The 288,358-nt window shown below is 42.4% G+C and overlaps 5 protein-coding genes across 5 annotated transcripts in view; 1 reads left to right on the top strand and 4 right to left on the bottom strand.

Moving 5' to 3' along the window:
* LOC118778447 (fibrillin-2-like) overlaps positions 1-2,853 on the bottom strand; it is an 86,397-nt gene extending 83,544 nt beyond the window's left edge. Inside the window, exons 1-2 of the mRNA XM_036529977.1 lie at positions 2,656-2,853; positions 144-226 (exon numbers count right to left, since the gene is read on the bottom strand). Coding sequence (XP_036385870.1) covers positions 144-226; positions 2,656-2,828 — 256 coding nt within the window. The 5' untranslated portion in view covers positions 2,829-2,853. The remainder of the gene's footprint in view (positions 1-143; positions 227-2,655) is intronic.
* Positions 2,854-12,450: 9,597 nt separating this feature from the next.
* hint1 (histidine triad nucleotide binding protein 1) lies at positions 12,451-17,310 on the top strand. Its single transcript, XM_036529845.1, has 3 exons — positions 12,451-12,600; positions 14,308-14,412; positions 16,995-17,310. The coding sequence occupies exons 1-3, from the start codon at positions 12,490-12,492 to the stop codon at positions 17,157-17,159; spliced, it is 381 nt and encodes a 126-aa protein (XP_036385738.1). The 5' UTR covers positions 12,451-12,489; the 3' UTR covers positions 17,160-17,310.
* Positions 17,311-56,069: 38,759 nt separating this feature from the next.
* Positions 56,070-175,075, bottom strand: chsy3 (chondroitin sulfate synthase 3). The gene is made up of 3 exons (XM_036528151.1): positions 173,753-175,075; positions 170,958-171,241; positions 56,070-58,085 (listed from the first exon to the last, which is right to left on the bottom strand). The coding sequence occupies exons 1-3, from the start codon at positions 174,363-174,365 to the stop codon at positions 56,514-56,516; spliced, it is 2,469 nt and encodes an 822-aa protein (XP_036384044.1). The 5' UTR covers positions 174,366-175,075; the 3' UTR covers positions 56,070-56,513.
* Positions 175,076-180,091: 5,016 nt separating this feature from the next.
* On the bottom strand, positions 180,092-184,889 carry LOC118777396 (major intrinsically disordered NOTCH2-binding receptor 1-like). Its single transcript, XM_036528234.1, has 3 exons — positions 184,731-184,889; positions 183,953-184,195; positions 180,092-180,283 (listed from the first exon to the last, which is right to left on the bottom strand). The coding sequence occupies exons 1-3, from the start codon at positions 184,887-184,889 to the stop codon at positions 180,092-180,094; spliced, it is 594 nt and encodes a 197-aa protein (XP_036384127.1).
* A 3,492-nt stretch (positions 184,890-188,381) lies between these two features.
* On the bottom strand, positions 188,382-257,557 carry LOC118777948 (A disintegrin and metalloproteinase with thrombospondin motifs 19-like). The gene is made up of 23 exons (XM_036529217.1): positions 257,446-257,557; positions 256,640-257,088; positions 250,435-250,594; positions 248,280-248,455; positions 247,374-247,457; positions 245,107-245,261; positions 243,222-243,265; positions 236,623-236,728; positions 227,110-227,250; positions 225,080-225,230; positions 221,121-221,222; positions 218,469-218,614; positions 217,710-217,864; positions 210,437-210,564; positions 207,645-207,765; positions 207,176-207,256; positions 204,889-205,046; positions 202,443-202,605; positions 201,636-201,771; positions 198,775-198,979; positions 196,785-196,937; positions 191,314-191,491; positions 188,382-188,830 (listed from the first exon to the last, which is right to left on the bottom strand). Exons 1-23 carry the CDS (start codon positions 257,510-257,512, stop codon positions 188,679-188,681), a joined length of 3,411 nt encoding a protein of 1,136 aa, XP_036385110.1. The 5' UTR covers positions 257,513-257,557; the 3' UTR covers positions 188,382-188,678.
* Positions 257,558-288,358: the final 30,801 nt, after the last annotated feature.

Here is a 288,358-nt window from a genome sequence, read left to right as displayed (position 1 = left end):
CATTCGGGCTCTTTACGTGTCAGCGCCAAGAACCAGCGCCCACTGTCGGTGATTTATACATAGAGATCAAAGCTCCACGTGGCCCACTGACCGCAGTTTTGGAGCGCCGGTTTATTGCCGCCAACATCTGCTGCGGTACTTACGCACAATGCACTGGTTACCCCCGGGCAGAGTTTTCCATCCTGGACAGCAGTAGGAGTGGAACCGTGATCCGCACACGTTTGGCCTGCACAGGAGTTATGGGAATGGTGGTTTGGGAATCAAATCAAATCTACCCAGAGGACATGTCGGGAGCTGGACCCGAGGTTAATAAACGATCATAGCCCGCACAGGTTTTCCCTTTTGAGCAAATTTACATGAAGAATGTTCCCCCGAGCTTTCATGGAAACCTTTCTACAGGATGGCATTATGGATCTTGCAGTGTTACGTGTTATTATGCCATTTATCTACTATAGCAACTGAGGTAGACCAAATCAGGTCAAGCGTTCAACCGCTGTGATCCACCCGGGACTTGATCGCATAACCTGGAGATCCAGCAACCTTGCATCACAGCAGAAACTCAAATAGGAGGTGTTTGTACATTAGTTGACATTCTAAATGGATTTAAAAAAAAAACAAAACTTGCACGCACAGCTTTGAGCAATGAGGCAATAGCACACTACCCATTGTGCAACCATGTCTCTCAGATTTCATACAATGATGCTCATTTATGATGAGAAATATGAATAATATTCCTATACAGTATGCCCTATAATGTACTGCTATGTTATTACAATTGCTAACAATATACTATTGCTGATGTAAGAATATGGAGGTATGTACATACTGGGAAGAGCTGTTGCCGCAGAGCCTTCCGGATATATGTTCCCACCTTATGTGTTTAACAAGGGTAAAAAAGCTTGGACTGCCAGCATTGTGACAGTGGACAAATGTGAAAGACTCGGCTGTGATGTCACATTAGGTGCAGAGTGCTATGCTAACTGCTCTAGCTACTACACCAATTGATGGCACACACACTCACACACACACACACACAAATACGATTAAATGGAATACACTTACATCAGGAAGGAATATCCACAGCAGCATGTAAAATGTAAATGCATAAGCATAAGTGAATTATCCAGCTCTTTGTGAAAGGCAAGATGTGAAAAACCCAATAACCCACTTTTTTTTTCTTTTTTTTTTTCAGTTAACCCAAATCAAAAGGCACGTGACGACTCATCTTCAGATGCTTTTTTTGTTCAGTCACTGACCTGAAGAGTTAATATAATCATTTCCACAGATGAAAACCGTAATGTTTTTAAATAATAATGAACTATGTGTGGGATATCAGACTTTAAAATTGAATCCATTTTAGATCAAAGCAGTGACAGTGATGCCACTGGTCAGTGATCATTCAATGACATCATCACATTACTTTGCATAAAATTGTTATTCACAATATCGCCACTGGAATGGAAAATTGCATTTGACCCAAACATGACAGCAATCAATTAGGATGTGGGGGAACTACTCCACGCATAATGACCACAGATTCAGAGGAGCTGCCGCCAGGCAATTAGGTTATACAAAATGAGTTTTTCTGTGACCCTCAGTGCTGCTAATGACTCTAATTGTATTCAGATACCAAAAATGATCAGATCCATACTGACACTTACATACAATCTGACATTCAAAAATCCTACCATGAAAGTACATTCAGGAAAATATACATAATATAGTCTACTTACTTTGTGAGTGGAAAAGAGAAAGGATATTAGGGACACAGTCTCCTATATTATGTGAAAAGTTACTTTCAATGATGTTTACTGTAAACAAACCTCTTCCATTTAGTCGTTTTTAAGTAAAGCACTTATTATATTTGCCCTTTGAGGGAACAATTCATATAAACAATTGATAACATGTGTAGGCAAGAATTTTTGTCCTCTGTTTTATCTGAGGTATTAATACGAGGAATTTGGTTTGCAGATCTTATATAAAGGTCTGATTCTAATCAAAAGAGCCGTGCTGCTTCCTTTCTCAAAGGCGTTCGCTTTAGTAACGTTTTAATTTCATGAATTTAATTTCCACAAGGAACGGAAAGGCGAGGCGTGGCTATGCTCATCAGGTGTGTTTTAACGGAGTCAAGTAACGCCGTCAAAATGCCTCAACGTTACAGTTCGCTTGTTGCCAGCACACCTTGAAAAAGCAACAAATAGTGACCGGTGTTTGAGATTTGATTACACTTTCTGTATAGATACGCCCACTTGTCGCACATCGTCATATGCGATATTCGGGTTTAACCTATTCAAATTTTCACACCACCACCTTTCCCCCCACATTCTAGATAAAACGACTCGGGGTCATTATCATTTCATGCAAAAGTATAAGAAGTCCTTGAAGTGTATCTTTTATCGTAAAACGTTAAAGTGCGGTGTAACGCAAAACATATAGTAGTGTGTGTACATAAATATCTGTCAAATTAAAGCATTTTGAATCGACAGGCTGCTTACTGCTTATGTTAAAGTGATAATCTCTATTTACTAAGTGTTATTATAATGGGAGTATGTAACCTCAATCTGTCCGCTAATAGAGATGTAGCCCACTGGATACAATTAATGATACCGACTTTTACAGCGTCCTTTTGGAGTGGCAATCTGGCTAATCCCTTACCCTCTTAAAACATCCTGTCGTCCCCGTCTCCTTACTCTGGTCGATGCGGCTTGCGTGTCCTCATTTGTCTTGACGGGGCTTCTCCCGTGGTTTCCAGTGGTCTGTCCCGCAACTAAAATTGCCAATACCGCAAAACATCCAACCAAGCTCTGCAGAATCCACTGAGTCCCCATCACACGAAACCGTCCTATTTACAAATTTCACCGTTCACCTCTTGTTGATTTTGTTATAATCCTTAGGGAAAATCTATCTGGAATGGCTAAAAGCCGCACATTCTCTGCGAGGTAGCCAGGTACTAGCGTAGGTATTGATAGAAGTCCTTCACGCGGAAGAAAGTTGGAGGAGGTCAAAATATCTAAAGACAAAAACTCAAAGCGTTTACTTCCCCCCAGAATTCAAATGGCTGTCCTGTCATCTCATGGAGCAGAAGGTCTGCGGAGGGGCTAAGTGGTTTGACAGCGCTCTCAAGGGTCGGGCTAACTTCTGCGTTAAAAAGAAACACCCCCGAGCTGCGCGGTGCCGTGACTGCGCGGGGATCCGCTCTCTGTGAGGTTTTGCGGCTGCTGCCGGTCAGGGAACGCAAATCGACCGACTCAAACACGTGGATGGTCACTGTAAAGGGGGCGGTGGAACAGGAGGTGTTCCTGTCGAATTAATGAAGCTTTTTCTCGCCAAGAAAATGCACGTGTCCATAATTACTTGTTATTTTTTTCGCATTCCAACAGCATTACATGACATTATTCATTTCGAACAGTATAAATAGATTAAACGCAATATTCCCGAAAAGAGTCCCACATTTAAACATAAATACAATGAAATATTAAGACGCTCCTTTTACTGAATAAAGCAATAACTCATGAATGAAGAAGTTATTCCTCAACAATAACAGTCCCTACGCAAACACTGGAATCTTATAATGTGTGTTGACATGGACCAGCAATGCACAGGCATTGCGCAGATGCAATGATGTGGAGATGGTGACACAGTCTGGTGTCTGTCAGGACCATTACGTCCAAAAGCAACACGTCACTCATTGAAATAAATGTGCAATTCTCTCTGACTCTTACTGTGGACAACTTCAATGCCAATGCAAAGGTATCAACAATATGGGCAGCAATCTGGAGAAGCAGCCCATATCTCATAGAAGCCAACCTAATAACCTGACAATAGTTGCCTGGTGAGTCACAAGGATGCGGATACAATGGTGACAAGAGGAACTCAGGCTGACTTAGTTACACTGTACCCTGGTGCTGATGGGTCTTGGTTCCAGCCTGGTCTGCTAATGGCATAGACCAGAATCAAAATAAATAAAGCCCTGGCTACAGAACTCTAAGATGGGGATCACATGGTTTTGCCGAGCCACCTACAAACCTAGAAACCATGTTTCCTACTCATTTATATATAATTTTTGCTATTTTTGTAGTAGGTAAGAGCTATGAAACAATCAGAGCAGCTTTAGAGGTAGCAGTAGCAGAAGCTATAGTAGGAAGAGAAGCAAAAAACCATAGTGATTACAGTTTTGTTGCCATTATAATTATGGAAACCACAGTCACATGAGCACCTGTTTGTGGTAAAACTGCTTTTGACCAGCTGTGTTTCTGTTTCAGTCTTTGTTTCACCTGAGCTGTTAACATGTGGTTTGGTATGACTACCTCTGTTGCCATTTTGCCTGGGCCCACTGCCGATTTCGCCGTTATTCCAGGAATTTTTATTGGACAAACACAACTGCAAATAAACAAAAGTTGCATTGTTGTTCTGTGGCTCCACCAGGCCACTGCTGTTGGAAGGGCTCTGTTCGGGATGGAGAAGAACAAACAAGGAATAAACTCCAGATGTACTGTTAATTGATGCAATAGAGGTTTGAAAGAAACGTTGTGCTATGGAGCATAATTCATTCATATTAGTTTTATTTGACCTCCTCCAGATCAAGAGAGAAGGCAATTTCACACAAAGGCCTCTAATGGCGTGACATCTAATAATAAACATGTGACTTAAATCTCGTGTGTACATTTTGCGCTTATTTATTTGATCTTATTTATTCTTCATTCAGTCCTCTGGCAATCCATTTCGAGTGAAGAAAGAACTCACAGTCTTCCAATATTCAGATAACACAGTTAACATTTCTTATATTTGTAGCTGCCACCCTCTTACTCTTGCTGTGAAAAAAAAAACAAGGAGAAAAGTAGTTTTCCTCTCTGGATTGTGAGATGATTATGATGATTATGATGATGATGATGATGATTTAACATTTTACATTGAACATTTACCTCCGCGTGGGAAGTGCTCTGGTACCCTTGACCAAGGCACTTCACCTGAATTGCTTCAGTAAATATTTATCTGTACAAATAGACAGACATAAAATGTAAGCTATGAAAGTGACCCTGCTTTAGGGCAATTTGAAAATAGGACTTTGTTATTGTACACACTGCATGCAAGGGTAGAAGGCATCTTCAATTAGTGTAATATGAATGGTATCACACCTGCGCTGATATGTCATCCGTCTCTGGTGTGAAAGGTGACCAGAGGGTTAAGCCAGCTTACAGCAGGCAAACTGCCAGCATGTGTGGATGTCGTTTGATGTGAAAGGGGATTCAGCCTCCAGGGTGATAAAAACTAACAAATGCATTGGAGACACCTAATACATTACTGGCAATGTGGCAACTCCACAGCTTTCCCATAACTCGGTGCAGGCCCAGAGGCATAATTCATTCGGCTCAGTGTTTGTTTGCTGCGTCTAGAGGCTACGCCAAAACAGAGAAATGCATCAGTTGGAACACAAAACAACCTTGGAAGACAAAGAGATGTCATCACTTGTCAGCACGAGGAAGGGGGCAAACGGTTCGGTTGATCAAAACAATATGGAGTCTATAAGCGCTAATTTCCCCTTCTTTCATTTCGGGCCTCAGGCCTTTTGCGTTACTTTATAAAAGGATGAAATATAGTCTTTAAACATCTGACACATGCCATGTGCCATACCAAAGCCTTCTCTTTGAGACTAATCCTCTGTTTTATACTGTACGTCCGAACAATACTAGCAAACTTTCTTTTTCCGTAGCAGTCACTGCTTGGCTAAATAATAAAGAATATTGCAGAGAGGAGGAAAGAGATTATGTGGATGGATGGCACTGTGATGGCCTACAGATGTGCATTAGCATTTTCTTATCGTGCCTGAGGGAAGCACTACCCAGGTCCCCTTGCCTTCTTAAGGGAAAGTATTGCACAGATGGTACACTTTGAATACAGTAAAAATTATTTGTAACCCCAAAATGCATATCCATAACGCAAATGATATGCACTTCAAATTTCATATCCGTGGACTTTGTGTCAATGTGGAAGTCAGGCTCTGAATTCCTTTTTTTTTAACCCACAGTGCATCACACATGCCAGTCTATATAAACTCTGGCTGTTTTCAGCCCATGATCTTCTCATTTATTCCTGCCAATGTGACCTACAAATTTGATACAATCTATGCAGATCATAATATCGAGGACAGGATATTATATTTTCATTTCTTGCTGTTTGATTACTACCAGTATCATGCCCTGTATATTACCGTCACCCCAAAAAAGCATTTCAACAAAATACGTAATACAGGCAGTGAAACAACTTTCACTGGAGCAGGTAGAACAGACCAACTCATATGGAGTTTATCGAGAAATTTTTTTGCAAAGAATGCATGGAATATTGAGTCCAGCTGTAGCGAACCGAAAGACAAAAGGCCGATTTGACAGAGGGCCCCTCCGGTACAGTAACGCTCCCCTCTGGCTGTGCCCCTGAGATGAGTGATTCAGGTATTTCTTTTTATCAGAGACATACATCGTGGCGATACCTTAGTATGTACTGAAGCCTCCACAGGTTTGTGTTGGGAGCGGTAGGATTTGTTTCTCGGCTCCGTTGCAGCGCTCTGCAGACGATCCTGGACGCTCGTGCACGTGAAGTGTGACGGTTCATCCACGTATGGAGGGGGGGGGGGGGGGGGGGGGGACTCCGCTGCCAGAGCTGATGAGTACACCCCCTGTCTCATTTCTCTCACAGCGGGAGGCAGCCATACTTCCCTGTGTGCATCGGCCAGTCCTTTTGATCAAACAAACATGAGCTTTTAATGAGCTCCGATGTCAACCAGGATCCATTATGAAAAGACAACACATGTAAATAAATGTTTTCAAAAATTCAGCATAGGTTGTTTTTAATAGGTTTGTTGTAATCGATTTCAATTTACAATGCATCACTTCTTTCAAAATATATTCATTATTGTCACTTTTATGCTAATCTAGAGATTTGGAATTCAGATTTTTAGACAAATTATTTCAAAACGACCAACTCTCATGTCAGATGCATGGGAATCAACACTAAGTGACATTATGTACAATCTTCACTTTAAGACAGCTGTTGTACCACAGATCTGTGTTAAAAAAATGTTACACCACTATGTATACCTCGGCATCTGTTTCCGAGTCAAATCCGTAGCAATTTGACAGCATCGTAACACGCTTATAAATGTCATTATTGCATGTTTGTGGGAGAGGGAGATTTATGCTCTGACTCATCCTCAGTTTATGCTTTGACATGCAGTGCTGTCAGACAGCAATGTAGTAATTGTGGAAGTTGTCTTTTAGTACTGAGGACACAGCACAGGCGCTCACTTTTAAAAAAAAAAATTACCTCCCCTTTGTTCTGGATGCAGATATATATGATCTAAAGAAAATCGATAAAGGTTACCTGCATAAGCCCATCACTGCCTGCAGCTGTGTTGTTTTAGGAGTATATTTAGGCCATGACGTGTTTCTCCCTTGCTGTGTGTTATTTTTTCGTGACATTGGTCAAATGGGATGTTTGACTGCCCCCTAGTGGATTTCACAGTCACTGGCGCACAATAAGACACCCTCGGTACAGCCTTTCAATTTGTCTAAGATAATCACTTACATTTTCGCCATTTGAGTTTAGGTCTCTGAAATATGATGGGCTAGTGACAAAATGAATGTAGATGTAGCAGTTCCTGTGATCACAGAGTTGTTGTGATCATTGGAAGCGCTACATGTTCAGTACAGAGACAGATACGTTTGATGCAAAAACTGCATCAAACATATCTCTGTCTCACATATGTGCACGTGTGCACACCACACACAGACACACACGCGCACACACGCACACACACACACACACACACACGCACACACACACACAGACACACACACACACGTACGCGCACACACACACAGACACACACACACAGACACACACACACACACACACACACACACACACATACTTTTGAAGCAATTTTTTGATGCCCCAGTCAACGTTTCATGAGGAACATACAAAAAAGAGAAAAGGCCACCACGTCATGTGATCCTCAATTTTTTGGCAGTGCACATTTCCCTGGGGATGAGGTGAGAATGTGTACCAAGTTTAAAATGACCCATTTACATTTTCACTTAGTTAGTTAATGTCTTCTCATCTGCGATGTTATGATGACCACTGTGAATGGATGAAGTACTGTCAATGGTCAGTGAAGTTCACCGCTTGCAATGCTAAGCAGTATGGATGCATTAGGTATTAGATTTTTCAGTCAGTGAAATTTCAAAAGTCAATACACGCCAATGCCAGCTGTCTCCTCCAGTTCATCCAGGACTGGCTTCCCCTCCACCTCCTGAGTGATGCCTCTCCTCCTCTCCCCACAATGACCACCAACTGCAGTTTCCATGTGCTTCAGACTCTGGTAGTGCCGTACTGTGCCTTCTACTACACGTCATGTCAGCCTCATATCCTTAGCTTCATTTCCCTTACAGCCCATCCTGTGCAGAACACTCATTCATTGCCATCCTCCATCTGTCCCTCCCATCCAAGCTTCCACAGCATGACCCCACTCTGCTGCCTCCTAGTGGTCAAATTCACTAACTAATACCAGAGAGGATCAGTCACAAAACCACCTTACATTACATATGAAAGTCTAACTCTAACCTTTTTAGACTGTACTTTGGTTCACATCGTGACTACACCTCTGAATAAGTACATTTTGTGAATTTGATTTGATATATATACATGATGTATTATATATCTTTTGGGTATTACTTGTAATACTTGTAAGTCGCTTTGGATAATAGCATCTGCCAAATGAATAAATGCAAATGTAAATGTATTAAAGCTAGTGGTCAACTTGCAATCTGAGAATATAATTCACTGTTCCATTATTGCTAACCTGGAAATTATATTCAAATTGTACTTGCTACTCTAAAGTTATATGTAATGATGCTATCTGGGACTTTATGTGAGATGGTGACATGTTAATGACGGAAGAAATGAATGAATTCACTGAATTAAGATGATATTTACCCACTTCTTTATGAAGGTTTTGCAATTTGCACTAAGATACCTCAGCTTTGAGCTTAGGTCTTCTAATATAAGATAATTGTTTCTAGTTCAATGGAACATAGATTGCTCAGTTTCCCATAGGTTTGGTCTACATTTACATTTCTTATCTAGAGCAACTTCCAATGCGCTAGCACAAAATGCATATAACAAATCAGCATGACATGTACAAATAAGGACACAGTTAGGCATATTCAAACATATTTCAGTGCCAAACGCAGTGCTGAGATCACGAGTTTGTACATAGTTCAACACATACATGAAATGCCATTATTCCCACTATTACGTTTATACACATAGCTTCATGTTTTACACACTGACTACAACATTCCAAAAAGAGAGCTACCATACACCATATAGCAAAACTACCAAACATAAAAAAATTACCTATAAGGGAAACAAGGGGTCACAGTAGCATAGGGAAAATGAGGTACAGCCTGAGGAGGAAGATCTTCAGTCTGTGACGGAATGTGGCTAGCAATTCCACAGTTCTGACCACAACAGGAAGCTCATTCCATTACATAGCGGCCAAGACTGACAGTTTGGTAATGAGTTGCTTATGTGGTGCTTTATCAAAGGCCTATAAAATTCAATGCAAGAGTACAGCTTCCGTAAATTCCTCAAGAAATATTCCGGAGAAATGTTCAGCGTGAGCTTCCTCTGCTGAACCCATATGGATTATCCCATAACTCATTCCTGATACATACAAATTGCATGTTAAACGAAGTGGGCAATAATTCCCTGGACTTCAGCGATCCTGTTTCTTCTCTACTCGCACCATACTGCCTTGATTCAAGTCTTCTGGGATTCATCCAGGCTGTGATTTTTATGAATGGTTTCTAAATGTTATGACTTGGTTCCATAAGCACACACAGATACACTCCATCACACCCAGCTGACTTGTTCAATTCTGTTTCTTGTTTCTGTAGTCACTCCAATACCACAGCATTCCATCTCTCTCTCTCTCTATATATTATATATATATATATATATATATATATATATATATATATATATATATATATTAAACTTCCTGAATATTACTTCTAAATTATGTCATATCAATAACCTATAACCCCTCAGCTGAAGCTGAAGCAGTCAGGGAAAGAAAGTAATCATTGCATTCATTTGCAATTTCTTTTTCGTTATAAAGCATAACCCTTTCCCTACACTGGTCCCAAATGTCCCTTTTTAAAAAGTTCATGATTGTTTTTTGCATCATGGACGATTTGCTTCTCAAAAAGCCCTTTGGGATCTCATTTGTTTTCCAAACCCATTTCATAGCTCAGGTTATTTCTCTCTGAATGGCCTTTTTATCTGTGGTGCCCTTTTTCTAAATTTGCTGTGTGGTGCTGCTCTTTTTTTTTCTCAGTTCACAGTTCCCCTCTATTGCTCCCACTTTATACTGCTTAGATTTTCTCTTATTGCAGAGAAATAATAAATAAACAAACACAGCTTATTTTCCTCTTTACTGTTAGGTACATTAAATATAGAATACAATACATGGGTAGTTATTACTAGTACTTGTCTTTATTCCAGGAGAATAATAGTGTGTTGGTCTGCCTTTTGACTTAATGACTGCTTCAATGCAGAGCGGAGGACTGTCTACTAATTTTTCATAGAAACCTGGTGGTATTGTGCTCTATCCCTCCTCCCAAGTATTGGTAAGCTTCCCTACCGAACAGGGCCGTCTTGGCCTTGTCCTAATTCTGTTTTAAATTTCATTCCAACGATGACACAGGTTGGGACTCTTTGTTCACCACTGCAATGTTCTGATGTTATTACCTTCAAATCATGCATAGTCATACCCACAGTCACATACGTTTTCCTGTAGTTAGATGGGCTGGCCCATCATTTTTGGCAGGATAGTGTGTGTAGATAAATACTGTATATGTTTATATGTGCATTTACAATGTAGGTCTGCATCTATGAATGTCTATATATTAACATATAAATTGTATATGATGTATGATGTAATGAGATGAGTGGTGAAGTATGTTAAAGAGATCAGTTTTATTATAGAAAATTTTAAATTTCAGGACACACACATCACGCTGAAAGACACATGAGACTGGACAGTGAAAATAACCATCATCAGTGCATTGAGCAAAATCATTCACTACGACCTCACCTGACGAAGTGGTGTCATTTTCCCTCACATTTTATATTAGAAACTGAAGAAAAATTAGAGATGGTGATTTCTTACAAAAATAGTATATTCTCAGTTTAAGGAGAACGTTTTTAAAAACAAGTCAGTGAAAGGATGGAAGATAGGATGTGCGACTTTTCAGAGTTGAACGGTAAACTGGGAGACAAAAAAAACGTGTTAGAGAAAGTTGTTTTAACTGCTCGTTAGTTCAGATGTGCTCTATTTAATTGCTTTCGGCTGAGCACTTGTCTTAACGGCATGGAGAATTCACAGATGCAATACACTGCATTTATGGGCAATTGGCAAACCATTTTCTCCTGAACGATTCTATTTTAATTAGCAGACGATTTGCTAATTAATCAAACAATGTGCCCCCTTTATTGCTATTCTAAAGCTTTAAATTCTGATCACGTCGTTTTTTCTGTATAATAATCAAGGTCACTGAAGTCAAAATCTGAATATCGTTAATCCAAATTCCCCAAAGGATGAAACGAATCGGACATGTGTCTAATTAGCGCGCATCTCATTACTTGTGTCGTAATGCTGCAGAATAGGCTAATGTCTTAAAACTTAGTGTGATAATGCCGTATTGCACTTCATTTGTGAAATCGAAATTTGTAATATTCGGAAAAATCTGCTGTCGCTTTTTTCGAAATTTCAGAAATGGAGCTGCATATTATGATGTATATGATTTAGCCTACAGTATGACCTCCTGCTTTGCCCTACAGGCTACTGTTTTAGGCACTTAAATATTCTATATACATATATATTAAAGTGCCTAGAATATAGAATATTTATCATAGTTACATGATACATTATCAGTGACCTGTACACAGGCCTACTCCAAAGACTATCGCGAGTGAATGCATTATAAGCCTTCAAGAGTCTGCCAAGTCTAATTTACAGTAGGCCGACATTAATTTACACTGACGACTATATAATTTATAAAGTAACTGTACAGATTTCCAAAGTTTTGTCGGTGATTGCCATCGGTTAAAAATAACCACAAACTGATCTCCATTTTACTTGACACAGACCGATAACAGATGAAGATCTGGGGTCAGTTTAGCGAGTAAATGAGTAAACACGCAATCAGAGACGCAATTTCTTCAATCGCCATATCAGAGGGTACCAAAAAATTGAGTAGCATACCGCCTTTTAGGCTAACTGGTATGTAAATTAAGGGGCCGGTCGACTTGTTCACAAACCAATAGAAATTCAGGTCTACGCTCTCGGCGCGCCTTAGCCAATGACATTGCACCGAGCGCAGAGAATACCATAAGAAACCCGGAGCACGAGGGAAGACTCGCCGCACAATGGCTGACGAGATAGCGAAAGCGCAAGCTGCGCAGCCGGGCGGAGACACCATTTTCGGAAAAATTATTCGAAAAGAGATTCCTGCGAAAATATTCCACGAAGATGACGAGGTGTGCATTTACCAGCTGCTTGTTCAGTACTCCTCCGTTACAAAGCCGTTGCTGTTTTAGCACGTTATTGATATGATCTATATTTATTGCTAGCTAATGTTAGCTGCATATCTTGTGCACGTTTTGTGCTTTATTGCAAATGTTAAAGAATTTGCTCAACACAAGCCAGCTCGCTATGTAGCTAGATGTTAAATATTTGGAAAAAACAACAACTTATTACCTGTGCATTATCTGAACATTGACTTGGCTGTAGGTACATGGCTAGCTAGCTAAGGCCCGCTTCTCGAGAACCATTTCTTGTGCTTACGTCAGCTAACGTTATAGCCATAATGTTAAATTAGCAAATTTTCAGTCTGCTGCAATGAGGCATTTGGCTGGCTAACTACCTGATTTTACTTGTCAGGAAATATTGTTTAGAAATGTTTGCAGAAATCTCTATCATGGGTGACTCAACTGGTAGCTAGTTGAAGTTGAACTGTAATAGACGGCGAGACAGTGACAGCTAGACAGTGCCTAGACTACATTGCCAACGTCAACTGTCAGGATAGATGGGCACATGGGGGGGAAAAAAAAACGAAGACATCTGTATGAAATAGGCGAACCAAATAGCTTGATAGGCAAATTACATATTATATAGTACTGGAAATATTTCCAAATGCTGCAGTCATAAAGGCGGTGACAGACTCGGATAATCCCAGTCTACAGAGGAAGGGATTTGCGCAAAAGCCTGGGAGCTAGTTAGCAAGTCGGATTGTTAATTGGTGCAGATATGCAGGTGGCAATAGCTAGTTAGTTATCTTGTTACTCAGCAGAGTTAGTGATAGTTCTGTTTCATTTCAGTTCAGGGAATGAATACACCATTACTGTAGAGAGGGACGTTTCTGGGTGGGCGGTGACGCACAGGAATAACCACAATGACTGGGAATTATGACTTCATAACGTCGTTAATTACTGTTCCAGCCTGGTCTGAGAATAGAAAGGAAAGCAGAAAAAGATTTCTCCTAGTGCACAGCTGCGTCACCGCGTGTCGCGTTCTGTTTCTGCCCCATCATTCATTGCGTGCGTTTATTCCTTCATATCATTTAAAGAGTACAGGTCCAGAAGACATAACACCAGTAATGATAGTAATAATAAAAAACCGCTTTCAAGCAACCAAAAGACCAAATTACTCATATATTCTAAGTCAAAAGCCTTCGTAAAACCTACAAAATTCCAAATTCTGTAATAAAAACGTGCTTACACAAACTAAACGGGCACTGTTCCAGGCGAATCCAACGCAGAGTTAGGCCTGCACGAAAGAAGAGAGTAAACATTTTGTAATCTTTGTTTGGAATGGTGCCTCTTTCTTGTGTACCACACTCAGTGTTTCTGAGTGTGGTAATGTAGGGAAAAATTACTTGTTACAAGTCAGTGTCATATTTACTTGGATTTTTTGGCGTTTGAAAGATGAAACACGAATGAAATGGTGTCATGACCCTTTGAACCTCTGCTCCTGTACAGTCGTCAGATGGTAAGGTGAAAAAAGGCTTCCTACGTGTGTGTTGTTGCATTAATCTAGCCCTTGCATCAGCACCTGGGCCTGAAATAGCTAGCTATCTGACAGTCAGGTTCCCTCAGTGCTGTTTTGAATGAGTGATGCTTCTGCCAGTGGGAAAGGCTTATAAATGATGAGCTCTGATTGATCTGTGTTGTGTGTGTGTGTTTCAGTGCGTAGTGTTCCATGACGTCGCCCCTCAGGCCCCCACGCACTTCCTGGTCGTCCCCAAGAAGCCCATCTCCCAGCTGTCCAAGGCAGAGGCCAGTGATGCCGCTGTAAGTATGCCACGCCTTTCATAGACATTGGCCAATGGCCTCGGGGCTTCAAAACAAAAATGCAGCCAAATTCTACTGCTGTCCTCTGCACCTCTGCTGCAGCTTTTTTTGTGTGCATAACTGCCCCGCTTGCAGTGATCCCTGTCTTGTGCCCTGGCAACACCTACTCCTGCCAGGGCAGGGCTCCATTCAGCAGATCAGCCGATAGACCAGCCCACACACTTGCAACAAAGTCCCATTAGCTGTGGTGGTTCTGGTGTGGGGAAAACACGATGCAGCGTCTGCAGCTTTCGTAAATGAATTGTCGCAGGCGAGCTTTGGAGATGGGACACCCGTGTCAGCTGGCTCTGTGAAACGCTGTGGCGAAGTGCACTGTCTTCCCATGCAGTGCTAAGCATCCACATCTGGCTTTCTGCATAATGCACACTGTGCATTGGTAATGTCAGCCCGTTAATCCTGTTTACTGAAGTTGTGTTGACATCAAATGAGTGCTCAGTTGCATCCTCAGTTATATAGCATGCTTATCCGGGCTCTATAATGCAACTGAGTAGCTTGCACATACTGCCAAATATTTGTTTTGGCAACAGTTCTTCTTACAGTCCACTTTAAAAACCATGTTAGTTTCACATGATTAAGTCTGGAGCACTTACAAGTAGTAAAATGCTCATATGCTCAAAGCAGAATAAATGCTTGTAAACAGGCTTAATTTCTTGAAATATGCCAAGTAAATAAGTCAGTAGATTAAAAATTCAACAAATATTCACTCTTAAAAACTGGTATCTTACACGTTTATCCAAAACAACGATTCAGTAAGTGTAAGCACATCTGAGCTGTTGACATTTTTTTGCACGTTATCTGCATTGATTAAAAAGTAAGCAGGTTTTATTTAATTTTGTTTGGAACATGCAGCAGAAAATGCATTCCCTGAATCGCTTGAGCTGTTTTATTGAAAACAAGCACATCTTGATAAGAAAAGGCATATACTGTTTTAGAGCACACGATTTGCAATGCTGTGCTGGTGAACCACTAAAACACCAGCTAGATGCACTGTGTAATCATACAGACAAGTCATTACACATTGCTCTGATTGGAAGCAAGCAACCATCTTACTGCATTTGATTGCGTAGCCACTCCCAATTAGTCTGTTCTTGTTCCTTGTCTGGCTTCCATTTCTTTCTGCATGTCTGTTCTGATGACTGAATTATAGCTGATGAAATCCGGTGGAGCACTTTGCTTGAGGCTACAAGGGCGTTCAGGAACTGAACCTGTTTACTGTTCCTGTTCCTGCCCTCTACCGCCACATGAGAGACAAGTATGTGGATTATGTGACCCCACTGATTTGTGGGAAAGGACTGACTCCTCCATAGAAATGTTTCCAAAGATATGCGGCTACTGAATTACTGTGAAAGTGAAGGCTTTTGAAGCCCTGCAATTTGCCCTCAGACAGGGCCAAGTGGTGCTACTGTTTGCTGGGTGAGTATTGGCAGGTTCTTGGCAGGTTGTTTTAAAGGGATCAGCCACCTTGTTGGTATACTTTACTTTTTACTGCAAGCAGAGGACTATACTGTTAACATTTTATGTTCTGATGTTTACACATGAATACATTAATTTTGATTAACCAAGATTATGTACATTTAGCATAGCAACCTCACTCCATAAGCATTGCCTGACAAAAGTTAAAATGTCCGGAGCAGGTCACTTTGGATAGTTGGTCACTTTTTTGGTTGCCAGTAGTAACTTTTCCATTCATATTATCAGGCAGCAAAGAACATTTACTGTGATACACAACTTTGTTGACACGATTTTGGCAGGCATATCGGTGAGGCTTTTTTAAGTTAGTTGGACTTTGCAATGAAATCGACACAGGAAAGTTTCTTTTACGGTGGATTTTACTTTGAACTGTTACCTTAAATCACACTTGGCTGAAAGGGGCTGCCGTTTCACCACTACATCAGAGAAAGAGAGAGAGAGAAAGAAAGACATGGGTCAGCTTTCACCCTTCAGTCCTCCTTTAATCCTCATGTGGTTCTGTGAAAGCTCATCTTTTAAGGTTGTCAAGATTGTGGAGCGCTTGTCCATTTGCAGAAAACTGGTTAAAATGGATCAGTTCAGTGGTAGGGTCTATGACTAATGCGAACTTCTTACATTACAGTCTATTTGATGGTCAGCAGATGGTGCTGTTCACAGTAAAATGAACCATCCGGAGTTTATTGGCTGAAATCTTAGCATATGAAAGCCAGTGAAAGTGAATCATAATGTTCATTTAACACTATGTGCAAGGTTATATAACATCAACTTTAAGCCTTGGTTCCTGGGAACAAAAGATGCTAAACATGCACAGAGAAACTGCCAACCCTGCATTGGCATGGAGCGTTTCTTTTCCCCTTGTCCAAATCACTAATGTATTTTGATCGTTAGTTCTTAGGCTTTGTTCCATGACTGTATTTTCTTGGTGAGATGAGATTCATCTGTGTCTTTATTTTGAAAGAGACAGAGGGAGAGACCTTGACCATATCGGCATGCAGCTTTTCGGAAGCAGATATCCCTTTTACCTAGCAGGTGTTTCTTTCTTTCTCCCACAGCTCCTTGGGCACATGATGATCGTGGCCAAGCAGTGCGCGGAGAAGATGGGGCTGCAGAAGGGCTACAGACTGGTGCTCAACGAGGGGCCGGACGGGGGCCAGTCCGTCTACCACATCCACATCCACGTTTTGGGCGGCCGTCAGATGGGCTGGCCCCCTGGTTAAACACCCCAAGCAATCAATCCAAACCCCTAACACCTCGCCTCAGCACCTAACCTAAGATGGAACGCCAATCCGTAGTCACACATGGTGTCAACCTGTCTTGTCTGTTCAGTGGAGAAAGCCAGTGGCAAATAAATGCACTTATACCACTGTCTCCCGAGTGATGTTCCTCTTGCTTTAACACCAGACTTTGCAACCTGCAATTCTGATTTGAAGTCTGAACAATAATAAATAATGGAACTGGTGATGCAGCCAAAGCTGTCTTGCCTTTCTTAATGTCTGAGGAACACGTGACGGCAGTAGCCGTGAGGGGAATGATTATCACGGCGCTTGTTGAAGTCAGCTGTAGACTTGACCTGGTTTTTAATTATACACTCCTGTAAATATTGTCCTCTGGAAGAAAGTCTGAATCCTCTTATCTAGTGGGCATACAATGAGAAACTAAAAGCCCAGTGGTTAGTCTGCAGTAGTTCTGTGATTGAAAGTAGTCTGAGCTTATTACAGAAGCTCTAATAAGCTAGTAAATGGTAATTCATCACAGCATAGGAGTTGCGAACAAATATTTTGTAGTTTAATACTTCTACACAAAAATATTTTTAAATAATTATATATACAATAACATACATTGTGGACACTGATGTTGTGGAATTAGGGTTTTCTGCAATTTGACTGAGGTAGTATACTTAATGGCTTACATCAAGAATGAAAGTAAGCAGCTGATTTCATATTCCATGTTTTGCACATGCTGCGTGGGAAACCAGGGCAGGAATATAGCCCCCTTTGTTGGTGCCAGTCAAATTAAAATATGCCTTTAAGTGGGTTAGAGAGCCTAAAATGCCACCGGCAATTTCAGCATTACTTTTCTGCACAAATGCAAAATGCATACCACAGGAGTCCAGCCAGAAAAAACAGTATAGTCCAGATAACCAAACAACAGTAACAAACCACTGGATCGCTGTGTTCATCACTGTAACTACTTAATGAGTTTGATATATCTATATACTTTTATTTGCCATATACAGACATACATATATTATATATATATATATATACACATACACACACAATTCTCTTCATACCGCATGCACCTAGACCTGCATGTTTTGCGTTTGCAGTTCATGATGGGTGTACTGGACGATCTGACGATCTGTTGCACATCAGAATTTGTATCTCAGCCTGGAGAATGGATCGGCCCCCGTAGGCGTGAGCGTAGCGTAAGCCCTCTCCCCAAGCCGCGCTCACTGCTAAAAATAGGGTACGGTGCATTATGCATGCAGGCCACGGGGGGGCAGCGGAGCCAATCAGTTGGCATGCATCTCAGATCCGCAGCTTAGAACAAAGAGCCGACGTGAAGCGGGGATCCCGTGTAGGCGTTCTGAATCAAGTGCCTGAGAGCCGCCCGTGCTGTCAGGCTATTAAAATGCAAATTCGATACAGAGTCACCTGGTCTGCGGGTTTGACAACTCATTCCGCTAACACTCGGCTGGGTTAATGGTAACTAATGCAGCGGCTGGCCGGAAAGGGCAGGACATGGGCAGCTCTGCACAAAAAAAAGAAAAGAACTGACTGTGAGGAAGTGTCCTGATAAACGCCAAAACCAGGCCAGGGGGAAAGAGGAGACGCCCTGAGAGAAGGCTCTTACTAGAGCCCACACTCTTATGACATCTCTTTGAGGTCTTGTTGCTGTTGTCTGTTAGGGGCTCTAGGAGGCAGAAGTACATTTTTGCTAAACCCTGTTTCCCCAGTGCCAGGCACCCAGGATGGCTGTTTAGAAAATGAAACAGAGGGAAGATGTTTGGTTGGAAGCACTAAGCATTCATTAACGAGCTTCTAAAGGCCAGAAATGTAGGATATTGCTATCTCCGCCTAAATGCCCTTCCCTGGGGTCCCTTCTCAAATACCTAATGACTTTCCTCAGAAAAGTGAATGTCAAGCTACAATAAGATGCACATGTTCAATGATGATTGTGAGGTAAACTAACAGCAGCCCTGGGTGACCTTCAGCAATCTCGTTCTTAATTTGGTCAACAGAAATGCGCTTGAGCCCCTTTGCCAGTGTCGGGAGGGGTTTTTTCTTGTGCGGTTTAGGTTACAAGTTCCCATATCTAATAAAGCAGTTGCAACTATGGGAAAAAGCAGCAACCATCTGCAATTCATCTAGCACAGAACTGAAGTACAGACTCAAATGCCAGTTGGCATCATTTGAGCTGTAGAAGAAATCTCTTTGAAGAAGGTTGGTCTCATCACCTGTCCCTACTGCCAACGTCTGCTGAGGCTTCATAACTTAATAACTCTTGCCTCTGCCATGTTTTGCGAATCCTTGTGGGAGTTGGGCCAAAGATTATTGTATGGGCTGAAAAACTATGACATGGTACCTCTTTCACAGGAAAAGACAATCATTATTGAACGATCTTGTGGGGCATTGTTAAGGGGACAGTTCCGCAACCTCAGTCAGAATATTCTGTTGGTAGTAACATGATAAGTGTGAATATTGTACAGTGAACCAAACAGTCTGTTTTCATAACAGTTTGGACTGAAATGGGATGTATACGTGTCATTCCGGGAATTAGGGGTCAATTGGTTTAGGTCAACCTGATGGCTCATTTGCCAACCCAACTCTAGGAAAGGCCCAAAGAACATTTGGCCCTAAGCATCAACTTGAAAGTATCCAATTAAAATCCTGCCTCCTTTCATCATATCCAATCAGATATAACCTACAGTTACAATAACTGGGAAGGGATACAGGCCCCTAAACACTGAACATGGCAACTCAAATCAGAAAAGATTTAATGGAAAAAAGTGAAGATTTCATGGGAAGAGAAGTCATGTCTGTAGAAAATGTTTTAACCCATTTTCATCCATGATGTCATTTTTAGGCAAGTATTTCTGCCTGCTAGACCAAAGTAAAAAAAAAAAAATCTGCAGAATAAAAATGCACAGATATCCTCAGTTATCATAGATGTGCTTTATTTTGAGCCATTTTAAGTAAGGAATAAAAGTTTAAAATGCCATTTATGCAATCCAGTTTAGTAATTTGTAAAATAAAGAAGAAATTCTTCTTCGTACAACTAAATAACTTTCTCATCAAAATACACAATTTAAATGACAAATGTGCAATTTTGTTTTACGCACTGCAAATCAAACTTCCAAAATGTCAGACCACCAAAAATGTAGAGTACAGATGTCTGTGTTTATACATTCCATATTTCTGCTTCATTTATTCCACAGTGTTACTTTAATTGCTTTTGCATATATAAGATTGCAATTAAAGCTTAGACACTCTGTGTGATGTCATAGTCAAATTTGGAGAGGAAGTACTGGGACTGGAAGTGCGGTAAAGCTTTTGCTCGATTATAATCTTAAGGGCCTACTTTTTGTTCTTTTCAGTAAATTGGATTTAGTGATGGAATACTTCCTCTTTCCTGCTTGTAATATTCAGTTCTGATTTAAATCAAATTAAGTACTTAGAGTTATGAAACCATTATTAATTAAATTGCTTTTCAAGTCTGGATGAACAAACCATAATATACAACATCTTAAGACATGACAGGCTCATTAAATAATTTGAAAGATTATTACCAGGATTTATTGGAATACTAACTTAATTGCTAGTTATGCACATTATGCCTCAGAATTAAAAGTAGTAGTAAATTGCCTACAGTGTCCCCAAAGGAAAATTCTGTTCTGACAACTCTAGTAAAATTTTCAAAACCCATAGTAGACCCTGTTTTGAGTTGAATACTTCGACTGAGATAGACATTGGTGTTGAATTAAAATTATTTGCTCTGTTTTCATCTTTGATTGGCTGAGCCCGTCACTGCCTTTATGCCATTATTTATTCTGCACTCAAGCACACGCACGCACGCACACACACGCACACACACACACACACAGTGGGTGTGCAGGCCTTCAGGACAGCTTCAGTCCATCTTGGCATTACGGGTTTTTAATTGTTTCCAGTGGGATATTGTAGCATTCTTCAAGGACAGTCTCCAGTTCATTGAGAGATGAAGGGGGCAGAAAACTAAACTGTACTCCACATTCCAGAACCTCCCACAAAGGTTCAGTGATGTTTAGACCTGGTGATTGGGGAGGCCATGGAAGGTGTTTGACTTCATCCTTGGTGCTCATGAAATTGCCCTTGAATGGTAGCAGTGTCGATGGGGGTGAATGGGGGGCATCTTGAAATATGGGAATATCTTGAGGAAACAGTGTTTGCACCATAGGGGGTCCTGTTTGCCTAAAATGGCTTTGTATTCCTTTGTCATAATTCTACCATGAGCTGTAGTAATCAAACCCAATGACTCAAAAGATGGCTGCCCATACCATAAGAGATCCAACATCATGTTTAACAGTTAGAAACAGGTAGTGTGGATTGAAGGCTTCCTTTAGCTTTCTCTAAACATAAGCCCATCCAGAAAAAAAAAAGAGTAAAAGATGACTCATCAGAACATAGTACTTTCTTTCACTGCACAGGAGTCCAGGGTTTGTGGTCATTTCACCAGGTTGTGCAATGGCCTTTGTTACGAGCAGTTTCTGAATGTCCAATCATTAATATAAGTTTTGTGAACCTCACGACGTACAGAGATTGGGTCATAAAGGTGTGAATTCTGTTCTTAATTTTTGTTTTGCATTTTTTACCACCTATCCCCTTAAATGTTTAATCTCCAATCTTTGTCAGTGAGCTTCTACCTTTGACCAATGTTCCACTTTCCTGATGCAGTTCTTCCTTTGCATATGCCGTCACAATATTCAACACAAATAATTCAGCTATTTCTGTCACTATTGACATTAATATGAAACAAATATGTAGACTACTTTTTCCATTTGAATCTAGTTTAAAAAATACAAGTCCTGTTTCATTTGGTGTTTCCATTATTTTGTCAACCGCCTGTATTGACATAGATAATATTCGATCCACATACTGTTGAGCATGCCTCCTGTCTCCTGATTGCTCATTTCTTTTTCAGCCTGGTCTGGTGTTTGACTTGCCAGCGAAATGACTTTAGCACATAATCTCCTCTTCACCTCCTTCCTTTGAACCACTCCCATGCACACTTTAGGATGTGCTTTGAGCCATGACTCCTGTTATGGGCTGAATCCAAAACTTTTCCCTCAAGTCTCTGCAAGGATATTGCTGAACCTAAGGGTTGCTTTTTTGTGTCCTTCACAGCAGTTTTGGCTGTGTTTCATTTCACTCTCTATTTTAGTGCTACAAGCGTAGATGAACTCCTCTGTGAGAGGTCAAAATGGTGCTTGCAAAAGTCCATTTCCATACAGTTCCCCATCCACTGCAGCATGCACAGTTGTTTAGTAACTGAACTACATGTGCCTCTGTTCTCTCAATTGATTACAAGGGGATCATTAATAGCCTACTCAAGTGGTGGGTAACTTCAACTTCTTGATACCTAGCAACGCGTTACATATGGAATCTGACCACTATAACTATGGCTTTCAGGCTTTGACAGCCCTGTTATAACCTGTGCCCAGGTCATTTCTGCACAATATCAGGGGAGACTAGTCCAAACTCCCCATTTAATCAACATTTATATGTTCAAATTTCACTCATTATGGATGGAGAGAAAAAAATGTATGCAAATCAACGTGGGGTCAAGGCTGTTAGCTTTGAATAGATTAAACCAGCAATTACTATTCCGCTTCTGAATACAAAAAAGCCCCTTAATTCTTCATTGTTTTTCTTTTCACTGAGATGTGACACGGTGTTATTCTAAATCTCTCCTCGTTTTTTTCTGCTGGAGAAGGAAGCCAAAAAACCTGCAGTCCACCTTGTTGCTTTTGTTCAGCAGAGCGAGTGATTTCAGGCAGGATTATTGCCTATAATTATGCTTTGAAAGCACGGTGAAAAGAGAGGTAATCTGAGGCACCTATGCTTGAAGTCAAAAGGTGTACCTTTTTTTAAAAACCCGGTTTCTTCAGGAATATTAGCTCATTTTTAAAACAAACACCATACAAATAAAAAATAAGGTAATATGTTCGACAGCACATTTTCTGGTTTTACAAACAAAATGAAAAACTCCAAGCAATGCAAACACCTCTCCAACTGCAGTTATCCCAAATAAATGGATGTTACAGCAGGACTTTTTCAGTGAAGCATTAATGCACTCAAGTAAAAATAAAATTACTCATGGTTTGAATTCAGTTCACAAGCAATGGCCATAAAATTGCCATTAAAACATTATTCATTATAAGAAACCTGTAACGAAAATAAACGGACTTGCATTTATATTTACTGTTAGTCTATTCATGTACAATTAGTAAAATTGTTGATAACTATAGTACATGTGTCTAGCCACAAAATGTGTGCTTCTGTGAACAAAATGAGAAACAAACCAATTCTGAACCAACAGTGTTACAGAGAAAATGAACTATTTTGTGAACAAATATACATATATAAATAGAATAGAGGGACCTTTGTCAAAAAACACTGATAAAACAACTTTTTAGGAGGAAGTTCCCTTCTCAGAGTGTCCCACAGATATCTTAAACATCTTCTTGCAAAGTTTGTGATTCTATACTTAATTGATATGTGTGGCAGCGCCTCTTTTCCGCTTGACTGCAGAGGTGTATATACACTGCAGTGCTTTCTGTCTTACCCAAATGAAAGAATGAAAAATGCACTCTGCATCAAGAAGCATACAGCTATCTGACTAATCCTGCAGATATGAGAAAAAGTTTGTGAACCCTTTGGAATTATAACTGCATTCCTGTATTAATTGTTCATAAAATGGGGTCTGATCTTCATCTAAGTCATAATAGATAAGCACAATCTGAAAAACAAACACCACATTTCCATGGACACATGGTTTAAACAATCACTGTCTAGGCTGGAAGAAGTATTTGAACCTCTAGAATAATGATCTCAGTGCTAGGGGGTAATTGAAGTCAGAAACTCCAATCGATTAGATGGCATTCAGGTGTGGGTTAGAGGTGTGTTGCCCCACAAAAAATCCCATCAAGTTTGGTTACCAACAGAGTCTGCTTTTCACAACAGAGATCTGTTGACATGAACTATGCTGTGACCAAAAAAGGATTTGACAGGACTTCAGAAGAAGAGTTGTTGAGGCTCAAAAGGCTGGAAAGGGTTATAAGAGCATTTCTAAAAGCTTCGGCCTCCACCAGTCCACAGTTTGACAGTGCACAAATGGAAGAAGTTGAGTACCTTTGCTACTCTCCTTAGGAGTGGGCAGCCTGCAAAGATCACTGCAAGAGTGAGCCGTACAATGCTCAAGGAGGTGACAAAGAGCACTAGGGTAACAGCTAAGGACCTGCAGGCATCTCTTGAACCTGCTAAGGGCTGTGTTCACGAATCCACAGTAAGAAAAACACTGAACAAGAATAGTGCTCATGGGAGACTACCACAGAGGAAACCACTGCTCTCCAAAAACGGAAAAATTTCATTGCTGCCCATCTCACATTTGCCACAAATCACCTGTACGTTCTACAATGAAACTGGGACAATGTTCTTTGGACAGATGAGACAAAAGTTGAACTCTGTTATTTTATTTTTTTTTTGCCAATGTTGTGTTTGGAGGAAACGAAACACTGCATACCAACACCTAAACCTCCTCCTAACCATGAAGCATGGTGGAGGGAGCATCATGGTTTAGGCCTGCTTTGCTGCCTCAGGGCCTGGACAGCTTGCAGTCATTGAAGGAGCAATGAATTCCAAACTGATTCAGGAAATTGCACTGGAGAATATCAGGGTAACTGTCCGTGATCTGAAGCTTAATAGAAGTTGGGTCATGCGGCATGACAATGACCCTGAACACAGAAGTAAATATACAATAGAGTAGCTTACACAGAGGAAATTTCACATTTTGGAATGGCTATGTCAGAGTCTTGACCTTGACCCTATTGAAATGCTGAGGCATGACCTTAAGCAAACTGTTTGTGCAAGATATCCTAAAAATGTCAATGAACTGAACCCGCTCTGTAAGGAAGAATGGTCCAAAATACCTCATGTCTGATCAGCTGCTACAGTAGTGCATCATTTGACTGAGGTTACTGCTGTTAAAGGAGGTGCCACCACTTAGCAAACCTAAAGGTTCACATACTTTTTCAAGCCTAGACTGTGAATGTTTAAACAATGTGTTCAATAAAGTCATGGAGAAGTACAATTTTTTAGTGTTATTTGTTTAATCAGATTGTGTTTATCTGTAATTATATCTATCTATACACCACATTCTAGAACCAACAAATGAAGAAATGCAGGTAATTCCAAAGGATTTACAAACCTTTTACTCACAACTGTATACGAGAATGGGGAAGCTAAGCTAATGGGGGAAGGGGTTCAGGCTAAGGTGCAGAGAATCTACTGCATTGCACTTAGATTTTGCAACCATATTTGTACAACATTTCAAAGGATTTTTATTAGATGCACTTTGGAATTTGCTCTGAATAAGAGCATCTGCTAAATGTCAAAAATGTAAATTTAAATAGTCTGTCCAGTAAAATATTCAAAACCCCACAAGTATTCATTGTGTTATCCTTCTTTGATGAAGATAGTAACGCTTTGTGCTGTCAAGGCAGTCTTCATAGGACTGCTGTGCAAAGTATACATGGCAGAATAAAGTCTCATAGCAGGGATTGAAATGGTAACGTCAGGAACTTTTCCAAATAGAAATGCAGTATGTATATTATTTATATTGTCTTATGTTCATCTACATAGAAGAAAACCTTTCCCAAAGTCCTTTGTATGTTTTTCCTCTCACTTTTTACAAGGCTTAAATGGAAAAGATGAAATGCCCCCCCCCCCCCCCCCCCTTTCATTTCAGTTATTCAGCCCCTAGTTCCATCCACTGCTGCTACATTCTTTGAAGTCCATTTTTAAAAATTCTGAACAGAAATCACTCAACCTATTTTAAATTCAGCATAAACCTTTACCTTTCTAATTTAGCTGTGGTGAACTGGAAAAAACAGCATTTGCTGCCGCCAAGCATTAATATTTTTATGGAGCTTAAATTATTGAGGTGTCTTAAACTACAGCTGAAAAAAAAGCATTAAGTTTTTATGAGCACTCTTCTGTGCAGGCACCTTAAGCTTTTTTCCCTGAAAGGACATAAACTCCAATGTTTATCTGCGAGAGAATGATCCAAATGATCCCTTGCATGGTACCTTTGGCTCAGAAAAGGAGATCATCGAGAATTGTGATGAATCTTTAATCCTTCAAAATGAATGTTTTATGCAACACATGCTCCCTCTTTGCATATTCTTGGCGTGGTTGAGTGCTAAGAATCTTTAAAATCACCCATGAAAAAAATCTTGGCCACAGCTGAATTCATGAAATATTTACTAAAAAACATACATATATATACATGCATGTGTATGTATTATATACAGCACATCTCTGTAGACCTATACCGCATATGAACTGCACATACATTATGTAAACACATGAAAGAACAAATGGAAAGAGGGACAGATAGACAGACAGATGCATATATACAAGCATGCAGATCTGTGAGATTGAGACTAGCTAAAATCTAGTTCTATGCTTGACAGACTAGCCAGACAAGAATCTTGGAAAGCCACAGAGAGGTAGAGTTATCAGGTACGAAGTCTAGCACTCCTCTCAGTGTAACTGTGTGCACCCTATTGCCACCTAGTGGTGTTAATAAGTACATACCACTACTCTAACACCCATCAGCATGGCCAGAAAGTTTACATTTGACTACCTGTGCCCAAGCAAAAAAGATGAGTCCATTACTCTTCTTTGCATCCTCACATTATTTACCAAAACAAGGAGGACAGCTAAGCAGTGGTGTCTTTGCTGTACAAGGCTCTGCAGAGGTAACATGCCCCAAAGTGAAATGGTTGCATCTGACAGTAGACTCTGACAACCATTCAAGGGCCTTCCAAATCATTCCAGGGACAGAGGAAGGGATACAGCATGCGGCGGTGTTCAGCTGTGTAGAAACGCCTATAGGAGTCAGACACAAATTCAACTTGGCAGGAACCTATTAAGAGACAAATGGGATTTTGACATCACAGCCATTCGGAGTCATTAGGTGGCGGCGTTCTGTTCAGACCGATCCGAGAATCAACATATTTTGCTTGGTAAGTATTACAGTAATTCTGTTTGTCAAGTATTCTATTTTTTCCCACCCTTGTTAACGTAGAAAGCTATTAATATTTATTTGCCCCGGTCTCGGACACGTAATCCTGTTTATCGGCCAGGTGCTCCAGTGATGAATCTCTCGCTGGGAACCGTGACAGCAGTAGCATCAAGTTGTAATTCAGCTCCTGGTGAGAACCAAAAGTGACGTCTGGAATACTAATACTGTTCATTGCAGTTAACCTCCAAGATCGCAGAGATGCCATCCGTGTGACCCGTTGGTTAACACCTCTTACAAACACAGGGTGTCATTGTTAAGCCAGTGAGAATATAATTACCACGCAGTCTCTCTCTGACATCCACAGACCAGTCTTTGGCTTTTTAGTTATCACCGAGGAGACAATTGGATTTGGGGTTACTGCAGTGTGTGTGCATTGCTGGAATGTCTGGGTCCAATACCACAGCAGCACTATGACAATCTATTGATCTCATTGACTAACAACAGTTCATTTTTATCACTGGCTCAATGTTAACATGACGAAACTTGATATTACATCAACTGCATTTGTTGTTTGTAATGATTCTAACTCCAAATGCAATATGCATTTTTAAACAAAAAAAAGTCAATATCTACAATCAAATTCAATATCTTCTTCAATATTTTTAATTTTCTTACAAGTCTGACTATAAGAGACATTTTTTGTGTTTATTGACCATTCTCTCAGTTTCTTTATGAAATCAAATTTTTCTAATAAAAAAACTCATGTTTTCAGGACGGGATTTATGAGAAACAGAAAACAATCAAGTAAACTCTGCTGATGCATTCCCACAGTTCATGCAATTATTCTTGTCATCAAAGTCAGCCACCGAAGAGCTCAGTGAAGCTTAGCATAAACATCTGAACAGACACCTGTATAATGACTATCTATTAATTAGGAACGGGAAACATCTCCAGGCAGCGGCATATGTTTAAAAGTGTCTACTGGAAGTAGGCTGGTAGAGAGTGCAGAAATGCTGCTGAAAAGAGAGTCTAGGTTGACCTTGAGGTGACTTTGTGGTTATCCCATGGTGGTTGTCCTGATCTGATCAGTGTTTTGCTGTAGAGAGAAAAGTTTTTTTTCCCCATTCTCTTTGTTGACCCCCCCCCCCCCCCTCTTTTTACCCACCATTTTCATAAGTCCCAATTGTACATTATACTTGTCTTTCATGACAACCGCAGAAAAGCAGGGCATAGCATATGCAATCCTCCTACAAACACAAATGTCAGCTGTGACTATATTTTTTACAATATAAGTCCCACGGTCCACCAGAAAATAGACAACAAACTGAGGATAGGTGTATCTCCCTAAGCAACTCAAAGGCTGCCAGATAAGTCTCAGGGTGCCAGGAGAGTTGTGGCAAGGGAACCCTGACCAACATTCCGACCCCTAATCTGGTGGAATGAAGCCAATTTTCTCTGTCTCCATGGACTCTCAGTCACTTTCGGCAAGCAACGTTTTTATTGGTTCAAACAAGTCAGGGATTGGTAGCGCATGTTAGCTCCACCCATTATGGAGTTAATGAAGCCTCAATCACTAGAAGGTGCTATATGAAAACATGGTACTCGTGAGCTGACACGATATGCATCGATGGAGCAGACCGCCTACAACAGTCCCTGAAAAATGCATTACAGCACCTGTTAAATAATATATTTCCCAATGTCCTCCTGTTATTCTAGCCTTTGCTAGCCTAAGAGGTTTACAGTACATGGCAGTCGAAACACTATCAACCACATGGCCAGGTTGACCTCTTGATGCATTTCGAGCCAAAGACACCATCTTCGGGCTCCCTTCCCCCCGCATTCAGCGCTCATATATATGCCATTAATCTTTTCAGCAAAACACTCAAATGCATTTTCACATGTCCTGATGCCTCGCTGACATCCCACTGAAAAGGCTGTTTGGCAGCGACTGTGCATGTTGATGTGTCCGAGACTAAACGTTGCAGTGTCGTCACCACGAGCACTCAGAGCTGCAAAAACTACCTGCCCTCCGTCTGCATGGATCAATCACAACAACAGCCTGCAGCCAAACCCCACTCACGGCAGTAGCACCTGAGTGCTGCACATCTCACGTCAACAAACAGTACATCGTGGTACAAGCTGCGCGGCGTCCCTCAGCCCTGCGCATGCATGCTGATCCACGTTTCGCAGGTGGAACGTACATGCGTGAACAGCGGAATTTCATTAAGAGGGAACGAGGTAAAAAAAGATGGCACGAGATAAGAGGCACATCAAGCGAGGCCTAATGCAGATGTTGCCGCTATACGTATGAGCGGGATGTCAGATTTGCCACGGCGATAACGTGCGAGGAAGCAGCCACGCAGACGCGGGCGACAGGGTGGAGGGGCTGTCGTTTCCTGAGCCCGAGAAATGGAGGCGTTTACAGGACTATAAATTCGCAGCAGGAAAGCCAAAGAGGGCGTGGGCATCATCACTCAGGCCGTATCAGCTTTCACTCCCAGCTGCAGCTAGTCTTTAGCCTAATCACATTTTCTGTTGGTATTATGCAGACAGCTGTGCATTAGGTCAAAGAACAAATCACGGCCCCAGAGATTGATTACCAGGACCTCGGCGCCGCCCCGCGACACACACTCCCAGAGAACAACCGAATGATAGATTGGAGGAATTGGCTTACTTTGACTCTCTGATGAAACGCAGTGATTAGAGCTCAAGAAAGAGAACAGATAAATGCCTGTCATCACAGATGTCAAAGGTGCTCCTTTTAAAAATAGCTTTGTAGTTATGATACCTTTTTTAATGCAACATATTAAGGATGAAAAATGTCCCACACAACATCACATGGACAAAAATTAAGACCAGTGCCCAAGCTCCAAAACTGAGATCCATAACTACACGGCATATGCAGTACGCATTCATGTAACATAACATACACACGCAAACACACAGTGTAACATTCAAAACCTCATGCATATTTCATCCATTTCAATTTTCTTGCACTAGTTAATTTTCCAAATGACATTCTCTAAATCAACATTAGCCTTAAAATAAATCTGAGTGAAAAGCTACTCCACTCCACAGCTATACCCAATGGTCTTGCAGACACACAGCTCATGTACTATTTCTTTAACATCAATTCATCTGACTCCTCTGTGGCTTGTGGAGACTGCCTTTACAGTTTATGATACTGTCACACTCTCTGGAGGACAGTTTCATCGTCATTTTCACTAACAGGAAGAAATATTTCAACATCTCAAAATAAATTGCATACACTGGAAAATATATGTAGTTTATATGCAATTGCTACTTGCAATGCAACTGCTACTTTATTCTTAACATATTAATCTATGATAGATTTTATCTCGTTTCATACGATTGTTGGAATCTCAAGGTAGCAAGCCATGTTCACTGACTAACACAGTAATCCCTTGTACATTAAGTGGGCAATTACAATAAGAATAGCTCTTTGTCATCATCCCAACAAAGGAGAAAAACTTTATTTCTTCTGCATCCTCTCATGGGGCTCCACAGATTACTGCTGTTCCCTTCCCTTCATGTTTGGCTAGGGGCCATAAGATTTTGTCCATACACTTCTTGAGCCTTCATTATGATTGGTGAAGGCTGTGCCTGTCTAACCCTGGCTGAGACCTTGCTGATGAATTTGAGCATTTATTAGATAGACAGCCAGGGGCTTTTTCGAGTGACTTTGGGATCTCTTTGAGAGCAGGGCAATCCTTTATGAACATCAGTCAAATTTGGTAGAGTGATGACTCTGGATAAAAGCCCGTACAAAAAAAATTGATGGCAACACAAAACATAAGGAAGATGCATCCAAATATATGGTCATACACTGCAAGTATGACAGCTTTGGTAAATGCATAATTATATACACACACATGCATAAAGGACATAACTGGCAGCGAGTATAACCAACACATTCTGTATTTAATGTATGTACAGTCTCTTCTTCTTACCATCTGGTTTACAATGATTCGCATTTACCATTACAGTTGCCATTCATTTACAGAGAGAGAGGGTGGGAGGTGAGCACAAAAGTTAAAATGCCAGCCAAAGAAGGCAAAGAGCACCCCCAGTACGCCCGCCCACCCCACTCCCACTCCCACGCCCACGCCCACGCCCACTCCCCCTCCCCCTCCCCCTAACCATTGGGGTCTTCATCTGTTTTCACCTGTTGTGTGGTCTTCTTTTATTGTTTTAATTCACTGAACTGATATGGAGGAGCTGAAGATTGGTTTGATCTGTTGAGTGTATGCTTGGGCTCTCTCACCCTGGAATCCTAACAAACACATGGTAATCCAAAGACTGGGATTTGCATCTTGCCGTTGCCTGAGTCCTGTCATTTACCCAGTGTCACACTGTGTGCAAGCATATTTATATGTATCAGTATTTATACAGTGTTGATATCTTATGAATATTTGTATTAATGCCATGTTTATCCAGGATTTATAGTGAAAATCTGGTTTCTAGCCTGTGCTCAGGAATTCAGCCCTCACTTATAGCAATGCAGGTAAGAGAAAATATAGTTGAGTTTCCAATGACAGTTTTCATGAACATGTGTTGTAAAAGCAGGGACAGTGTATTTTGATGTACTAAAATCTACTTCTGAAATCCAAATTTATTCCGTTAAAACGTTCCCTTTTTTTTTTTTTTGAAAGAGCCAGGCAGCTGTCTGATGTGGTGCCTTTTTTCCTATCTGTAGGAATCTCTGTATGCCAGTCTTTGGTGATCCCAGATGTAACCAGACCAAAGAGAATACCAACCCCTTGGATTTAATCGGGTTCTTCAACAGTCACTAGACCGCTTGTTAGCTTTACAGTACGAGCACCTTCCCTCTACTTCCTACCAGCTTCTTTAATCACTAGGAAGTTAAGTCTATTGAAGTGAAACCACAAGTCCAGCTTTATCCTCTGTGTTACCTACTGTGCTTTAAATTAGGGACCACATGAAACAGCAGAACAGTGCATCAAAATCCGCTGCCTCTTTTGAAATGCAGCGGGTGACCATTTGTTTGGAATGAACAACAGCCGTCTGTAATGACAAATATATTTATATATATATATATATATATATATATATATATATATATATATATATATATATATATATATATAAAAACAGCAGCCAAACCATGTGTGACATTCTCAGCACGATAAAGCTTGCTTTTATACTCAATCTCTACTCATAATCAAATAACTTTACCGTGGCCGCTTCAAAAACAGTCATTTTCAGTCTGCAAGGAGCAAATGCATGAAAATATATAAGGCCCTCAAATGGTTATGTACAAAACTAAAATACAATTTGATGATAAGGGAAATATACTTCAAGGTGCACTCATGTCAAAATCTATTATTTCATATGTTGTCAAATGTGTTGATGTGCAGCACTGAATTGCTTCAGCTCCTCCTGGTGAAAAGGGGTCTCCGCTCCCCTATCTAACTATCATTCTCAGTAATTGAAGTAATGTCACATATACAGTCTATTATACCACTTAGAAAATTGTAGGTTTTAAACTGGGAGCCCCTTAGATCAAAGGGAATGTTCCTTCTGTCACAGACACATTATGTCAGCCTGCCACTCTGGTGCTGAGGTCTGAGTCATATCAAGAATGAAACACATCTGTTCAGAGCTTACCTCGGTTTTCAGGACTGGAACTTATCCTGAAGCAAGTCAATTCTGCTTTTATGGATCATAATTCATCACCACAGTGAACACCAAAATATATGGCAGTGTTACTCATGCATACTAGATCATTGTTAGACTCTATAGTGTATTGTTAGCATGACATATTTATACATCTTTTTAAACTAACTGTTCAGCAGTAAAACACCTATTTATGTATGCTTATACTGTAGCCCTGTTTTCATCCTGGGCTTTATTAAGTGCATTGCTAGCTGTTGTTTAAGGATACAACAGTTACACTTGCAGAAATACTGAGGTGGAAGAGTAAAGCTATATATATATATATATATATATATATATATGAAAATGAAAGCGCAGCCAGAAGCCTTCACCTGGATAATATCAATGTCAGAGGGAGGTTAAAAGGGAAGCTAAAATATTTAGCAGCAGATACCTGCTAAATCTTTAGCAGAATTAGCAGAAATTAGAACAAACATACTTTCATCCTTGCTGCTTCACCCCTTTTCATGCATCTTGGTAGGACTGAGAGGCACTGTCAGTACCACCAGTACCATAAGCCCCATAATGCTAGCTTTTTATACCCATGTTGCTGTTGCTCCTGTGATGTCATTTTAAGTATCTTGCCAAGTAAACCTGTGATGTAATTTTATGTATCTTGCCATGTATTCCTGTCATCATTGCAAAGTACAGATGAACTTAATTCCCCATGCTTGGTATTCTACTCCCTCTTTATGTCATTTTCGAGTCATTTGGACAGCAGATTCCCTGTTAAATGAAACCTTTAAATATCACTTAGAACCCTCCTTGCTGTCACCTTTTGGGCCACCTATCAAAGCTTAAGAGAGCACAAGCTTTTTATGGGCATCTAATGGTGATTAACTGTGGATTCATTTTTGCAAAGAGCAACACAGACAAAAGGAAAGGAGCAGCATTGATGCAGTGCACGTACAGTAAATAATTTCACATCCCATTCAAAACAAATATGTTTTATATTTAGATAATTATTTTGTTCCCCGCGCTAAGCTGATTGCTTATGAATAAGCAATATTATTAGCTTTAACGCGTTCATTCTGGAAGCCTCGTTCAGGAAATGAACAATCTGCGGGAATAGCGGAAAGCCTAAAAAAATGTATCAGCATGACTTCAGTGCATGACAGAAGAGGCTTTGAAAAACACTTTCCTATTAAAATCGCATTCATGGTCTCAGTTTTTTTGAGATTACCGTTTCTTCAAATTAAACATTAAAATAGCTTCAGTGTGTGGCTATGCAAATGGAAATGCCAGTATTTTTGGCATTAAAATCAGAGCACAAGATGGGAAAGGATTCCTCTAACTAGGCCAGCAGAAATAAGCATGTGTATACAAGTAAATGCTTACTATGAAAAGTGTCATTTTTGCTCAGAATGATCTCATTTTCTACTTTATGGTTTCATGCATTAAAGCCCTTTCATATTGGAGGACGAGTGCACCTTGACGCATTCATTTGCATTTAGATCTACAACGTTCACATATCCTCCACCGCGCAATATCAGAGGGCATATGAGAACGATACCATTAATGATAAATTTACACAGTTTAGGATCTTAAAATATCATTTGAATTTACATTCATTACATTACATTTCATTTACACATTACGTTCTGTTACATGAAGATCATGTCTATCTACAGTGCTTTGCTCCACTGTTGCACCATGAAAATCTAGGCTTGGAGCAACAGGCCATGCTTGGAGTCAATGCCTGAGGGCAATCACAGATGTCAATCATTACAGATCTGAAAGATTACACCCACTATAATGGATGTGGGAGCAATTCAGCAGCCCCCACCCTCTATAATCACTCGCCTCTCACATCTGATCTGAAAGAGCTTTGTGTTTCGCCAGTAGCAGAAAACCAGCAATGAAAAATCATGATGCAGGTTAATGCAATCTAACATGCCTTTTCCTGTTTACCCAACAGTGCAGAAATCAAATCCTTATTAGATTTCCTCTATGGAAATGACTCAATTGCATGTGCTGTACACAGCGGCATTCTATGGTATCCTCTGCACAGCCGCATTCTATCGTATCCTCTATATACAGCCGCATTCTATGGTATCCTCTACACAGTGGCATTCCATCGAGCCCTCTACACAGCCGCATTCTATGGTACCCTCTACACAGCGGCATTCTATGATATCCTCTACACAGCGGCATTCTATGGTACGCTCTACAAAGCAGCATTTTGTGTTTTCCTCTACACAGCCACCTTCTATCCTACCCTTTACAGCACAGTTTCTGTTCGGCCCCTACTCTGATCCCAGCTCTGCTGCAGGTTTATCCACGAAAAGCAGGATCGTACATGAGCAAACCCGATTCTCTGAGCCAAATTAATCTCTGGCTCACTGGAAGGATTATGATCATCATTTATTATCTTGGCTGATGCCCTTGCACAGGACGACTGGCACAGCCTACATTAATACATATTTATATGGCTGGATATTTTTACTGATATGTGACTCAGGTCAAACCCCTCAAAGTTCAGGGCTCTTGAGTGGCTAAGGTATTTTTTCTGAGTGCAGATAGAGTCTGCCTCAGAACAGCCTAGGACTTTGCAAGCTATGTCATTCACCAGCAATGACCAAGAGTTCACAACAGCGGAACACCATTTGCCTCAATCTGCCAAGGGGTAGGGTGGGCCATGTTGGCCAGTGTCCCCTCCACCCACGACACATTAGCACCCTTTAGCAGATTGTGAAGTGGCTGTGAGTCACTTGGAGAGCACCAGTGGAGTGTCTGTTCACTCTAAGTGCACTGTAGGACCTACAGTACTGTGAAACATAGCCATTGGCTACATGCAAGTGCATGAAAGGATTACATCAGTGAGTGCAGAGGGCATTGCAAATAGGCAAACTTAATATACAACTGTTGATTATAAAAGGGTGAAAAGGGAGAAAAGGCTGAACAGACTTCCAGTTATAACTAGTTTGCTTATTTCATGTCATTTTGTTTATGCAACAATGCGTAACTTGCAGTCCCTGTGGGATTTTCCTGGCCGAATTAAGGATAAATTTGAAAATCACAAATAAATTTCCTAAACTGTTACATCACACGGCCTCCCCAGGACTCCAGCGGGTTTGTGGGCATGGTACTGAGTGAGGGCGGCAGAGTAAGGGCAGCAATCAGCCGCCGATCTAACGCGTTTCATCAGATGGTCAGCTGTTGTCCCTTGTGTCGCATCTGGCTCTCTTTGACAGGTTTTATTGGAGCACAAGATGTGCATGTCACATTCATTCTACCCCCATGCACTTGTTCCTCACCGCAGTGACAGCTTTAGATTCTCCACTTTCATCCTTGTAGTGTTTTTTTTTTTTTCTTTCCCGCGGGTTTCTCCTCCATATCCACCTTCACAACACATGCTTTAAAATACCCAAGCCACTTCTGCAGAGAACAAAAAAAGCTAACAAAACGCTGGTATTGAATTAAGGGAACATTCACACCAATGTACAATTTTATACAAATGCTTCCATTTAAATAAGCATTCACACCAGATATGTCATAAATGTATTGGCAAATTTAAATAAGAGAACATTTGCACCAGCAAATAATATTGAAAAAAATGCCAGGAGAGCTACAACATGATTCAAAAATCGCACATTGCAGCAGGGTGAAAAAATGACCATAATCAGAATGGCACACTGCCCACAATGCATTCTTGACATAAGAAATGACACTTTTTTTTAAAATGCTACCATGAAATTTGAGTGGGAACAAGAAGTAGATTGGACAGCAGTTCCTTACCTGCTGCAGCATCTATTCACATTGCAGGCTTCAGATGATGATGGGGAGCAAGAAATGACAGCTCCTCCTTGCTTTCATTATGAAGAAAAATTGGCAAAAGACAAGATCTCCTGATAAGTGGCCTTATCTCACATAGCCCCACATCAATAAGTGAAGATGTTGAATAGGCTCCTTTAGCCACAGAACTGTGTTGCACCTTTGAATGACATATGCACTATATTGCTGTTAATTGCTCCATATGCACTCATCAGTCATTTTGCTATGACCAAGACAAGCACCACATAGTAATATCAATAGTCAGGAATATATGTAGGTTTCCAAAATGGCGCTTCATGTGTTTGTCCTACTGCAGGAAGCTATTAGAGCTAGAACACTTCAGTGGGTCTGGCATAGCAAACCACCATTACAGTTAATGCTGTCAGGTAAATGCATGACAAACTAATTAGCAATGATGAATTTAATTGTATAGTTGTTCAATTTTCTTTTTTAAATCAACACCTGATATACTGACTACTTAACTAGTCTAGAAATTTAGGCAGCTAAAATTGTCCATCTGTCCAATTTGGAGAGACAGGCCTTGCAATGGAAATATTGACATTCACCGTACTTTTGTAAAAAGCAATATTAAAAATGTTCTCATTTAATCAATCGTGACGAAATATTTATAACCATTACACTTTATCTGGTCTTTATATCAGTTAAACGTTTATATCCAAAAACAAGGATGTTCTACATACCTGAACATTATGGGAAAAATTAAAAGAATGGGTCTACATGACTGAAAGAATTATATCATTGTTCATTTTAGTGACAGATCATGCTTGTCTTTTCTGTACAGCATTTAATCTGATTTGAGACTGTAATGAGAGACATGCAGACAGTCTCTTTAAAATTCAGTATTGGATTGAGGCACAAATCAATAAGGTTATTTCGTGATATAAACCCATGCGTTAACTGCTCATTTTGACAGTGTCTAAAAGCGTACTCCTGTTTAAGTGGATGGCAACAAACAGGCAAACTACAGACTTTCCTAGTAATGTTTCACTGCTGATTTCCACTGATTTTGACATTGGAGGCAATATTCTTAGCAGCTAACCAAAGGTAGTCTATGAGGGGTCACAGCGCATACCAAAGTAGTATTGATTTACATGCATAAAGCTCTGTAATGCAGAGGGAATCATATTTCAGGGATGAGACGACCTCTGACCCTGCAACAGCAGAGTGCTGGGATAAGACTCCTCCAATGGCACTGTAACTAGGTTAATTTACATTTCTGTGCCCCTAGTGTTTCTGTTTAATTAGTTTAACTGGTCTATTGTATCAACACACAGCTTGTTTCTGTGGTGCAAGTAATCATTCTGATTATTCTGCGATTATAATCTGACATGTGGAAAGCGCAGATATGCTTTCCGGTAAAGCTCATCTATCTCAACATCCCTTTTGTTGCAGACAGCACCCAATACATATTGTATAGTTTTATATTACATAACCGATAAAAGCAATCAATTTAAACTGGTACTTTTCTCTGTGTTCTGAGCTTATAATTGCCATACAGTTTTGAGTGGTCAGCTTCTGAAGTGTAAAGAGTGTGAATTGATCCGACCTGCCACCTGATGACTCAAGCGTTTAAAGGATTTACGCTTTAATATTCTCTCTGGGCTCCAGGTGACCGCTCGTGGGCTTTGTGTTTGACAGAGAAAAATGAGAGATCGAACCTGGGACTCCCACTGCCTGACACAATGCTCAGCCTCCTTATGCACAAAAAGGCACACATACTGAGGTAAAGCCTGCAGACTTATTTTAACATCACATTTCGTATGTGATATGTAGACACTGAGTGACAATGAACTATGACGCATTTCCCCAGTTTTCATAAGGAGAGATGAAGACAAAGACTAAAATTCAGGCATACTCAAGTAAATAGTAGAATGCAGTATATGAAAATTAATGAAACCATATCACAGTATAGCAACTGAAAAAGATACAATACGTAGCAGTGGAGAAAATGGGGGTTACAAGTTCACCAATATCACTCATGTTGCACCCTTGAACAAGATACTTTGGGTCTGCATTAAGCAGATATGTAGCTGCATAAGCATATGTAAAATTGTACAATATGCAAGTTTCCCTGTGTAACAGCCTATGATAAGCATTTTTTGAAGATTAGAATCTATACTAGTTCAGAGGCTCTGACTGGCAAATGCAAAACATAAAAGGAATGTGTGTATTGATTGAACGTGTTAAATTAATTTTGCTACAAAACTCTTTACCTTTTAGGCATTTAATCAGCAGAGTAGCCACAAATTTAGTCATCGATGAAAATGCTGAATGATGAAAACATATTGATTACACATGCATTGCGACATCCTGCATTAATATTATTTATCGATCTTTAGTTTTCTTGAGGTAATCACATTAAACCAATTAAATTAAGTCACAATCTGACTGACCTATGAAACATGAAATATTGTATGTTACTGCTTCCTGCATCAGAAAAACTCCCATCTGAATATCATATTCATCATATATTTAAAGTATTCATATTTTTATAATATTTATATAATTATTTATCATACTGTATAATATTCGTAATATTCCATGCCCCCGCAAGTTTCCATGTTAATTAGATAACAGAAGGAAGTATAAATGTAGCTGGGTGCTTTAAATATTTTTCTGATGCAGAATCATACCTGATTGTACTACAAGACACGTCATTGTGTTGGAAACGTTCACAAACCACCCTCTGGCCAGCTATTAATGAGAAAACATGGGAATTTTCCGTTCCACCCCTTGCATGTGTTTTGCAGGCTGATCAAATGTCAGGCCACATTTAGACTTATTCCTCCTGCCCTCGTGGCATTAACCGAGATTTGTCACACTTAAAAATTAAAATATTGAAAAATGAGAAAAGAAACTTGACAGGAAGAAGATTCTTCTCTTTTTCTGCAAGTCACAGCATTCATGGACAGTTCTACAGGTATGTCTTATTAAGTCGTTGTGGCTTTGGCTATTGGTAGGAGGGCCGTTGCCTGTCAAGCAAATCGCTGCAGAAAAGTGCCATCTTAACACCTGCTGAATTAAAAAAAAAAATCTGCCATTAAGACTTCGCTGTCTCAGTAGCATTTAGCCCCAGATTTACTGAGATGTGAAAGCCAGATCCAGGACAGGTCATAATGGCCCCTCGGCTCAGTGATCCAGAGATGAGACAAATGAAGGCCTGTCATTCCATCTGCTGCAGTGCCTTTTATTGCTTGTTACTTGTATTCACAATGTATTCTTTACTCTGCAGTCCTGTACTGTGTAGCTTTGGGGTATTAAACGTAGTAATTCACTGGTATTTGTGAATAATTACTTTTTATTAATAGCATGTAATATTACCTGATTAATTATAATTGGTTTATTGCATTTTGCAGTTTTCTGCTCATTACAGTTTTATCTTTTTATTGCTTTGAGCATCACCCTGGAAAAGGGCATCAGCCAAACAGATAATAATAATAAACAAAAACATAATTAATAATATTGGGAAGCTCACAGTGGCCCACTGCTTGGAGATGTCTGGGAGAGATGTCTGACAGCTTCGTAGGTGAGGTGACCAGGGATAACAGCATCTGCCAGTTAGATAAAATACTACTACTACTACTAATAATACTAAAACTACTACTACTAATAATTATAATAATAACAGCAATTCTAAGCTCACACAGGCCCAGTATTTGCAGATGACTGTGAGAGATGTCTGAGCGCGCTGTTGGGTCTGGAGGCCTCCCCATCAGGGAGGAACACCTGCGTACTGTCCCGGTGTGATTTATTAGGGCTATCTGAGGTGCTGCATCACTCTCCCTCAGCCTCCCCCCCACCGCCTGCGGGGCCACGCACCCCCCATTCACCGCGGGCGCTCACCGATCACTCCGGGGCTGATGGGAAGGCTGGCACCGAGGGGCCCGTCTCACAGCGAGGCTCCTGTGTGTCCGCACATTCATTTCACAGCTTCAGCACTCACCTGAACACCCATTCAAACACAGCCATTGTGCTCCAGGGATCGGCCACAATGCAAGTAATGACAGCTTTACAGATGACTGCGTCATAACTTTGTAATGCATTGGCGCCATGCACCAATTTGCATTGCAGTACTAGATAAGAAGAATTATGAGCAGCTATGCAGCTCACTGCATGTACACTTTACAGCCAACTTGTCATAATCAGTCCAGATGTGAACATGCATAGCACTGCTCTTTGTCAGGTTCTTTTCTCTGCTATTCTGATGATTAATTTTTAGAATTTACAAGTGAAAATGCAACATACATTCTTTTATCAAGATTATTTTGTTATTTTATTCAATTACATGTTAATGTACAAACAGCCACGACTGCCTTTTTTTATACCTGATGATTATGCACATTGTGCTGTACAGAATTTAAATTTTTTATTTGTCTGTTTTTTTGGCTTGTGCTGTTAGCGGGCACCATTTCAACATTTTTAAATATAATATTGAAAAAAAAATACAAGTCCTAAAGGAACGCAGTGAGAAAAATCTTTGTTTATATGCCCGGTATGGTAGCATGATAGTAAATCTATTGGGTAGTAACACTACAAGGTAAATGTAACTAGCTACCTTGATGTTTGCATGCCACTATTTATACCAAGATACGACATTAAAATGATACCCATTTAGATAAGCAATATTAGAATCTAAAGCAGTAAGCACCTACCGTCAGTCTGACCGGGGTATTTTTCAAACTTAAAGGTCAAACAATGATGGATGTCGCAAGATTAATTAGAGGTACAAGCTTTGCGCTGTCTGAGATACTTGCAAAGTGGTAGGTAAATAGTAATTGATGTGTTCGATTGCATTCAGCTCCCACAATAAAAATATCTATTAAGCATTATGATAAACTTCCTAGGCATTCAATTATATTCATACCATGTCTACCTTACTAATGTGAGAAACCGATTCCTTCTGTTAACTGTACCTAGCATAGCCTTGCAGATATATATATATATATATATATATATATATGTATATATAGGCCCTATATAACATAAACTTTCATATGCACCATATCATAGAATAGCAGACCCAGGACAAATTTTTAATTTTCAGATGCAATTTCATGGTAAGAAAACTGCTTTCACAAGCAAGCAAAAAAGTTTCTCCTCACAGTTAAACTTTCTGGTCTGTAATTTGCAATTTCACTATTTTTTCCAATAAGCTTAAATAGAGATCAGTAGCAAAGCACCCATAATTCCCTGCCTTTGCCTCAGCTGAAACACACTGTGCCTTTGAGTGTGAGTTCTTGGCAGTCTCTTTGCAGAACCCAGAGGACTACCAAGGCTTTATAGACAAATCGGAGCACAGTTGATTATCTCCAACCTCCCCCCTTTCAGCCTGGTTCCCTTTCAGTTGTGGCCATAGTAACCGTCATAGCAACTATAATATATCCCCGAACAACAAACTGCACTGGAACTTGTGAAAAATGGTCTGTCACAGGACAACGGTGGAATTGAAATGCTGGCATTATGCTTTAATAACGTGGGGATAGATTGAAAGAGTTTGACGTCATCCACTGTGGCCATCAAAGCCGGGAGATTAAATGAAATTACTAAATTAAATCAAGGTAGATGGTTTTATAGTGGGACAAAACATTGCCACTGCTGCTAATGACATTTTTGGGGTCAGGCGGAGTCAGACTTTGAGCACCGGATCTGAGCCAGTCATTCAAAGGTACCTTACATTGATACTAAACTGATGGGTCTCAATTGCTGGATTAGTCCTGACTGGTTTAAATCAAGATATGCAATACACATAGAGCTGTGCAAAAGACGCATCTAGTCTTTAAATAACGCCGTGACAAAGAGTAACGTAGCAAAAAAAAAAAGTTTACTTCACCCATACATTAGCGTATATATTGCTAACCTTTTCCCCCACTGTATTGTAACCAGCTCCCACTGTCTTCACAGAACCCCCTCGAAAATGAAATGCCTCAAACCAAAGGCTGTTATCCTATTAATCAATACCTAATAATAATGATAACAGCCTATTTGCCCTTTTCATATGACATTTAACAGCAATGCTCCTTTAGAGCCACATGTTTATATCCAGGTTGAAACTAATGACGCAGATGTTTCTACAATACTGTAAGTTCAATACTGATAAAGCTTCACGATCCTCTTTTAAAACTGGGTGCAAGAGCACGTAAAGATAAAACTATAATATCGGCCTAGTGCATATGACGTCATTACCGTCGTTAGCTTGGTACCGCGCTAGGAAAGTGGGAATCAGGCAGTGGCATCATCGTCCCTTACGAGACTGTTAAAAAGGATACAGGGAGGAGAAGGGGTTGTAATGAGGGATAAACCGCCCGAGGACCTGACGCTGTCATTGCGGGAGCAGGCACTGGAAGCAGGAGGTTACGTATTAACGATGATGGGACGGAGCGGCATGGATTGGCGTGCGGGGGCTCAGCAGAGGGGCATGAATCACTGTCGGGCGCGCAAATGCTGCTTCATTTGTCTGGTGCCAGACGCCAGTGATTAGGCTGAATGCCACGGGCTCGGTGACACACAACCTTTCGGCTCCTCTACCCTTGGAGAGAGAGAGGGGGCGTCTCCCCAGAGGTGGAGAATGAATCACCTGAAACAGACACGCTTTGCGGGCAGTGACGGGGAAGGTGACACGTATTCCCTACAGACGCCGAGCCCTGACGGAGCGCCATTGCCCACTGGTGATTGCGGGCCGTCTCTCTGTCTCCCCGTCTTCCCACCTGGGTATTCGTGTGGTCTCAAAACCGTTTAACAATAGTGCATGGTTTCTACAAATTCAGGAAGGCTTTATTGAGTAGCACTTAACTTCCGTGCGAATGTTTCTTTGCAATTGTTTTGTGTAACGATCCACACACTCTGGGGAAATTGAAGGGGAATTACAACTTAACATATCAATATTCCCACATGACCACAATATTACCCTCTTTGTCTTATGAAGCAAAGTACAACCCTTAAGCGTCATGTAATACATTTTGAGTATGTGATAACAATGATGGCTTATGCAAAACACAGAAGAAAACTTACCAGCGTCTCTACAAAATCAGCCTCCTGTCACTACTAATTAATCATGTGATGCTTATTAGCCAATAACTGGCCTTCCCACACATTCCTTATATGGACAATTATCTGGTTTAAAGATTAAGTGTATCGTTTGTAATAAGACAAATGAGAAATACACGTCTGAACGAACACATTCACCATGCATTTAAAATACTTACATATTAATGGATACATTTTTAAAGTCAGTTACAATTTGTGATAACTAATGTGAGATGTGCCCATTGCGCTTACTGTTACGTCGAACACGTCAGCAGCCAGCAGCCAGTAGCCATACTGCCTTGCAACACTCACAAGGGCCGGCAGGGGGCACTCTTTCTTCTGGACCTAATGGGAGACCAATTCCCCACTGCAGTGATGGGGACACTGTGCTGTAGACTGAGGTCCTGACTCTTTGTGGTCATTAAACATCCCATGGCGCTTATCAAAAATATTAGTGGTTCCCTGGTTCCCAGTTCCCTGGTGTTCTGGCTGAATTCCCAAGAAGGAAAATTAATTTGAAAAACTTCAGATTAATTTCCTCCCCCAGGTTGTCAGTGTAAAATGTAATGTGTTCTCATTAGACGCTACCTGGTTAAATAGAAATTAAATACAAAATTAATGTACTGCAAATATATTCACCCAAAAAGATGCAGCTCTCTGAGTAAAAGCTCATATCATTTCCACTCCGAAGCACTTATTTGGATCACTGTAAATATTTTCCCCATATAATATTTGGGGTTACAATTCGGCTTGTCTAAACTCTTCTGGGATTATTTTTGGAGGGGCTAAAAATGCTTGGAGCATGATGTATGACACTTAATATCTACAGAAAGAAACCCGAGAGAGTATAAAGGGTGGCGTATAATCATTTGGTCACAGTACTGTGCATTTGTACTCTGACTGGGTCCCTTGGAAGAAATTTGGAGAACACTGCCCTGAACACTCTCATTAATTTCCCTCAGTATAATAAAATGATAGTGTCTCTGGTAATATATGGTAATAAGCTCATAATGTGTCTATTTATTACTATAATTCTGTATCGATGTAGAAAATGAAACACCTATTCATTTTTTTTCCTTTTTAAATGGATTTTTCTCCTTCCTGCTAATTAAAATCCTGCCTCCCTCCTCCTTTTGAGAAAGGCACAATTTTAATGCCAGTCCCAAGCAGTTGTTTTGTATGGTCTGTTTTCTATACAAATGAGAGAAAGTCACGTTTAGTAATATGGATAATGGCTTGTGGGAGATAACCTGGAGACACGTAGAGAAGGTAATGAATATGTAAGAGACGGGACATGATCGTACTGTAATTCGATGGAGAACTGCCTCTGTGTTTAAGACGAGACCGCCATTCATTTTCAACAGAACCGCGGCTAATACGGCACAATTCATCACCGCGCCACGCAGAAAACCCTCAGTATATTGAAACAAATGAGCCACGGTGCTAATGTGAGAAACGCCGCGCACACATACGTGGCCTTCGAAGTGCAAAATTCCTATTATTTCAGGTAGGCGCCGTTGCTTGGGCCGACAGCGGACCCAGCCATCAGTCAGTGTTTCATGTGCTGCAGTCTGTGCGGCTAGGCCTCTTCCAGGATAATTAATGAGATGTGATTAAACCCCTCTTATTGACCTTGGGCTGCCAGCTCTTGAACATTCATCAGTAACTCTGATGCAGGCTTATCTTGTTATTTTTTTTCTCCTCCACATACCCCCACTAAACCTTCTGAACAGGTTTATCAGGGCAAAGTTTAATTGGAAAAGCATTTGAAGAGTTACTTAGAGGGGAAAGGACACACTATTCAAATGTTTATTTTTTGAAGAGCAACCAGGATCTCTTGGAATCCCTAACAATTGATGTACTAGGACAACCAGTTGAATTGTGATTAATTGATCAGGAAGAGCAAATCTATAGCACCGTTGTCAGCAGAGCTTTCTTATATTCTAACTGTGACAAAGTGTTGGTGGTCACCATAATATGAACTTAATCCACGCAATCACTTCAGAGTCAAGTCACCCCTCATTTGAACAGCAGGGTTGTAAAGTGAAATTACTGTTTGTTTCCACTGGGCGGCAGCATAATTTATTGGCAAGCACTGATTCCCCTTTTGGGTTATAACACAGATATTTTAAAGCTACCAGGTGGGCACTCCCCCACTTCATTCTTCCACAGATTCACAGGGGGTTTAGTGGGTTTGGATTAACAGTCAAAAACTAATGCGCAGAACAATTTGTAATGGCACAAGATCGAAACACAACTGAGCAATTAGTTTTAATGTCAGTTATTCTTTGTTTTACAAGTTGAATAACCTTATCTTTTATGCCAGCCAATTCCCCTGACTTATTCTGGGCCGATTGGTTAATTATGCGTCTATGCTTGCACCTATTGGCCAGCGTATGCTGTAGTAAGATGTTACTTTAATAAGGAACAGTAATGAAATCTGTAGCTGTAATATACCATTTGCAAAGATATTAAAAATGTCAAGCTGAGTAAATGATAGAGCTTATTAGGAAATTGGTCCCAGAAATTGGAACAAAAAGCCAGCATACACATGGCCCTCCAGGAAACTGACACACCCGAGTTAAACTGCAAAAGATATCAGTAGCAGGCACGTCTGAAGACAGGGTTCTGCCAGGTGAAGGCCCAAGCGGACAGCACTGGACAGTGATCAGTGGACGACCGTTCGCACTGACAGGTGCATGCGGTCTGAGGGAACTCAACCTCCCGCAGCACTGCAGCTCCCATCATCCATCATGGACGGCTGGCAGGTTTTCACTTTGCTTTCTGGCCGTTACCGCCGCTCGCCGCCTTCTTCCTCAGCCGGTGCCGACATCAGCTGCCTCTGACAAGACCTTCACCACACCTCTCCGCTGCTCATTACCGCTGTGACCCCCCCCCCCCCCCCCTACCCAGAATGCTTTGGGTGGAACTCTGAGATTGGCCGAGGCGTCCAGGCTTTTGTAGGTGGAAGTTGTTCAGTCAAATCACCAGGCATCATAGGTCGTCCTTGTTTCCAATGATTTCTGCTTTGACCGGCAGGTTTATGTATATTTATAGAACCAGAAAAATAGATATACAGATAGATGTAGTTACACAAAAGAGCTTGTATAAATCTTGTCAGTGTCCATCGGCTGTGTCAATTTTTATGTCAGTCAAGATAAAACAAATTTAAAAATTCATGTTTTTTTACTCATGAGAACCCACTCTCTTCCACATATACAGTACACACACACACACACACACACACACACACACACACACACACACACACACACACACCACACTGTTAGCCTTGCTCACCCTGAAATAGTCTGTGGAAGGAATGCAATTTAATTAGAATGCCACATTGAGGATGTTTCAATAAATTAAATGGCCCTTTGTTTCGACTGAGTGCTTCCTCTCATGGTATTTCTCCTGTCTTTGAGACAAGGATGTGTAACAGAGATAGAGAATTAATAAAGGAAAAAAAACTGTTGTCCTTTTCCTGTATATCTCATAGATGTCACATATCCCAGGTCATTGTTGTGTCTGAGCCGTCATAATGATCAACGCTCCGCATGATTTAACAATGATATAACGTGACATTTAACCAGAAAGTTGCAAGGTGGAATCTCAGGCGGGGAACCACAGCTGTACCCTTGGGAAAGGTACTTACTGTGGATAACGTCATTAATGCTAAATAAGCTGTCCACATATATAATATAAAATGCAAGCTATTTAGTTACCCAGCATAGGGGTGTTTGCCTAGGAAATGAAATTACAGATAACACATAAACATGCACAAAATATCTTGACATATTCCCGTCTCCTCATGCAAGCTGTTGTGTTTTTCTGTTCATTACAGAAACCCCATCTGGTCTTATCACTTACAGGGCTTACAGCAGAGGTGTTCGGTACAACTCATACTTTCAGAATGTTAGAGATAAAAAAATCGCAGAGTGCTGCAGATTCACAGAGTTCTGCTGGCTCACACTGTTCTCTGAACTCAGAGTACTTCAGAAACAGAGGTTTACTTCAGCCCCCCCATGCATGAAATACATGTCAACCTGTAAGCGTCAGTCCATACGTCGCATACATTACATACATACAGTCCATACATTACATCTGTAAGTGCAAACGATATGAGGTAGAGCTTATTCTACTGTGAACGCAGTACTATGGGCGGAATGCACGATGGCTTCACCCAATCTGTCAATCATCAAGCATGCGGCCTGTTTTTAAATTTTATTAATGATCTTTGAACACAGGCATTTAAACTGTCAAAACATATTTCAATTGGCCAGTAGACCCAGTTTTAATTATTGGCGCAGGCCCAGCGTTTATCCATATTTTTTAAAAAGAAACCTTGGCACCTCTTTATTCCTCACAACCAGCAGAGAGGACGAAGCAGGACTCGGCAAGAACAAATCAAACAGCGCCGATATTCCTGTCAGTTTAAATGTGTAAAAGTTGGACGACCCCAGATGAAAGCTGCGCAGATAGTTTTCTCTTTGTCTGACCTTGTCAGTCTTTTTGGGCGGCGGGAGGAGGGGGGGGAGGTGATTCTGTATTCTTTTTGTTCTGCGGGTTTAGCGTGGAGCGGCACGCCAGAGTCGATTTCTTGAAGTACGAAGTGATGGCGCGTCACATGATCTCCCTCATTAAACTTTGATGCCATTCCTGCCTCCTGTTCCAGATCTCGGGAGGAGGAGACGCCGGGTACCGTTACGTGAAGGACTCAAACGCGGGCACCTCTTCTCAAAATATTTTGTTTGTGCTTTGAAGCCTACTGCCTTGGTTAGCAGGTGTACACCGTGTGTGACCGCACAGTTGAAGGTGCACGTCTGGTAAGCACAGATAATGTTCACTTAGCTCTGAAAAACACACAATCCCTCTCCATTACACATATTGCATTTCTCCCCCAATCCGCTAGTGTGAGAGTACTGTGGCTGAGAAGTACCTCTTCATTTTGCTGCACAAGCCAGTGGGTAAGACAAATGGAATCTGCACTGTCATCTGTCCTTTGATCATATTTAATGTGTCCGGGGGGGGGGGGGGGGGGGGGGGGTCAACAGTACCACCGAATCACCAGGACTATCGAGCATTCCTGTCAGTTTGCACTTGGCAGAGAAACCGCAGGCCCAGCCAGTGACCTCTTTAAAGCATAAGACAGAGTGATAGTACGCACCAGGAGCCCAGAATAATGACCTACTCAGGTACGTTTCTATCAATATCCTGTTCCAAAGGTCAGCAGACTCGTCGGATAGCTTTATTGATAACCTCTGCAGCTGACTTTCTTTAAATAACCCCTGGAACTAGCACAAGGGGCTGTGAGTCAGGAAGTATCAAACGCACCAGCTAGTGTTGTATGTGGCACATGTTTTTCATCGCCTTCCAAAGTTGGTTGCCTAGTTACCACTGAACCAAGAAAGGACACGATGACTGACAACCTTGTGATGGAAAGTGGTTAATGACATCTCTGTAAAGCTGCATACCTGTATGATGGTTTGAAAAATACCAAAAATAGAAATTTAAATGAAAAAAAGAAAGAATTTGAAATCAGAAAAAAATGCAGTACCTGAAATGTAATTGCAAAATGAATGTGCATCAAACCACATTCTTGACATTGAAATACTTTTATACTCAATTACAGAGTAAGCAACTCCATATCACCACTCCAATACATAAGCATAAGCTGCATAACCGAAAGGTTGCTGGTTCGATTCCCTGCTGGAGCACTGCTGTTGTACCCTTGGGCACAATATCCAGCTGCATAAATGGGTAACGTATAAAAACTTGTAAACTATGTATGCCACTCTTCAGTGCTATCCTGTATTCGCTGTACATGACAGTGGTTGATATTTTCATTTAGCTTACATGTTATAGCTGGGCTATGTGAAGGGTCACTAACATTGCCACTGACTTTTTTTCTTCACCTTCAGCTCAAGTGGATCAATCAGAATATCGACAGCAAAAGAACAAAAAAATCAATTCTCACAGTGACCAGTTTTCCGTTGATTTAGCTGATGTTTAATTATACTCTGCAGATCCTGTCACCATTTGGCATGCAGGGTTGCTGCGTTGCTCACATTGAAATCTTTCACAGACGTGTGATCAGATGTTTCGAGGGGTGTATTTGCTTTCACGCCAACTTTGACCCACGCCAAGTTAGTCTTTATCTGGTGCTCACAAGGAGCTGTCGAGCATTGGATTTGGGATACTCCGCATCATTGACAGCAATCTGTCACATTTTCACGTTCTCGGTGCATTTAAGAAATCCCAGATCTTGACATGGAGAAGGAAGTTGTTCAGCCTCTTCAGACACAGATATGACTGATTTCAAGAAATGCAACACCTGCAAAATGTAGCATACACCGTTTTAGGCTGGGAAGTATTTTATACTGTAAATATCCACATCATAACCCATAGTAAAGTACAGATTTTGGAAGGAGTTCCCCTTCAACAGGATCAATTGATTAACACTAAGTATCTGTAAAATATTTCAAACAATTCCACCAAACAATCTACGAACAAATAATGAGGGGATTATCGAAAGAGTTCAGTGGAAAATGAATAAATTCTCTTTTCCTTGGTCATTTTCAGATTCAATACTTTTGTCTGGGACAAATATTTGCTTGAAATGAAACTGGCAGTTTGTATTTTGACAGATAGTTACAGTACTCAGCTCCTTCTGTGTCAGTGATCCGATCTCTATAGATGTTCAATAATCTGTTTGCTAACTGGATGTTTGGAGAACAGTGTGGTCTATATTCTGGTAATGTGTACTATCCACAGCCATCTGATATATTGATTTTCCATTACTCTTTGCCCTGTGCACATGGTAGCATTTCAGCAAGATGTTCTTTGATGGCTTGAGTCAATTCATAACGTGGCACTAACTCATTATAATTATATTATTGTATCATTACATTTTCCTGGCAACATGCATCAGTGCCTGTGAATTGCACTCAAGCTTTCATTGTTTGAGTGGGGGAAAAAAGCCTCTTAAGAATGGTCTGAAAACTTTCCAATTACATGTTTTTGTATGTGGACTGGCTGGGGAACTTATGAAGTGAAGGCCTTGCGGATTTTACTGAGCCAAGTCAGAAAAATACATTTTGATCCCTAAAGTAGATGAGTCTCAGTGCACAATGCAAATGTGAATAGCTGAATTTACTAAGAGTGTTTCCAATCAGCCTTAGAAAAGAGGTAGCTATCTTTAGGTTTAGTGCAAAATTATACACTCATTATAATCATGGCATGCTTTGTGCCTATTCTGGTCAGAATTTTGAAAAGCCAGTCAGCCAACTGAATCCAGGCTGTCTGTGACCTCACCTCGACCAGCATCCAAGCTTCTCCAACATCCTGACCCCCCCCACCGGCAAAAATCTTCGATCGGCCCATGACTGCACTCTCAGCCTCTGCTAAAAGGGAATCCCTCAGTGCATTAAACGTGCGTTTCTATGACAGCTGCACTGGCATACGTGTATGTAACGCTCATTATTCCGTGCAGGCTGGAAGCTGGAAGTACAGCGAGCAGCTTTCATAAATAAGGCCTTTTTTTCTGAGGCCTGTCCTAGCAACATCCAGGATGTGGAGTTTGGCAGTGCAGGTTTCCTGTGTTACATTTCCCCTCTTCGGACACATAGACGTACTGTACAGTTCAGAGCTGACAAAACTGGGCCAAAACTAATGGAGGCAGAGAACTTACCCTTAGACCGATACTTGTCCTGAACCTGTTTTTGATGGTTGCTCCTGGTTAATAGGTTTGCAAGTTTAGGTAACTCAGCAGATGAGTCCTTTTTCCCTTGTCGCTAATGCTGTCTCATGGCAGGACACTCTGTGCCCTTTACATGACGTGACTGAACTTTTAAAACTTTGAAAATGGCGTTCCACTGCGATTTTATCATAAGGAGACCAGAGGTTCTTAAACAAGTTGTTCTCTGCCTCCTTTATTTGCAAGTCACTGGCTGCCACTTCTATGCATACATTTTAATGATCTCGCCCTCAAAGATCCCCTTTTATAGATGAGATAAGCTCTGTCTGTAATTTCCGCTGCTCTCTGTTACTGGAGTCACTACACAGTGTCTACAGATCTTTGGTGTTAACCGTTTCTTCAGAGGACCATATTACAGTTTTACAGTATTAAAAATTCTTTCAGAAGCTTTGGCAGGTTTTTTTTCCAAAAGATTGAGACAAAAATGTGCAAAACTTCACACAATGATAAACCTTTTTGAGCATTTTTGATTCAGATTTGATAACTACAACTTCCCTGAGCACAGTGGCAAAACTAGAGTTTTATACATTAGGTGGCCAAGGGATGGCCAAGGCTACTTCAGGGGGTCCATAGACCATGACAGAAAATTAGTGTGTAATCCTAACCTGGCATCTAAGGAGCATGAATGAATCCTATGATTGCTGATTAGAGGTAGAAGTGGTAATTCACTTAACCCGGAGTTTTTCAATGTGGCAGGTAGTGTGGTCCAGGGTTACTTCACTAGAATTCGTTAACATACTATGAATAGCCAGTGCCTCTACCTCAGAACTGTAGCTCAATTTCTCTCTCTCTCTCTCTCACACACACACACTGTACTGTACTTACATACTGGAGAGACTTGGGTCACTCTGTTTCTATGAATATATAATCACAATAAAAATGCCACAGCCATCAAAACAAGAACACACATGTATCAACAACTAACATTTTAAAGTGAGGCTTAATTGTGACAAGCTGAAGCTTAACTTAAATTCTGAACTGGGCATGTGACTGACTGCCTGGTAGATGCTCTGACCTGGCGGTGGTAGACAGGGTCCTTGTGAAGTCTGACCACACTGACTCTGAGTAGCCTCAGGCAGGGAGCTCCTCTGGGGTCCGGTGGTGATGCAAAGGCTGGGGTCTGTTTGCACCTGATCTGCCTGTGTGTTTCTTCTATCTCTCCCTTTCTTTTCATGATTGTTTTAATTGACCCTATGCAAAAATAAGACTATAAGTCTATGGTTGCATCTAAGCATCCAATTATCCACATTTTAGCCCAATCTCAATCTTAATTACAAATCTCCATTATCATAAGGTAAAATCAACTACCAGTCTAAGTTACTAGTTAGATCATGGCTAGCCCTACTCTACAGTAAGTATAGCTATAATTTCTTACACCTTTACGATAGCAAACAGGCTATATGCAAACGGTGGTAATCTTTTGAGTAACGTTAACAGATTGATAATAACAATTGTTCGTTTTGAGTTCAAGTACGAAAATCTGAGCTAATGGCTTTCAAATCGGTAAGTGCTAACTTGCTGAACACTGACAGCTGTACTAGTTACCCCACATTAGCTAAACACTCGTATGCTGTAACTTACGACATTGCGCTGTATGTGCGTGGCATGTATTACTATCACAGATGTAAACATAATGTTCGGCTAAATTGGGAACCGATCTCTCTTATCTGGTTAGCTGTCTGTTATGGAGCCAAACTGCCGATATGCATCTACACAGCGACTCAACTTTCGTAAAAGTTGTTTAGGAAACCCAAACCCGACGCTTAACCTTAAAACTTACTTCAAAATGGTGCTTTCGAACCGCAGGTCTGGCATAGTTGTGTCAGTCGCTTGTGTGACTAGTGAGCTGTGGAAATGTTCTCTCTTCCTCGTCCTCGATTTGAAAAAGGCGCTGCCGGATGTCACAATAAACGCTTCTTTCAACAAGAGTTGAAATAACATGTCAATCTGCATCAAACTGCCAGTGATAGCGAATGAAAATTTTAGGGTGGCACCCGGAGTGGCCAATCAAATATCGGGGGTGTCCAGTGCCACCCCGGACACCCCTCTGCCTCCGCCACTCCCTGAGCACCTACTGCACCAAAAACACAAAATTATTCACATCTTTCACAAGCCTAAGGGTGTCAGAAAGTGTTTACAGGAAACGAGATCAAAACCAGCCAACCTGGCAATTACACAAACTAATGCAATGCTTTTCAAACGCAAAGACCAGTTACGCCTGTCAGCCATTACTGTTTTACTCCTATAATTACTCAACATTGACTTAAACCTTTACTGTTACGGGTCTTTACCATGTCTTCATTTTCCTGAAATTGCCTAAATTGATTTGCTTCATTGTGATGTGGCGCCTTTTAAAAATCTGTTTCAACTCCATCTGCGCTTTCTGAATTGATTCCTTTGAACATATAATTATCAGCAATGATGTTTCTTCGCATGTTCCCGTGGTGAATGGCATTTTAGGCTCGGACTCTTCCAACCAGTGTCATTCTCTGCACTAAGCTTACAACCACACAGTCAGTATGGCCTCTGCTTTACTTTCCATCCTGAGCACAGGATACAGAACTGCATTTACAAATGACTTCACAGCAGCCCGACTGCAAGCAATGACCACTGCAAGTAGTGTAATGTCACCCAACAGAGCATAATTTACTTACCGGATCTCATTACAGACCGCATGGACAACCGAGGCGGCAGTTGACCTCGTTACAGTGAATTGAGTTGAATGAGCTGTTCAGCTGCTGACAGTCACAAGAATGGGTTTCTGACATGGCCAAGCAACATTGCTGTTCCCGTCAGAGACCATGGCACATACCTGGCTGTTGACCACAGCCACGACTCATGCCAGGTTGCTCCTAATTGCTACGAACGGCTGCTGTTTTCACAGTCTTTTTATGCCTGTGATGTACTCATTAACAATTTTGTTGCTCTGCTTTAGCTCATGGAGAAGGCCATTTGAGAGAATGAGTGGTAATTGTTACCACACAATGAAATGAAGCCAAAATATCAATTAGCATTTCAAATGGGGCTTTATGCATGACAATAGTATTTGAACAACTGAGCTGGTGACAGAGAGTTCTGTTTTTTGTGTCTGGTGAGAAAATGTCAAAATTTTGAGTTTGGGTGTTTAAATGTGATGTCGGCACTTCATCAGAATCTTCTGAAAACTGTATCACGGCATTTAAAAAACAGTTATGGCTGGTTTATATATTGTATTTTGTATATATACATTTCCCATTAAAATCAAATGGAAAGGAGAAAGTGAAAATGTGTAATGTCTGTTACTCTACAAAGATGAGCTCAGTGTCTAGGTAGAAATAAAATAAATAAATAATACAGCCATCTCCCTTGTCTCCTACACAGATGAGGAGAAGGTTGGTGCTGATAGCTGAAGATTTCTGACACGGTGGAAGATTACCTTTTCCTTTCCATTCCCAACAACTTTAAATTGTGGGAAATATCTGACTCTCCTCATGACACTTTAATATAACAAGAGGGATGACTGGGCTGCAACCCAGCCAAACATCAGCCCCCATCTGTTCAGTCTGTATTGGATTTCTTAATGAAACCCTCCAAGCCTGTTTGATACCTGTCAGGTGACATTCTATAAATAAGAAGGATGTAAAACTATTTTGCCTGCTAATTAAATTATGCGTCTAATGAACTTTGCTCAGGCAGTGCGCGGTCGCCGATGAATGCCTGCTTTAGATGGGCTTATTGAATTTTTATATTGCCAAGGTAATGACCATTTGTCAGTTAATCCTATGATTTAGGATTAAATGGCCTCACGTTTTCCTGTATGGGACACGCAACAGAGGATAATCTGTGTGGAACCTGAAATTATGAACATCAGTGCTGGAGCTGAAGCACCAGATATATAATTAAGCATTTTCCTCATAAAGCACTTACCTCAGCACTACAAGTGTGAAGAAATTACATGGGATCAAGTTTTTCCTGAGTTATCTTTGTCATTAATGAAATACAGCACCTGAATTGCAATATAATATTCATGCTGCAGTCCGTGCACCATTAGGAAGGATCTAATGAGGCAGGCTTTCTCATATAAAACAAAGAACACAAGGATTTTAACATTTTTTATTATAAATAACCCCTTTTAATATAACTTTTTTGTTCTTGCCAGCAAACTGAAAACGTTGAAAGCCAACAAAGCTGAAATAATGGGAATGAAATGCTTTTTTTTCAGTGAAGCATGGCCACAAAAGAGGAAAATGATATTATGTGGACATTTTTGTATTTGAAATGATATTAAGAAGACAGCTGACGTTGCACGGTATCCAGTACCTTTACATCATGGAAATATTTCTTCTAAAAAATAAAGATACAATCATCAAAACCATTCACGCATTTTATAAAATACTGCAGATGAAGAATGTTCTGTTTACACATTTTTTTTTTTTTTTATCTTTGTATAAATTAGAAAACTCTATTTTACAGTCCCTTCCCTGGTGGGAGATTTAAAGCACATTTGTGGTACTTTCAGTATGTTATTATTATTTATTATTATTATTATTACTATTAATATTATTATCATCATTATTATTATTGTTGCTGCTGCTGTCATTGTCACGTTGGGATAAGCAGTGTCTGTAGACAAACATGGAGGGCGTGGCTCTGTCCAGCAAACACAGGCCAAAGCTGCATTGCACACATTCATCGAAAGTGGCCACGGTGTGAAAGATGCGCTCCTGAGAATACGTACGGTGGGGGGAAGGAAAAAAAAGGGTCAAATGGACGCACGGAATCACAGGCGCGAACGTGAGGCAAACGCTGAAACGACCACAGATTCAGCATGTGCTGCAAACGTACTTTGGAAGACGCTGTCGAGAAACCGATGACAAAAAAAACCCGAAACAAACAAACAAAAAAAAATTAATTGCACAAAGTCACCCAAACAGTCGAGCGTACCCAGGGACTCACTCATACGGACTCCATTGCTCTCTGCAGATGTGTAGAACTGAGGTAAACTCCCGAAGAGGAGGAAAGAGCCGGAATGTCAGGAGGAAGTTCTGTTGTACCCTACGCCTAAGTGTTTCTCCAACCATAGTTCTGCTAACTGCATTGTGGAGGCATAAGTACTAGCTTTAGACCCTAGGCACATTTTGTATTGCTTGGGCTCTAAGTTAGCGTCACAGTGAACAGGGTGGTAAATGTGGATGATGCCAGTCTCCTGACTCCGAAACGCCTTTAATCCGGAGTTGATCACTTTCGTGAACAGGTCCACGTCCTCCAGTCCCCAGCCTTGAATCGAGGTGTCGAACCCCCCAGCCTTCAGCAGGTCGCTTTTGAATATGCAGGTGATTCCAAATCCGTAGTCCCTCCAGAAGCCGCTCTTCTTGGTGAAGACGAAGCTGCTGTCGTCCGGGGCGGCGCCGGCGTAGACGATCTTGGGATCATACTGGCTGAAGATGACGGGGAAGTAGACCTGCTTCCCCTGGACGGCGTTGTCCCGGCAACGCTGCAGGAAGTCGGCGTTGAAGACCAGGTCCACGTCACAGAAGAAGAGCAAGGTGTTGTTCTCCAGCTGCGACGAGCCCATCTCCAGCGCCAGGCCCCTGGAGAAGTCTCCCGCCATGGGGATGACCGTCAGGTCGGCTTTGGGATACTTGTTGTGGTACTCCTTGATCAGCTCCAGGTGCTTTTCCCTGTCCTGGTTGCTGTCGTTATCCACCAGGATGACGGACAGCTTGACGCTCTGGTTGGGCACCAGGCACGTCTTCTCGAAGTTCTCCATGAAGCGGACAAAGATATCGTAGCGGCCCGTCAGGGGCACCAGCACATGGACCTTCCTCTGGCTGCGCTCCCGCATCTCTTTGGTGGACTCGGTGAACTGGAAGGGTGAGAAGATCTTGAGGGAGTTGGACAGGAAGGAGAAAGACTGGGACTCCGTGTTGATGGTCTCCACCAGCTCGGCCACGTCCAGCTCCTCCGCCTCCATGAAGAAGGGCCGGCTGAAGGACTGCTGCAGGTAGGCGTGGCGCCGCACGGGCACCGTCACCTTGCGCCCCTTGTGCTTCTTGTACAAGAGGAGGAGGTCCAGGATGTACTCCGCCCCGTGCATGGGGTCCACCCGCCGGTAGCCGTACTGGATCTCCTTGAAGTCGATGACGCGCCCGCGGGCCTTGGAGTTCTCGTTGATCATCTCCATCACCTGCATGACCGTGTCCTCCAGGGCGGCCCGCAGCATGGTCCCCAGGCCCTGCCGGGGCACCTGGTTCTCCCCCATGGCGTACAGGTGCCTGCCCGTCAGGAACTCCCACTCGATGACGTTGCCGCGCTCCGCGGGCTGGTAGCGGGTGTAGGAGGGCATCATGCCCAGCTGCTGGTCCTCCCGCTGCACCTCCGTGTTGCTCAGCTTGCTCATGGCCACGCCCTCGCGGTGCAGCTGGATGGTCCGGTAGCGCAGCGCCGAGATCTTGAGGCTCAGCATGTAGCTGTGCAGCCGGTACTGGTAGGCTGGCCTCTTGTTGGGGTGCAGGGTGATGGCGTTGTGGATCTTGCTGCTGTGGAGCTCCTGGATGAAGCCCTTCTTGTTGTGTTCGTAGTTCTCGTAGAAGAGCTGCTGCATCTGCAAAAAGAGAGGGAGAGCAGTTCGTTAAAAGTCTGAAAATGCAGGAATTAATGTGTGTTAGCAAGTGCTGGTGAGTTTGTTTGTTATAGACGAAACGCTCTCCTTCCAACTTTTTGTCTTCGCTTAACGATGCATTTAATTAGATCCTCTGTTTTTTCTGCCCTTCAAAACCTAATTTTGACAAATTGGAATGGAGGAAGTGAGAACAACAGAGCTCTTACATCATTGTTTAGGTTAATTGAACAAAACTTAATTGAAAGATCCTGTTTTCCTGTTGAAAGTTTTTTTCCATTATAATGGGGGAATGATAAGAATAAGTTCAAAAGAAAGTCATAATGTGTCCTTTCCAATTTAGACAGGGGTGCCACACCTTCCTTCTGAATAGCAGGTGAAACAATACAAATGGTTTATTAGTTTATAAAACAATGTATAATGCTGCACCTGACTTCCTGCTTAATTGGGACTGTGCTGAATTCCAATTAAAGCAAATCATATGTATTCAAAGAAGCTTCACAGAAGATAAATTGTCAGTCAGTTGCCCATGAGATTTAAGAAATCACAATGTTAATTGTGTTCAGCTAGAGGTAATTGCAAGGGAGGTGGGGCTGGGGGGACTGAAGTGCTTCTTTTGTATCTGGGAAACCAATTACTTTTGAAAGATATTAGCACTTGTCTTAATTATTTTAATTAAGTGGAATAACACTGGGCCTGTTTTCAGGGCATAAGCAGAGTTAATCACATCAATAAAGAAGTTTTCTCTTTTTGGAGAATTGTAGGAACCAAACCACTTCCTTCAAAAGAATAGGGACATCACACAATACCAATTAATAGTGTTTTTTTTTTCAGTTGTAAGCTCTTCTTTATCTTTCTTATTTCCATCTAGCGTAGTTTGGGGAGAAAATGCAGTCTTTCATTGGTCCCACAGAGACATTTCCAGAAAACACAGACAACTAATTCAGGATGCAACAAGCTTTAAAGCTATCTATGTGTAAAGATCAGCATATGTTAGAGAAAAAAACATTCAGAGAAAAAATGGTGATCAAGATCAGGTTCAGTGATCAGGTTCTTTAAAATGATGATACTGATAAAAAAGGCAGGGCTGTCAAATGATTAAAAAAAATTATCTTCCAATTTCAGTAATCATGCTTAATCCCAATCGCAAATTAGAATTACAGGTCAACCAATATATCTGCATGAAGAGGTCACTGAAATTTCAGTTTTCAAGTCTATAGCCTAAAAGCTATGAAAAAAAATCAGCATTGGCCTTAAACAGCTCTAAAAAGGAAAATTTGTCGATCTTCTTAGAATGGCATTTATTGTATTTTAAGTAAATATTACAATTAAATACTAAAAAAATGCGAGAGAGTAAAAGTGCTCTGTAAATGTGCTCTGTAAAGACACATTAGATTCAGAGGATGAACTAGAGCAGCGTTTCCCAACCCTGCTCCTGAAGGCACACCGTCCTGCATATCTTCTATCTATACCTGCTCTACCTACCTGACTGAACTCATCAGTGGCACTTTTGATTAGCTGAGCACACCTGATTTAGTCAAGCAGGAAGGATACATAGAAGATATGCAGAACAGTGTGCCTCCAGGAGCAGGGTTGGGAAACACGGAACTAGAGGCACGGTGCAATACATCCCCTTTTTTCCTATTTATTTTCACTGAGCCAGTTGCTAAGACAAACTACTCTAAGAACATCCTGCAGACGAGTCCTTCACTACGTTAAGTAGCCTGCAGTCAGCTGCAACCTACTTAGAAATGGCTGTAGACAACTTCAGACATAGTTTGCTTCATAAGCATATGGCGATTTCCAAGTTTGACTGTTTCTCAGACAAAACTGTTCATTTCCGACACTAGCTCTTTGACAGTTAAAATTAGAATGTTTAGCTTGTGAGCTGTAACTCAAACTCTATGTACTTTTATAATGCTGAAATTCCATTTGACAGAAACTGTAACTTAGTTTGTTACTTTTATGAATCAAGCTATCTGGAAGTCTCTTATGATAAAAAGAGATGTTCAAAAATGTATTTTTTCTCCTGCACAATCTGTGTAGCCAGCATGTACCCAGTGATCCCAACTATTATTGTGTGAAATAACTCAATCAAAATAATCATCAAAATAACTCACTTGAATTCAACTCCTTCAGAAAAAAAAATAATATAAAAATTTATTGTATTGTACATTACTCACAAAAAAGGGGTTGAGATTGACCCCCCCATCAATGCATTTCAGATCACATCCAGCCACAGTCTGCTTCAGGTTCATTGTAAAACTACCAGAATTGTTTGAAGCTGTAAAACTGTGTAAAGCGTGCAATGCATTCAACATAACATGGCTAAATTCATTAACCAAAGCTCCTGTATTCATACACACACACTATACGAATGGTACTAAACGGAAAACACAAATCATATGATTTGATCAGATCAGCTGCATCAGTTTTTTTCCCCCATCCCTGGTCCCGCCACTGTATGTTCTATTTTTCTCTTTCTGCCCTCCTCGTTGCCAAGACTAATTGAGCTGTTAATTAAACTACTGTGATAATTAGATATCTACTGCTCTCCGTTCCAGGTTTCCAGATATTCATTGCTGGTGGGGTAGGGGTACAGCCATTTTCCCATTCTCTCTCTCTCTGTATTTGTCCTCAAATGAATGATTGCGTGTTTGGCACATTGAAAGATGTCATAATTAGACCGGATAGATAGAGGGTGGGCTACTGGAGAAAGAGGCACAGAGAAGCCTTTGTGCATTAATTTCAACACTTGCACGTAATTCAGACAGATTCAAAGAGGTGCACAAAGGATAATTTATATATTCCAGGCTACTTCTCCCGATGCATTGCAATATAATTCTACTTGGAGAGTGGTGGGGTGAACCTCCAATGTCTCAACTTAATTATTCAACTTGCGATGGTAGTATCCATCACTTCATTATGGTGTCAAAATACTTACAAAAACCTGGAACAATGCCACTGAGTAACAGTAACACATCTTTATCTTCTGGGAACAGAAGAATCCAGTGTATTTACATTCTGAACATGATAATAATACTGAAGCACATTATGATCCTGTCCCATCATATTTTCTCTTTCAATTTCATAATTGTTGATAGCGATATGGTTTACTTATTTCTGAGATTTGCAATTGTTTGTGTGAAACTGTTTTACCGGTTGTTTATATTCTCATTGAAGAAAGGTGATCAAGACAACTGTTTTTAGTCACTGACATCTTCAAAATGTTCTCCACCATTCAATATGCAATAAGTGTAATGATCACTGGTTCCCCACATCGTTCTCTGTCTACTTCTCAGATTAGCACGGTAAGTGGTCCATCTGAGCAAAAACATCTTCGTTCCTCTTCACTGTTCGCTCTGAAAAAATTAACAAATGCAAGGCTTTCAACAGTAATTCCTAACTGAAACGGATTTATGTTACACCCCTTTTGCAATTTTAAGTGCCACTGTCTTGATATGCCATGTCACTGCTGCTATTCGTCACGGACTCCTTTAATCTTTCTTAATTCTGCATCCTGCATTCAAACTCCAAATACAGCTGCCACTCAGAAACAAAAGCCCACTGAGGACAGAAGCAATCTGGCAAAGCGGAGCGCAGACACTGAGAAATATGTAATAAACTATAAACATATGTTCCCTGATTAACGCCTGCCATTGGACACGCCGCTCTGTGATTCTTATTTGTTTAACTAGAGCACCGAGAGTCCTTCCTGTTTTCAAACAAATTTTCTCAAAGGTCAGGCTGCACTTCCGTGGGAGTAAATCGGTCTGTTTGTTGCTATGATGACGCAGCTGAGTGTGTTGAAAGGCAACCAAAGGCTCTACAATGAGAATGCTGGTCATACACAAAATAAACCCCAAACACCCAGCGCAGCACTGCAAAATATTGCTGACTCTTGGGAATGCACTACCGGACTCAACAAATCAACATTTGTCCTTGACTGACTTACAAAAACATACAAGCACTAGGCTTCTTTATCAGTGCAAACTATTGTTTTTAATTAATTCTGGTAATTGCACAACTTTGTCTGGCAAAGAAAAATTAATTACTGCACTTAATTATCAATCAAAATAATAAAAATATGTGAATTGAATCCATGAAACATTTTCTTATTTTCTCCTCAGATCCCACTCCTTTTTCACTCACAAGTTAGGCAGACAAGACTTGGCACACTGTTTTAATTGACCACGTATATATTAATATATAGGACTTAACTATCAGTTGACAATTAGGCAGGCAAAAAACAAAGCCAATCATTTTTTTTTTAAATGAAGTATATTTTTAGCAGAATTGATGGAAATAACTATTCACTACTTGTTACATGCTATTATTATGTTATGCGGTGTCAGAAGAGATGATTTATGGCTTTCATTGGATCAAAGAGAGTTGTGAAATGTAACAGGATGGAATGTTATGAATGGCAGATAAGTGAGTTTCCGGGGAAGAGACATAAAAGTATCTTTATATGCCATGTCAGCACAAAACGTCTGTCTCTATGTGGCGAGGCATACTTTCTGACATTTATAAAAATTAAAAGCAGAGAACTCGAGGATAAAAAAGGATAAAATTGTGCTACACCTCTTCCTGCTGACAGCTCTGGCATACAGCCATCCACCTTATACTATAACATGTCTGGATTTGACGGCCATTACAAGGTGAGACAGAACAAAGGTTACTAATGCAACTGCTGTATCATGAAACAGTGTGGCTGCCCTTTCCCTTACATATATCTCTGTGACGTAGTGACCCTCAGCATGCAGGATTACTTTAGTATACAGTCTCCACTCCACGAGGACATCCATCATGTAATGTAGCCTGCTTTGGCAGCCACTACAAGATGATAAAAAGCACCTGCTATGGTGTGGGTCAACCCTCTGACATACCTGCAGCTGGCCTTTTGCGACCAGCACAGCAAGTATATTTATGTAAATAAAGGGACATGGGAAAAACTTGCCCCCGTGTTCGTTTTTTCTCTCTCTCTCTCTTCCGCAAATACAGGCAGTGCAGGTGGAAATCTCTTGCTGATGAGGTCATTTCAAAGTTGCCTGCACTGCAGGTGGAGTTGACCGCACAGTAGGAACATTTCCGCCGCCTTCACACCGGTGGTCCAGGGCACCAAAGGCCAGGCTCATGCCAGATTCCTGCAACGAGCCGAGTCTCTTTCGCTGACAGGCCAGCCGTCTTCTGTCGGCAGGACAGCAACCTGCCAAACTGACAAACGCCCGGGTGTGCGTCTTTTCATACGAAACCAGCTTTTAATGTTGTTACATTACATTATTGGCATTTTAGCAGACGCTCTTATCCAGAGCGACTTACATCAGTTTTTACAATGTTATCCATTTATACAGCTGGATATTTACTGAGACAATTGTAGGTTAAGTACCTTGCCCCAGGGTACAGCGGCAGTGCCCCAGCAGGGAATCAAACCAGAACCTCTCAGTTACGAGTCCTGCTCTTTAACTGCTACGCTACACTGCCGCCCTGCTGTGTCTTCATGCTCTGCTCACCAGAGCTCTGTTTGTTTGGAAGATCAACATGCTCTTGAAATAAAGCAATAAAGTTTTTAGTTTGTATTTACAGTGCTGACATGCGATATTCGCAAAGCAAACACACAAAGCATTCCATGCTGCACTGAGGAGGTTGAAATACAGACAGGCAAGGGCTAAATGTTTTTTGCACAATTACTCGCTGTAAAACATAAGAAACAACATCAGTATCATGATTCACGGTACGTCATCCGGTGCATGAAGACAGGCTTTCATTTCAAGTGGGATGGAAATTACGAAGCGTAAACCAAGACTTAAAGGCATTCAGATCCCGGACAAAGCTTCCACTGTAGAGCGTGCTCTACTGCCCCCGGGTTCAGGAAGCATGGAAACCAATATGGCTGACGGCTCAGTCAGGATGTCACATGATCTTGCCAGCTGCCTGCCATTAACAACACATAACTGGTGCATCATGGGAAGTTAGGAACATGGATCCATTCACTGGAAATCCTGATCGTGAACTTTTGTACAAAGAGTGATAAGGAAATATGTACCTAAAAAGGATAGGATATTATAATCAAAAGGCACTGCCACTGAGAACAAGTTTATAATACACACATTGCATTTATTAGCTACATATGGTCAAAAAACACTGTCTGGCCAGGCAGCAAAGTGGACATTCAAGTACATACATTTTCCTCATGCATGGTTAAGACATGGTGCCAAAACCGACGTAAAAACCCACTGCAGTAAATAGAAAGGCTTTCCGAGAGGATTACTGCCATTTTCAATCCAAATGCAATACGGTCTGTCCTTAGCCTTGACAAACAAATTTAAAGTGCTCATTTTTGTTTTGTGGACATTTTGTTTTGTGGGGGGGCAAAAAATGTAGTGCTAGAAATGAAAATAAGTAACATGTTTTTAAACTCATCATTCACTGCTACAACAGACAACAAAGCGCATTTCACAAAATTGATCCTGGAGCTAACATTAAAGGTTTGTGACTTTTTTGGGGAAAAAATCTGAGTACAAAGAGTCACGGTATTTCATTTTATGCAGACAGAGAAAGAACTGCCATTTACATGAGTAACATTATTTTAATGTTGGTCATTTCCCCACGTTGGCTTCCTGCAACCCCGCTCTCCGCAATCAATGCCCATGAGTGCAATTTCACAGCTTCCTCCAGAATTGGCCTATTTTTTGCCATCCTGGAGGGACATGAACTCCATCAATCAAGAGGACAGTTCTTTTCTATGAAGTCATTTGGACATCATTTGGCGCGATCACCTGAACGCTCTCCAGCCCTCTGGGGCCAGGGCTGCTGTGATTGAACAAATAACTCACTTAATTGATCGATAACTTTCATGTGTTCCCGCTCTTTACTGCTGACTCAGGACGAGTCCACTGGCTCTGCTGGCACCGGTGGAACAAGGAGAGCAAGGACAGCCGCATGGCTTTTATGTTCACACAGACAACAACAACAACAAAAAACCTTCAAGAATACGATTAGCAAAGTCCAAACACACGTCACTGCCTCTCTCTCTTTGTCTGAAAGTACACAGCCAATGGTTTTTTGAACATATTTATGTATTATATTTACATATTATTATAATGAATTATGTTTATAGGACTCTTTAGCTTATGTACAGAAAACAGTTATGTATACATTTCTGCTCTTTTTATTACATATTTGAAAAATCCGAAACTAAAGTGGCAAACTGCCAACTCACTCTCTGAACATTAGCCAAGACAGTCTATGATATCAACAACAGGTAAACAAACCCTCCCAGACAGATTTCTTGGCCCCAAATGTATGGTGTTATAAGGTACGTCCTGGGAGTAAGCAGTTATTTTCCATTCTTTGGAGGGCTAGTTCATTGCTGATAAATGTCAACTGCCTTCTACCGTGCAATGTGAATGATGATTCTGGATAATGGTTTAAATCCGAGAGCTTTTGCTTCTTTAAACAATATTTTACCTAAAGGGGCAATTCAAATGCTACAGAGAGCATATCGTTTATCCACTTTTGATGTACGGTAATTGCCAACCCGCTGCAGAGTTTCCAAAGTCTTTAACACAACACGGGTAGAATATGAACAATGAATAAATCAATTGTTTTTTTCCCATTTAAAAGTACTGACATGATTTAAGGTCAGAAAATAAAATTCTGAGGACAGTAGTAGAATGCATGATGGCATATGACTTTGAAGCTGCTCTGTATGGCCAACTAAGCACTTTACCCTGGGGTTCTCTCACTGAGAATTTAAGATTTTCCACAGATATTCATTCATGTATGATTTTATGTAGGAACTGTAAGATTGGACTTCAAATACGTTTGGCAATAAATAGCCCTCGTTCCCGTTCTTATTTTGCAATCTGATTTGAGAAAACGTGCACGATGTGAACTGTTCTTTTACCCCTCCAGACTGATGCAGGTATTATAGAATGGAAGCAATGAGGGGCAAAGGGTGGACGTTAAGCCTTGTTCTGCATCACAGCACGTGGCCTGAATTGACAAGAAGGCGACACTGGGATAGATGCACACTTCTTTATACAGTGCTCATTGAGTCCTCAGTCAACAATTGATATCTATGCAGCTAGCAATGAAGCACTTTCTGATCTGGACTAGCACAGAAGAATGAATCTGCAGTCACATGACAAAAAAATACAATCCATCTGCAGCTGAATACAATGTGCCATATCTGTTATGATATTGCGTCTTCTGTTGTGGTTTTTTCTTACTGTGTCTTAAAATCAACATATGTTGATTTTAAGACACAATAAGAAAAATATGTAGCGTATATGAGGAAGGTGTGTTTCTGGGAATTACTTTACTGCAGGTGCACAAGGCAGAGGGATCTAGGTCTGGTTGGGTTCACATCCTCCAGAACCACAAACAACGTGGACAGTTTGACTGGCTGGCTGGAGGTGTTTTCCAGAGTATCAGAGAATTTTTTTCTTCCGGTTGGTCAAACAAGGAAAAGCTGAAGAAAAAAAATAAATGTTAAATTTGGGCCCATCGCCATCACAGAGTTCCTCAAACTGCTGCCGTTCTTTCCATTTAAAACAAGTGACTGCAACCAATTGCGCATTGCAGCGTGTGTAATCCAGTCATAAGCATCCTTTGTCCTACGACTTGATGTTTGAAGACAGTCTTTATTCCTCAGTGATGTTTTTTGTTTTCTCTTATTAGCATCAATTTAAACCCAAGTCAGTGAAACTCAGATGTGATCTGCTTGCTCAAAGACATGTGGGCTACTGTTCAAAGCAATATGTGCCAAGCCAGATTTACTGCCTGCCTCACTGTCAAGGAACATTACTGCAACTACAGCATTCAAAGCACCTGCCACGACATTATATATTATCTTTTTTTTTTTAAAGATTCAAATCCTCAACTAAAGAACAGTGACATCTGCCCTTTAGCTACTCTTGGCCTTCTACCACGCTCCCCATAAAAACCGATCCGAACAACCTGCGCAGCACACGGCAAACATACAGAGATAGTAAAGCCTGATATTTATATAACCTATTTATACGACCTTCCTCTAGAACTTCCGCTAAAATATCGCGCCAACTCTGCTAGCTGACGGTGATGTGTAGAGTGGGAGGGAAGCTGGGAGTGTTTCACAACAAAGGAGCGGGACGTGAGAGCGGAGGAGAGAGCTGAGAGTTATTTGTTGTTTCTGCTTTGTTTCGGCTTCTGTCTCGGTGGCATATGGCGGTTGTTAGAGTGACAGAGCACAGCAGGCCCAATCCCCCCTACATCAATTACATTTTCTTCCTCTTCCCTCTTTTCTGTCTTCTTCATGATGCATTAGCCAGATTGGTTGTGGCTATAGATTACTGAACATTACAGGAAGAAGGAGAGCTTCTCAGAATAACTTTATTTTTACACATATTCACAAGCATGGGATGGTGAATATTGTACTGTCATGGTTGACAAAAAATACCTGCCTTCAAACACTCTTTAGCGCCAGGACCAGTGAGACTGACATGCTACATTACATTCATTTAGCAGATGCTCTTATCTGGAGCATCTTCCAGCACAATAGAACATAAGCGTATACATTCAAGTTAAATGAGCAGCAGTGTCAGACCAGGCTAACAACGCTCCCAGATCAGTGAGTGTGAGCATAACACTATTCAAGCCCAAGTTAACTTGTGCAACCTAACTAGGCAAGGGAAGCCAAGTATGCTGCCATACATCAGTCACTAGATCACAGAATCCAAAACACATCGCAATACTACATGTGATATAAACAGCAAGAACTAGAAGCAGCAGGTGGAACCGAGATGCAGTATGAAGACATGAGTCTTTGATACCATGATGTACCACACCCTCTCAAAAATTACAGTCAAAGCTTCACCACAGCCTGTGTTATGTATGATTATATTCAACAGCCAAAAATAGATACATTCAAAGGCACAGTGCTCCTACAAACCTTAGGTGAGGGTCACTATCAGTTACTTGTGCTTATGTCATGATATGAGATGACATAAATGTGTACTTATGGGAAAAAAATGAGTGACAGGATATTCAACAGGAGTTGAGACATGCTTTAAAACTTCCATGACCTTTCTTCTCTCCATGTTTGTAGGTTAAAGTACATTCCAGAACGCATTTGTTGTATAAATACAGATTTCATACAGTAAAAATAACAAATAAATGTCAAGTCAAATAACCCAAACAGCATGTAATTCAAGTTCATCTCTTTTGCAATCTGAATTTAAATCCAAACATCACCCATGACCCAACTTATAGCTTACATTTCATCACAGGAAAAAGCGCTTTATACCATTTTGGAACATTAACAAGCTGACACACCATTAAAAACCAAGCCCCAGTCTGATGTTAAATAAGATATTATGAGGCTGGTCAACAGTGCATCATCTCACTGTTCAGCTTTTACACAATGAGTGTCTTTGCAACAGCTTATTGCTGTCCTGCATTCGGAAAAAGCAACAGGGGGGCTATGAATTAACACCACTCCACCACTAACGCATGGTTGTCTCTCAGCGCCCGTGGGACCAAAGCACAGCAAAGGAATGGAATTCATTTCAAACCGACAGCCTTTGAAGGTTTCTCCTGAGGAGAGAATCTCAGCCACATTTTTTTTTTCTTTCTGGCACCCTGGGGTTTTTTGCGTGTTAAGAGGGACCAGCATAAATTGAGTTCACAAAGTCTCACTCGCGTGCTCCTTTTAAGATTGTTTCATATCATGTACCCTTTATAGAAGGGCTCCAGTCCTAGATAAAGAGATGAGAAAATTGAAATGCCACAAACCATCTATGTGCCTGGAAAGACCTGACAGGGTCTGGTGCGCTACACACAAAGCCTTTGAAGGCCCTGAGAGTGGTGTTTTCTCTCGGCCTTGAATTTCATACTCTGCAGCGTTAATACAGCGTTATACAAGTAAACACGTCAAACTCCCGCATTTCGCAGCCTTTCCTTGCAGTCCTGTACAATTTGCGGATTTTAAAGAAGCACATCAAACAAGGAGCTCAAACTGTTGTTTGCAGTACCAGAAACATGCCTACAGGGTGCGTTTAAACAGGAAGCTGTCCTCATCTTTAATATTTCCCTGCGGAAACCGTTCACCATCATTTTATCGCAACATTAAGAGTGCTAAGATCTGATAGCTATTGCTATTGTTACTGACTTAGCGCATTTGCAACAAGAAGTGAGGATGTTTAGGACAATATGAGAATCGAAAGACCCATGTAAACAGATTCCTCATTCTGCTGTTCCTTTCTCTAATTCTACCATATGTACATATGCATACACTGTCACAGACATACTGTAACATCTCATCATGTCATATTCCTTATACACTATTTTGGATTTCTTATCTAACTGTAATACCACATTTGCAGTGTTGAATACAGTAAACTAACATTGGAACAAAGAGACATTTCAAAATAAGCACTACCATTTCAAGCTGAATAAATGGTAAAGCTATGCATTAAACTTTCCAAATGAGATGAAAACTCTCAGGTAGCACAAAGCAGGAGTAGTTTGTTCACGGAAACCTGTTCATTCAGCACCTTCACACTCAGTACCTTTGAAAAGAACATTTTCTTTTTAGAAGAAGAGATAATTCCCCTCTTTTCAAACCACAGCATTACAGACAATAATTGCAAGCTTATCTTAAATGGCACCTAGGGCGATTCTCTCAAAAAATTATCAAAAGTTTACCTTACAGATAAACTGTATGCATTTCTAACATGAGCTTGAAATTCTTTTGAACCTTTCTGGGGAAAGACAATAAACACCATAACTGAACCTCAGGGAAAGAGCTTGGTTGGACGGATAAGGCACATACCACGCAAAAAGGCCCTTAGGCAGGATTTATACTTTCATTGGGTTTTTGGTTTCTCACAGAACAACCTTAAAGTGCTATTAAAGTGCTATTAGTGAGATTCTGAAGAATATAATGCTGAGGAGCTGCTTACTTTGTGGACGGTCCTGACCTGCGTACGAAGGTTGCTGGAACAAGGCGAAGGAGAGGGTATGAAATGTCTCAGAAAAAAGCTTTACTGTCACAGAGGAATTGAGAGAAAGATTGGAATGGGGAGACTTTTCGGCAGCCATTTGCAATTCTAAGCTGCCGAGGAGCATTACTACAGCTGGGGTGACTGGAAGAAGAAAAGCCAACTCTATCACTTGAGACCTCGCTGTCGAGCCGAGGACTTATGGGATGTCAGCGTTTCAGTTGGGTGCTGTGGGTCGTGTGGACAATCAGCAAGCGTCTCCCGTTAATGAGGAGGACATTCGGAGCTCGTCTGTCAGAGAGTCCATGACCCTGCTGTCCTTCAGCATCAGGGAGACTGCAATGCAGTAGCTCTGTCAAGCAGCTCTTCAAATAATGAGGCAGCTTGAATCCATTATCATTCAACCTGGGCACACTAAAATTTGAAAACACCTTCTATGTTGTGTTTTTAACAGTCTGATTTTATCCCCTATTGTCTATTTTTTGTCCACAGAGCCCATGTTGTGCTTTGCATATATTATGCGGTTAACACTGATATAATCATCCACAACAGTGGATAACAGTTTTTATCCTCCACCACAAGGCACCCATAGTTCATGGCTCCACAGAAAGCTACTGTGCGCCCTTTGTCTTCCGGCCAAACTAATTTCCCACAGCTATTCCGGGCAAATTGCTCCTCAAAACCAATGAGCCATATGGTACGCCTTTTCCTCCTCACGCTCCTCTGAGGGAAAACGCTAAAAAAAGGCCTGTTTTCCACAGTTCTTAAAAAAACCAACTCCATTTGTTAAACGCTAACATTGGTTAAAGAAAATTCCCATGTAAGTGAGGCATCCCCATGCAAGGGAAAGCAGGGTCAATGCTATCTGCTGCAGGAATCAATAGCGCACTGCTTGGGCTTGACGTTGGGATTATTTCCTGAAGGCTAAACTCAAAGTCAGGGAGAGTATGGAACAGAGAACAGGGAAATTTGTGTAACAGCTGGGATAATTTGCAGTGATTGTCACAGGCTAGACCTCTGCAAAAGTTACACAAGGACTCACAAAGTGCGGCAATATACTTGTTCATTACAATGAAGGGAGGGTGGGAGGTGGTGGCTACCATTCATGTTTCTTTAGTTCGATTTTGTGTAATTAAACTAAAGGGAGATTTTAAACTGCTGAGAACATCAGCTGCCTATTAGGGGCCAGATAAGAACAATGGATTACTGGGAGACTGCAGAGAGGCAGGTTATGTTTTCCTTGGGAAGGGGTAGTGAACCTTTGCGAAGAACGATTTTGCCCTGCCTGGTTAAGCTCGCATACCATTACCATGACACAGACAATGACAGTGACAGGATAAGGGCCTTGGATTTTCACCTGTAGTGGCACTAAAATGTCTTTGCTTTGATTAATGATGTCTGTTTTGTGTTCACCTACAGAGGGCTGGGCTCTGCTTGGTTTTGGCATGGGGGTGTCACAGGTTCAGACCTCAGATAGGACACTACTGCAGAATCAAGGGGGGGGGCGCCAGGATAACTCAGGATACCCAGGATAAATGGATTACAGCATATTGAGTGAAACTCACAGACACCGAAAACCCCGCCCCCACTGGCAGTGTTGGCCAGCCAACCAACCAATCATCACATTATGATTACAGTCAGAGAAAAAGGGCTACTGAGTGGCTCAATTGGCAAGGTGCTCATCATGAATGCAGGCTGAGCAGTAAAGCTGAGTTTTTACCCTGGTCATGTCTGCTGACAATGACTGAGAGGCCACAGCAGGAGAACAAACTTTGGTTTTGATTTTGTTCTGACAGGGATGGGGTGGGTAGGTCTGCCAGGGTTCCTCACTGCTCTCAGGCACCCTTCGATTCATGGATTCGATGATGTCATTGGAATAGCGCCTATCCTCCAATGAGTGCCCACTTCATTGTGGTGGATTGTGTGACTTGTAATGTGAAAAAGAGACAGCAGTTGCATGTGAGTCTACTGGAGGACTGCGCTCATCCTACTCTGGGGCTCCCACACGGCAGCAGAGGTTGTTGCAGGGAGAAGAGGTGGATGTACAACTGGGTATTCCAAGACAGGGTTAAATAAAAGGGTGAAAAACATTTAAGAAGTTCCTGTAAAATCCCAAAGATGCACAGCCAATGGCAAACCAGGCTGCCAGCACTGTGATATCTTTATGTTGGTGCATTCATTTAGGGACAGGCTGCTGGATTCCTCCGGGCTTCACAAAACTCCTCTAATTAGTAACTGATTAAAACCTGGAAATCGCAGGTGATTTGACTAAATATGCAAACAGGATCTGTGATTAAGTTATGCGGACCCAAGGTGGAGCAAATGCCAGATCCCCCCGTGGTACTTTTAGCAAGAATTCCTCTTTTGCTTGAACAGTCTCTCCCTTTGAGGATAATCAAGTAGATTAATTACCAACAAGAACGCTTAATCAAGTTTTTCGGGGGTGAAATATGTTACATCTTCTCACTGCAGAGAACCAGAGTTTTCTGTCCATAAACATCATCAAAATAGAGCTTATACAAACTGAAAGCTAAGTATTAGCAGGAATATATCCATTTATACTACATGCATAAAATCAGATAGATGAAAGTGGTCATAACACATTTTATAATATCTGCGGTATAAGTGATATACTTATTTTTTCTTGTAATATTAAAACATGTGTGGCTTATATTTTACATTTCCTGTTTTAATACATATTTTATAAGGATGTAAACAGCAAAATGCTGAAAATTCTTGCAAACCCACAGATCAATGCTGTCCTACTCACAGAACCAGACATCTATATTACAAGGAGGGAGCTGAATTTCACAATTAAAGTGCGTCACTCTGTCTGCCGTGGAGTGCATAATCATTCACAATGACGCAGTCCAAGGGGAGAGTTTTCTTCTGCTAACTGTACATTAGAGCGTGTCAACCTCTCACGCATTTATGAAGGCAAGCTTGCACTGGTAAACGGCAGAGAGCTTTTGCCCCAAAACTACGCGTCCTCTATTTAATCTATGATGCGGTTACACGGAGAAACATCTCGGTGGTCTCCCTTGAGCCGAACGCCAGTTGCCGGGGACCGTTGCCGAGCAGCTGTTTTGCTTTTCTCAGAGAGCAGCGGCAGGCTGTTCCAGCTATAACGCTCACAGGCAATTAACATAGACAGGAACACCGAGACTGTGCGCCACTTCACTTTGATGGGATGTGAGGGGATGTGGACGTGGCGAAGGAAGGTATTATGTCATGGTGAAGAATATCTCTTTTAATTAAAATGCGCCTCTCTATCTGCCTCACAGCTATGCTTCCCCATGCTTTGGAAAATGGATTTTGAGAGACCCACACCGCTCGCTGGCTGTAATGATGCAATTATCCTATGGTTGTTCACAGCGGTGCAGTTTAAGAAAGACTGGTGGTGTCTTGTTCAAGGCCCATTATCATGGGTACATAATCATGGTCATTTAACGAAAAGACTAAGATGTTACTTCCTGGAGGCTTTATAATGGAGATGACAGACTATTAAATGTTTAAAAAAAGTCACACATTATCTTCTTCTAAATGGACAGTGCTCTCAGCAAGTCATGAATGAGACGTTTATCTAAGCCATGAATGTGTATGCGTATGTGAGTGTTTGTGTTCATGTGCTTGTGTGTTAGTGTGTGTGAATTTGCATGTGAGTGTGTGCAATTGTGGATTTATTTGAGTATTCACTTGTGTGTGTGTGAGTGTGTGCATCTGAGTGTGTGTATGTACATGTGAGTATTTTGTGTATGTGTGTTTGAATACATGCATAAGTGTGTGTATGTGTGTGTGTGTGCATATGAGTATGTGTGCTTGAGGGTGAGTGTATGTATGTGTGAGTGTGCACATTAGTGTGTACATGTACGTTAGTGTATGTGTGAGCATGTGTGTGAGTGTGTGTGCATGTGTGTGTGTGTATGAGTATGCGTGAGTGTGTGTATGTGAGCGTGCATGTGAGTATGCGTATGTGAGTGTGAGTACGTGTGTGAGTGTCTGTGGGTGTGTGTATGTGCATCTGTGTGATGCCTGTCTGCTCCTCAGGCATCTGCACCAGATACAGATACAGACAAAGAGGAAATCTCTTCTGCATGACAGCTCCTCGGCTGAATTGCATGCACACCGCAGAGCAGATTCCATTTCACACCTCAAAGCCGCAAACAGTCGTGGGAGAGACCGTTTGGTGTTTACAACACAACTGCACCATTGCTGCAGGACTACAACAGACAAGCCCGTGCAGTTAAACACAGGGAAAAAAAAAATGGTTATGAATCATACAGTTTCCAGAGGCACACAAGACAAGAAACGCTATTACCTATGACACGGTGGATTACTTAGCTTGTAATTCAGCGACGCACAGGGGCTGCTACCACTTCAGCAGGTGTGTTACTGTGACAGTAATGACAAAATAAATGCCTACAGTGCTCCACACAGAAGCCATGCCTGCAGGTGGAAGACCTGCTGACAAGACATATTTCTACAGCAGTGCAAAACAGAGGCAATGGGCACCATTTTTTTTCCCCCAAGTGCTTGGCTCGACACACAGGTTAATACAACAGCAGGACAAACAACCAAACACTGTGAGCTCAGCTAAGAGGAAGTGACTTCATGCCGTGGCTTCACCTGATAAACCACCAGTAGGTGCAAACCGAGACTGTACAATCCCGTGAATTGAATGAAGCATCTGTTACTGATCTACACATGGAAAGGTGCATGTCAGGTCAGGTGTAACGTCAAAATCGTTTAGAGTTTACAAAATAATTCTGGGTACAGCGAACACCGCTGATTTCCTTCGAAAGAGTTTTTCAGGAGAAATGTAGAGATCACCCTCCTTCCTAAAAACACAGTTCAGAAGCATTCTTTTACACTTGCTGTGATTAAGGGTGTGACGTTATTACTTAAAGGTCCCAAAGGTCAAAAGGTAACATGATATGCTAATCCTTAGCCGGACTCCAGTGGGGGTTGAACCTACCACTATCTGATGCTAGGCGGCATGGGGCCTAGACCCCCTAAAGAGCAGACAGTAAAAAGCACGCTCTACATGTGACTGCAGCTCAGCAGCCAGCGTGTGAGAACACCCTGAAGACAGACATCTTGTACGAGTGCCGCAGCAGTTTTACGCACCCATTTACCACATTCACTGACAGCGACGACACTTCCTGTTACCTCAAACATTTTAATACAATGTGCTTTTTGTGCGGCAGAGATATCTTCCTCCGGGCATGCTAGAGTCATATTTCTATTTATCTGGCACTCTCAAATACCCTGCGAAGGTGTAACGCTGAACAATAGTCAGCCGCTCCTGCTCAAGGTGAAGACTATTAGAAAAATGGACCCGCCGAGTTAAAAATGATAACTGCTCGCTCGTAAGGGCCATTATGCACTGTTGCGCGGCGCTGGCGGCTGCCTTCCTGCTGATGAGATGTTTCACACAGATTCACGGCGTTCACGTTGATGAATGCATGTGTTTTTACTAAATGTGGCAAAAAATCCTTGAATAAAAACCGTTTTCCTTCTCTCTCTTTTTTTTTTTTATCAGACAAGGACAATGATCAAAGTACCGCACAGCTAATGCACTGCGCTCCCTCTTTTCACACGAGCAGCTCTCTCCGCTGCTTTATTTTCTGATAGAAAGAAATGTGGTAATTATTTCCTTTTAGCGGACGCGTCGGCGAAGCACGCGACACTGAAAGGTGCGCAAGTGGTGGCTGTGGGGACGGACAGGCAGACATGCCTTCCAGAGGGGAGTGAGTGCACATCCCAGATTGCCATCAGTGTCTAATTACAGTGATGGAGAGATGTCTCTCAAAGAGGCGCGCTTCCCCAAACACACAGGCCCCTACTTCTCCAAGCTGCGAGTGAAGCTCTCGCTTCAAGCTAAATCATTAAACATCTGAAAAGGCTTTGATCTCTCGATACGGAGTGATCAATCCAACCATTTACACACCAGCGCTTGGAAATTCTGTATATTCCGTAAATTCGTTTATTTATATCTATCCCCGCCTCTTATGGAAATCTCGAGTTTTCGTTGATTTGTGCCCCCTCAGTCTCATTGGGGGACACGGCATCAAAGAGATGGAATATTATTTTCAGTCGTAAGGGAGTGAAATAAAAATCGGTCCCCCATGTCTTGGGACAAAAGAGATACATTTCTCTTTCCTGCTTGATTCAGATTCTATAGCAGGCCCTAGCAGCGCTCTCCATGCACTCTGAGTGTGTCCCAAACGCCCTCCAAAATGACACCCTTCTCCTGCCTCGGCAACTGTGTGCTTCTGAAGTATGGACTCATTCACTTACAATATACTTCACTCGTTCACTTGCACTGGGACGCAGCCTTTAAGATGATTTTTTTCTCATTTCTCATCTGCTCTCCACCTGGTGGGTGCGATATATATATCTAGGCCGATTCACAGCCAACCTGTTAATCTCGTGCCTTTTGTGAAGTGGAAAGTGGCAAATCACTCTGTTCCAAGTTATTAAAACCAGGAAAACATAATTGTTAGGTTTTCCTTTTATTTACAGATTATTTAGGCCTCTATGCCAATTTTCAAATTACGTCAAGTAAGACATAAATCTTTTTCTGGAAAACCATACTGCATTTCAAAATACATCAGCTTTCCAATATTAAATTGTAAGCATACATTATAGAACACACTGTAAAAGCCTATGAATTGTGCATCTTACACAACTTATATATACTTATATAACTTACATACATACATTAACTTATATAACTTTTATATGCAAAACTATATATATATTCCCTATATTTTGAACATCCTACCACACCATGTATTGCTGTAAATTACATGCTTCAACATGTGTAATATAGGTAAGACCTCGCTGTTTGGAATTCATCCCCATGAAGCAAAACGTTTGTTTGACAGACAGAAAAAGCAAAATGCGCTCTTGGTTTGCGGCTGTGCATTCCCCAGCGCATTGGACTGCAGCTTTTATTTTATTGCCGTTCGCAGCAGCGGCGGTAGCGGCGGCTTTCCCCCTACAAGCCTGCACGCTTTAAAACGCACAGTAACTTAGTTTAATAGACCTGCGGCGTTTCTCCTCTGGAACGGACCCGCTCGGCCGTTTTTCTGCCCCCCCCCGGCGTTGGAGGTTCGGGACGGCGTGCCAGCGAGCAATAAGGGAATGGCTTTAATCAGGGGAGCTGCAGACCTGCTTTGTATTCAGGGGCACGTTCGGCCACGCTCGAGCTGGAAGGGCACACGCTGCTCTGCACCGCGCCGCACCGAGCTGTACCTGTCTTTCCCCTACTCAGCGTAGTCCTGGGGTGTGAAGATGCGCGGCTGTTTGATCTCATAACACAGTCCCTCTGGGGTTTATTTACCCATAACCACCCAGGCGCCACGCATTGGCGAAAAGCAGTGTGTGTTAAGACACACAGCCAAATTCACAAGGAGTATATTCTTAATGTGTATGAATATATCCAACATATATTACAAACATACGACTGCCAGTCTAATGTATGTAGTTTTATTGTATACCCCTAATACAAGACCACACTGCTACACTCCATATCACATGTATGTTAAGGCCACCATAAGACACAGAAACAAACACAAAAAAGATAATACCACCCCAAATCTGGCTTAAAATAAAGTAAATAAAATTTATGTCCACTTTACACACACACACACACACACACACACACACACACACACACACACACACACACACACACACACACACACACACACACGCACACACACACACCCATGCACGTATGCACACACACATTACGCAGCCTCACTGCTTAGATGCGACATATGCCATACCTGCCATCGTGCAGTAGGATTTTGGTCGCGGCTGGCACACATCTGTGCAGAGGCAGGGGGCCAACAGCTATGAGAATTACACCAAAGGGGCACATCTGTTCCTGTGTACGGTATGGAAGTCATCTTCATTCGACTGTGAACACACTGCAGTAATTATTTCATCCAGGATCATTTGCATTTGCACTTCTGCGAACAGCATCCAACAAAATTGCTCCATCTCCTTCTCTCGATAAAGATGATATGCGGTGTGCCAGCTCTTACGTGTCAGCACAATTGTCGCGAATGTGGGTAAATGAGCAATTTCTCCATACAAAAGGGAGGTTTATCTGGCTTTGCACCCCAAACATATAGTTATTGGCTCTTTCAGGGAAGTGCAGAAGAAGGCTAGGGCTCTTCTCTGAACAATGTGGTTTAACTTATCATTTAAGGCATACATCTGATTGAGGATTCAATTTAATTTAAGTTTCCTGGAAAAGATAAAAAAGGTAAAAAGGTTAAAGCTAAAAAGCTGAAAAAAGAAAAGGCAAAAAATGAAAAGCTTTCAGTTTTAACACACTGAACAAATATCTTAGTGGCCAGGAATAATTAAATAAAGACTCCAACAAAGGGTCCTGCAAGACTAACTAAACTCTTTATCACCCCATTTCTCATAGAACAACCTTCTGTGTCCTTTAAAACAGAAATGCCTTATGACAATCTAACTACTATGTTCTGAGGGAGCAAAAATAGTTCCAGATGCACCCTGTCATCCCTAAAGTTTCACCACAGACAGAGCTGACAGACCAAGCCCGTGCACATCTTGCACAGGGACATTTACAGCTGACCGCACAGAGTGATTCATAGGCCCTACTGATCCATTTCCTCCACGGGCCCGAAATGGCCAGCTCACACCAGCGAGCGCCATGCCCCAGATGTGAGAAAACCGCGGCTTAGATGGAAGTCCACTTTCTCTCAACGGCAAGTAGTACTGTTCTCTGAAAAATAATCCCTCTTTCACCTCACAATTATCTTTTAAAATGTACCTCAATGGAGCCAGGGATTCACTTTAAAGTCTGATGAAATGAACTCCGGGGAAAGTGCTTTAGTCGGACATTCCAAGCACACATCCTTATAAAAATGACTTACTGTAGACATGATGTGAATGTTGATAAATGCAAGGTATGGCCAACTAAGCACTTTCCCTGGATTTTTCCCCCCACATCCTTGGCTCACTAGATGCCTCTTTATTGTAGGGTAACCGCAGAATTAAAATCACGCAGTGGAGTGAGGGGGATTAAATCAGGAATTTTACAAGCTGATGAGGTTAATACTGGCCACTGATAATCTAATACCACCGTTAATTACTGGCAAATCACAGATAACGACGCTCCGCATTGTGAAATGAGAGTGCCGACTAGAATGAAATAAAATGAAGTCCATAAAAGAAGAAGAGAAAAAAAGCCAATAGCACGTTCAGTAATTAGCTGAGTTTTGATTGCTATTGGAGGCCCCCACCTCCTCCTGACTGCAGTACACCGGTCATAACAGAACTTGGCCGTAGATGGTGATACAGAGCTCTGAGACTCAAGTGCTCTTGCGGATTGGTTAATGCCTCACCCTGGTATCAGATCGGAATGAGCCTTACGAAATGAAAGAGGCCTTATTACGGAGAGGGCGTTTCTCAGGTACGCGGGCGAGCTGGACGGGGAGCCGTTAACCCGAGGCGTCTCATAATGCGGCCCCTGTCCGCTCCCGCTCTCGGGAATCCGAAACGGAAACCTCCGCCGGTAAACAGGGTGTCGGTTCATGCTGAAAGCAGGATCAATTACCTGCACATGTGTCCTGCGCACGGTCCTGTTAGGAAGCCCCGTGAGGATGAATGGGGCTCACAGACCGGACCTGCGAGCTGCCACACTACGCATTCCCCGACCACCGCAGCCCCTGAGCTCAGCTGTGGGCACCGTTTGTCAGCGAATGACTCTCCTATTGAGCCAGCCACATAATATTATAGGTTATGTTCTGACACATGATGGAAAAAAAAAAAACAAAAATGAAAGGAATGTCTTTAATATGTGTGAAAATATACTACATGTACGCATTTTTGTTACATCAAGCTTTTTTTGAGCAAGGGTACATATGTTTATATTCAAAAACACAGTACATACAATATCTTGAGAAGCCAAGTTGGACCTCAGCTGCCTTATTAAACTGTCACCTGGGCTAAGCAATAGCCCCTGAAATGCACAGCAATCAATGATTAAAAAATGGCCCCACCTGAGACACCAAAAACTTGGTACTCCAGGGCAGCACAGAAAAAAACCTCACATTTAGTGCATAATTCAGTTCATTTCCATTCGGTATGTACTGACATTTGCCAGAATTTCCTTAAGGACAGTCAAGGTCTAATAAAGCTAGGTACTGCCCATAGCACTGATATTACTTCCACTTATAAAAATCCAGCTTCTGGCAGAATAAGGACCTCCAGCCAATCACCTTGCAAGGATTCCTTGACGCTGTCAACTGATTTGCCTCAGCTTCCAGAGTTTAATTAGCCACATGTTTATGGCCAACAGCAGCCAGATTCATTTGTCCTATATAAGAACAGATTATGCACTGTCAGTTAAATCCTCTTTTTCTGTTTAGCGACATAAGAATGGCATTTAAATGCTGTTATTTCAGCTTCTAATAGGCATTTGGTAACGAAGTGAGTTCTTTGAAGGAAATATGAACTGTCACAACAGACACTGTGTTAAAGTTTGCCTACATACATTCAGGAGATAAAATTAAATAGATAAAATGCTGCACAAGAACACAAACTTGGTCAGGAACAAACACAGTAAAAGCATTTACTGGCTCCAAAGTAAACCTTTATCACAACTTCTAGATGCCACAACCCTCCAGGGCCTGTATTTTTCAAGCATCTGAGAATTACTCCTAAGAGTCCTGCTATAAGCAGTTTTAGGAGTAAAAAAAAAAAAAAAAAAAAAGTCCTGCCACAGAGAAGGTAATGGGAGTTATTATATGAAGCATCCTATACCAACTCTTAGCTGGAGGTAAGACCATTTCCTGTGTGTAGATCCCAGTTGACCTTTATCACATGTGAAGCGTCAGTAGTAACTCATACGTTTCATATGCTGAGAAAATTACTAATAACGGCAACTGTCGAAAGCAAGTGGTATTGTCACAGTGCTGCAATTTGCAAACACGATCAGACATCTCATGAATATGAACAAATGCCAACAAATTAGCATGGATCGTTTCCATTCTTAGTCAACTTGAAAACAACAAATATAATTATTTGAAATTGTTTTTGTTAATAATCACAACAATAACATACTGTCAAGACTAAGTTTCATTGCTTCATTATGGTTAATATTGCCGTAATTCCCAGTTTCCCCTCAGATTATGCAGAATTGCTAATGTTATTATGCAGCTGCCTTTTTCTGAGTTGTAGCCAGATTTTTTCATGGAGATCTGCCCAATTCCCATCCCCACAACACTACATGTGATCTCATAAATCCTACAGATGTCATAACTGATACATGAAATATTGTTTAAGTCATAAGTGGAGTGAGGAATGGTGTTAAGGTGTAGGGCTTGTAACCAAAAGGTTACCAGTTTGATTCCCTGCTGGGACACTGCCGTTGTACCCTTGGGCAAGGTACCCAGAATTGCCTCAGTCAACATCCAGCTGTAGAAATGAATAACATGTAAAACTGCAGCCTACATAAGTCGCTCTAGATAAGAGCATCTGCTAAAATGACACGTAATTTATGGGTTTCATACACTGCTATATATTACTACAAATACAAAAAGGCAACTTAAATGTTTGATGTGTAACCAGCTGTTGTACTTGAGCTGTGCACCTGCACACCATCATGGGAATGGAGTCATGAGCCTTGGCTTTTGGAGGTATCCCTTATTACCCAGTAAGTGACATTCTAACGGGATGACATTATTTTCAAATATTAACTTTTCCCCGTCACCAAGAAGCAAAACGTTGAAATTACTTATTATTATCATTATTATTATTAAAGCAGTAAGTGGAGACATTCTTTCCACAGACTGAGACAACCTCAAAGACCAAATTGTCATTTTCAAGCACTCAGGACTTATTTTCTACTGTGAGATAAACTTGATAAATACGAGCCCTCCTATAAGATTAAATTGGCAATGATTTCTTTAAACTAAAATGGGCATCACACAATAGATTTTTGCCTTTAATTTCATTATACCAGAGGAACCCATCTTCACAAAGAAGACTGAATAAACATCGTATTAATAGATCTCTTGTCAGAATGCATTAGTTGCTACAGAATATTTAAGCTTGTTTTTACACAATAATCGATATTCAACAACTCAAACTAGGTGTCATGTTTTTCTCAATTTGTCAGCTCATTAAGTAGGGCACACAGTTATTTGTGTATACTGTTTCAGTGGTAAACAAGGTGACAAAACCACTACAAATGTCATTTCAGGCCCTGGAACACTTAGGGTAGCTATTACACAGTAACAGTGAATCATTAAAATAACAGTCCCATTACATTTAAGCCTTTGCAAATCAGATTGTATATCCTGCTGCAATACAGCCTTTATTATATCCATAAAATAGAAGCAAAAGTATGTCAAATAATTACTACTGTCTTGTTATTGACAATACAAAGTGCGAAAGTATAGTAATATGGCCAGGAATAAGAGAGATTCATGATTTATAAAAAATATTGCCACACAGAATACATGGGGGTACATGTTATCAAATGAGAAATGCATGCTGTAGTCAGAGTTGTCATTTAATTACACAAAATAAAATAGCAAGTGAAATGTAAATCCTGCTCTACTATACCCCGTTAGGCTAAGCTACAGAGAAGGACAACACATCGTTAAGCTCCATCATTTCCCTTCCACTTATTTTAAAACCTTCAGCCTATACTTTAACATTGTCAAGGAAACTGCAACTTGTCATGGTAAAGAGCTTGTTAAATGCAGGGAAAAATCCAGGAATGGAAGCAAATGACATTACCTGGCAGTGTGCTTTTGAAGAGATGTCTATAGAAATGTTACCGCAGCCCACATTTTTTCTACTGATGAAATGAGTAGGGTACAATTTGTCACATGTATTTTTAAACAAGACAGAGCTTTGAGTAAATGGATCAGTATTTTCTGGTACCATCGTTAGCTGAGGGTGGTAGCATCAGGACCCTGAGGTTGCATATCTCCGCATTGTTCATGTTAACACAGACTGAGCTCTGCAGAGGAGAGGGGAAGAGCCTTACAGGATCTGTAAGAATTTAAACCTACTTTCACCACAGACCCATGTAAATAACAGAGTTACTAATGTCTTTTGATATCTGCCTACTGCGTTAGTAGGGAAATCTCAGATTCTTAATGTTTGTGGGGAGAGAGAATAGCGGTTGTCCTTTTAAAGAGAGGTAAAAGACACCCACAGTGGCTACAGAGAGTCCACTTTACCCTGCAGCAGGACGTCCGTCTGCCTCCATCAACCCTGATCTGAGAGCACCAGATGAACTGCAGAACATGCACCTCAGACCCCTTAAATTATTGCAGGGTTTTTCTTGTTGTAGCTCTTCATCCTCTAGCTAGGCTGTTCTGCTCTGCAATTTGCTTGTGTGGACCAATGAGACGAATTTAGTGTTGGGGCTGGGTTGCTGGGTGTGGCAGGAGAGCGGCCTAGTAATAACAGGCCTCGAGAACCAAAGGTTGCTGGCTTCATTCCCAGGCGGGATACAGCTGCTGCACCCTTCATTAGGGTAATTAACCTGGATTGCTTCAGTGAATATCCAGCTGTACAAATGGATGATAAGTAAACTGTGTACATTTCTGTTAAACAAAGAATGCGATTAAGCATTGTAGCATAGTGGTTAAAGAGCAGGGCTTGTAACCGAAAAGTTGCCGGTTCAATTCCTTGCTGGGGCACTGCTGCTGTACTCTTAGGCAAGGTACTTAATCCACAATTGCCTCAGTAAATATCCAGCTGTATAATGGAAAACACTGCAAAAAACTATAACCTATGCAAGTTGCTCTGGATAAGAGTGTCTGCTAAATGTATAATGTATAATGATGTAATGTAATGGTGAGAATCCACCCAGTCTACTTTGCAGAGGGGAAGAAGTCTTCCTGTCCACAGTAGTAAGAAATGGCCAGGCTGCCGACCGCAACGTACCCGCACGGGAACCCGTCCCCATCTCTCACAATAACTGCTGGACTCTGACCCAGTGTGACCCCCACTGGCAGAGCAAGCCTTGTTTCGCTGCTTAAGTTAAGATCTGTGGACTGGAAGCCAGAGGCATCGATGGCAGTCACCCCCCGGCCTGCCCGGGCTCGACTTCGCTGCGGTGACACCGGCCATGTGCTCATTGTGCGTGCGAGGCACGAAAGGTGACAGCGTCTCACAAAAGCAAGTGACAACATCTCAATGCAGCCGCCACCTGGGGGTCGTCTTTATTTCCATGGAGGGACAAAGAACTCATTCAAGCTTCACCGAACGCTCGCTGACACTGTCTGCCACGTAGTGAGAACAGCAGCTTCAAAACGTAGTGCCTTCTGCTGTTGTTAAAATGCTATTTAGAAGTCTTGCATATTTACAACTGCAGGTGCATATGGTTATTCCTAGTTATATTGTGCAGGCTGTCCATTAAATGCATGGCCACCTTTGTACACTGACAGCACATTTTTCACAGAAGGAAATTACAAAAAAAAAATCCAGATAAACCATACATCCCCTGTACTGTACCTTTGAGTTCAATTATAACATTTGTTTCCAAGTATAAAGCATTTCTATGGGCAAAAATGCAGTGCTGTGCTGTATCATCTTGTCAGCTCTAGATGCATCACCTCAAAAATATATGTGAGGGCTGTGAGCTCCAAAAAATGTGGATAGCACCACAATTACAAAAACTAACTAACTGGTAAGCATAAGACATTCACCGAAAAATAAAATTCTTACATTTCTACAGTTGGCAGTGGAGTTAAAAAGAGCTGCATGGAGGTGAATATAAAATATGGATAATAAGGTAGTACTATGGTTCGTTTACGAGTAACTCACCGCTGAATATATCCATAAATTTACACTTGACAAATCTACACTTGCTTGAACACTACACCTTTCAGTACACACCGCATCAGATTTTCAGCTTGGTAAAGACAAGCGTGCAGTATGGTCCATGACCAACGCCGAGCCTCAGAGAGGGAAAGAAAAAAAAAAAAACAGAATGTCAAAATGTTAACTGCAGCAAATAGCTTGCGACTTCCTCAATATAGAAACATCAATCAAGTGTGGCTTAGAGAGGACCTGCGCTGGGGGGGACACTTTTCAGGCTTGGTTCCTCCGCCGCGATGACAGCCGGAACCGCGTCAGGGGACAGCGCTCAATCTCCCATCGTGCCCCTTGGAACAAGGGTGCCCGCAAGAGGTCCACAGCAGAGGGTAGCGGGCGGTTTCGCTAAGAAGCGTGGGTGGGTGCTATTTAAAAGAGGGACAGCATCTCACTAATGCATACAATTCCTCTGCCGTGAGTCACGGACACAGCCTTAGGAAGCTGGGGGAAAAAAAAAAGTTTTAAACTTATCCTTCTGAATTGACTGCCCTGGACATTTGAACTTGACCTTTTTTGATATATGGTATTTTGGAGATGTTATTGGCAGCATAACCTTTCTGTACATGCTCCAAGACAATCCCCTGTTCTCCAAACAGCACCACCTTGTGAGTTACGACTCCAAGGAGCGCTCCTCTATATCTTCTCTTAAAAAACGACCTTGGAAATGTTTGACCACAAGAAGCAGAGGGAGAACTGGAGTTTGACAGATGCTGTTATAGCTTTTATGTTTTAATTATATTGCTGGTGTGCTGTTCGAACCATAAAGTATCTACAGGAGCTTCTGCTCTGACAGAGCTAAGCTTTCCTTTTCAGTTCCTCTTATTTATTTGACGTAGCGAATTCTCAAGAGGAAGCAGACCGCTGGATGTGTAAATAAGTGCAAGGCCAATAACAGTTGCACAGTGCGATGAATACAGCTTGCCTCTGTTTCCATGCAATTTGGACAGGTCTGCCCCACTGCATTAGAGAGGCTTCCATTCTGCCACTGTGAGCTGTTCCAAGTAGATCAACAAACCACTGGCATAATGACTGACATCAAACCCCATACATGGCAGTGGCCACTAAATACTATTTTTATAATCATGTCATTCTACAAACTGAGGGACCTGCTTGTATGGCCATCAGCAGAACTCCCAGCTCACAGTCTTTGGAAAAGAAAAGGTCAACATTTATATTCCTTTAAAAGGTCAGTGCCATGTACTGGCGGGTAGGACTGGATTCTTAAATTGTGATTAGCAGTGGAAGACCTCTGAGCATGACCGGAGAGCAGGAGAGCTCAAACAGAGGTGTGGCCTGGTGACCCCCCCCCCCCCCCCCCCCATCATGTGAGGGCCTGGCCCCCCGAAACCATGCTCGGTCCAGCCCTGAGGAGTCCTGCAGTGCTTAGAAGTGCACTTTGGCTCGTGGCAGGTTAATATGTCTGGATAAATCTGCTGGAGCTTTGCCTCCTGTTCCTTTTTCCACACACACCCCCCCACCCCACCCCCACACATCCCAAATAATGGAATGTAAAAGGAAATCACATTTATTTTCTTGCCCCCGTATTTTTAAACGAAAAAGACGAGAGAAAAAAACATCTGGCCACGAAAAAGAAATTAAATATTGCAGTTCCAATAAGCCTCCACGTAAAGACAAAGAATCACAGGAAATACTGAGGGATACACTGGTCTACTTTTAATCACTGGATTTATTTAATAGTTATTTAATCACTCTTATCTTCAGTAGACTGCCTGGCTCTACACACTGGCCAGACCACTGTGCTCAGCTTCTTCAGGAACCTTGGCTGTTCCCCCTTCTCATATCTCATCCCGGTCACATCCACTGTCTTTCTTGGCCCCTACGTGGTGGAACGAGCTTCCTGTTTTGGTCCAAACAGCTGAAGCACTGGCTATCTATTATCACAGACTGAAGACTCAAAAAATCAGGCTACGTCTCAACCCCCCTACCTAAGCGTGTCCTCTTGTCTCTCCTATGTGCAATTATATACTGTATGTGGAAGTATACTTAAGTCTTTCATGTTATTGGCTACATGGAGATTTACTTGCATGTGTGCAGTATGTGTTAGTATTATATTTGAAATGATGAAGTCCTTAAATTGTACATATTGTTTGCACTTATATGTCAATTTAGGCACATATTTTTGCTGTCAGTGTGACAAATAAATATACTAATTCATCAAAGCGCAACAGTGGTTAACGTTTCACACACTGGTGTACAAGAGTTATGAAATGTGGGGTAACCATTCCTATTACATTAGAGAATTACCGAGCAAACAGCCTTATCCAAGGCAACTAGATGGTATTAAAGATTAAAGTGTGTGCCATGTCACAATTTGGTTCCACCTGCAGCAACAGCAAAAAAGTAAAGGAAAGAGATGGGTCCATTCTCTTTCCTTCTCCTCATATGTCTGTCTGACTGCTTTAAATCAAATCAAACTGATTATGTCTTTTGTCTAATGATAATGGCCTTGCACTGATCAAGCAGGCAGATGATACAGCATTAGAGGCATGTCTGACAAATGAGTGCTCTTTAACCGAGTATGTTCATTATGTGAATACCCCAGCTACACGGTTTTACCAGAGCTTTCTTGAATTGAATGTTGTGATAACCAAAGGGGAGTCACACCTCTCATCCTATCTCCACACCTCTTAGAGTAAGGAACAGGAGGTGGAACAAGTTTGGACTTCAAATACCTTGGTGCCAAAAATTGACCAAAATCAGTTTTTCTCTGGACCTGCAGACTTTGTTTACAAGAGGGCTCAACAGTGACTTTAAGGAAATTAAAGGTGTTGATGTCAGAGAGAGGTTTGGTATGTATCTACAAAACTCTTACTACAAGAAGACTTCCTTTTAATCTACTGTTTAAAAACCTTTAGCAAGATAATTAGAATTATTCTGCCACAACTCTCTGCCTCCAAGCAGTTAGAGGGAGATACTCTATAACCTTACATACCCACTTAATCTTTGTTTTTTTATTTTACAACTGCAGCACCAATTAAAGGTATTCTTTCAAAGCAAAGAAAATGCCACAAAACACTCCATTCAATTTAATAGGAGGGTCTGAATAGGTGTGGCCTTATATTAACTGACTTGTGGTATCTTTCAACATTGTTAGTCTTACTGAGTTTAATGACATGTATGTGATAAATGGATTGATGCAAACCAGTATGTGCATTCATATCTAGCCATATACAGGCCAAGGACAGATTTTCATTTCAAACTAGTTTACTGGACATTCTCATATTAAAATATAAAATTGAATTAAAGTCGAAAGCAGAACAGAACAAAAACCATCATACAGCATATTCAGATTATACTCAGTCTCACTGTATGTCTGAGTACATTGCTTTCTCCTTGGCAGAATGCTCTGAGTTACGATGACATTATTATTTCGCTGGTAGTTGTGTTAGTGAATGTTTTGTTTGAGGCTTTCCTCATAGAAGGCAGTCTGCATGGCATAGGAAGCATCAATGACTCAGGAGGATGGACCATCTCTGGCCTCATTGTGTTGCTTTCAGCTACATATGCCCCACTTTTACTCCATTTCTGAGTATTGTGCTGTTCCAAATTACGAAAGAACAGCACTGAGATGCCATGGCAAAAATGACACAACATATATAGCGAAAGCAAAATAGTACATCCAATGATTCATGTGATTTTAGATCCCATGACAAACCGAGTAATTTTGAAATTTATGGACTTTTTGCAGTACATTTACGAAATAAAATTGTCTGTTTAAGGCTTTTAACAGCAAAGATAAGCTTGACTGTATAATTAGATATAAAGTATATAAGGAACACTTGTTCATACAAGACACTAGAAGGACAGAATTTTCTTTTTTCACATTGTGACATCAGATTGATACAAGGTATTTAAATGAAAATTTTCACTCAAAAGATGGTAATTATTACGTGCAAGCCTGGGGTAAGATTGAGAGGACTTTAGATTGAATAGAATACTTCTAATCTCAGCTGTCATTTGGATCCCCTCATGTCTGATATAATTGTATGTTTGGTAAGCAACATCAACAGACAAATCTGTCTCCATGGTGAAGGTTATAAAATCATCATTTTGTTGGATGCAGCAATGAAACCTTTTCAGATTTTTAGCGGAGAAATACTGCATGAATTACCTAACCTCTCTACCCTATGAACAAAGTAGCCAGATTGCTCCAAAGAAAACCCAGTCCGTGCCAATGGGGAGTCAGGGTTTGTGTGGGAGGTAATGGAAAGTGGGCATTTGTAAGGGTCTGCTGAGCCAATCAGAAATGATAACAATGGCCTCGGCTCCTTTCCAAATTCACAGGGTGCCTCAGACAGTGCGAGCCAACCCGTTACCCTTGGCCTCTGCGATGGGGGAGATCAATCAGGCCGAACCGAAAGAATGAGGAAGACCCAGGGCCTCCATGGTGGAGAAGATCAATCAGGCCAAACCGAAACGCTCAAAAAGAGTCCTCCACATTGACAAGAATCACTAAGACCCAGGACTCTCTTTCTAGATTGATGGCGGGGGCCAGAGAAACAATCCAATCCTGTGCACAGGACTGGAAGAAGCATGAAGATGGCACAAAGCCCTTTCATAGGGGGGCCTGCTTTTATCTCCTTCTTTTTTTGGGGGAGAGGGGGCGTAGGTTGTAGTATGCGGTTCTTTCTCCTGTTGCATCCAGACAGGTAGTGCTGTACTCCAAACACCCCTGTGCCGGGACGCCCCGGGACGCCTCGCTGTCAGGGCATCACGTCCCCCGCCGAGCCGCCGCTCCCCGGGACAGCAGCTCAATGCTTCCGCCACAGCGATGTGTACAGCGTGACTCACTCCCCTCACATCCGAGCAGAACCTACTCCCCCCCCCCCCCCCCCCCCCCCCCCACCCCCGGATGCAACGCACGCTTCTTTGAGGCCCTTCACTCAGATAGTGCAATCTGACAGCCAACACAAAACCAAAAAAAAAAAAAAAAAAAAACAAAAGCCTTTCTTCACTCGTATTGACGAAAATCTCAACCAAAGAGCGAAACCGGAGGCAGACCAGGGGTAAAGAAACACCACTGTGAAGACGGCGCTAATCTCACGCCTCCTGTCTTACATACAGGCTGATCTGTAACGGATGGCAGAACTTTAATTCAAGACAAAATGTATTTTTGCAAGTGTCAGAAACAACAACAAATGCATGGCAGTACAACAAAAAATGGCAGTATATGCTGTATACATATATACTATTTATGATGTATATATACATATTTGTATACACACTGCCATTTTATGCTTTCGATGACACATCCCCCATCCCACACTGCTTAGCAGTCAGAAAGTGTATTAGAAAGTGGGTTACTTCTTAAAAACATACATACTGTATGAGAAGTTCTCTCCTCATATATTATTTATTCAGAGGCCTGAAGGGAATACTATACTTTGGAGAGACACAGAGGTAATACTGAATGAATATTAAACTGGCAGGAACTCTAATAGGTAATACAGTGAGCACTCCTCTTCAGTGCTAACAGTCTTACATTATCTTACCACTGTTTGAAAACATCAAGAGTGGTATTTTCTTAGCAAGGATATTCATGAAAAGCTGCACCTTCAAGTCACACATAAGCCAAATATTACACTTCAAAGTGATACCTTTTTTATTACTAGATAAATATTCTATACACTGCAGGCCTTTTTCAGGCCTGTGTTATGAACTGATATGAATGGTATTGAGGTAATATCGTAGCCACATCCAATAACAATCCAGTGATAATAAAATCGAAGACAAACAGAGGCAAACCTTGACATTTGACTGGCTGGCTCCCCACCCCCCATCCCCCATCCCCCATAGAAGATGAAAAGGGATGTGCAGAGCAGTGTAATGTCAAAAAACACGTATCGATGTTCCCAGGGTCCTATGTTCCCCAGTTCAATATTCTGTTAACACAATGGTAGCTAATGGTAACTCCTACCCACATACTAATGCTAACCCCAATGCTAATGCTAATGCTAACACAAACCTAAAGATAATGCTAACACAACCCTAACCCTAAACCTAACCCCAACCCCAACCCTAACCCCAAATTTCAAGGCTAAATCTGACGTTAATGCTAATGCTAACCGGAAAGCTAAAGCTAACGCTAACTCTAGAACTAATGCTAAAGCTAACCCTGAACCTCCATTTGGGCCCTTGGAGGCATTATCCATGTTATATTAAGCAAATACAGAGCTGGGGAACATCTTTTTCAGGTTCCCATTATGTGCTATATAGGGCTGGGGAACATAGGAATGACCCCAAAAATCACAACCATTATAAACCTGAAAGCGTAATCTGCACATACGGTGAACTTTACGTCAAGTTAGCTGGATTTCATGAAAGCAAGTTTCCGAGACAACGCCAAAGACACCGACGTGACAGATCATTAACAAGACTGCAAATCAACCATTCCTCTGAAACACATCACTCCAGACTGGATTGAGAGGACTTTAGATTAAACAGAATACTTTTCAGCTGTCAGTTGGATCCCCTTGTGTCTGACATAATTATATGTTTCGTAAGTAACATCAACAGACAAACCAGATTGAGCCTTAGTGCAACTCCCATGTCATTTGGAGCACTACATGAAAGTTTACGCTAGCACAAAAACGCAAGCAAATGTTTAATGCGCTGTAGCTGAGTAGAAACCATGGCCATTCCTGCTTAGCAGATTGGATAGCGGCCATTTCCATGTATTTTTTCCTCTGCTTTTGAGTGAAACACGGCCTGAAATTGCCCTCTGCTCCTGCATTAGCAGAAGCTTATTAGGTCTGCAAATACAGTCCGACTTCACTGAAGATAAACAACTCTATTACTCAAGTAACTGCCGGAACGATCGATTGAGGAGAACTGGTACGCGCATAGCTAACGATTTTGGCCCTGGCAGAAAACTAATGTTACTTTCCCAGTTCCGCTCTCTTATACTTTTAATCAAAGTTAAAGACAAAGCTTAGTGCTGTTCGATTGGACTACACCTATGACGACAGTCCGTGGACTTACCACAAACTCATTTTGAAACTTGGAATATGAAGTCATATCGGCATCTGTTTCAGTTAAAACCCAACGGAAGAATGCAATCGATATCTACTGTACCATTATCTATACAAATGATGCCTATCATTTGTGCACCTTATATCACCATTGGTACACTAGATAACAAGGTTTCATTACACACCAAGCAATAAATGCCCAATTTACATGTGTATTAAGATAAAATCCGTAGCAACAAATGGAGGCTTTAAAAATTATATTACAGTCAGAAAGGGACATGCTCCAAGTAATCTTTTTCTTCTGTCTTGAATTATTATATTTTTTGTTTTTGAGAATGGATCAACAAAAATCAGCTGCCTTTACCAAAAACATAGATTTAAACACAAATGAAAAAACAACATGAACTTTGCCAATTTTTCTTTCTCTCCTTTTAAAAAAAATGATGTTTCATAAAGTACGTATCCTCCATATTTTGAAATGCACTCTTAACTAACACTGTGCATGGTTATGCATGTATACAGTTATTGTTCTACCCATAATACATTCAAATCCCTGATCTATAGGAAGGTGATGCATCCCCATTCCATGTTTAAAACAAGCAATCTCTTACACAACACCCGTAACAACATGGTCATGGCCGGGTTCCAGGAAATTCATTTCGCCAAGCAACATAGCAGTACATCAAAAGATAAACTAGTTAAGAAGTTCTACAAACATGCAGCCTAGAATACGAAAGCAAACTGAATTATTTAATCTTCTGAGGTCACGAGGTTCCTGACAGAGGCTGCATTCCAAACAAGGGAGAAAACAGTATCTGAAATTAACCTGTGGTTTCCCGTCAAAGGTTAAACCAATTAACATTACATTATATTCACCGCTATATTAATTCTTTAAAGAAGCAGGGGATGGTGTTTTTATAATTCAAACTGTGAAAAGTCATGCTGGCCTGCTGACAACAACACCACCAGTTGATTAAATCCATAAGTAATTTATATACAGCCCTGTGGTGTTTGTATTTTTCACCCCACCCCAAAACCCCAAAGGAAACTACTGCCGGGTGAGAAATCGAATTGAGTGAGTCAGATCTGTTAAATCTACAAAATACTGTATGCATGTGCTCCAGACAGGCCCATGCTGTTCATTTCAAAAAACTGTTGACCGCAAAACCAACTTAGCTTGTGCACGGCTGTAGCATAAAGAACTATTTCATTCCATTTAAGGTAACAGTTATTTGCTCAAAAGCCAACTCCAAATTAACCTGTAAAGGCCCATTCTTAGATTCCCACAGTACCCACAGACAGTATCGGGCATTAATCTTTTCCATTTTGAAGAAAAAATATGTGCTGCATATGAATTAAAATAAGATGGAATGTGAGTTATAATGGCACCCAAGCACAATATTATGTTTAACATGACGTTTTCCTTATAGTAAGGAAATATAATCAAGGCTGTCTGACAATCATAAGTGAGACCCATTTGCTTTGTCGGGGAAGACAATAAAATTATGGACATTATCTTTATTGATACACATCATTCAGATACTGTGAGTCATTCCGAGCTCTGATTAAATTAATGAAATCCAAACAGTTACGGAACTGTTGAACGCTGTTTCCGCTCTGAATGCAAATGATTGTCTTATTGTTTCTAGCCAGACATAACACTTTTTTTCAGTCGTCTTTAGAATGTGGACTATTTGTAGCACACAGTCATGCCAGATGTGAAGAAGGAGCATTCCATGGAAACAACAAAGGGACTCTGGTAGATACACAAAGTCTTCCCCTAAATCTTAACCTCCCATATTTGCAAGGTCATTCCTAGCACCCAGGCGTCGAAGGAAAATCTTGAAGCGTCTGACACTGAGCAAAGTTAAACATTGTTCTCCTGAGGCCACCAGTCATGCTAGTCTTTGCCAGCACTTACAAGCTACATTTGACATGAAACAATCTGTGCGCAAAAAGAAGAATGAAGCATGTTTTGTGTATGCCCGTTTGGAAAAGTACAATAAGCTTTTCAAGCTTTCAAGTTTTTAAAAATTAAGAACTATCAAACTATCATGCATATTTAAAAAAAATATTGACTATTGACACTTTCATGCCTGTTTATTATGTCATTTTGGGGCATATTATGTGGTACAAATATTCTACAGTATAACCGCATTGAAGATCTGACATATTTCACAATATATGTATCACACTTTAAGCGATATTTTTCATATCTTCTTTTTTACAGCAAGTTAACCTACATTTTGAGAGAAATGTATTGACAGTGCCTTATATATTCACCCAAAATGTGTGCAAACATACTTTAGTTGTTAATTACTTTGATGACTATGCTGAATATACTTGACTGACAAACCTAAGAGCAAGCTTCCTGTCTTGGGAAACTGTAGTTAGTATGGAAGTCCTTCAGTTAAATTTACAATGTTATTGCATTGTTATATGACTATTTAATGATAATTAGGGACTGGATTAAACTGTGGTGACACTTAATCAACCATACCCAAGAGAGTCACTGCAATGGCATATGGACAACAGCTACTAGAAAAACACTGTGAAATGCCTTAATGTAAATGAGTGGATGACTCTACTGTATGTTATACACAATTAATGAATATTGCAGAGGGCCTAATTTAAAATATATCAAAATTCTTATCATGTAACAAACTTTACAGCCATAAATAAATAAGTAAATAAAACTTGCTAAGAACTTTCTTCGGCAATTTCAAAGTAAAACAATTGTGCTTTTTCCCCTCCAGCGTGGCTGATTTCTTAATCAGTTATTATTGCGATGGATCAAATATGTCTGGATTAGACTAAATTAATTAACAAAGCTATTTTGCAAAAACATTTTAGCATGCTGGGAGTTAGCAGTGTAAACAGGGTAGACTTTATGCATCCGACATTCACTCGGGCATTGGATCCGTCGTGCGTTTCCCGAGGATGTTGAACATCTTTTAAATTATGCTTGATTAATTGCCATCCGCACACTCATCTCAGTTAATACCTCGTAAACAGAATTAATCTCAAACATGAATCACCGTTTGTGCTTCCAAAACCGGAGATGTTTGTGAACCGGTTCCACTTTTGTGTGGCGTTCTTGTTTCTGTCCTCTGTGATTTTTTTGATTGGTTTAACAATCAGATCAGACTGCGGCACTGCGGTTCCCCCAGAGACAAAACCATCATAATCAGTCAGAGATGATTTTTGGGTTCATTTGCATATAACCGCCTCCTGCATTATGCCTTTGAAGCGGCTCTGTCAGCCCACTCAATATCTTCCTCTAATCGTGGGAATGACTTACTGTCTCTTGGCTTGTCTTCATAAGAGGCCCACAAGACACAGCTATAAAGCACCTTCCATGACATGGTGACGGGTCTACAATGGAACTTGAAGCATGCAAAGTTCTGTTTTCTTATGTAAGAAAATCACTGTAAGTCCCATCAGCTTTTGTGTGGAAGACAGAAGCGAAGTTTCCATGGGGCCAGTACTCTAAACATTGCAACACCCTTTTATGTAGTAAAGAAAAAAAAATCATAGCTTATTGTTCACTTTCCTGCGCCTTCTTTGGTTAAAATAGTCGCAGGCAGGTGCGTGCATGCAGGCACGCACACGAGCACATTAAACAGTGGTGATGGAAAGTTGTCAGGGAACACAATGAATGAATAATTTCTGTTGTCTTTCCATTAGTACACTCCTGCTGCAGCCATCTATTTACATAACGCCTACCGACAGGCTTCATCTCAATAGACTTCTCCGCATGAATATTTTACATGGGAAAAGGAATTAGCCGGCTTGCTGCTCACTCCGACAACTTTTCCATTTTAGTCTCATGCCATCGCACTGCTGCCTCCAAAAACAACGCGGTCCATCATTAATGACATTCTGGATGATTCCTCTTTAACGAGAGTCTGTGAGAACGGAGATGCTGTGCGTTAACGCTGCTGAATATGAATAAGCTACAACAACACACTGACCTCTGACACAATGGGTAAGGGAATTTACCGTAGCTTTGGCATCATTAAACATTATTTTATTTATGCTTTTTAAACTAAAACCACCATACATCACATAGACACTGTGACGACAGATGATTTTAAGTAACTTCTTCTGTTAAAGCTCAGACTGTAGGGCTCCTGGTGTTGCAGCCAGCTACCAAATGAGAGTGGAGAACACTTAGGCAAAAATTATTTTCATTTCTTCACTTCTTCTTTTTCTCTGCAGCTGCATCAGATTTGTAAGATTGGAGTACCGCTGGGACCTAAACAATCGATAAACTGCCTAACTGGGTTCTAAATATCAACAGACAGAGATCTTGCTACAGTTTATTTGAATTATTAGCTGCACTACAGCATCAAAGCCTAAAATAATAATAACTACATTAATAATAATAATACCGAAAGGAAACACAAAAAAAAGCATGGGAAGAATATCAATGGATGGGAGAGCGGTGAAAGTGCCGATTCAAGGTCATCGCCATGGCGTTTCACTCCAGCCCCGCCACCCAATTACCGTGAGATGTTCCGGGCAGGCCTTCCGCCAAACACACTGACAAATGAACACAGCTTAATTAGCTTGAGCGCTAAGGCTGTAACCTTGTGCTAGTGGCGTGTGGGAAGCCCCCGACACCCAGGCCCGGCCATGGCGCACATTAATATTCCCTTTATATTGGATTGCAGACGCTCTGCTGCACTGAAACAAACAGGCGCGATGCTGTTTATTCGTTCCCCGAGCTGCTCGCCCTGATTGGTGGTCTCTCATTTGGAGGTGGGAGGGAGAGAAAAAAAAAAACAAAATCAATTAAATATGAGAACCATTTTGCTTCTGCCCGTCTATTGCATTATCATTTAGGCCCATTCCGGTGTAATTAGATTTCCGCCCACGCGTAAACATGCTAAGATACCCCGGCGAATTCGCGGCTGTCTGGCGCACCCTGTAACAGGAGCGCATTCTGGCGCATCTCGAGCTGACAGGTCTGGAGCGCAGGGGGAGACGGATGGAGGCTGAGGAATGAGCTATTTCCTGTCTGAGCGACCCGACTCGAAATGGCCGGGTTGGCCAGATTTCAAAGAGCGTCGCCTCGAAACTCACATGAATTTTTCCTTTTTTAGCTGTTCTGCCTAACCAGGGACTTCATTCAGTTTTTGAGAGGACGATGCCTCTTTTTATTATTAGTAGGAGTAGTAGCAGTATCAGTGACAGTAGTATCTATTATTAGTAGTAGGAGTGGTAGCAGTATAAGTAGCAGTAGTATCTATTATTAGTAGTAGGAGTAGTAGCGGTATCAGTAGCAGTAATAGAGGACACTAACATGATCCATGATAAAATATTGCATATGTCCAGTGCATGAATCAGGCAGTGACACAAATGACCACGATTTATTCAGAGGCTCATTTTATCATGTTTAGGCTGAAACACGTTCCTCCCCCTCCCCCCCCCCCCCTCTCCCCACGCCCACATCATGACAATCATATGTGCAAGGAGATCGTTACAGCCTCATTCCCTGACGGGGTCCCATTCAGTGTCACCCAGTCTGTCACACGCCTGATCCCACTTAAGCAGACGTGGCATTCTTATAATTGAGGTATCAAGCCACTGGCGGGGGAGTACGGTGGATTATAGCGTGGCGACTAATTGCGTGACCTTCTCATTACCTGTGTAGGTGTGAGACTGTTGGGGGGGGGGGGGTTGGGGGGTGGGAGTTGGTGGATGTTGGCTTTGTGTTCCTTTACGATCCCTGCAAACAACTAATGAAACATAAATTTTTCCCGCAAATCAATGTCTGGCTCCGGACCCCTTTGTGACATCACGTCCCTGTGACTGGATGATTATTGGAAGAAGCAGCAGGAAGAGGTCCCCCCGGGTGGGACAGTCACAATGAATTAGAGCCCGCAAGTATGAGGAAGGTATTGGAGACTGGAGGAACTGAAGAACTGGCCAGGGTTTTTTACACGCATTTTAAGCACAGCATAGCACAAATACAGTGACGGCCAGCTATTAAAATAATGTAAAGTAATTCTCAGCATGTGTATTTCAGAAAAGAACAGCAAGACAATTTAGGATTTAAGTTTATCTAGCTAATTAAAATGCAAGCGTTTTGCTGCACGGTTGAGCAGACGCAGTAGGTGACAAGCACCTTGTTAGCTGCATCTGCGTTCGGGAGCTGGGGGGGGGGGGGGGGGTCCCTGGAGCTTTCCCACTGCTCTCTTTGTTTGTGAAAATCAAATGCTAAGTGCCCCCCCCGCCTCTCTCCCCAGAGCAAACGCCTTCACATTAAAGGAAGCAGCGGAGTTTTCATATGCCTCTGTCTAGCGGAGGATGATCAAAGGGGAGAGGAGGTGAGCTGTCAGTTTGCCTCGCCGTCAGTCGGGCGCGTGGTGAAGAGTCGTGTCCTCCTCAGGGCCCCACCCCGTTTCTCGAAATGACACGGGGGTGCGACTCGGTGCCGGCACTGCCAGACAGCCGCGCAGGAAGGAGCACCTTTCATTGAGCCAGACAGCGCCACGGTCGCGAGACTCTCATCGGGGGGGGGGGGGGGGGGGGGGGGGCTCTCTGGCTTGTTTAACGCTCGCCGTTTCCTTTGTTTGAGTTTCGTCTGGGGCAGCGCAGCCCGTTTGCTCAGCACGGACTATTTCACTCTTCCACGCCGGGTCCCTCGGCAGACGATCTCGTCGTCCAGGGCGACTTACAAAACAGAGGCACAAAAGTGCACGAGATAAGGCCCGCACGAACATCAGCGCCTGCAGGAAGATGACAGAGCCCATTAGGCCCGCTTCCCATTAGGATAGCCCATTCAGAGAGATGTGGCGTGAGGTCATCGGCGCCGAATGTTACGGGGGCCTGTGAAGATGGCAGCGTGTGCACTTCCAAGCTCAATTACCCAGGGGCCCGGGCTGCAGCGCTCCTTGTCGTCTCCCGTGTTTGGGAGAACGAGCTCTCCACGGACGCTAGCACTTTCTTGCTGTGAGAGTTTGAGGCGTGCATCACAGCAGGGGAGCTCTACTGCGTGTTCAGAAAGCTGGCGTACGGAGCAGCCTTGCAGCAAGCGTTAGGACACGGTGCTTCCAGACTCCCTGCTGTCACCCGCTCTGTCTAATTCACCACCAGAGCCGCCTGCCTGAGATGACTTCGCCTCAGAACTGGTCATGGATATTTCACTGTGGCTATTGTCTCCCTCACATCTGATCTAGCTATTCGCTAGAGGGACGTCGAGAGTTTGTGAAGGTGGGACACGAACACAGACATGTTCAAACCAGCACATTCCTCTACGTTTAGTGATTGCAATATAGTTAATACGTTGTACTCAGTATGCTGTATTCCTGGGAGTACAAACTTGCGACTTTCGTTCACCAACAGAACGACATCAAGGCCTTCCTCCATACGTAACATGCACAATCATAGGTTATAATCATTTATTCTCTGTGAGATAATACACAGACACCAACAGCATCGAAACCAAAGCTGGGTCATTAACGCACCTCCTTTCTGTCTGCACGCTCACCTGGGCGTGATGTCTTAATCGGCCCGTTTCTGACACAAACGGAGCTCTGATCCCCCGGACGCTCCCCGCGCCTCCAGCCCCGGGTTGCAAACCGTCTCCGTAACAGGCATGGACACTGTTCTAGGGTCTGTTCCAGAGAGAGAGGGCTGGAGCCTGTCCCAGAGAGACGTTATCCAAACACCGGCTAACAGAAGCCTGCATTTACAATTATAAACCTACATACACCCCTCTATGAGTTTATCCAACTCTTTTTTTTTTTAATTTCTTAATTTACAAGAGCGCGAAACAGCAAATCAACGTCCACGGTCAGACGGTTGGGAGGGACAGACAGATAAGAAAATAGCCGCAGTGTGAAATATCTGCAACCTGCCCCAAGGATTGCTTTTTTCAGGCAGGCGGCTCTGGTTGGTGAATTAGACAGAGTGGGTGACAGCAGGGAGCCCGGAAGCGCCTCGGCACACGACTGCTTCGCACGGCGTCTTTCTCAACGCGCCGCGGCCCTCTCCCGCCCGGACGCACGCTGCACGCATTCAAAACAAGATGGTGCTAACGTCACACGGCGTACTCCACCAAACGCGGGAGGCGAAGTGCAGCACTACAGCCCAGGCCCCTGGGAGAGCGAATTTCAAAGTGGACGCCTCGCCAGCTTTGTGCTTTCCACCCACTTATCTACTCTACCTTCTATGGTGGGACACATAAACATCTTAGGTGCCAAGAGGAAGATTATCAAAGCTTGAAACACTTTGCATTCTGCAATGTTTGTTGTAAATAAAAAAAAAAACACAGAGCCAGACAAAAGCTAAAAACTAAGCAAACCTAAAGCGTCGTGACATCCCTCTCACTGGCCTCGAATGACTCAGCAAAAGCGCCGCGATCTCATCAACCAATCAGTAAATTGCGTCTCCTGGGTATGCGTTCTCCTTCAAAAGAAAAGCCTTGGTGCAAAAGAAAAAAAAAAAACAGACTGCAAACATCCTAAGATCCTTTGTGCCTTAAGCACTTTACCCCTCATCAAAAAATAAAGATGCGCATCTGATGTGTGTTCATTTCTGACTGAAACACAAATGTTTTGGAAAATCCTCGTCCTCTGTTTCGATGAGCAATTTGACCTTTGGAGGTATTTAAACAACTCCAGATTCTCTCATAAAATGCAAATGAATGGTGGTTCCATACCATAAACGTTGTCATAAATGCTTCTTTCTTTTGCACACACCAGTTACGAAGGGAACACTCCTAAATATATCTGCTACCATAATTATTCCTTGTAAAACACAATGCAAAAAAAACTGTTTTGGAGAGCTACCTTAATTTTTCCATTATATTTGCCATTAAAAAACGAATGGCCTTGCCCTTTGAAAATAATGAGGAGTGCTTGTGAATGATTTTTCAATTGCACTCACCAAGTACTAAAAACAAACGGGACCCAGCACCAAACCTGAATAGTTAATTGCGGTGAGTTTAAGAACATGCTTCCACACATTTCATATTCACATGGCAACATGGATTGCAGAGAATCAACAGGAAATGGCTAAATGAAACAGGCTATTACTGCATGTAGAAAACTGAAAGAAGGTGGGAAACATAGGGAGATTCTCAATCATAACACAATGGAGCTTTGTCTTTAAGGTCAAACAAAATCCAAAACATTATATGACATTATAAAACCATTTTGAATATTAGTAACACTTCACAGCATCTCATCTCATTTTAGTTCATTTAATAAATTATGAAATTTTTTTTTGATAACATTAAAGCAAAAAGGACCATAGCAGTTGAAGCCCTTCTTAGGAAATTCAAGCAAACGTGACTGAACACTCAAAAACTGACAATACTTTCTCCCTGCAGGCAACTGCACCTACAGAATTCTACGACTTTACTATGCGCGATTTCCACAACAACAACGAGCTGTTGTAGTCATTGATGGCCAGAAATGGGTGGAGCTATGCCCCAATGACTCACTGGCATATGGGTGATGTACAGGTGGGCAGACGACAGCATGCTGTAGTGCACATAACTCCTTATGAGGTTCAAGAGGCCTCACGTTCCTGATAACGGCTGTGGTGTCAACACTGAGCAGTGTACTTAAATTGACCCGCACATAACAGTTTGCCCCCTACCATCAACCATCAAATTCTCCTATCCACCACCTTTCCTTGGCTTTTCTACACAAACCGTTATGACATATTTAGTAATCTGCCATATACACCTGTCTGTTTTTTTCCGAATTTTTCCTAATTATTCAATTAACAATAATAATACTTCTATATTAACGGTGTACCAATCCATAGAGAATTGATTTTAATGAAAGCCAATGGCCACATCTCATTGCACTTCTTAATGTGTTAAAATAGCTACAAACTACTTGTTTAGGGGTAGTGAAGAAACGCAGTGATACTAAGCAAAATATGCATATTCCAGGTTTAAGACTAATTCTCATTTGATGCCAATGAAGTGAGAAGCAGGATCTCATCAGTGATCAAATCCAACATCACACTTACAGCACCTGACCCCCCTTTTTACAGGATGTTTCCATTACATAGCTTACATCTTACATAATATCTGCATGAGTAGCTATTTAAGCATTGGACTGAACAGTTTTTAATCAAATGGCAAAACTATATTATATTATATATATTATTTTTTTAAAAGAAAATGCAAAATGCTGTGAAACAGGAGCCACATTATCTGAACAATCGGTAAATAAAGCTGGCATGGTGCGGGGAAACGAACATAGACCTGAAGCATAATGAGGCTCATTTAACACGATCTCAGCGATGGCTGAGTGTGGCGCGGAGAGGAGGCGCGTGGGCGTTCTCATGCGGCGAGGGCCTTAAAAAACACAAAGGTCAGATTCCATTACCACTTCTGATCTGTAAAACAAGAGTTCTTCATTCGAGGACCAAATGCATTAGGCCTTCTACCAGAATATTGAACTGACTACGCGGGACCGGCGTGCGCACTCGAGAGAGGTATTTGGAAAGGCATGTGTTTCTGAGGGCTCTCGTCATTATTTCAAAAGAGGAGCATAACTCTCATGTTTGTTGTTATGCTGGACGGCATTTTATATTATGATTTAAGATGCAGTTATATCAAACAAAGGACCCACCTGCATAACGACAACTCTTATGAAAAATTAGTAAATGTTAACATATGGATAACAAAATGCCAACAAATGTATGCCTTAATAAACTTATGCAGGTGTTACAAACTGTATCAGCTTTTGCCTATTTCAGTTTTGATAACTTAATGCATATACTGTTGAAGATTTTTTACAATTCATGTCATTTTACAAAACAGTCTACATGATGTGGCTACAGCAGAAAGATTTTCTAATTCATGCAGTGTGTTTCTGGTCTGTAATCTTCACATTCTGGATTTAATGCTCTAGCTCACAATGTGCTATCCTGTAAACTATTTACCCAAGCACTGCTAAGATGTAAGTGTGCTTAAATGTTACCAGGGAACATTGTTCCCAATATTTGATTGGTTCAGTTTTCTCCATCACTACACTGCTTCCAAAACCTTACATATGTCATTTAAACGAGGGATTTTGCTTTGGCTGCCCCCTGCCCTCAGCTGTCACTGGGTAGATATGCTGTTCAGATGAGCGATTTGATTGGCAGAGATGCCTGAAGGGCAGGATCCATGCCACACAGCTGTGTACAGCCAGCACTCCCAGGTCTAATCAAAGTGCATTCATACTTTGGAGAGTTTCCTGACTGAAATGACTCTATCGCAGGAGGGAAATTACAGGCCGGATAGCGTGCGCTGAGAGATTTTTAGGAAGGCTGTTGATTCTGCCTACGGCGCAAACCAGAAATAGCATCATCAGTGTCAATACCCTCACAAGCTGGTGGGTCAATAATGACGGGAACGTGGGAGGGACACGTCTCCGCAAGACGCGACTCACAGGAGAGGGTCAGAGCGAGTCGAAATCCACTCACTTCAAAGAGCCCGTCAGTCGCGTCTCATCATTTTCAACGCCGAGGGCCCCCGCCCCGCCAAAGCGAAACAGCCGCGGTGAAGTCGCTCGCAGGGGACTCCACCGCGGCTGCAGCCTGCTCTCGGCGGAAACCCGGCGTGGAGGAACCATCGGCGGGAGGGAGAGTGACAGATTAAATTAAACAGGCACTTTCCTCCGGCCTGCGAGGGGATGTCACTTATCTTCTCTGTCACAGGCTGAAATCTATTAAATCAATGGAGACAATTTGCTGTAAGTACCCTGAGACATGCCATTAGTAACATTTGATTTCGATGAGCCCCCTTTCGACCTTTTAACCACACAGTAATATAGTGCTGAGCCGCACCAATCCCGCTCTGGACTAGCACCCCTCACAATCTCCGACCTCATGCTTGGTTCTGCATGTACTGTGGTTGGGGTACAGACCGGTCTTCTCTAAGACTAATGGAAGCAGGTACTGCAGAAGCAGTTACACAATGAAGTTATGGCCATGCCTCAGCACTAGACCAAGACTGAAAGCAATGTCTTCCTTGATCCTGTTTCTGGAGAGCAAATGTCTCTTGCTCGGGTGCTTAAAAGGCTCATATATTAGCTCTATGAGCAAGAAGTCTTTCATCTGACGTAAATTTCTTTACTGGGTACATAGTAGGTGCATCCAAATAAACACTTACCGTAGAGTTGTCTTCCAAATGCTTAATGGCAACAAAAATGTAGTTTTCGACCTGGAATTCAATATACATGTTGCATGAAAACTAATGCCAATCTTGGTCCAAAATATTGTTTTTTTTTGTTTTCGTAAGAAAAGCCCCTAGGTACACTTTAATTAACCACCTAATTTGAATAATTCCAGTCTGAACCAGCCAAGATGTTGTGGTGAGGACAGGCAAGAGAACTCCAAGATCACAGCGTACACACAGCACCACACTTGGATTCGGCGATGGGCAATGGCAATGCAGACCTATTGCAGCGAGAGAACCCTATGGGCGGAAATCCACTTTCCCTGTCATGTTCCGGAACCATAATTGCTTCTCTCTGCCTCTGTTCCTCATCCCGCTGCCCGTCTAATGGAACACCGTACGCTGTACAAGGCATAGCGGCCTTGCTGTACTCAACGCGACAGAATCACTACAAGATTGTTCAGGTTATTTCTGGGGAATTGGAGGGACGGCGTCTCCCCCCGTGATGAGAATGCTGTATTATCCAGGATAGGTGCTGATGATGTCAGAGAAGATGAATTGTACTGTGTATTGGGTTCTGCATTATCGGAAAAGGTTGCATCCGTCAGGCTTGTCAAGTGCAGGTGTTCAGAAATTATGCTTGCCACCGCGACGAGGCACAGCGTTAAGTACCCCAGCCACAGTCCCTGAATGCGGGGAGTCGGCAAACATCAAACAGCGCAGAGTCGGTCCTAAAGGGATTATAATTGGACACAAGAGCCCTCTCCAAGGCATTTTACAAGTCACTTAATGCTGAAAAATAGCAGAGGCTCCACTCCTAATTGGGAATAATGGGAGTCGCTCGCTTATGGTGGTCTAGAAGCTGTTGACAACGGTGTACCAAAGCCGGGGAAACTGCACATTGCTGGTGGCTTGAGCATATGAATAAATCATAACCTGGGGGGGGGGGGTGATGACTGGGGAGGAGCACAATCAGAATTAATCTGCCGTTATTAAGCTTGTTTTAACATCTAACGAGAAGGTGCCCCCGTTCATCTTCTGGTTTCCAATCAAGGTCAGGAGGCAGTTCATGATTATGATGATGGGCTCTCTTCTTCCTGAGCGCGTTCCAGTCCGGGGGACGAGGGACGCATATTTCACACCACTCCTCTGCAACGGGCGTGTAGCGCTTTGTCATCACCCAGAAGCAGCCAGGCATGGGGTTGGCGATGAGAGGGCTCCCTGCATGGGCGCTAATCAGCAGAGAATGACCCTAATGAAAATCAGTGTTGACTGCTCTGAGATCAGCAGTATTCACAGCCAACAGGATCAGATGGCATACAGTACATACGCATCGGGTGCAAATTTATACCCCTGCTTTCTGGAGAAGCTGGAGCTGAGTAGGAGTAGCTGGTACACTGTAAGTAGACTCACTAGAAGTAAGGGTTTGCCTGGCAAAACCACAAGCCGTTACGGTCACCGATTGTGTCTCACAGTGGGTGACAGTTTAAAGTATCTCTGATCCTCTAGCTAGTTTTAATTATTACTGATAATTTAATAATTTAGCTGGCAGAACCAAAGATGGATAAGCTGTTCCAAATCGCTCTTAAAGGAGCAGTCTGTGAGAGTTCATTCGAAAACATTTCACTCAATATACAAGCATCAAAATACATATTTACGTGTAATACTTAACTTTTCATGCACTGAACAGTACGAGCCCTTCTTCAGCACTTTCGCTGTTCGATGTCGTCCTTTAAATGCACGTTCTGTATAAAAAGTTCTGGTATTTAGTAAACATTACGGCTGGTGTGGAGGAATAATGTGGCTGTCGTGGGAAAATGTTGCAAGAGATTCAATTAAGATAACTTGCCGTGCCATGTCACATCAAAACACAAACACGCTGTGCAGAAAACAAAGCAAATGCAAGTACATACTCCAGTGCAGCAGGTGGCGCTAAATTTCATTCCTGCAGTTTACACGCCAAAACAAGAACAGAAAATAGAGCAATAAGTGCAAACTCAGACAGAAAGCTATAGCATACAATGTAGCCAAAATAGTGCCCTGCAATGTATTAATGATGTTTGCTGTTAAATTATGTAGAGTCTTTAAATAATTTATCCAACGCCTACGCTGGAAATTTGTGGTGAAGTCACCATGCAATTACCTACATAATTCCAGTAGTTGGTACCCCTGAGAATAATAAAAACAGCCATTATTTGGTTTTCCAGTAAGGCTCGGCGCTCAGTGGGCGTAGCTCATACGAGGGACAGTGTGAGGCTGCACCTGGTGAAAGAGCTTTCATCTTCCCACAAGCAAACACAGATGTTCAAGAGGTGTGTCTGCAAGAGCTTCTGACCATCTGAAGTAACTTTGCAATGACCTACATAATTCCTGTAGCTTTTACCCGTGAGAAACACACTAAAAAGCAGCCGTCATAACAGTTTCCCATCATTTCTTGTTACTGTTGAACAAACACGGCGTAAAGGTATGAATAAACAGTATAAATAAACATTTTAGTTTAGTAGTATTTTAGGTCATACGAAGGACAGACCACACTGATTCTGCATCATGTATTCAACACCAATCTGAATTCCAAAACTACTTTAAACTACTGTTGGAATCAAAGGTAACAGCAAAGTTAGCTAGAAATGTAAACATTAGCCAAAACAAAAGTTAAACCTCCACCACGAATGTCATTTTAAAACATAAACTCCAACCCATCAAAAATCAATTTCAACACAATAAAAAAGTCAATTCCAAAAAAAGTTAATTCAAACTCACTAAAAAGGAAATTCCAACCTATTAAAAAGTAAATTCCAACCTCATAAAATTGTAAACTCAAATAAAACAGTACCTCTATTGCTTTTCAGGACCATTGAAAATATATTCAAGATAGAAACTTGTTGCGTGGGTAATGTTTCTGGCCTATATATACTACAGATAACACAAACCATGAATTATCCAGTTATCTAGGCCTGGAGGGGATTTCAAAAACAATGACTCCTTTTCCGTCTGCTCTGATCATCAAGGTCTATGCAGACATGACTGATATTAAACACTCCAACGCACTCAATTACTGATCGATTTTCTGTTTTGTATCTAATACTTATATCACTCCCCAGTCCACACACTGATATTATACAATGAACATATTTGAAGTAGGTTTGATAGTGAATACAGCATTCACAGATGACATATCATGCTTTATGAAATACATCACAGTCACTTCTTGGTACAGAATGTAAATTGATCATACTTTATTTCTCAGATACACAGCGTTTGAAGTCTCTAATTACAGGTTTTTGATATGATCTGGCACTGTTTCCGAATGAATCAACAGCTAACTCACTTATAAGGGGAAATAGTTCCTAGACGGTCTGTACAAATTTGAAGGGATGCTCTTTTCCTTAAAAACAACAATGATTATTTATGTTATTCTGGATAAAATTTTCTTTACCTTTTCTTTTAGTCTTAAGTGTTACCATATCATGATGTTAAGAAAGGAAGACAGGTAAGAAAATACATAAACAGGACAAAACAGAGGGGATTCTGACTGCACAGAGGCTTGTATGGGGTAGGTTACATGGGAGAGCATCTGTCTGCTTATGAGGAATTGGTGCAGGATAGAGAGGGACAACTACCAAAATCAATCTACCATCTCTGGTGGCGCCTGATGAATGCCTCTGCTTCATTCCGGAATAGTCTTGGCAACGGAGGGCCAATCAGCACCACCACGCTGGTCTTTGAAACGCCAACAACAGCAAAATTCAAGTAAATTCAAAGTAAACACATTGGCCGATCAAATTCTAATTACTTTTGGGTAAATTCAAATTCTTCACACTTTTCTGTCGTCTCCTAACCCCCACCCCCACCCCCCAACACACACACACACACACACACACACACAAAGCTCCACTGCTACAGCAGTGCACATATGCACACACAAAGATATGCCACATGCATTTCTTTCGGCATTTCTTGAGGGCAGTGGATCAAAGGAATTTCTGAGCAGAGGAAAAAAAAGGATCGGAGAGACACTATTCTCAGAGAGTTCACAATTTATACAGAAGGTGGCCAATCCTAGACATGTTATCAGACAGAAAAAATATATATTTTTGGTGTACAGTTAATTTAGAAAAAACAGCCTCTTCACATTTTATGTCTTGAAATGGAAGAGTAATTATTTCCTCTCTAAATTATTCAATTAATGTCTATATTATGACTGTGTTATATTTTTGATGTACAGTTAATTTATACTTATAATGCAAAGAACGAGAAGTGGTAATAGCTATGTTTTTAAAGCAATTATTTTATAACTGTCATGTAAATTGATGGTTACAGCCATGCTATATTTTTTTTTTTTTTCAAAGAAATTAGTTTCATTTCACAAGGACATATACAATGAACTGCACACTAGACCACATACAGAAGGCAGCTTCACATCCCAAACACGTTTACTTCAGCTTGTGACAGAAATGGGAAGGATGAGCATAGCAATGAGCATTACAACACATGCTACTGCACAGTCATTGTGGTTTGCCGTTTCATTTTGGAAGTAGAGGCTGTACATTTCTACATAGGTTTGCATACTGTACGTATCCAGCCCACTGTACAGACTGTGAAAAGAAAGCTAAATTCCTGTGAACTTCTACACAGTGTGATGAAAACCGCAGCTCAAATCCCGCTGGTGTGTTTGGTTTCATTTTTGTCATTTGCGTAGTCTTTTTGATTGGACTGTTATCACTTTAAATAATTACTTTGCCATGGCATTCAAGAGTTTACAGACTGCATAATTGAATAATTCAAAGGAAATGAATAATTAAAGCTGAGATTAATTGACTTTCAGGGATCAATCCATACATGTATAACAGATCATTGCCACTCATCTGCAGAATGTGATGTAAATTGCATGATTTATGCACAGAGCTCTCTCTCTGTGGTTATTGATTTCACTGCTAGCCGTGTTTAGACACACCATCAGCACGAAGCACAGGGGCCCGCACACAGGTACTGTGCTAATGCAGTGTGCCTTACACACTTGTGCATGGGTGTTTTTAAATAGCTCATCCAGCTCCGTCCATCCAGATTGTGCTATCTATAGAGACTATATATAAGGACTGGCAGGTCTCTTTCTGCGCAGATAAGTCAAAGTCAAAGTCAAAGTCAACTTTATTGTCAATTCTCCAATATGCACAGGACATACAGAGGATTGAAATTGCGTTGCTCTCAGGCCCACGGTAACAATACAACAGTTAGACGTAACACAGTGACACTGAGAGACAAGAACAAGAATTTTCACAAATATACAATAAACACAATAAGCCTGTGACTACCCACACTCATGCGGGGATGACAGCTGGCGAAAAGCCCTCCCTCCTGAGGTGCTCCTACCACCAAAGTTCACCTTTATTATTATTATTGATTTGTTTACTGTACACCCCTTTTGCACCCTGTGCTACTCACACAGAAGAGGGCGGCTTACACTGTATACACGCAGTTTTATGCAGCTAGATAATTGCTGAGGGAATTCAGATTATGAACTTTAGTAAAAGGCAAGATAGGGAAAGGCCTAAAGTCAGATGTGGCGTGGGACAAATCAAACTTTAGCCATCCAAATGCAGTGTGCCCTGTGGGATCTGAACCTGCAATCTTCTGGCTGGGAGTGCCCTAGCCACAATACCACACTGCTTTTCCATCTGTGCGGTTAGGGTGCGTCTTCACCGGTGGCCTTAGCTGGTCACATGACTGACTGAAACTGTGGTTGTACTACAATGTACAGGATCTGTTGTAATCAGAACGCCACATTAACTGCTTATTGGGAACAATGACGTCTTATAAACACAGGCGTTACACAAGCACTTGTGACAACATTCATAGTCACGCATGAACACTCTTAAAGGAATTTCAGATAAGGGCTGTTTTTTCTTTACAACACCACTGACGTCACTGCATCGGGTAGGTACTACATCACAGAAACATAACACACACAAGTACAGTTCATGTCAGTTGCAATAAGCAGTTATAAAAGACTGTTAATAAAGGACTGTTGAAGTTATAAAAAAACGAAAAAAAAACTGCTGTCAAGGTAAGAAGCAGCAAAATGCAGGTGTTGCTTTCTGTGTGATGTGACGAGGGACAAAAAAGAATTGTAATTGCCTCTTACAAAAATAGTTTTTACAGAAAAAAAGCACAGCAACAACAGCAAAAAAAAAAAAAAAAACCAGCAGTGGTGAGAATTTCTAAGAGAGAGAGAAGATTGTTAAAGCGCAGAGTTGGACCCCAGGGCATGTGTGTAATATACACAGCAACCACTGATACATTTTAAACTGCACGGTTCTACTGGCTGGTGTAAACCCACTAAAGGGAGCTTGTGATATGAAAAACAGGAGCTGATGATGACCACATAAATCAAACACTCTTTCAGGTTCTACTGACAGCAATTGATTATTATTATTGATTATCACAAAAGATGAGCGTCACCCACAGATGCACCACAAAGCCAAAAGTGAAACATATACTGACATGCTGAAATGTGATCCCATTCTGAGCACTAAGAACTGCATCCCCAGATTCGCACTTCAGGCGGCCCTTTTAAGCAACGTTAAGAGATGGTTTATTAGTTTTATTGGTTTTCGCAAGAGGGCAAAACTTCAAGTGAGTGAATCATCTCTGGAAGTGATGAGGTCCCCTGTTTCAGGGGGGTTTATGTGCACTGATATGCAGCATTGAGGAGGCCATTCAGGCCTGTCCTGAGTCACTGTTTGCACAGGCTAAAGGGGTTTACCCAGAGATCATCTTTCCTGGGACTCTTCCAGACCATCAATATACAACACCAGACAATGCTCCCAGAACACACCTCCCGGTATCACTACGCAGAAGCTAAGAACAGCCCGCAGAGTGAGCCGTGCCCAGCCAATCGACAACGACACCACAAATCACTCAACATTTAAAGTTAAACGAGAAGATTTATGTAGCATACAGAAAACAGTGCGGACCTTCGGCTTTACAGATTACCAAATTCTGCTCTGCTCTGCTCTCCTCTGCTATTTTCAAATGCACTGGGTGAACTGAAAAAAAAGGAGGAATCACACTATCTGGCCTGCTCTCGCATTTGCTCTGACAGTACATTTCTGTATTTTCTTCTTGCTATGCTATACATTGCGGTGCAGTTTTTCCAAGAACAAAACTTATTGGAACAAATCGATAAAGAAGCACCTTTTTGTGGCTGGGTCAACAATCAGCTACCTGGGTACAATATAGAGTGTCACTTTTTTTGCCTTGAGCAAAATGACCTTGCCCTTTTGCTGAAACCAGTCTTCTGCTTCTTCACTGAAAATCAGTGTACAGCTGCTGCATAAATACACAATTGTCAAAACACTGACATTAGCCATCACCTAGGACAGATATCCCCATAGCTAGTTATTTATTGCATTAAAAAATTGGTAGAAATTACATGGTGAGGAATGCTATTTCAGGAGCACCAGCGAAAAAAAAAGGCTGAGTGACTCTCCACATGGCTGGAGGAAATACTGCTCTATTCCTCTGCAGTTCGTCAAAAATGACCCACTACCCAATTACCGTGCCTCATCTGCGGAATCAACTTTGGGATTTTCACGCCATCTTCAGCCCACCGGTCAATTATTATGCAATTCAAAGGTGGAACATCTTCTAAATGTCATGTTGGGCCGTTCACCACAGTTCACCATTCCTCTGCTGCATGCAAACCTCAACATGCCGGGCCTGCGCGGACGAGGTCCACCGCAGCCACAATTGATTGAATAAAAGCCTGAAGCGCACAGAATACACTCTTATGAAAATGTTCTATCAGTTTCTGAATGCAATCTCATTTCATGGATTGAAGGCCCGGTTATCTCTGACAAGACAAAATGCAAACAGGGGATGTAGTCTCTGATTAAATCTGGCCCTAAAACCATTAAGAAATGACTGCTTTTTGGTTGTGTGTGTGTGAACACAGAATCCATGAATCAGCACGCTATTATGAAGACCTAATTCATCCTTAACTGACTTTGGTAATTACAGAATGAAGGGTTCAATATGTTAATTGCTACATTTTAAGGGCTGAAACCCTGTGCTTGAAAGAGAACTTCCATTCCGCCAGGCAATGAGAGATTAATGTTTTACATTCAATCATTTTCATACAAATTATAGCTTCAGTCAGCTACAGAGAGATATAAATGCAACAAAAGGCATGCTTATTGTATGAGGCAATCTTAGCTTCTTAATGAAATGTAAAAAATGCATCTCTTTTTTCAGATTCCTCAGGAACTTCGTCTCTCAGATACATCTCTCAGTGCACATCGGCTGTGCACTTCCACACTGCCACTGGCATAATTTAACTTACTTGCATGATAGTAAAAAGACCCTCTCCTTTGTCCTGAGAAGTAACAATGGAAATATATTTGCATACATTTACAGTTATTCATGTGGGAGACACTTTTATCCAACAGGATATTTACTGAGGCAATTGTGGTTAAGTACCTTGCCCAAGGGTACAGCAGCAGTGTCCCAGCAGGGATCGAACTGGCAACCTTTCGGTTACGAGTCCTGCTCCTTAACCACTATGCTACACTGCCGCATATACCTACGAAAGCAATAAACTTACAGGATCCTTTGCTTAACTTTGCAAAGAAATAAGCTGTAGAAGTATTGACACAAGTCTGTGCTGTGTCAGCCATGGGGGCATTCAAATATGATTCCTTCAAATGGTTGTTTATTCTGCACGACTCTGAAATGTTTTAAAAAAATATGCTGACATATGTTTCCATGAACACGCAAGGATTTCAAACCTGTTTACAGAGAGGCTTACACTCAGACATGGTGATGAAAAGCACCCATTTTGTTCACCACAGATCAAAAGGACTTAAAAGTGGAGATGCAACCATCATAAAATTAATTAATTACTATGTGCTGTGGGCACCCTTACCCAGGGTAATGTATAATGATTTCACATTACACACATTCAGCGTGCCGTTCATACAGCATGATTTTAATGGGGCAACACTCCATGCTCAACAGTGTAACACCACTACACCAACCAGGATTTACACCTGTAACCTCCAAGTTGACAGTCCAATACTATAACCACTACACCACATGCTGCCATCACACAGCCAATTAAATTGGGGGAATGAGTAGGTGTCCAGACTGGAAGAGCCACTCTGCGTATATTACCCAATAAACTAGGCCTAAATCCACATTCCTAACCACACAGAGAGTGGTAAATATCCACAGTGAGTCAAGACTTTATTTTAATGAATTCTAAACAGAAACATCATGTTAGGTAATGTTAGGTCAACAAAACAACGTTTGAACGACATTTGCATATTAATACACCATAACCCAACGGTTCCACTTGTAATTCGACACTGCACACTCACATATTGATCACATCCTTCCTCTCTAGCAATTATTTAATTCCATCTCTTTTCAGTTATCCACTCCAGGACATCGCCCACATAACCTGCGTTCCCTTCTCTGGCAAACAGAACCTCCCTGACCCCTTTCTGCACAACAATAGCCAGTGCATGCATGAGGTGTCTCTTGATTTTTCCAACAAAAAAAAAAAAGAAAAAAAAGACAAGGCATTCAATCCTCGCTGACTGCAGACCCACTGGTTTTCAGCAGAGGACGCAGAAGGTCAGGACAGCTGTAATGAATACAAACAATCCACCGAGGGGCCAAGTCAACAGCTCCCGACATAAGCCACACAGCACGGCCACAAGCCACATGGGGGCCACATGCACACCGCCCAATCACGTGCCGCTTGCAGAATAAACCCCGCCTCCTGCACAGCAGGGGCAAATCTTGCATTAACTTAATTTACTGTCAATCCATTTTATACTCAACTTCCCGACACGGCACAACCTCTGACCTCCAAAAGATACCACAAACCTACAATACTGTTGCCATTACGGTGATTGCAACAGCGCTCCTGTTGGGCAGATGCTGAAGTGATCTGAAATAGCGGTCTTCTCTTTTAGCATCACTCCAGATGCAAGAACTGTGTATGCAATTTTTTTTTTTTTTTTATCATCCATTTCCAATGTCGAGGGCTTTCATTGTTTGAAAAGAAGAAAGGAAAAAAATGTAGGTAAGTTTCAGCACATGTGACATTGTATTCCTCATGGTAAGTGGTGTGCACATGTATTAGAGTGTCTGCTGTCTGAACACAAGGACAAGGCCCAGATTCTAACTGCGGCGTACTCTGTCTTTTGAATAATGCATTTAAACAACTGTTACATGTTATTTACAAGACATTTTCATTAATTTCAGTGCCTTCCACATTTAATTTTTTTAGTAACTAACAAAGAACACACTTAAATATTATTTTTATTAAAGAATTTAAGGAGTACACATATTGCAGTTATATTAAATCTCAGCCTGATATAATATTTACATACAACAATGTTAAAACATTATTAAGCACATCAGATTGAAAAAGAAGTGGATTATGGGCACTAAATTTGACTGCAGGGTGCAGTGTAACTGTTATTTGTGGGTTGATCACCACGCCTGACAAACTTGTCTTTTGAGTTTTCTCCATCTCCTTTGAGTTGTGCATACCCTACTTTCACTGCAAATTTAATTCCTAAAGGCTTGTTTCTCCTGGGTAATCTCCCACCATCACGTCGCTCTGATAACTGGATCTCCTCCAGACAAGTTTGACAAATTAATCTTTTTGCAAAACAACAAAACAGGATCATATCTCTTGTTTGATTTGTGACTCAGAACCTGCGGATCTCTGAGAAGCCCTGGGGTCGGGCACCTTTGGGGCCTCCGTGGGATTTTTCCAGACAGAAGGTCACATCAAAGAATGCACATGGGGAGAGATTGCAGAGCAGAGATGAAAAGAAGCTTCTGCCCACACTTCCAGTCTGAGAGCACTGTGACCTCCTATTGGGCATATTGCTGCCTCTCCTCTGAGTACTGCTAATGACTACGAACGTAGGCGCCCATAATTAAATCTCTTACTTCTGAAGGATGGTTGGAGGCTATTTCATCCCTCTTTTGTCAAATCGCATTTTTAGAATTCTGAAATGCTCTTGTCATTAACATAAATCTTCATGCTTTGTCAGTGAAGAAGCGGAGGCTCTAATTTCTATGATTATTCAAAGCGTGCAGTCAATAAAACCCAATTACGGCAGCTACAGCCTGTACTTTCTTGGCCACAGAACCATTTAGCAAAATCTGCTTTGTAACGTATACCATAACCATAAGTACATGTTCAAACCACCAGCAGTAAGTTGAAATGGGCCTCTCAACATGGTAATAAGCCCTGCACAGAGTAAGACTAAAAGGAGAAAAGATCAAAGCTTGGTGACGGATAACTACCTCTGTTGAGGCGTTCCAGTCGAGCCAAGAAAGAAACTAAAAATGCACAATGGTTGGAATACGGTTTGTAGACTGCAAATGTTACTCAAGTGAAAATAAAGCCTAGTTTTCTCTTTCAAACAATAAAATGTACACATGTGAGTGTACATTTTTTACTTTGGCATGAGTACATTCTTATGCTATTTCATTTGCAACACAAGGAAGTCTAATCCATACTCATAATTTACTTCATCACAAAAAGGTATTAAGAGCAACTTTTTTTTCTACGGTGAACTACAGTTTTGTGGTCTATTCAATTCAGGGAATCTAACAAGTAATGCCTGGAATAAGAGTGGTATTTACATTGACATCTATAACTATATTCCAAAAATAACGATTTGATGCAATATATCTCCTTCCTTATTTACCTTTTTCAAACAATCTGCACATCGGGCTTGTCTCTTCACACACCCTCCTAGACGTTTGCACAGTAGTAGTGAAGAGAAAGGGAAACGCCACCCTTTGGTACTCTTGGATGCAGCCAACACCTGTTTTTCACACTACAAGTCCCACAGTGCACCACAGTGGGGCAAGCATTGATTGGAGGATGGGAACATCCCCAATGATGTCATTGAAGAACAAGGAACAACTTGGAACAAGTTATTTAGCTGGCTGGGACACTCAGGAGCCACTATGCCACATACCTAATTCCCTAAGTTACTATGCATTTTACACTGTGTCTACACTGCCATCAGATCAGTTTTGATTATTCTCAGGTATTCACTGTAAAGAGCAGTTGCTTGAGTCATGCATTCCAGGTTACAGTTATTTCCATTTACACAGCTGGACATTCACTGAGGCAATTCTGGGATAAGCAACTTGCCCAAGGGTACAACAGCAGTGACCCAAGGGGGAATCAAACCACCAACTTTTCAGTTATTAGCCCTGCGCCTTAACACTACACTTTGCTGCTGCTCCACTTCTTCTAAGGGCACAAGTGAACAAACATATACTGCATAGCTTATTTTGGCTATGCATGCCTGGAGTCCATCTGTGACGGTTCATTGTAAACACCAGCTGGAGTGGACACTTAAGCAATGTAAATATACATAATAATAAATAAAGGAAAACAGCCAATGAAGAGAGAATGCATATCGGACTTCTTTTATAATCCAAAGAATGACCCAGTGAGCTGAGGAGTTCGAAAGTCATACCAGAATCTGAAGTAACTTTTAAAGACCTCTAAAATAATGAATGAGATGTCAAACTTATTTTACTCTTGGCTGGCAACATGTTGACTAATCAATGAAACACTGGAGGCTTGTGCTTGTATATTAATAAAACGTTGCAGCAATGTAAGAAGCATTTTCTGAAAAAGGAAACGGGGACTCCAGGAGAAAATAACTTTGACTTGACTTACCTGTGGGAGAGGACCCGCAGCATCCAGGATAAATCACAGACAGCGCCGGAGCAGGGAAAAAGAAAGGCAAAGAGACTGATTAGATTATGCAGGAGAGCAGCAGCAAAAACATACACAAGCACACTGTGATTTCTTTCCGATATTTCAACTTTTTTTTTTTCTTTTCAACATCCTTTTCATCTTTTTGGCCATTTTTTGGTTTTGGACATTGCTGTGGGTTATTAGTGACGTCAATTGGACATGTGTGTTAAATTATAAATGGTCAGTCATTGATCATTTGCATGGGAGTAAGTACAGGATATGGCATCTTAATATAAAAGATGGTCATGGCAGGACTATAGAAGAATACCATGGTTTGATGAGCTGGTTATAATAGCGGAACATTAAAAACTGCTGCAGGCTGACTCCTCACAGCTTCTCCCTTTTTTCCAGCAAACATTTGTTTTCTGCTTTCAATATTTTTTTATATTTAAATTCACTGCCTCAGACAGCTTTTTTAATGGACCAGAGGTTTTAATGGGAAACCCTGTATTTTTGACACTTTCTTGCTATGGAGTTGCACTCCTGTCAAACTTTACGAGCTGCAACATAGCAGCCGTAGCATCTCGCAGTGATCTGTGTGTACACAAATACACCATATCAAATTCATTCAGGGGCTGGAGCTGGAGGTGCTGGGTAGGTGACATTTTCAACAAAACCTCAGGATAAAGCACACTGGGGTTAAATTGAATCTGGGCCTCGGTTTGCACAGTTGCGCACGTTGACAGCCTTGAGCATCAGCAGTATAGACAGGACGGAATGCTTGGTCAGGTACCTGTCATCACTGGTTATTTCACCCACACCTGCTTCAGGTACATTTTATTCACAAATTTCCTTTGTGGGCACCACCTTAGCAGTTGATTGCACACAGGCACTTTTTCAATGGCTGCTTTAGTGTACAGTAGAGTGCACTGGAAACCTGAGTTAGGGGTGTCAAAGAGGGGTGGGTTTGATTTACAAGCCATGCTCCAACTGAAGTGGCTCAGTTCCCTAGTTTCTGGGACTGTGGCAGGCCTCTTTGCTCCTGTTAAAATGCCTCTTGTGCTACATTCCTGCAAATATTTGCACGACATGTGCAAGCAAAATGTTATTGCAAGGGGCATGATCAACAACAGCTACACACACCTACACACACACACGCACACACAGACCCACAGACATGAAGACACACACATAAGAACAAGCAAAGTCCGCCACAAACACACACACACACACATGCACACACCCACAAACACCAAACACATGTGCACAAAGACACACACAGACACACATACGGACACACGCACACACACGCACGTGCACACAGACCCACAGACACACACACAGCCCCGACATTCATATCCAAAGCATGGCCCTATGTGTCTTTTTAACCTATTTCTGTGGGAGTGTCCTGTCAGCACTGTGCAACAGGGATACACACCCTGTCAGCTGTGCGGCTCTGAGGGCCAGAAAAAAGAGACACATTCTTTCCACTATAGTGTGCTCACTGTGCAACGGGTTTTGCTTTCTCTGGCAGCCTTTCCAGTAGCCCTCTCCGGGGGGAAGGGGAAAATGTCTACAGAAGGAAAAGCTGTTCTGCTACTCAACCTCTGAGCTCACTTTTCTTCCCCTTTTTTCTGCTGGCGGAGTTCGTCTGGCCGAGGAGGAGGAGGAGGAGCGCTGACGGCCTGCCCGGCGTGAACTCCATACAGGATTAACGCATATCACTACAGGAGCTGCTAATGTTCTGGGCCACTGGCTGTTCTGAGCAATCGTCTCTCAAAAATATAATCCCCCTGGCATAAGCTGCAATTTATTTCAAGATTAGTTTTGCAGCTACCCGGAAAAGTCGCTGCACTGTTTCATCCCTTTGAAAAACGCTGCCGGTATTTTTTTGTTTTACTCAAATCCTTTCTGAATGGGGTTTGACTTTACTTTTTTAGATGCAGATACTTTTCTTTTATCATAAGAATCATCAGACTTTACAAAGATTCCCATTCTATATTGTATTGGATAGAGTGGAAATCTTTGCTCTTTTAAACAAGTTTTTTCTATCTGATTTTGCAACTTTTGTGCTGTGTTAGAGTAACCCTGTTGTATCTCACAACAGAAGAGTATGGTGATTATTAACCAAGTGCCTGTAACCCAGAGGTTGCAAATTTGATTCCGAGATGGGACAATGCTTACCCTTGTGCAAGGCACTTAACCCAATTTACCTCAGGAAATATCCAGATACATAAATGCACAACTATAAATCACAATGTTAAATTGTTCTAGAAGAGGGTAAATGTCATGTGACATTCTAGGTTTTTCAACAGCTTTTGCTAAAAGTAATAGGGACATAATAATAAATAATGGGACAATAGTAACATGATTACAAAATGCAAGTTTTTTCAGTAAAATTATTCTATTCACTGGAGGAGAACACACACACACACACGTGATATAAAACAAAATTACCATTTTGTTCACACTGGCACTGTAGCATTTTTATATATTACTACTGGCCCATGCATGCAGTCAATTTTATGGCCGGAGTAACCCATTCAAATACAGTTCCTTCTAAAATGACCTTTATCGATCACTATTGTTCCCTGCATAAATCTAAAGGGAATATGAAATGTACTTGTGCCTGACAAAACATAATGCAGGCATTGTGACAATATGCTAATTAGCTGAATCGAGTCAAATTTCAATTAAAGGTAGAACCTGACTGCCTCTGAGGTGCTGAATGTCTTTGAGAATTTTTTTAAATAGCTTAAAAATGTCTAATTGTTCAATATGCATTCTTATTAAAGGACGGTTAATCAAATCGCACCCAAATGTAATGGCTGTGATAAAATTGTAGGTTTGCAAGAAAGGTGAGAGGAACCTTTTATGAGAGTATAATTAGAAACCTTTCAGCTGGTGTGTAACTTCTCAGCATTAGCTAAAAGGAGTCAGGGAGGACAATGTGAACGCTCATCAGATAGATTAATAGCCACATTTTGACTGACCCTCTGCAGGAGTTTGGGTTTCGTAAGGCCATTTGCATCTGAGTTTATGCCATGATATGACAGCAGCAGACTGAGGTCTGGTGGTGTACGGACCATAACCCTAAGGTTGCTGCGTAGATCCCCAGGTGGGCCACTGCTGCTGTACCCTTGAGCGTGATACTTAACCCAGATTGTTTCAGTAAATATACAGCTGTGGTGGACACCATGTAAATATTTTCAGCAATGTAAAATGGGCAGCTGTTTAGCATTGTGGCAAGGAGAAGGGCTTGTAACCGAAAGGTTGCTGGTTCGGTTCCCCGCTGGGGCACTGTTACTGTACCCTTGGGCAAAGAACTTAACTCAGAATTGCCTCAGTAAATATCCAGCTCTATATATGGACAACATGCAAAAATTGTAATCTATGTAAGTCACTCTGGAGAAGAGCGTCTGCTGATGCCAATAATGTAACATATGTTGCTCCGAATAAGAGCACCTGTTAAGCAAATGTGATGCCATGATATTTTTCATATAAGCACATTATAATAATATCATAATGTCTCTAATTAGCACATGGTATTTATCCACATCAGCACTGATTAAACTGGACATGTCATCCCTTATTTTAATTAATTGATTTTTGTGGCCCCGTGTCCTCCGCTCTGAGCCAGACATGCTCCGTGGAAACAGAGTCAGCTGGCAGGCGACACCTTCCGCACTCCCACTCCTTCACAAAGCCTCCCTCCAAATCCCCCCCCAACCCCGCCCAGGCCTCCAGCTCCACAAAGTCTGCCTGCGTTCTCCACCAGGCGCGGGCCACAGGGCAGGGGAGTGTTTGACTAAGGGCCTGGTCATTCCTCCCTGGGCCGGTCGGTGTTTACCCTCCTGAACAATGCCCTGCTTGTTTGTAGCCAGCATTACCATGTGCATGCCAGGCCTCTGCCCAAACGCGCCAGTTCCAAAACCCACCAGCTCGCACTGCGGAGGCACTATTACTGAGCGACTTAACGCAGGCTGTGGAGGAAAAAAATCCATCCCGCGGCTCTGCAGACACCCGTGGTCCGCGTGTGCATCCCCGTGTCGTGCAGTTTGCTGAGGATCAGTGCGTTGCACATTGGCAGCACCTGCCTAGTTCATCACGCAGTCTCGAGCCCGCTCCTTAAACAGACGGGTTAGCATCACGCCGCCGCACCTCCACGAGGCCCGCGGCCCTGCGACCCACCTGTAAACCGCGGCGCCCTTTCAGGGCTAACAATGCAGACACTTTTCAGCGGAGTCGCTGACACACTGTAAGCTGCCACGTCGCTGCGCCGCTCTCTCTCCCGCCCCGGTGCAAGGGGGGGGATTGTTCCAGCAAATTGAGAGGATTTGGGAGCAACTTTAACCCTTGCACAATTGCACCTTTAGCTTCAATAGAAAATAAGCGAGCTTGGGGAGGGGGAGCAGGGGCCGTTTCAGATCTTGCGAGAATTTGCCAGCTGTGTCATTTGATACCGGCGACAGCGAATGGCTTATATTTTCAGCAGAAAATCTTATTTCACCATGAATTTTTTTCTTCCCCGAAACAAATTATAATGCATCCAGTCAACAGTGCAGACACATAAAAACAAGGCTCTACATTTAACAATATTAAATGTGCAACACTGAATCGGTGGGAGAATGCCCAAGAACAATTAAAGAAGGCGAGATGCACCAACATGAAGGATCGTGCTTCCAAAGCAACGTTCACGCTCGTTCCAAATCTCGCATTTGTCATATCCAAGACTAAATTGGTCCTCTCCGCGTGCGAATCTAAATGATGAAAATTTATCCATTCAGGAACCAGGAAGCTGAAAAGCATTAAATACTAATATCAGCGGAGACCTGAGAATGACTGCATCTTCTCTTCCTCGTGGCACTGAGCGCGACTCAAGGTTTACTGGTATCCAGTTGCCCAGGGCAACCAAAAAATTTATGTTGGACAACTTTAATACCCTGGACTGTGCTGTATTTTCCTCAATAAAACGGAGCCATGTGGAGCATACTGTATGTTTTATGTTATGTATTCCAACTGTGAATTAGAAGTTATGCATTAGCTGGCAGCAGGCACTGGGGGTTTCTCTGGAAACGTTAGTGAAACATTGCTGAGATGTTACAGGAATGTATTGCGTGGGCTGGCAATCAGCTACAGTAGTCAGTGTTTGGAAACATACTCAGCACAAACTGCATTGTTTACCGCATGGGGAGCGTTCTCGCCTTCTCTACCCTACGATTAGTACAATCTAACAGAAGGTGGCTGGCTGGCTAGCTAGCTATTAATGTCTTTTGGTACAGTACCAGTGAAACAACATAAAGTATGCATCCAAAGATGATACCACTTCTTATTTTTACAGATGCTCAGCTAACACAAAATATGTCTACTCTTTCTTTTTTAATACATATCAGTACATTTATAGCAGTAGTAGACAATGTGATTTATAGTAAAACAAACCATTAGCCAATATACCAGTATCACCATAGTATCACCTTTCTGACACGACTGATAACGTAAATTAGCATTTTTTTTCATTCCTCTCATCAATATTTTGCTCATGGAAGCCAACACTGAAGATCGCTGCTGCACTTCAAAGATGACCGTGTCATTTGTTTGTGTAGTTTTCTAAGATCTACCTTTAAAAAGATTTGCAGTCTGGAGTTATCATCGATACCATCTTCTGCCGCAGAGCTCGCTCCGTTTCAGGCTCTTTGATGTGGCTGCTCTTCGCATGGATAATAACCATTAGCAGACAGCTGAATGGGTATTCACACATAGGTGAAATTACACACTACCCACAATATTCCTCTGGCACGGTAGGACTGGTTGTATTACAGAAATTATCTGGATGGTTTCAATAAGTTATTTTTTTCACACTGCTGTGAATCTAGGAAAGCAAAGGAGATTTCTACAGATGTCATTTTAAATGGATGCAGATTTACCATATCTTCAAACAGTAAATCTACCAGAGCCTACAGTTAAGGGACTTGTGCCAAAGGTTATTTTTAAACCTCATACCAGCGTTGACCAAAGTGCAAATTTGTGGCATTCAGGGGTCTGCATTTGGTTGAAACAAATTATGATGAGGAATGTCTATTCCCAGTAATGCCGGCAAATATAAATTGGTATATATGGAAGCTAGGAGGCGACAAGGAATTATAGTTCTCACCATGGGTATAGAAATAATATAAACATTATTCAGAGTAATAACAGCATTATTCATACCAGTTCAGGTGGGAATACATGCATGCAGGCGCGTGCGCGCGCACACACACACACACACACACACACACACACACACACACACACAAGCACACACACACACACACACACACACACACACACACACACACACACACACACCTGTCAGGCAGTGGAATGGAAGCAGCTGATTTTGCACTTGCTTTGTCTGTGTGGAGAGGTGGGAAAATCCTCACTCTGGCTGGACTAACAGAGGTGTGCTTGGGTTTCCTTTAAGGCAGGCCAGCAAGGCCAGACTGCAGCTGTTTCAGCCCTGGCATCAGCACAAACTGTAATCAATGCCATCTCTCTCTTTCTCTACATCTGCCCCTCCCTCCTTCTGTCCCCTTCTCTTTGTCCCTTTGTCTTTCTCTCTCTCTGTCCCTTTTCTTGCCCCTCTCTCTTCCTCTGTGTCTATCTCTGCACCTCTCTCACCTCTCCTCTCTATTTATATTTCTCTTTCCCCCCCTTGTTCTCTCTTTCTCTCTCTCTCTCTCTTTCTGTCTGTCCCTCTCCCTCTCTTTCACTCCTCCCCCCTCCATCTCTATCCCTCAACCTCTTTTTTACTCCCTCTCTTTCTCTCTAAGCTGACCTCGTGGAGGTAGCCCTTTCATATCATGTAATAACCATGAATACAGCAAAAGGTATTCCTCCCTCTCCTGGGAAGATCTCAAAACTGTCAAAAAAATCTTTCAGGAAAGGGGAGCAGGCCTAGCACAGGCGTACGCGCTGACAGCTGTCTGCAGCTGTCCCTCAGAAACAATTACAGCCATCAGTACCTGAAAAGCAGACCCCATCCAGCACTTTAAAAAAGGGCTGTGTCAGGTCTTTCTGCTCTACGTGTTTAAACACCCCGCTACATCGTACAGCCCCAGGGCCTGATATCTATGGGTGTGCTCAACAGCACACCGTTTTCTACGAATTAAAAGAGAGACATTTTGAAAAACTTTGGACAAAAAACTCTTTTCCACTATGAACTGATTTTGTTGCAAGTATCAACATCTGACTTCAGTTTAGTCTGGAAAAAATAAAGTCCCCATGAAATAAGTTGACAGGTAATTTGGAAAAAAAAATAAGCCCTCCAGATATGGTTTTGAATTGTCTCCAGAACACACTATCTTGAAGGCTTTAAGAGCTCTGTGGCTGGTCAATACTTAGGGCTCGACTCTGCCTGGCAGCTTTATCATGCATTAAGCCTGTTTTTTCAACCAAAAGAGTCTCTCTGGGGGAGTTAAATGTCCAAGGATTATCTTTGTCAACACTGCCATAAACACAGAGATACAGATTAACAAGGATAATCACAGCCCCTGTGGCCACGAGCAGAGAGCATGGAACCTCTCCCACATCGCCTGCTTCCATGATGCAGCACGCAGTCATGGGGGAGAGACCTTTCACCCAGTGTTTCTGCTGCTGGGGACCAGAGGTCAGGGCACACACACACCAGCACGCAGGTGAAGCCGACGGCGGTGTCTCGTAGGGCGTAACGGCTCCGCAAGCTGAGCCAGACCTGCCTCGGGGCGCCGTATTGTCAGCTGCAGCTTTGATAAACTTTGAGAGGCGGCCTGAAACACATGTGGATAAAAATAGCCACACGAAAAAAAGGGTGCACAGAGGATTTGGGAAGGAAAAAAAAAACTCCAACTCGGATAGAAACAAAGCCCCCCGCCCCCGCAAACTTTACACATTTAAATGCTGTTCCAACGCTGTGCTCTGTCCGTTCCAACTTTCCCCCTAATAAAAGCGGTTCCTCTGTCATCACATGCCATTAATTCGCCATAAACGCTGGGCTGCCCAATACACCATCGCTGGTAGCATTTATCCCCATTTCCGCAACACTGAGTGATCACCAGAGCGCTGGAATGTTGAATGTTCATATTGCCAGGTATAGTGGGATGTGGCATGATGGGAAGGCTATGATATATTAATATGGCAAGAGGAGAGAATTACATAAGGAAGTGTAAGACACAGCTGGGCTGGTATGTTGTGATGAGAAAGCGGTAGCGTGGGCCTTAATGTTATTATATCATCGTTAGACAGATACAATTATCCAGACCATCACACAAATCTTGTGAAAGACGTCGTATGTTCGCTGGACTGCAGCCTGAGAGCAGCTTCCGTGTGTTTTCGCTTGCAGATGTAGCTAGTCTCCATTGTATGTATGAGCCGGCTACAAACACTACCCTCACTCCCCAGGGGGGCCCAGATAAAGGACCGGTCCCTTTTTTGAGACCTGGGCCAAATTGTGTGTTCCTCCCCAAAGCTGTGTGCTTTGGGGTTGGTAGGTTGCCAGTTTAATCCAAGATCAGTATGAGTGCTACATACCCACTGTGTCCAAAGACACATACACTCTTTGAAATACACAAAACACACATACCGTATGCAACGGACTAGATTGTGCAAATGGTGTACAATATGTTCCTTTTTCATACAAAAGCACAAAGTGGAGGTGCTCAGCACTTTAGGACTGAAGCACTGTAAATGTTGAAGTCAGAGGTTGATACAAGCAGGGTTACATGCAGCCATGCTCGAAAGGCCTATGGTATTTTTAACATAAACAAGAAGATTGTTTCACATAAATAAACAAAGTGGCCTGGCTTGGTTTTGACAGGAGATTAATGTACAGGCAAGGAACGAGGTAACCTTTCCTCCCAAAGTAAATCCCTTCCAGGAAGACTGGTTATATGGTTCAGTTGAGGTTTCTGTGTTAGGATTTGATATAAATTGAACTATACATTAAGCATGGGACATATGATGCATATATGTGTGTGTGTGTGTGTGTACGCGCATATGTGTGTATATATGTGTGTTTCTGTTTATTCATGGATATCTTTTACCTCTCTCTATCCTAGTTTAATACGGACAAATCCTCAGCAGTTAAGATAAAGTTGCAAGGAGAGCTGTTTTCACAGAAAAAAAAACAAAAAACCCAAAAAGTTTCTTAGACAAAATGGCTGTTCTTGGCTTTTTTCTGGACGAGTTGCTCCAGCACCGGTCCAAATCCACTCCACCTGAGACGGCAGCCAAGTTCTCATTCACTTCAGCGGGAACCAGAGAGCAGGCCTCTGTGTTGCTATGTGATTTACAGGGACTGCGGTTCTAAACCAAAGGAACAAAAAACCCGATCGCCACAGAGCACCTCGACATGAAAAGTATGCATTTTCGGAGGCAAGAAACTACGTAGGAAATCATGGCTTTCTGGCAGAGTTCTCCTCTGAGGATACTTTTGCTAACTGAATCTGGATCGGCTCCAGTCTGAACTCAGTGACACCACCCAGCGCTGGTTTTCACATTACCGGCCTTTCCGGAGGCTACCTCTCTGCTGAACGCACCAGACTACAGCCGCACATGGACCCAGTCCCTTACGACAGGACAGGAAGGATTGGGGACACCTGGTCCACCATGACAGAAGAAAAGGAGTGGGGGGGTGGGGGATTCACATGGGTTGTTAAAACAAGAGAGAAGGGACAAGGATAGGGGGAGGAGGGTGCTTTCCAGATAACATGGGGTTTCTCTCAGTAGAATGACTGTTTCCCAGCAGCCTGAGAAGGCGGAGTCTGGACATCTGGGAGAAGAGGCCCCGATCTCCTTGACTCTTTCCTTCCAGCGCTGTGTAACAGCTCAGAGCACCTAAAATACACAGTGTGTTTTGCTTGCTGATGGGAACTACTCATTTGTGCGGGGGAAGATGTATTTCTACACACCGGATGTGAGAGGGAGATTCCTCTAGTCATGAAGATTACTTAAAATATCCCTCATTAAAGAGTGCCAAAGGATTATGGGGACATATAACGACATGTAATACCATTCAATAATTCAAGGAAATCTCCAGGCCTTTTCTCACTTGTATATATTAACCCCAAAGCCCAACTGAGCAGTTTAATGGTATATTCTTTTGTTGCCCCCTTGGGGCAACACAACGATCAGATCCGCGGCATCTGGCAAAGTTATGTCTCACAGAAGATAGCTCGCACACGGAATGCTATGGGGTTTAACCACAACTGGCCCAATTAACCATGAAAACGATTACGGGGCGACCAAAGATAATGCCTTCCAGGCCCAGAGGAGTCTGGGAGAATGAGAGCATGTCTGCAGCCTTATATTGGCTGTTTAGTGATTAGGAAAGTGTGATTAGGGGATGGAAAGATTAAGATCACTGTCTCTGTGCCACGGTGGCTTGGCCGCATCCAGAAGATTCCGCAATACTGACTCATTCCCCCAGCCCTTCCTTGTAGCACCCGGGTCCTCCAGGCAATAATACCCATCTATCTCCCACCCCCCCCCCCCCCCCCCCACCTGTCTGCATCGTTGTCTTTGTCACAACCTCGGAATGAAAGTTGCAAGCTGGGCTTGGGGGGGGGGGGGGGGGAGTCGGTGGCGGATGCAGCTCAGGTGAAATTGAAACTGTGAAGAAAAAGTTAAGGCAATAAAAAAGGATGAGGGTCTACAGTAGCCACGGCCAAGCTCTCAGCAGTGATTCAGACCACAGCACTAAGCGGTCACGCACGCATGTGCTGAGGCCAGAATCAGCGTCGCAAGCTCTTTTCAGCAGTTAAAGAAATGAGCGTGTTTAAGTGGACTGCTTAGCAGCCCAGGTCATTCATATGTGAAAATTAAAAATATTGAATAACTGTCATGTCACCGTGGAAAGACGCTCACAGGGAGCATGAAAAATAATGGCATTATAGCTGCTTGAGCAGATCTGAGTGCCTCAACTGAGTATTCAGCACATATTGCAGCTCACAAAAATGACTGGACTGTCTTTACTGCATACTTAATGTAGAAGCGACAATCTGGTGGCTGCCCAAGAAAGCGTGTGTTGTGCGCAAATTTTATTTTGTCACTCTCATCATCGCCGCTATCATCTTTCTCATCATTATCTTCACTGTCATCATTATAATCATCACCATCATCATTATCATTACATATATATGTATGTATATATATATATATATATATATATATATATATATATAGCTGCACAGGGAAAGTCAATACACATGCATATTGCAAGAGCATTTGAGTCATCACTACAGGCAGCACACTGTGCTATCCCAAACTGCTGATTAAAATGTTAAATGCTTGAGGGGCATTCAGGGGGAAACAAAAATCTGCATACATATGTGACCGTAGGAAGTTAATCTGCTGCTGAAGCAAATCAGATATGCTGATGCTGCTGCCTTATAGCATGCTATTTAAAATGTTTGGTTAAAACATAACATTACTGTCACGAGAAACGTATTATTAGCATACTTAAATAGATGCGTTTGCGGATACAAAATGAATGTAACTAATTGAAGCAGAAGATACGTGCATCGAGTTTAGTCTTATTGTTATTTTTTAGTATTACTGGGAGAGGTTAAGCCTTCAAACTCCAATCTTCCCTTTTTTCTTTCTTACCAAGCTATGCAAGCAATTTAACATCACTACATTTTAGCGTAAGATGATTTCACCTGCTTACTTTACATAATTGATTTTCAGTTCTGTTCCAGACTCCCTTAATCAATCGGCAACACCTGCCAAGGGATGCTGACTGTTTGCAGAGGAGGGGCAAGGTAGCAAACGGTGGCGCAGTAAAAGTCGGTTAAAAGTTTTCTCATCTCGCAACACTTAGGGATCTTAGCGATCTTAGCGACATTGAGGTGAACTGAAAGACGGCCCTCACGGAACTCAAGTGATGTCTACATATGGCAATACCACACTGGCTTCCTCTTTGCCACTCTTTCCCTGTAAATGCTTAAGAGAAGCCATATGTATAATTAGGGGAGGAGACGAGAGACACCCATATCTTGCAATTAAGGTTTATTTCTGACACCACAGTAAATTTAAAATTTGCTTAGACGCTTCACGTAATCATTGCTGGAGAACCCGAGAATGTGCCTGAGTGCATTTAAAAGAGTCAGAAGTTGCAGTGCAATGAAAGAGCGGAGCATCTTTCTGAAAAACAGGAAGAGGCCTGAGGGCATAGATGCAGGGCTCACAGGCTGTCTGGAAAGGGTGGGGAGGGTCATGTGACTTCAAACACTATGACGAAACACTGTGATGTCTGTAAAAAAGGGAAAACGTCTGTTTACCGAAAGCTACTTGATTAGCGCTGCTTAATGCGATAAACATGTACAGCAGCACAACAAAGTGTGTGTCACACACACACACACTGCTGAAATGAAATTGATTCATAAATAAATAACAAAATCAAGAGGAGGGAACATATGTGCAGGCGAGGGGCTGTCAGGTGCTGCCTTCCGCCAGCGTCTGCTGAGAAGAAGCTTCCCCAAATGAAGACACGCATTAAAAAGCAGACAGGTCTCTCCAGAGCCCTTTGCAGGAAGGGTGATTAGGAGGAGCCTGGGACAGGGAAGAAGAAGCCGTGTCAAGGCTGACAAGATGGCATCACCGCTGCTGTTGGCAGGCATGGTGAAACAACGCCACACTGTTGCGATGCCCCAAAAAAAAAAAATCACGTTAGGCCCTGCCGACCCCTGCGTGTCAGAGATATGGCACCCTCGTTATGCAACTGACTCTGTCTCAACAACTGACACAGTGTGTGGTTTACCATCCCCTGATAAGCAGGCTTTCTCCAGTAGAACAGTAGGCTGTTTAAAAATGCAAAAAAAAACCAGCAGAAAACAGAACCTTGCCTAAAATTCAAGTGCTGATTGTAATTTTCGCTCATCTGTTCTTGCTTCTTAACTAACACCTTGATTCAATCAAGATTTCCCCTTTCTGTAACTTTGACCCACATTTAAATGCAGTTTTCTTTTTTTTCATTTCTTCAGACTCAAATGCAGAATGTAATTTTTGTTCGTCTGTTCTTGCTTCTTAACTAACCCTTGGATTCAATCAAGATTCTCCTTTCCTGTAACTTGCAATTTCAGTTTTTTTCATTTCTTGACAAAAACTGCAAATTCAGCAATTACCAATGTGGTATTTGTCCTGAAACTAAGAAACATTTGCATTCATTTAGAAGTCAAGGTTAAGGAAAAATTTTTGATTGAATCCAGAGTGAGTGACTGTGTATGCCAGCTCATTCACTGCGGGATGCTTTCAGTTGTACAAATGTTTGAACTAAGGAGTCAGACATGTACCACAGGGGAAGACAGCACATCTGGACAGTGTAGTTTAATGGCTAAAGTGCTAGACCTGAGCACAACGGGTCAAAACCTCAGTGAGACGCTTCTGTTGTACTAGTCATAATACAGAATGTAGTCTCATTTTATTCCAGTTCTAGTCCAGCTGTACTAATACATTTTCAAATATATAATATAAAATTGTTACTCAGCCCAGATAAATACTACACATTGTCTTCACTCTGATTAACCTTAATTACAAATGAAATAAGACGAAATGAACTTTAATTTGTATTAGTATCTTTAGTGCATAGCACAGCTGATCTTACGAGCATGAGGAAGACACTGGAATAAAAGTCACAGACATGGTGTTGATGCAGCTTAGCACACATGTTATGAATCAGTGTCACTGGTCATGTTTTACGTGGTGGTGGGGGGATACACGTTGGCTTGGGGGTGTTCAGGCTCATGGCTTCTGTTAACACGTGAGTTTCCTATACCTTTACCTCACCCTGGAACCAGCACCTCAGAAGCCACTCTGAGTCAAAATGCGCAGTGTAGCATAGTGGTTAAGTAGCAGGACTTGTAACTGAAAGGCTGCTGGCTTGATTCCCTGCTGGGACACTGCTGCTGTACCTTTGGGCCAGGTACTTAACCCACAATTGCCTCAGTAAATATCCAGCTGTATAAATGGGTAACATTGTAAAAAAAAAAAAAAAAACTGTAACTGATAGAGGTTGCTCTGTATAAGAGTGTCTGCTAAATGCCAATAATGTAATGTAATGTAATAAGCTCTGAAAAGAAAGCCACACCATAAACTTTCAACATGGTACCTCTCTTTTTGGTACTCGGAAATAGGTAGATCAGCCTGCCCGCTAGGCCCGGGGTCCACACGGTCCTGTCCGGGGAACGTAATTACGTGTCACGCTCTGTCACAATGTGGACGCCTGGATGAGCCCTGGTGATACCTCCGGGCGAAATCACAGCTTCAGTGCACTCTGTGCGGACACCAGCAGCATGAGCAGCTCTTGACTGCAATGATTCTATAGAGTTTGGGTAATTAGGAAGAGGAGTGAGGTCGCCTCCCCCTTTCATCTTTCTCCCTGCATTCATAATTCATGCCCGCGGATCTCTCAGAAAGTGTGGCCATGTATGTAATTACGGCCCCAAAGCTCTTATTTCTCTTATTTCTTGTATTTTTCTTTTTTAATGTGAGGACTGATATCTTTTCAAGTGGTGCGATCCAACAGTCACCTATGCGCGGGAGTGCTCAGAAGACCTACTGTGCATCTAGGCACATTTGAAATGTAAATAAAAAATGAAAAGACTCTGTAATTTATCTGAATTAATTGGTGTCTGTACTTCCTGGTGCTTTTGTAATTTCTTTTCCTTTATCAGAGAATGTCATCTCCTTTTCTTGTGATATGCGTGACACGTTAGAGCGAGCTTTACGGCTTCGACAAAAAAAAGGCAGTACCGTGCAGCGCTAAGACGCTGTGATGTGTATCTCACTTCCTGTCTGCTAGGAAATGACTTCTGTGTGCCTCGCGCTAACGACTCCTGTGACTGCAGACTGTCTTGCCTAACAGTGCATCAGTGAAAGGCATATCTGCGTACCACAGAGATGTCTGACACACAAAGCAATCTGCTCATGTAAACCACACACACACACACACACACACCTGGGACACACATGCCTGCTGCTGATGTATTGTGTTTGTTTTACACATCCTTTAAATGAAGGGTGTCTTCAGCAGCTCCAACTGGCCAACTAAATTGAGTGGCAGTGTGGTGTGGTGTGGTGTTCAGGAGCAAGGCTTGTAATCTTTTTTTAGGGTTGATTTCAGAAATTTGTGTCCACTGGCTTCCATATACAGCTATATATAAATGCAAATGTGTGTGTGTTCAAAGCTGTAATATAAATATACGGCTGCATAAGGTAACGACATGTTAGCTAGGCAAGTGAATCTGCATGGCTTGCATGCAAACAATTACCGCAACATACTGAATGTGCCCTTTGACCTCTTTGTCTGTTTCAAGGAAGTGTGACATTAAAGCATGAACTGACTCTTACCAAACCGAGGGACATTGTTTAGCCATTTCGTCAGGCTACATCACAGTCAACACCATGCCCAGAAGCACAAGAAAGCACTGACATGAACAGCAGTTTTAAACTACCATCAATACATTTTACCCAGCTGTCTACAATGATAATGTGGAAACGTAAGCTGTATCAGATGCCCACGATATGGCCCCTTTGGCAGACGATTAAATAAAAATACACTGACAGTTACCATATCTGAGTTCTTATAAACAGAACAACAAGCAGCATAAACTGCTAACTCAGAACAATAAAACTGTAAGATGAGATAGTGCAATCAATGCTTATATAAATACAACTCAATAGATTCATTTCAAAAGAGCACCTTTCATTGCATTTGCCCAGCAGACGCTCTCATCCAGGGTGACTTATATAGCTTTCAAATTTTGCATGTTATCCATTTACACAGCTGGATATTTACCGAGGCAATTTGGTTTAAGTACCTTCCCCAAGGGTACAACAGCAGAGTCCTATCTGGGAACTGAACCGACAATTTTTGGGTTAGCAGCTCTGCTCCTTAGCACTATACGATACTGCCGCCATAGTGTCAGTTACCCATTGAACACAGGAAACACGTAGCTGGGTTTTGATAAACTTAAATTGGAGGCACAGGCCCATGCAGGCAAATAAAAGCTCTAATAATAGCAAAAACAGCAACAATCATCATAATCACCTTCAACAAGGTTCACCACCTTTTCTATGATGGTACAAGGCGGCTTACAATATGGGTTTTTGTGAGAGAGATTTAAATCATTAATGTTACTCACATTCTAACACTGATGCCATTCATCACACAGTGAATGCAGAAAAAAACAAGAATGGGCTGAGTAAATGTGACTACCCACTGTTTGATCTCTGACAAATTAAAAGGTGATCGTTATTACCAGCAGTGACTTTCCAGATCTAAGTGCATCAGTGAGTTTAAAATTCACATTAAAGCCAGAGAAAGGTCTCAGGAGTACAACTACGGCCTTGTGAATGTCAAGTCACCAATTTTTTTGATTTCCATCTGCAATGCGGGCACTCACTGAAACACAGCCGAACCAATTTGTGCCCAAATGGCATTAAAATGTTATTTTACACATGACTTGGGACATTTTCTTACTTTGAAATGCATTATATTGTAATGACAGTACACATACGTAAGGCTTAAAAATCCCACCTAAGGTAAAACAAGTGAAACAAAATAAATAAATAAAATGGCTATGATAAAAATAAATTCTACTTCCAACAAACTAATTGACTCATGCTTTCAAAGCTGTGGACTTACATACACATACAGGCTTTACCTTTTCTAATTATTTTTTTTCTTCAAGTGTAATACATTCATATTAATCTGGAAATGGTCATTGCGCTGGATTTAACCATTTCATTTTGTCTGAAATAGACATTTGAAATTAGAGTTTCTGACAATTTTCAGACCCATACACAGGTCACAGGTTGCGTTATTTGGAAAATAACGAGAGCAATAACAAATGTGCTCATTAATATGTGCTATAACTGCCATTCCTGTCCTCATTATAGACTGTTCAGACTTTTTAAAAAGTGAGAGATAAAGTGTCATCTATACTTCAGTAATTAAAACGATTCTCTTCTTTACCTGCAGGAAATTTGACAGAAATAGAAAGCCCCTTTTCTCCACCACAAAACTAATCTGAATAGTAATCCTTTGCGAGGGCTTTCTTGCGCTGTGACAGAACACTGCCGGAAAACATGACGCGACTCAAAGCTGCAGCGATAAGCACCGCCGTTCCAATTATTCGCAGGTTACGAGTACGAGGCACTGACAGCTTCGTAAACTCTATTTATAGCCCGCTGCTGATGGAGGCGTGAGGCGGGAAATATCGGGGCTTTGCGCGGGTCAACGCCACAACCGTTCGCTTCGCTTGTCTCTGCTTTCAGAATCATTACGTGCACTTACTTATTGTAACATATTTACATAACTGTCAGCTGGGTCGTACCTTTATGAGGGTAAATTAAACTGGCACTGCGACACGAGATGTCAAAGTAATCTCTACTGTGGCACGACCTCATCGTATTGCATTGGTGTATTACCAAACAAATTGGTATATAACACCTAACACACGTTACCCACAAGCAGAAAAGCACAAAAATAAGACCACAACAGGCAACATCTGTAACTCTTCCTAATACACACAGCCAGCCTCCCAAATACACCATACCTGTCAGAAAAGGTCAAGATTTAAATTATCTTGAGTGTGCATACTCAATATGTAAACAAAACTCTTGGTGCAACAGTGCTTAAACCCACTCTCTATATCCTACTTCTTGTCTTTCAGAACAAAAAGTAATCAAACACAGCTTGAGATGTTGTTTGTAATTGTAGCGTACACCAAAAAACAAAACTCTTGAGGGTAAAAACATGTTCCAAAGTACTGCACACTCCCCGCAGCAATGTGAACCAAGAGTTCAGTCTATACTGTGTGTAAAGAGGTGACTGCTTCCTGCTGTACAAGGGGCAATCCCCACCCCACTGTTGTATCAAAATGAGGAAGATGTCCATTGGTGGCAATGGCTCCATGAAGCAGTCTCCACTGGACATTCCCTGATGCTTGTACAAGACCTTTCACTGCCCCTTCAACGCCTTCCTGTCCCCAACCTCCGCTTGTCATGCGTGCTGCCAGACAACCCTCACGGTTCCCACGTTTTGCATTTTAGTGCACAGTACATATACCTCCTCCTTGACCGTTCTCTCGAAAGGACCGCCACTCTGAGATGGAAAAGTACAGAGGGGACTGTCCCCTCTCACCACTCTCCCACTTGCAGAGACAAGTCTAGGTGAGAAGAAACGGTCACCCTCTTACCACATGACGAGAGTATGGCCTTCCAACCCCTCCCCCGTCCCCTCTGGCCTAGCGGCATCGGCTGCAGCCAGCAAACTCTGCACAAGTGTCATGGAGGTGAGTCCAGCCTGTAATGCCAACTCTTGCACATGTCTCCATCACACCCCTTCTGGGTCCCTCAGGTGAGTCAGCCTATAAGTACCAGCCCTGACAAACCTGCTTTGTCTGGTAGTAGGATCAAGCGGGTCCAGCTGCAATAGTGGGTTCAAGAACAGCGGCTCCTCCAGTGCCCAGTGGTCTGTGATAAGCCCCAAACCCCCCCCCCCCCCCCCGGTCTGGCCACCCTTAGGAGATGCCAGGTTTGCACCATGGAAACGTATAAAATAGAGAGCCCTGTTAAATTCCTGTCACTCAACCGCATCAGGAAAAGATGGTGGTTAAGCCCAAGGTCCCTGCTAGTCCTAGGAAGGGCACACGCTGGCTCACTCCTGCACACATCCCCTGCTATAGCAGTGTCTGAATTGCCTAGAGGCAGAAAGCTGCACCCCTACTCTCTGCCTCAATGCGACCCTGCTCTCCTTCACACATTGGCAAACACAGCATAGGTGCATTAAGTTAATGGTATCCTTAACCAGAAAAAATTCACCAGGGACCTCTGAACGGTTTTCAATCACCTGGCTGGAGGCTGCATCACAGCAAATTTGTGCCACAAAGTAGATGCCACCAAGTTGTTCATAATTAATCCTCTGCCCCCGTAGGAAACGTGGGACGACAGCCACTTCCACTGTGCCCATTTGGCACTCACTTTTCCATGCAGACCCTTTTTCATGCCGTGAGAGAGACAAAGAAGAAGAGGTTCGACTTCAGCACTCAGCGGTTCAGAGGATCCACCGGCTAAAGCTGATTGGTTGAATGGGAGGCCGAAGAGAGGTACACATCACTGATGATGATGATGATGATGATGATGATGACAGTCATGTTCGATGTGCATGAGCTGAATACAGCACACATCAGCCAAAGGTGACTGAACAGGTTTGGCTCAGAGAGTAGATGTCCTACAGTTCAATTAACCCATTGATTGATGCCTAGACTTTTTCTTCAGTTTCCTGAATAATTATATTTTTAATAACTTCCACAAACTTCTGTATGAATGTGTAGTATTATTTTCCCACCCAAGATGTTAACAGCCCTTGAAAATGCCCTTCTAGATTCCAGTAGCCATAGTGAGACATATACCTACCTTAGCTCTCCACATAAGTATAAGCAATGCTAACACTAGTGCTAATATGATCAGATTCATATATTACAAACGATAGTTGTTGTAGCAGTTGCTCTGATAAGTGTAGTATATAGTTGGTATGTTGGCATGGCAAGGAACAGTAAGTATGGTGTAGTAGGGTATATGTTATGTATACATGCACAGCAAAGTTCTTGCATATCGCTAATAGTCACAGTCTTGTCTTATTTCACCCGCCCCTTCCCAAACTATACTTGACTTGCAAATTCTGTCGCAGTACAGTATGATCTTCTCGCATGACGAGATATCAATACATCGATCGCCCTCACCACATTAATACTTGATGATTCCATAGCCGCAAGGACTGGAAGCAAAGGGGGTAATCACAAGAACCGTCAGCGCGGAGAAACTGAAGGCACAGTTTATACCTGTTACCATCCAACTCTGAGGGAGTTTAATATAAACCAATACATCACTACACAGCGGGCAAAATGGCGTTGTAAAAACTGAAATAAAAAAATGAAAGGTGGATTAAATATTTATCAGTGAGAGAGGACCGTCTGTGGATATCAGGGACGAGAAAATGAACCGTCCTCCGGGCGTCTAGCGAGGGACCGAAACATCCGTCTCTTTTCTGTACACAAGCAGATCTGATCGACTGACATTCTTGGGAAATTATGACAGGCTATTTCTCAAGCCATTAGAGCCACACTGATAGCGCTGAGATGCTCGCCAGGGCCACGCAGTAAAACGCCAACCCTTCGATCGGTGCACTTTTTAACAGCGTCGACGCGCCGCATTAGTGAATGAAGAGATGCATCTCCCCAGCTGGTCCTGAACCTAAGGCTGACCTTACCTTGCTGGCTGCGGAGTGCCATCCCGGCCCACGTGGGAGTTACCCGGCTTTATTCGTCTAAATTACCACTTCAGCAAGGGGAGCCTGCTCTTCTTTTCTTTTTCCATGTTTGACAATTAGCCTATGGCATTACTTTATCCATTACACTGTACTTTTGTTCTGCTGCGTTTACTGAATTACAGATTAGAGCAGGTTTTAAATGGCTGCACTCTTGGTGCATGGTAGCGGGTTGTAGTAGGCACGCATATACAAATTTACACACACACAGACACACAAACGTGCACACAAGCATGCGCAAAGATGTACGATACCAGCCAAGCTGTGCAGCTAACATTGCTTTTATGTGCACCACTTACTTGACATTGTGAAGTTGTTTTTTTTGTTATACATCAAAAGATTTGTTTAAGGATGAAACAGTGTGTTCAAATCATCCTCTGTCAGTGTTGTTTTTTTCCATTTTGAATCGCTGGTTTAAATGCTGGACAGACAGTTAGTCTCTGTCCTCTAAGTAAAAGTAGAGAGACACATGCCTTCAGGTCAAAAGTTTAAGCCTCCACGGCAGCCAGGAAGTGATCACAGAGACACAGAAAGTGGGAGGGGTAAGTGTAGGTTGGGAAATGTCTACAGTGACCCTGAGGACAATGCACTCATGTATTAAAATGCAGACTCGTGGTCACTGGCTTGCAGAGGGGTAACCAGTATGTGATTCTGAGGCTTGGATTCCAAAACACAAGAGTTGTTCACTGTGCTGAAAGTTTCTATGTCCAAACGTGTGCAAGTACATCAGTTTCAGCAGCCATTAACAAGAGCAACAAGACAAGCTGGAAACGTACACCATGAAAATAATCACACAGTATCCCAATAACCTGTACAAATGCGGGAAATTTGTTTATTACTTACCGATGGTACAACCTGGGGTTCACAGTGCACAAAAAAGTGCAAAAAGTACAAACACATCAGTGTAGCAATAGTGAGCACAAGAATTGCGTATCGCAGTCATATGGTGAAGTTCACAAGTGTTGACACCGTTTGTTGCAAACCCTCCTTTTCACCTAAGAGACAATTTCATTGATATAATTTACTTAAGACAAATTCGATATCGAGAATATCAAACATGTCATTGAAGTAATAAAAGCTGATAGTGCGGTGTGCATTGACAAAGTCATGGAGATTTGTACTTCCAACTTCAGAAAAGTAATCATAGACACATCTCTGATGGGAATATCCAAGATATTAGATGTGAAATAAAAAAAAATATATAGTGCAGGTTTCCCCAATAGCATCTCAATGAAAATTTATCTGAAAAAATATATATTTTCAGTCGATAAATACACTTAGTAATGCCAGGGGTATAAGGGAGTGGGATGGTGAAAAGCCACTGCAATGCAACAATACAAAGTAGATCACAAACAGTGCATCTGGATCCAGATGCAAAGACAGATACACAGAACTGGCATGTGAGTTCTGCTTTTCCTCTGATCTACACGTAGCAGCTATCAAAATGAAACTTGAACCAGGCTGGTCTCATCCACCATCCCTCTGTTTCTGTCTGCCCACCCACAGAAAACACACTGAACCAGGCCACCACACTCAACCCCCCCCACCCCCCCCCCTCCTGAATCTGACTCCAGTGGCTTCTGGGATCATACTTCCTTCATCCTGCTATCAGATGAACGGCCTTCTGGGAGGGAAGGATGGAGCGTTGGAACGTTCTGTCCAGAGGCACGTTTATTCCACCGCCCCCTGCGTTGTGGCAGTGTTGCTCTGCTTAGACCCTGGTAATGTCTTTCTCTTCGCCTACATCTTATCAGTGGCCAGCTCGTATTTGCCAGCGCCTTATCAAAGCAGAGACAATGACATGGTTACTATGCTGGTATTAGACAGAGAGGCTGAATAAAAAAACAAACAAGCATATAAATTCATCTCACTCACTACCCTGTAAGGCTACCCTTATCTTTCTGAACCTGACATGATTTCAGAATAGTAACTCCTTTTTGCATTTATTTCACAATTATTTACTGTTGATAACAGCTTTGATAGCAATAACATGAGCACCAAATTACCATTCCATTCACATTGGTGTGGAATCACCATGGATTGAAGTTGACAGCAGTCATTCTCGCCTTGTAGAATCAACAGTAATTCCTTATTCTGATCTGTAGACATCTATCTCACTTAATGGAGAATCTGCTTGACTGACATGACATTGCAAGCCCTATTCAGTACTAAGACATCCTACATTGTTCTAGAGTCCCACTGCATATGTCTGCAATTCTGAATGAACACTCAGCGTAACTGCCACCCGAAAATGAGTCAAATTTTCTCATGCCTGACTAAATACCAAATATTGATTTCATCGGACTGTCACACGAAATGCCTTGTGTGTGATTATCTGGCAATATATATGGTGAAAACAGCGCTAAACAGTTAAGACAGACTTGTAAAAAATGTTTTATGCATATGGCATATGTATATGTGTTAGCACTGCCGCTGTTAAAGCCAGTGAAGCCAGAGAAAGGCATGTTTGTTTCGAGAGGAGGTTGAGCCTCCAGGCTGTTGACTGGAGGATCAACTCAAGAGACCAAAATTACTGCAGCTTTATGGAGAAAGGTGTTATACTCGAACTAAACATCTTCTTTTTCCCTGAAACATTAAATGCAAACTCTATGCACTCTGTTAGCATACTTAAAGCTCTTTTCTCCAGAGCGGGAAACAAAATGGTAGATCAGTAGTGACCAGCCTGGATTTTCTAACCCTCATCCCTCCAATTACAGTTCCTCCTTATTGCTGCCCTTGAGTCTGTAATTTAGCTGGGAGTAAAAGCGGTTGCATAATTGCGTTTTTCGCCGTGTGCAGTCACTTCAGAGGCTAAATGCATTGGTAAATATCGCAGCGAAGGGCCCTCGGCCCGCCCCGTTTCTCTGCGCTCTTGGGAAGGACAGAACGTTTCTCTGTGTGAAACTGAGGCGCTGTATTCTCCCGGCTGGGCTCAGCGGGGGGAATAGCGAAATGATTGAAATGCGCAACCGCCACCAGGCGTGCTCGCACATACACAGCGCCAGGCCCCGGCAGACGAGGTAAATACAGTGAACACTCCGGATTCCTAAGTGTTGGCCTTGTAACTAGCCCCTCTGAGATCAGTCCTCCAACTTTTACAGGTGAAAACTCGAGTTAAGGCAGGAGTCTTGCAGGAGCAGAGAGAGGAGTGGAGAAAAAATCTGGCTTTTGAGCAAAAAGTCTCTTTCAAAAGATGAAAAAGCAAGAAAAGTATATAATTAGCAGTGAGCTTATGAAACCATCTCCCTCAGCTTATTCTGTTTGATGTCCCGCTCTAGTGTTTCACAAGAAGCTATTCGTTACCACTAAACTTTTTAGGGGTTCCACTCTTTTATCTGGCTGTTGAATCGGTGCTGCTCGCCAGCAGAACCCGTGATACAGCAGAGCAACGTTGCTGTTACTGTGGCAACGTACTCGACCACAACACGCTCGCAATGGCGACCTGCGATGTTAACATTTCCCCCTCGCTTCGACGGCATGATTTGCGAATCCTTAAACAAAAACATTTTAAATCGACGTTCCCGCCGAAATCGACAGCTCCTCCTCAGCATTCGTTTCATGCGATGTATGCCGCCGCATACAATGTTTATATGTTCATCGATTAAATCTGAAACTGGCTGCTGGCCAACGTCTGCAGTCGGGGGGTGAAACTCCCACGGGAGAACATAAAGGTCAATTGAACCGCGGAGTGAAGCAAGAAATTGAGTTTGTTCTCCGCTTCTCGCCCAAGAGCAGAAATGTATTTGCAGCAGTTCTGCCCGCACCTCTATTCCATAAACACGCCATAAACGCAGAGCTATATTTTACAGCGGAATATTGGAAGAAATATGGATTTGCATGATTTGCAGGAATCGCATCTTTCACAGGGGCAAGTCCTGCCCAGAACCAGGAGATCTCCCCCTGGGGGAAAAAAAAAAAAGAGTCTACGGGGCAGGCTGTGAACTTAAAGGGAAGCTTTCAGCTCTCAGCTGGAGCACTGTGCCTGAAACACCACTGTACGTGAGTCTGAATTCTCCCAATTCCCCCAACCACACTGGCGCACAAATTTTTGATTCCATTGTGCATATGGGCTCAATCTATCATCACAGACGTGATGTTCCATGTGCTTCCTGTGTGCCCATTCACTGTGTAATCAAAAGAACTGAGCATGACTGACTTTGGATGGAAGTGATGCGCAGATTTACTCGGGTCCAACCTCACTGGTGACAATCTCCACTTCTGCTCTTTGCCTGTGTCCTTCACAATAATGCAGGGTGCTGATACGTGACTCTCCTGCCTAAAAAGCCCACAAAGCTGCATTTGGGCTGTGTTCAAATGAGCTCAGTTGTGGTTCAACTCAGCTACAATGCTGAATTTGTCTATCGCCAACATCAACAAAAAATATTGTATAGGCTACTCAAGGTAATGAGCAAATCAAGGCATCCTCAAATTTGTTACTCAGAGTAAACCAGAGTTAGGTTGAAATCTGGGCCTCTGTGCATCTGGAGACTGCCTGCCCACACTGTACTTAACTATAGGAAACTAATAACAGGTTTCAATTAGCACCATAACATGACAAAATGCAAGCTGAAGAGGAAATGTTCAATGGCTGCATTTCTAGCCTTCTATCCTGTCATGGCAAAATGAGATACTCCTGTTCACAGCTGTAGGAGATGATCACTTAGTCTTCAGCCAGTGAGGCATTGCCATTTCTGGGCCTGCTTCTCTCAGTCAGTCTACCTTTTTTTTTTCTCAGGCACACATTACAGCATTAACCTAATCTACTTACATGCCCAGGTGACTGCCACATTTAGAGTAACACGTATGAAGTAAAAAACATTTGCACTGTCTGACATCACTATTAAATCTCTCTGCTCCACTACAGTCTGGGCTCATCCAGCTTATCTGTGAATTGGTATTAAGCAACAGCGATGTCTGTCTCATTATGGAGGGTGGCAATTTCATGTAATACCACTGTGAAAAGATTAGACAGTAATTGTGCCATTTGTACTGTTTGGACAGAGACGATAAGCAGTTTGACATGCAACAGATCTGATTATCCATTCAAGGCAAACAGTTCTGTTACCTTTCAGGGTCTAAACTCAATGAGTACCTGAGTAAAAAAAAATACATAACAGTGAAGCACAATAGTTCAAAACAGTGACTTCCAAAGGAAAAGAGTTTATGCTTGATTAATAAAAGCTTCCCTTTGAAATTGCTGTGTAATTATCGATTCTTCTTGCAGCATTTTGCTAAGGCCCAAAATGCATTCACTGCAAGGTTTGGAAATCCAGCATGGTTTTTCATCTCAGCAACCCCGCCCTAGCTCCTTAGTGCAAAGGAACACAGCAATGACACAGTGCTTTTTTAAGCTTATAATCCTTCTTAATGTATTCTTATAAACCTCCTCACAAGTGTCCCTTGCCCTAATAAGTGCTCCGCTGTAAAACAATGCTTTCATTAGCGATCTCGTAACTCAGGATGAAGCGGGACCTCTGTCTGCAGCCCGGACCTCTCCCTTCTGAGTTCTTCGCCTCTCCAACACCCTGCCAGACAATCAGCGATTAGAACAGCTGAAGGGAAGACAAAAAAAAAAAAACGATGACTTAACCAGGACTGCCTGCCAATCGCAAATGGGCAAAGTCTGCACCCGCCCGCCCCGCCCTCTGGGAACCATCTAGCGCATAAGTGGCCAAAGTACCTGCGTATTAAAGCTCTGACTTCAGCCACTGCTTCGTAAGTCTGATGGCTAAAGACAAGCTCATTATACTTAAGTCCCAGACACTGATTCCTGGCCAGCTGAGCCTCGATACACTGCCATTAACTCCACTGGAATTAGGCAAGTATATTGGGGAGTGTGTCCAATGAACAAAATGGCTTTATTTGGCATGCAGGACAATTATTTTCCCTCTGTGTCAGATGTATGGAGTTCCTGCCTTATGCTTACTAATAAAGAAGTACAACCATTTATGCAAAGTGCTCTATTTGGCTTCTTTTCAGATTCATCAGAATATGCGCTCACCTTCAATGCACAGTGAAATCCAGCTATGTGCCATTACCACCACACTATGGAAACTTCATCATTTCAGTCCACATTAATAATAAGATGCAGACATGAACATTAATATTTCTTGACATACAGCAGTTAGGTGTTGCACCAGGCTTTCCTCATATGAATATGTATGACTATTCTTTTTCACAAAAACAGCAACGTTTTCATTTTACTTTTCCAGATTGCTTGCTTCCAAACTCTACGTTCACACGCATTAATACGGCACATTAAATAAAGTGAGAGTCATGTAAATTTTAGAGTTATGAAAAATATATTAATGCTGGGGAAAAAGTGGCAATAGCTTGAAATGTATTAGTCAGAGTTCAGGAGGAACCACAAAGCGGTGGGATTCACCAGCGCCCTGAGGGCTGCCACAGCTCTCGCAGTTTCACATGTGGTTAAAACCCTGCTGCGATGGCTCTCCTGCACGGCCATCGGGGCCCTGAGGCCTATCTGTCATCCCCGCACGTCCCATTTCCACTCCCACCCAACAGCCGCGTCTCTTCATCTTCCCCACCCCCTCCACCCAAACTTCAAGGGCGTCTAAATCAAGCTCCGCTAAACAACCGCCCGCCCGAGTCCGACGTCCTCCCTGATTTCTGGTCCGGGCCCAAGGAATTGGCATCCATTACCGGGTACATGAATCAATACCGTCCTGCAGCATCGGGGATGCGCAGTGGGAGCGAGGCAGTATTTTGTGTTCTAATACTCTGGGGGGGGGGGGGGGGGGGGGGGGCATGCATCTCCATCCCGTGATTCATCACATGGACAGAGGGAGGACTGTTTTTTTTTTTTTTTTTAACTTTTTTAAGACAGTGCAGTTCCCCCCCCCCCCCCCCCCCCCCCCAGCCCCGAGCCCTTCCTGTCTCCACTCGTTTCAGCTCCGCGTGGCACAGCACCAGGCCCCTGCCGCTAACCACGACCACATTGGCTATAAATGTTGAAAGGCAACAGCCGCGGCACGGCGTAGAGAGGAGGGGAGGGGGTGTGGGGTGTGGGGTGGGGGTGGGGGTGGGGGGGTGCTGCACAGGGAGATCACAGCCTTCCCCGTCCGCTTGAAGTTGGCGGCTTGCGGTAATTGAAAGAGAACCCCGGCGAGGCGCGAGCCTGGCAGCAGAGGGGAAGTTTTCGCGCATGAGGAAATTCCAAAGAGCGAGGGGACACAGGGGGGTTCCCTGGGAGAGCGCTGGAGAGGGTACATCTGGGAAACGGAGGACAAGGCCCAAAGGTTCTCCATCCCAAAGGGGGTAGCTGCAAATATTCGGGAGAATCAGCCCCGCGAGGGCGTCAACCCTTACGAAGAAAATTATGCAACACTTACACTAAATAAAAAAGCCACACAGAAAATGCATACTCATAATGTAGCATGTAACACAATTTATTTATAAATGATACATGTATTGAATATAAAATATATCTTATACACATAATATACCTCTCAACTGCAGTGTATCTGAACCTGAAGACATCAAATTAGAAGCTCTGTTGACTAACTGCTACTCCTCGTCAATGCATTCAATAATACAGGTCGAAACCTTCCGGCCAAAGTCTATGTGAGGGAACCAGATCTGTGGTCACTGAACCCAGCCAGCCCACTGCATTCTTTGGAAAAGGAGATTTGCTCTGTCATTAGACCAGATGTGAACAATCACATATTCCAAGGGGTTTCTACCAAGACTCTGAATGCAACCAAGTGAGCCCAAGTGCGTATACTCAATAAAGGGCTGACTCTAGATCAGTTCTAACCACTCTGCTGTCATTTTGCCCATTCCTTTGCTGAATGGGCCCTTCTGGAGGGACGGTGAGCAATGATAATTGTAGCTGATTTGGGACTTCTGCACAGATTGGCTTTCATTAAGAATAATCTTCATCAGGGCCTCTCCTCTTTCACTGCATCCCATTAGGTAGCTAATGATTTTCCGAGTGCCGATTAATTGCAGTGCGCTGTCTGACGCCAGAGAAATGCAAGTTCAAAGACTTCCACCCTTTCAAACCACAAAAAGCCCTGCCGTCTGGAGATATCTTCAGTGACCAGCTATAATTGATTAATTCAGACGCGGAGCAATCCATTTCATTATACGATCAAAGCGGGAAGGTGCTTTGACAAGTGTAGACCTTGCTTGCTGAGATGATAAAACTAAACATGATCAAAATGTGCTCAAGGGAAAAATTCTTTCAGATATTGTACAGATGTCCCTGCATTTAATCAGCGGAAGAAGATTGTGTGTTTATAAAATACAGTGCATGGCAACAGCTGAACAAAAAGTTTCCTTGGACGAAACTTAAAAGAAAAACATAAAAATGCTTTTTCATCTAGGTTTATAATTACATGTTTAAAGCGTGTTGATAGTAAATCGGGTAGAAAGCACAAGAATTCATTGGCTGAGGAAATTGACTTTTCTTGTTCAAGTAGAAGAGAGAAACCAATTCAGCTTGGCAGCTGACCAGCTTGTGATGTGGATCTCATACTGGGCTGACAGTAAAAAGCCCATCTTGGCCAATTACTGCCATTTTTAATTTATTTAGACATGATGCTAAGTCATATCAAACGTTATAATGTGTGGGCTTATGCTTGGCTGATCTAATCTTTCCAAATTGCAATACAGCTTTTGCATGTTTTCTGTAAGACCTTTCTGCAGCATTGCCTCCTCATCTAGTATTCATGTCTGTTACACCAAAACTGGTTTGCATACAACTCTTGTCTTGATTGTCTTGTCTTCTGACTGCATAACAGTTTACACAACATTGCCCCAAAAAACATATAATTTAAGTGGAAGTGCATTTGTGATTTGGATATAACTATGGAAAAAATTATGTGGAGAGCCTACTGAAAAAAAAACTACAATAGGCTACCATAATGAGTTTCAGGCCTTTGGAAAAAAAAAACAAGCACAAAACTGGAAAAGGAAAAGAAATTTAAAGAAAGGAAAATCCCTCCCGAATGTGCAGTTAATTGTTTTAAAATGGAAATGAACATAGAGCGTCGCGCCAGTTATGTGTCCACTTAGGGATGTCTCGGGCAGAAACTAGATTCTTCTCCCCCCTCCCTGCCGCTTCAAGCTAACGAGCCATTAAAGAGATTCTCCTTCAGCTGCTGTGCAGCCCGCTTCAGAAAAAAACTGCTGAACCCCACAGAGGAGAATGACTTTACAGCAGAGTCTCTGTGTTTTTAGTTAGCTATAAAATGAGTGGAAGCCGATTAATTAGAAGACGCCATCTGTGCCCTCGGCAGAGAGAGAAAGAGTGAGATTTGCGCTGCCCGTCAAAGGGATTGAGGTGTCTCTCTGAAGAGTCTGAGTGACTAAGTCTGGAAGTGGCAGCAACTGTCATAGCCGCTGAAAAATAAAACCTTAAGCAATATGTTTAGCCAAATTACTAAGCTGTGCAAAATACCAGCAACATAACCTGAACCCCATTCACTTGAACTGGAAATAATGGTAACTTGCACTGAATACAAACGTGTTCAAGCTAATCAAGCCAGAAAATTGTGCATATTTGAGAAAATACGATGCGCAAAGAAAAAAATTTGTTTTTGGAACCATCGTGAGATGTTGAAATGTACCCTAATGGAGTGCATATTGGTCTGACTCTCACGCCCTGAAGCGCCTGCATTTTTACAGTTTGTTTCTATTAGTCCTTTAACCTCTGGGATATTTTAAATATAAATAGAAAAAAACTAAGTGGCCTTCCTGCACCTGTGTGTGTGCGTGCATGTGCATACAAGCGTGTGTCGGTGTGTGTGTACATACGTTTGTGTACCTGTTTATGCGTGCGACACTGCCACAAACAACTGCAAATGCAAGCCTATCACAGTGCTATAACATTCTACAGAGCAAAAAACAGATTCACAGGGATCCTTCTATGAAAAACATTTTACGGTGGACAGCTGCAAAGAGGAAGTGATGTATCACAGAGAGAGCGTCACTGCATCACAGTGAGCTATCAATGCAGATGCATGTGAATGGCTGTAACTTACACATACTGGATTACCTAGTTCCACGGCATGAGTATTTTGAGAGACTGCATACAATGACGACCACAGGAACCTACAAGAGGTGCGTCTGCAGAATGAGCACTTCGGAAGCCCCAGTGCTGTCTTTCCTGTTGCAGTTACTGTGGTGTGTAACTACAGACATCAGAAAGCCTAAGCCTTTCCCTTTGCTGTTGAGAGGATGCTATGTCAGGGCACATGAAGATTTCCAGAGCTGTGGTACTAAATTAATACGACCCTCATTTTTTCCGGGATAACAACGCATCATCTGTAAACAAGCCACTTGGCTCTGTGCACTGCTAATAAGAGTACAGCTTTAAAATGTGAAACATAAAATGTAAAAGCTTTAAAATGTACAACATTTTAAAATGATCTAATATTTTATGTTATGCTACAACCTATTAATAAATAAAGAAGCAAATAACTATTCGAAAAAAATCTTCAGAATTTTCAGCAAATCACATTACCCACTGACTATTGTGCTATCATTTGCCTTCCAGTGGACCTTCAACAACAGCAAAAGCCTGACATTTTTTCTTTGTACCGTCATCTGTTCTCCCTTTATGAAATACCAGGTGGTACCAGGCCAGCATTCAGGAAGTGATGATTAGTAATGTACAGTGAAGGAGGGACGCGAGGAGTACGCAGACACTGTTTGATCCTCCCAGAAGTGTTTCATGAAGAAAAGACGATGTTTCAGCCTCAGAGGTGTCTGTGGGGCCTCCAGAGATGACCGGATGAAGACATCTGCGACCGTTTTTCACCGGTTAGCAAATGGACTCACTACACTCAGTGCCTCAGTCCTACACTGTGTCTCTGAACCCACGCCCCTTTGAAGTTTCCCCGGGTGTGTGGCATGCGCCATCTCCGTGCACATCGTAGCGGAAAGCACAACAGGTATTCTCTTACTGGTCAGGTTAGGGCTGTTGTTCCAGTTCCCATAATCCGTGAGCCTTTTGCCGTTTTGTTCTAGGCCCATTGTTGTGCCGTCCCATTTAAAAAGACCGTCTGGTGTGCACTGCAGCGCCATTGAGGGTTTTGAATTGTAGGTGATTCGCTTGCTGATCCAGAGTTTCGTGTTACACCAAGCCAATGTGCGGAGTAATACTTGTGGGGAAACATCTTTGTTGGTCGCTCGTTGTCCTGTACTAACATCAGACCATCTGCAGTATGACTTCACAACAATTCAAAAACCATTCTCCCTCTCTACTCCTTCTTCCGTTGCAATATCATCTGTTCTTTTCTGCGCTTGTGTACTTCACCTTGAAAGTGGGAATTTTTATTACCACACTTTCAATTTGGCAGAGTGAAGGAATACGGTCGGACACAGGAACTTTTAATGCACAATATTTTCTGCTACATAAAACACCAGAAGGTAGTCCTCTGCTGCCGTTAATGTTGTTTATGTCATCTGCCGTTGACTGTCTGCTGTTATTGTCGGGTAACCGGTCTGAATTGTTGGCTGTTTTCCCAGCCGTCACTGTAAATGAAGACTTGTTCTCAATGGAAGCCCCCCCCCCACCTGGACAGGGAGGCATTAAATAAAGAGATGAACACACTCAAAGTCTTGAATGGAAACAGTGAGGTGTGGCTGGAGGTGATCTGATCTGGATCTTCAGGCTGCACATTTCCCCTGGAGTCCAAAATTATGGGGCATTAGCTGTATTTATTTTTTTATAAATTATACAGTGGCATGGCTATTACTATTTATAGCTATTTATAGCAAAGTGTGGTTTTCCCAAATTGGTAACACTAAGGTGACATTAATAAATACCAACAAAGTGTGGCTTGCGTGTAACATTTTGACGGTTTCTGAGGAGACACTTGGTGATGATACTCTGGGGTATGTTTTTTGAAAAGTACAGCCTTTCAGCAGGTGAACATTCAACAGACTTTTTTGTTCCTTCAAGTCACACCCACTCGTTGTTGGGACTGTGCCTCTCAGCCTTGCTGGCTCCAGCGGTGGTGACAGACGATGGAGAGATTAAATCCTGCCACGATTCTTGCAGGAGTTCCCATTTTTAATGAATGAATGAGCTATTTCCTCAGACGAATTTGATGATTAATGGATTAAGGCTGGCAAACCATTTTTTTTTTTTTTTTGGGTTTAAATACAGGGCATATTTTAACCGCATAATTTACTGTGGGCAGCATCATCATTTTAACTACATTGATTCCTCCCCACAGCGACAGTGATAAATGGTGCCATCCTGTTTTGTATATTGTTGTGTGTTAATACAGCGGAGGGTCTAATGTTCCTCGTTCCTGCTGAGCTGACTCCCTTCTTCATACCCACATAGTTAATTTTGTGAGCGTGCCCACTGTATCCTGCTTTCCAGAATGTCTATCCTGGTGCATGAATGATTGATGGTCATAAGTTGTCATTTTCTCCCAATTTCATTTGTGTCCCGGGAAACTTCCCACATTGTTAGATAGCCTTGGCTATTTCTGTCACTGACAACAGTATCAAGCACATTTGTATAAATTAATGTCCACATGCAAGTGGAAGCTCGTAACATGCACTTCTTGTTTAATGTGCCTTCATTATCCTGCCATGTCATGATCCTAAATAAAACCGCTTGTGGTTTCACTGACAATTTCAAGAGCGAAAGAGATGGTATACTGACAGCAGACTGCTAGCATTACCTGCACAGTGTTAAAGCTATGATGGTCCTCCACTGTTCTCCATCTTAATGCCGTACTAAAAGAGTCCATCATTCAGTTCAGCATTCCATCATATTTCGCAAATGTGCTGCATCTGGCCACTTAGTTTCAGTCTCAATTGTGCATGCATCTGTGGTAGCAGATTGCTACTCGTGATAATTGTCTTTGGCAATAAAACTGATAAAAACCGTGCACGACCCCCTCTCTCAGCAAAGACGCTGCCATAGTTCAAGACCTCAGCAGTGGCATGTATAATTTATGGCACTGTACGCAATAGCAGTTTGCAGCTCCTGTAATGATTTCAGCATTAGGGCTGTCAGATCAATGGCTTTTGATGAGAAATGCTAATTAATACATTCTATCTATTGCATCCTGCCTTTAGCCAACTGGTTCATTCAGGATAGGAGGGTAGGGCTGCATAATTATTATGAGGCTTGGTCCTTAACTTTGGGTTACAACTTTAGTCCAGTACTAAATTTTTTGGATTCATTTATGGAGAGTTCAGGGATCACTATAATCTAATACAAATGTTCTATCATAAAAGCTCCAGCTGCTTTTCTGAATTCATTAATCAATGTTAAAGATGGTGCCATGGTGCGGAGATGAATACCCCCCAAAGGTGAGAAATGTTATTAGCTCCTTTACCTGGAAGACACTGGAGACATGAAGTACTATGCAGACCTCTGTCTACATCCAAAAATAAGGTGGCGATATATCACTAAGAGTCTAATAAAGGGACTACATCTTTTCCATTCATTTCACAAGACCCCTCCTTTCTCAGCTCTTTTTCTCAGTCATTTACACTACACCTTAAGCGACAACGCAGTCACAAAAAGTGATTGCAATCCCGTAACAAAATTAACAGCGACACGGACACAGCCAATGAAGGGTCATCACAGACACTCGATCGTGAAAGGAACGTCAGCCGTTGGCTCACCAACAGACACCGTTGATTGATCGCAACTTAAGAGCTACAGGGAACTGGCCCTTAACAAGACACTGCAACCATTTACACACAAAGAGCAGAATGCCATAGGACATGCCTTGTCCAAGAAAAGTGAAAGGGTTATTGATCACCGATGGCATGGATGACAAGGAGGATCGCTAGTTTAAAGCGGGACATCTGCATTATAGCCTTTGAAAGTAATTCGATACAGATTTAAATGCATGTGCAACACACCGTTACGTAAGGTCAATGCATACCACTCACAGCAGATGGAAAAGTATGTTGTATGGAGTGTGCATTATTCCCCGTGCGTTGGGTAGCCACTTTTCAGAACTGCACAGCTGAATGACAGGGTAAGTCAGCCATCTGACTAACTTCACAGCACAGATTCAGTCTAATCACAATGCTGTTTGTCTTCATTCTCAAGTAACAGACTTAAGCAAATGTTTCTTTTTACTGGTTCCCGGTCTTAGTTTGTTATTGAAACAAAGCATGAATAAAACATGACAAAATGGTAACACTGGTCACAGTAAGTTGAGGGCTGCACTCCACTTGGAGTAAATCTGGGCCCAAGTTTAGCAACTAGAAAATAGGTCATATTTAATGTTAACAATGACCCACACCTTAATTACCGACACTGATTTTTTGCATCAGTTGCAGAGGAGATTGATGATATTAATCTAAATCATCATAATCTTTTTTTCATTATAATGTTTATTAGTATGTCCTTGCAGTAATTCTTTTACTATATTATCATTATTATTAGATTACATGGAAACTACTAAGTTTATTGAGATTTATGAATGTTAGCCGCTCCAATATTCAAAAAATGGACTTCGATTTTTCAGATGTTAGGAAGTGGGCTAAGGGTTCTGTGAGATTATTAAAGGCGGCGTGGATCTGTTTACCACGCGCATAATTGGATATTGGATGCCTAATTAATAACCTTAATACTGGAATTGCTTGTTGATGTATCATTGTGGGTGTTCAGAGTACACCGTGAACTAATTACAAACCTCAGGATAAAGCATGTGGTTGCTGAGAATTGCCGGATTTTGTGTCACAAATCTCATTTTGTTTCAGAAAATCCTGACTGGGTGATTCTGTGAAAGTTTAGAGGTGCAGTATATTTAGCAGCTCCATGCTGTTTTATGTTACAGGAAGGGAAAAAAAGAACCAAAAAAGCAAAACACAAGAATACAGATTCTTCTTAATTATGGCAAAGCCTGCACTGATGTTGTCCGCTGTGTTAGGTATAAAATAACACTGCTGGAACATCTTAACAAACTTTTTACAGCGCATGGAGAATAGCGATTTACCCAAGCGGCCAGCCCAACCGGCACACCGAGCAGATGTCTATGCAGCACAGTCAAATGTCAAGACAGAGTGTGACCTCACCGGATGGAGTTTACTTTTGAGGATTTCAATACAGCCTGTGTTTATTGAGCAGTGTCAGAGAGTCAATGAAAGGAAAAAGACAAACTCCTATTCAGACTCGCACGTAATGCGCAAACTCCAGTGAGACCCAGTGCAGAAAATCTGCCGTGTGGCGGCTGCCATTTTTCTGCATTAGGCTTCATTTGGATCCTTTGAAAACAGGGTAAAAGAAAAAAGCAACCCGGTGCATAAGCTTGCTAAGAACTGGAAACTGCATCAGCACTCCAGATAAAGCTGTAGGAAAGGATTCAAGCTGTGCCAGGGTCTCTGAAAGCCATCTTTTTTTGTTTAAATTTATTTTGGCCGATATTGAAACACGAAATGGCAGCAATGCAGGTGTAACTTCTCTGGGACTCCAACGGAGCCACGTTAAGCTCACAGGGGTCACACATTATCAGCGATGTCACCGTGGAAGGATGGATCAGTTCAAATAAGAGCTGCGTCAGTAAACCCTCAGCCAAGTGACTTCATGCACCGGACCGCATGACTAACAGGTCTGGCTGCCGCACTGCCTTCACGCACTCAACCACATTAATAACGAGCTTGACTCAGGCACCATCCTCCTGCATTGGACCGCGTGACCAATGGGCTTGGCACGGTCGCGGTACTATCCCAATCAGGCCTCCATCAGGACGCGGCTGTCACTTTAGCTAGTGGTGACGCAGGGGTGAGGTACTGGAATCCAAAATTGACCACAAGCTAATGTATAAGCAGAGTGATCCACGGTTGATGGATGTCACTCCCCTTGGGCCTTTGCCACAGGGGAGGATACACACAATCAATCACTCCACTTCACTCAGGGATACTGTATCAATTTGGCGTGCTTCCCTGGTGAGTTTCTCCCAGCCACGTCAAAGAGCAAAAAATATACTTATTCAGACAAAATCCTTCCACTCACAGACAGTCTCTTCACATCCCGCATCATGGTATTTTTTCTTGCCGTAGATACCGTAAACGTGTCTAAAAAGGTATTTATCATACCTTGTTTTTCTTTGCAGGCTCTTATTTCAGTTTGCCAACCAAAATAAAACATCCTGTTCCTTTTGAGTAATACATTTATGAGGACAATGTGGCCTATTGATTACTCAAGGAATCAGGCAGGATATTATTCAGCATCAGGACTCACGCCCAGAGGGATTCTCAGACTGTTTTCTTAGGAAGCAAGGAGATGGTGAACAACATATGTCATATTACCTCATTATCTAAATGACTGATTTATACCACAGATAATGAGATATTATCTGGACAAGAAGTCATCGCAGCTGGTGCTCTGGGTGCCAATCATTTGCTGATTGAAAGCTGAGCCTACAATCTACAGGACTCTGGCCCTCCAGGACTGCAATTGAATATCCATGTTTCAGATGATGTCACCTGCCTTACGAGAGCAGGGAAGATTTATCCATTGTGAGATCACTGCCATTGTACTGTGATTAATTGCAGAGCTCCGCTTGCTCTCTCTCTCTCTTTTGCACCTTGCGATTGCCTGCCAACTTTGATGTTCATTTGAACATCGAGCATCACATCTGACAAATGGCATTACAGGTGTTTGGTGCGACAGAGGTGATGTTGACATAAATGCATAGGGTAATGTACGGGTTGCTGAGCACGGGAACTGGCATTGACATGCATACATTAGAGTGGCTCAGCAGATGTGTCTATAGCATGTGGCTTGTGGCATATCACTAGTTAGACTCTAATTTCCACAAAGGTGATGCTTATCTGCCTGGCCCTGAAGCCCCACTACACAGCTGGGGTTTCAGATAGAGAGACTGGATGTATTGCAGCAGAATTGAAACATAATTTGAACTTGCTACCGCAAACAGCACTGTAAAAAACAGGGCCTCTGACGGCTCTAGATTCGTACGACCGAAAAGATGTGATGTGGACCCACTGCTGCCAATTTTTCCCACCAGATCTCAATACAGGCACCTTTAGTTTAGTTATATAATTTTGCTGAACACACATGGCTCTGTTGACCGCTGCGATGCAATTATCATCTGTGCACGTGTCATTCTTTTATCTTATAGAGTTAGAGCAGGGGTCAAGGGTCAGTGGGCAGGGCCTCACACCCGGGGAGTAAACATTTGCACAACATGCAAGCTACACTGGCAACAATGAAGGGCAGGGATGTAGTGCAGCGGGACATCTCTACTTTTTAATTTACTCTGTAATGCTCTCAAAACCGACATCGAAAATTCATCACGGGGCACTGTCAGAAACAAAATGTGGTCGGAAAAGTCACTAAAACTAGCAAAAAAGCGCCAAGTTAGCAAAACTACAGACCAGAGGAGGTGCTGATCCCCTGGACGCCTCCATCTGGGAGGATCCTTCTGTCCAGGATGACAGTTTTTTTTTAAATGCACTTTAAATCAACTGCAGCATGGGCGGGGTGGGGGGGGTGGGGGCGGGCTGTTGGTGGTGGGGGGGTAAAACAACTGAACACACGTTAACACACTGCGGTCAAGCTGTTCCTGGGAGACGGGGGAGGGATTTTTTCTCCTGCCGATCGTTTGCACAAAGGCTCCCTCAGTCCCCCCTGGTAAATCTCTCATTAGCATGCGGCGCTCTCCCTCTCTCCCGATGCCATAAATCATAAGACTGTCCTGGACCTGTGAATAAATCCACAGTCCCATTCAGAAAGCGCCCGTTCGGGTCAACGGCCAGAAAATCGCCCTGCCCTCCACCGCTGTTTACGCTATCAGGAATAAAGAAAAAAAACAACAAAAAACATCTATCTATTACTGGAAAAGAAGAGGGTAGCAGGTCTGTATCATGAACATGGATGAAAAGCTGTGTTTTTCAGTGGAACAGTCTCTTAGCAGTCTCTACCTCCATTTTCAATTTAACCAGAGTGTGATTTGTCCTTACCAAGTTCATGTGCAGTATTTATTCGATTCATCCACGGCATGTCAATGTCAGTGATTGCTAAACACTCAGTGTTATCTCAGTAGCACAAATGCTTTTGTTAAATTCATTGTTCAGACCAAACCTAGACCTCTGTTTTTTCCAAGGAATAAATTAATTGCATTGTCGGAGCAAAGCCAGGTGGTGTTCTTTGCAAAGTTTATTATCTACTGTTCTGTCAGACAATGACAAATCGACAAAAAACCGCTACCTGCTGTACATTCCTAAACCTGGTCGGTGACATACTGAAAAACAAGACGGTCCCTGGTGTTCCGTATGAAATGCCAGGAATGTCATGTTATAGTGCTCCCTTGACGTTTTGGGAGCTGGAACTGCGAGTGCTGGAATTGCTCCTCCTCTCCTTCCTGTGTACATCATGTCATTCCAAACGTTCACTGGGGAGGCCCTGAGCGATAGCCCACAATGCTCTCAAAAAAAAACAAAAAACAAAGGAGAGTGGAAAAATCTGTCTAGCCATTGCCACTCCTGCAGTGCCGTTATCCAGGTGCATGTGGAGGTTAGACAGTGGAGAGAGGAGAGTGAGGCTTAATGAAACCCTCAATGAGTGGAGCTGCTGTGTGCTGTCAATCACTCCTGTGAGTCATGGGAACCGGTCACTTCACTCTCCACAGCTGGCTTGAGCCGGCTCTGTATCAGTGAGTCTTGTGAGAACGTATGACAGCTCCACCCAATTTGGAGTCAATGAAACCTGCTTTCAATGAAACCCATCACTGCTTGCTAGTGCCCATGAGGTTCTACATATGACTCATCCCTGAATCCCACCCTACCCCACAGTCTGAAAAATTTGACCAGCAGTAAGGGGGACAACCAATGATGTGCGCAGGTCAAAAATCACAGAGTCACTGACAACATATGAGCTCCACCCACTTTGGGGCTCATGACGCCTGGCTCTCTCATAGTAACAGGTGGAAAAATGGCTTCAGGTTGGCCAGCTGATCACACATACTCACGCCAAGCTGGAGGGGAGAGGGGAAGGCGTGGGGGTAACAGAGAGGGTCAGGTTGTTCCACACAGAACAGGACACATTAGTTCAGGATCTCCAACACTGCCAGCACCAAGTCACAGAGCTTAGCTGTGGCGACGATGCCGGATATCAAGCCTGTATCTCAGTATCTCTCTGGTGCACTGGGGACGTACTCCCACACGTGTGAGAGCAACCCATCCGATTACATCATTAAGCATCTGCCACATGGCAAAAACTGCTCCCCTGCCTCCCATTCAAACACTCATCCCACGAAGCAGCAGCTGTTTGTACTGTAACACTGCGAGGCCAACTCTTAACTCTTCAGTCAACAATATATCAATATATAACAATATATCTGCTGCAACCAGACAAAACAGAGCGTCGTTCACGCAGTAATCAGTATGACAAAATCGCGAGCGCCGGATGTCATTTGCCGACGATGACCAGGAGTCCACGGCAGCGAAGCAAATCGGTTTTGTTCTGCCGTGGAGAGGGGTGGGTAGGTCGACCTGGGTTTCCTCTTCTCCTTGTTCTCAGGCGCCCTGTGATTGGTTAGGCAGACTGCGAGTCGCTCAGATGATGTCAGTGGAGTAGTGCCACTGGAGTGCACTGTGTGACTTGCAGAGCAAAAAATAGCCGTTGGGTGCGCGTGTCTCATTTCAGTGCTCCTGCACCAGCACACTGGTCTCCAAGCTGACAAGGCTTTTATACAACTGGTGATTCCAAAACCGGGTGGCATAAAAGGAAAAAAAATCATTTTCAAAACTGTTCAAATGTTGTAGCTGACTAAATAACTTTGAACTACTACTACAGTATTAATAGCTCTGGATTAACCTCTGGATTCACATCTCTACCCTGACATACTTACATACTCATAACCATTATATCTCAGAAAAACTAATGTGTATTAATGTGAAAAAGTAATGAGTGTTTACATATCATAAAGTGGAAATCAAATAAATATGTATTTATCAATTTCATGTTTGCATGACACATGACAAAGTTTGCAAACACTATTAGAGAATGTATTTGCCAAAATATGTAATTTTACGATACACTCTCTGATAGCCAATAAATTAGAAAACTAAAAGTGAGAATAACTAACATAACTTATAATACATGCAATATAGTTCATTAAAATATAATTCATCAACCTGAAGTCACTTTTTTGTAAGTGGTGGGAACAATTACCCAATACTTTCACAAACGCTACGGGAATCTGAGAATGCATGACTGCAGACTCCCTTTAGACTCTCCAGTGTATAACCATATGCGACATCTGCTCTGCGTCCTCTTCACCTCATTTTAAGGAGCAAGTTAAGCCTGCGTGCAGGCAAGTTATACATATGCATTATTTATCAAAGTGGTTTTGATAATGGGCATTAATGCCGTCATCCAGAAACACACTCTCCCCCATTATCCCTGACCATCTTCCCGTCAACCACTCAGCAATCCGCTCATTAGGAGCGAATACACTGCAGAGCATCAGCGAAATTACGCATTTATGAGATCAAAACAGAACATGAAGTAAATGATTAACTATCTTATTCCCCAGCTGCCAAAGCTCCACGTAGTCTGTATTCAGTCTGTGCATCTCTATCAGTGTTCTCAGACAAACCCATGAGGGTACGAGGGCGAACTCTGCCAATTCGCTAATGCACTAGCTGCAAGTGAAAAACACTGTTAACACTCAGCTCCTCACTGCGGCCCAATCCAATGTTGCATGTGGAATGATTCTTCCAAACCTGTTCTTTCTCCTCAGCAGATACTATATCATAATGCTTTGATTGAACTGGTGAATCAAACAGTATTTAGATCAACAAAAACATGACTAGCATTCTATGTAAAAGGTAGCTCTTCCAATCCATCATACGATTTAAGTGCAAAAGCCTTCCTCAAACTTCTGCATTACAGTCTCTGAATTACAGGGTGGGGGGTGGGGGGACAGGGGACTCACTTCTGCAATTTACCAAACAATGCCGTTTTAAGTTCATTTGTGGAACTGAAACGGGATCACCCCAATCGCGTCGCTTTCATGTGGTTGGGGAAAATGTTGAATTACAGGACCCGGCGACAGATTTACAACAAAGGAGCGTTATGCTGTACATGCCTTTTCTGGTCGGGGCTTCCTGCTGCAGTACGAAGCACATGTGGACGTGTCTTTTTTTATTCATCCAAGCTGCTGCTGCTGCTGCTATTGGTCGGGCCCCACTCCTGGCTTAGATAGGTCCCAGAGCAGAACAGGCTGCTCGGTGTTAGTAAAAACAAGCTCACCCTGGGCAGGGATTCAGCCATGCTATTATTAAGATAAGCGTCAGGGCTCAGAGCACAGCATGCCTCCTTCAGCTCTGTCCATGTGCAGACTCTTTTAGCCGCAGTCAAATTTAGGCGGCTGTCTTCAGTACGGGGAGAACGCTGAGGATTTTGGTTCTGTGAAAGATCTTGTTCTCGTCGTTACATTACTTCATTTAGCAGACGCTCTTACCCAGAGCGACTTCCAAATAAGTGCATCACTATGCTAAGAGTAGTTGTCGCACAGTATTACAAGAGGTCATTAAGATACAAAGATTGCTATTGTTTAAGGTCTTACTATTATTGGTATTGTTGCCAGATTGTCAGTCATGTTTTGAAACATGGGCTGAATCATGTGTAGTACCAGAAACTAGCAAGAAGTGATGTTGAGTGAGGTTTCAAGAAGTCCACAGGATATTATATAAGATATTACATGTTCTCAGTGACCCACAGATTTGAACAAATCAGGGAAGAGAAAAATCTTTAGTTCATGCTAAGCAAGTGACAGACAGGATATGGAAGTTCCACCCACTGTGAGGTTCATGAAGCCTCACACATTATGAATTTTGGGCCATGTGGCATGTGGTAGATTGCATAGACTCAGTACTTCTCCATCACACGGCAAGACACAACGTAAAGTTACTGCAGTTGCAAACACTGCTGAACATAAGGCATTCAACAAATCTACAGTTTATCTGTTTCAAAGACTTCACACGCCTTCCAAGTGCAGGTCACAACCTCAGTGCTTTTCCCCCATCCCCTCCGCTCCCCGATTTTGGAATCACCTATGACCTGTGTTAGCTCCATTCACTGCTATTGCCTTCTACCTGTGCAATCATTCAGCAAGTGCAAGCCATCCAGTATTTCTCACACCTCAAGCCAGAGGCCATACTAGAGGATAGCTAACACCACTTAGCAAAGCAGCACATCTCTCACTTACGACAGCCCGGCAAGTTGTAGGTACCTGATGAGTCACTAGAAGCCGCTGATACCAACTTATGTCCTGTTGTGAAGCCAATAATGTGCTGCTACCATGGATGCTCGGTCCCAGTTGGTCAACAGCACAGCCCAGACTCTCTTGAACATGCAATACCAGGAAAACAGAGCTCAACTTTCACTAAATGTGAGCACTATTACTGACTTAACAGCCGTAATGCTTAAACTTAATGTTCTTCTCTGGGAAAAAAAGGGGAAGTGTTTGGATGGCTTTATCAGGCAATTATAAATACACCAAATACTTCCCTGGGTTTCACTTTCTAAGACATACAAAATTGTTCTGGGGAACAACCTAAAAATACTTGCAAGTTCCTAATGAGGTATAAAGAGAAAATCGTAACAGTCAGCCAAACAAGTGGCAAGCTTGCAGAGAAGTGTCTTGTGAGTGCTAGGAGACAAACTGCGTTTGGGAGAGAGCCACCGAGCACCAAACAGTTCGAGTCAAAGGAGTCAGAGTGCTATGTCTGCCCCAAGGTTGCTGTGCAAAACTTGACACTGACCCAAGAAAGACAGTGTTATGTCCCAGTCTGCTGTACTGTTTTGGGGGTTTTGGCCCTGGGCTGCTGTGTTTTGTTTGTGTTCCCTTACACAGGTGGAGGTGAAGATGCATCATCGTTGCTGGGAACCCGGCAGTCACTGGCTGTAACCGGCAGTTCAGTAGTTAGCAACTTTGTTCAGTTAACATCAAGAGACACCTGTCGTTGGACTTCGAGGGGTGGACCGATTTCAGCATGGACTCAGAACCTGCTACACTGGCGGCCTGGTGAGACTTTGCAACCTGCATTTTGGAGATTCTTATGTTTAAGACATATAGACGTATATTGTTAAATTAGGAAAACCATCTAGTTCTGTACTTAATAAACACAAATTTTACCTTTTATAGATGTGTACTCTGTGTACTCAACTGTGTCTTTGTGCTGTGGTTGATCAGTGTTACGGCAATTTTCGTCCACTTTGTTATTGCAACACTGTTGGACTTTCGGCTCATAACAGACAGCATTTGCACACTTACTGTACTTTTTGTAACCGCAACTGATCTTCTGCCAGTTTAGGCCTGAGTCCAGCACACCAGGGTCGCTAAGTCAATGCTTGCAATGAGTACACAAGATGCTGACTTGTAGGAAGGAATATGGCTATGCACCAACTCATTACCCTATCACAAACACACACAAACAAACACACACACACATACACACATACACACACACAGAGCACTGGAAAATGAGTATTTAAGGAATGCTAAACTAACTGGCTCACCATTTTTAGTGTGTGCGTTTCTGTGTGAAAAACCCAAATGTGGACTTGATACACTGGTGCAATGGAGTTGTCTTATTTTGAAACCACAATGCAAGTTATTTTTCTGAATTTTATTATTATTATTCATAATAAGGATAATAATAAGCATAATAAAAATCACAGTAAAATGAAAACTGTCAGAATTCTAGGTGCTTTTTCACGCTGAATTCTAAGAAAACTGGCATAGCTGCACAGCTAAAAATTAGCTAAAAATATCAAGCATCTAGGATAGTTGTGATCAACCTGAGATTGAGGTGCTTCTAATGTAGCCCATCTACACACAAAATGTGGTCTTCAACATAATCTAAAACACCAGCAGAAAACGCATACATGTAGAAAAGCATGAACGTCAACTCACAGAAAAGCTGTTAGTGATCATATATGCGTTCACCCATTACATATGCTATACCTATCTACCTTACCTATCTATCATACAACATTTTTCTTTTCATGCTGATTGCAAAGCTGTAGGCTCCCTGCGTATCTGTACTCATACACGCATTCTGGAACTTGTCTGCAACTTACTACAATATTACGGGATGCCCAGAGCTCATTTATGAAGGCTCTGTTGGGTGTTTGGCCTGTTACACTGCAGATGTGACTGTGCTTGCTGTCATATAGTCCTGCTGCGTTTTGTTCGCTCTCCTAAGCACTGAGCACGCAATTACTAAAAATCGGAGGTTGGGCGGTTTAATGTTCCCATGTGCGCTGTTCCCAACATTCTCGACCAGTGAGAGAACGCTTTATCTGTTTGCCACCAGAGCCGGCTTCCAACAGCATCCCAAGAAACACAGGGATCCAAATCCGTAATGAGACGTGCTGATCGCCACCTGTCTGCAACAGCTGACGGCAAGGCCCAAATCTGCTCTCCAGCGTGTGGGCGGCTTTATCAAACTCCTCGGCACAACAGACTTTTCTTTGGAGGGCTCAGTCCTTGAGCCTGAGAGTGTTTGTATTGGGGGGGAAGGAAAGGGGAGGAAGGGGGGGGATCCTGGCTGAACACACATCATTAATACCATCTGGAGAAATGACTCAACGAGAAAGCCTCGGTACCAGGGCTGAGAGCGCAAATCCCCCCCCGCCCCCAGTAAGTGGTCCACCATGGTGAGCCACCAGGTCAGAAGGAGAGCTCGGGAAACGAGCCTCACCGAGGCAGTATCTACACCACAGCTCGCCTGCAGCCCACTGCCTCTGGGTAATCACAGCCTTCGCTCTGACATTTTAAACCCAGGCGGACCGTCTCCCCAAAAAGACGGTCCCCTAAGATGTCCCATGTTTAGGACGCAGAGGGACACACCCGTGCTGAGGGAAAACTGGTGGAAAAGCACGGTGCTCCAGCGGGGCCTTGTTTCGACGCCTCTGCCTCGGCCTCACTCTCTCGTTTTCCACCCGCGGATACGGAGCAGATGGCGTGATTATCACATTAACCTGCGCCGTCTCGCAGTGCTGCCCACCTCTCCCTGCTCCAGGGCATATTATCGCACAGGCCCCAGGAGCGCCTCTGAAAAAGCATTAAGCCAACAGCGGAGCTTCGGGAGACAGGCCGTCCCTGCAACCCGACTCCCGCGGTCTCCCGAGTGAAGCACAACACCCGGAAGGAGAACTCGCCCACCAACTAACTCTCAACAGTTACAAAAACCAGAATCACCGCAGCGACTTCCTGACCTTAATCTGAAACCCACAAGTCTTCTTCCACATCGTTTTCAGTTAAACTGCTGGGTTTTTCAACATCATAAAGCATTCGAGAGGCAATTACTGATAATATGCCACACAATATGCAGTTTGCATGATTTTCCACCCACTCTTTCAATTCTGTTTTTAACTGCTGACTATATCCACTGTGCATAGAATATATTCGATTTCTGCTTTTTTTTGCACACACTGATTGGGGTCTCAGGTAAAGATACGTACACTGATCCTGTGTAATCTTGTTGGGGGTAGAAAGCATACCAAGTTTGATTTTCATTTGGGTGCTAATACATTAGCGCACTATAACCCAGACACAGGAAGGGCAACCAAATTTGGGAGCTGTAAAGAGAACTTGGATGTGTTGTTTCTTCTCTTTGTAACAGTAGGTATTCATTTTAAAGGCTTCTTTCATGTCCCCAATCCAACCCTTTAATCCTGATATGAAATACATCCTCAAAGGATCTACGTGACCTGAAGACAAAGCCTGCAATGGACCTGCCGACCACCTGATCTTTATGTTATGTGTACAGGATAATAGCCCATGCAGAGCATGAGACAAACAGTCCAGGCCTGTTAACCTAACAGTCAGCAACACCACACAGCTTCTTATGTGAGTGCAGCACACACACACTCACACACACACACACACACACACACACACACACACACAAACACACACACACACACACACACACAAACACAAACACAAACACACACACACAAACACAAACACAAGCACACACACACACACACACAGTAGGTACACACACACACACACACACACAGAGGACATGCCCTCTTTCTAGTCCACTACTGAATACTAATTCGTGATGTAGACAGCACAGACAGCGTAATCACACATGCGCCCGTTCTCACACAGACACTTATATGCAGCAGGGAAAAGTGCAGGCATCATTCCAGCATTATCTTCTGGGCCACCTGGGGTGCAGAAAATGAGATGCAATTTGCAGCCAAACGGCTTGATTCAGGTGTGCTCCAAATGACAAAACAACAACTTCTGCTGTGTCTCTGAAGGCAGAATTAAAAGGCTCTCCACCACGCAATATCAAAGTTCCTTTGAAGCCACAGGGTAGATCTGAGGAATGGAAGTCATTTGCTGGAGGATCACTGTTGTTCCCTGTTATATTCGGATAAAAAAAGGTGCCAATGACTTTCACAGCTTTCCTGGATTGCTTCCCCATCAAAGTAAACTGGTTAAGTGTCACGCTCAAGGCTACAGGCTGATGTGCCCTGACTGGAATTCAGAGATAAAACTTCCATTCATGGCAACGAAAATCTCTAGGATCAAACCCCTCCACAACGTCTTCAGTGTCATCTGGTTAAGCATCAGCTCTTTGAGTGCCCACCATAAAGCCTGTTAATACTGTACTTGCAAAGAGAAGTTATAATTTCTCCCTTCTATGACTCACTAACCATACACAATACCAGAAAGGTCAATGCTGCTCTTTCATACTGAAATCTGAGGCCAGTGCATGAAACCATTGTACACTCAGGGCACGATGGAAAGCCACATGCTTTTTACTGCAGCTCCTCTTGACTGTGATCATCATACAGATCACTGTCATAAAGGGAAATTATTTTAATGATCTAGGCTTCAAAAAGGCTTTGACTGCTTTTCCTTTGCCTAAAGAATGGTATAAAGCAATGCATTTTTTCAGTTAAAGAGCAGCATCATAAAGAAACATATTTACTATAAATACTTCACAGTGTTTATGCAGACACACAGGAATCTTACCTTGAACACACGATTTGTCTCCTTGCAGCACCATGCATAATTAATGACACATAAAAGCTAGTGTGAACTTCTCTGCAGAGTGTGATCTTTTTAACCTACAAATATTACCATCCCCTATGTGGCAGAAGATATTACACTTCCTGTTTCCCAGAATCCTCAATTTAGGACATCTGCATTTTTTTTTAAAAAGGGTGAGAGACACGTGAAATTTCCACATTTAATTTGAGTGCAGGTGAGCTGATTCAGAGAGAAGTCAAACTCCGCTGACAGCCCTTAGACTGCAAACACACACCTCTATCCCCACAGTGTTAACACTGGGGCGTGGGTAATGAGCACACCCAGAAGTATGTGGTGAATGGAAATAGCCACGAAACTCTGTCCTCTCTGAATCCTGAGGGCCCGCTCACAGCAACGGCAGGTCTGTGTGCCGTGTGAGGGAGTAACGTCCAGGATTCAGCCATCTGAAGATGTTTGATTGGTTGGCTCCCTCTACTCTGCCAGAAGGCTTCAACCTCAGATTAAGTAAATCAGAAAAGACTTTCTTTCATTTTTTAAGATGTATTAGATCCATCAACCTGTGTAATGAGTACAAGCTTTAAAGAACAAAGATGTCCAGTTTCAAGCGCTGCCATTTGGGGAAAAACAATAAATGAAACCACCTGGGAAACAGGCTTTGACTTTTTCTGATATCTTTACATGCATTTAGCATTTATGATGCAGGAGTGAAATAAAGTACTTTTTTTCAAGACAGTACAATGAAATTGTTCCTTTACAGCATCATAAATGAGCCAGCATCATTATTTTGTCTCCGGTGATAGATTTGTTCAGAGAGTTCCAGCAACAGCGAGACTATCAGAAGCTTTGACTGGATGGTTTACGCCAGGCTGTTGAAGAGCTCACTGGGGGAAATGCCCACTTCTCTTTCTTCTTCTTTGTGGGATTGAGATTTGTGCCGTGATAATGAGCCTTCAGCAAGTGGAGCAAAATGATAAAACGTATTCGATCAAAATCACAATGTAACACTAGTCTTCGTATTCCCAAAATGGCAACAGCAGACCCCTGAAGGCAGAGATGTAGAGCTGTGATTTGGATGATACTGAAACAAATATGCAGTATCAATAAAACAATATCGACTCAAATGTCCTTTCATAACCCATTCTGCAGAAACTGTCCATAACTAAGTATCACAGTTCAATTAACAAATTAACATTTTCAATGATTATAAAACATAAAAAAAGCCTTTGATCGCCACAGACAGTCAGGAAAGAGAAATGTGATGGGGGAAAAAAAAATCAAATGATGAAATTAGCAAACTTTTTCCCCCTCTGCCAGAAATTTAAATGAATTAAACATCATAGATGTACATGCGGTTACACTAGAAACTGTGGGGAAAAAAGCTGAATCCTGAATAAGCCGGTGGAGAGAAGCTGCCTCAGGGAGACTGACAAGGGTTCTGTTTAATCAATATGCAGATGAAGATTTCCAGAGCATGAAAGTCATTTTTATTTTTGGGAAAAATTAGCAAATTCGAATAATGTGAATCGTGTGTATTGAGATTAAACACAACTGTGAGGGCTCCAACCTGCATTTCAAAGACAGCCATGGATTTAAGTTGAGAACTGTTTAAAACTGTTTAAAAATGCATTGTGTGAAGATGAGATTCTGTTTGAAAGTAATCAGATTTATTTTCCAAAGAACAAGAAGACATGTGAAGTAATTGTTGTAATTCAGTGCGCAACAAAAAAATCTAGAACCGAAGAACTATGTTCCCACAATTTAATATAATCATATGTAAAAAGATAATAAGGTTTTGCTGTACAGCTGGCCACTGCCGGACAGCTAAGCAAAGGCGACACAGGGACGAGAAAAGCATCCACCATTACAGGCAGAATTCTTTACATCTGTGCCCCTGCCAAGTCTGTTTACTGAACAGATCCAAACTGAGTGGCTGTGTCATTGACAGGGAAGTAGACATTTTCCCGGAGAGGGATGCAAACGTGTGGAAAAAGAGAGTAAACCTTTTCTGCAGTCTCGCTAGGTATGCGGTGCCTGCGGGATCATTAATAATTTATCTTTTGAAAACAGGAAGATAGCTGGTACAGGCTGGCCCTGTTGGTACTCATAGACTTGAATTCCATCAAGAACCTGCTAATTGACTTTGAGGGCTTGATTCACAAAGCAGACCAATGCAGCCCAACCCATGCCCAACACACACACACACACACACACACACACACACACACACACAGACACACACATACACACACACACACACACACACTCACACACACTCACACATTTTCTCACCCCTTTTCTCTCTGTCACTCTATCTCTGCCACTCTCTCTCTCTCTCTCTCTCTCTCTCACACACACACACACACATTCTCTCACCTTCTTTCTCTCTCACACTCAATCTCTCTCCCTCTCTCTCTCTCACACACACACACACAAATCATTTTGTCCACAGAAATTGCATTTTATCAACTCTGGGACTTTTTTGCTGATTTCATTCTTGAGAATACTATACGGTAATATAAGCTGCCTGCATAAAGATTTTCCCTAATTTAAGGGTGCCAAGCTCATGGCAAATGTTATGTGAGAAATAAAACAACACAATAGCTTCAATTTGCTACTAAAAATAAAGAGTATCGTGGTGGTCGCAAAGAAAAGATGCCTGGGATGTGAAAACGCTGGGGTGTGGCACTTGGTTTACTCCTTTTAAAAAAGCACTTTTATTCCCCTACAATACTTTCCACATGGCCATTTTTCCATCAGGTTAACAGTAAAGTAAAGTAGTCGTACTGGTCTTTGTGATTTACTGCGTGCTCTTTGTTGCATTACTGAATACACCCAAGAAAAAGCATTTATTACACTGTACACCACATATATGGCATCTCTCCCTGCTAAGCTGTGGGGATGGGTAAATGGGATTTCAGCTTGAATTATAGCATTGTAAAAAGAATAACAATTACTATTCTGCTATGCAGAGCCCATGATCTGAATTTAAACTCTACTTTCGATCAGCTTTTTAATTTTCATAAATTTCCATAAAATAGGGAACATACGCTCCTCCATATCTTCCATGAAAATGCAATCCTGAATGCATTTATGAAATTACACTTAAGATTTCATTAAAAAAATAATAACAGCCTCAAAAATGGCTTAATGTCCTCAATAAATTGGTACAGACTGATTCTGTATGATTGATGGCCAGGTAGCTTGATTTGAGTTCATGCTATTCACATCACACTGTCACTCAGTCACATTATTGTGCTACTTTATTGGTAACTTGGCTGCACTCTGATAGGCCAACAGAATACCACACCTTCTTCTAACTTTCTTTTCAGTGTCTGGCTGGGTTACGTCAATCACCAGCTAAAGTGACAAGTGCTCTGTGTTCCAAAGGTTATCCTCACTGTAAGCACAGTGAACGCTTGCATGCACATCGGTGTAAAAGGCCACGAGTGCTCTTTTCTTGGGGTTATCTGTCACATAACAAAAAAACTGGCACAGCCTTTTTAGGTAAGAAAATCTAAATGTACCCTGTGATTGCGCTTAAAATGACACAACGTTTTAAAAGAGACATTCTGCCTCGCTCCAGGTCAGACATGGAAGTACATTTACCAGAGCCGAGTTAACTAGAACAGACTGTCACCACACACACAGAAATCAGTGTGACATCTCGGAACCCGTGATGTGCCCGGACAGGTTCAGCAGCGTTGACATGGAAACCAAAAATAGTTTAAGGGCCATTTATGTTGTGAGGGTTTTATGTGAATATTCATGCAACTGGACAGGAAAAAGAGCTCACACAGCTTCTGCTTCTTCATTTCACCGTCATTTATTCCATCATCATTATTCATGCGCTTTGCAAAGACCTTTATCCAGGGGAACTGGCTACATTTTACATATCACTTAAATATAGGCACAGTCATTTACCCAAGAATTTCAAGTAAAGTGCCTTGCTCAAAAGTATCACAGCAGTGCCCTGCTCAGGATTCAAACTCGCAAACCTGAACCAAGGCAGTTTCCCAAACCTCTAGGCCACAGATGATACTGCTGGCAGCTAGCGGCACATTTCATATGTAGTAAAAATCACCTGTCAAATTTTGTGCTTATCTACAGTTATTTGAAGGTGACCACTGCACATAAAGTCAAACTTCTTCCACCTGCTAGACTATCAACTATAGTACATTTTAATAAATCTCTTTTACGGCAAACAGCTACGATTTAAAGCTCCCCCTTCCAGATCAATACAATAGTCTGCAAACGTAATTTCAGCCATATCAAAACTGAAACTTAACACTAAAGCTTGGAAACATGATTATATGTACCTAGTTTGCAAAATAATACATTTCTAGCCAGTGATACAATAAAAGACAACAATATTTCAGATTACTGAACACAGAAATCAAAAGCAGGGCGTACAAAAGCAGACACTGGTGTGTTACTGAATTAGCAGCATTTTGCCTGTGTTGGACTGTGTTGCAACAGTAGATCTACTTGGCTGGACATCTACGATGTGTCAGGCAAGTCTGGAAGTACTGTCTCTCACTGGCCCACAGAGGTGCATAAACAACGGACTGAAGCTGCAGCTCTCTGTAAAGTTCAGCGCCTCTCAGGGGCATTTTGGAATATAAAATGATCTTCGTTTTTAAAAACATTAACACCATTGATGTTCGACCGAATAGGTATACTGTATCGTCCTCTCTCTTCCTTAACTCAAATGCCACTTCAGTAACACCCATAGGCTGTATATCAGAAAGAAATCAATAAACATATTTTATTCAAGCTGTTGCTGATAAGCTTAATGCCGATAGCTATATCTCTTGCCAAAACAAATGCAATGAATAATGTTAAAGACGATGCATGTTATTGGTGTTTTTCACATGGATGATGAACACAGTGTAGTGGCATGTTATGGAGTATCCAACAGGGCAGTGGAATGCTAGACTACAAAGTCTGCAAAGATAAATTGCACTGTAGCTTCTGTGAACAGCTTGGAAGGGCAGTTTGATCTTTCTGACCTGGGCCTACAATTCGTGTCATTCTAAGGCTCAGAGACACCATCTCGTCCATCATATGTCATGCTGGTTAATTCTTATGAAGACTATGCAACAATTTACTCCTCCATACCTTCCACATGTGTAAATAATTAAAAATGCATTATTCCAACTCCTGGACACATAAAAATCACTCTTTAAACTTTTTCCATTTTCTTTACCATCCTACACTCAGATTTGGAGAAATTAAAAAAACAACCCCATCGTGTTACATACAATGTGGGTCAGTAAACAAGTGTAGTCTTTCATGACAATGTTGCAGTTTACAAAATGACTGGAAAAATTCAAATGATGGATGGGAGGTCTTCCTTCTATTGCTCTTACAATCAAAGACTTGACACAGGCTTGCACTGTGCTCCACAGCTTATGATATATTTATCTCCAGTTAATTCATTTCATCAATGGTAAGGTGTTTGTGAGTTTAAAATGGCACTGACACGGAATAACTGCTCAGTAAATCCCTTACTAAAAACGTGTAGCTCTTAATTAGAGGCAGCTAGAAGGCATCGTCAGAGCCAACACTGTAACACAAACACTTCAGCGTACGGTAATTATTTCACAGCCACACTACAGCCAAAGATAGCAGTGTCACTGAAATGAAATGTCAAGTGTCTGGTGAATAAAATGACCTGCTCTGAAGTGTAATAAAAATTAAGTTGTCACTAATCCTGAAGGAGGAAACGGAATCCTTTGCTAGCATATGGAATTAGGAGTGATTGCTATCTCCAAGTCCTTATCCTTATTATCAGCAGTACGACTAAATGATGTTAAAATCAATGATTTTTTTTATTATGTATTATACACGTTCTCTTGGTCCTATTTTGTGTCTACATACCAGGATGTTACTTGTGGTTTTTCAGTGCACTGCAACATTGCGCTGACTCTGGAAGGGGAATTTTAGACCTAGATGGAAATATCTCCCAAACACAACCATCTGTCCTGAAGCCAATAATTGTTTCTCTCTCCTGGCCTGGACAGACCATTTCCCACGGAGACAACATATTTTGGGAGAATGGATAGGTCATTAGGTAGAGATCCTAATCCTGGAGAAATGTGAGCATTCCAGGCGCCTCTTACACATGGCCTGACAGCCGAGAGAGAGGAGGGACTTAAAAATGGCTATCACTGGAAACGCACTCACCCCACAGATGTGTACACACACATGGAGATGTGCACACACACACACACACACACACACAGAATGGTGTAACACAAATCAAACCATGCCGCTGAAGCACTGCAGTTCACTGATTTTACATCACAACAAAGGGATACAATCCGACAGCAGAGTGTGACCGAATGGCTTCTGTCTCCCCAGGAAGACACAAATAATCCACGCAGGCTGCCACGAAACTCAGAACACCAGATAAACGCACCATTGTCCTCCAAACAAAAATGTTAATATTACAAAGCACCAGACACTGAAGCACAGAGGACCCATTTCTACGTGACAAGCTCTTTTCCTACTTTTTTTCCACAGCCCCTCTGGAAAATACACTATGCTCTGTGTTCAGCACTTTGCGACAATTTCCACCGCAAAACTGTGCTCTAACAAATAACACTTGATTGACTGATTGATTGATGGAATGAGGTTGCTGTAACAGCCGCACGTACCAGCTCGCATCAGGACTGGCATCAGTTGACACCGAAAGCCTGGCTGCACACTGGACTCCCTCTTACATTTACACTAGCACAGGACGCCCCCCCCCCTTACCTCGTAGGACCAGACGCACTGGGTGCCCCCGAACCTGCGCACGCAGCGGCCCACCTCCACGTCCTCGTGGGTGGTGTACATCTCCCTCAGGCAGGCCCCGATGTGGGGCACCATCCTCCTCAGGACCTCCCGGCTGAAGATCATGCCGGGCCCGCCCATGCAGAAGTTCTCCCCGGGCTCCAGCGCCAGCTTACCCAGCTCCTCCGTGGTGCCCAGGCCCGTCTGACCCAGGTACAGCGGCTTGCTGCTGTTCAGCGACCGCAGGAACGCCTCCAGCTTCTCGCCTGCAGGGCACCGAGGACGCAGAGGTGGAAAGACAAACACATGGAAAGCTTAATGCGTTATTGTGCATATGGCACCAATACTAATCTAACATCTTAAAAGTGATCTGCTAATTCAAGAAGCCTTTTAGGAGGAGTTGCAGGAGCGACTATAAGCAGGAAGCAGGAGGCATGGCATTGCTCCAGTAAATGTTTGAATCCCAGCACACCCACAGTCCAGTATATGACTTCTTCAGCAAGGACAGGTATCTACAGAGATGCATCCTATTGTCTTAAGTAAGGTCTTTAAAATCACACACTGCTTAAAAAGATACTTTTCCCAAAGGGATTGCACGGGATTACTTGACCCTGCACAATTATCTTCATCTGCTTGTGCAACGTCAGCAAACGACGCAGCGGCTGGGAAGCCATTTTATAGATTAAAATGGAATTATAAATGATTGGTCGTGTACAAAATGAGAATGAAAAGCAATTGCACGCACAACTAGTCTAAGCCTGCTCTGAAAGAAGTGTACTTCAATGATTGCTGGAACGCTGCCAAAACTTAGTGTTTTACAGCATCTCAAAATTTCAAAAGGAGTGATTGTTGCTTTGAAAAGTCCTGCGGGCGCACCCTGAAACCTGAAAGCGAGGCGTCAGTGGTTGCGGTACTGAACTCGAGGCCGGAGAAATCTGAGTTCAAACTTTGGGGCAGATAACGCCGTGGTGCTTTTGAGTCAGGCACTTTCTCCAGCTCTAGAGGCTCAGTGAAACATCCAGCTGCATTGATTGCCTTGCAGATGATGTAAAATTGTTAACACTGTAAGTCGCCCTGGATGCAAATGGATTCATAACATAACACAGTGGCTGTGCAGACTCAGGCTCTACATGCCTGACCTCTTATGACACGGATATTACTGTTTCCATTGACCCTTGACCCCTTTCTGGGGGTCTTCGTATGGCACGTTCACTTTAAACTCCTGTGCCTCTGACTTCTCCCCTGCTCCCACAAGCAAACCAGATGCAGCCTGCTTTGAGCCCAAAAACCCTGATCCTGGCACTATTTTCCCTATAAAGAACTGTATGTCCCCCTACACCCCTCTCACTCTGGGTCATCAGTCCATTAGTCTTCCCTGCAGAGCCACAGCAAAGGCCCCATTCATTTTAATCACCCGGCAGCAGGATAAGCTGCCCACTACACTCCTTCATCGCTTTTCTACAAGCTTGCTAAACAGTCCCCCTTCCACTGAACGTTCCTGGTTTCCCCCGCCTCGAAGCTACTTAAGGAATATAATCACATTATAACACCTGGTGCCTCTGAATGCGGGCGAATGTGGCAAATTGGTTATAAATAACGTAGCCGGTTCAAAATACATACTTCATGAACACGAAAGCGCGGGAGGGATAAGTGGTGGAATCAGATCAGAACTCTGATCCATCCATTTACTGCAAATAACATCTTTTTTTTAAAAAACTTGCCAGAGGGCTCTTGGTCTTTCTACACTTGAGATAAGCTGTGAGAAATGTTTTTTCATGGAGGAGAGACTACATGGGTCAAATTGTGGCTTTGATTCTGTAATAAATATTAACAACACACTGAGGCCATCTAAATAAATTAATAAAAACGCAATATTAATAGAAAAGCAATATAATGATTCTGCAGACCAGGGCTCCTACCTCCCAAACAGTGCTGATATCGACAACTTACACTGGGCTATGGTTAAAGTGTAAGGGGGAAAAAACTGCACTGCTTTTGATATTACACCTTAATTACCCTTAAGTGGCGGGGGCCTTAATTTGGCGTGATTAAAAGAGTGGCTTCGTAAATTTAGAGAGCACAATCACGTGGTTAAAATTAACTCACTCCCACGCTAAGCTGTACGTTGTGCAATGTACATCAATGAACTGATTATTCTATCGAGCTGGAGAGGTTAATGGCAATTCTGGCAAACAAAAAGGAATAAAATGAAAAAATAAACGAACAACAGATAGGCTAAAATAAACAAATAGGTTGTAGGCAAGAAAGACGGGAAAATCGGAAGATATGTGAAATAATGCAGTTGAAATGCTGAGGGCGAGTTCATGCTTTGGGCATAATACAAAAAAATATGTTAAAGATTTCTATGGTTGTGTTTTGTTCATGTTTCCAAGAATGGTATAAATGATGGTGTTCTACGTTTTTACTCTTCTTTTACAAAGTATCAACGGATTAAAGCTTAAAGACAGCAATATATTCAATTAACACTCTACTTTGTGGGAGGCACCCATATGAATATCAGAGAAATTTACACTTGAAATTACACTCAGTGTGCTTGGAAAACTTGGAAATCTAACTACGTCTTTTCCGCGGGATTACGTAAAGAGTGCCTTCAACAGCTGGCCGTGGTCTTACGTTCAGTTCGCACTAGGTTTCAGAATGTCATCCTCAAAGAAGTTATTGCTGCCGGCAAATACACAGTAGCCTACACATCAGTTGAACAAGTTGGCAGTTACTAAATAACACCACTCAAACGCTGTCCCAATGGAAGTATTCACCTCGAATGTAGACATCGTCATCTGCCCTCATAAACCACTCGTATTTATCCAGGTAATGGTCGTGAATATACTTGAGCATCATAAACGACTTCTTTTGCGGAGGGTACGAGTCGTCCACTCCTGCCAGGGAGACCACGGGAACGGGAATTGGCAGCGGGACCGTGTCAGACCCTTCGCTGGAAAAGAATTCCACCTTTCCGGGGATCGAACGAGTCCACGTCCTGTAAGCAGCGACAGCTCGCGAATCCAAGTACTTTTTAGCTGTCATGACACCCACGTAGAGAAAATGCCTAGGTCGGGAAATGGGTCCCCCGCCGTCACCGCTGCCGTTGCCAGTCCTGAACATGCTCTCGTCCTCCTCCTCGCTCTCCTCTTGGCTGGAGATGGGGTTATCCTTGTCTTTCTGCCACGCATTGCTACCCGCAGTGCTGCCGATGATCTCCGGTACTTTGCCAACACTCGCGGCGTTACTGTAATAAGAGCACATTGTAGATTTTTTCCGTTTGCCACTGATTTCCACAACCCGAGGGACAATAAGCCAAGACGCCGCGGTAAATCCAAGAATGACCCCAAGAATCACGCTCATCCAGGGTCTCCTGGACCTCACGGCCATGGTTAAATAAATACGGTATGATGAAAACAAAACGTGAACAATAAAATATCCTCGTTTTGATGCGCGTGCTGGGTATCGCTCTTTTCTTTTTTACATCGATCGATGGTCGCACATGATTATGAACATCTGGGTAAGTACATTAGCTAACAAGTCATGCTACCTGAGGGTAAGCATATTTGTCCTTTTTACATCCATGGATAACATCCTTTAAAATGAATCCAAAGAGAGTAGCTGTACATCCGATGAGACTCTGTTACGGTCTTATAAAACCGCCATGCCGTAGTTCTAAGGGAATGTCAACTAGGTAGCTAGCCAGCTCGCGAGCTCGCAAGCTAATGCCTCTTCATTTGTAATGTCCAACGCGACGGAGGAAGTTGCAGTGCAGTCCGACTTGAATGCAGCGCTGAAAGAAGCACTCTCCATTACTTTCCATTGGAAACATTGTGTAGTGCCCCTTACTGAAAGAATGCAAAAAAGTTGACTCCTCCAAATTCGTGCCGAGATAACATCCCGTGCTCATCTACTGGCAGTGTCGACTGCGAGTTTTGTTTTCACTCAAAAAATAATTTAAGGGTGAAAGACAGTTTTAGGAGTTAATGCAATTCGGCAGCTAGCTAGCAAAGCGAGCTATTTTATCCCCGCCTGACTCGCCATTTTGTTTACTAATTGACGTCAGCATAAATAACTTTTGGTTTTATCCGTCCCCCTTCTCCGATTTCTGCCTGTTTCGGGAACAAGCTCGCAGCCGTAGCGTAAATATTCATTGCGGAGCGAAGTAACGGGAGAGACTTCTGGCCAAGCAGGCAGTGGGCGGAGTCAAGCGCGCCAGCTCTTCAGGATCCTTCCTCTTCCCAGGCTGACGTCCCGAGGGACATCCTCACGAGCAGACGCCGCATCATTACAGATACTTTGTTGAATTTAAAGTAGATTTCCAAGTACAGCACAAAAGCGGGCTGATTTATGAAACCGCTCTTTCGTTCTTTTGTAGCCGAAGCCACAGGTAGGGTATTGCGCGCCCACACCCAGATAAATACTTTCGCTGTGTATATCTTTAATCTCCACGCTGACCAAAATCAAATTTCGTCCTGACACCAATGGAAGACACGTAGTCGCCAGGCTCGTGCTGATCCAAGCATGCTTCTTCCCAAGTCGAATACAGTGTAAAAAATATTTGACTCAAGCTATTTTGAAAGAAATAATTTGTGCAAAATGTAAATCGACCAGCTCATTTAGACAAACGTTACTTAATTCGTCCCTCGATTTGGAGTACGTAAGAGGAAGCATTCCTACATCCCTCCAGATATTTGAATATTTCCGTATTAACAGGAAGTAGTAAGGCCTACTTTGACAGATTGGTTATTCGTTTCACTTTCCAAGGTTACTGTTTGTGTCATATAGTGATATCTGTCATTTCAGGTCAAAAACAGTTGATGTTACACACACATTGAAACATTTTGAAAATACAAGTTTAAAAGGAAAATGTAAACATAATATACAAGCTGAAACTACAAGTTAGAGGCTTTATTAAATAGAAGATGTGCTGTTGCTGGGTTTTCAGATATGTACATAATGGGTTGAGAGAACTCAAGGACAACCACACACACGCACATGCACACACATGTGCACGCACACGAACACACACATAAAGTAGATCTACTGTACTGTCTCGTGTTCCTTCAAGAGGGCAACAACGAACTTTCCCGACTGTCACCATGAAGTAGCCTCCCTGTCGTTACGGGTGTCACAGTGCAGTAAATGCATCAAACCACAGAATCCAAAAAAAAAGGAAAAATCCAGCAGTGCTGCCATTGACGTCGATCAATTTAGTCAATTGTAACGTCTGAATGAGTTAATTGAGGGTTCGTATTCATAATTAGAGGGTTCAAATGTGTGCTTTAAGGTTACAAATTCGTGAACAATATCAACTTTTAGAACTATAATATCAGCTCTTTGGCGTTCAGTGCATAATTTGTATGCTAAAACATGCATATTTTCAAGAATGAGAAAAACATAGTTCAATAATGGAATGCACAATGTTATGCTAAAGGTTTCTGAGTCAGCTTTATTATCTCAAAAGCAATGAGGTATTACTGTTGCACAAAATTGAGATGGATGATAGCCTTCTATTCAAGAGAAGATTCTCAAAATTTGCTAACAAGGTTTGTTGTGACACAGACAATATGCAAATCGGCAGTTCCATTTTCAATTAGACAGCACCGTGTGGTTTTCTTGTGAAAGAAGCATTCATTAGCATGATATATATCTAAACCAGAACAAGCACACCGGAAATTCTCACAGGAAACTCCTGAACTCCCAGGGTGCATCAGTGGTAAACACCACCCTAATCAGCATTCCGTTTAATTCATGCCAGAACAGAATTTTTCTGAACTTCTGTTCTTCCTCCGTTGTCATTTGCCCTCCTCTTCCTGGCTTCCACCAGTTTCTGGCATGGCAGTAACTGTGTACTTCCTGCCCATGTATCTGCAGTATCATCATAGGTTGCCTTGTGGACTACATTATTATGTTAACGGCAGTTGAGCTTTAACATAACATTTGAACTGGGCCTGTTTTGTGGTAGAAGCTGTCATTTAAGGAATACAAGCATATTTCTACCACTGAAGTGAACATGGGTTAACTGTAGCTTCAGGCTGTGGCCTCATGTGGAAATTCAGCCTGGTCTTTCCATGTTCATGTTGGGCCCTTTTGTTAACTGCATGCGTTCAACATTGGACATTTGGTGACACCTCCTACTACAGCCAATGCATCACCTGATTAATTTCTCTTCATGCCTGTATCAAATGAAGAAAACAGTAGAGCAGGAAAAGGAAAGTGGACACAACCTAATGTGAAGCCTTTCTACCATGATGTGTATACTAGACAATAGAGATGTAACATGGCTCTGCAAAGTGTAACATAAGAGTATGTGGAAACTTGAAGTGTCTGACCCAAATAGCATGCCCTGACTTCAATGGCACAAGCCATTAATGTGATGAAGATAAAATTTAAAGACCTTGGAGTGGAAATCTAAATGGATGTCAAACCACAGCTCATTAAGTTAGGAAATATGAATGGGCTAACCCAAACAGAGCTCATCCGTATACCTGAGAGACAATTCACAGTAACAGAAGGAAAAACGAGGTATTTTTAAGCTGAAACACAGAAGATGTAAAAGATTGGCCAGCTTTCCACATCAGGATTGGAGCTTGTGCTACTGCTGGTGCCAGTATGCATTTTGAGTCTTTTTTTTGGGAGGGGCAGGGGGGCGAGGGCACTGGGAAATTGCCAGGCCAGCATGGATTTTGGCCAGGCATTTCCTGTAACATTGTAGATTGAGCAGAAAACTGCTATCAAAACCAATTGAGCCACTATGGTCAATGAGCTCTCCGAGACCTAAACTACAATAGTACACTGGTGTTGGATCTCCCCCTAGTGGCAGAACCGTATTATTATTGTTATTATTATTATTATGATTATTATTATTATTGTTGTTGTTGTTGTTATTCGTTTTTTTTTAATATAATCTGAAAAATAGTCATAAAAGATACAGGGCCTGTGAATTGCAAAAGAAACCGAATACAGCCATACAAAATTGGTACACAAATATTAAAATAATTATAGGTAAAATATGTGAAGTGTTGGAAAAAATATGAAAGCTTTCAGCCCTCATAAATCTCTGTTCCGCGTAGTCCATTGATATTGATGTTTACTTTTATTGATCAAATCAGATGAAGTGTAGTTTTTAATACACAGCAGTGAATATTATTTATGTTAAATGTAGCAGAGGTGGGTTTGCATTAGGTTTACTATGTAATGGTAATGAAAGAGGAGGAGGAGGACAGTCACAGGAGGACAAAGAGAATGACTCAGACCCCCATGGCGCAGGCAACGAAGGACATTACCACACCGTTTAATTACACTCTCATGAGGCTAGAAAATCACTATTGCAAACGATTTAAACCTGAGCGGTGTGGATGAGGTCGGACGGTACCCAGACCCTCATCCCTCAATGCGTCAGACGGGCGTTTGCGGAGAGCACGCAGGGCCGACGGGAGAGACTATACGATGACAGTCACTCTGGGTGACATCCCCACCTGACGGCCGCACAATGGCATCCTGTCAGAAGCTGAGGAATGACCGAGCGTTAGAGCGGAGAGCGACGCTGTACTATAATTACCGAATAGCGAACGAGGTATTTTTAGGCGCACTGACAATGCGCTCACCATCATACATCGGCCTCGCGTCTGAAAAGCAGCCTGTCTCACAAGGTTTTTAAATGCACCTTGAAAGAACGCCCGTCCCTGGGGAGCGAGCAATTCTGTCAGCACCACCTTGAAAATTGGATGTCTCTTACTGGAATTTCAGTTAGCAGTTTTTTTCAGTTTTTTTTCTTTTTTATCTGAGAGGCCCCTGGAGCTGTGCAGTGAGAAAATAAAAAACAGGGGAAAATGTTTAGTTGGACATTCCAAGCATTTGTTTTGTTTAATCACTTGGCTGCTTGGTGTATCCACTGAGGAGGTTTCCCTTATATTAATTTCCAGATGACTGACTTAATTCCATGCTCCAGGTGGTTGTAAATATCCAACAATAATCAATGATCAGTAAACTACAACAGCCCAAGGTCTCTTTAACCATGTGACCATCTGTTTATTACATTTGTAAAATGAACGTTACAGTTGTTTTTCACACATTTCACACACAGTCAAAGGTGATAGGAATTGAATTATCTCAGCATATATTCCACAGGAAATATGGATGTTCATGTGTTTAATAAAGAATTTGATTTTAATTTCCATTAGGGCATTGTAAAACTGTCTGAGGTGTGGTGATGTCTCTCTAGATGCGAGTCACCAACTCTGCAGTATCAAAGGTCGGTGGGCGGTACTCACTTAACTAACATTTGATCTCCTCCTGGAAATGTGACACCTTTTTGTAATGTAGAGAGGGAGAAAAAATGTTCCTTCGAAAAGATGATGAAAAATGATTGATGAATGTAATTATTCTTCCTCAGTGTAAAGGGCAGCCTTGAAAATGCTGTCATAAAAATGTCAAATTTAATTCTGTCAGCGTTTTTTTTTTTATTGTATATACTAACCGCTTAACCCTTTCCAAACAGGATGCCTGTAATACAATACTGAAATGACGCCGCAGTTATTCATAGCACTAGGACAGAATGTCAGGAACTCCTTTGACTTATCTGGAGCAGTTTGTATAGAGTGTTTCTTTTGGATTTTATTTCACTGTGAGCTTTAGGAAGCGGTAAAGAAGTTGCTACACTGACCTGATAGTAACATCTGAGGTAGCAATATGCATACATTATGGTACAAAATAAAACATTATGACTTAAACCTGATGATACAACATCAGCATCCTTACACTTGTGGCCCATATTTTGAAATCAATGTAAGAACATAAGTTAATGATGAAAACAGGCCTCTGGGTCTCTGCTCCCATCACCTTTTAACCGATTTAATGCAATAAGAACATGAAAAATGTGTTCTTATTCGAGAGTGAAAAACACCTCAGAGTCTCAATACACAGACATTTAGCAAGACATCTTTATTTCCTCAACACCAATGAGAAGCAGTGATAAAAATAATCCCTTTTCAAGGGGTTTTCACGCATTAATAAAATAAGTACATCTGCTGTTGTTCTTTTTTTTCCCAGACAGTCATTATGTGAAACCTGCACAGAGTCACAGTTTCATTTCCTTGGCATCACAGAGTTAGTCAGTTTCTATACTGTGTGACCACAATTGGCACAGTGATGATCACAATGAGGGCACACACAGACAGAATCACAGAAGTTGCTATTTTGCAGATTTTGTTCCTCTTTTGTTCAGCCTCTGTCTTCTTCAGAAGGGAGTCGTAGCCTGGAGTGTAGAGATCCTCCAGCCAAAAGCTTAAGTCCCCGGGGTCCTCCTACAAGAACGGAGAGAAAGAGAGACGTTTTCGTGAGTTTCACGCGAAAAGCGCCTGTCTTCGGTCTCGCCTGATATTCCCGTGACACGCTTCAAGTTGCGGGACAGGCAGCATGTCGCCGTGTGACAGCGAAGCAGCTCATTGCCGGTCGTGATGAATGATCAACGTTAGCGTCTGTTGGCTGTGCCGTCATTATCCGTGCGCCGCTTTTGATGGGTGCCGCCCAACAGAGCCTACTCCTCAGAGACTGACAGCTGTCAGAGGGGCGTCAGAGAGACAGCGTCCGCTCAAGGTGAGCTGCCCCACACACATGGGTCCTGACCAGGGACGTTTCTAGCTATTGAAAACATCCAAGGCTAAGTCAAGTTTGCCTGGGGCTCGTCTTTGTTTTTTTTGGGAAATCGGCATCGGTAGGTTTGGGAGGTTATATCTACCTCTATAATAAATAAATATTATCACACCTTCGGACGCTGCAAGTCAAGTTCCACTTTGTTACGCAGTCTGTCTGTTGTTTTGCTATAAACACCTCCTTTTTCAGGGTGAAAATATTCAGGGCTAGGCTTAAAATATTCGGGGCTATAGCCCCGAATGATTGGACCTAACGATGCCACTGGTCCTTACCTTTCTTCCTATCCACACAACACCATGTGCTATGATCTCTTTTGCCATTGGTAGGCAGTGTCCTTGTATGAAATAGCTAGCCAGTGTAACAGTCTCACCTGCACTGTGCTGCAAGGTGAGGCTGACGGGGAGGCTGCACGGTCATCAAACTCTGATCATTTGCATTGAACAGAGGGATGATACCGCTCGTTTCTTCCTGCTATCAGGTAGTCGGCTATGCAACCAGTGCTGTGTACCTCTATCCATGCCTGCGGTGACCATGACCAAACGGCGCAGGATTGTGCTGGACTCAGTTTCGTACCGTGCCCTGAATATTTATCCGTGAACCTCAATCTTATCAGACAGATGAGGAAGGAATGGAGATCTTCAGGACAGATGACACTGGCTGGTAAATAGGGTGCCGTAATCCATGTGGCATGTCTGACTTTTTATCTTGAAATATTTTACTTCGATATATATATATATATTCTAAATTTATCACTGCATCATGACGTTAGATTTTCATTGGTTCACTCTGATCTCCTTTTGTCTTATTCTGTATGTGTGCAGTATATTCTTTTGGATGTCTGTGTGACTGCATCCTCTGTCCCATCCTATGAGCAGCCATTCATTGTTTATTTGCCCTTACCTTGTGCATTCAGCAAGGCGGCATCATATCACCCCATAAAGAACCTCGTGGCTGCATTGGTGAGCTTGCCTTACATCATGTTACAGACCTATAGTGTTTCAGGTGGCACATGGCCTTGAGCATGAGGTCGAGGATCACTGTGATTGCCGTTGTTGACTGTCTTTACATTACATTACATTACATGCATTTAGCAGACACTCTCATCCAGAGCAACTTCCAGCACAATAGAACAGAAGTGTATCCATTCAAATTAGATGAGCAACAGTGTCAGACAAGTCAAACAACACTCACTGACCAGTGAGTGGTCCATGTCATGTATTTAGTGAAAGAACCACTACAATGATGATTTTGGCCTTAAATATGTGAATGTGTGTATACAGCCCAGACAGGCAGACAGAGACAGACAGACAAAAAGTGCAGTGCTAAGCTGTAATTTGCAAGACCGACAGAAAGACTTTAAAATGGAACTGGACAGCGAAGAAGCTGACCTTTTGAGCAGAAGCTTGCAGATCTAATTAATTGTAATGCAGAGCGCTTGGCAGCCGACGTGACATTGGGGAGTACTTGAGCTGCGTTTCTTTGTTTGTAATAGTTTATGGCAGTGATTAATGGAGCTGTAAATAACTGTGGGAGGGACGGGGTCCGCACGTCCTTGAGGACGGCACCATCGTTTGAGTGTTTTAGTCAAGCGGCGATGATGAAAGTTTTTTTTTTTTTTTTTACATATTTCCCAAGAATCCGTTCCTGGAAGCATTAAGAAAATTAACGATGGCCAATGGCGGGGAAAAAAAAATGCCTGTCACCTCAGCTCGTACGGAGAGAGGGATGGTGCGAATGCATCGCGCTGATCATTTGGCTGTTTGACCTTTCAGCGACCCTGCGCCTGTGGAAGTCAAGTGTTGGTAATCAGCCTGTGTTTCCCTCTCCCTCATATGCAGGGAGTGTGGCCGGCCCTGCTTCCTCTTCCCCTCTCTCTCCCTTTCTCGCCCCCCCCCGTCTAACCCCCAGTTCCTCTGACCCTGCTTGTACTCGAGGAGTATCCATAAGTGGACAAAGCATTCACTACTTCTGCACCTTTACACCGTACTATGTTGCATAAGAACATAGGATGCTGAATGGCATGTATCTTTTATTGTGTGCGCTGTTAAAAACCCACCTAGGTGACAGATAAATTAGCGTGCAGATTTAGGTCTAGGTCCGGATTAAATAGTATTTTGGTCCAGATTCCAGATTGAGTACCCCTGGTCTAGTGTATCTAGCACCATGCCAAGGCTGGTCTTGAACACTATAAGGGTCTCTTGCTTTCACTTCAAACCCTTAGCGATTCCAAGTTAGCTATTCCAAACATTTATTGCTCCATAGTATTGTATCTGCCATTATTGCAATAGAGGAAAATACCCCCACCCATGTCAAGTACAAAACAGATTTCACTTACAAATCAATACAGGGATGGATAGCAGAACTAGCTCTGAGTATAATAAAGCAATGGTATACAGGTAAAGTGTGTTGTTAGGCACAACACGCAGTAGAGTGCCTGCAAGCTGTGGCTATGTTCTCAATATACCAAGGGCAGATTCTCCCATAGGGAAATATATCAGGGTACTGCTTCCAGCATCAAAAGCGGTATGGAAGAGTCCCACTGCAAGTGCATTCCTAGATCATTTTTCAATGACAGCCATATTAGATCTATTGTTTATTATTGTTAACATGATATATGTAACACATATGTAACATGATATTAATATTATACATGATTTTTATCCTTTTTTCTAAGATATGTATGTTCTTGTGTTGTGTGACTGTTGTGTATTTTGTTTTAAATTCTTTGTAAATGCATTAAATGTCTACCATTGTCTGCATTCCACAGAGAGTTCTTTCCATTAGTTTAAGTACTTGAAGTACTTTAGGTACTTACAGTTTAAGAATACCTTTTCATTCCAGTTAGAGTATAGCATATAGTATAGCATAGTGGTTAAGGAGCTGGACTTGTAACAGAAAGGTTGCTGGTTTGATTCCCTGGTGGGGCACTGCTCCTTGGGCAAGGTACTTAACCCACAATTACCTCAGTAAATCTAGCTGTATAAGTGGAAAACATTTTAAACAAAAAAACATGTAACTGATGTAAGCCGCTCTGGATAAGAGCTAAATGCCAATAATGTAATGTACATCTGAACACAAGTTTTTAACATCTTGCATGAAAATTATCAATCCATGTAATCGCCCATGAAAGGAATTGTTCCAAAATGGCAATACGTCTCATCGTCAGTTGTAATGACTACTTACATAATACAGTACTGTTGCTGTAAGTGTCAAGGTCTTCAGAAGTATCCACTTACAATACTGAAAGTTAGAGAGGCCACGGAATCATACATCAATGACAACCTTCCAAGTGCACGAGTCAGGTAATGTCCGTACTGTACCTTTAAATAGTTCGCCAGGTTGGGGTGCACCGAGTGTCTGTCAAACTCCTGGACGGTCCAGGATGGTTTTGACTTCCTGTTCTCCCATTCATCGCCAACAGTCCTTGTGTCTGAGTAGAGAGGGTTCGTCTTGATTTTGTTTTTGAGAGTGACCGGGGTGATATGCTTCACCAGGACACTGTCCATTAACACAGGGCTGCCCTCAGGGGAGGGCCTTAGGCCACTCAAATTCCTTTGCTCCCTCTGTGTGCAGGAGGGAGGAAGAGAGGGGGAGAAAGAGAGAGAGAGAGAGAGAGAGAGAGAGAGAGAGAGAGGGAGAGATAGAGATGAAGTGGTCTAATTCCCCTCAGAGTGCTCATTTCCCTGAGTGTAAGTTTACCCTCCAGCCACTTCCCATTATCCCATCCACATGATCCAATAAATTCTGAAAGGCCAGTGTAATTTTGGAAAACGGCAGCAGCTGAACCACCACAACATTACCAGGTTACACTGTCCACTTTCTGTTTAAACTGAAAATTGTTTGCATGTTTGCAGGCATTTGTGCAGCTAGACGTGTGCAAACTTGGTCTCTCTCAACATGCATTAATATTGTTGCCAATCTTTGCTGTGAAGCTGTCAGACTGAATCCCATTCCTTCCAGCGTTGGATAAGACACACAATGAAATCCGTCAATCAAACTTCACTATGAAAAGTAAACAAGGGCACACAGAGAAGGCTGTCTTGCATGAGTTACTGAGAATGACACGGCATCCATCTTATGCCGGGGTGAGGGGCCTACCTGAGAGTAGACACGGTTCTGCCACTGCCGTTGCCCGGACAACGCTGCCCCGGCCGCGAACCCAATCTGGAATATCCCATGGCTGGCCGGCAGCGAATTCACGTCGAGCTGGAGAAACTTCTCCGGGTGGTTGTTGTTCGGCAGAACCGACAGATCCATGTTTCATCGCAGCCGGTCGAACTGAGCCTGTCCTGAGGACACCTGCTGAAGTGAAGCCTCGGCCTCCTAATTATTCATGAAGCACCAGCTCTCTGGCAGGTGTGTGTAACCCTATCTGACCCTACCCTGCCTGTTACATAGCCCCGCCGTGGCCGCGGAGAGACAGGAAATAGACTCCATCACACACATAAGGTGCACAAATACTCAGGTCAAGCGGAGCACAAAGCCATGCGGCACAGACTTGATGGTTGAGATTAATGTGCTGTCTCATTCTTCGTGGGCAGCACTGCAGAGGAGGCACTTTAAATGTAATTTATGGTGCTGGTTATTTGTCTCCACAGGCTAACTGTTAGGAAGCACTTCCCCGTGCCCTCTCGCTGGGCAAGATAATTTCAAAAGGGTCTCAGAATCAGTCCCTGCAGTGCTGAAACTATTATTTGAGTCATCATTTAGGAAAAAAGCAGTTTCTGTGACTATTTTTTGGCTCCACCTTAGAGTTCTGGTGAGTTAATAATAAAGCTAGGCCTATTACCTGAAATTGCATCAGTGAATTGAAGTATCTATTTAAATTAGCTTTCTTAATTAAAATGTACTGGGGAAATGCAGTAAAGAACATTCCGGACTTGCTTTTATTTACATTTGTCTTCAAGACTTTGTTCTATTCTATTTCTGATTGGAGACATGCAGAAACCGGAACAATGACTTGGAACTCCCATGAGCCATCACCAATGTGCCTGCTCCAAGGATATGCAGGGAAACGGAGGCATATTTATTCACCCAATTGAAGTAGAACATGAATTGATGGCCAGATGGAGTCTGTCAAATTGGAAGTTTGTCAAGAGGGAAGGCTGACACCTACTGGCTCTACAACACAATTTCCAGCAGCAACCTGATAATTCCTGGAAACTCTTACCATTTCAGCTACCATCCAAGTGCCAACCAGTCCGCATAGATTCAAGGGATTGCTGCAGGTGAATGTAGGACATTCTATGTCCCCTTTTCTTTAGATTTCTAACTTCAACACATGCAACAGGAAATGGTGGCATTTGAAAAAAGAAAACTGGAAAGGAATCCAACAAATCATGTTTTGTTTTTAATGGAAAAACATAAGAACATGTGAATGATGTACAAATGATCAGTTTTGCCTTTTCACAGAAAGACAGCGTGCAGACAGTTTCGCCAATCCATAGAACTTTTCGAACTGATGTTACATACAAATACAAAAAAAAGCCACGAGTTCAACTGCGGCGTATCAGTACAAAGAAAATAAAACGCACTAAAATGTTCATGTCAAACTAGTGAAACTCAACCTTGAAAAGTTTTTCAGCCAAATGACAGGAGGTTCAAAATGAGCAGTAATCTTGCACCACGAGATGCCCTGACTGAAGGCTCTTTCGAACCTAAACCAGTGAAGCAGTAATTCAGTGTAAACTTCTACAGTGTTTTCGTATTTCTAGAAATTCTTTATTCAAGTAGAAGGTGTGGAATAACCGATGGTAATATTTTTTGTGTGGATATCTTGTGAAATCTACGCTATACAGCAGATGGTTTACCTCCTCCTTAATGAAGCAGCTCTGAGCTCAGACCCTGGGACAGGCTCACTGCTGTGTCATGATGCAACATGTCTCCCCCCCCCCCCCCCCCCACCCCCTCAAAAAAAAAACACTGGCTGCCAAATCTCAGCTCATTGCAAATAATATCATAGCTTAGCACATGACCACATGACCATATGGTGTCCCTTTATCTTCTTATTAAATCCTGCAGGTGTACAGTACAGAGATTCACTTTATTACATTACTAGAAGGAGGGACAATTCCCTTTTGAATGCCTTGCAGAGGTGTCGAAACTCAGCCCATGTTCCCTATGGTACCGGAGATTGTTGACATGTTCTGTGATGTGCAGCAAGAGCCCTGTGAAAGATAGGCCTGTGTTTTAAGAATTACGGTTTCACATCAGGCTGTCCAGAACTGCAGTGGTAATGCAAGCGACGGATGCACCAGTGTTGGAGGTTTCACCAGCTACAGCTTCGGCAGCACCAACATAATACAGTGCGAAGCCTTGGCTGGTGAAATTCCCGGCAGTGTTTGCTCTCTGTGGGAATGATTTTATTACACTTTTGTCTTATTTCAGCATGGACCCTTTTGTCTGCCTATAGCATAGCTTTTTTTAGTGAAAAGGATAAAGGTTGATTAGTCAAATAAAATAAACTATAATCCATTGTTTTGTTTTTTTCTTACTGTATAACAGCCAGATATTTGCTCCTCTATTTTCTGCTACTACAGCACACAGTGAGTTAGGATTTTCTCCAGCTCAAATGAAATTCACTTATATGCCCTGTCAACATGATCTCAGAGTCGTCACAGATGAACAAGGACTGGTATGTGGCAAACTATAACTCTACTTTTAACAGAATGGCCGAATCACTCAAAAATTAAATCCAACTCAATCCTTTGGAGTAGCTCAACCCCTCCAACGAAATGTACAGATACTGTATATTTTAACACACAAGGCTAAATCACGGAATACAATTACCAGCTGGTCTGCATTTCAGCTGCCGTGACTTACACTATCTAATATTAATGTGATTGAAACTCAGTAATGTACCAATTCCATCTCAGAGAACAGAAGAGTAAATATATCAGCAAATATAAGTGTGAACTACTGAAATTTCTTGAGACAGTCAGAGTCATGTGATTATTCCCTGAATGTTGTGGAAATCTGAAGCCAAAAATGGTTGAGGAAACAAGAAAGATTTTGATCAATTCAACAGGAGCACCATGTGTAAAGTAACTGAAATGTTGAAATAAACAAAAAAAAAATAATGCAGTCTGAGTTTTTTCAATGCCTACACAACCCTCTGCCCATGTATCAGTTAAAAAACAGGTAAGTTATGACAAAAAGTGACACTGCTTACATGGGATCTGCATCTTGATTGGTGTGGGGTGATTTGGCCATTGTGTTGAGCTCTGCTCTGTACTTTTTCCACATATCATGCTGCTAAATTGTGAGACAGCAGATAACAGAATATGGTTGATTTGTGCTTTTCAGGGCATGAATATTTTCAGATGGGCACTAGCAGATGAGCATTAAAAAAATCTGTTCAGTCGCCTGTGACATGGTCTTGTTTTACTTAGAGTTTGTACTGGGTAGTTCCTCAAATATTCTTTCATATCCAATAGACAACCAAACCCTCCACTTTTTACTGGCAAATGACATTTCCCTTTCTGATTATTATTGTATTTAAATTCTAAATTCAGCTACAGTATGTTGGATGATTAGAAATTCTTCAATCCATGCCTTGTACTTCTGGGATATTCAAGAGTTTTCTTTTGGAATACCATATGAACAACACATAAAAGAAAAAGAAAAATAGATTTATATAAAAACAACACCTTTCATTCTTGATAAAATAATGTTTTAGGTATAAACTATCTGATCCTTATAGTTTTAGCGAGTGACTGAGCCCAATCTCTCTTAACTAGAATCCCGCCACTGTCATGCGGACAGACATTTCTGCGTGTGCGATAGCAATTGCTTACACACTGTGTAGCTTACAACATACTGATATATCTACCTCATGAGGTGTGCTCAAAAAAAAAAGAGTAAAGCGTATCCGCGTCGACAAATTGGCTGCGGGACGCGACTTGCGGATAATCGGAAATAAATTACGGCGATGAAGTTGTCTGAGACAGCTTGGTCGAAAGCGGCGGGTCTTTGTTCGTCCTGCGTGTTCTTGTAAGTGCACTTGATATAAATAAGGGGGCACCTCGATCAGTTCCACTGGAGGTGTCAACTTCTCTGCTGCATCTTCTGTGCGTAAAAGTCTCTGCAGGTTTCGCAGCACCGCTGGTACCAGCGCATGTCCTGACACAGGTTCTTCTCCCGGATCACCTTGCAGTACACCGGCCACTGGTCCCGCAGGCATTTGAATGTTAAGGCAGCTGGAAAACCAGGATGTGTATTTTTCATTATAATCCGTGCAACTGGTGACACAGCCTAACATCACACTTGGGGGGAGGTATTAGTAGCGGGTATCAGTAGGTATCCTGCCTAAACAGATGGAAAACCAGGCACAAGACAAGCAAGCTGAGCTTGCCATTTAAATTGTCCCGTCGGATGTATGTGTAACGAGTGTCTCTCAGTTTGATGAAATAAACATATTTTGCATACGGGCTTGAGTTGCCTCTCATTTCTATATTCTTTTAAAATTAAAATTAATTTATTTGTCAAATTATTATTGAGGTGCTGTCATCGCCTCTAGGTGGCACTGTGGCGCAAAGCGAAAAATAAACGGCACACCATACTCCCCCAGCGGTTTACACCGTCATCTGGAAATTAATGAGGCAAGACCAACTACTGCATACAATATAACGCATAAAACATCTGTAATTTCACTGCACTACCCTCTAATACTACGATCGATTTATTCATCATATTCAGGATCGCAGAATCTAAAACGCATAGTAGGTATTGTCCAAAATATGCTTATTTTCATAATGGACATAAGGCAGGTTGGGTGGTTTTACCAGGGTTCACGGGGTACACCGCTCCTCTTCCATCACCAGTTCTGTTGAAGCGAGAGTCAGCGCTCCTTGTCTCCACTACACACTTCTCTCTTATACAAACAGCAGTATATTCTCTTTGCTCTATTACATTCCACTTGCCTTGGCAAGACGCAGAGATAAACTCATCTTCGGCGGGGAGACGGTGGTGTTGACACGCTTATTGATGTCAGGGAGACCGTAATGAAACGGAGAGGTCTAAACATTCGCCCTCGCCAGCAAGACTGCGCGCAAGACTGGAAACCGGCGGACCACCAAGTCCGTTCACGCGCCGTCAGATGAAGCGGAGCGATGGAGCTGCATTCGCACCAGACGGCATCTGCTCTGGAGATGGAATTAAGACTGCGGCGAGGTAAACAAAACACCTCTAGGCACATGGTTGCTCTAAATTAAGATGGTGCCATGGAAACAGAAGATAAACAGGCCTCACCATCGAAGTCTCACCCAATAACGTCTGTCCGATTAAAATGCAAAGTGCAGTTTGGAGTGCGCGAGCTCCAGCGATAAGAGGAATGAATCCTGTAATAAGGGTCATGACTTTAAATCTACTGCTGTACCCCCTTCAGAAAAATACTTTACACCGCTTGCATCCAGTAGAAATACAGCTGGATAAATGCATTACAGAATGTGTGAAACTGTAAACATAAGTGTACCTTCAAAGCAAGCAAATGGACAACAATGAAACGAATGACGTCATAACGAATGCTTTGTGTTTGAGAAATTATGACCATGCGTTGTTTGGGGGAAAATAAACGTGTTATCATAATATTGACTTTTGTAATCTCTATGCGAGCTGATAAAGCTTCACTGCGCACTTTTAAGCCCAGCTGCCTCCAGACGGTGAACAGCATATCGAGAGTGATCTGAAGGAGGGATGAGCCAGCCGTTCTCGCTTTCCAGAATCCCTCCTTCAGGACCGAAATGCGCCCAGCTGTGGGGGTGTTCTGGGGAGACGCCCCAGCCCGCACCACAGACATCCCTCCAAGCAGCTGCGTTTAGATTAAAAGGTGAGCACAAGCAATTGTGTCTTAAATATAAACAACGTGCCATGACGGACATGGCTTTTCGTGCTCCCAGCTGCAATGTTAGACAAACTCGTCCTTCTTCCCAGAAGGCTTAACGTTTGACCGCGTTGTCTGAAATCATATTCCTCCAAACACAGCGATACGAACAGCAGGGGAGAGCCGACATGTGGGGAGATCTACTGCAGAGCCAAAACGTGGGTTTTTGTAAATTGTTTTGGCTCAGTTAATGCGAGGCACTGCCGAACAGTCTGTCTGATAAAGTTCTGCATTAGGTGCAGTATGTTCAGAAACCTGCAGTTCACAAATCTTCATATACTAATCATCAGATAAGATTTATTTGACTACTGGTGCTAAACCTTCTGTAAGTGGGACAGAATGCATTGAATGCACTGAGCACTGAGTAATCAAATGAGTTGTTCCTCCTTGAGTCAAATCGAGGTTACTCAAAACAAATTTGGGAACCCTTTAGAAGCCTTAAACAGAGGCAAATGAAAGGCTTTGAGAGGATCCAAAACAGACCATTGAGTGTATACCTCAAGTACGTGGGGGATATGAGGAGTGGGACCACGTGGAAGAGGAGGTGTGTTGGAATGATGGCTGGTGTGATGGAAAGTGCGAAGACACTCTAATGGAGTGAACATGTGTGCATACAGGTTGTGGCAGTGTGACGCTGTGTGAACACAGGTTAAAAACTGTGTGGTGAGAGCGATTGCACATTGTCGCAGCATTACTGAGTGGGAGCACAGAATTCGGTGCTGTGATTTAGCGGGAACACACGTTGAGGTGGTGTGACTGAGCGTTCGCACACCTAGCGGCGGCGTGACGGATGACGCTCACCCAGTCGAGGCGAGGTGATGGTGTTGACGTTGATCCTCTCGTTGCAGGCTTGCAGGTGGCAGGGGCGGTACGCTGCGGGTTTCTCAGAGGAGAAGCACTCGTTGCCGTGGCGCCCCGTTATCTTGTGCATGCACTGGATCACCCTCGACTGCATCCCTTTGCCGCAGGTGACGGAGCACTGCAAGGGACCGCGACAGACAAAGAATGAAGGGGAATGAAGGGGATGGAACCCCGGACGGGACAAAATGCATGCTGGGGGCAACAGGGGACAAACATTGCCAGGAAGCAAGGAGAAACAGGTGATGGTATGATGGGACTAAGGTTCATCCCTCCTGAAAACAGACAGACCTTTAGATATTTCCTCTCTTCAAATCTAATTCTCTCCAAATTTTTTCAGTTAGCACGCCATTGGGTTCCATGTTAAAAGAATCCTTTAAACATTACACAGAAACCCATTTACTCGCGTTTTTCAATTGTTTAACACACCTTTGTCATAGTTGGACTAGTAATATTCTTTTCAGGTTAATGTGTGAGGCCAATTAATGTTTTCAGGTGAATTTGCAGTCAGCCTCACTTCAGGTATTCAAGAGCTGTAAATGCACTGTAGTAGTTCTCTTTCGTCAGCCAGCAGATGGCAGTAATGCAGCTTTTCTTTTCCAAAACCTGATTTTTGGAGGGAAGGAGGTCATCTTTGAGACACAAGTTTTACTAGATGGAGACACAAGTAATACAAGGCTTTACATTAGAAATGAAAGCAAATGAAATGAAAGCATATAATCAATGACATTAAACAACTAGCCAGCTAGGGCTACCAAAGTGTTGTAAGGAAAGTTTTATAAAAATGCTTTGTGCTTTATTGGGCACAGGTAGGTTCTCTCTATCACAACGTAATGCAAAACCAGACCTGTTTAAAATCCATATCCATATAAAATCTGTAAATTTGGTGGAACTGTAATAATTATATCACACACATTCGTGGTGTCCAAAATATGAAGTGCTCATCACTGGCATATAGTGCAAAATTGGCATGGTGAACAGTCTAATCCTCCAGGCTCTCCAGCATACTTACTTTTCTTGAAGTCTGACATCTGACCTTCAGATTTATTTTTCAGTGTCCGTGTAATGACAGGATATGAGTACATCATTAATCTCCTCTACAGTCCTCCCTCAAATCAGTTACATGCTGTCACTTCTAAATTGGTACTAATGACTAAAATGAAGGGAGTGCAGATGTAGCGTAAAACCATCAGCATGCATATTAGGAAAATAGATTAAAAAACCTCCCCTATCAAGCTTTTATCATCTGCTTTTGAAATGAGCCTTTTTGAAACCTGTCTTCCAGTCTATTCATTTCCTATGAACTGTTTTAGAATGCTTATTCAAAATGTTGTGTTACATGTTAAAAAAAATGTAAAACTGAGTGTCACTAAAGGGCAGATTTGCACAGATGCAGGTGGATGGTGAAGTTCAATAACAGTCCTTACATAGTAGCATTAGATTTCATCTGTCCTATTTTCTCTCTACAGACAAAGAGGAATGCAGTCTACTGTAGGGTCACAGTGTGTTTTCACTACGTGAAATTGTTAATTGTGACAGACTGCCTGCAAATCTCATGTAGAAAAATTTTAATCTGTAGTTTCCTAAATCTATTTCCCATGTGGTTTGTTCCAAGGGCAATTGAGAAGCAAAAAATTATTTAATGTAAATAATAATCTTGTTTTTAATGTAGTTACAGTTTGCTAATTCAATTAAAATGTATCCGTCTGCTGGAAAAAAAGTAATTTGAAGACGATTCTCGTCTAGATATGTCCCATGCCAAAGTACATAGAAAATGTCCCAATGTTTATTTTGGTTTTACATTCCAGACTGCATGGAATTAATCCATTTACAATGTTGTATTTGAGGATGCAAGCTTTTTGAAACTTGCTCTTGGCAGTCTGTTTAAAATACGGTATGTCTTAGGTACTGTATGCCTATGATATTGATTGCTATGTACAAACCTTGACCACACTTTTTACAGGTATACTCTTGTAATAGTAATAGAAGTAACATGTTTTTTTTTGTTGTTTTATAACACTGAGACTGATAAACATAAAATAGATCTTCAGAAAACATTTTTTAGAAATGATGTTGAATGCATACACCTAAAACATCTAATGTAAAATGTGCAGCACGGTAGTATGGTAATGGTTAAGTGATGGTAAAGTAGGAAACTGGTAAGTGACACAATAAACAACTCCTTATTGGCTTGCTTTTTTGGGGTCATGCAACTGTTTCCACCTGCGTACCCTGACTCTGTTAAATACTCTTTAAGAAATGCATTTGTGTCGTTTTTCCAGAACAATCCAATTGATATGTTTTCTTTATACACATATATGGTTATTTTGAAAATACACAAATGTGTTCATGACACTAGCTGAAACTCGCTATTCAGTTTTTATGCTCTTCAAATGTTGTGTTGTGTAGTCCAGCTGTGTGTTCAAACAATTAAAATGCTGTGTTTTCCTTTGCATTTGCATGCATAGCTCATCGCTGCCTTATTCAGCATGGTGCTGCTCTCAGTTACTAATCTAGTACATTAGCGCAGGTTAGCATCGCACTCTCAGCCAAGCCAAAATTGAAAGCACTTGAGCGTGAGTGAAACACCAGGCTAGCATTTGGCTGCTGTTTTCTCAGCTCCTAGCTAGCTGGGGACTTTCGCCAAGCAGAGAGCTGGGCCTAGACACTTTTAACTCAGCAAAGATGGGGAAAGCATTTGCATGGGAGACGTCAGACCTAGGCTTTGCGTTGACTGACACCGGCAGACCCCGATATGCTTTACAACCCCTTTTCCAAAATGAAAACTCATTTTTACAGCTTTATACACTGTTAAAAAGAGAATTGGGAGAATATTTTAAGGACAGAGCCCAACAGGCCTTAAACTGAGGGCTCCTCTTACCTGCATCTCTCTGGAAAAATTCATCTAATTTAATAACAGGCTTCTGGTGTGACAGACGAAGAATGCCGGCGATTAGTCATGCGTTTGTCTCGGCGCGAGGAAGCAGGAGACCTAAGGTTATTCTTTTTGTAATCACCAATCCATTAATCTTGTTTTGCAGCTAATTTACAGGAGTGAAACAGACCTGTGTCCGGGCCTCTGGGGCAGAAGAAACCTAGAGAACGGCAAGTTGCAGCACCGTCCTCAGGCGCGGCGGTAGGCCGGGACAAACCAGCCAGACGGAGAACAGCGGTCACGATTCAGTTGCTAGAATAATATCAAGCTGAGTGGTCTTTAAATAAACCAAGAGTGTAGTCAGCTGCAACGCGTATCATTTCCTGCTCGTACCAACATTTACGCATCGTGACAAACGCGCTATCGAGAGATTCCGAGAAAGAGCAGTTGCAAGCGTGAGGCCGCTACAGCGCTAGCACACAGCTGTGGCATCCATTCAGACAGTATCCACCCGACGGAGACATCTGGGGCTAACTGTTTATACAGTCGAATGTGGATTATTAGCATTGCTACCGTCCAGTAAACATGAAGGAAATTTGCAGTACATTGCACTGTCAAAACAGATGTGCCATTATGTAGGCCTTTTTGGGCAGGATCTCGAGTGAAACCGAAATCAGCTGACACAGCTCACTGGCCTTATATTTTTCCAGGTCCCTTCAAATTTCGTCACGCTGGATAATGACGCAGGAGCTTTCTAAGAACGGTGCTACAGACATTCAGTGAGCGTAAAACGTGTTAGTGCATTTTGCTGTGAAGACCTTGTCGTGTACAAATATCTGGCAAATACAGCACCATGCACAGAATTGCATCTGTCTTGTCTGCTATTCTGTTGGCTGCATGGATTTCAGACATGCTGCTCCACATAAAGGTGATACTGCAGCCTCCATCACTACTATTACTTCTACTAAATCTCTAGCACTACTAGCATAGACATGTCCCTCTAACATCACTTTGACAGAGTAATTGGGCTCCTTAGCCCCCCTCCCCCCCTACCCCAACACCAAGTGACAGTGTACCACCCACTTGCAAAATGAATATGCCACTGACTCCTGTTCCTATAACCCCTCATATTACAACTACTACTACTACTAAAACAGATTCGCTGAGGCTAGAGAATGCATCAGAGGCATTAGGTAAAGTTAAATGAAATTCTGCGAAGTGAATGGAGACGTCATTGAGAGGGACAGGGTGCACTGAAGGGAGGCAAATAGAATGGTGCCGTCGGGGCGCTGGTGTGCATCTCAGTGATTGACAGCGTGCTGAACCTGATCCCTGAACTTTGACCCCCCACGGCCTGCAGCAAGTTCAAGTCCACTGTGTCTCTTACCAGGAAACCTCCCCCGGGGGGGGGGGAGTATATATCTGCTAAAAATTCTTCAAAAAATGCCCCTCTCCTTAAGGGATGACGTCCTTGTGTCATTCTACAGAGAGCAAGGACAGTATTTAAACATGCAAGACTCCCCCTTCCTTTTAAGCATGTGTAAAGTGAGAAAATGTGACAGACAGAGGCTTGCCTTGTGTGTTATAGTAATTTAATTTTTTTTTGTCAAACTTGGAAAAAATTGCTGTGAAACAGCAGTCGGAAAAAAAAATGTGAGGAACTCAAGGCAACCCAAAGCCTGGTCCAGCTCTCTCTCACTTGAAGAAATTGGTTTGTCATTGGCTGTGAGTATGGAGGTCATAGGTCAGAGCTGTGGAACAAATCCCAGCCCACAAATTTACTAGAAAGCTCTTAATGGGCGTGCTTTAGCACGCTGCGAGGATTCTTGTTCCGTAAAGACAGCTGGGCTCATATTCCTTGTGTAATGTAATGCTGCAGGGCATGGCGGTGGTGAAGAATGCACCAAACAGGGTGGCACAGAGAGTTTGATTCCTGGCAGAAAACAGGAAACTGGAGACAGCCAGTCTTGTGCCAGCCCCCTGCAGTCTGATAGTAACACACCTGAGCAAGGGGTTTGATTTAACTGCACTTACAGTGAGAGAAGGGCTACACTTACTGGACTGTTAATTTGTTAATGCTAGAGGCGATCAAAAGAATGATAATGACTATCTGTATCACCACAAGACACAGTATTTTTGACTGTGATGGTTATTATTATGATAAATACATACGATTATTGTAAAGTTATGGCCATCATATTTCCTGGCTGTGTTTTCTCTTAAACAAGCTTGCAGTTTCCCCATTGAGGAAATTAGCTGTGACATGTGTTACATAAATCTAAAAAAAGGGAACAGTACTGGAAATGCTGGATACACACTAACAAGTTATGGTCCTGCTCTAAATCTTAGTTGAATAGAAATAATAGCTTGTCAAGGATTTGAACCTGTCACTGACTGGATTAATTGGTGCCGGGGACGCTGAGGAAGGTGGGAAGAAAAGACGGCAGAAGTAGAGGTTAGGGACAGGGTGTTTGGGGTTACGCTAGGGCGAGAGAGAGAGGGGGAGAGGGAGAGGGAGAGGCACGGTCGGGCGACGCACCTTGGCCCAGTCTCCTGTCCTCCATATGTAGCACTTGGAGTAGTCCTCGCAGTCCTCCACCTCCCGCGGGAGGGTCGTCAGGTCACACTTCCTGCGCGGATTGGTGCACTTCACCAGGCGGTGCCGCGCCCCCCGGCCACACTTCACTGAGCACTGCAACACAAACCGCCACCACCACCCCCCCCAGCCCCCCCCCACCGAGACACAATTTACGCCAGGACACATCCCGAGACACATCCCCTCACGTTCCCCCCCTCTTCTGCCCTGACATGTCCGGGCCACATGGGGGAATTGCCGCGGCGATGAAAGGCAAGGAGATACCCCTAGCGCCTCATGGACCCCCCACCTCCCCACCCCTCTCTACCCACACCCCCTAGTGTCAGCAGATGTTTCGGTTTAGGCCTTCCAGATCACTCACTTCCCCAGGTGAGTTATAGCCGGTTGCATAACTGGCTCTTAAAGAGGTATTAAATCACAGGTTGGGATGGGGGATTTTTTTAGGGGGATAGTGGTGGTGGTGGTGGTGGTGGTGGTTGTTGGGGGGGGTGGGGGGGGTAAACCCACTACTACACTTTTTACACAGCTGAGAAAAAGAATGCTTAAACCCTGAGTTGATCTGTTTCCATTATACAAAGTGTGATTTACTTGTGCCTGTTATACAGAGTACTATTAAGGTTCCCTTTCAGAGCTCCGCCCCTTTTCTGGAGGAAAGGCATGGGTCACGCCACTGGGGGGTGGCCCAGTGCTCTGGTCTGGCCACCACACCCACAAACGGGTTGGACCGGTCTCCCCCTGAAACGCAGAGGCTCAGATGAACGGCTCAAAAATCACATGTGTGCGGCCGTAATTTATGTCCACAACCATAATTTACACATACAGTCCCTCCGCCCAGTCCTCTTCCCCTCAGGGGCCGACATGTGGCCAAAGCCCCAGGGGAGAGACGCTCACACACTCACAGAGCGTAAGCACTGTACTCAGCCTGCTCGGATGACAAACGACGCAATTAATCTCACCTCGCTGCTAATCACACTCGCGTAAACAGTGTTTACTCAGCTAAACAAATGCACCCCGGAGACATAACAGGATTCGTACAATAAAATTTTTTCTAATTCAGAAGAACATTCTTTCTTTGTGAGGAGGAAGTATTTGGAGGCCCATCACTCAGTTTCAATGGAAATATTTCCCCCTTAACCATAATATGCCGCCTGTGCTGAATCTTCTCTCCCTCACTGCCAATCCACCCCCCAAAAAATCAAGTATAAAAATTCATAGATTGCATAAAAATGTTCTCGATATAAAGAACATTTATACACATTTATATTATATTTATATCATAGTGATAATATCTACAAATATGAAAGTTTTGTTTTAGTTAAAATTGGAAACCACGTAAGAGGTTTTTAATGAGAAAACACCGAAGGGAAATAAATAGCAGGCATTCTTATTATCAGATCAGGTAAGCTTAAAATAAGAAACGTTTCCTTGTTAGGGAATTATTTTTTTTCAGCTCTTTTGTCTAGAGCCAGCCGCCCTCTGAAGGAGGCTGGCACCAGTGCAGGTGAGTGATCTGCAGGTGGGTCAAAAGCCGTGATGGAATCTCAGATCACCTGCGTTTACACTGTATGAGATTAAAAGGCACCTAGCGCCGGAATTTAAATCGGAATGATTACTGAACATGTAATATCTGCTGGGAGCTTAACATTAATGCAAAACTTTCTGTGGGAAAGTCAATTTGAGGAATTTGAGATCGCACCATAGGGCAATCATGTAGGTAGACACACAAGCAAGCATTATCATAAGCAAGCAATGTTTATAAATGCTTGGTTTGTCCAAACAGACGCTTTCCCTGGGTTTTATTTTCTCATAGAGCTGCCCCTAGGAGACAATTAAGTGTACAGAGAAGTAGTAACACTTAAGAGTGAGTTTCAAGGAGACTTTTAAAAGCGCCCGAGATCATGGTTAGTACCGGTCGGTGTTATGGCGGAGCTACCTCAGACCACACGCCGGCCTCCCACACGGTCATGCAGTCCTGCCCCTCACAGCGCTGGGTGGGGGCGGGTTTGGGGCCCGCGCAGTCCCGGTCCTTGGCCTTCACCAGGGTGCCGTTCCGCAGCTGCAAAGTGCAGGCCACCTGCCTGCTCTGGGACCCCTTCCCGCACGTCCGCGAGCAGGACGTCCACTCCGTCATCATCCACCTGGGGGTCAGAGGTCGCGTGTTACCTCCCCGCTGAAACGCGGGCCTTTCCCTAAATCATCCGCAGCGCACAAACACGGGGCCTTTCCGCCTTTCACCCGGGAGGCTCGGGGGAGAAAAAAACGTCCCAACGCCGGCACCTCTGGGTTTCGCGCGTTCCGTGTGAAAGCAGACTTTGGTTCCATAACGTAGCCCACCTGCGTCAGGGGCGCACGTGAGACTGGAGACGGGGCTCCTTTTTAAAACACTCTAGCGGTCAGTTTTACCAGTCAGGACATCCAGCAGGTGCAGTGAAGCAGAACACCTTTTAATGAACATAAGTGAATCAAATGGTACAGTATTACAGGAATCTTCTTTCCAGTTGGAGCTCATACATTAAGGGGTATATCTCAGGGACCTGGAGGTAATAACAGAATCGCATTCGGAGACTAATCATGAGGTTTTCACCACCAGCCAAAGGGCCAGCATCCTGTTTGACCATTACAAAAACTAATATGTCTGCATCAGCCAAAAGCTGTGGTGGTAAGAGTTGTGTCCCATTTGGAGATGACCCCTTAAAAGGTACATCACCCCCATTAAAGGTGTGGAGGCAACTCTCACACCCGCTGTGGCGTACAGAGGAGAGGCCGAGAGTGCTACCAGGCCCGGCCGCGTCATCCATCTGGGACACAGATGTGAGGGGCAGAGAGGAGAGAGAGGGCTTCGGGGGAGATTTGTTATGTCCAGCCTTCTTCGCAGAGAGAGAGAGAGAGAGAGAGAGAGAGAGAGAGAGAGAGATCAGGAGGATAGGAAGAGATAGGAGCCAGCTGGCAGCTGCCGGGCCAGACTAAAACATGACGTGGTCCCAGGAATATCGCGCTCCTCCGGCTCAGACGACACTTCGGCAGGCCTGCGCGGCGTTATCTGATCACTCAATGCACCAGATCAGGTTTTATGACATCGAGGCCGTAAATTAGATTTATCCGCCATTCTCGCGGGTGACGTGTAAAGGCCGCATGTACTGACACGAAACTGGAGAGAAGACGTGTATTTCCTCGGGATTACACCCGGCTCCAGGTGAATACAGCGCTAGGCTTTCTTCTGAGCTATAAAACTTAGTCAGGAACCCTTTTTTTTTTCAAGCAGAGAGCATAAACGTTTGTGTAAGACTGATTCATGAGTAATGGTAACGGTCCACCGTCTCTACAACCATTATTAATATTGCATACAGCATGAAGATTTTGAAGTCCTTGGGACACAGGAGAGAGAATATGACTCATTACGACATAATTCTGCCACAGGAATTAAAAAAGGGCCTCTTCTCAATGAGATTGCTATTACAACATTTTTCCCTCACAATACGTGCCAATTACAACAAATCCTGCAAGGGGACGTACATCTTGTGCAAACATTTCAGTATCTCGAGCGGATGATTTAGTGTTTCCTCACCAGCGGAGGCTCATGGAAACAATTTGATGATGTCGTTTTGCGAGCAGAGGTATTTCAAATAAAAGAAGGAGTCTGAGGATACGCTAATCTGTCACGGCGTAATAAAAAGGCCTACGACAACCACTGTCAAATTCGTTATTTTGTTGCCTTCCACTTATTTTGACTTGTATGTATGTATGGCGTGCTGGCTGTCACAGTTAACATAAGAGCAGGAAGGTTTATGTCCCTCCCTGGCCCCATCCCCCTCCTCCCCCACCATGCTAATGGGGTCTGTGAAAGGAAGATCTGTTGAAAACTGCAGATAACCTGGACCCCCAGAGACCTGACATCAGGCGTGCGAGATAAAGAGTTTCCTCCAACACAATATCTAATGACAGTCAAATGTTCCTGTAGGGCTGCAAGACATAAACAAACAGTGTCCCCATTTGGGGAAAAAAAGCAATTTAGTCCTTCCATTAGGGCTGATTCCAGCACACAGGCTGTAGTCATTCGGCTGTATGGCCCTTCAAGAGGCCATCATAATCATTTCAATTAGCACCTGATTTACCCTTTGAGTAGCATGGGAATCGCTCCAATTGCTAAGAGACGAGGTGAAACAGAAACCAGCAGATACAGAGGTCTTCATGAACTAAAAGTGCCTGACCTTGCTGCGGATAAAGATGGCTTATAGTACCACTGTGTATGCACATAAAACAATACCCAACCCAAAAAGGCTAAATTTCCACTGACATCCAATATTCTTTTATCACTCAAACTCCGAGAGGCTGCCAAGGTGCAATTTGTCTTTTGCTTTTCCCGAGAACATTAACAACAACGCTCTTTCTTTGAAATCCTGCAATTTCATCCCTCCATTTTTCAACAGAACACAGCAGTTTCACTTAATTACGTTTTTCGCTATCAAAGGCCAATGGACACTGCCATCTTTGTGCCAGCGATAAGCCCCTGGTGATGAAATTTGCCTTCAGCCAGCGTGTTGAGAGAGTCGGTGAAAATATCTCCTGTAAGTATATTGAGAGTTCACTGGGGTCACCATTCCCCAAAGGCCCACCGACAGGGTCTCGGCAAAACAAGGCCCCGCCAATAAATATTAGTGCATCAGTCAAAAGGATCCCTCATAACAAGTGCATTAGTGATAGCAGCTCCCACTCTGGTGCCTGGACAGTGCAACAGCAGTAACATTCCCTCCAACCATTACAGGAATAGGTGTCAGTGAAAATATCCCTCCTTACCTTGTCTGGCATGGCTGCTCATTACATTTGCGCACTTGGGGCTCTGGCTTGGTCAGGTGGCGACACCTCCTGTTGTCCACCACGCTGGTAGTCTTGTTGACGATCTTAGTGCAGGCGACAATGGTCTTTCGTTCTCCTGCAAATTGAAAATTAATGAACAATAGACATTAAAGTTCATGATTATTCATCTTGTGGAATCGTACACATGAAAGATGCTTTAGTAACTCCTCCAGTAGAAAGCTGAAGTCATTTCATTTGCTGAATCAAACAAAAAAGAGAGAGAAAGCCACAATTAATGTTACCTATGGAACAGCAAGTAATCACTATGGTCAATGGTAAAATCTTAAAATAGAACTGCAATGTTGATTAATTCGTCAGAATGACTGCAGTGAGTGTTGAAAGGTGAGTCTGTGCCGCAAAAGGGGATCATGGAGAGGAAAGGACATCAGGTGAGGAGATTTCATCAGGCAAGAACTGAGAGAGTAGGAGGAATTGGGCGAGTGGGAGAAATCAGGCGAGTAGGGTGAATCAGGCACATAGGAAAAATTGGGAACAGACTAGGAATCAGGTGAGGTGGTAAAGCTGGCTGAGGGGAGGAAATTATGGGAAGGGAGACTCAGGTGAGGACACAGAATCAGGAAAGGAGGGGAAATCGGACAAGAAGTCAGTCATGGAATAAAGTGAGGATGAGAGTCACGCTGGGAGGGTTAGGTTTAGGGTTAGGGAGGTGGAAGAGTAAGGGAGAGTTGTGGAATTAGGTGAGGAAGAGAGTCAGGTGGGGAAGGGAAATCGGGTCAGTCCACCTACCTCCTCCACACACAGCATGGCAGTCCTCCCAGCCTGAGTGGGTCCACATGAACAGGGGCTCACTGGCCTTAGTGACCAGTCCGCTCTGCGGTTCTGGTGACGGCTCTGCCGGGATGGTGTACTCGTAGTGGATTCCGTAGTTCTGGTCATTGAACAAGAGCACCTGGATCACAGGAAATCAGCAGTGAGACCAACTCTCCAAAGGTCATGATCGAAGTAAATGTAGGTCCGAGTGCAACTGACGATGTTGCAATAAAAGTATAATCCCTCTGTTGAGTTAATATCTTCTCATAAAATAGAACTGAAGGTGACTTGAAGCTTTGATATTTCCCTGACAAATGAAATGTGTGATCCATAAACCCAGTCCAAAAATATCAGCAGAGTGCACTCAGGCAAGGAATATTGCTCCATGTTTACTTTATTTCATGGAATTCAAAATTCTTTTCATTCAACTGAGGAATTTAAAGGTTTTAAAGGTTTGTTTTGGTCAAGACTACAGTGACCAAAGAACTACAGGAGCCACTGAAGTCTGTAGTACCACCCATATGCTTTTGCTGTGGGAAATGTGCAAGTCATGTCTCTATCTATCTCTATCATGTGTCCTGTTTTATGACAATAGTGTCATGTAAAAAAATGAATGAAATTTGCTATGGTAAAGTAAAGCGGAAGACTAGCAACTTCAGACCACTCTACAATGTAAAGAACACAGGAAAGAGGCAGTGCTATTTTTTATGTTTTGTTTAAGAAGCATTAATATAATCTCGACAGTTTTCCAATATTGCCAAATGCTTAACTCATTCAACACTCCATTCACTTAGGTAATCAAACAACCTTCTTGTAAACATGTGTTGCAAAATGTCTCAATGCACAATGCTTTTTCTGAAAGAACACTTCATAATTTCCTGTTGATTACATTAGGTCCAATCAAAATTTGGCATTATAAACTGAAAATTTATTGAGTTGATTGGAAAATGACTAACTGTATTATCTGTACTGAAAAGTATGAACATTGTTTACTTTGTGCTTTGTATCATTGCAGAAATGAAACATGCGAAGAGCTGAGAAGCATTCAAAGGAAACTGAGAAAAAATCTTATTAATAAACAAGAACATGCCATGAAACTAGATCATTTCCTTTTATTTTATTCATGAAAAATCTTAAAATCAAAATTGTTTCTATATGTTCATTTGATCCTTTGTTCACTTTGAAAAACCCTTGTTTAAAACAGTATTATATTAAAACATGATTTCAAAAATGATTCATTTCAACTGCTGTTTTAGCTGTCAATTGATTATTGTAATCATTTGACAATAATATACATATAATTATAAGAAATGTAATGTTATGCTAGTCATATTTTCTCATGAGTTACTGAATGTACTGTAATATTATGTGCATTGACATATATTACAATATTGACAATATAATAATTGTAAATTGAAGACAGTCCCAGACATTCCCAGTTTAGCCAGATACACAAAAACCTCTGTTTGCAATGACTGATTTAATTAGCAGCAAGGGAAAAAATCCATCAGTGACATGCTAAGTTGTCAGAACAAAAAGGATTACTCAATGGCTACTTGGCCATTTTTGCCAAACTTTTTTTTTCCTTATTTCAACAAGCGGTTTGATCAATGGCAGTATACTCAGACCTCCATCTTTTGTTTAATCAAATTAGCGGGACTGTTTGGTCATGTTGGCCCATCATGGGATAATCCTATTAAAATGATAACTCTGTAATCCCATAAATGACGATGCTATCGGTGGTCAGGCTGAGCAGACTCATCCTTACCTTCGTTATTAAAATACCCCCGTGTCTAAAAGCTATCCAAGCGCCATGCAGCTGCTACCGTCATTGAAAACAACACAGCCTGTTTTTGTTCTTCCTTTTATACAATGCTGCTTTTGGATTCGTCCATAAGTCAAATGAAATTCTCCAAGACACTCGCATGTGGCTTATTTTTAGTTCTACGAGTCACACAGTACACTACAGCGGACTGGGCACTCATTGGAGGATAGGCACTATTCTGTTAGTGTCATCTCACTGACTCATAGACACCTGAAAAATTGCGGGGTGCATGAAAGTGTAGAGACAAGCAACTCCTGCCGACACACTCACTCCTCAAATCAAGAGAAATTGCTTTATCCACTGCACCACTTACAGCCCTACAACACAGCATATTAATTAACTAAGGAAGATCTTTGCAAGGACTGCATACGCATTCACAAATATATATGCCAGGTGTAATAAAACTGTGTAACTGTATGTCACCACCCAAGTCCCCTGTCCCAATGGACAGTGAGTTTTAATATTCATGTAGTGGTGAGGTGTTGTGAAGCATTTATGGGTGTTATGTTGGTCTTATGCCAGACTCTTCATAGAAGATGCTACGAAATTTTCTGTGTGTCAGGGGACACAGGAGGGAATTAGCTGATCACCACTGACCAAAAGATGCAGAGGGGAGGTGGTGGGGCCTTTGGCTGACAGTTTCTCCCACAATCCTCTTCTGACATAGTGGACTGTGGTGCCGGCGATGTTGAAGGAGCCCGGGTTCTCGATTTTCCAGTCGCTGTTTATGGAATGCTTGCTGGTGTCTTTGAGGGCTGTGAAAACAAACACCACACCTCCGTTTTTAATGCCACACTGAGGGGCAGACACTTTTTTTTTCATTCAAATGAGCAACAGGCATTTCACAGAACAGAGGCAGCTGTCTAGCGCATGGTTGGACGCAGCTGTTGTGTCCTTGACCCCGGTGCTGTACCTTTAAACGCTCCAGGCGGAATTCAGCTGTATCGATATATCACCGAATGACTAAGGTGTGAATTTGTTGAGTGTCGTAAAGCAGTGAGAGAGAACACCATCCAAGCGCCACGTGGAACTGAACCGGCGACAAGCGAACTCTTTGGCTTCTCCCCGCGGAAAACGGAGTGTAGTAACGGTCTCCCTGTGACTCACTTCCACACTGTTCCGTTTGGACCTTCGCTGTCCGGAGGCTTGGAGGGGGCGGAGTCCTGTCACGCCGAGCCGCGAACTGGGCCGGTCTCGCCGAGAGCTCCCCCCAGGGGCCCAGGGAGAGAGACTCGCACTCTCCGCTGCCTGTGTGTCCAGGCCTGTCCCCCCCCCCGTCACTCATGTGTTTCTGATTGTGCTGGGGGGAGTTCTAATGTGTGTCAGCTGACAGCTACCAGAGAATAACAGGCCTACCGGGATACTTCCTTTCATGTAGCGGGGGGAACCGTGCAGCAAAGAAAACGGCTCACATCAGGAAAACAGAGAAGCTGCGTCTCTGCAAGCTTTATCCTCCCCCTTCCAACTGCCACCTCCACCCCCCCAAAAAAACTAAATTAAAACTAAGCACTCCCAGACATGACAAAGGAAGAGGCAAATGAGTTCAGATGCATTTTTCATGCTGGCTGCTGGAGGCCTGATCTGATTTGTAGCAGACCATCTAATAAGGCCTAAGAAAGACCTCTCAGCTTCATTGGACACGTGACACACACACACACATGCACATGCACACATACACACATACACACACACGCACACGCACATGCACACACATTTTATTTCACATTTGTTTAAAGATAACGCATAAAAATCCATATTCCTCTATACTTGTCGAGTGTTTTCGATGTCACTACAGTATTACAGAACACTTATTTCCTTTCATTTTCAATCCCAGCATGCATCTGTATTGACTGTGCTGCACTGTATGAATGCCTGCTTTATTTATGGCCCAGTCAAATCGTAACGTGACACTCATTCACTCACCCACAGAAATGGATTTACACCATCATATATCCAAGTCATTGCTATAAATCCCTCTTCATTGTATTTTACCAAGAAGTGTGCTTAACATTTATCTTTCATTCAGACAATTTGCCAACTTGGAAATGAACAGCGTACTTATGGAGATTCCTTTAGTGAACATTCACCATCACTACATCACATCATTTATCAGAGGAGCTGATGCCCTTCTGCACAATGAATCACTACTGGGCCCACTGCAGGAGAACTCTCAGTATGGTTATTTAACTGTAGATATAGAAGTACTGTAGATACAGAAAATCGGAACATACCGTAGCCATTACATTGCAATGTTGTTTTAAGTTATGACTTAGAACCATTGTGCCTGACATGTTAGCTTCCACTGTGCTAAGGCTAGCAAAGAGCCGTCTGAGAGCTTGCTGTAGCTCCTGAGGCAGTCTGTGTGGCCTGCCACCCCGACCCACACACGTATTTTAAACATTTTCCAAAGAACATTTAGAGTAAACCATATTTGAGCAAATTATGGGGAGAAGTGTACCTTTAAAACCCCACAATTACCGTCAATGCAAGGTCCCCTCCATGCTTTAGATAAAATCTGGGTCCTCTCAAAGCAAATTTTAGATTTAAACTGACATTGTCATTATGTACTTGTGTTAACTGGCGCCTAACAAGTATGCATTCGATCTAAAGTATTAAACAAAAGAAACACGGAACAGAGAAAGAGATGGCAACCTTTGCCGAAAGAGAGGAGGAACTATCAAGATTTCAAGGGCAATACATCTAGCAGGAAATGATTAAATCCCTGGAAGGGAATGCACAGTGTTAATACTACAGCAAACCAAAGGCAAACAGGTACAACAGTCTCAGACAAAGCACAAGGGAATGGACTCCATGCAGTCTGGATGACAGAGATTTCTCTCACACAAATTAACTGCTCAGAAAAGAGTATATGTGAGATTCTTACCCAGGTAGCTTTGCGCTGGCTTCTCCTCCACCACCCGTATCCTCCTCGCTCCCTTGGGAATGACCACTGCTTCCACGTATCCTGAGGTCGGGCCCAGAAAAAATGAGGGAAGGGAATGAGAAATGTGTGAATCTTCTGTACACTTCACATAACTGCATTACTAAAAGCAGGGGTTGGTAACTCAGTTTCTGTAATATATTTCCTGTCACGTACAACTGCGCTAGCCCTACATGATAGTGACTCTCTTTTTCCTCACTCCCTCATAAACATTGTTTTGAAAGTATCTTCATTTAAATCACTGCAGAATCTCCACACTATAACACGTGAGACACAAACATTGGTTACCACAGGCCCTGTGTCTCGTCATAACTAGTTCCTCTGAACGTGAACGCAACATGGTGGGAAGGAAAAGAAACACTAGGCAGTGCAGACATGCAGGTGAGCAGAGGCGGGGCTATGGGCGCAGTACCTGCCCCCCGGGTGTGGTTGAAGTCCCCTTTGATGACCTTGCAGGACTTCCCGTTACCATTGCAAACCCCGCAGTGGTCCTCTCTGGACGACGAGCCCAGGATTCCATCGCAGCCCACTTTCTGAGGGACAGAGCAGACTCACTGGGTCAGCCTGGGTCAGATCTTGGGTAACCCCTCATAGAAAGTCACCAAGAGCCACTGTGTCAGAGGCAGTGTCTGCTGTCGCACAAAACTGGATTGCTGGTGGTGGTTGTGGTGAAGGCGTGAGAAAGAGAGGCTTAAAGAAAAGATGATTCCAATGACATAACATTGCTCCAAAAGTCAATAAGTTACATGTGGAGTCATTTAGCACACATCCCCAGAGCACAGTTTCTCTCTCACTGACGCCTGGAGGTGCAAGCCCGTGTACACAGTCTGGGAAGGGCTGAATTCATGTCAGTAGTCGAGCATTTGTGAAAGCATTCGTTGCTTTAATTTCATTAACTTCATCATGAATCTATATGCTGTTGGTTCTTTTTACATTCCCTCAAAGACAAACCTTATTATTAAGTCACTGTGCATTCTTCATTTTCCCTTTAAGAAGGAACCTTGATGACCAACTGAAATTGCTGAAAACCAAAAATCATATGAAACATGCAAATCTTTTCGGCTGACCAAGGCAGTGGGCCCTGCCTTGTATGTGATATTAGAAGCTACAGCAGAAAGGCCAAAACTGTATATCTAGGGAGGTAGGGAGGTAACTCTGTGTATCTCTGTGTGTGTGTGTGTGTGTGTGTGTGTGTGTGTATAGCAGATAACCTGGTGACAAAGGCAGCAGAACCTGCTTATGCATTATGAGGAACAGTCTTGAAAATGATGTCATAGGCAAAAGTGCATTGGTCCATGTTGAGAATGGAAACTGAACAGTGAAGGTGGACAACCTGCTTGTAGAGTTCAGAGCATAGTGGATCATAAAATATTGCACTGTCTGCAGAAACTATGGCTGGGGTTCTGTGCACTTCAGCATACACAGCATGTGTCACCAGGTTATTTAAAGAGTATGATGCTGAGCTTCTACAGCCCATTCAAACCAACTGAATGTTCTTGCAGTGGAGTGCAAAGTCTTCTGGTTGGGTCATAAAAGTCAGTGACTGACAGAATACGGTAGCCCCACCCAATAAGGGCCTCATGATGCCTCCCTCCCATCACTGCCTTGAACATTTGTGAGACTGTCTGGAGCGGCGTCTGCTACCGCAGTCTCTGATCTCCATCAAAGAGACGCGAGACAGAGGACTTCCTTGGGGAAAAGAATGTGGAAGAACTGTGTCACATTCCTGCAGAGTATCTCCATACGGTTGGTAACTCCATGCCAACAAAGTTCCCCAAGATGTCCAGTCTCTATGTGGAGGCCTAAGACGCCGCCAGGGTATTCCCCTACACTTTCTTCCTTTTTTGCCAGGAACATTTACCCAAACAAATGTGTGCAGAAAATGACCTGAGGGGTATTAAAATCACTAATCAGAGGGGAGTCCAGAGGACACCATACTTAAGAGCTTGTGTAGACATTGTTAACTTATGTTTATGATTTATGAGAGGACACCCAAATCCGAACAGCTCTTAAAAACTACGCAAACTACATATTTGTCTTGAAAAAAAATGAAGAACAGAAGTATGACATCTGTTTGGTTTTATCAGTTTTGCCTCTCTGGTCAGGCGGGACAGACTGAGAGGAACCACAGGCCATCACCTGGGAGGGCTGCGGTCCTCAATCCCGGGACGGGCCGTGTCACTTGGCCCATGAGCGGACTCCTCAGTGCCCGGGCCAGACGAGCGCAGATGGCCCGTCTGAGTGCCGGGGGAAGGATGATGGGTGTGTGCGCCACTTGGACCAGAAACCAACATCCCGAGCGTGGAAAGAAGCCGGGACCGCCAGGGCTACGCATAGCTTCACTTCCCCCCGTCTCCCGTGCACTCTAATCAGAAGTGACAGGAAATCATCTCTCTGTGGTCCGGATTAATCGCAAGCGCGGTGGTTTTCCTACGCGTCCCTCCCCCCGCCCTTTCTGCTTCTGAGAAATCCCTCTTCTCTGAAGACAGCCCCCCGAAATCCCGAAACGAAGCACGTACCCTCGTCCCTCCGAGTGCTGTAAAAAATAACACGGGGCAGCTTGGGGTTCCTGGGATCCATGTTAGTTCCTGATTTACAGACATTAAGTTCTCTTCGGCGAGAAACGCTTCCAGAATGCATTACCTAATATGGCTCAGGTCTTCTCCAGCTGATGTGCTGAACTTCAGCTCAGGTCCTGCTGAGCAAAGACTGGTCTGAAGTGACTAACAGGTTTGTCATTTTAATGTACGGAGATGTAATCTTTCATAATCAACTTTTTTTTTTACTTATCAGTTACTGTCCAGACGCTGATTAAGAGAATATTCAAAAAAATGCTTCCTTTCTCAGAGATATGAATGAGTGAATGAGGCCAATGCACATCTTTAGAGTCACACGCACACGTTGCCACCCATCTTATTCAACAACATTCATCATGCAGACAGTGACACCCGCCTAATTTCATTGAATCAATTCCTTGAGAAACCTCTGAGTATTTCCATATGCCCTGTCAGCCTGATCAATTGTGGCTGCATTACGAGCATGGCCATATATCTACATGGTCTATCTTAATATGGTTCTAAAACGGACCTGAACTGCGTTAAATTGAATTGGAGGTTATGACGGCATGACACAGCCCAGATGAATGACGTGTCATAACCAAACCCTTATGAAGGGTCCTGGCAGGACCTCGGCCGATCAGCGTACCTGGCATGTCCCGTTGGCACACATGCCAGACTCCTGCGGGCCACAAGACGTCCCATCCAGAACCTTCTCTGCCAAGATAACAGGCTGCTCCTTCCCGGATGTGGAGCAGAACAGGGTGCAGGGTCTCTCTGTATTCAGGATAAGCAGAAAACCTCTGGTCAGCCAAGAGGGCCGTGTGCACATAGTCACACACTGCATACCACATTGGCCATGCATTTATGCAGAAGGAGAGAGAGGGGGGGGGGGGGGGGAGTATCTGGGCATAACCAAAGCCAGCACGCAAAGGCTAAATCACGACTTGCTTATCTTTCTTAGTCATCTTGCGGTGTTTTTTAAGAAGGTGCGGCGTGACTATAAAGAAAGCCAGACAGAGAATTGAGATTGAAATAACACAGCATGCTTTACATCCAGGGAAAATGTATCTTTTCTTTACTTGGCAAGAACCTTTTAAAAGACATTATGATCTATCGACACCAAGATCCGCACATGCCTTAAAGCTCAGCATCCAATTATCAGGCCAATCTTTGTGAACATCTTACTTTAGGTTTACAGTACACATATCACGATGTACAATACACATAAGCCCTCATAAAACCTGCACAAGATCTCTGTAAGCCCTGACACAAGTATGCGTGAGTGTTCTTAGCTGCTACGGCAACCGGCACTACACGACCTCACAGGTGGTGGCAGGCGTGTTGTCGTTGGCAGTTGGTGTCAATTGTCGTGATGCGATATGAATGCAAACGCTGCCAGGCATCCTGGGTAAGGATGCCCTCTGAGACAGCAGACAACAGACTCCCTGTCTACAGGTTTGTATGGACTATGGGAAAGATGCCTCGGGATGAATGCAGCACACTCAGCAGGATTCTGGATAAGCGGTTCAAAAATGTGCCACACATACATCATCTACAAAAGCACACGTCTAATGCTTTTATTGCACCTTTGTCTGGCTCAAATGTTACATCTGAGAAAGTGTCACCAACGGTTGCTTAAAGGCTATAAGGTCTCTGCATATTAGCCACAATCCGAGATGCTAGTAGGTGCAACGTGAGGGAATGCGTGGAGCCAGTATAATGTAGCACAAGACAGCCTAGATAAAGTAGTACTGGCACATCATGCCCAATCACATTGCTGCATTCTTGATGGTGACACCATGGAGATGAACCAGCATTTTAATGCTTTTTGTCCTTTCTTCTCTTTACTCGGTTACTCCTCTACCATATTACAACATGGTGACTCCTGCTGGCATTGGAAAAACTGATATTAAATTGGCCATTGTCTTTCATATCATATTAGCCAGAGATATTCATGTCACTGCCAAAGTCAGACATTATTTTCAGCAGTCCAATGTTGAAGACATCTCATAGCAAAGAACATCCATTAGGAGCAGGTAGTTCACTGTAAATTACCCACCAAAAACACAGGAAAATCACTGTTCTTTAAGTTAGGTTCAAATCAGGTGTGTCCCTGGAAAGATAATGAGCTTCACACAGGCCACTTACCCATTCTGAAGGACTCAATGTGTTACAGCTGCCTACAGCATAATGCTTGCAGCTGGCTAGCCTATCACTCACTACCACAGTCTCCCTCAGGTCTTCTGCAGCTGCAGTCGGCTTATACTGTCCAGGAAGAGTGGCAGCGGTCGACTGCACAGACTCGTGATGAAGTCCAGGCACGGAGATTTGGGAAAAAAGCATGCGTGATTCCATAATGTGGAGGAGTGGGACAGAGACCCGGGGACCGCTGAGGTTCCATCTCTCCTTGCTGACCTTTGACCTTGAGTTTGAGGAATGACATAAAGCGAGCGTGACGTTTCCACATTACAGAGAGAGGGGGATTTGAGGGTGTGTGAGTGCTTGAGAATTGCTACGAGTGTTGTGTGAACGACTGCTTTTGGATACCTAAGAGGGTGGAGAATTCTTTGCTAGTACTTACAATACCAGCACCACTACAACTACCACTACTACTACCGCTGATGCTCCTGCTGCATTTAGGCCTAGTTACAGTATATTACAACTACTAACACTACAGTAATTCTACAACTGCTGCATACTACCACTGTTACTATTACTACTACCACTATTGTTACTACTACTACTAATGTGGAAACTCCTGCTGCCTTTATTTGTACTATAACTATAGTACTACCATTGTGGATACGTCTACCTACTATGACTGGTACTACTACTCCTGAAAAACCTGCTGTTTTCTCTTCAACTAAAACAACTACTGCCGCTTGTACTACCACCAGAAGTGCCACTACTAAAGAAAAATTGAGTTTTGGAGGGATGTTTTTACCAGTAATGATAAGGGCATAAGTATACATATCGCTACATCATTGCTTGATGGCGAAGGGTCCATCAATCTGCGTACATTTCATTCGGTCCGAAACTACAAGCTCTTGCACTGCTCGTACTTTCCGGCTAGACGCTTGAAACGCCAGTCGGACGAGCGCTTGCATCTGGTCAGCTGGGCCGTCAGTCCCACCGCGCGGTGTGCATGTGTGTGCTTTTACACCAGAAACAGGACTCCCCCCTGTTCCTCAGAAGAGAACAGGAGGGCTTCCAGTGCCTGAAAGCTCATGCGGAGTCTGGAATCTTAATGATGCTTAAAACAGAAAAGCTGTTGGATGGCGGCCATGAGTTCTGCCCTCACAGATACACCGTCTTACATTCTTATCTCGTCACCAGTCAAAATGTTTAGAGTGAAAATATGTTTAAACTGTTTTTCTTAATTCGGCCCCCCGACGAGAGCCAAGAGGTAACTAATTGTAGGCTGCAAGACATCTTTGGGGAGCATGAATCACTCGCAGTGTTTGACGCGTCCCGTGCTGTAAACATTTGATCTCCATCTTTGAACACTTAGGCATGCACTCATGAGGCAGGCAGGTTTATACTGATCTGTGCAATATGCCAGGACTTGGCGCTGACTGCAGTTGGAGGTCAGAAGAGAGTATAACCCGGCACAGGCAACGCATACACATGGGATCAGGCCAATCTCCGACACTCGCTATCTCACAAATCTCACAGGCAAAGCCAATTTTTCCCCCCCTCCCCTCCACTTCCAAAGAATGTGCACTGCAGCCTGCCCAGACATCTGAATCCCAAAGATAACCTGCCTTCTCCCAAATGCACACAAATGGGGTTTCTAGTAATGTAGTCTTAATTAGTCCAATATTATATGGCTTCACTGTCCATTGTGATTATCCATTATTCATTTTAATTAAATGTAATTACACATTAATATGAACATGGATTAATAACACTGGGTTTTACTTTATGACACATGCTTTGGGGCAGGAGGAGCCAATGTCTAGGACTTGAAGTTTATAGGTGATGTTTTTGCTGAGGGGAGGTAAAACGTTTGCATCAGGTCCCAGAAAACTCTTGATTTTCCTGAAGAGTTGCTTTCTATGAACTGTTACAGAAGCTGATTATTTCTCACCAAATTCCATGAATGATGCTCAGAAAAGCAAGTTTCCCTTTAAACAGCCTATGGGAAAGTTTTGCTGGTATCCTTTCATAGCTGTAACAACAAAAAAGTGCTAAAATAATACACCTTCAATCTGTGTTCTGGAATCACGAAAAAATCTTCCAACTGGCCTGGTGAGAGAATTTTTACTTCATGCAGTCTTTTCTTGGAGAATATTCAAAAATATTGCCGGCTATCAATTCCAATATTTACCAGAAAGCAGGGTTATAAAGGTACTGTAGAAACATGGACCAGAGAACAAGCATGTTAGTAACCAATAAACCTCAACTAGTCATTACTGTGGCTGCCTATGCTTTGCGTCCAGACATGGCTCTTTATTACAAGGCTATATCAGTTTGCTCTGAGTGGGCCAAGCAGATGATGTATATTCTGGTACATGAAAGACAATTTCTTGTACTATTTTTCAGCAGAAGTTCTCAGTCTTCCCAGTACTGAATAAATAGCCATGAGATGTTGATAAAATCAAATGCTTATTCATTCACATACCTTTCTCATATCTGCCGAGGGACTACATATAATATACAATTTTATATTGAACCTTTTGCATTATTCAGAACTAGTAGCAATGGGCAATCATTATATAAACTGAGTCAGGTTGTGTGGGCTACTTTTATTTGAACTACAATTTAAATAACACCTACACCTTTCTTTTGAAATTTTTCCTTAACTATTTATACCTTGATGCAGAAATAAGCTATCTGGGTAGGAGGGGTGAGCAAAGTTTGAAAATGAACCTCACTAAAGAAAATCCAAGGAGAGCATTTGGCTGGACATGAAGAAACAAGCAGATCAAGGTGATGGGCCTTACAGCTGATCTGTATGAATGTCCAAGGCTGGGTGTGTCCGCATACATCCAACCAAACACTTGCCCTGGGCTTTGCTTTGCCAGTGAAACCATCCTTAGTGTCTTTTACAGAGAAAGCTTGACAAGCTTGCTGTGGCTGGTATAAGGCTGAATGTTGCCACTTTGGGCAGTGGTGTTGTGATGCTCCTGCAGTCTGTTCCTTTAGGTCATACTCACACGTCACAAAGTGTTGTGGTGCGAGCTGGCGACCCCCAGGGAATCTCCTTCTCTTGCTTGAGAGAAGATATTTAATCTGCTGGTCTCAGAAAAAGCTGTGCGTCCGACTGACCTGAGGTCTAATGTCTTAATATCAAGTCACATGATGGGAAGGGTGGGACATTTAGTACTCAGAGTTCAACAAAATGTAGAAGCAGACAGGCACAGCAGTCAGACCAAGTAACATACAAAATGTGGGGTATATCAGTTACAGATTCCAAACTATTTTAATAATAGTATGTAAGTGAGGGTATATTATACCTTGAGATACTGAAGGAGATGGTAGCCAATCCTGAAATGTTTAGAAATCATTTTACAGCATTTAACAATTGTTATGCTTGTTGTATACAGGTTCATTCAAGAAAAACAAGGGATCTAAACGCCAACAACAACAATAACAGCTCTAAAATGTAAAATTTCGAACACCCATACTGATCAACATCAAATGAACAGTGCTTCTCATATTTGCAAATACAGATTTCAATCATACATTTCTATTTTAAAAATTTCTTATTTCACTTCACCGGTGATGTGCTGTGCCCCTGCCTAAGTTAAAGCGGTGAAAAAGGACCACTTCTCTGTCGTAAGCCCGGGCTGAAACAGTTTATCAGGACCAGATTTTGGTGGCAGCACGCGCTGCATAGTTTCTTGACCCACTCTCATTATATCACATCTGGTCAGGGCTCCTCAGATGAGGTCACTGCTCGGCGCTTTTCACCGGGAGCCGGTTAGTCAGTCAAATATAGCTGCGTATCCATTGCAGCCCCTCCACGTCCATTTCAATTAGCCCCATTGAATATAGGCTCTGGAGGGGAAAAAAGGGGGTCAGCTCGCTATCCTTTGAAAAGTAACATTTAATCCACGGGCTGCAACACAATCCCTGGCATAACGGTGGAACTTAAGGAGGCCCAATCACACACACACCTCGCCCGGCGACAGGGAAACCCCCCCAACGCTACACTTTGGAAATAAGGGTGACACACACACACAGAGACTCTTTGTACACATTGGGAACACACAGTGTTTGTGCTGCAGGGGTACAGCCCCATGTTTCTACTTTAATGAAGGGTATCACTCTAAGCAGTGAGAAGGCCTTTTCGCTTAACCACCCAGGTTACTGCTGTGTTTTAGTATATGTAAAATTGCTAATTTATTCTTGAATAGCTAAAGTGAAAAAAAAAACATCTGAAAGAAAATAAACATGATGAAAAGTGATGTATAGTGTGTCAATAAATGGCAAAATAGGCATGCCAAAATATAAATAAATAAACAAATATTAATCTATGTCTAATGTATGACTTTTAATTATCACAGAGTTATGTTTTTAACAGAGATATGTTTTCATTTATCATCTTTCACAGTTTCAATATATTCTACCATACAGGCAAGCAATTCTAATAATGGATATGGATACTCCACATATTTGGACATATACTGAAAATATGTTTCATATATTTTGGATCTCATATGTCAACATATATTACATATTAATAAGGAACAGATGTTGACATATTTGCCATGCCTCATAGATAATACCGACTCATTTATTTTAAATTTCAAAGTAGGCTCTTTTCAGTAGGATTGAATGTACTGTGCCCTTCAAACCACCTGCCGCCTCACCTGCCCTTTTCCTGCATCTAGTTTTAACTATTGTTCTCTTGCGGCAGCTTGTGACTAAACACTACAGTGTATGTACGTTGCACAGCCTCAATGTTCCATGTCGAAAAAATCATGTGCGGATTTGTCACACTAACTGTCAGGCATCTCTTTGACATGCGATCAAAGGGTGCTGCACGATGAGCGCTCATATATGTGAAAAGCTCTAGGGAGTCGCATGTCTGTCCATTGATACCTTCTCAAGGGCTGCCGAGGAGCAGACGGGTATTTCTGGGATGACAGATCAGGAGCGGTGCATTTTATGGGGGTGGGGTTGGGGGGGGGTGGTAAGGCGGGAGGACTGGGGGATGGGGGGCGGGGGGGGGCGCTGCTGGACTGTGTCTGTGGACTGCCGCAGGTCTGGGACACGGAGAGAGAGGGAGGGAGAGAGAGAGAGAGAGAGAGAGAGAGAGAGACAGAGAGCCCACTCCAGCCTAATGAAAGGGCCTTTGTGTTCCGGCAGGGCAGACAGTCTGCCCGGTGATGTCATCCCGTGCAGGGACCACTGACAGCCTGTGTTTCCTTGAGCAGAGAGACCGGCCTGAGATTGCCCCGGAGCCACAGTTAAGCCAGCATGTCACCACTGCAACGCAGCACCAAACCGCGGCGCACTCTGCTCTGTGCTGCAAAGCCAAGGTGCATTGCTCTGTTTCACAAGCAGCAGTGTGAACTGCTGCGTCGGAGGGAGAAATACCTCCTGGAATGTCATGGAAATGAAGTCGTCGTAAAAGGAGGTCTGTCTAGAGGTTCATAAGGAATGAAGAGGAGTGAGCTGTGCATGGTTCAGAAAAGGAAGGAAGTAGTTCAAAGATACAAGCTCCATGAGACTTAGTACCAAGTTTCGGTCACTTGGTACCATAGCTAACACATCTTCATCTGTGTCAAACGTACAAGTAATTCATTACAGCTTCATCTACCATGTTTTTCCTTGTTCACTAAAAGCAATGCATGTCCTGAAAAGCAACATAAACATTAACCAAAGAGTTTGGAACACAAGAACGCAGGTCAACCGATTTTGCCATGCAGACAGAAAGCCAGGAGGTGACACAAAGTTTGTGTTTTTACCGTCATCCATGATGGAGTACCAGTGGAGGGAGGGTCGGTTGAAGGTCTGGCACTGGAGGTCCCTGAACCCAGGTACACCCGGAGGGCAGGGCAAGTTGTCACAAACCTTGTACTGTATCCTAAGACCATCACAGTCTTCGGCTTTCCCACCAGATCTGTGGAAGAGGGACAGCATTACATTACATTACATTACATTCATTTAGCAGACATTCTTATCCAGGCCAACTTCCAGCTCAAAAGAACAGACGTATATCTATTCAAGTTGAATGGGCAACAGTGTCAGACCAGGCTAACAACACTCCCAGACCAGGAACAAGGAACAAGTAGGATGGTGTAAACTCAACACGCTTAAGAGTGGCAGTGTAGCATAGTGGTAAGGAGCAGGACTCATTACCAAAAGGTTTGATTCCCCGCTGGGGCACTGCTGTTGTACTCTTGGGCAAAGTACTTAATCCAGAATTGCCTCAGTAAATATCCAGCTGTATAAATAGGTGACGTTAAAAAAAAAAAAACTGTAACCTATGTAAGTCGCTCGGGATAAGAGCATCTGCTACATGCCAATAATGTAACGTAACGCGTGAAATTCAATATGCTTGAAGCTTCACAAGAATGGTGGTGATGTCACTTGGCTTGATTCACTACCATCGGTTCTACTTCCTCGTTGCTACAGCTGTCGTGAGGGAAAGCTGAAGCCACTCACTCAGGGACGGTGGACGGAATCTAGTGTCAGGAGGGCGGATGTAGCTGTGAGTTCAGTACCTGGGGTTCTCACACTTGCGCTGGCGGGCACTGATCCCTGTGCTGCAGGTTCGACTGCAGGCTCCCCAGGGCCCCCAGGAGCTCCACTCCCCCACAGCCGGCTCAGGCGGGACACCTCGACTCACGCACTCCCCAGCACGGCACCACTGCGGAGGGGTACAGTCAGGACCGGGACCGGCATTGCACTGTGTATTGATTCTGACCAGCAGACTTGCATAAGCATTCCTTTTTTCTTTAATTTTCCTTGCTCTGCATAACAGGGTTGCTATAACAATGTGATGTAAACAACCAAAAGAGTAACCTTCTTTGTTCATTGTGGTTAAAGCTAATGACAAAGCATATGCCATGGAATCTAGTCTATCAGTCTATCTGCATAAACTGGCTATGTGATGGCCTGGGTATTGTCCCAGCTAATTCACTAAGAATTAACATCATTTGGGTTTAAGGGCTAGTGCTTCCTGCTCATCCATGCATCTCAATGAATGTGCCTTTTATTACAGATGTTTGTTCACGGATGAGCGCAACCAACGTGTGGTCTGCAGAGTTTCCTCATCAGTTTGATAATTTGTGCTGAGTGAGCTACATCAACAACAGTGCGTCTGAAGCAGCACCCCACACAAACCAGAACCACCTTTTCACAGAATACACAATGGCCATGAGAAGCATAAACAACAATATCATAACTACACATTGTGGTAGTATGCGTGCCACTACACTGATGCTGAATCAGGGATACTGTATCTTGTGGGTTGTGCCTATTGCCAGTAATAACATGTTTTGTTAGTGAAATGCGCTGTTTGTTTTCATTCGATTAGCGAGTGTGTCAAGTTCAATTAGGCGTTACGGCAGATGACCTCACTCCTTTCTCTCTGGACTATGTTGATGTGTGTATCTTACTGTACTCATTCAACGTTTGTGCAGTTATGCCCTTGGCCGTTTGGAGGTTTCCAGAATAAGCCTGTTTTGTTCTTCATGACCTCGGCTCTTAGGCTAACTATAGTACAGCATTATGCAGGTGAGCTTCTCGGTTTTGTTATCACACAGCAAGTATGGAAACTGCAATTTGGTACCACATGTTGTCAATTCAATTAATTCCACTTTAACACATTAAACCCCCTACAGTGCTTGAATGAGACAAGGCTAATTTCTCATAAATGTTAATTGGTACTGTAATATGTACCTTACCTGTTTTTCTGTGATTTGCTTGCCTATCTATGGTTGGCAATGTAGTAGGCTACGACATATTGCAGACACCATTGTGGATTACCCACGATGCCACTGCACCAAGATGACGCCAACACTGCTCACACGCTACGGGATTTGACCTGCCAAGTCACAACTTTCCATGAACTTTTCATTGTTCAGCACCAAATATCAGGAGTTTCGGCATGTGTCAGTTCTGTGCTTCAAACCTCAACACAGATTACTCTCAGGGGGTGGGGTTTTTTTGGGGGGCTTTTGTCACACATTTGTTCTCGATATTTTCATTTCTTCCCTGTTCTCTACTCATCCTGGCCCAAATCTGAACAGAGTCAGAGTTTTGGCTCCTTCAGCAAAGTATTATATAGTATTTACAAAAGTCATAAATATCAGTCCCTTCGAGTGGAGCTGCGTCATATTAATTGTCAGAGTTCAACACGGAGAGACAACAGAGGACGTTCTGATGTGACTCCAACACTGTCAGCGAAATGTAACAGCTGGCTTCCACCCCTGCCTTCAGAGACACGGCAGGCCGCGGTTCATTGTTTAGATTACTTCTACGAGGACATTGCGCTCGGAGGCCTGGATTTCATGCCGACTAGAAGCGATAAAGAACCATCTTTGCAAGCACGGCTGGGTCCTCTCTCTTTCTGGGATGAAATGAGTTCAGGGGATAATTTAAAAAGAAACACTAAACATGGTCATGATTAAAGCAGTCCCCACTCTGGTCCTGGGGGCACCCAAGACTGTATTTTGTTGGTTTGCTTTACAGCTGCTTATAATTAATCTGGTTTGATTGAGCTGTTTGCAGAGCCGGATTTTACCTGACAATGACTTTAAGTCCTGATTTAGGTCTTTATTGTAAGATGGGCAGGAAAGATACAATTAGAGGTGTGTATTGCACATTTTTTTACTAGCTGGCTCTTAAAGTCAGGTTAGTTCTTTTAATTAAGCTTATTTGGATGTTCAATTATTTGTCAGAGGACCTCAAACTGTTCAGTTAAGAAGTTGATTCAGTTGAATATTGCTAATTCATTTCAAGGGCAAACAAGCAATCATTCATTGTTAAATGAAAATAAATAAAAACGTTATTGTCATCTTTAACAAACACAGTGAATACACAATGCATAAAAAAGACTAACAGCAAACACCTGTCAAGTGATATTATGCAAGTTTTAAGTTCTAAACTGCAGTGATTACCCGTCAGAGTACAGTCAATTTTTTTTTTTTTTTTTTGCTTTCCTTCTCATTTCTGTGTAATGAGATTAGAGTAGTCACAGCTGTTCCCTTGGTAGTGTTTCACTGTGATTACCTGTCAGAGTACAGTCAATTCTTTTATTTTTTTTTTTGCTTTCCTTCTCATCTCTGTGTAATGAGATTAGAGTAGTCACAGCAGTAAGCAGTCCGTTCTCAGGGTCAGGTGTGCATCACATCATCAAACTGCTGACCCACCTTTCCTGTGTCACACTCAGTTCCGTCCATGGGCGGGTCCAGCTTGGTCTTACAGTCCTTCTCCCCCTCGACACGGCACCAAAGTCCGGAGCACATCATGTTCTGCCACAGAGAGCAAAACTGTGATGGATATTTGAGGCTTGTACTCTCCATTCATATGTGGGCCAGAACACCGGTACACTGGTACATCACTGGGCCTGTATAATTTGCAGCAGAGTATCACACAGTGAGAGGAATCAGTGTGAGGCAGTAGCTTTCAGCCCTGCCAGGAGGTCCAGTGCTACACAACTAATGCATGGCTGCTATGCCAGTAACCAAGCAGTTTTTTAACCTTGAGAAACCTAAATGCAGCTAAGTGACAAGCAGGTACATGGTACACAAGACCATACAGCACAGTCAACTGAGACCTATAAAAAAGGGGATGGTATCTGCACATTAGTGTCAGTATATTCACTGTGCCAAGTGCAGTAGATATGAGGGGACAGTGTATTGACATATACTACAGTATTATTTAGTGCCAATATTGTACTTGCATTATTTTGCTGCAAGTTCTTATTAGAATTTCCGATGTGCATTTGCAGACGTGTGGCCGCAGGTAACCCCTTCACTGGCCTCTTCCAGGCATCTTCAAAGGCCAATGCGTGGTGATAAAAAAAAAAAAAAAAAAAACGGACCGAGACACAATCCAGTTTTTTGGCAGGCGCTTGCTTCACAGGACAGAAAGTACATACCCATTGATAACTGCAGGCCAACTGCTTTAAAGTACGGAAAAGGGAGAGCAGCCAAGGTCTTCACTGTCGAATACTGAGAACTAGGATAACGGGGGACGGAGTGCGACTACCCCAGGTGACTCGGGTTTGTATAAACCAACAGCTTCGTTTCCAATGTTTATAATACCGTATAACACTGTCATAAAACATTTATTACATGTAATAAATGTTTTGACCTCGAGAGAGTTTGCACGCTCCTGCTTCCACAAGATGTCACTGTACAATAAACCTTGTGACAGTATTTATCACCAGCAATAACCTGAAATGGAATGTAATCATAATCCCCTGTTTCAGGAAGGAAATTTATATTTGTGAAACAAAATGACACAAAAGATCAGAAACACAGAATGAAATGGGAAATGGTGCTAAAAATATTCAATGAAAAATGCGTACCATTATTTCATAGCTGACGGATATGATTTTGCCCTCCCCACTTAAGCAGAGTATTTGCTATTATAATGTCTCATGCACTGTAAGTATGAATTAATAAGGGTGCTTCCTCGATATTGTACTAATAATATCAGTTATAATAGTTAAGTCATGCTGTTCCCTTGGTAGTGTTTCACTGCTGGGTCTTTAACCCTTTCGTACGTGACTTATTTTATGCTATGTAGCGCACGTGTTACGTTACATGCTCCATTATGTTTTCATTAGCGTTATTAAGCTTCTCATAGTTTTCACTGCCGCATTTACTACACTTTGTAATGTCAAGGTTTCCTCGTACCGTAGGCGCGAAAGGGCTAATCACACTGGTGAGACCGTATGCGCCAAAGAGTTAACATGTATTATGGCATGGTTTTTAGCTTCACACCATCCTCCAAAAGGACTCCTCGTGCGTCTCAGTAAAGCACTATCAATATGGAGTTTCGAAAACGCAAATGACAGGGCGTGGTGCTTCAAGGTAGAACGCTATGAGCCAAATAGCAGGAAAAGAAAAATACAATGCAAAAAAAAAAAAAAATGCAATGTTTTTTTTTTCATTTTTGATTTTGGTTTCAAAGCAAGACATTAAAATGGAAAAAAAAATATTTGCGAGTGCTGGTTCTCTCATCAGCAGCTCACTAGACCCAAGGTGGGGAACACACAGACACTCTGTTTTACCAATCAGATTCCCCTCCTTTCTGCGGTGATGAATCTAACAATTGAGATGTTGACGCCTTCCCCTCTCGGAGGGCGAGACCCTGCAGGGGGATTAGGTTCAGATTAGGTGTCGATGTGCACTTGCTCTGCATCAACGGCCTGTTTTAAAGATCCAGACGGAACAGCAGATTACGACCAATTGTGAAAGTTGTGTCCTTAAAAGACAGTGGTGATGTGTCACTGAATAGCACTGAATAGTACAGTCTAACCCGGATGAGCACAGCTGCTAAGGAAATTAGCATGGATGCCATAAAGGTATACCATAATGGGCCCTCAGAGGTCTTACACTTTGACTGTAAGCAGACTAAAGCTGTGACCAGGCTGAAAGTTTGGACGTGCCACCTCCCATTAGTTAAGCTCAGCAGCATTTATTGGCCAATCTCACAAACTATAAAGTCAAATGGCCTGTACTGGACCTTAAGAAACATAAAATTTCATTCATCTACCCACAACCCGTGCAGGAAGTGAAACTGAACATTCAAAGTCAGGGGAATTACTCAGCACTGCGAGTTCTGAGCTGCACTGCAGGTGGAGACTTACTGTGGGAGCCTGCAGTCTCTTTACAAAGTCTCAACACATCACATGTTGGCAATTATCAACAGGAATTACACATGGAAATTTACAGACATGCGATTTCACACAGAAATCCAACCCACAATAAGCATAATCGTGTTTTGCCTTTTATATCCTGTCAGTTTTCCGTGGTACTTGACAACACTTAAAACATATCACCGGGTACGCAGTATCCATAAAACCCTAAGCCCGTAAACTGGGGCCTGGATGGAGCTCTAGATGGCCTTCAGGCAGATTTTTACATTGCAGTCATTTCTTTACTAGTTTTTTTTTTCTTCTGCGAACACTTTGGGGGGAAAAAAATAGTGGAATTAAGAATGTTTGTGGAAAAACAGGCCTCGTTGCCATGGCGTCTGATAAGACAATATAATTAATGGTGCGCTTTATGAAATAGTAGCCTTGGGATAGCTCTACCGCGGTCACTTGAGCATCTTATCGTGACAACAGCTGAAGCGAGGGGAGATACGCGGCGCACCGCCTTGGCCTCGTTCGTTTACGTGATTCATATTGTAGATTACAGCTCGCGCCCAAAGTGATTGCTCAGTTTCGGGAAGCTGGAACACGTCCCCCCCCCTTGTAATTTATGAATTATGGCTTCGGCAGTTTTTCAGGGCGAAACATTCCTTTTGATACCATAAAAACCCGAAAGCGGCGTGTGATTTGCTGCCTTTCGTGGCGCGACGCTCTTTGTTTCTGCTTTTAAAGAGGACGCTCGAGAAGAGTAACATTCACAACGCGCCGACGTCCAAGATGATGGGCTGAAAAAAAAGCTGGCGCTTACATGTAGCAGACAGACAGAATGAGCAGAAAAAAAATTAATATTTCAATAAAAAATATTTTATAATGCTATATATGTCTGTTTGGAGAGTCAAATTTTCAGCAAAATTCTTTTGCTTCTGGTCACTTTTGGTCATGTTTCAACCAGGCACAGAAATCAAACCAGGCTCTGATTCAAAATTTGATTCAACCTTGGCATTGCAATTATATTTGAATAACCTTCAGCATTTACCACCTTTTGCAAAAAAACAACTGTTCGCACTTCACATGGGTGTGATCGCTGAGAGGAGCACTCGATGCACTAACAGCAGAACAATTAACCGACTGGTTTATTTCCTTTACATAATACAGGTATATAGAAGTAATGGATTGAATGTACTCTGAAAAATCAGTTGTACTGAACAAGATAACATTCCCCATGTCAGATGTGACTTTTTTTTTTCACAAAAAGATTATTTATGCTTAACCATTCCTCTTTTCTCACAAAAAGATTATTTATGCTTAACCATTCCTCTTACCCAGCACACTGAATGCTGTTATAGATTTATACTGAGTTAAGCAATTCAGGTCACGCACATTGTCCGGCAGTACAACAGCAGCGCCCGACCCAGCCTTAGATCCTGCAACCTCCTGGCTAGCCTGACAAGACAGGCTGCCTTACAATATATCTGTTTCTCCGGGGGTTTTTACGATTCTCACCTGCATGTTCTGGCAGAGCGAAGCCGTGGGGCCAAAGAGGATCTGACACTGTTCGTCGGCGGTGTAGGTCAGGCCCGGCAGTTTGGAAGGCAGGATCACAGAGTTGAGGCTCAGGGGGTCCGTCTGCAGAAGACAGCTGCTCGACTTGGATCTGGGAAAAAGACACGCGGTGTCACTTACCGGCTCTGGTATTCGCAGAGGCCAGGGTCCAGGGATTTGCCACAGGCCAGGAAACACATGCGCAAAGTCATTTCCTACCCGCCGTTTTTTTTTTCTTCTCTCTTTTTTTTGTTTTTGAAACCTTCGCATATTTTTTCATAAAAGACACCGTGGCAAGTGAACGTGCTATCACCAATAGGCTCAAAAACTGTGCGTCGTTACGTGCTTCCTGTCAGTTCATTTCTCTTCCTTTCATTTCTCCAGCACTATACTTTATCAGCTGTACTGCCACTTAATTTCAGTGCAACTGTCACTTTCTTCTTCTTTCCAGCGTAACAATCCACACTCTTTGAGGCTACCACTGCACCTTTACATTGGAATGTTATCACATTTTTGATCACATTAATACCTTCACCCACAGTTGTAAAATGCTCCTAAAATTCTATTCATCAGTTCCTGTCCTTTCACAGGTTTATATGGTCACCTGTTCTGGAAAAGGAAGTAGAATGACTAGAATGTACTAGACTCTACTCTATGGTTTCCTGACACCATATGACCTCTACCAATCTCCCCTCCATGTGCATATGATGTACTATTCCATACAACCTAAAACAGATTCCACATTTGATCCTGTCTGACTGAACTATATTTCTGCCATTTTTATGCTAGTTTTTATAGATATATCGTGGTTCCCTCACTGCCAGTGCAAGAGATCGGCCAAACAAAGGAATCGCGCCAGTTCACAACACTCCTCCTCCCTTGGCCTCTCAGTCTTCACTTAGACATATACCACTTCATATGTGGTTAATGTGACCTTGCTGCCTGTTGTATCCTTTGAGAATGTTGAGTGTTTCCTCCAGGCAAAGACTAAGAGTGCAATTGTGAATGCCACACTCACTAAAATATGCATGCTTTGGTATATTTTTGCTGTATTTTAAAGGGTTGCCTGAATATCATGGGTGGCTGTGTTCTGTTCTCTTCAGCAGCATTTTCTGTGGCTTAGAAGATTAGGAAATGTCAAAAAGACCTACAAAGAAAGAGAGATAGTGCCAAGCTATACAATATGGGATGAGTGACGGTTGAGTATGCGCTCTGACTGCCATTCCAACGAGCCGGGCTCTTTGGCGCCGTGGTCAAAGTGGCATGGTCGGTACCCCGTAGACCCGGGTTTGAGGCCGGCTGGGGTGACTACTCTCGCCTTTGCTACATGTGAACATATCCAGCCTGGCAAACCCCAAAATCACTTTTAGGGCACAAGACCGGGCAGAAAAGTATATCAGGATGGTATACCCTTTCACATCCACAACAAACATACAATCAGAGTGGTATTGTGGCCTATATTGTGCTCTAGAAGGGCAAATGAAGCAAGAATTAGCTGAAATGCAGAATAAATAGACATTTAAAATCTCTGTCTATAGCAAATTATCCTTGCTGAATATGACATTCAAACATTCCCTGAAGGGTGTAGGCAGTGATGGTTCCCCAGAAATGAACAAGGAGGAAGAGAAAGAGATAGAGAGAAAGAGGGAGGGAAGGAGAGAGACAGAGAAAGAATGAGAAGAGTGGAGATATAGAAAGAAAGATGGAGGTAGAGATGAAAGAGACAGAGAAAAAGAGAGAGGGAAGGAGAGAGACAGAGAAAGAATGAGAAGAGGGGAGATATAGAAAGAAAGATGGAGGTAGAGATGAAAGAGACAGAGAGAAAAGGGAGAGACAGAGATAGAACAAGAAGGGGGAGAGAGAAACAGACCGGGAGAGAGGTAGAAAGAGAAAGAAAAAGAGAGGGAAGGAGAGAAATAGAGAAGGAACAAGGTGGGAGAGAGAGAAAGACAGGCAGAAAGGGAGGCAGACAGAGGGATACTGAGTATCACCTGAGGAACTTCTCCACGTCTTCGCGGCTGCAGCGGGACCAGGACACGTCGCCCAGGTTCTGCCCTTTAACCCACTCGCCGGACATGATGTGCAGGCCATCGGCGCAGGAGGGGTGGTCGTTGTCATGGCTGACGCCCATGCTGCGCTCAACGACAGAGCGGAAAAAAAAATAAACTTAGGCAAAACAAAAAAAACAACCCAATAGGCAATTAACCATCAGCACAAAAAAAACAAAAACACGTGTTTGCTCTTAAACAAGAACAACGAGGGGAGAAATGAAAAGCTTTAGGGATTAGCGACGAATCAACAGAGCCCACGTCCGCTCGGTCACGGGTGTTTATTCCTTTGATTCCACTTGCTGAGGGCACCAGAGAAAACCTGAAGATCATCATCTAATGCAGATTTCTGCCCCCCTGAGCAGGGCTGGTTTCTACTTTCTACAGTACGCTAAATCAAATCGCTCCTTTCCCCCCTCCCCCATAAACCGCAGGGTAAGGGCATCGCCACAGCTTCCCCTGTGGCACTCATGGGATCTGAAGCTTCCTGTCCTTAATGCGCCACTTACACATCAGGGTTTCTGCACCCACGTCCTGGAGGTCTTTGAAAGCGACCTCAGAGCTGGAAGGGGTGACGCCTTCACTTAAAAGACACCTGTGGGGGGCGCAGAGAAAATGAAACCCAGAAAAAGGGCTCGGTTGGACATGCCAAGTACACAGTTGATCCTTGTAAGGGCCTGCGACACAGCTTGCTCTTGGTACGTCCAACTAAACACTTTCCTCTGGGGTTTCTTTTTGAAATACTTAACTGTAAGTATACAATTAACAACACAAAAATCTATATCAATATATATAGATTGATATAGATTATCAATAGATATATATTGATATAGATATCAATGTATATTTATATGTACAAACAAACAGAGCTGTAAGGTAAATTGCTGATAATCGTTCAAAGAACAGATTTTATTGCTATTTAAACTGGTGTTACAATGGGAGGCAGAAACACTTGCAGAAGCCGCAGGCCTGAGGGATGAGGCCTGGAGGACTCGGAGTGACACCACTGTGGAAATGACAAATCGGAAAGTGACAGGCACAAGCACACAGATGTGAGCTGTTCCTAGATCTGTGGTATTTGGCCTGAAGTATGACTCTTTCTTTAACACTGAGCTCCATTATGAGATAAACCCTGGAGTATACTTTCATGGGAATCAGGGGGGTAAAACCTATGCCTACACATTCACACGCACACACATACACACAAACAAAGAGACACACACGCATGCACACAAACCTCCTGTTTGTTTATGGAATCACTTGTCACTTTATAAAGTAACAAAAAGCAATTGTGTTGTGCAGAGATGCAAATGTCTCCACAGACCCTGCCAAGGCCTTCCTCCAGTGTGCAAATGTGTTTGAGATTAAAGTCGTGGACATGCTCCTAATTAAAACCACGTCCTATGACATTATAGGATTTTTTTTATTGCTTGGCTTCATCTCGCCAGCAGAGAGAAAAAAAATGCTCTGCAAATAAACAAATAAATAAGTTGAATATGGTGTTATATTGTTACGAGTTTGGGGAGAACTGTGACCAACCTCCTCTGTTTAAATGTCGGAGGAAATTTGCCGTCGGAGACGCAGGTGGAAACGATTTTATATGAGCGCTACCTCAATAGGTGATCAAGGTTAATTTGAAACTAGACTGTAAAAAGCCCTTTGACGTATGTTTAAATATTCATTGAACGTACACATGTGTGTTTGCCAAAGCATTTACAAAAGAATAATTAAACAAAACAGTGGCTACACTGTTTACCTTTACCATATCTTTGTTGGAATTGTGCAATTTCTTGTGATTTTGTATTTGTAACAAAATTTAATTTAGTGTGTCAAAATACTTCCCTTTGCTATGGTGATCGTTGCTCAGAATAGTGGGTGATCTTGACGTTGAACTACACTTGGGTCCAAAAGATTAGTTGTGATGTGGTGAGGGCTTGAATTCTGAGAGTTAGGTTTGACTGTTGGGGGCATTCATTCTACTGTGGCACCTTGTCCATATCGTTGAGTATTTAAACATGAATTAAATATTTCACATAATACTCTTCTGGAATAATCTTTTCAATTCAATACAAGCGGTGAACAGAGCTCTCTGCGATTGATATCATTCTTCTCATGAAATACTGTAATCAGACCACCTCGAAGATGTTTTCCCATATCATACATGTAACTTTCAATCAGCGATACGTGATAAATCAACAGTGAAATAAATGCTTTTCAGCGCAGCTCCTCACCAAATCCAAACTGGATGATTTTCAAGTGATCGCACACTATTACTGGGCTGTGCTTCACAGCTATGCTTCACAGTATTTGATGATATCTCCTCAGTGATTGAGTTATACGAGCTCGAGGATACATCTCTCTCATCTACTACCAAGAAGGTTTCCATTATTTATTTTTTTTTTTGTATCCTGTGGGTGTCATTGCATTCAGCAGGCTTTACCACTAATGATTTTTTCTGTGCAGAGACAGCAAAATTATTATTGTGCAGGCAAAGAAACTGGATGAAAAGATACTATAAAAGAAAAGATATAATACTTGCATTGTTTGCTGTTGAAAGAGATGCCACAAAAAAACAGAACAGTTAGAAACAGCTGTTGATTAAAAGTTGTCCCGTGCATGACATTACAGGCAATTTCACGTTAAAGACAACCAGACCTGAATTCAAGCAACATTTGCCCCCAACTTTGACTCAATATTTAATTAAAATAGCTTCTATTCTTCAAAAAGTTTGGTGGCTTCAGCTGTCACTAAAATCTACCAAAATAAATGGGTTTGTATGGGGGAAAAAAGTAACACTTTCATTGATTTCAGTCAAAATTAAGGACGACTGTTGATTGAGGCAGGGTTTGACATCTGGCACCGCAGAGACACGGACTACAGGACATTGGGGCTACAGCACCTGTGAGTTAAATTAGCATTTCAGGAATCTCAACAAATGTCAATCCGGCAAAATTAATTAGCAACTCAAACCAAGCATGTGGCCATCTGTCCCCAGAAAAATCCCCCCACATCCATTGCTCTCTCAAAACACATCTCATTCACATTCATCATTCCGAAGCAGACAGAGAGAGAAACGAGGTGTTCAGTGAAAGTTCAGTGGATATCCGCCTCTGTGCATTGTGGCAGTGGACACATGGAACAGGGGTCAAAGAAAGTGAACAATGGGGCCTCTTTTGTAAACGCACTTAGAGGGAGTTCGTAAATGAATGTGACTTAAATGAATGCTGGTCCTGGACCCTATGAGTCAAGACTAGGCTCGGCTTTCCAGGCTCTCTCTGCTCCTCTAATTCAGTTAAATTCAAAGGATTAGAAGAAGATTTATTCGTTTACTATGTATTAATGTATGGGTTTACTTTTTAACCTGTTAAGTTTTTTGAGAATTGTATCTGTTTTACAATAATGACCTGGTCAAGAGACTTAAGCAAATTATAAGGGAGCGTTTGTGAAAAGGTTCCACAATCAACATTTGGACCCCTTCATTACAAAAATTAACAATCATATGAAATAATATATGTAAATATATGCCATATGTAATTGCTATGTGTACAATGGATCTGGATTAGGAAAAATGTTTCTTCTAATTGACATTTAACTCAGCCAAGTGCCATGGATTTTTTTTATTGACTCTGTAGCTCCTAGTCTTGCTGTACACATATTTTCAAACCCTAATGTATTCAGCTGAGTATTTGCTGAGAAAATTTGAACCAGGAAAATTACACAGGAATGATATTATATGTTCAGTGGTTTCAGCTGAGGAACCCCAGCTGCAAAAAAAATCACATTGCGGTCATGTTCCAAAACATTCAGGATTTATCAGCCACAGTGAATAAACACCTCACACCTGCTGGGAAATCACCAAGCCAGAGCAGCTCGCGGGCAGATCACAGAATTCTGTTTCCTTTCCTACCATCCTAGGCAAATACCGATCTACACAGGCCTATAGGAAAGCGCAACCTGTAGAGCTCTCAGAAGCTGTGTCAGCTACAATAACGCAAACGAAAATGCACAATTATTTTTCCGTTCACTCCTAACAAAGCTGTGCTTGAAGGCATCACCTCTGACTGTCTTGGCACACTGTATATTTCTTTTGGTCTGGAACGCAAAACAGCCGGGAAATGCCAGAAGCTATCCACGCAAGCTTTATTTAAATCATTTAAAAGAAATTTAACATTAGTTTTCAAGTTGGTTACAGTAACATAAATCATATGACATCATGGTACATATTTCACTTGATTGTATATTTTTGTAGCAATCAGTGCTTGACAAAGGAAGGTTAAGAGTAGGTTAGAATTTTAAGCACCTTTGTGGAGAGAAGTAATTATTTTCTTTTCTTTCTTTTTAAAAACTGTCTTTGAAAATGATTAACTGAAATCGGGGCCATTATATTCCCAAGTGGTTTTCGTGATTTTCAATGGAAAGGCAATAAAATTAGTTATTGTAGTTTTGGTGAAGGAGGGACTTCTTCCAGGGGTTGAATGAGATGGTAGACTGCAGAATAAAGTCTGGCATTCAAATGATACATTTATGTTCATAGTCCTTCCTTTTTAGAAGGAGGTTTATACAAAATAATGTCACTGACAACAACTGGCCACTTCTCTACTGTACAGCTGTACCCAGGCTGACATCCTCAGTTCAGATTTCATGTGGTGCTCCAGTATTTTTTTTTCTAGCCAAATGAGAATTAACCCAGCCACCTCTACAATCAAATCAGACAACCTGTGCTGACTTGTAACCCCCCCCCCCCGCCCCTGCCCCATTCCTGCCTGGTGCCTACCAGGTCACAAATAGGCTTTGGGTGTGGTTAGTAAACATTTCAGCAATCAGATACATAATCTTGGGAATGAATAAATACTACTGGATGTTTTGTGTCGATATTAGACTGAATTTAGCTATCCCTTCGGCTACTGAAAGATTTCATGCATGCCCAGTTTGTTCTTTTACGCTATTTGTTTTTGTCAGATGTGCGATTGCTTTAGCTACGAGTACTTACAGTAACCTGACCATGTATCATAGATAACATGAGTGGCTCTGCTCTGATCTGTAAGTCGCACCACCCTGACAAAGATGAACACACAATACAGCACACTTTTCGTGTTTGTTCGTGGAGCAAAACCCGAAGAGCTCTATGAATTCACATCAGCTGTTAACATGAAAACTGTCAGGGTAATTACGCTACATATCACAGTAATTATCTACACATGTTCATTATTATACCTAAAGGTAGCGAAGTTCGTGCTCAGCCAGCTCTCTGTAGGAAAACAGACCCGCAGTTTTAAATGTGTGAACCCATAAAACCAGTCCATACTGTACGCATAATCATATCCAGGACACGTTTGAAAGATGCCAACAAACTTCTTTACTCGAGTCATTTTTTTAACATAATGGGGCCTGCCACCACCAGCCCTCTCAACTCCAGGGAACCACTTCTGTATTTGGCTTTGCGTCATTGCTCTTTAAGGGCACAGGACTCTAAGCACACAGGACTCTTTATAGTCAGTGATTGTGCCCTGAACAAATACAGTTTAAGCAGTTGCATCCCCACAACACCCAGGCTAAATATCCCAGATATTCATGCAATCCACTGTTGGTCCCACAGACCATGCCCAAATACCTAAGGGGCAATCATCTGTCTCTTGCCACTTACCCCCAGTTCTCAACACACACACACACACACACACACACACACACACACACACACACACACACACACACACAGTACACACAGTACACACTACATTGTAAAAGTGCTTCCATCCCAATGCTGAAAGTTGACACAAAAGTAGTTAATTAGCTAAAGTTACTTGGAAAGGAAAACATATCTGTGCAATACATGATAATGCATGCAATATGTCTTGGGTGACTTTGTGTTTATCTATTTATTTATTTTTGCCAACCGTTTTCAGATGGTCCTCCAATGCTCCTTATTTGTCATAGTAAAACTGCAGACTGCCATCACGCCCTCAGCTTTATTGCTCTCTCTACAATCAGGTGCCGAGTGATGTTGTAACTAAGGTTGTCAATCCAACGTTTTCAGACGGCTGTTGTGCAATCATGGATACAGTCGAGATCTGCTTGTGCTGCTGAGACGTTTCAGTCTGCCAGCTCTCCAGTAATGAGAGCAGTAGGGGAAATGGGGGGACTGAGACAGTTTGAAGCGGTTTACAGTTTTCCTGACAGTGATTCCCTGTCCAGTGGGTGATGGATGCATTTTCTTGTGCAACAGCATGCCATTTCCACTGGTGCATTACAGATACCATGTGTGTGCAGATTCTTTCCGGGGTATTTTTTTTTTTGATGAACTGAGCAATCTGTCCAGTGTTTTCAGTGGAAGTACAGTAGGTGGATCTGAATGACCGTGTAGTGTTTTTCCACATGGGAGACTGAGTAAGCCAGTGGCCTGATTCGTCAAACAACAAAAAAGTTGTTTTGGCAATTAATAAAATGTCAAATGTAGCCGTGGTGGTCTGGGTGGGGATCAAACTTTGTGTCACAAGTTCCAGATGAGGCGATTACATCATCAAATCAAAGACCTATGTCCCTCACACAGGTAACCAATCAAGCTGTCCTGATACTAGGAGTGACATCATTGTTTGCAATAGCCTCATGCCCGAGCTAAGCTTGATTAAATATACCGAGGAAAAGCAAAAAAAGAAAGCGAGTAAGAATGGTGCAGATGGGCTGCATTGTAAACATGCTACAGAATATAAATGGTTCACAAGGCTATATACAAGCATTAAGAGTTATGAATAGCATTAAGAGTTATGAATAAGAAATTTTATGTCACGTGGAGTGTCTGCTGTTGTGCTACAAAAACGTGCCAGCACCTTGCTCTTATGCATGACTGTGTAGACTGTAATGAAACCATGAAGTACAATACTCGTAATTCCCTATGTCAGATTTTATGGCATTTTAGTGCATATTACAGAATGATCACTTCCAGCCAGGGAAATTCACACTTGATGTAGTATGCCCAGCTATGAAAATACGTTACATAAATGAGGCTTATAATTTAAATTAATTTAATGGCCGCAATTAATGCTAACAATTACTGAAGTTCCACACATGGAAAATTTAACTCAAAGGCCTGGGAAGCCGTTCAATTTCTTGTAAGTCCAAGCTCCTGACATTATCAGTCTGGTGCATCATTGCGGATTGGATTGGCACACACACACACAGATTGTACGTCATGCATAAATGCATGCGAAGTTGGCAGCCGCTCAATTGCAGCAGGCCATGCTGGCATCAGTGCTGGTTCTGACATGTCTATAAGGATTGATCGTGACAGGCCAGCCACGGCACCCAATGAAACCTGTTTTCACTTTTGCCGTGCAACATTACGCAGACGATAGAGAAGAACGAATACCATGAATAGCACCTAGCACCATCTATCTTGATCGAACCTCGGGGTTTGGAGATGGCCTTGTAAATGCGTCTTGTATTACCAACCCTCCCCTTCTTATTTTTTTTCAGCAGCTTCCAGATTATAGATGATTATTTTGTGCTGTGTAAGGATGATGCTGCAATAATTCAAAATCTTGCATAAGATTTTTTAGGGGCCTTTTTTGTAGTAACACAATTTCAGCGCTAGCATCAACTTCTGAGGAATGAAAAGAAAGATCATGCAGAATTAAGGATGGGATGCTTTTTAATAAAGGGGATTATCGACCTCTCTTTGATAATGTCAATGAATATGTCCAAACACCTCATACCAGAAACTAGTTTTTTCCCCATCCTTTGGATCACCTAAACTCACTGAATAATTGAGTTTACCTTCAAAAAGAAACTAATTTGTTCTATCATCTTATTCCTCCTAATCCACTTGCATGTGCATCAACATGCAACTTCACTGTGCTTTGAACTCCAGTGAAAGCTAATGCCATCAGCCCAATTCATGCCTTGTAGCTGGACCAGATACTGCCTGGGAAAACTGATCTCTGAGGAATCCCGAGTTTGCCTTAGTAGGTCAGCTCAGAACAGATGCAACAATCTGACAGCACACCTCATCAGCTGGGACGCTTCCCTCAAGTCCTTCATGACATAAGAGGAGCTGATATGATAATGCATTTTCCCACAACGCAGCTTGTCAACCAAAAAAAAAAAAAAAAGAAAACTCCTGGCCCCACTTCAATGGGCAGAAATTGGTCCTGACCATTTTACCAAGATTCTGTACAATTTTGTGAAAGAAAGGCCTGTTTTTTTTTTTACAGTCGCTCAGCGCTGAAAATGACCCAGAGTTTGGGTCCATTCACTTTGCAGGCCACATGAGCGCGGATTTTGTGCAGCTGTTGCCAAAGAGTGACGAGATTCTCTGAGCTCATTTGGCAGAGCGGGTGGGTGCTCCAGGACTCATCAGCTGCCTTTTTTTCGCATCTTGGGACAGATATGGAGGAAAAAAGTCTTATACACACACCAAAAAAAACTGATTTAGAGGTTTCAGGCTAAAGGACACAAACGCAGGGCCCAGACACTACCCTGGCAGCCAGTTCTAACGATAAATAAACGCTATCAAAAAGGACAGGAATGATAAACACATAGCAAAAAAAAAAAAAGAAAAGAAAAAGGAGCAATATAACTTTTTCAGAGAGTGCTGTTGTGCAATGACCAACTTCACATTCCTAATGTTCATGTCTTTTTTTTTTTCTCTCATGCACAGCACAAAATTAAACGAAAATTATTCTCTTTTTTAAGTCGGGGTGGGGGTGGATGGATGACACATCCTTGCAGGGTTTAATAAAACCAGATGCTTCGTTTGAGTGGTGCCGGTTGCTCCAGTTGCCCTGGGGGTCCCTAGAGACATTCGCCGCTCTCTCGCTGCAGTCTGGCCTGCTCCCTCCGGCTCTCTTCATCATTAATTCCAGCTTTATTCTCCTATCACCCCTGCAACCCAAACACCAGCTCCGCAAAGACCCAACTCCTCCATATTTACAGTGGCACTCTGGGCCCCAGCGCGGCTGAATGCACCAGCTCCACTCTCCCGGTTTCACCAAAGCCTTAAGACACTTCCATTATGCAACCTCCCATCTGGTTACTTAGCAATGAAGAAGGTAAAAGCTATTATATTCTTGTTGCTCTCAGCTCATCAGTAGATTTTACCCTTGTAGGATCATTCAGACCACATACTTGGTTCTATTTCACAAGTTCTAAACTACTAAAAAGCTTATGGATGAAAGGATATTACAATATTCGCATTTCACTGGTTTAGTGGATATTTGCCCAAGTACACTGAACAACTAATACCGATACACTGGCTGATCACACTGGTAAATTGGCTGTTTACACGCTTACCCCAGATGTTTCCACTGGTGCCCTGCATGTTTACTTTCTTAAATTGCACATGTACAGTCTTAAACTGGATGTTTACACAGCTAGACTGGTTATTTACACTGGTGCACTGGATGTTTACACTGGAGTTTTACACTCTTGCACAGAATGTTGGGTGAGGCAGCTTCCGCTTACTTGTGGCCCATCTCATGGGCGATGGTGAAGGCCAGGTTGAGTCCGTTGTCCTCTGCCAGGATACACTTCCTCTTTTCACTGCACATGCCGCTCAGATATGCAATGCCTGCAGGAGAATTCCAAGACAGATCAATACAATACAATACAATAAAGTGCAATAAAACACATAATACGATACAATATGACACAATGACACCGTACTATGCCTCGTGAGGGAAATTACCCTGGTCCGTTACAAATGACGAGATTGGACGAAAAGAAGGTGCCCAAAACGAGGGCCAAAAAAACTAAATTTGCTGCTCATGGATTACGTGTGTGTTTCTCTTTTGCCCAGAAAGGGAGTTCCTCTACTGGATGGTTCCCCAATCTCTTCTGGGCAACAGAGAAAGTTCCATGTAATCCACGGGACAGGAAATTCTGACAGACCGAAGCCGCGAAAGGAGGGAAAAATGGATCTGCGCTTCTGACAGACTATCCCGCGTGAGGTTAACGAGGACTTGGATCTTTGTTGTTTTCAGCATTGCTTGTCCTGCTTTGGTGTATGGCTGATATTTCCCTTCTTTGTCAACAGCCTGTGGTCGTGAGACAACAGTCCCAGTTTCTGACTGCAATGCCCTCACAATTTTTCAAAGGAAAAATGCAATTTTCAAAATTACTTTTTCATCTTTTATAGACACCTGTTCATGGAAATTCTGAAAGATACAGCATTTGGTTGCCTCATACCAGTAAAAAGCCTAATGTACTTTCCATACAGAAAACATATGCAATATTATACACAGTAGTCAAGGGAAAAATAAACTGTCTATAGTTGACTGTATGAGCAACCTCTAAACAAGAGTGCCTTAAACTACTCGAACTATCCTTGAGCAAACCACATATACATTATGCTCACGTCCATCTCTCTCCCTCTCTCTCTCTCTCTCTCTCTCTCTCTCCTTCCCTCCCTCCCTCCCTCTCTCAACAAAAGATTGCTTTAATCTTCCCTGTTGGCCCTGTGCACTGGTAGGGTACTTACAGTAGCAATGAGTTTAACATCAAAAAAAGTTCAAAACATCCCACTTCAAGTAAGCTGCCCCCCCCCCCCCCCCCCCCCCCAAGGTAAAACAAGCTAACGCCACGTCTGGTGGGTGCCAGTGAGTTTAAGGTGCAGATGACAGCTGCGTCTCCTTAGCTCCTGCAGGATCAGGTTAAGGGGAAAAACAAGGCGAGGGATTTCTCCTTTTCCCATGTAGTGGATCGTATGCCATGACCTTTGATGGCTTAATCACCCTGCTGAAACGGATCCAGAACTAATGCTTTCCATTACGAAACCCAGCAGAACAATCCCACCTTTGATGGGGGGGAAAATAAATACATGAAATTCAGTTTCGGGGGAGAAAAAAGATGTCCATTACCACAGTGCCCCTCATTCTAGCCCAGCTTCAAAACGGCTACCCCAATACCCTCCCCACCCCTGGGCCCCCTCCTCAGTGTTAATTTTCCACGTTTCTGTACCTCAAAAACCTTTCAAGATCAGCGATATGAGTCTTTTTTTTCCTCGGCCGCTAGACGAAAGATTAGCCCTAATCTGTCCATTAATGAATGGTAGGCCTATCTGCCTCTCCCAGACCACGCGAAGTAACAGCCAGTGGCTCTGTTCTGGCGGCACTCAGTACCGCATCTGGCCTCGTGGGTGTCTCCCAGGGCCTGAAAAGCGCCATAATGACATGTCCCTGGTCGGAAATGTGAGACCGCTCCGCCGCGATCGCCCACGATAAAGCCCGGCGTAAAGAGGCTTCAGAGGCGGACAAGCTGTGGCCATAGCCTGGGTGGCGGCACCAAGGGGGCCTGCGCTTTGGAAACGAGCGTCATCGATCTCAAAGCCGAAGCCAAGCGGCTTTCAAGCCAAATTTGTAAAGTGCTGCACGGAATCAAACGTTTCCATATTTGGTCATTTTAATACTTGCATGCATACTACAAAGTTTTTTCAGTTGACACTCACACTTTCAGTTTTATGCTTATGAATTTGCTTTGTATTTCTGATATAGTTCCTCCTCAAACCAAAGCCTGTTGTACGAGGGCAGCTGAAGATGTATGAAGGCAATGTTCACACATTGCGGTTAAATCATGTTCCTGTGATCCCCGTCATTTTTCTGCATTCTGGCTTTCGGAATCCATCTTAACACAAATCACGTTTAACGTTCCTTCCTACCTTCTTACCTTCATACCGTTCATTACACACAACTCAAACAAAAGAGCAACATTGGGAATTACCTGTGATAAGATTCACAGACCTGAGCTTGTTTCCCCACAGAAACACAGTCAAGTCAAGTCAAGTCAAGTCAGGTTTATTTATAAAGCACATTTAAAAACAACAGCAGCTGACCAAAGTGCTGTACAATCGGAATAGCAAAAGCCATAAGACAACACAATAAAACAGAAAGACCGGTTAAAAATCAAAAAAGACAATAAACAACACTGAAGGCATCAGCCAAGTACAGTGAAGGAACAGGTTGAACAGTCATGAAGGAAGTAGCAGAACTTCTGATTTTTTTTTACAAATTCTCCTCCAGTCAGCAGAATGTAAAATAATGGCACATAAACACTTTTCCTCCCTTTGCTTTTTATGAAGTACGCATTAAATGGACCTGCAACTCCGAATCGAGGCTAAAGCACAGGCTTTCATCCTGTTTTTTTTTTTGGGAGGGGGGGCACCCGAATGTATTTTACTTGATATTTTTATAGTCGGACATCAATCTCTGGATACGTCTAATGGCAAACGCAGGCCCCCTAGCTCACATGTGCTGTACACCTGTACGTGCGGTGCGGGATGAACATGGCGGATGCTAGCATAGAGCATGGGAGTTGGTCCCGTGCCCAAGGCTCATGTTCCCCCCCCCCCGTCCTGTCCCGTCGCAGAGGACCTGGATTTGATGGGACGTGAAGGAATAGGAGGGGATACCTGGGATACGAGCCACAAGCAAGACCTCCGTAACCTGCCCTACCCTGTCAGGTAATGTCATCCACAGCGCGGGTCTTAGCGTCCCCTTACAAATAATGTCCTGCAGGAGAGGACAATTTACTGTGAGGATTTGGTCAATTTATAGTGGGCTTACGTAAACGTATTTTCTGCTTTTAGCAAGCCTACAGGACATGTTCCTAAGTGATTGTTTGCTCATATGTGCTTTATCCATAAAGTTCCTTGAAAAATTCCTGAAAACGCGTATTATTTATTAAATTCATAGTTTTTTATTTGTTTTACAGGAAAGCAAGAACAGAACTTGAATTTGGACCGTTCAATTTATAGGATCAGAGCCAACCAGTATGACTGAAATGGTGAAGTATTCTGAGGTCAGACACCATACTGCTTGTCACCTATTTAATGCAGAAATAGACAGCTTCTGTTGTTCAGATAAGAAAGAGGAATTTGTATACTAGACTGAACACGGTGGGACAATGGGGTTCTTTTCATAGTTCAGCTGATGAAAAACTGTAATGTCATATTATGTTTTGAAGATTATAATTTATGAGGTGCTGAAATGACAGCAGCTGTTTTTATTGCATTATTGCAGCCTGCATACTCAGACAATCTTTGACGGGGACAAAAAGTGTGATGTCGCACATCAGTCAGTCCCTCTTTAAAACTTTCCCTTTCTGTGAGTTTTCGGCATTTCTGACACAAATTTCAAAAAGAAGTTTTTCTCAGCGCTTTTCTCGACGTGTCTCTTCACAGTGAAACATTTTTTTTGTCTGCGCACATTTAGTGCCGAACCACCACAGGACAGGACAGGACATTCCGGAACCCAATCAGGACACTCTGAAGAGGGAAGGAAAAGGTACTGCGCCCAACTGCAAAGACTGAATGAATTTCATGCTCCAACGAGATGAGACTTGCCTGCAGTGCAGTCTGTGAAAGAATAAACTGCACAGCGTGCACAGGAGTACACAGAGTATGGTAACCATTAAACTTAGCCAGGATATGCAGCGCAGGAGCACAACCAATGCGGCGTGCCTTGTGCTGGGGTATGCAAGGACAAGCGGCCCAGGGAAGCAGTCGGTGAGATCCAGGGAAAGACGCCGAGGGAAAGTAGGTCAACGACTGGCTTTCCCAGCTCTTGGAAGGAGCCGCCACAGTAATGGCTTTGTGACGTAGCGTGTATACTGTGTGTCACACAACTTTCTGGCGTTGCAGCAAGGGGGAACGGCCTCCCAGCCAAGAGTCTCTTGGGGCAGGGTCAAATGCTTTCTCACCTTATGAGAGAAGCTGAGGATCTCAGACAGCTAGATACAACACACTGGGGTCTGAGCTGTTGTTACGTGAAGTACAGTACCTGTCAAAAGTTCAGACACACCTGATTAAGATCACAGGAGACACGGATTGAAAGACATTTTGATCTAAAGGAATTACACTTAAATTCTTGAAATTTGTTTCTGAGGCATCAACTTCACCATTTATATTTGTCTATCTATGAATTTATTTCCTATATATATATTTATATATATATATATATATGTTTGGCTACTTTGAGATTTAGTATTATTTATAAGACTTATTTTAGGTGTTTAACATTTTTTTGCTTTTTTCATAGCCTAATTCAATTTGTGGTATTTCATAGTTTTGATGTCTTTACTATTATTCTAAAATGTGAAAAGTAGGAAAAATAAAAGAGAAACCTGTCAATGAATAGATGTGTCCAAACTTTTGACTGGTACTGTAGTTGAATGTAGACATACTCACTACAAACTGCACACACGCAAACACCACACACACACACACGCACGCACACGCACACACACATACACAAACACACACACACAAAATACAATTACAGACATAGGAACCAGACAGCTAAAACCACAATGTAGGTACCCCTTGTTCTCTGGAATTGCTGTTATTCTTTCAGTTTTGTTTTGTATCTATTGGTGCTTCCTGAGAAAACAGACACAGAGCTTGAGTTTTCACAGGGGAGCCTCTAGCTCGGCCGGAACTGAAATTCCACAACTGCGTCAACACTTCTGACGCGGTGGGCTGACAGGTCCGAGGCCTCTTACAGGCTAACTGCGCAGGTTTGTTGGTCTGTGAGCTGTTTGCTCTGTTATTATTCTCTCGGCAATACTACCTGCATGGAAAGGCATGCACCTCGATGACCTGCAATGGGAAGCGCCTGCAGAGAGGATCGTTATGTTCTTCATAAAAGAGGGAACGGCAACAATACTGCCATTACCTCACTCTCGTTGCTGTCCATGTGAGTACAAAGTGCCGACCCCCCGCACACCCCCCCCCCCACCCAGGTCTCCGAGGAACCGGGCATAACTCCGCCCCCTGTGCACTCGGAACGGCGGTTTGTTTAGCGCTCTGAGACACGAGGGGGCTGCCAAGTGCACAGACACTTCATCCGTCTTTAGCGCAAATAGCGTGCGGCGAGCATCTCTCAATTGGTTACAGGGATAGCGACAGAGGGCCACATCTGGACAAGTTTACCCAAATATCTAGAAAATAACATCCTATTGATTCCTGCCACTGCAAACCCCCTCAAAATGTTTATGTCTTCCAGGCCTCACTTTGCAGAATGTCAGGAATTCAGTAGCCTCACAGAACCTCGTTCAATGTCGGCCATATTGTCTCCTCCATTCAAATTAACCACAATGCTGGTTCTCCTTAATTCTGAATAACAAAATTAAGAGACTGTTTGTTTTTCACTGCTTACACAACATGTTTTTCATTTCAGAACTCGTAATGTTCGTAAACAATGAAAAAATTAACACCAGTTTAAGACCAGATCAATTTGTCATTCAAACAGATGTGTACATCATGGTTACGTGGAATTTGAGCCATGTCATGTAGTTATCAGACATATTTCCAAATGCTGTACAACTTCTGGTCCTTTGGGATTATCAAGCTCAATGGGACCAGCTGGTTAAAATAAATTGAAAATATATTTCTTCAAGGAGACTTGGAAATAGGTTTCCAAATACGATTCTGGACTTCTGCTAATAGTATAAAAAGCCATATCCCCCATTTTTATTGTTGCTGTATGTTGTCTATGCATTGAGATGGTCACTGCAATATGCCTTTTGTACAATGAATAACAGAAGGTTAAGAAAATAACAGCATGCCTTACAGCAACGCACAGCACACAGGCCATGATAATGTCATCAGATCAACAGGCGAGTGAAATATGTGTAACAGATTGAAGCACAAACACGATGCACATCTTTGGCAGCAAATGGCCCTGTGTTTAACGTGTTTACTCTTCACTGACATATGGTTCAGTCTCCAGTAAAAATATGCTAATGGAATTAATATGGTTCCTCTTCCCTCTCTGATTGGCTCTAAACAAGGTGGATTATAGTAATGGAAGAATGACTCTGGTCCATGTGGGCTACTTGTGTGTCAAAATGCTACAGGCCACAGAAGCCTAAATAGCCACTCCCACTCAGAGTTGAGCTTGGCTTCCTATTTCATACAAGGGCAAGATTCAGGTACGCTGAGACTAAAGCTAATATTCAAATGAATGATATTGAATATGTCAAGCTGACCATCTATTGCTTTGAAACGTGAATCTCTCTCTCTCACACACACACATTATCACACACACTTAGGATGGTGTTTAACTTACCTACGGTGTCACATGGTTCATCTTTATGCACACAGAAATCCTTCCTGAAACATAAAAGGCAAACATCAACACAAGACAGGCAAAGCCACCACGGTGATCTGACCCATTTATATATAATTTGCATGGCTGAGTGGAGAACTACAAGGCACCTTTATCCTCTCCACAGCAATCCACCCTGTGTAAGTGCCAGAGATTAGTGGGGATATCCCAACCAGCATCAATCCATAAATCTGCTCCAAGGGTTAATCAGGAGATGTGCTGCGCTTTAGGACACCGAGGGGATGGAAGGGCCACGACCCAGAGACTGCGGGCCCTCCATTTCAGCTCACACACAAAGACGGGTTGGTGTGGAGCCATCTAGGGGGAGGGCAGTATCGTGGGCTGGAGTATAGAGGCTGAGGAGAAGGCCAATGGCATGGTCAGGATGTCTCATCATAACCAATGCTCCTCACCATCCTCCCAAGGGTCGCCTAACCCTCGTTGCCCCTCTTTAGCCGTTGTCTCGGTTCCCACAACCGAGCTCCCGCGTAGCTCGACACGCCTCCACTGCACTTACAGAGCCATCCACAAAGCAAACCGGCCTGCTGGAAACGCCGACGAGACAAACAGCCTTGAACTGAGAGTCTGAGAATCCTCTGTGTTTGCCTTTCTCCAGTGGCTGCATGTGATAGTGGCGTCACGGCAACGATGCCTCCGCCATTTTGTTTACATTACTGTTTCTCTGTTGCAGGTATTGAGAACGGTTTTCATTTGGTCTACGAAAAACTCATCTTTGTCAGGGAAGCTGAGCACAAACTTCAGGATGGTTTTTGCCTCCATGAGCTCATTTCTACGAGAAATTCTGAGAAAATGTGCAGAGGAGGCCAGCAGAAATCAAACAACAGAATAAATCAAGGTTAGCATTAATCATGGACCAGCCCTGAGGTACACTGAGAAAACGAGCGCATACCTTATCGCTGCCATGGAGAAAGGACTGCATTTACTTTGCGAGTAATTAGTTTACTTTAAGACAGCTTGGTATCGTTCCAAGCTTACTGCATTTGCTTAGGTGTCCTGTGTATTGAGTTCTTATTTTACTGGACAAAAGAAAACAAAAGAGTATTATCATTCCTAGCAGTAGCAGTAGTAGTGGCAGTAGCTGTAGTAGACAACTACAGTTGTGTTTGCAGTGAATGAGATGGCTCCATATTGCCTTTTGGGGAGTCCTACACCACAGGATATATTGGACTTTTGTCTGCATTGCTATTTCTCATGCTCAGGAAGTCACACCGCATAAGGGCATCTGCCAAATACATAAATTAATATGAATGTAAAAATCATATTTATTTTTGTAGTGATTCATTTATTATCTCTGGCACACATTCCCACCCATAAGTCCTTGCAGGGATGCCGTGACAGTGCAGTGGGTGGGTTTTTGCCAGAGACTATTTGCCATCATTCCTATTCTGACAGTGACTAATGGAAGTGACAAAGAGCTAAGGGGCAGTATTACTGCAGGTGAATGCCCAGAAGTCACTTTACCTGCTTACTGAAATTACAGGGCATACAGGGTGAATAAAATGGCTTTGCTCCACAGGGGACAGCCGTGGAGGGGGCTGGCAAGGGTTTCCATCTCACTGCTCTCTGACCCCCTGCATTTTGCCAGGCGGCAACAAATCGCTCAGATTATGTGAGCAGAGTAGCACCTATCCTCCAATGAGTGCCCCCTTGGTGCGCTTTTGACTTAAAACTAAAAATAGCCATTGGCTGAATGCAAGGGTGTCAGAAGATTGCAACCTCAGTGCTCAGCTTTCATTTCTCATATTAAGTGCTGCCAGACGACACCACTGCAAAGAGCCATAGCCAAAGAGTGTATTTTTTTTCTCACTTCCGGAGGTAACCCCACCTGGTGATGAGGATGGCGGTGTCCACAGAGGGAAGGTCGTCCCGCCATCTTGTAGAGAAGTCCGAGTGCATGCTCTTCCTACCGTACTCATCGTGCTGCCACCGGCAGAAGCTCTCCAGCATCTTCTCACCATGGTGCCCAATGTACAAGTCAGCCTGAGGACACACGGCTCACATTACCCACAATCCACTGCTTCACGGCACAGCCACATTGTTCACATTATGGTCTCAGGGCGTTTATCTCAACGAGGCTGTCGAAAAGCACACATTCCCCTTTCTCATGCAGTCAGACAGTGATAAAAGGTACAAGTGAAATATTTACAGAACTGGGTAAGCACCTCGGAGGCTGTTCTAGCATCTGAAATTATGGTGAGCAATTCAGATGAGGATTAAGGTGGGTAAAACTGTGTGTAACATTTTCAAACACAGTCACTTGAAATATGCTCTGCTCTGCTCTGCAGACAGTCCTAAGTAACCATAGATTAATTACCAAAGATCCCTGTACACAGGGGAGGATAACTTTGAAAAAAGTCAGACACTACTTCTATCGGGTAGCAGTATATGAACTTAAAAGTGTACAGATCTTTGTCTTGTGCAAAGATTGGTAAGAAAGAGACTCAGATATCTTATTGCATTGTCAGAAACAAATAATACAAAAGAGATATACTACAAGGGGTTCATTCATGGGTCCAATGAGTAGTACATTGCATTTCCTTGCAATGTGCAATGTTGGGGGAAAAATACATTTACCAGGTTTCCATGTCAGTCTTTCACTGGTATAGCCACTTGTTTCATCCAATCTCTAGTGATGGGAGAGTGAAGCTTCAGGAACTAAATCACAGCATTTTGCTGTAGAGAGTGAAGTCTTTTTATTTGTTTAAAGTTAGCGATTAACAAATGGTAGCTCCACCCATCACGGGGCTCATGAAGCCTTACTTACCCACCCCCATTAATTCCATTACATCAAATGAAGGGAAGTATAGAGTTTGACTGTTACATAAGCCAGATTGTGGCCATGATGTTTCCATTATGAATTAGATGGATCTGAGCTCTCATAGAACTTACATCAAAAGAATTAGGACAATATTGAAATATTCTTAATGTGATTCAGCTCCCACAAGTGGCAAAAAATTGCACCCTTTCTTTCGGTGCCCATGTTTGCCAAGTTGGACCTGGTTCCATCCCAACATTCCCCCAAGCATGCATGTGCGATGACGCTTGCATCTGCAAAAGCTTTGCATTGAGTCAAATGACATGAACGGTCACCGACAAACACAAGTAAACCAAGGCTCACATGTGACATCAAACACCAGAAGCTAGGCCGGCAGCAGTGTTCAGCATTTCCAACCCACTAAAAACATGTTTAGAACAACGACAGAATCGTACAATGGCGACACTGTCTGTGAGACAGTGACGTTGTTACAAATCACCTTCCCCCCTGTCAAATTCAAGTCTACTTTATTCTTCAGAACTCTTGGTCTAGAGTGTGGTCAACCACTTGCTTTTGAAGACCGCAGCTGTTTTTTCGACAAAAATGAAAATGTGACGTTGCCGCAATTTTTCTAAATCATGTAACTCAACACAGACTCTGTCAAATGAGCAGACATACTTTGATCGTACGTGAAATGAACAGCCATGCGGTGAGTCACTACAGCCCACATCACAACCCGTGTTGGCACACCCAAATCAATGTACTCAGTAAAGGCAAGCACAATTTTTCACGTAATGTACAACACGCTTTCCTCAGTTGTGGCCACTTGGATAATACCTATACATCATCCGTGATTACCGACCACAGTAGTGGATAACCATAGGGCGTTAACCAAATCTGAAATGTGTCACCTATTTCTTTCTCTTACTAAATCAAAAACACTCACAAAGTCTGCGAAATGACGTGATAGTCACCACAACGGCACAGGGCCAATAATCCCTTCTGCTTTTTCCCAATGTGCTTTCGCATATTTGAAAAACAGCCGGAAGGTAAAGTGAAGATGATGTCAGTGAAGGTCTATTAAGCAGACAGGAGGAGAAACCATCTGACACAGAAACATAACGGATACGGACAGATTAATAAACGGCGCTGAATCAAAGCGACCCCCGAGGGCTGTTTTCCTTGCAGAGCCAGAGTTTTCACTCAAACAGCACAGATCTGTGCGTCAAGACAAGTGCTTCCCATACAGTCAGCTGAGGTTTCCTCTTTGTGTGTGGAAGTGTGTGTGTGACGTAATCATGCAAGGGTGGATAATGCAAGCAATAGGGTCCGCTTACCGGAGTCTCCTGGAGCAGCACGAGCTTGGTCAAGCGGATGTTGATTTGGATGCCAAGGCTCTTGTGTTGAAACAGGTTAAAAACCTACGACAAAAAAGAAAGGTTTGGGTAACTAAAACTCTCATTGCCCATTCAGGACAGCTGTTTTCATCTAGCACAAGTACAATTTCAATGTTCATCATAAAAGGTAAACCAGACATTTCATATCAACACTCCATTAAGGAGCTGACCAGAGGGAATGACGTAAATGCTTACTAAAGCACTCAATTAAGTCTCTCTCTTAAGTAGGGCTAATTAAGATTAAATATTCAGTGTTGGCATTTTTGGAGCATTTCTTCTTTTAGAAACAACAGTGGCCATTAAAGGTTCACATAAATGTTTTGGATATATCAGAATCTCAAATATTAATAATCACATGTGGAGCTTCCGATCTTAAATATATTTGGCCACTGCAACATAAATAAGACAACAGCTGAAGACAAACTGCTAAACGGCCATATCTCACATTATGTAGTCAGGAACTCAACCCAACGTCCACACATCATGCACACTGTATTCACTTTAAGCATCAGTTCAGGCAAATTTGCTGCCCTGACATTACAATCCATATAGTGCTGGTCTCACACTATTCAAGCCACTGATACTAATACTACAGTACTACTCTTACTGGTAGAAGTAGCGATACTACTAATATCACTGCTTACAGTTTCACTTATTCATTCTGCTTTGCAGACCCATCAGACCTCATTCAGGGTTTTACATCACAGGACTGTACTACACTTTCCCCTTTGATCAGATGGATAATTCCAGACTAGAGGGAGAGTGGCAGGAGGGTGACGTACTTCCAAAGCCATTATGGAAATATGTTGTCAAACAGAAAGATGACAGTGGGAAAAGAAAACCTACCATATTCATGATGGTAAGTATGAACCGCTTTGCTGCCTCTGAGCCATGGTAACTGACCATTGCAGGGTCAGCAACGACCAGAGTTTCCACGTTGTACTCATGCAGTAATTTGTATGAGTATCTTTTCCCTCTTCCACCACCTTCTGGCACTTTTTTGCTTTTATTTTTCTGCTTGTCTGTAAAAAAAGAAAAGAAAAAGAAAACATTAAAACACAGTTTGCTGCAAAATCGAGGGCACTCTTTGGGGCTTGCAGATGATGGTAATTCAACTCAGCTGTAAAAAGATGGGAGTGTGTAAATCAATGGCAGCTAGATTAGACCTCTTAATGAAAACCTTCAAGCATACAGTCTCAGCCCAACTGCGAAGACTCCAATCTCCATATGAGTCAGGGTCTGCAGCTTACCTTGGACCCCCGACAAATCATAATCTTTTCCTGGCCTGGGATTGGCTGACACAGGAAGGGGGGAAGGAGTGAGGTCTTTTTGGGGTGAGGGTGCCACAGAATGGCTAAGGCAGACACAGAGAGATACGCTTTATGGTATATCGGTATCTGTGCAACAGCGGAGGACACACTGAACACGCATCAAAACTGGAAGAGTGTGCATTCTTTTATTGTGTGAGTATTTTACATACTCTGTAGCCTCGGGCATTCCAGAATTTAAGGCTTTTTGTGTGGTTCTGAATTGGAAAACAAATGTGCACTTTCGGGTTCTGAAGAGGACGGGCCCATAAATCAGACGCTAGCGTTTCTGCATGCTGGGGAATACCGATCAATCAATCAATGTTTATGTGATATAGAGCCCTTTAACATCAGATGCACAGAGCACTTCGCAGTGTACTGTTTCCAGAGGGGATAAAAAGAAATAATAAAAAAAGGAAGGACACTCAAGTGAGACTAGGAGATTGGGAAAAACTGAAACATTATTTCCTGACCCCTTGCAAAAGGTGACTGGGCTAGACTGTGTGAAAACATATGTTACAAATAGTTGAGTCATTAAAGAATATCACAAATGTCATACAGTTATACACAGCTGTTTTTTTCTCTGTATACATGCATTATGTTAATACTTTTAATTTTAGTGAACTCTCCCTCATTTTTTGTAGTAATTCAGAGTAATCACTCATTTTGTGCACTACGGGAAAATATCTGCACCTCCCTGGATCTAAATCTAAACTGTCAACTGAACCTTGTTTTAAGGCTAATTTGACAATAGCATGCAATAGGTCCCATTCATTACAGCACACATCAGAAGTCACTCGGCTCCCTTTATGCATATATTTTCAGCTAGAGCCAATTTGTATTAATATTTGCTTCAGAGAATGCAAAAATTCCTTATTGAGAAAGTGCTGTTATAATCGCATGACTTAATTTGTCTGTGTACAAGAGTTGTGAGGTTTGCAGAGGAGTAATTACACAAATTCTTTTCCCCCATAAATTACTTTGCGGTTGTTACGTTTTCTTGCAGACTCTTGCCTCAGATAATCATGATGTTCTTACACTGGTATTAGACCAATATTTTTTACATTTACATTCACATTTGAACTCAGTGTGAACTCAATATAACAGTGATCCCCTCCATATCAAGTTTAGCTCTTTAGAAAGGGGCGGCAGTGTAGCACAGTGGTAAGGAGCAGGACTCACATCCGCAGGGTTGCCGCTTCGATTCCCTGCTGGGCACCGCTGCTGTACCCTTGGGCAAGGTACTTAACCCACAACTGCCTCAGTAAATATCCAGCTGTATACATGGATAATGTAAAAAATTGTAACCTACGTCAGTCAGTCTGGATGAGAGTGTCTGTTAAATGCCAATAATGTAACACAGAAACTATCCAAATGACAGCTCATATCATCATATAAGAGAAGGAAGGGAGCGGTTATACTGAGCTGCATATATGAATGGTGCTTCAGTGGTTTCTGTACCATGGGATACTAATGGTAGGCCACCCTCAAAGAGCACAGAGTAAATTATGTATCCCAAGGGCCACCTGGAGCACAGACACAAAAAGGAAGCTCACACAAAATTGGAAACCTCACGTGGAAGGGCACTAATCTGCATTAATGGGAGAAAAAGAAAAAGATTCATGTCACGTTGTAACAACATACAATGCATCAGAATGGCGGTGAGCAAAATGTGTTCAGAGAAATGAACGCACCCGGAATGACTCCACAGTAATTGGGCATCATCTGTTTGGCTGCCCTCTCCTCCGCGGAGCGCCTTCTCCTGTAGACCCGGTGAGCATGCCCCGTGACTGCAAGAGTGTGATTCAGAGGCTCGATAAATAAAAAATCCTCATTGAGCTGAATGAACCCCATCTGCGAAGACAAAGAGACGCCGGTCAGCGGTTGCAATCAATCGATAATTCAGCCTGATAAATGCTGTGGAGCTGCAAATCCACATTTTGCCTTATCTCCAGAAGTGTGGCGACAGAACTCTTGAGGGTGCTTAAGGTGTTGGTTTTTGTTTTGGTCATGTGACATCCTTCTTCTTGATTGACATCACCTCACCTTCAAATCTTGACATGAGGTTAACAGCCCTGCATAGCACTTCTGTAGTTGCCTACATGTGATATCCCACAATGCAATGCAAATTCTGTGTCAAAATGTTTAAAAAGCCACACACAAAGTTGCACTGTGACATGCCCTGTGTGCCTCTATGGAGTACATCAAAGAATAGTAAATTCTGTGCAACAGACTCACAACTATACCTTCAGAGGTGATGGCTCCGTAAGACTCATAAGGTCATTTAAGGATCAAAACCCCCACCTAGCATTTAAATGCTTGTAAAAAGCCAAAGGCAACCTCTCCCATTGGCATAGCTTAGGGCTGGGTGTCAAACTGAATTCCTGGAGGGCCGGCATGGATGCAGGTTTTTGTTCCAACCAATTACCCTGTTATAATTGGTCTGATAAGTTAATCAGCTATAGACCTGTGTTCTATTGCATTTCCAAAATCACATCACCATAACATATTTGAGTATCGGGCACATGTGCAGTGCTCAACTGCAATATATCATTACAAATTCAGTTAAAACCATCAAACTGGCTCTGTAATAAAGTAAGATCTGGAGTGAGACTGAAAACCAAGATACCCACCAGCCCTCCAGAAATTCAGACTGACACCCCAGCCTCAGGGCATTGAAAAGCCTTTCGGCACGTCTCTGATTTACGCTGACACAATGATGAGCGGTTCTGTATGGTGGTGCCAGGATTGATGCAAAACAAGAAGAAGAATACCTCTTACTTCAGAGAAGTGAAACTCTACATCAAATAAAAGTCTTTAAGAGGAGCGATTCACCAGTCCAGCGCTGGGCGTAAAGTTAAAAGAAAAGAGCGTCTGAGTGTAGTCATAAATGCCTCAGCGCGCTCAGCGGAACAGGACACCCAGGGAGCCCGGATTACTGCAGGGCTGCAGAGAAACAAAGCTCTCCAGCATTTTTCGCTTCAGGGACGTCACCTCTGACCGTGGCGTGTTTATAAAAACAGGTACCTCTCTTTAAAAGCCGATTGGGCCTGTTCCCTGTAAACACGGCAGCCAGGCTGGTGCCGTCCCTCCTGCATCAGAGCCGCTGATCTGCCTGACGCGGGCCCGGGGGTGGGAGGCGTCACGAGCTTTGGAGGGGGGGAGGTCCGCGATCCCACAAATTTACATTACAGGTCAGTTAGTCCAAATAACAAGCCCTGGATCGCCCAGTCCTGCCGGGCAACCACCCCGGCTCCCGAACCGCGTTGCCACTTCCAATAACCCAAATTGTCTACATGCACCTATTCCCCCAGGCAGCAAAGACAAAACATTGTAAGTAACTCCTAAATACCCCTCGGAGAATTACCTGATGTTTGAAAGGAATGGGGTTCACCGCGGGACCCTCTGAGAAGGCTTATTTGGTTTGAGGCCGTTTAATTCTGACGACTCACGCAGACTAAACAAGGGGATCGTTTGCCTGATTAAAGGGAAGCTGATTAAATTTGGGGGCTGGGGGTGGGGGGGGGGGGGGGGGGGGGGGGGGCGGTCTGGGGCCCAGCCCGTTGTAGACGGGAGCCAGATTAAACTGTGTTCTGCAACAGAGGTGCCTGTAAATAGAAGGAGCACGCTGCCCGACGCTACTTTGGATGCTAATGAGGTTTACAGTCATTTGTGTTGATGGTGGTGAGCACGCCTGATTTGACTCGAGCATGCCTCTCTGCATTTGAGAGTAATTGTGCTTCAGTCATGTTATACAAACTTCTTACATGAAACTGGTGGAAAATGAAGAGGCAATCAATACTGCTTTCAGCTTTTAGAGATCGCTCTCAAGATTTATGAGGCTAAGGTTTAGACTGATGTTGAATTTCCAAGTTTAAATAAACAGTAAGCTTTGTTAATTCTGCCATTTAATTTATATTTTTCTCCCCAACAATACTTTTAAACCCCATCTGCACTGAAGGCAGTTATTTGCTGGTGGCAATAAGGGACAGCTTTTCTGATTTGACTTCTGCATAAGAAAACAGTAATTTAAATAGATTGGATAGAATGTACCTTTTTCAATCACACACACAATCAGAGATCTCCACATGGGATTGAAAAGGATATTTTGAAAAAAAAAATGCGTGTTGATCATTGTTGCTAGGGTTATGCAAATTCTGACTTTGAGTGCTTATCCTCACTGATGAACACTAACAGCGGAATAGAAGGTGCATAACCTATTTCAAGTTGCATGGCCATAAGTCAAGTCAGAATCAGGCCTTAGAACAGCAACATGGTACCGTTGCTTAGATCTACACAAGAAGGTAAAGAGTCAGGACACCATTTAGTCTGAATAATCACATGCTAAACCATCTGAGATACTGTTTAGAGAACCTGCATCACTAATTTCTTTAGGTCACCAAGCATTGCTTACATCCTACATGTTATCCATTTTACCCTGGCTGTTTACTGCACTAATGCAGGTTCAGTGCTTTGCTCAAGGGTGCAACAGTAGTGCAACAGTAGTGTCCTATCAGTAACCTGCAGCTCTCTTTATGCATTACCAACCTGTGGCCTTTCTCTTTGTCAGTGTGAATCAGCTCCAGTTTGGTCCCAGGTATGGGACTGATCCTGCTATTACTGGTTTCTTTGCCAAACAAAATCTGGATGTCTTGACCAGGTCCAGTGCATTACCAGGACTATTATGATAACACTATGCTCTCTGATCTCACAATGTGAACTGCATGTTCTTGTGGTGTTTGCTATTTTTTACAAGGAGACCATCAAGGTGTATTAACAAGTGTAACTGCTGGTGAGCTATGACTGAAACAAACCTGTGCTGGTCACAGTGCACAATGCATGACATTTTCTAAGCAATGTCTTCAGTTTCAACACATGGACAGAGAAATTAAGCCTCTACCTCCTCTTCAACATGGGCATACATGAGCTAACACGTTCAAAAAAAACATTTTTCTGTCTCACTGGTGGACCCCCTTCACCTCTGTTTGCCTCCTTAAACATTCAGCTCTAGAGTATGCATTTCAGTTCACCAGACATTAATCTGTCCTTGGATGACATCACTAATATGAGGAGTGTAAAGTGGATAGCGTACTTCAGTTGTTTTGAAAACAGGAATTCTGTCTTTGCGGTAGTGTGCTATTTCTCTGCACTGCACCAGTTACATGTACATATAGTGATTGGAGTGTGAGGCTTCATTACATCATATTACATTAATGTCATTTTGCAGACGTTCTTACCTAGAGCGACTTACATAGGTTACAAGTTTATCCATTTACACAGCTGGACATTTAGTGTAGCATTTGGTGGCTTAGGTACCTTGCCCAAGGGTACAATAGCAGTGCCCCAAGGAGGCATCAAACCATTTCGTGAACCTTTCAATGGGTGGAGCTAACATATTTCATCAATGACTGGCTTGAACCAACCATTGTGTTTTCTGTGGACAACACAGTCTTTTCACTGGTTCAAACAAGCTGATGATTGACAAAACATGACAGCTCAGAGAGAAGTAGCGTTCATGAATCCTCACTCTCCCATCACTAACAAGCAGTGTGGTACGGCTGCACACCAGCAAAACAGAGTTCAGAAACATGGTGGATTGAAGAACACCAGTCACCAGTCAAAATCCATCACTGTGTGACCACAAGGAAACTGGATATTTCCACTGTGGTTTAGTCCTTGACGTTTCTGAACATTTCATTTTTTGGCGCAAAACTGAGCAGCATGTAACGGACACTGTGAAAAAAAAAAAAATCCACCATTCCACCAAAAAGAGAGTAAAGAATCAGTCCACCACTTATTTACCATTAACTCTTATCCACGCTACAGCACATGCACAGCTGAATACCTACTAACTTAATCCAGGTAAAATACCTTGCTCAGGTGCAGAGTAGCTATGCCTCACAGGAATTGAACCTGCACCCCTGCAGCTAAAAGTTCAAGTAAGGAACCCCTATGCTTCTCTGCCACCCAGACAGAGCTCCCAATGGGACTATAGACTCACTACCATTCCGGACTACTGAAATGAAAGGCACCGTTTTCCTACATGCTTCACCTAATGTGACCCAGTTATTGTCTTGCCTGCCCAAGTGAGTCAGTGGAAGCTTGGTAGGTCTGTTTGCTTATATTTTCAGCAAAAGGGCAGACATTATGTTTTATGTCTCACAGTGAGATTCTAATAAGAAAAAATGTTGATTCAGGATTCTGGACATTTTCTTGGCTCGTGGAAAAAAAAACTTAAGTCCAATACGCCTTACCACCTCTGGTTTGCAGTTGTCGTAAAAGTTAATGCACATCAACTCCAATATCTCGTTAATTGAAATTGTTTTTAATGGACACTGTGAAATTGAACAAAAACGCACTTTCCACGCGCCAGGTTTTTTTTGTCGTGCTTATTTCATTCTGTGAGGTGATGCTTTGAGTTAATAAGGGGAAGCCGGCAATACCAGTCCAAAGCCTTGGGAAGGGGTCCAAGCCATGAAAACCACAGGAGCTCACCCTCAAAACCTCAGGGGGTCGCTAATGACTGCACGCTGCGGCTTTCGGATATGTTCATGTTGTCTGCGTTCATCTGATCCAGAACCACAGGAACGCATGCGGGGGAGGGAGGGGGGCGGGGGGCTGAGGCTGCAGGATGGGGATTGTCAAAACGACCCCCACACGGCACAAGACACACCTGAAGCACTAAGAAGATGTATGCTCAAGTATACAAGTCAAATGGGAGGCAGCCCACCCGCGTATGACACACCCACCCACTCCCCCACCCCGACCTCCCACCATTCATCACCATTGTCACGGTTTTGCCAGGGACGTCTTCGCAGAATAATGAGGATCACATATTGGGACAACATTTCATGGCAAAGGACCATGATAAATACACCTCTAAGCACTGATAGTGAGTTTCGAGCGTACGAGTGTGCGTTATTTATAAAATGCTGAAACTCTTCCTCTGCTGATGTCAGGGATGAACTTTATAGGACAGTAACTCTGTTGAAATCAGAACTTTGAGGCTTCACTCTTAATCCATCGGTCATTTCTCTGTTCTGTACAGAAGTCAGCCCTTTTTCAGCGTCTCCAACCTACTATATCACTTTTGAGCCGCTTTTACTCTTTGCACTCACAGTAAATTTACGAGTACGGTAAAAGGCGGTAATCGCTAGACAGGTAACGTTTAGACCATGTCTGATCACATGGTGACAGGGCAACTGTAAGCAACCAGCTGATTATAGATGTAACTAGGCGTTGCACCGTTTAGAAGTGAGATTTATATCTTATACAAAGACTAAAGCCTTAAAGATACGCGTAACCGTGAATAACTGAAATTTAAAATGTATGTAGAGGTCTTGGCTACGCAAGAAGTTCAGGGGTATGTGGTAGCGACTAAACTCAGGATTAAGACAGGGCGAGTGAGTGTGAAGTGACTATGAATACCATGTATAAATGTGTTGTTGCTGGCATAAATACAGTTACTTCATTGTCACACTGCCAGTGTAAATGTGTTTGTTGATGTATGGATTTCTTTGCAAAGAAAGAAAAGCTAGGCTATAGTTTCAATCAAATTCATAATTGTATTCATTCTCAAAGATTGATGTTGCTGGCGGCAATATAGTCCAGCATAGCAGAGTATTAATAATATTAGACAGGTTTGATAAATTGTCTTGCATCACAAAACAAATCTGGGTTTATAACTCATAAACTACCAGATTACTGCAAGAGACAAAACAGATAGAACGGATATCATAATAACGATTAATTTAAATCGCATCAATGACAACTGATGCAATTTGCGCGTGTATATGTAGCCACACTCCTGCCGGCATCTTGGTGAGCGATGATTTTTATTCTCTTTATTTGAAAGTAGGAGCGTCAGAATGTCTTTGTAAATGAAGAGGTTACACTTACCAGCCCGGCGCAGGTGCTGAATGAGGCTAGGGATCCTGCGTAATTGAGAACAGTCCCGCTGAAATAGCATGCAGTCTCCGCGTTGGCAGAGGAAGGAACTGGCGAGTCGCGCGGAGATGCCTTTCGTGCTTTCGGTCTATTCTCCACCATGAATTTCTGGGACAGAAAACGGGTATCCCTCTTCAAAATGAGATGCAGGTCCCTGCCAAAAGCTTGGATTTTCAGTCTCAGACCGGTGGAAGCCAGCGTTTGCGGTCCTGGAGGTTCCCAGTGGTATAACTCTTGCGACTCGTACTCTTCCCAGTTGGAAATGGAGCGGACCTCCCGAGAACTGCTCCCCGTACTGGCATCTCCCCCTCGGCCGTTCGGTCTGTCGGGATCCGGTGGACTGGTGTCTGGAAGAACCTCGGGGAAAAATATCTCCGACTCGGAATCCTGCGGTTGCAAACCTAAACCCGCACAAGAGAAGTTACAAGACTGAAATACCGAGGTGCAAAAAGTTAGCTAGCTACTTCTTTAACTGAATTGGGAAGAAAAAAACATTATATACACGTATTTTGCCCTTGCTGAAGACATAATACATATCACCTTTTAAGCCAGTATGACACCTGTAAATTCACATTTTACTCTGTACCTTACACGTCTATGAAACATTAGCGGCTATACTGTAGAAGCAAGCTCATGCAGTTGTGACGCTATGGTCTTCAATAAACTTGTGCATACTATTTTGCAATTTTGAAAATGACATCCAGCTTAACTCCAAATAAACAACGCAGACAGTGATTTTTAAAAGGTGGTGTTTCTACCTGAAATAACAGTAGCCGACAAAAGACACAACTGATGCAAAATGCTGCAGATACGATTGAGCCGCATTATTCTCTACAACAAGTCCAATACAACTTTCCAAATCAGCTTTATCTCGATATTGTGTACCAATGTCAAATATTGTCAAAGTAAATCGCTTTCCAGGAACACGCGCCAAGTTATGTGTTGTCTGTGCACTGCCGGTTATTTATATCCATGTCCCGGTGATTGCTGCTCTTTTTTCTTCTCTCACATGCGATCGTTTCCAAATGAATGAGTCCGCGTCCCGCAGAGTAAAACTGAAGTCAGCACAGAAACAGAGCTGAGAAGAGAAGGGAAAGAGAGAGAGAGAGAGAGCAGGAGAGAGAGAGGGAGAGGGATCACATACAGTATGTATGATGTATAGACAGTATGAGCGGTAGAGTGCACTAGTGGACCCAGACTGCACGCTCTACATACTGTGCAGACATACCCCTCGCATAATATCGTCCCACATGAGGCATTGCCTTAACTAGGAGGGGGTATTGTTGTAATGGTCAGTCTGATTATTTGCGCGTTGTCCTCGCTATCTCATCGAGAGAATAGTAATATGTCTTGTAGTTATTTGTAGGTTTCAGAACTTTGTCATAACTCTATCCTATAGCCAGTATTCGGTGTGCAATCAGGGCAGTATCTACAGATATTGTTGTTAATGTTTTCTGTCCATGTATGGATCGTAGATGCCATGTGTTTTGATGAAGATGGGATACGAATAAGCTCTTCAAAGAGACATTCTTATCTAAAGTTAAAACTTGAGTAAGGGCCAGACAATCATGCAATTTTGCAGTTTGGGATTTGGCTAACCAATGAAAGCAATGCGCATTTTATTGCCATTTCTAAAACACATTCAATTCTTCAGAGCCGGAGGCAAAGGTAAGAGATGCTTCTTTGGTCAAAGTTAGAAAAGTCAGAAAAACTGCTTGAAAAACAGAAAAATAGTCACCTAAGGTGTTCTGTGATCCCCGTGACAGAATGGGAATTTATACTGTTTATTTAATTCATTGCAGGGCTTTCCTCGCATGCTGTACCAGCCATACGCCTCGAAGGTCACCTGAGGCGGCTTTCTGAAGGCATACATCAGGTCCAATTCACTGGAGGTTAAAAATCATTTTGAATTGAATCAAATTCAATACGTATTTAGAGTTGCTGGCGATCTTCCCGCACGCTCTGAAAACCCACCTCTGGCATCGTGGCACGCGGATGCTCAAGTTCTCGGACACTCCTCGCGCCTACAACCAACATGCATGATGCCACAGATTTTGATTAGTATTGGAATTGTTGTTATAACTCTTTTATTTTTGGTTCGCTTTATACGGTCCCCTTTATATGGCACTTGGGCTCGACAGTATGTTGATAACATTGTTTCAGACGATTTTTCCATGTCTCCCACTGTAATCGTGGTTTATTATACACGAATCTGTAAGTCTCTCTGGATGGGAGTATCTGTTAAATGACTCATTGTGTCACTGTATTTGAATCAAATGAGAACCAATGAAAACGTAGGTCATAATACACATTTTCACGGATTGTTTGTATTATTTTAAGGCGTTTGACTGGAAAATGTGGATATAATTATGTCACCTTATAAATAACAGAGATGCATAACTAATGTCCTCTAAATCAATATATGGAACTCAACCTAGCAAGGTTACAACATGACACTGAAGAAAACATCTGGAAAACATGAGAAAAGGTAATAAGAGTCCCAAATTTATTGAGAGCCCTGTACAAACAATTTAATTCATTGTGATGTGGTATTATTTGGCAGCATATGAACATCAAATGAATTTAATAATAAATATTTGAATTGCATGGAAATGAATGCAAACCATGGCCATAAAATGGCTATGCTGTACCATACAAAATGGGCAACTATGATTTTTATCTATTAGTAATAATCACTTTCTTTCCTTGTCAAGTCAATCTACTTAGCTTAGGCCTGCTATGTCCTACCATGTTCCTCAAATTTCAATTCTAATATTTGTCTATTTTTTTGCCATTTTCTGTTTCCCACTGTATAAGAACATATATGTTAAATGGTAATAACAGGACAAAGAACCGCTACTATTTCAGCAATACAGTATTTAAGACCCGCAGTGAGGACACTGATCGGGACAGACAGTAACATGTGTATGCCAAACTGATTCATCCAGAAAAAATCCTTACTTTTTTCCATAACAAGTGTGAGTGAATGAGCATTCAACATTTGGATTAAATAAGGTGTTATGCAATGGATTTTTCATTTTCTGAAAACTTCATATCCACAGACCAAAAAAGAAACAAATATCACCCGCAGGTCAGGGACCCATTAAGCGCTGATGCACTGAGGTTGGACTCAAGTTGAGAACATCTGGTGTACACTGAGAGGTGCAACTGAAGACAAAAAAAAAAACCTGTGACGACCATTGACTTCGTATGTGGGTGGTGTATCCAAGAATGCCCTTTCCCTGAGTTTTGGATACCCTCAAACCTTCCACCACACAAGGCCTGGGGCGTATGTGATCTATATGGGTCGTGCCCTGCCTGGCTGAATGATTGGGTCGATTCTCCATGTGAAACAGGAAGGAGAAATTTGCGAGGCTGCCCCCCCCCCCACCTCCCCACCCACCAACAGCACTGAACCAGCTGGTGAGCTGTCAGCGGGCATTTGGTTCAGGGCGTATCGATTTAGAGGAACGATGCAACATTTCTGCTGAGATGACTTAAATGTTTCCATTACATGCCATTACCACATTACAACCCCCCCCCCCCCCCCGCCAGCCCTTGCCTGTCCAGAAAAAAAATCATTGACATATTTCAGCACATAATCATAAGGCAGAATTACAAATGTAATCCATTTGGCAGGTGCATCACTGCATAATCACTTATGGGCTGATATGCTGGAGCTTCGCCAGCCACACATGGCATGTGTGGTGCCAATGAGCCAATCATTGTCGCTACGCATTACAGCGAGTCCGAATGATCCAATCCCTTTCACAAGCCCCCCCGCCCCATTACATTTATGCAGATTTGCAAGCCTGTATGTGCCTGGAACATTCTGAAGGACAGCCTTTTGGATTCAGGTACTGACAGCGTTATTCAGTTTTACTCTGTGCAGGTAAGAACTGTGCTATTAGGACATGGACACGGAGAAGTGGATATGGGCACAACAGACTCATGTTGTACCCTCACAGGACATATGACTGTGTTCTCAATGTGCACACAACCTACTGAGTGTTACCATCACATGTAGTTTACAAACAAATACTCAATGTCATTAATACTATATACTGTGGTTTCTACACATTTGAAGCAAATTTTGTGCACATGACATGTCTTGTTTAAAATCCAGTTTTCAGCCCAGATCAACTTCCACATGGTTTTCTAGTTATTCATCTTTTCAGTGCTATAGATGGTGCAATCAAGCAAGCACCCTGTTGTGAGGTAAAGTATAGGAGCAAAGGAGCAGCATATCTAATTTTGTCATAAGCTTATATATGCATTCTCTAAAGCTAAAAAAAGATGATAATCACTTTTTCACATGAAATATGTTTTTTTTAAATGATTTTCAGTCCTGGTATTACAGACATTTACCTCAAAAGTCTCCACATGTGTAGAACACATTTGAACATCTCCAAATAAACATTAGAAGTCAGTGTGTGTGGTGCTGAGTATACTTATTATTGTAATGGGATTATCATTAAATTTGTTTTCAGACAATTTCCCAAATCTGGCCCTTCCAAGTCAGTTTCTAGCCAAAAGTCATAGAAAGCATGGGATTTGCCTATTTGATTAATACTTTATACAACATTACTGTCAGAGATGCATGTCTGTGTAAGTCAGGGCTACCATGGAAACAGATAAGCAATTCACAACCGATAGGAAAACACCACAGATAACCTTTCTTAAATATTATTCCTCTCATTTATACCCTCTTTTCAGAAAATCTTATTGTTGCAATATATCAAGGATGAGGTCACTGAGGATTCATTAAGATCTACTTAAATTAGAAGAAAAAAAAGTTAAAATAACAAAGCCAGATTCCATGTCAGATTAGGCTCACATAGGTCATTACTCACTCACTCTCTGCACTTTCATCTGTATACAAACTGACACTGGGCCAAAAAGGCATGCAGCTTTTTCAGAACAAATGGATGGATATTGTCATTTTGAAATAAAGATTGATTATGGGTGCTGAAATTAATATCATAGTATATTGTGCCTTTAATTTAGACTACAAAATTAAATACATTTTAGACAAAGTGGGAGTACAATGTGTTGTGGGTCCAAAAAAGGGCAAATCCAACAATTTTTGCATCCCTGGCTCAAAGATGGACACACAGTACTTAATGTAATCATAATCTCAGGATTTTTCATTGAATAGATTAGTTTGATTGCCACCATCAACTTCTTTTTAATTAGGGTGAATGCCAATTGTGTCCAAACTATCTCAAAAAGTGATATTTTCCTCTTTGTCCTTTGCTCAGTAGATTTTTTTTTTCTGAGATAAATTTTGAACTGATTGAGAATATATAGGAGAGAGGAAAATTTATTGGTCACACTGTAATTAATGGAATGCCAGTGACAACAGATTGTACAACCAGCTCTACACACTGTGTGTGCATGCATTGGGTGGAAGAACACAGAAATGGAACCATCTGGTTTCATGCACCAGATGAATGTCATGGTGCAGACATTAGGTGCCAGCAATGATTATTTGCATGTACGGTCTTTATATTCATTTCAACATTGTGTTGAATTAACCACAATTGTGTCTTTTTTAATCCAGAAGTCACAGTTTCTGGCAGCTAACAATTATAGGTCATATGTTATAACTTGGAACATTGAACAAAAGAGAAAAAAAATCAAATGTCAATTGGACACCATGTTCTTGCGTTACTTGCTTCCAAATTTCAAGATTAATTATTGTATACATAACCTCAAAATAATCATCCATTAATGCAAGTTAAATAAAATACTCTGCCAAATACTGACATTTGGACAATTGTGTATAAAACACTTTTGTTTAGTCAATACTGAATACACAACTGCCTGGCTAATTTCTAAATATTTGTCACACATAATCCAGCTCCACTGTATTTCACCACAAAATATATGCTGCCTAGCTGTTCAGATCCAAATGGCTATGTCATTATTGATCAAAACCAATTTTCCTAGGTGGATGAGGTTCAAAGGACTTACACAAAACAGAACAAGCAGACAGAAGGTGAGAAGTGCGTAGAGGGATATTACTACGTGTGTGTGTGTGTGTGTGTGTGTGTACGTACGTGTGTGTGTGTGTGTGTGTGTGTGTGTGTGTGTGTGTGTACACTGACACAGAGCATTGAGACACAGGTGCATGTCCTGCTGTACCACTAGATGATGTGACCAATTGTGTCCATGCAGGAAATTAAGAACAGGAAGAAGCTAATTAACCTTACAACACTACAACAAACTACAACAGACGTACTTATGCTAAAAAATGCAACCTTGTCAAAAAGTGGTGACCTTTTTTCATATTTGTCAGCCAGCCTTCAACTGTCATACCCTCTTTAACCCACAAAAATACATCTCCAAACCCCTGTTGCTTAAGCTAATGGAACAGAATCTCCATTTAGCTGAAAGGAAAATAATATTTTTCACCTCACTAAGAATGTTGATACATGCTGTATAAGTCTCAGGCGTAATAAGGTTTTGGAACTACCTGAAGCAGCCCTGCTCAAATTGGTCCCTTCCCTTTGCAATTTTGGTGTCCATTGTGAACAATCTCCATGGCCCTGTAGAGTGCCTTAAACACATTAAGAGAGCCTTTATCTACATTGATCAGAGGCCCAGCCAAACACACTCTTCTGGCAAGAAAGAGGAATTTTCCATTATGCTCTGTGCCGGGAGACCTGACAGGGATATGAGGTAATGAGATGTTTTAAACAGAGAGTAATAAATGAAATAGTCTAAGATTTTGAGGGGGGCATAATAATAATAATAGTAATAATAAAAATAATAATAATAATAGTAATCTAAAAAGACTGTGTGAGAGATGTTTGATGGAGTAATAACAGTATCAAGGAACCACAGTGTGTCTAACAAGATATATGCGGTGATGGCCTGGCCGCTGCGGTGATGTAACCGTCTAGAATGAGTGAGAGATTTGAAGTTTGCAAGCAATCTAGACTTGGGCCTCTGAAAATAAGTCTGACTTCGAACAACACAGTATACACATCTTGGCATTGCCTTTGCTGAGATACTATTTTATCTGCTTATTCAATATTATTTTAACATTCGATTCAATCCAGAGCAATTGTTGACACGTGTGCAAATAACAGATCAAAATCCCCAGCAACAATATGTTTTTTATATATTGTAAATGCAACTGAATGACAGTGAATGGTCACATACTGTATTACCCAATTAATAAAAACCTGCAGTCTTGTTACTGCTGAGGAGTCTTAGTTACATTACATTATTGTCATTTAGCAGACATTTTTATCCAGACAGACTTACAAAGGTTACAATTTCATCCATTTGTACAGCTGGATATTTACTGAGGCAACTGTGGGTTAGGTATCTTGCTCAAGAGCACAACAGTGGTTCCCCAGCAGGGAATTGAACCAGCAACTTTTCGGTAACGAAGTCCTGCTTTTACCACTACACCACACTGCTGCCCCATGTTATGCTGATGACTTTACTGAAGATGCTGGTGTAGTGACTACAGTTCAAAAACAGTCTTACAACACTTACTGTACAGAGCAGAGCCATGGGAACTTGCATTCCGGAGTGCAATCCAGGGTCCAATTTTACCATGGTGGGTATCTGTAATGGCCATATTTCTTCATGAAGCTCTAGGGCATGAAGTTGGGCATAGATGGCAGTAAACTATGGCCAGATACCTCTGATTCTCTGAAGATCCTCAGTGGGACAAGATTCTCATTTTGCAGGTGCGGAGCCGATGGCTCATTGAAGAGGGGGCTAGGACCGGTGTTGGGCCCTTATACAGCTTATTATAGGCTGTATGGGGATGCAAGACAGATCTAAGGGGAAATTTACGGAGACGGAAGGGCGGAACAGAGAGAAATGCGGATTACAATGAGGTGTGCTATTTCAGCACACCTCATTGCGTGAGACCATTTTTAAATACCGCGGCTCCATCAGCAGTGATGGCGATGGGAAATAAAACAAGACAGCCAGCGATTGCCTAGTTCCTACTTTGGGACAAGAACAGAGGGCATAATTTTTCTGTTTGTACACTTACACAAAAATACTGGACAGCGAATAAAGTTTTCTGTAACTTTATTGTGTCTCTGCTCATTCAAAATAGCTAAATATCGCAGCTCTGTAAGCAGTGACGGTGATGGGAAATAAAACAAGACAGCCGGCGATCGCCTAGTTCCTACTTTGGGATTCGGACAGAGGGCATAATTTTTCTGTTTGTACACTTACTCGAGGATACTGGACAGCGAATAAAGTTTTCTGTAACTCTGTTGTGTCTCTGCTCATTCAAAATAAATATCAGAAACTTAGCTACGGGTCAGTCAAAACCATTACGCCCTCAGTGTGACTTGCAATCAAGACACACAAGCAAACTTTATTCTCTCCGCTACAGGGTGTTGGGTTATAAAGGAAATTGTGAGGTTCCTGAACCAGGAGGGACTTGACTGGGAGGCAGAGTCAGTCAGAATTAGAGATAGCTCATTAACAAACAGTTAGACTTTTGAAAGAAAAGGGTGTTTTTATGCTACACGGTGTTTTAAAGATTCTCGGGAGACAATCAGGGTACTCACTGCTGACTTGTATAGGGAGAGAAATAAGGAGCTAAGGATAAATGCTGAAGGCGCTGCTGTCACAACGATCTGGAATGCAAAGAGACATTTTGTATGTTTGACACCCAATAATATGGAAAGATGTTTCGGTTTTCAGGATTTTAGATGACATTTTGTCTTTACAAACTGGGAGTCTTATTTGTTTGTTACAGGCTGTACTCTGTTCAAAACAGATTAAAAATAAAATGCTGGTGATTTTAGTGAATAATATGTTGTTTGTGCCAAGTTTATATTTACACAAAAGTATATTCATTGATAGATGTAAGACAACTGGCAGTTTCCAAAAATACTTCATATTGTAGTTATCCGTATGATTCTTTGCCATGTTTATCACTGGTGTTTGAAGACTTTCCAGGTGGCTTGATTTTATGGGATTTTTTCCTCTATAAACTATGTACTGATAATTGATTTTTGTGTCTGTTTATTTGAAATATTTTACAGCAGTTCAAATATGACAGTTTGGTAAATTGCACATGATATGTAACATCTATTAAATGTGATAAACCGTACAAAACATTTTTTCATGTTTTTGTCTATGTTTTCTGAAGCTGTCTCCAGGACAGTGCGAGTTACAGCTTCTCTTTCATCCTACCTTTGGATGGTTGCATACCTGAATGTTGTCTTGCTTGTACCCCCTATGAATGAGACAAAGGGCAGCAAAGAGAAAATGGTGAAAGTTGTTCTCTAGGACCATGTTTCCCAACCCTGCTCCTGGAGGCACACTGTCCTGCATATCTTCTATGTATCCTTCCTGCTTGACTAAATCAGGTGTGCTCAGCTAATCAAAAGTGCCACTGATGAGTTCAGTCAGGTAGGTAGAGCAGGGATAGATAGAAGATATGCAGGACGGTGTGCCTTCAGGAGCAGGGTTGGGAAACGCTGCTCTAGGAGTCTCATTAAGGGCAAAAATTGATCAAATATAGAACCTTGCTTACTTGGTGTCAATCATTTGAGTTTAATTAAGGACATTAAAGATATGAAGAAGTTTGGTACAGAAGATTGTTTTTCTGATAAGTGTCATATTACAATAGACAGAACAAAGAATTATATTAAGGCATTCATTGAAGGAAATGAAAAACAACACAATGTAAACTGACATGGATTCCTACCTGCAAGTTTAATACTATTAATTAAGCCCAACAAATGAGGAAGTTTTCATAATTCATAATATTGGGTTAATATAACAAGTAGTCTTTATAATTATGTTACGTTGATTGTTTCTGGATGTATAATGAAAAGTCATTTCAGGACAGAAATGGTTTAAGAACTTAAAACTGTATCTGAACAAAAGGTTTGGCACTAACTGCGAATGTTGAACTCGTTCCAGGCTTTTGTCTTTGTTTGTTTGGCTCAGCACAGAGTTGATTTATTTTAGCAAAACCTTTAGCTGAACATCGAAGAGCACATCACTCGATAATCACTTTCATTTGTAGTACTTTGAGGGTATTAGTGGCTGTTACATCAAGGCCTAGTGGCTTCACCAAGCATTCAAGAGGGTTACTGTGCTAGACCAACACTTTGCCAGAGATGACTAAACTAAGCTTGGACCCACACATACAAAATTACTTATCTGGTACAACCTCTTCATTTTTCCATTCTCTGTCCTCATCAGTGAAATTTAACATCAAATAATGCTGACTGCAAGTTCCCACTTAAAATGTCTTCATTTTCTGTGCCACAAAAAAAATGAAGTCATTAGTTTTGAACAATTTACGGCGGGGATATGTAAAAAGTGATCTTATTCAGCCTCAGAGGCAGGCTGCAGTTGCCGTTCCCTTGTAAAACGCCGCTACGCTACAGGAAAACATTTCCCCCGTGCATATGCTTTATTTCTATATCATTATTTATGCTGACATTTACAATGGGAGGATGATTTTGAATGCTCAGCGGTGGTTATCATGTATGAGTTTTCAAATGGTTGACGACCAGAAGGCCAATTAAAGTCTGCCAGGATTGCAGCAGTGCAACAGGTAGAGACCAGCTCTGGGACAGGAAACCATGTTTTGTTGTTTTTTTTTTTTTCCCAGCTCAGTCGAGCCTCTCCAATTGGCAGGTCCACGAGTCTTTTTAAGGGGAAGCATGAATGATGAGATGACGATGATGTGAGTCAATTTTAGGATGCGTGTATAAGGCAAATCCAAGACAAGTCCAACGCAGACTGCACGTAACATGCACTGTAAATAATATTGCGCATTTGTGACTAATGAGGTCAGCCTTAAAAGAAGAGTGCTGAATGTGTGTCTGGCTGCAGAATGGCACAAATGGCCATCTTACAGCCCCTCTGAGCACAGCGCACTCTTAAAAGAACCCTCCACTGACACATTGTGCCATGTTATTTTTTTTACCTGGGGGCCCTGGGATGTTGTCATGTGGCAGTGAACAAAACAGAAGTTAATTTCTCAACGCAGCTGAGCAGATCAACCAGCTTGTAATCATTAACAATTCATAATGTAAACACTGACACAGACTCGATGCGTGAGCTGTATCTGAAAACAGCAACTGCTTGCAACATCTGCCCTCAGTCAAACTGAAAGAGGACTGGGAGGGATTGGCCAAGGCATTCTCAATCACCTTAAGTGTCGTTTTTGAGGTTAACCTGATTAAGTGTCAAATGAGGTGGACCACATGTAAATTTCACAACCATGCACTTCTGCTACAATATTTTGTCAGAATATGATCAATTCTGAATGAGTGTGAGACTCAGATTTATACTAGTATCAAGATACTTGCTGAAGAGAAATGTTTGCTTTTAAAATATCACACCATTTCATTTCAAACATGTAGGGGTCCCACACATACAGTATCTGAAGTAAGCTTATTTAAAGCACTTCCAAATGTGCTGCCTCAGAATCTTTAAATGGTCTCCAAGCTTCATAGCACAAAACTTCCTCCTACTTCCTCCTACTTTAGCCATGTACAATATGGGACAGACAGTTTCTCTCTCTCTCCCTATGTGAAGTAAAACAAATTCTGGATGGCCTCAGCTTTCATTATGAAAGCAGATACAAATATACCTTAATGCCTCTCAGATCACACTTAATGGTGTTCCACTGATGAAGGCCTGAAATACCACATGTGGTCAGTCAGCTCTCTCCTTCTGGCAGGCAGACACTGACCACTGCCTGACCCTGTCTGTGACCTTTCATTGGCAATTTCTGGGACCCACATCCTATCATGCGCACAGATCCGATCTGTGAGAAGTCTGCTGTTGGCAGACAGGGATAACCGCGGCATTGTCCGCTGCCGGGAACAAATCTGGGTCAACAAAACGAGGTTACCTTCAAAGGCAGAGGCCCTCTGCCATGGACAGCGCACTTCTAAAACACATCTGAGGGATAGGCCTCCATGATGCAGACACAGCTGTTTAAGCCATTAAGAATTTTTTTTGAAACTCCTGTGTACTACCCCCCCCCCGCATCCCACCCCCCAGTGAGCGGATGACTGACTTTACAATGTCACTCTGCCCGTTTAATGCTTTTTTATGTATGTTACTTAACCGCGGCAATTAACGGCACGGTCGTTCTTCGCTGTGTTATCTCTCCTTTTTAATGGGACAGACTTGGGATGTTTAAAGTCAGAGCCTTAAGAATGAGTTTAAATGAACATGCGGAGCCAAAAGTAAGATGCTATCAAGACCAAGAGGATCCAAAGCAAACACGAACAATAAATTTTGTCCTCCACAAATCAGCTGTTGTGGATGGGGATGTCTCTAATGCAGGCATGAACATCCAGTCACAGCAATAAAATATACGAGGCCTCAGATATAATCCAACCGCAACATTGAATAACAGATTTAAGCAAGTGCTCTGTTTTTTTTTATTTGTACATAACTATTTTTGTTGGCATTTTAAAGTAATGATGGTGTGTAAAAAGTAAAAAAGAAAAAAATAAAACAATTTCTTTGCATATTCAAAGAATTCAAATTCAGGTAATTGCAGCTAGATTGATTGGCCCTCATTCCTGTTTCAGGTAACCTCTTATTTAATTACATGTAAAGTCAAAAACAGAAGACAAAGGTAAACCACCTGACAGGTCCAATGTAAAATGTATCTACAGCCTATTGTTATTGCATAAGCCAATAACAATAGGCAAGCCAAGCCTGCCAATATCAACACTGAGAAAACTATGTTTTTGAAACATCCATGAGATATATTGCACGATTCCATGTTCGTAATGGATGTATCAGAAAACTAAAATCAGGTCCCCGATGGGCTCATTTGGCAAGGTGCTCGTCTTGAGTGGAGGCTGAGCCACACAGTCTGGGTTCAACGCTGGCCGTGTAATCCATCAAGAATGACCAGGAGGCCCACAGTGAGGATAGGTGTGAGTTGGTCGTCCGGGGTTTCCTTGTCTTACCACTCTCAGGCAACCTGTGTTTCATCAGGTGCCTATGAACTGTTTGGATGATGTCAGTGGAGTGGCTCCTATCCCCAACTGGCAGCCCCTACACTGTGGTACAGTGTACTTGTAGTGTGAAAAATGGCCTTTGGCTCCATGTGAGTGTGTTGGAGGATTGCATTCATTTCACTTCAGTGCTTCAGTGTTAATTCAGAGGCTGTTGTGGTGACACAAGCATAAAGTATAATTGATGTTTCCAGCAGGGCAGCAAAAAGGGGATAAACATTTTTAAGAAAGGACAAATGCGTTGATTTCTTGTTTACTAAGGGATGGAGTTGTCATCAAAGACTTGATTACCAGCTCAGAAATTTTCAGATCAATACAACTGAAGGGAAATCAAATTCAAAAAACTGAAACATTGAAACTGAAAGCAAAAAAAGATGATGCCAGCAGCTAAGATGAATTGTGGTCCTCCAAAGAGGACAGGCTCTGGGTTCGGATGCCCCAAATACCTGTAAAAACAGACAGACAAAGGGCTGGTTTTACAGAACGCCCTTTCTGCCGGCCCAGGGAACCCCAGGAATGGCTTGGCTGGGAGTCGCAGGAGAACCGTACAAAAATTATATCATGCATGGGTAGGAGTTCTCCCACGCAGGTCAGCGCCCAGTGCGTCCCTGTTTGACTTTATTAGGGCGTGAAAATGTTTTCTGTGGCACGCACCGAGGCGCCTGCGTCTGCCCTCAAAACTTTGTGGCCATTAGGAGAGGCCAGCAGCTCCCGCGGCCGCCAAGGTGAGGGGGATGCTGGCCCCCATGCTCCATCCTCCACATAGGCGCTGGCTGCCAAAGCTGAACCCGCGCAGGGTCATTTTTTTTGCGACTTTCTGAGTTTCACTACTGTGGCGATTTTACATTACAGATCCCCCCCCCCCCCCATTCATGTTGAGGATACAGGCTACTAATTATAATGATACATTTTATTTATGTAAGGCACCTTTAATGCACCTTTCAAGAACACGGTCCACAAAGAGGTTCAAAGGGGGCACAAACATATAAAATATTGCCGTTGAGGAGTTGATGCCAAGCACACCAAGACAAGACGAACAATAAAAAACAACAATGAAACAACCAAATAAAACCAGGAAATCATAAAGTAGCCCTTTAGATGAAGTGCAACACAAAGAATATATTCTTGAAAGACACTGTAAATGCAGAAAGTTTGTAAATTAATGCCTAGGGACTAAAGGAAATGGTGGTTGGGTTAGGGCCATTTTAACAAGACGACCTCCCTAATTTAGCCAATAGCGGGATTACATTAAGAAGAGTTACATTCGAAGTTGCTAAATTTGACAGATGTGGAGGATAAATTGATGTAATGAGAGGGTTGATGCTGCTGAAGTCAATCATCTAATGGTTCACAGCAAGTTTGACCAGCGTTTCAACCCCCTGTACTAAAGGTGCACATTTTGCTGAGTCTTTAGTCTTGACATATCCAGTTTAAACTCCTTTCACTAAATTTCCTCTCGGAAGTTATGGTAAAAGCTTGTTGTGGTCGATATATAGTAGGGAGAGTAAAACAGACCCTGTAATGTTTAGACAAAACTCAAACGCACTGCGAAAAACATGGAGGCGGGGCAGAGAGAAGGGAGCAGATGAGACCACATGTCACAGACACATCTGTGCATGTTTGCATTCACACTGCATCACGTAAGAGAGTGAAACAAACAAAACAAGGTTTACAGTTAGGTGACCCCGTTTACTCAAACTTGTGTATAAAAAGCGTACTGTCATACAATATCCCTGGGATTCTAGCGCTAACACAATAGTTTAGCATTACATTATCGTCATTTAGCAGACGTACTTTTCCGGAGCAACTTACATCAGTGTTTCTTTACAGCGTTATCCATTTATACAGCTGGATGTTTACTGAGGCAATTCTGGGTTAAATACCTCACCCAGGGCTATAGCCAGTGGCATCCTTAGGTCCAATCATTCGGGGCTATAGCCGAATATTTTAAGCCTAGCCCCGAATATTTTCGCTCTGAAAAAGGAGGTGTTTATAGCAAAACAACAGACAGACTGTGCAACAGAGTGGAACTTGACTTGTAGCGTCTGAAGGTGTGATAATATTTATTTATTATAAAGGCAGATATAACCTCCCCAACCTACCGATGCTGATCTCCCTTGAAAAAAAAGGACAAGCCCCAGGCAAACTTGACTTAGCCCCTGATCTTTTCAATAGCTAGAAATGCCCCTGGCTACAGCAGCAGTTCCCCAGCCGTAATCAAATTGGCAACCTTTCAATTACGAGCCTTGCTCCTTACCACTATGATACACTGCCCCTGGTATAGCAAGAGCAAAATTTAAAATAGACTTTGTAGCTAGGATGATGTTCTCTGAGAATCAGCTGCTCTGTATGAGAGGGGCCGGGTTGTTTTGGTAGCAGGGATTGATAGGCAGCAGAAGACAATGCTTGAGTGGTTTTGGGAGACAGCTGCTTGTGGGACAGTTCATATGGCCCCTGTCATGCCGGGACTGGGGCACGATCAGCTGTGTTCATCTGGATGGAAGTTGGTTTTGGATCTTGGGCCTCACCGCGGGAGCCCTTACTGAGAGCAGGGTGTGGGTGCATGATCTAATGTCGTCGTGTTTGTAATTGCCCCGGTCTCCTCTCAACTCAGCCTCTCTCATGCCTGTCGGCCATGAGCCAGGGGTCCTCTGACCTCTGGAGCAGTTATTATTTCATTCCCTGTCATGTATTTCTCAATTGCGCCATTTCTCCTGCTAGCTCGCTTGCACTTTTAAACTTTACTGCACTCGCTGAACTTAAATGAACTGCCAACACATTCAACTTAAGGTAAATGAAGGTCTAAGTTTTGCTGTCGCATACAGTACAGATTTTTAGGTGCGAAAATGTACTTTAACATAGGCCCGTGTTTTAAAGGGGAGATCAGATTGTGGTCATGCTACACAAATGCTAGCAAAAAAGGTTTTCACAGTAACAGTTCATAAAATGAGGTGAGTTTGAGGACAGGAAAAATCTCTTGTCAACCCTGCAGTTGTCAAGTGACAGCGAGGTCTCAGACTGATCATGAGAGTCATTTTAGTCTAGGAGTCCCACCATGGTCGATAATACTAGGTTGCTTGCCAATTGCAGGGTATCTGGGAAAAATGGCTGCTCCTCACTTGGGAAACGAAAGGCTCAATTATAAAGATTTCTGATTCTTGAAAGGGTTAAAGTCCACGCAGAAGGAATGCAGACCAGCCGAAAATGATCACGTGGAAACATGCTCAATAAATATGAAATTACACCTCTACCCCCGGGGGTATCTTCTGAAATGTGCAATATGCTTAATCAAAACACCTGCCGGGGGTAGAATGTCAGGCCAGTTGGTATGTATAAATATCACACTCGAGAGCCTCAAATTATTAAACGTATTCAGTCTGCATTTTTATTTTCTGGCACATTTTACTTTATGTTCGGAGTCTGCTTCAAATGAACTTCATTATGTCATTAAACTCCATGAATAATATAGATGCTTGTGTGGTATCACATTAACGGCATAGTTTAGCATTGTTTAAAGGGTACCATCACCAAAAATGTAACTTTTAATAAGCTGCTCTTTAACTCACATTTTAGCAGGCATAACAAATTTAAAAGCAAGCAACCAGTTTCACAATTGAGAAATTTCACTTTCCTTCCAAAAGAATGTCACGCTCTGACATCTGAATGTGACATTCCCCTCTCTAAAACCTGAGCAGTCAAGGGGGTCTAGATCTCCAAATCTCTGTAAAAGGTCAGTTTTAGCCATCTCTATGAACCATTTAAGCCATTTATTATTGAAAATGTTTCCTAAAACTTTACTTTAAACTGAGTGTACTCAAAGACCTCAGAGATCCCCATTTTGTCTTTAGCTCTCTCAAAGTCCTCTCTAGGGGGAAGATGCTGCCAAGACTGTTGATATCATTGTTTCTGCACATAAAAGCATTCAGCAGTATTCAGGCTTCTTTGCAGCGCTTTCTCGCAGCGATAATGGGAAAGATGTGGCCCTGACATCAAAACAGACGGCACTACGGTAGCTTACCAGGCCGCAATGCTCTCCCAGAGAGAACATAAAAACCGGGTAAGGGAAAAAAAGACAACAAAACGGATGTGCCAAGGACATTCCTGCCTCTCAATTGACTACAGTCAAGTCGAAGAATCACCTCTTTCGCGTACGTGCGTTAGGCAGCACAATGGGTGCTATAAATACACGCTTTTGCTCATTTCGGGGCTGTTTCCCTTTTGAGAAGACACCGTTAACCGGCAGCGGTGTTTGATTTCCTGCCCCTACAGGCCCCAGGTGGGGCAACGCTGTGAAACCAACTGAGCGAGCTATATAAAAAAAAAAAACCTCGGTGCCGCCTAATGTCATTTGCAGCCGTGCACAGCAGAGAGACACCTGGAATATTAATGCATTCGGATTGGTGGAGCGGGTCTGTGTGATGGATGAGCCATGGTTTGCCCTGAAGGATGAAGGCATGTGCCATCCTGTCACTCACACTGTGTGTGAACTTTGACCTTAGCCATGGTAACACGCTTACAGCCTTACAGCCTCACCCTTACACAGAGTACTAATCCAATACATTGCATTACTTTATCAGCATTTAGCAGACACTGTTATCCAGAGCAACTTACAAAAAAAAGTTACAGTTTTTACTGGACCAGCAACCTTTCGATTACAAGTCCTGCTCCTTAGCACTATGTTATACTTTGAAAAGAAATCAAATACAATTTTCTATCAGAACCTGAGGCCTTCAGAAATTCATCAGAAATTGTGAAGTCACTGTGAGGAAAAGTGCTATTCAATGGGAAAAATTACACATCCTCCTGGATTAATTTAGTACCATATTACAGTTAAGTGCCCTCTTTATTCAATCAACACCGCAAAGCCATTTTGGGGAAAATAGTAATTGGTTTGGGAAGGGTTTTTTATTGAATAGTACTTTCCCCTCAGACGGTTTGGCAGTTTTGATTGAACCTGGGAACAATTTTGCTGTTTTGAGTGGGAAAACTTATTTCGTGAATATTTCATTTGTTGTTTGTATGTTTGTTTTATTATCCCACCACAGAAGCCCCTGTGAAAATGAGATTTTAGGTTTCAAGTGCTTTAGTCAAAACACTAAATTTCTAACTAAACAAAAATACCAATGATGCCAGCAAATCTTTCAGAAGGGCTGCACAAAAACTGAACATGTGATGGTGCTTTCAACCACAAAATTTGCAGTTTCTTAAAACATAATTATGTAAATTTATACAACACTATCCTGAAGACTCTACCACATCTCTTTTTTGCTTTTTTGCATTTTCCCCTATTTCACTCACTTTAGTAGTCAGCAATTATACATTAAAAGTCATGACCACTACACAGACAACCACTGAAATGACTCAGGGGTGCTGGGATGAGACACTAAAAGTCCTCCAATACCCAGGCATGCCTACTGTGACTATTTCCACACTACAAGCCCCACAGTGCACCAGTAGGAAAAGACAGTCAGAGAATGGGCTGTCAGGCATGTCCCTCTGATGCTATCTGAGTAACTCATCGGCACCTAACTGAGTGTCAGGGGTCAAGAGTGGAGCTATGAGGGGACCCTGGCCAACCTACCCACCCTATCCCCAGTGGAACAAAGCCGATTTATTCCACCGATGTGGGCTCCTAGTCATCATCATCAAATGGCATGACCAGTTTCAGACCTGGGTTGTAGGGCTCAGCCTGTGTTTGGGTCAAGCGCTTTTACCGTCTGAGCCAATCTGGAGGCCCACTGTGGTAGTCATTTATATCACATTTGTGATTTTTTTTTCTCGAATTTACGATGAAAATATTTAGAATGACCTCTGGGAAGTACATCTGGGGCAAAACTGTAGATGGAAATCCTCAGAACCGATGATAATATCAACCATTTGCCATTTGAACACACTAGAAGGAAATATACTTTACTGGCATATTTGTAATTAGGTGTTATACTGTATATAGTTACCTCCATCTGTATACAATTCTGCCTTGCATATGGCAGTACTTTTTGGTCCCCCCCAAAAAAAAAAACTATGGCAGGACAGTAAGGTTCAGTCACAGCTGACCAAACTAATGGTGATATAGCTCGTACAAGGTAAGGAAGCAAGTTATCAGACAGTGAAATTTGTCTTAAACCACAAGGCAACACCTGTGTCCTCTGTCTGTCCGCAGTGTCCATTTTCACCTTTTTCTTCACAACTCGTGAGTTAGCTTATTTTTAAATGTGACATCACCATCCCCCTTCACTCCCGCTAAGACATTCCGTCACCTCTCAGAGCACAAATTATTGCAAGTGCCTGTGATATGATTTCCTTCTTCTTGGCTGCACTTCCAAAAAAACTTTCAGTTGCCTTTCATGCACCACTGTAAGTGTGTGTGTGAGTGTGTGTGTGTGTGTGTGTGTGTGTGTGTGTGTGTGTGTGTGTGTATGCATATGTACTCGCTGGCGAGAAAACAGACAGAAAGGGGGACAAAAAAGTTCATGACTGTGATCCAAGTCTTTCCAAGGCCCTCAGTTTTGGTGACATTAAATATAAATGATCGAGTTGCAAATCACTCACAGGAGAGAGCAAGGTGCAAGGTCACTGTTTTAACAGTGAAGAAATCTGCAGTGCAAAGTTATTACAGCAGTATGGCCATGCTTCCAACTGCAAGACGAAATTAGCTAGTTCTATCTTGATTGAATGAGCAGACAAACACAGGCGAGTAGTCATGGCACAGATACAATGCCTACTCAAACATGGAAATGTCCCTTAATGTATTATTCAACAAGTAATACAATAATCTACTGTACGCTCAAAAAGATTATTGTGTTCTTGACAAGTTCTGGCAAGAGCCCTTGAGGAAACATACAGAAAAGTCAAATAATGGCTAATGCTTTGTTTAGGTCACACCAAAGGCATTTAGGAACACTGGCAAAGGCAATGAAACCGAATCCGGAACCAGACAGAGAACAATACCGCAAACAACTTGCAAAAGATATTCAGGAACTCAGGCTCAAAGTCAAGGACACCCAGGAGCAGACAGTGATGTACCATTAGCATCCATGGTGCTGTATCAAGTTAAAGAAGAAAGGTAAAAATAAGAAACTGGAGCCAAAGAAACAATCAGCAAGATTAAGGCCTGACCCAGAATTAAAGGAAAAACGCAAGACAGAGGCTGACAAAGTTCAATGGGAGGAGCACAGGGTGTGAATGGAGATGATCTGACAGATCTGACAGACCATGGAAGTGCAGAAAGATCTTCAACTCTGTCGTTTTTGGTCTACAGTATAAAGAAAGCCTTTGGTGAAATAACACACAATTTGATTAAGATGCTAACATAGCATCTATATACAGTACAGAAAACGTCAGTGACCTACAAGCAGCAGTTAACTTATAATCATTTCATACATTATAAATACAAAGAGGGGTAAGACGGGTCTGTACTTGGCTCCAGAGCTCTATGCATTATATAAAGACAATAATATAAAGCACAGAAGGCACAGATAATGTAACCATAGGGAATAGGGAACATCAATAACCCTAGATATGAAGACAGCTCTGTTCTGGCTATAGACACTGCAGCAAAACTGCACACGCTTGTACAAAAAAACTGAATGAAACAAGCAAAGGCCAAGGAAAAGATTGCAGAGGATCAAGACAGAAACACTAGTCACGTCCAAATAACTAACTCCAACGCAATGCATTATCAAGCAAAATGGCAACACAGAACAAGTAAATAGATACGCACATCAAGGAAGCACAATATCAACAGGAGGTGCATGACAAAGATCCAGAGGAGAATAAACTGCCAACAGAGCATTACAAAAACGTACAATCCATTAACATACAACCACATCGATATCAAAACCAGACCGAGAGCCTTGAAAACATACAACCGGCCCACAACGTCATGCTCGAACCATAAACGGAAACAAAAGCAGTCTCCGGCAAAACTGAAGTAGGAGTCTGGGAAAGCGGCGAACAGAGCCGCAGAAAAATAGAGTGGCACTCAAAAGGGCACAGACAAGCAGAGGCAAGTTTTGGGTCATCCGAAGTAAGATTACTTCAATTTACACAATGGGATTTACAGAGTGCTAACTTCTTTCACAAAAAAAATCTTACCAGGATATATAGATCCCTCACCTGCTGGCAGATTACACAGGGTCATGCGGTGGCCACACTGAATAACAGCCCACTCAGGTGTTTCTGAGTCATCAGCTAGTGTCAGGAGGAGACAGGTGAGAGCAATTAATTAGTTAGTACCAATAAAATGATGCCATTCCAGTAATGCATCTACTATAGTGTCTCCCCCAGGGATAGGCACTGGTCTCAAATGCTTACCCCTGTTACCATTATCACGGACAGCACTACAGATCAACTGGGTGGCATTCAATAAGGCACAACTAGACACAAGTAAATTTAAGACAGTTAGGAAGAAATATGACAGAAATAAGAGCACTTCGGCTGCATAGGTTGTCTATGTGTGCCAAATGAAAGGAAATCTGAGTTCGAAGTAAGTAAAGAAAAATCAAGATAAAGCAGGCAGAAGTGGCAGAAGTTCAGATGCCTTTTAACTAAGATGGAGTGCCAATAAATGTATACAGAGCAGGAAGCGATGTCAAGGACACACTCTGCTAGTTAAATTGTTCAGAGGACTTAAAATGCAGGGACCATGAAAGAGAAGGAAAGCAATATTAAGGAGCTAAGTCAACCACCCTCAACAAGCCAGACATGAACAAACAATGTATTTCAAAGCAAACCCCAGAGAAAGCAATTAGCTGGACATTAAAACCCACACAAGAAGTAAACAGCTCTTACAATGCAAATTTGCAAGGGATTAATGCATCTTTTGGTTCTCTGAGAAAGTAAAACCAAGTGAAAGTATGTGACTGGACAGCCTAAGCTCTTGTAAATTTGCAATGTGAGGACAGTTTGCACAGTGTGCTTTGTATGTCCAACCACACAATTCTCAAGGGTGCTATTTTCTCAAAGAACAACCCAAGATCCTTAAAATACCTCTGAAAAAAAAAACAGCCAATCAGACGCACAGAGTACTCCCGAAAGCAAAAGCATTGGGAAAATGTGCGCGTGGGCCAATGGGGAATGACGGGGGGGTCGAGTGTAAGTGGGAGTCCAGGTGGGGAAAAGCTGAGTTTCAGGTGGGGTTTCTTCATGAGGCCCTCTGTCAGGGCCCGCTGTGAGCTGACGGGTTATGGCGGATGACCCCATCGGAGGAGATCAGAGGGTGACAGCAGGAAGTGGACTGAGCAAGGGGGGATGGCGGGAGGCGGGGGGGGGGGGGGGGGGGGGGGTTGGTCGTTTCACAGATGTGGGACAGGGTGGGCAACGGAGACCTTGGTGAAGATGCATGGAGGTCACAACATTGCCTTGTGTTTATACAAATAAATGGAACTTTTATGGACTTTTTATTAGGTTCTACCTCTTCTTTTGATTGGCAGGCGAGCCCCAGCCAGTTCTGTGATACTGACCAGGCTTCCAAACCACGTCATGGAGAAACACAGCACCAGCCCAAGGCATTAGGATGTCTCAGGGAAGATGATCGATGTTTCAAAGAGTAACATCGTCAACATCCCGAAACGCAGAAAAGGGACGGAAAACGGCGAGATAGACTCTTTTACCAGGTCTGCTAACCATGTTCAGCCATGGGTGATAATAATAATGGTGACTGGAATTTTATTAATATAATTACTATTACAATGTGGTAGGCTTTCCTTTATTGGCTTTGTGTCTCTCCTCCCAATGACCTTTTTTTTTTTTTGCTTTTTTACACTCTATTATCACCAGAAATGGGGGAACAAATGAGCACTCTGTGAAGGCTTTTACTTTTTCTATTAATTTACTATATTCTGTGGACCCTGACTAATCTAGAATTGATCAAAAGAAAGGCTCTACAAAGCCTAACACACAAAAGGCTTTGTCATTAACTTTGAGTAATGAATATATATGCATGTGTTTTTGTTTGTTTTTTAAATCTTACATTTTGATGTGACAGCCAAACTCATCATGCTGCTTAACAAAAACACTGACTTATTGTTTTGCTCATAAAAGTTAAGGACAAAGTGCATTGCAGTTAAATCTGTGCATAAATTTCCCTTAAAAAGGAATAGATATGTGTTTTTGAGGCTAACAGAAAATTCACTGTGTTAAGTCTAGTGATATTTTAGAGAGAATAATATCTTTCATGAGTTTTTTGTTGGTCAGTCTTTTAAGATAATATTTTTCCACATGGCTGCTTCAAACCAATCCACCTCGTTATAGCTCTGCTTTAGTGAGGAACCATTAAAGAGAGGTCATATGTTAGTATGATAATAGTCCTGTTATTTCATTATCAATCAGATGATTATTTAAAAAGCAGTTACTGTGTTATACAATATATTATGTTTTTGTAAGGATATTGTGATAGACACTGCCTGCAATCTCACTAGAATGATATCTCAGAATGTACTGCTGTTCTTCACCCTTGCTCATTACCACTTAGTCATGACTGATAACCACACAGGTAAAAAAAATGCAGTGAATATATTTTAAAAAGTCCTTTTAACAGGAACATTACAATGAGTTCACTGGCACGCCATGCATTACTGCCATTGTTTTTATACGGTCATCTAGTACCATTTGAGCTGTGTGATGCAGACCAGAAATTTGAAAAGGGTCAAAGATAAGAGCAAGCCGTTACTGATCTGATATGCATGTTTTTCACTCCACTGCACAGGAAACAGCATTGGCCCCAGGATTTTAAACAACAGTGCTGTTGTGGGGCTCCAGCTTTCAGATATGAACTGGGATTTCAAAATAAGCCAAAAAACAGCTAAATAAACATCACAGAGCCATTATCTTGACACACTATTTGTCCTTGTTGTAGAAATATTTGGAACCGCATACATTGTTATTAAAAAAAAAGCTGGCCCAACCATTTCTTGTCTAAACAATAGCCATTGCTGTTGGTATCTCGTATCTAACAGTTACCATGTTACTGAGAGAATGACGAATAGCAGCAGCTCCATTAGAGGTCTCGAAGTTTGCTCACTTGAAATTAAACAAACAAGCTGTTATCATGTTCTGAATACAACACAGTGTACTGAACTCTGCTGCAGCGGCCACTTTACCTTTGGGAAGAGTTGCCGTTTTATGACTTTCGGCCCCTACCCAGTCTAACCCCACAGCATTTGTCCTTGGCCGAACAGCAAATTTAAGCAAGTGTCACTTTCTCTGCTGTCTTTTAAATCAAAGAGAGTGTAGCGGTCACCAAAATACATAGCTCATACTGTGTCCTGAATGCAGCACTTGCTTAATTTTGCAAGCTGGGGTGCTTTGTGGTTAGATTGAACATGGTCCTGTGCAGCCTAAGATGGTGGATCATAGCCAGTGTCAGTTGAATGTCAAGCCTTTTTTCATTAAACCCCATCTTGCTTTCAAAGAACAGTTGTCTTGTTTGCATTTCATCACTGACATATGGAAGCCTGTTGATAACACTCACACTCTCAAAGGAGGTTAATTAAATGAGTCTCTTCTGAACATCACCTCCATATGGATTTTTAAGATTATTAACCCACTTTTCAGTCTGCAGTTGAGTTGTCTATTTATTGTTGGCTCACATGAAAATATGCATGTTCAATATCCTGTGAACTTCAAATGCAAAATGAACTCAAGTGAGAAAGTAACAGTTTTGTATTTGACAGTGTAAGAGTTGCTGTTATGTGAAATGCCACAGCATGCAAAAAAAAAAATTGAATGAAACCGTGAAAGGCAGCATAGAGGTTTTATTCACCTCATTAATGTGGAAATGATACGTGATTGGACAAGTTTTCCTAATTTGGATTTTTTTTTTTTTTTTGGTAATTGATTGAACAACGATGGTCTGCCAGTCTTGCATTTTCTGTATTCCGTGTTTCCAGAGCTGGTGTCTGATGAAATGCTGGTCTGTGTGGAGGTGTTCCAAAGAGTCTGATGAAATGTTCGCCATGAGTCATCCACTGGAAGAGCTCCCCAATGCGCAATGCTCAACTAACTGGTACAATATTTTTTTTTGGGGGGGGGGGGGTCACTCCAGTTGACATGTGCTCATTATTACATGAGTCAGGTGGGTTGTTGAGGATTCAAACAATCTCCTAAAAAGTCAAAAAGGGGAGAGGGACAGAGGACTATAAATCAGTCATATAAAAGGAAATTACTATAAAAGAACAGTAGCTATTAAAATTCCCAAAAAAAGCATGCCTTGTCATTGCAGCTACAGTAGCACAATGCTGAAGGGGGATTTCCAAGATGGTTGCTTGGCCAAAATCTCTATGAGAGCTTTGTGCATGCCACCAGGAAGGACTTATGGTGTAAAAGTCTTAAACACTACTCTTGTTTTAGATGGAGAATTTCCCACAAGATGCAGAACCTACATCTGATAAAAACTGCTGAACCACAAATTTCGCAATACTTCTCAACTGGGCAATGAAAATGTATCCGTTAACAATAGACAACACCTGCATAATATAATTTAGCACCATGATTTGTTTAAATGTAGTGGTGACCTAGGCTGACCTGGAATGTGCTTTGGACATTGACATATATTTGAACCACTAGCAATAGATATATTGATATGTGCATCCACATAACCACGCACTGCAACAACTCCAATATCTAAAAATCATTTCATATTTATATCAGTTTACTGTAGTAACCACTAAAAAAAATTCCTGAGTTGTCATGATTTTCTTGCAAGATACTCATCTCTGATTGACCAATAGACCCAGTAGATGGCAACAATCCAGAATAATTTGTGTAAAGTAAATTCCTTTCCAAATTCCACTAATTTGTATAAGTCACCACATTTCTGACTAACTAGATAGTAGCTAGAAGTGTGCCATGGTTTCTGATTTGGTGTAATTGCTTGGTATATTGTTTGCACTCAAATTTGGCATTGCACCAGCTTTTGCATTCTCTGAACTTGTACTGACTGAAAGTACTGCAAGTCACCCTTGTCAAGAACATTCTGCCAAGCTGATAAAATAATACTCCATTTTATGGATTTTCAATAGGAACTTCCACCTCACAGCACACAATGGCTCTTCGTGCTTGATGGGATGCAGAAGAAAAAGACACGGAAGCTTGCATGTTCCAGCAAAGTTTTCCCTCCATGAAAATATTCACACCCTCCCTCTGAAACAGTTCTTGTTAACTACTTTTGCTGTATTCTGCCTGCCAAAAGCCTTGCTTTAAAAAAATAAGTGAACATTTAATGTTTGCAGTGTTTTCTGATGCAAACATGTTGTCATTGTAAGGCTTTATACTTAACATTTTGGCTTTGAGAACCTGTTTCTTATGAGTGTACATATTTCGCAATCCAGTGTTCCTTCTACATTCATGATGAAAACCTGCTCACATAGTGAAGTATAATATTGTCATATATACACATCACAAAGATATTAGATGAAGACGTGACTATTCTATACAGACGTGACTATTCAAAGATTTGCAAGGAACTTAAGACAAGTTTCTGAGTTATCGATCTCTTACATTAAAAAAAAAAAAACCCTCAAAACACTTACTGCATTCCAGCATCATTTGTGTGGCAGTGAGCGAAGAATGGGCGGAGTGGATTGTATTGTTCAGGAAGAATGTCTCTGCTTATCGCAGACGGAGGAAGGAAAGCTTTAAGAGGGTGTTGATTGTTTTTACGATACCAGACAGACACCCACGGAGATGCCTCACCCTGTATTTACAGATTTGCAGTCACGGCTGTCCTGTATGTACGTGCTATGTACTCTGGGAGATATCAGATACCATGGGCGGGATTCTTTATTTCGGCATTTTAGCCTGAGGTGCAGTAATAATGGAACACCTGGAGGGTACGCGGAGAATTGAGTGCGCGCAGATTTACCGGCTTATTGCCTCGGGGACACGCCTTCCTTAAGCCGGTGACAGGCTCGATGGCGTTCTGCCTGTTGTCAGTTTGCTTTTCTCCGAAACCGATGCGGTGTAAGCACTAAGAGAAAATGCTTCCAACTTTAAAATGGCCACTTCCTGCAATTTCTATTTAGTGACGATTAGTGGGAAAGCCCATTCTGAAACGTCTTGTGGAAAATTGTGATTTTTTTTATGAATAAACGCCTTGGCGCTTGCCTCAATTGCTCTCCGCAGCAGGCTGCAATTACTCACGTACAGCGTACAGCCCTTACATAAATTCCGAAATTGCTCTGCAAAGACGACCACTTTACCCCCTTTTAAAGGTAATGACCTCTACCAGAGAACATTGGCCAGTTCTTTCCATCGATTCAAGAGCCCATTGAAAATCTGTTTTAAAAAAAGCCATCAAAAATAGCACAGAAACGAACTTTGGAAAATATTAGTTCTACAACGGTGTTGGTAAATCACAGCTCTCACCTGGTAGGTAATCCACTGTGTATAAACTGAGTAAAACTGGATTAAGTGCGAATGTTTGAAGTGTGTCGTGGCATGGCGGCCAAATGTACTCTGAGACTGACAAAACTGTCAATTACAGTGCGTGGTTGTCGATGTGTTCGTTTTTCCCAACCAACTGAACTTCCCTTGAACAGTTCCTGGATGGGGTTTTTCTCCAAGGCTGTTCACACTGCACTTAGCCCTGGGCTAAAAATATTTAGTGTGAAAAGCCTTCAAGATGTGTAAAAGCACACAGACACACAATGTATATACCCAGAACCCAAAATAAATCACGAGAGAACCTTTAAAATGGAAAACGTTCCAGCCAAAACACCATCACAGTGGCAATTACACTTTATTCGTTGTCTTAGTAGACACACTCATATCTTGTGCAACATAGTTCACTTTTTACATTTATAATGTTAGACACTAACTGGTGCAATTCAGTTTAATTACCACTGCTCAAGAGTACTACAGCAATGACTCATCTGATATTTGAACCTATAACCTTCTATGTGTGACTCCTATTCCCTAACTGCTGTACCACATCTCTGCCCTTAAAAACGCACAATTGTCTTTTGTGTAAGTACTCTCTTTTCTCTCCATGTCTTAGGGCTTATGAACATTAGAATTGACTTTTGTAAATGATATCATGTATTTCTTCACCGCAGTGTTTCCCAAGCCTGGTCCTGGGGTCTAGCCATACATGCTGGTTTTTACCCAGTGGGGATTAGGAGGGGTAATTGAACAATTAATTATTCTTAACTGACACAACCGCACCACTAATTTTGAGGGATACATATCAACAAAATATTTTTTTTGCAAACAATCTGTATATAATAGCATAACTACAGCAGTGCAAGTTCTGTTGCGTGTCAAGTTAAGAATGTACATGTCTTGTTAAGAATGTATGTCAGATCAAAATCAAAGATGCCAAATGAAGATCAGTATTCAGTTTCCATCTCATTCAAACTGAGTGCTGAGCTGGAGGGGAAACCAGCTTGCATAGCAGGTCCCAAGGACCAGGGTTAGAAAACACTGGTTTGGCAGATGCCTCTTGCCCAGAGCAGCTGACGTCATTTACTTGCTGTGTTTCCTCAACAGAAAGTGTGTGTGTGTGTGTGTGTGTGTGTGTGTGTGTCTAGTCAGTGGTTGAAACTAGCGCAAACCATGTACTTGTTTGAGTACTTGTTAGACCTATCCTGTGTACAGCTACTGCAGTTTTGTTTAAGGCAAAAGGACTGGTTATGCTTTTGTGATCAACCTTTCCCAGAAAACATCAGTTAATCTTAAATCTAATTACAAATGCTCATTAAAAGGTAAGTGATAATTGTTTAGAGCATGACACAAAGTGCGCTTTTGTAACAGTAGGCCTTGATATGCAAATATCTATGCATCAATTAAGATGAATTTTCTCATTCTTCCTCCAAATCTTCTATTTTCCTTCAAGTTTTTTCCAAGAGTATTCATTTCTTTAACAATATCTTGATACATCAGAATAAATTTGCCAAAATAAAATAACACTTACACAATCACCTTGAGCCTTGAATGAGCCTTTTTAACATCGTAAACTATAATATCATACAGTTGGAACACTGTCTTACATAAGAATGAGGGGTTTTTTTCACTGCATACATTTGAAAATGTGTAATTAGCTCCTTAGATATATTTTGTTAATTGATATACTATATAACGTATCACTATAATAATCCAACTGCCGATTCCCTCTTTCCACAAGGAAACCATCTGCCAGCCAGGGAGGAGGCAAGAAATGGTAGAAAATTAAGCGAACAGTCACGTTGTTATTTATTACCCCTCAAAAGTTGTTACAGCAAAGAAAATAAATACATGCAACACTTACCATGTATTTGGAAAAACATTTGAGGCTTAACTGCTGTGGAAAAATGGTGAACTATGTCTCAGTTATAGCACAGAGCATTAAGACCACATGTATTAAAGACACAGACTAGCAGTATATTGTGCATCCACTCAGGCCAGAAAGCTGTATAAACTATGTCATTGTGATTGTGCATTTGCACAGTAGGCACTTGCCAAAAACATCAGTGTGTCTTCTCAAAAGGGTGTTTTAATGTATATTTGTCATGTGACGCTGAACAGATACAAAGTGTGAAATATATTGTACATACTCAGATCAAAATTATTGTGAGGGAACATTTTACAGTAGACTAACGCTTCCCCTTTTAAAGAGTTAAATATGGGAAAGTGACATGTGGTTAAATAGAAAACGTATTTATTGTGTCATATTATACCGCATACACTGCAAAACTTCTCATTTATAGACTCATTTAAATGAAATTTTATGCTGACATGGTTACAGTAATTTTACAATATATTTAAAGTAAACCATACTCTGCAATATATGTAGCTGGTACATACTGTGTGAAGTATGAATGAAAACAACAGACAACTCGATATATTTTGCAACACAGCAAACATTTGATTCTTTATGATAACGTATCACTTTCTCATAAATGCAGAATCACTGAAGAACCACAGGTTGTGGGACAGAGGGGGACTTTGTCACTCTCCTGATAAGTAATTAGCCTAGTTTCATTGGTGTTTAGTTCTGACACTGGAAGCTGGGCTATGAGGTCACATTTCTGAATTTTACCATGACATCAAAGCAATTTCTTGTATCCAGAGTGGCGGAGCTAGGAAATAATTTTTTTAAATTGTGTTATCGTCCATTTAAGATGTTTTTCTTTAGGCTCGTTACACGCCCATGTCTGGCAGACCCCGCCAGTTAATCTGTAAAATCTAAAACTCACACATTAAACTGCCATAAACAAATGTCATTTCAAACATTTTAATCTCACTCGTTATCTGATGCACCATGGAATCTGATTATGTTTTCCAGTAAATGGCAAAATGGTTACACGGAACCAGCTGGTGACATTGTAAGAAAGCAGTCACAATGTAACATTTAATGTTCCCCAATATTTTTTTCTCCCAAATCCCTCAATGTGATGTCTCCGCCAGCTGTTTTCCTGTTGCCGGGAGATCGGCTACATTTCAGCACAAGGTTTGGGAGTGGCCATGTCTAGGCAACTGCTTTTGAGATCACATCTACACAAAATGCACCCATGGAAGGGAATCAATTACAGTCACTTACCAATTGCATTTTAAAAAGGATTTCTGCAACGTGAATGTGCACACTTCACAAAATCCTATTCATCGTAACAAGTATTTCCTCACATGTTAAACACAGTGCTGATGTTTTGAGTCTTGCCTTCCATTTATTGGGTTGTGCCCCTTTTAAAATGAGCCACATCCATAAGCGGTGGAAAAAAAAACATCTTACAGTTGCAGTTTTACCCTTGCAGTTGATGGATATGCAATGTTTTGTGGTGCAGTGTGTATCACATGTGGAAAACTGTCTTCATCGTAGCTGGCGGCAAAAACAAAGACTCATGTTCATGTTCAATAAAACATTTTCACAGTAAAAAGTGAGGGTCTCTCACCCTGCTCATAGTGAACTGCTGCCTAGCAGAGCTGCTGCTCAAACCGAGAATCTTATAGGAAATGAAACCCAGGGAAAGACTTTAGCTGGGCTTTCCAAGTATTTATACATGTGCCTTGTAAGGGGCACATACTCTGTGCCTGACTAGAATGTCCAATTAAGCACCTTCCCAGTGCGTTTTAAGACTTGAGGAAAAGAATTCCAATGTCCAATTACATATGCATATCAAATGAGAACTACATCATTAACTAATGATCGTTTCTCAGATCTAAATATTTCCCTGTGAAATTATCCCTCACAATTCAACCGCTAATCCTTCCATTTGAGCATGAAGCAAAAACAGTCCAGACCATGATGGATATTCTGTGTATTCCGGTGAAGATTCCGCGCCCTCTGTGTGTGTGGTGATCACATGACTTTCAGCATTCTTAACTCCATCCTAAACACCACTTAAATAAAATCCATCAAGGAGGGCATTAAAATGCTGGAGCAAACTGCTGATCTCAACCACTATGCAAAGCACTTACATTATTCCTTTGGATAAGAATGATGAAAGAGATGTTTGACATGAATAGCAGAGACATTGGCTGTGACTAATGAAAAATGGTATTTCCTGTAGTTCATTATTGCTGATTCTTTGAAGTGAGCTTATAGTGATGAGATGAAAGTCTGCACTGCTTATAGGGGGACTCCACTATTAAATAAAATATACATCACCAGGTAATTCACCAGCAATTTCATCTGATACGCAGCAAAGGAGGGAAAAGATGCCTTAGTATTCTGTATGGGCTTTGTAGAAGCCTACGATAGTGG

This window comes from Megalops cyprinoides, chromosome 5 (genome assembly GCF_013368585.1).
Source record: "Megalops cyprinoides isolate fMegCyp1 chromosome 5, fMegCyp1.pri, whole genome shotgun sequence".
NCBI lineage: Eukaryota > Metazoa > Chordata > Actinopteri > Elopiformes > Megalopidae > Megalops > Megalops cyprinoides.
The sequence above is the reverse complement of the archived record's forward strand: the minus strand, read 5'-3'. Positions and strand labels throughout refer to the sequence as shown.

Bases quoted from the DNA above. Each gene is read 5' to 3' on its own strand.
- hint1 (XM_036529845.1), top strand. From the start codon at position 12,490: ATGGCTGACGAGATAGCGAAAGCGCAAGCTGCGCAGCCGGGCGGAGAC. The intron at 12,601-14,307 runs GTGTGCATTTAC...TGTGTGTTTCAG, and splicing joins TATTCCACGAAGATGACGAG to TGCGTAGTGTTCCATGACGT. The intron at 14,413-16,994 runs GTAAGTATGCCA...TTTCTCCCACAG, and splicing joins CAGAGGCCAGTGATGCCGCT to CTCCTTGGGCACATGATGAT.
- chsy3 (XM_036528151.1), bottom strand. From the start codon at position 174,365: ATGGCCGTGAGGTCCAGGAGACCCTGGATGAGCGTGATTCTTGGGGTC. The intron at 171,242-173,752 runs GTGAATACTTCC...GGTGCCCTGCAG, and splicing joins TGACGATGTCTACATTCGAG to GCGAGAAGCTGGAGGCGTTC. The intron at 58,086-170,957 runs GTAAGGGGGGGG...CTCTTTTTGCAG, and splicing joins AGTGCGTCTGGTCCTACGAG to ATGCAGCAGCTCTTCTACGA.
- LOC118777396 (XM_036528234.1), bottom strand. From the start codon at position 184,889: ATGGATCTGTCGGTTCTGCCGAACAACAACCACCCGGAGAAGTTTCTC. The intron at 184,196-184,730 runs GTAGGCCCCTCA...TCCTGCACACAG, and splicing joins AGAACCGTGTCTACTCTCAG to AGGGAGCAAAGGAATTTGAG. The intron at 180,284-183,952 runs GTACAGTACGGA...CCGTTCTTGTAG, and splicing joins ACCTGGCGAACTATTTAAAG to GAGGACCCCGGGGACTTAAG.
- LOC118777948 (XM_036529217.1), bottom strand. From the start codon at position 257,512: ATGCGGCTCAATCGTATCTGCAGCATTTTGCATCAGTTGTGTCTTTTG. The intron at 236,729-243,221 runs GTAAGTTAAACA...ATTCTCCTGCAG, and splicing joins TGAACCATGTGACACCGTAG to GCATTGCATATCTGAGCGGC. The intron at 198,980-201,635 runs GTAAGGAGGGAT...TCTGACCCCCAG, and splicing joins GAGCAGCCATGCCAGACAAG to GTGGATGATGACGGAGTGGA.